General features: G+C 45.0%; 16 protein-coding genes across 22 annotated transcripts in view; 8 read left to right on the top strand and 8 right to left on the bottom strand.

Moving 5' to 3' along the window:
- Positions 1 to 12,759, top strand: part of LOC124469422 (monocarboxylate transporter 2-like) — a 19,312-nt gene extending 6,553 nt beyond the window's left edge. For both annotated transcript variants that reach the window (XM_047022708.1, XM_047022709.1), the window contains exons 2-5: positions 636 to 882; positions 6,716 to 6,859; positions 7,144 to 7,953; positions 8,360 to 12,759. In XM_047022708.1, coding sequence (XP_046878664.1) covers positions 666 to 882; positions 6,716 to 6,859; positions 7,144 to 7,953; positions 8,360 to 8,634 — 1,446 coding nt within the window. In that variant the 5' untranslated portion in view covers positions 636 to 665 and the 3' untranslated portion in view covers positions 8,635 to 12,759. The remainder of the gene's footprint in view (positions 1 to 635; positions 883 to 6,715; positions 6,860 to 7,143; positions 7,954 to 8,359) is intronic.
- Positions 12,760 to 54,762: 42,003 nt separating this feature from the next.
- Positions 54,763 to 85,422, bottom strand: LOC124469335 (chemokine-like protein TAFA-2). Of its 3 annotated transcripts, none has more exons than XR_006956288.1 (6): positions 84,373 to 85,422; positions 66,001 to 66,104; positions 61,800 to 61,952; positions 60,075 to 60,199; positions 59,238 to 59,548; positions 54,763 to 56,184 (listed from the first exon to the last, which is right to left on the bottom strand). XR_006956288.1 is itself a non-coding variant. In XM_047022551.1 (6 exons), exons 2-5 carry the CDS (start codon positions 66,101 to 66,103, stop codon positions 59,265 to 59,267), a joined length of 411 nt encoding a protein of 136 aa, XP_046878507.1. In that variant the 5' UTR covers position 66,104; positions 84,373 to 85,422; the 3' UTR covers positions 54,763 to 56,184; positions 59,238 to 59,264. The 3 variants fall into 3 exon arrangements, 2 of the variants coding, with proteins under 2 accessions (XP_046878507.1, XP_046878508.1); XM_047022551.1 differs by having other exon boundaries at positions 59,238 to 59,294; XM_047022552.1 differs by lacking the exon at positions 54,763 to 56,184 and having other exon boundaries at positions 59,232 to 59,548.
- Positions 85,423 to 85,624: 202 nt separating this feature from the next.
- Positions 85,625 to 105,098, bottom strand: etv6 (ETS variant transcription factor 6). Of its 2 annotated transcripts, none has more exons than XM_047022549.1 (8): positions 104,465 to 105,098; positions 103,062 to 103,191; positions 91,548 to 91,712; positions 89,613 to 89,747; positions 87,152 to 87,754; positions 86,750 to 86,892; positions 86,144 to 86,244; positions 85,625 to 86,027 (listed from the first exon to the last, which is right to left on the bottom strand). In XM_047022549.1, the coding sequence occupies exons 1-8, from the start codon at positions 104,492 to 104,494 to the stop codon at positions 85,925 to 85,927; spliced, it is 1,410 nt and encodes a 469-aa protein (XP_046878505.1). In that variant the 5' UTR covers positions 104,495 to 105,098; the 3' UTR covers positions 85,625 to 85,924. The 2 variants fall into 2 exon arrangements, with proteins under 2 accessions (XP_046878505.1, XP_046878506.1); XM_047022550.1 differs by having other exon boundaries at positions 103,062 to 103,188.
- Positions 105,099 to 105,448: 350 nt separating this feature from the next.
- Positions 105,449 to 111,195, top strand: LOC124469304 (protein mono-ADP-ribosyltransferase PARP12-like). The gene is made up of 12 exons (XM_047022486.1): positions 105,449 to 105,939; positions 106,542 to 106,674; positions 107,071 to 107,398; positions 107,631 to 107,672; positions 108,519 to 108,645; positions 108,799 to 108,964; positions 109,158 to 109,278; positions 109,459 to 109,555; positions 109,743 to 109,827; positions 109,952 to 110,082; positions 110,174 to 110,325; positions 110,688 to 111,195. The coding sequence occupies exons 1-12, from the start codon at positions 105,680 to 105,682 to the stop codon at positions 111,179 to 111,181; spliced, it is 2,136 nt and encodes a 711-aa protein (XP_046878442.1). The 5' UTR covers positions 105,449 to 105,679; the 3' UTR covers positions 111,182 to 111,195.
- A 1,852-nt stretch (positions 111,196 to 113,047) lies between these two features.
- On the top strand, positions 113,048 to 119,478 carry LOC124469303 (protein mono-ADP-ribosyltransferase PARP12-like). Its single transcript, XM_047022485.1, has 12 exons — positions 113,048 to 113,377; positions 113,579 to 113,714; positions 113,950 to 114,277; positions 114,906 to 114,947; positions 115,151 to 115,277; positions 115,444 to 115,609; positions 115,799 to 115,919; positions 116,100 to 116,196; positions 116,365 to 116,449; positions 116,575 to 116,705; positions 116,797 to 116,948; positions 118,173 to 119,478. The coding sequence occupies exons 1-12, from the start codon at positions 113,118 to 113,120 to the stop codon at positions 119,159 to 119,161; spliced, it is 2,634 nt and encodes an 877-aa protein (XP_046878441.1). The 5' UTR covers positions 113,048 to 113,117; the 3' UTR covers positions 119,162 to 119,478.
- Positions 119,479 to 119,676: 198 nt separating this feature from the next.
- On the top strand, positions 119,677 to 125,010 carry LOC124469302 (protein mono-ADP-ribosyltransferase PARP12-like). Its single transcript, XM_047022484.1, has 12 exons — positions 119,677 to 120,024; positions 120,233 to 120,368; positions 120,604 to 120,931; positions 121,089 to 121,139; positions 121,365 to 121,491; positions 121,647 to 121,812; positions 122,036 to 122,156; positions 122,337 to 122,433; positions 122,608 to 122,692; positions 122,817 to 122,947; positions 123,039 to 123,190; positions 123,491 to 125,010. Exons 1-12 carry the CDS (start codon positions 119,765 to 119,767, stop codon positions 124,516 to 124,518), a joined length of 2,682 nt encoding a protein of 893 aa, XP_046878440.1. The 5' UTR covers positions 119,677 to 119,764; the 3' UTR covers positions 124,519 to 125,010.
- A 384-nt stretch (positions 125,011 to 125,394) lies between these two features.
- Positions 125,395 to 198,540, top strand: LOC124469297 (synapsin-3-like). The gene is made up of 14 exons (XM_047022476.1): positions 125,395 to 126,525; positions 133,183 to 133,640; positions 139,473 to 139,530; positions 149,055 to 149,146; positions 153,853 to 154,009; positions 154,698 to 154,787; positions 184,812 to 184,874; positions 188,129 to 188,271; positions 189,001 to 189,075; positions 189,312 to 189,414; positions 194,814 to 194,945; positions 195,226 to 195,262; positions 195,495 to 195,651; positions 196,558 to 198,540. Exons 2-14 carry the CDS (start codon positions 133,228 to 133,230, stop codon positions 196,685 to 196,687), a joined length of 1,650 nt encoding a protein of 549 aa, XP_046878432.1. The 5' UTR covers positions 125,395 to 126,525; positions 133,183 to 133,227; the 3' UTR covers positions 196,688 to 198,540.
- On the bottom strand, positions 155,596 to 170,429 carry LOC124469300 (metalloproteinase inhibitor 3-like). The gene is made up of 5 exons (XM_047022478.1): positions 170,136 to 170,429; positions 162,981 to 163,063; positions 161,612 to 161,723; positions 160,150 to 160,271; positions 155,596 to 157,902 (listed from the first exon to the last, which is right to left on the bottom strand). The coding sequence occupies exons 1-5, from the start codon at positions 170,260 to 170,262 to the stop codon at positions 157,705 to 157,707; spliced, it is 642 nt and encodes a 213-aa protein (XP_046878434.1). The 5' UTR covers positions 170,263 to 170,429; the 3' UTR covers positions 155,596 to 157,704.
- A 720-nt stretch (positions 198,541 to 199,260) lies between the features above and the next one.
- Positions 199,261 to 201,429, bottom strand: LOC124469298 (GTPase IMAP family member 3-like). Its single transcript, XM_047022477.1, has 3 exons — positions 201,301 to 201,429; positions 200,048 to 200,734; positions 199,261 to 199,835 (listed from the first exon to the last, which is right to left on the bottom strand). The coding sequence occupies exons 1-3, from the start codon at positions 201,302 to 201,304 to the stop codon at positions 199,654 to 199,656; spliced, it is 873 nt and encodes a 290-aa protein (XP_046878433.1). The 5' UTR covers positions 201,305 to 201,429; the 3' UTR covers positions 199,261 to 199,653.
- A 3,811-nt stretch (positions 201,430 to 205,240) lies between these two features.
- rerg (RAS-like, estrogen-regulated, growth inhibitor) lies at positions 205,241 to 233,139 on the bottom strand. The gene is made up of 5 exons (XM_047022926.1): positions 232,828 to 233,139; positions 229,097 to 229,267; positions 212,416 to 212,472; positions 208,179 to 208,252; positions 205,241 to 207,101 (listed from the first exon to the last, which is right to left on the bottom strand). The coding sequence occupies exons 2-5, from the start codon at positions 229,155 to 229,157 to the stop codon at positions 206,691 to 206,693; spliced, it is 603 nt and encodes a 200-aa protein (XP_046878882.1). The 5' UTR covers positions 229,158 to 229,267; positions 232,828 to 233,139; the 3' UTR covers positions 205,241 to 206,690.
- Positions 233,140 to 233,640: 501 nt separating this feature from the next.
- Positions 233,641 to 240,059, bottom strand: tspan33a (tetraspanin 33a). Its single transcript, XM_047023097.1, has 8 exons — positions 239,674 to 240,059; positions 236,720 to 236,777; positions 235,945 to 236,072; positions 235,616 to 235,690; positions 235,231 to 235,326; positions 235,000 to 235,128; positions 234,711 to 234,872; positions 233,641 to 234,582 (listed from the first exon to the last, which is right to left on the bottom strand). The coding sequence occupies exons 1-8, from the start codon at positions 239,767 to 239,769 to the stop codon at positions 234,481 to 234,483; spliced, it is 846 nt and encodes a 281-aa protein (XP_046879053.1). The 5' UTR covers positions 239,770 to 240,059; the 3' UTR covers positions 233,641 to 234,480.
- An 860-nt stretch (positions 240,060 to 240,919) lies between these two features.
- slc26a5 (solute carrier family 26 member 5) lies at positions 240,920 to 251,139 on the top strand. 2 transcript variants are annotated; one of them, XM_047022763.1, is made up of 18 exons: positions 240,920 to 241,026; positions 241,974 to 242,393; positions 242,692 to 242,831; positions 243,091 to 243,201; positions 245,111 to 245,289; positions 245,851 to 246,015; positions 246,238 to 246,473; positions 246,691 to 246,838; positions 247,173 to 247,286; positions 247,496 to 247,573; positions 247,765 to 247,860; positions 247,994 to 248,100; positions 248,273 to 248,342; positions 248,584 to 248,676; positions 248,908 to 249,036; positions 249,335 to 249,553; positions 249,852 to 249,906; positions 250,119 to 251,139. In XM_047022763.1, exons 2-18 carry the CDS (start codon positions 242,236 to 242,238, stop codon positions 250,256 to 250,258), a joined length of 2,238 nt encoding a protein of 745 aa, XP_046878719.1. In that variant the 5' UTR covers positions 240,920 to 241,026; positions 241,974 to 242,235; the 3' UTR covers positions 250,259 to 251,139. The 2 variants fall into 2 exon arrangements, with proteins under 2 accessions (XP_046878719.1, XP_046878718.1); XM_047022762.1 differs by having other exon boundaries at positions 240,935 to 241,088.
- Positions 251,140 to 251,244: 105 nt separating this feature from the next.
- psmc2 (proteasome 26S subunit, ATPase 2) lies at positions 251,245 to 255,239 on the bottom strand. Its single transcript, XM_047022764.1, has 12 exons — positions 255,076 to 255,239; positions 254,669 to 254,706; positions 254,425 to 254,506; positions 254,218 to 254,317; positions 253,892 to 254,023; positions 253,704 to 253,776; positions 253,384 to 253,479; positions 252,843 to 253,007; positions 252,602 to 252,689; positions 252,273 to 252,475; positions 252,071 to 252,167; positions 251,245 to 251,517 (listed from the first exon to the last, which is right to left on the bottom strand). Exons 1-12 carry the CDS (start codon positions 255,143 to 255,145, stop codon positions 251,360 to 251,362), a joined length of 1,302 nt encoding a protein of 433 aa, XP_046878720.1. The 5' UTR covers positions 255,146 to 255,239; the 3' UTR covers positions 251,245 to 251,359.
- Positions 255,240 to 255,495: 256 nt separating this feature from the next.
- On the top strand, positions 255,496 to 259,906 carry dnajc2 (DnaJ (Hsp40) homolog, subfamily C, member 2). The gene is made up of 16 exons (XM_047023100.1): positions 255,496 to 255,690; positions 256,159 to 256,349; positions 256,554 to 256,629; positions 256,745 to 256,843; positions 256,930 to 257,152; positions 257,275 to 257,340; positions 257,443 to 257,534; positions 257,617 to 257,738; positions 257,931 to 258,080; positions 258,170 to 258,258; positions 258,347 to 258,416; positions 258,561 to 258,742; positions 258,892 to 258,992; positions 259,110 to 259,220; positions 259,328 to 259,473; positions 259,567 to 259,906. The coding sequence occupies exons 1-16, from the start codon at positions 255,636 to 255,638 to the stop codon at positions 259,633 to 259,635; spliced, it is 1,842 nt and encodes a 613-aa protein (XP_046879056.1). The 5' UTR covers positions 255,496 to 255,635; the 3' UTR covers positions 259,636 to 259,906.
- pmpcb (peptidase, mitochondrial processing subunit beta) lies at positions 259,683 to 263,738 on the bottom strand. Its single transcript, XM_047023101.1, has 13 exons — positions 263,623 to 263,738; positions 263,126 to 263,263; positions 262,723 to 262,809; positions 262,494 to 262,623; positions 262,091 to 262,289; positions 261,847 to 261,926; positions 261,512 to 261,624; positions 261,284 to 261,427; positions 260,942 to 261,102; positions 260,699 to 260,784; positions 260,341 to 260,429; positions 260,122 to 260,197; positions 259,683 to 259,902 (listed from the first exon to the last, which is right to left on the bottom strand). Exons 1-13 carry the CDS (start codon positions 263,704 to 263,706, stop codon positions 259,838 to 259,840), a joined length of 1,452 nt encoding a protein of 483 aa, XP_046879057.1. The 5' UTR covers positions 263,707 to 263,738; the 3' UTR covers positions 259,683 to 259,837.
- Positions 263,739 to 267,791: 4,053 nt separating this feature from the next.
- The window catches only part of kcnc2 (potassium voltage-gated channel, Shaw-related subfamily, member 2), a 46,599-nt gene continuing 28,283 nt past the window's right edge, over positions 267,792 to 286,107 (top strand). The window contains exon 1 of one of the 2 annotated variants that reach the window (XM_047023306.1): positions 267,792 to 268,724. In XM_047023306.1, coding sequence (XP_046879262.1) covers positions 268,170 to 268,724 — 555 coding nt within the window. In that variant the 5' untranslated portion in view covers positions 267,792 to 268,169. The remainder of the gene's footprint in view (positions 268,725 to 286,107) is intronic. The other variant, XM_047023305.1, reaches the window with a different exon arrangement.

Below are 286,107 nucleotides of genomic sequence, written 5' to 3'. Positions count from 1 at the left end.
GGGGAGAGGGGAGGGGCTGGAGTCAAGGTGAGCAACGGTTGGGGCAAGGTCTCCCAGGTAGTAAAATTCACCTTTTGTAAAGGATATAATCCGTTGTGTGTGTGTGTTCTACATGAATGCCCTTAACCTCCTGTTTAATATGCTGGTTGTATGATCTAGCAGTCATGAGTTAGAATGACATAAGAGACCTAAGAGGCTCTCTAGCCCTCAGAGTCAAATTCTAAGGGGACTTGCATAAAGGAATAGTATTGTATATCCTTTTAAGGTCAGTGTTTTGTCTTCCTGTCTGTGTTTTCTTAAATGATCTTCTGTTCTCTCTCCACCTTTCTCCTCCATCTCTCCCCTCCACCTGTTTTCCTCTTCACTTTCACCCACCTCCTGCTTACTCGTCCTCCTCCCCTCCTCTTTCCTCCTATCTTGTCCTTCACCTCTATCTACCTACCTCTTCTTCCTCCTCCTCCACCCGCCCACGTTTTTCTCTCCACCACCTCACCTGTATCCTCTCCCTCACCTCCTCCACCTTTACTCATCTCTCCTCCACCTCCTCTTCTCCTCCACCTGTGCATCTTTCTCTCTCACTCTCCACCCTTCCACCTCTCCTCTCTTGTTCTCCCCTCCTCCTTCCCTCCCTCCAGTGATAGCCGAACGTTGAGTCGGGGCCAGTGATGCCACCCCCCTCCTCAGGTCCGCCCGCCGTGCCCCCACCAGACGGGGGCTGGGGCTGGGCTGTGGTGCTTGGAGCCTTCATCTCCATCGGCTTTTCATACGCCTTCCCCAAAGCCATCACCGTCTTCTTCAAAGACATCCAGAAGATCTTCGGGGCTTCCTACAGCCAGATAGCATGGATCTCCTCCATCATGCTCGCTGTCATGTACGCTGGAGGTAAGCGGTTGTTTCATTATGTGGATCTCTTTCCGTTGTCTCCATGGCGATCACGGGTCGTTGTGACTGAGCCGCAAGGAAGGAAGAAGTACATGTAACACTGACAGACATCATGTACGCAGATTGAATCAAGATAAACACAGCAAAGACAATTTGGAAAAACCCCAGAGAATGATGTTTGACCTCAAGTACAACAAAGGTGTGCTGCATACTTCCTGTAGAGAGTTCTCAGCCAGAGCATTCTGGGTATGAGGAAAGGGGAAAAACTGTGTGTGAATGTGACCGTAAATGAGCATAAGGATACTGAAGAGAAATTTGACCTCTACACTTGACCTGACTTAGCCTACTTATGTATTTGTCTTCATGCTTCAAGGCACGTAGGCTTTCCACCAAGATCGCCACTGTTTACCCTCTCCCCCCCCCCCTCCCCGCTCCCTTTACTTAAGTTTTCTCAACTCATGGGTCTTGCTGCTGTAAGCTTCAAAGATAAATCATAACACTAGCATTGACAGAAACATATCAAACATAACCTACAACGGTCAAGGTAAAGTAGGTTGTGGTGGTCGTTTCCTTTTGGATTTTCACAAACTTATTTTCATTTCTTTCTTTATATTTACCTTTTTAGACACAGAAGTTTCTGGTGAAGTGCTGGCAGCATCTTGCCCTTCAGCATCACATGCAACCAGTGCCCCTCACTGTTAGATAGTATACCTTTTGCATGGCAGCTCTATGCCAGCAATCTTTCCCCAGATCTCATTTCAGTCACTCCTGACTAACGTGGTCACAGGGGCTTTGAGCCCAGGGGAGAAGAGTTCTTTCTAACGGTCGTCATGTTGTCATGGTCTTGGGAGGGGTGGTGATGGTGGCACGGTCCCACAAGTGACAACCCCCTCCCATGTCAGTCTGCACAATTAAGACAAGTCTCCAGATGCTCGTCACTATTCCCCCAGCGATTCATTCATATTGATCAGAGCCTCTCGTCGTCCGTTTAACACCTGCCGTCTTGTCCTGTGCGTGCTGATGAGGTAATCATTTGTTAATCGCTCGTCCAATGTTTACTGCATTTCAAATGATTTTATCCAGCCCCTGTGTTGAAGCACATTACATTTTATTCATTTAGTAGATACTTTTATCCAATATGAAAGACAAAAAGTGTCTAGAATGAAAGCCCGAAAGCTGTAGTCCACTTTTTCAGGCATTTTACACCCCTATCACACAGTTTGCCATGGAGAGTGTACTCTATAAAGAGCCAAAGGACATCTGGCCATCAAACAGCTGCTCGCATCATCCTCGTCTCACCAAGGGGTCGAAGGTCACTCCAGGACAGCAGGCATTGGACGTCCCACCCTGTGATGCCCATGGTGAACTCATAAAATGGTGGACGTGGTGGTCCTGGCAGCACCTGTGGTGAAGCGCAAACAGGCTGGATGGGCCTGCCATATGCTCACATACCAATTAGAACTGCTATCATCCTCCCGTACGGCAGTTAAAGTTTATGATGCAACAGCCACGTCCTGGTAGGCAAGGCCTAGCATTTCGTTATTTCTTGGAATCTAGCCAGAAGCCGGTTGTACTTGGAAAACGGTTGTACTTGGAATGTGGTATTGTCATCAGAAAAATGGAGAGATGTAGCAGGATGAGGATGCATCATTTCAGGCGCCCAAACCGCCTGCATCGGTGCAACACGACTGTATGATTTATTGCATCATCCAGCTTCAGTAGAGCCAGCCTCGCCCTCTTCCCTGAGTGTCGCTCTGCTGTGACGGGCTAAGCTGCAGGCCGTGTCAGTGCTGGATCAATGTCACTAATCCACCGAGAGGGAAGGAGGGAGAGGGGGAGAGAGAGATGGAAGGAGGGGGGAAGGGGAGGGAGGGAGGGGGAGGGAGAGGAGGGAGGGGGAGGGAGAGGAGGGAGGGGAAGGGAAGGGAAGGGAGGGGAAGGAGGGAGAGGAGGGAAGGAGAGAGTGAGGGAGAGGGAGGGAGGGAAGGAGGGAGGGAGAGGGAAGGAGGGAGAGGAGGGAATGAGAGAGTGAGGGAGAGGGAGGGAGAGGGGGAGAGAGAGAGGGAAGGATGGGGGGAGGGAGGGGGAGGGAGAGGAGGGAAGGAGAGAGTGAGGGAGAGGGAGGGAGGGGAAGGAGGGAGGGAGAGGGAAGGAGGGAGAGGAGGGAATGAGAGAGTGAGGGAGAGGGAGGGAGGGAGAGGGAAGGAGGGAATGAGAGAGTGAGGGAGGGAGGCAGGGAGGGAGGGAGGGGAAGGAGGGAGGGAGGCAGGGAGGGAGGGAGGGGAAGGAGGGAGAGGAGGGAAGGAGGGAGGGAGAGGGAAGGAGGGAGAGGAGGGAATGGGAGAGGGAGGGAGGGAGGGAGGGAGGGGGAAGGAGGGAGAGGAGGGAATGAGAGAGTGAGGGAGGGAGGGAGGGAGGGAGGGGGTGAGTGTGAGGGAGAAAGGGAGATGAGGGAGTGAACTAGAACGAGAAGGGGGTGGAGTGAGAGGCGGAATGGAGTGAAGAGAAAGAGAGAACAGTACAGTGAGAGTGAGAGAGATGGAGGGGGGAAGGAGAGAGGGGGAAGGAAGGGAACTAGACAGGGAGGAAGAGGGTGGGAGAGGTTGCAGGGGGAGGAAGAGACGACCTTGAGCTTGGCAGTGTAGACACACAGCCATCTCTGTTGACTGTCAGTACGGAGCCCATTCTGGCAGCCTCAGTGGTGAATGAGGCTGTCCAATAGAAACAACACAACTGTGTCATTGCGGGCAAACCTACTACTCACAAAATCACTGTAGCACAACACCGACTCATGCTCCTTGTAATTGAACTGCCTCACAAAACAAGCCAACGCTGTTTTACGTAGTGCTCTGTTTTGACACAACGTGTCACATCAGAAGAGGGATGGAATTCACATCATTTTCCAGCGCCGTAAGCTACCCTGTGCTTTGACAACCCCTTTCTCTCTACCATCTTATGCAAATTGATCAAGTGATGCTAAATGCAGAAACATATTTATGCTGACCAGCTTCTGTTTTTTTGGGAGTCATCAAATATATCACTGTCACAACAGGAAATGAGTCATCTTATCCCCTGGGGAGATATTAAGCAACCTTTAGACCTCTGTATAATATTAGCAACATTGTTATATTATTATCAATATTGGAACGTTAGAACAATCCTTCCTTCACCTGAATCGTGAGCAACAGAGTCTGAAAGGGTTTGATCCACAACAATGGGGAAATTGAATGGGAGGATATTCAGAGACTGTTAATGAGTATTCTAAATTCAGTTAACGCTTATATACAGTGCCCTCCAAAAGTATTGGAACAGTGAGGCGAATTCCTTTATTTTCGCTGTAGACTGAAAACATTTGGGCTTGACATCAAATAATGAACGTGAGACCAGAGATCAACGTTTCAGCTTTTATTTCCAGGTATTTACATCAGGATCTGATGCACAACTAAGAAAATATCACATTTTGTTTGAATCCACCCATTTGTCATGTGAGCAAAAGTATTGGAACAGATATACTTAAAACATATTTAAGTGAATAAGACTTAATATTTAGTTGCAAATCCTTTGCTTTCAATAACTGCAGCAAGTCTGTGACCCATTGACGTCACCAAACTTTTGCATTCTTCCTTTTTGATGCTTTCCCAGGCTTTCACTGCAGCCTCTTTCAGTTGTTGTTTGTTTTGTGGGGTTCCTCCCTTCAGTCTCCTCTTAAGCAGGTAAAATGCATGCTCTATAGGGTTTAAGTCTGGAGATTGACTTGGCCAGTCTAATACCTTCCATTTCTTGCCCCTGATGAACTCCTTTGTTGTTTTGGCAGTGTGTTTTGGGTCGTTATCTTGCTGCATGATGAAGGCTCTGCCAATCAGTTTGGTTGCATCTTTCCTTAAATTGGCAGACAAAATGTTTCTGTAGACTTCCGAGTTCATTTTGCTGCTGCCATCATGTGTTACATCCTCAATGAAGATTAATGAGCCGGTCCTAGAAGAAGCCATGCAAGCCCAAGCCATTTCATTACCTCCACCGTGTTTCACAGATGAGCTTGTGTGTTTGGGATCATGAGCAGTTCCTTTCTTTTTCCAAACTTTAGCCTTTCCATCACTTTGGTAAAAGTTAATCTTTGTCTCATCAGTCCATAAAACTTTGTCCCAGAATTTTTGAGGTTCATCTCTGTACTTTTTGGCAAATTCCAGCCTGGCCTTCCTATTCTTCTTGCTAATGAGTGGTTTGCATCTTCTGGTGTAGCCCTTGTACTTTTGTTCATGAAGTCTTCTGCGAACAGTAGATAGTGATACCTTCACTCCTGCCATCTGGAGGTTGTTGCTGATCTCACTAACAGTTGTTTTAGGGTCTTTCTTTACAGCTCTCACAATGTTTCTGTCATCAACTGCTGATGTTTTCCTTGGTCTACCTGTTCGACGTCTGTTACTTAGTACACCAGTAGTTTTCTTCTTCTTCAGGACATTCCAAATGGTTGTACTGGCTATGGCCAATGTTTCTGCAATGGCTCTGATTGATTTTCCATCTTCTCTAAGACTCACAATTGCTTGTTTTTCACCCAAAGACAGCGCTCCGGTTTTCATGTTGTTTTCACCTCTGAATACAGTCTGCATAGACAAAACCTATCTTACCCAATCTGAACCTGAGTGTAGACATTCAGTGGTATTTATTGATTGAATAATGTATGTAATAGGACACACCTGGGCAACAAAACACACCTGTCAGTCATATGTTCCAATACTTTTGCTCACGTGACAAATGGGTGGGTTCGAACAAAAAGGTGATATTTTCTAATTTGTGCATCAGATCCTGATGTAAATACCTGGAAATAAAAGCTGAAACGTTGATCTCTGGTTTCAGATTCATCGTTTGATGTCAAGCCCAAATGTTTTCAGTCTACAGCAAAAATAAAGGAATTGGCCTCACTGTTCCAATACTTTTGGAGGGCACTGTATGATGTTTAAATATGTTGAGACAGTTGTAGTTGATAACAGTATTCAAGTGAAGTGGACTCATGATAACAGTATTCAAGTGAAGTGGACTCATTGAGTTCATAGTGCAGCGTGAATGGGAATACTTTTGCTAGTCCCACTTAGCTTTGTGTACTGACAATAAGCAGTATTTACTTGTGGTCACGGAAAAACCTCATGCTTCAGGGTTTTGTCAACAGCCCTCATTGCGAGCATGGTCTAGCTGTTTGTTGCTAACAATGACATTGACACCTGAAAGTTGTACAGTGAACTGAAAGAAATGTCCCCCTCCTAATTGTGACATGAGAGACCTGAGCCCTCGACAGGGCTTGATTGATTTTCCCTTTGGCCAGACCGAACTGTTGTTGTTCTGTCTGTCAGCCCTAACCAGCTACAATCACTGTAGTTTATAGAAAGTCATTTCTAAACAAGTCAGTATCTGCATTACACTTGATTAGCCGTAATTATTTTTTGGGGGGGTATTGATTTCCTGTTTGGCATTTGAAATATGTTTTATTATTTATTAACAATTTGTTAAATTTGTGACTTTTAAAAACTTTTAAACCATAATCAAACAACCCTTTAGTTTGGTCCATTTGAAACTGATGGCTGAGAGCCAATCGACAAAGCCAACCTTTTCTCTGTTCAGCAACACAAACCAACAAGATGACATGCGTGCCTTGGAGTGTCAACACACTATAGATACATCTATTCTTAGACCGGTGGAATCCCCTTCTGTTTTTGGAACACTTAAGTGAGGTCTTAGAGTTTAATCTGGTTAGTAATCACCCAAGTTGAGTGCTCAATGTTGTTGTTGAAAAACATAATTCAGGTTTGGGTGTTTTTGTTGGTTGTATGATTTCCCCCAGGTCCTATAAGCAGTATCCTGGTGAACACGTATGGCTGCCGGCCTGTCATGATCATGGGAGGCATGCTGTGTTCTTTGGGGATGATCTCTGCATCCTTCTGCAACAACGTCATGCAGCTTTATTTCTGCATTGGTGTCATCGGAGGTAAGTCTGACACAATCCTGTAAGCTGCCCCTTTGAGTTCATTGTGTCAAGGTCTAAGAACATTGTTAAAATTAGGTTCTCTTTTGTTTTGAAGAACGTCACTTGTCATTAATTATTTTATCTTCTTTAAGGAAGTCCGATTATTTCTGAAATCGTCAACAATTTCTCTGCTTCCACAATAACCCCTTGTTTCCATGTAGTAAAGATCATCTTTGTGTCCCTTTTAACCCTCATCAGAAACCCCCTTTAAGCCCAAATATTCTGACCTTCAACCTCTCTCACAGGGCTGGGTTTGGCCTTCAATCTCCAGCCTGCGTTGACGATGATTGGCAGGTATTTCTTCAAGAAGCGCCCCATCGCCAACGGCCTAGCCATGGCCGGCAGTCCGGTGTTCCTGAGCACCCTGGCTCCTCTGAACCAGTGGCTGTTCAACTTCTTTGGCTGGAGAGGAAGCTTCCTCATCCTGGGGGGGCTGCTGCTCAACTGCTGCGTGGCCGGGGCCCTGATGCGGCCCCTGGGGCCCCCGCCGAGCAAGGCGAAGAAAGACGAGGAGCTGGCCCTCACCGCCAAGACCACGGCCAAGAAGGAGAAGGCCACAGCCTGGCAGACGGTCAACAAGTTCCTGGACCTGTCGCTCTTCAAGCACCGCGGTTTCCTCATCTACTTGTCGGGCAACGTCATCATGTTCCTGGGCTTCTTCTCGCCCATCGTCTTCCTGGCGGCCTACGCTAAGGACATGGGCGTGGACGAGTACTCGGCCGCCTTCCTGCTGTCCATCCTGGCGTTCGTCGACATGTTCGCGCGCCCCTCCATGGGGCTGCTGGCCAACTCCAAGTGGGTCCGTCCCAGGATCCAGTACTTCTTCAGTTTTGCCGTCCTCTACAACGGCGTGTGCCACATCCTCTGCCCGTTTGTGGAGAACTACACGGGCCTGGTGGTGTACGCCGTGTTCTTTGGGTTTGCGTTCGGCATGGTCAGCTCGGTGCTGTTTGAGACCCTCATGGACCTGGTTGGGGCCCAGAGGTTCTCCAGTGCCGTGGGCCTCACCACCATCGTGGAGTGCTGCCCGGTTCTCCTCGGACCTCCACTCGCTGGTACGTCATAAGAAGCCTCTCTTTCTCTCTTTCTTCTCCCTCTCTCTTTCTGTCTCTCTCCCTTCATGTCCAGACCTTGAATTTTAAATGAGTTTATTTCTGTATGGAATTCAAATGGAGGTAAATTAACACATCTTCATCACTTCAAGGAGGGAAAAATGTCCACAAACATTTTTGCTTTTGATTTTCTAATCGTTTAGCAACAAAAGCAGATGTTTATTACATAACTACTTACTGCTGTGGTGTCAAGTGCAAGTGCTCATTAAAGATTAGTACGCGTTTATGTTTTCAAATAAGAATTTAAAACCTTTAATTACCTTCATTAAACTAAATAGCTGTGAGGAAAAAAAAACTCACGATAATTACAGAAATGCATGTTTTTTTGTTGTTGTCATTGTATGTACAGGCAAACTGGTAGATGTCACCAAGAATTACAAGTACATGTATTTCTGCTGTGGTGCCGTGGTGATCGTAGCCAGCATCTGGTTGTTCATCGGGAACTTCATCAACTACAGACTCCTAGAGAAGGAGCGTAAGCAGGCGGAGATGTACAAGCGGACTGAGACGGACGACCCTGACCAGGAGCAGAAGGAGGCGGACGGGGATTTGCAGGCATCAGAGAGCCTGGCCAACAACGGACCAAAGGACGACGACGCTATGCAGCGGGAGACCAACATCTAGAACGTTCTCTCTTCTGCCTTGCCCTGCCAACACCCCCACACCCTCCCCCCCACGCCCCCCCAACACACCAACCCACATACCTGCTGCCATCACCACGCCCTCCACGAATATCAGACGGTTCCTAGAGGGCAGGCCAGCGGTTCCCGTTCAACTCGCTCCGTTCCGATGTCCATTCAGGGTCTCCGCGCTAGGAGCTTTCCACACTCCGCTCTTTAACTGCCAAAGTGACGATGACGCGTGTTGCGTCGTGAGGCGCATTTCTCAATGGAAAAAGGACTGTCATGAATACTATGGATGTGTCAGCTGGGAAGATCATGTACAATATGCAAGGGAGAGACTCAGGAAGCTGTTAATGTGGGAGAATGAATCATGTCATATATCTAGGAATCTGTGATTTAAGAACGCAATGTGTATTTTAAGTCTCCGCCACTAAACCTACAGTGTCACGCACCTCAGTAATATGGGGAGGGTATAGCTCAGTAGTTAGAGCACTTGACTGTGGATCGAAAGGTCTCGGGTGCAAATCTACCCCTGTACAGCATATTGCTTTGGATAATAGCTTTGTTTGGATGAATACACTATTACTAGTATTAACACATTCAACTGACTGAGGTCAGGCACTTGAAGTTGTGCCAACGTGGTTTTAGTTGATCTTCTGGTGCCCATGTATTATGCTGCCCTATAGAACTTTGTGTCAGCTGAACAACCCAGCTGACATAGGTAAGATAGAGGCCACACTGTAATCTACCAGTGCATAATGCACACTGAGTCCACATACGTATGAATATATGCTGTACCACTGTCAACGAGGCCCACTTGAGGCCCCAATTAAGACCTCTTTTTTTTTAAACAAATGCAATCCAATCAAATCCAGTGAATGTGAGGGTAAATCTGCTCATTATCTGGCTGTCTTCAATGGCCTTAACGAACACCTCCTGCCACCAACGTCCTCTAGGAATATATATTAAAGGTTAATACCAAATATTTAACCCCATGAGCAATATTACCTATACTTATCCATCGCATTAAAGCATGTATTTGACCAGGGATAACTATTAGTGTGGGACATGGGGATGGGTCATTTTTGGGTAGTAGCTGTTTCACTTTCACCAATGATGCATTGCCTTAAATGAAAAAGAATGCAACAAACTTGATTCTGTATCTATATATAAAGTTATAGTATACACTATTTATTCAAGTGTTCTTGAACACTGTGAGTCTGAGACATTGTGGACTTGTCTTATCACCAGGAGTGTTCATTCATTACTCCTTATGTGTTTGTAGTTCCACTCTCATTAGATGGACATATGTAAACAATACCGGTGTTAAATTAACACCTTGAAATGTGATGTGTAGAATTCTCACATCCAATTGGTTTGTATAGGAAAGCATTTCTTACAACTTAGAAAGGTGTTTGAAGAATGCTCAACAGCTGTTACTATACTAACTAATAACCTGTAACATGTAATCATCTATCTACTGTATGTGCATATACTGTCAAACAGCCCATTGCGTTATAACACCCGTACAGTATGTTATTCATGTGTAGTGTGAAATTCAAAAAAGGAAATAAGAGTTATCATACATGTAATTTTAATTGTGTGGTTTTCAATAACTTAACAACCATATTTAAATATAGTTCAGAAGATTCAATATAGCTTACTGTACAATATAGTATAAGATGATCTATCTTTTGATTTTTCTGAGCATATTAGTGAAGGAGTTTAACATCTATTTGCTTCTAGTAGAGGTGTTAACTTAACACACAAACACACATTCTAGTTTACTAACACACTTTGTCAGCTAACAGCCATTGTTCTAGATCCATTTTTTCTTGTTTGCCTCTAGCATTTCATAGTATTTTAACAGTTCAGAGTAGACAGTATTTTTTACAGTATTATGACAATGTAATTTTCTGTAGTTTTGTCTTGACTGTGGGCAAGAGAGCGCGTAACTGTCATTTACGTCGCTAGTTGTCTAGTCAGCGTTTTACTTGCACATGCAAAGACTATACTCCTAGTCATAGACAACAGGGTCAGCACATGCAGTAGATACTAATGCAGGAATGTACTGTACAATATTTATATACCAGGTAACACTGCCCCCTGCTGGTTTGAAAACCACCACAACTAAAGCAAAACTGAGCTTTCCACTCATAAAAAAACCCTACAAAAACCACATCTGGTGGTATGGTTCTGGTTTGATGGGGCTGAATGCAGTTGAGTATGTGTGGCAGTGGAGTCTTCTCTTACCCATACCTGTTAACCTGAATGGGTGTGTAAGAGATGTTGCTTGCTGTCACTTGTACTTGAAATTGTACATCCATGATAAACTGAATAAACACGTGCATTTTTATGCAGTTGTAGTAAAAGCGCTTGTAGGCAGTTATTGTCTTTCTTTTTTTGTAGGCAGAAGATTGTTTTTGGACACAGCCATTGAGTGTAAAGTCAAGCTATTGGATCTATTTCCTTTTTGTTTCTTTTTTTTTTTTTTACTGCAATGTTACGATGATTTTTCAATTATAAGTTTAAAGTAAACCGCACATTTTGATACAATGCTTAAAATGTTCACTTTTATTTTCTTTGTTTCACAGCATTATTATCTAACGATCTGGCTACTTGGCTACTACTTTGATTTTGTCAAGAAAACTTGTAACTTTATTAAGTATGTCAAGTCTGAATTATGAGAAATGTTCTTGATTTCTTATTGAAACGTGTGTTTGTCTGGGTATGGTGTCATCATTAGCGGTCCTTACTTTAACTTGTTTTTATTTCATCAAATCAGATGATCAAACGCTATGCATTCAAAAGGTAAATACCTTTTTTGTTTTTGTTTTTTGCTCTTTACGCACACACAAATGATAATTGTTTATGTAAATGTTGACAAAATGAGGAAGTGATGGCTGATGTTCTTATGTTAATTCCAATATGGGCAAAGAATCTTGGGTGCACAAATCCGTGTCACTGCTTACTGTATTGTTTGGTAAGTGAAAACAAATCATCTTCAACATCATATGAACTTGAGACCATACCTGTGGGATACTTGAGCCACTAAGTAAGACTGAGCTGACAAAATGTTCTTGGGTGGTTAAAGAGGATTGAACAAACAAGGATACAGTCCCTGTGGTAGGAGTGAAGCAACACAAACATACCTGTATAAACAATTTAACATGTTCTCTTGTATTCTTTTGTTTAATACAGTACATTAATATAGACATGAACATGGGAATCATTTTGGAATAACCAACTGCCACTGTGCGTAAAAGCTAATGCTGTTAATGTCACACTACTATACAAGACGCAACTAAGAATGCTATTAATAAGTTGGATAATGAGCTTACTGTGCCTTGTGAAACTCCCTTTTGAATATTCTGTTTGGATATCTAAGTTGTGTCGAAGAGTGACTCTTCTTAGTTGTAAACTAAGACATGATTCTAATTTTGACAAGCCATTTGTAAACAGACATGCCAGATTAAGGAACATAACACAAATAATCTGCCATTGTCTTCTTGATGTTTACAAACAAGTCTCGTGAACAATCCATATAGAAAACTGCTGTATTCAGTATTCAATTTCTCATTCTTTCAATATTTTCTTTAATTGTAGAAGAACAGCAGACACATTTCAATATGTTTGCCTTACATAAGGGGTTAAGAACTCTCTGGTAAACTCAGTCTTGTCAGCTTAACGTCATACTGCACGTGTTATGCTATTCTAGGGAGCCAAGCGCGCATGAATGTTTATAAACATCTGTTTGCAGGGGTTGTGTGTTCGGCATATGAATGTGTAGATCAAGTCATTTTGTCACCATTTTGTTTTTAAACTAATTACATGCTAGGTTACCCAAAATCTTGAACTTTCTCATGTGAATTCTGCAATCACAAACGTACAATAACCCCTGCATCTCAATGTCAACAGCTTCCAATACCATGATAATATATTAGGTCTACAGTACAAGTTTCAGGTTGTGTCAGGTTGTGTCAGTATTTCCACTACCTCTGTAGTAGTTGTTTCAGAGTCCGATGAGTACCACACGGGTATCCAGATTACTAATACATTTTTGTAATTGTAATATAATGTTACCCTATATCACAATAGTCAAATAAAATATATACATATATGTTGACACAGCCTCATTTTTTTTTCCTGTTTTTTTCTGACAAAATGAATGAATTATCAGGTTATATTGGCTTTATTTCTATTGAGCAACCTTTTGTGTTAGACGAACCAGCTACGAAAGTAGCCCGAGTCAATCTGGTGTTATCTGGCTAAAGAACTCATTAATGTTGCTTAGTTACAGACCCCCCGACCCCCACCCACTTCCACCGTCTCGTTTTAGGATGCAGACCAGTGTCTCTTTCCAGATCCGGCCAGACCCTCCCTCGTTAGTATGCAACTCGGTTTAGCGAGGCACGCATGCCGATGATGTCTGAAGACCCTCAGGCAGCGTTTCAGGCTAGATTTTAATGGGGCAGTAAGGGTCAACAGGAGAGGAGAGAACAATGAGCTTCTCTAGTTTCCTGTGATAGGCATTTTAGCAGTGGAGGGGACCCGGGGGGGACTGGATGGGGGGTTTTGAAAGCAGAAGAAGTTGACCTTCAAAACAGTGTCAAACTCTCCTCTCCGTTCTCTGCTGAATGGTAAGCCGTGGAGCTTCAGTTCAACCCGCGTCCCCCGCGGCCTCTTATACTTCTTATAGTTGGTAATTAATTGACGCTTTGTGACGCTTGTGTTTCGACATTGATGTGCAGAAACCTAGTTTTCATGACAATGTTGTGATAGCAGGTTAAACACTTAGGGGACTTAGCTGGAGATGTTACCTATTTCTTTAACTCAGAGCTGGTAATTACAGAACACTATTTATATCAGCAAAGGATGTGTCATACATTAATTTTCTTATAACTTGGATATTATTCATGACATGAAAAGAAAAATAGGGGAAATAATTGTCCATCTTTCGGTCATAAAGAAATGAAGGCCGTCTTTGGTCCATAAGAAACTTCTGTTGGATTTTAAAGATTTTTTGCTGACTAAGGAATAGTACCGGCACCTCTTATGTCATGAGCTGGGTGGTTCAGTACGTCGAAAAACGAAACAAAATCATAATGTGCTCATTTTGTCAGTGTAAACCACACAGTTAGGCGATGGAGCCTGTGGCCGAACAGCAGCATCATTCATTTAACAGTTTTTATAGGGGTCGGTGGAGTGAAAATGCATTTTTTAGCAGCCATGTTCAAACACGATTTGCTCTCCACTTATCATTTCTGGTCAAACTGAACTGTTTTACCAGGCCCTGAGGCACCTCGCCCCAAACTGGACCTGGGTCGGCCCTGCCCAAAAGCTACAAGCTGCTGGGGTGTCTCAACAAGAGACACATTAACCTTTTTTTTGTTATTTTTCTGTGGAGAACCCCCAGCTTTGAAGTGTTTCCATTTAACCTTCATTTAACTTTTGTGTCGCTCAATCCCAGGGGCCCTCATTTTGACAGTGGAAACCTTTAGAACTTGGAAATGCCCCGAGGCAATCAATGGCATATTCTGAAGCACATCTGTCTCCTCTACCGGTAGGCACCGGAACTCTGAACCGGCTGCACATTGTTTTGCGTTTGGATTTCTACACAGTACCAGTATGTGTGTCGTTTGCATTTAAGCTGATTAGAGTTGTGTTACAGAGAAAGTGAGGAACTGTTGCTACAAAGGCCTTGTTGTTTTTGGTCAGGTTTTGTCTCATCAATTGTTATTTGGCAAAACGGATGTACCTTACAGATATGATTTCGTTTTAAAAGTCACATCATGGAAAAATATCATGAAAGGTTTTCTTTGGTTTTAAGTGGATTGTGAAAATAGACAGTGAAGATCTGTAGGATGCGTTTGATCTGACCTGTCTCTCGGGTTTACTTCAGAGGACATGGAACTTACAAAGGGCATTTACAATGTTAAAGTCTCATATTTGACCTCATGGTTTCCTTAAAGGAGACTTAATCTACAACTGTCCACATGGGCCAGTATCATGACTAAGAATCCAAGTTGGACTAATAATCCACTGCTCTTATGGGGGGTGAGCTAACTGAAACAGAAGCGGCACATAGGGGGCGCTATGTTCTTGTTTATACCGCATCTCTGGCCCCAACCGGGTTAACCGTTATTTATAGCGGTTATGGTTGACTTTTAAAAAAAGGAGAAAAAAACCGTTATTAAGCTGTCGCTCAGGTGATTTTGTGCTTTGTGCCAGATTTACAAAGCATGACTGTCTCTCCTTTCTCTCCCTTACTCCCTTGAGTACTGTCTTAAGTGATAATCTTCATCTGCAGCGATAGGACAATTATAAATAGCCCATAATGAGAAACTAATGGTTCTCACCAAACAACGTGTTTGAAGTACAGCAACGAGTATATCAAAGACTGTCTTGGGTTAAGATGTTTTGCATGTCTAAATGCCTTCCTTGTGTGATCATTGTGTAATTATAGCGATTGAGCACGATGGACGAAGTGTAGACTATATGTGCATACGCTGATTAAAGTAAAGAGAACGTTCAAAGTGAATGGAAACATCAAGTAGCCTAATGTTTTTCACTCTGTTTAATCAGAATAATTGATTTTGGCCGAACTGAAGAGAAATCACTAGACTAGACATAGAGAGTGTAAAATTATCTCCTAAACAATACACTATTCATATGCAGATTAAGGACACTGGTGTGTTTTTTTGTGTAGGCTATAGTGTATCGTTGATCACACTTCCGTGTCATTAATTATGTCCTTCAACTCAGCCGCATGCTGATAATTCACCGACTGCCAAAGTTGGTTAAAACTGGGACACCTCAGTTTGGTTTTGGTATTTAATTACAATCAAACTGCTGACGTAGGCCTACATGATGACACGCTGCAGGTCGCAGCAATTTCTGTGACACCTTTTCTCGCTTCTTTGTATAATTCTCCGCCTTTCTAAAAGCACCTTAGCATTTGTTTGTGCTGAAATATATTATATATATATTTCACCGTTCACCCACTATGTGTAAGATGTAGCCTATTTGATTTACAATGAATTTATTTTACCGCGAGGTCTGAAAAATCCAACAGGCCTAAATCATGAATAGGCTATACACAGGACTATAAGGCCTACAGGCATATATTCTAGGTCTACATTTGATTTGAACAGGCATCCGGGATATTAGTAGACTAGACAAAATATCAGACATAGCTATCAGACATGAGGTAGGCTACATTTTCCCTCACGTAACGCGGCGCCTATGAAATTGCCTACCTTTGGCTTCACAGCATGTGAGCATAACCGTTGACAGACAGAGCACAGATTAGAATGGCTCACCCCACGACCGAGGTGACATCATGTCTCTACATCCCGCGACGCAAGGTAGAAAAGGTTATCCGCTGAACCGGGATTCATGGAACTCCACGATTTATTTAGAATTTCATTTCACACAGAAACAAGAAGGCTATATGTCTACTTGTTAGGGTAGGTTACCACACCCCTCGAACAAGCATTGGTTCATGCCAAGTGATTTTGCGCTCTAAAGGACAAGCCACAAATGTCCCAAGGAGACCTCCAGTTTGTGTTTTTGAGTAATTTAAAAAGAGGTGGCTGTTTAAAGACTCAGAAAATAATTTAATCCGTAGAGTTGGGAACTGAGAGCTGCCTATTCTGATGAGGTACACCCGGCTGCCTACCGACCCATTACGCGGCAGGCGTGTACACTTGATCATGTCTTCTCCACGGGGCAAGGTTGCCCAGGATTCATAGAGCTGCGGGTTGCCGCTCTCTCGCCGTGACGATGGGTAAAAAGGTTACCTCTATCTGGATTTACCAAGATACAGCGTGGCTCAACTGTCTCATATGCAGACCTTGAATAAAACCCAGTGAAATACGAAGTTCAGGATGGGAAAACTACCATTCACACTCATTAAGCCCCATCAATGAACACATTAATTAGTCAGTAATTACGGATTGACATTCATGTTCACTCCAGCATACCAAGTATAAATCTGTGAATGAACACTGCTTGTTCTGGTAACATTGGCACTAGCCAATTTAGTATCAGTATTAGACCAGAATGTCATGTCCGGCATCATGAACACACACGGCCCTGCTACAGAGAGTGAAGGTGAGGTCAGAGTCACAAATGCTGGCCCTGTTAGGACGAGGAGACGCTTTTTCCTCCACGCCTCACCTGCTCCTCCTCTACTGCTCTTCTGAGGCCAGGAGGCCTAACATCCTCTGGAAACTAGGAGTTCCTTCTCCTCCGCTTCTCTTCTCCTCCTCTTCCTCCCCTGCTAGTCAGCTCCTCTCCTCCCCCAACCCTAGCCATCTCCTCCCATTCTCATCCTCCTTCTCTGGTCCCCCTTCTCCTCTCCTCATCCCCCTGCTCCTCCTGGCAGATTTGACGTGATCCTCTTCAGTAAGGAGGAACGGAGAGCTGGAGGGGAAGGGGAGGAGGAGGAGCTCACCCCATCATAACCCAGCCTCCCTGGGGAGTGCCCTGCACTCAGCTCAGCAGAGAACGTTCTCTTCCGATACCCCGCCAGGCATTAGCTACTGTGTCCACCGCATACTCCCATCGATTGAGTTATTTTCTTTACGTGCAGCTGAGTACAGCAGCTTTGTCGGTACAGCTGTGTAAAAATGATGCGTGTAGGGAGGATATAGTTGTCAGCATCCTTCAAAACAGTAATCAATTATTGTCTTGGAAGTCCACAGTATGATAGAGGAGGAGCAGCAGATGCCTACAACATGGCTCTGTCGGTATCGGTTCATGTTGTTTAACTATGTTTCCTGATTCCACATCTCTCTAGAAATCCAGAATGGCCCTAGAAATATAATAGATACCCCGAATACAGTAGACAGGATACAGTACAGATGCAGTAGAAACACAGTGGGCCATGAACCACTGTAGATCTCGAGCCGGTATGTGAACAGGATTAAAGTTGATTTAAAAGTGTAAAAGTTTATCTCTGTTCTAAGACCTTGTTTGATGTGTTGGTGCTGTCTCTGTTAGAAGGGAGCAGGCTGGACACGGAGGAACCTCCGACCATCGCAGGGAGTGTTGTTAGAGTCTAAGGCCCTGAACAAGAGGCAGGCCCAGAGGACCACGCTAACAGGAAGGTGAGGAGAGCAAATAGAAGGCATTCTAATGTATGCTGTTTGAAAAGCTGTCTTTCTCCTCCTCTCCTCCCTCTTCTCCCTCTCCTCCCTTCTGCTCCTGATGAGAAGTTACTTGATTTGTCCACAGGCCAGAATAACACTGCATCGCAAACAGCTCCCCTGGAGCGAGTCAAAGCAGCGAGCTGGAGAGACTCAAGACTCACTCTGCTCCACAGAAAAATCCATCTTCACTCCAAATGCCAAGACTCAGGAATGCTATATTTTCATTTTACATTAAACTCTACATTCCTGGGGCTTTCCAATGTGGCTGTGTTTTTTCATAATGTTGTTTTTGTCTTACAAGCATGTCGTTTCCAACTGAGGTTTGTGTGTTAAATGGAGAATGCAGAGCCACATGTAAGACTGCTGCTTGTGAAAAGGGATGCTACGCACCCTTCATTTGTAAGTATCACGCCTAAGTTGTATTTGCGTTCCGTATGTTATGCAATTGAGAGGGAAATCCAATGCAGCAGAGCGACGCTAGCAGGATCACCATATATCAAAGCTAATTCATGCTAATGTTATTCTTATGGCGTTGTTCATGCTAGATTAGTTTTTGTTTGTTAAAAGCTGAACATGCTTATATGGTAAACGTGTGATTCTGGGCCCCATATATGATGTGTAGCCTTTCATACAGGAGATTAATAACATTATTATCCTGTTCATGCATAGTCCATCATGTATGTGTGTGGAGTTAATGAGACACCCAGATTTTCTACATGGTAAATGCTCTACTGTGACTTTACAATAAATGCTTGCTACACATTCCAGCACATTCTGCTCCTCTCTATAGTTATCCATCTGACTTCTCTAATTGGTTACTGCATTAAGTCACCGAACAGGAGACACAGAAATAGAGAAATATAGATAGAGACAGACAGAGAGAGATAAAGCATCAGGGATAGAGAGAGAATGAAAAAGAGAAATTGTGTGAACGCGAGAGGGAGAGACCGAGAGGATTCCCATTTCAATGTCTCATCATTTCCACAGCACATGAATCATCACACCAATATACGTTAATCAGACCATATCCATCCGTGTTTATGTATTTTATTTTATCTTATTTTTTACTGTTGCTTGCTTTTCTACAGGTACACTTGCACTTATAGTGATTCATGTTGTTGAATTGTACATGCTCTTATGGTTCTTCCCTTTGGCACTTATTTTTGGTTGTTCACAATATGTGCTTCATGTTTTGGCTACCCGCAATGTTTTGGGTCTATCTTGTTGTTATTATCAGTGACCTATGCACTTTGTAAAGCTCTCTTGGAAGTCGCTTTGGATAAAAGCGTCTGCTAAATGAATAAATGTAATGTAAATGTAATATTGAAGTTCATGATTCGGCATGGAAAAGATGAACAAACACTCTTTTTTCTCTTGTGTAAAAGTTGGAGATCCATTGATGATCCATTCATCATCTAAAAAAGACAGGCGACATACAAGAGTGAGAGGTGTCGTAGCGTTGCTCGACAAGACACATGTCCTCTCTCTCTAGCCCACACCTGGGGTTTGAACTCGGGGTCCAACTCACACACAACGACCACCTTCTCATGAACTCAGAAGTGAGTTTAACCAATAGAAACTTGATGACACAGAAAGCAGCTAACATGGAGCCTCAGCCTCCCCCCCCGTCACATGACATGGGTCCTTCCATGAGCACGTTGATGAGGGTTCTTCATGCGTCAAATCAGCTCGTATGTGCCTTTTTGACTTACGTTCACATTTCTCCAAGACAGTTCTCCCATGCCCACTTCCTATTTGTGCAGGTGCTTTACATGATTAGCGGACCTGAATACAACAATTATAATAACAAGACTTCCCAAAGAGAATGCTTTGAGTAGCGAATCAAACGTCCGGTGTTGAATACAGATCAGTGCTGCTTCTCTGTCATGCTCGAGGATGAAGGGAGAGAAAATCTGCCAAGGTCACGCAGAGCATGAAAGAGTGCCTTCAGACAGAGGGCTGTTCTGTCACACGCACATGCACGTTTGCGGCATACACACACACACACACACACACAGTCACACACACGCAGTCACACACACAAAGGAATATGCACGTTCTCGCGATGGTGGTGAAACTTAATTTCATCACTCCCGTTGTCCTGTCTGCTGCAGTATCCATTTTTCATATTTGCTAGCGTGGCTCAGTGTCTTTCCACCCTGATTGCTAAATTAGGCATCAATCAATGAAGCCAAGGGCTGCAGTTACATGGAAGGGACCTCTCTTAATTAAGCCCCGCAATTGAAACCATGAACATTGATTTTATTGAAGGCCCTGCAAAGCAATCAGATAAACAAGGTGACTTATTCTTGTAATGGTTGTAATTAGTTTTTGTTCGTGGGTAGGGAGGTGGCAGGGTAGGATGGGGTAGGCATCGAGGGTCCCTTCTATGACCTCATCAGTGAGACAAGTTCTCCTCTGCCGTGGCATAGTTTCACAGACTGTTCTCATCTCAAAGAATAAATATTTGCCCCCCTTTCCCCCCATTCTTTTTCTACATGTTGCTATTTGTGTCCTGACTGTCACTAATGTCCTGAAAAGTCGTTAGTCTCCTTGCTTACAGTGTTTCTCTTAAAGCATTGAGTGAAGGAGTTGTGTAGCACAGCAGCTTGGATATCTAAATGAGTATATCGACGTTTCAGAGGGCTAGCAGGGACAATGTCCTTGACGAGCTGTGGGCAACAGATTTGCTCACAACTGGAGGGGAGCTTGAGGGCCACCCCTGTCAGGGGACATGTGCCCGCACAGGGCTGGAGACAGCTGGCACCATCTCACACCCACTGAATATCTTAGCAGCTTGGGAACTTTTGTTCTATTCAGTTCAGTTCAGCTCAACTCCATTATTTTTCAAAAATGCTTTGTTGGCATGAATGAGTACTGTTGCCAAAGTAATATACAAAAAACATTTGAAAACATATAGATACAACCAAATATTGTAATTATGATATAAGTATGTATTCGTTGTATTAGAATAAAACATTAAATACAAATACGAACAATCTTAAATGATGAAAGCATTCAATTCCAGGAAAAGGAAACAGGAAAAAACCTTTCCTGCAGTTAAGGGGTCAATTAACGTTTAACATTTCAGTTAAAGCCGCCGCCTCACACAACAGCTTTGTCAATAATGGACCGAACCGTGGATGCCAGCAAGGTCATAAGCTTCACAGCCTTGGTAACCAAATCTGAAAAGCAACTCCTGAGATGTCAGCGTGGCGAAAGGGGTCCCGAGCCCTTGACGTGCCCATTAATGGTTTGAGTGGGCCGCTCATTGTAATACGATAAAGTCAGAAGTCCACACGTCCAGACAAACTGACATATCACCTCCTCTTTGATCCCTCCTCTCAATTGCCAGACCATAATACCTGTCAAGTACAGGTGAGGTATCCATGGAATTTGAGAAGCTTAATGAGGCAGAGTGCATCGTATTCCTCCAGTGCAACGCAGGGAACTCACTCAGCTCTTTCACCCATTACATTCTTGGAAGAAATCCCGTGAAACTCAAAATTCTACAAGCTGACAATTACAGACGTGCCATTCACCAGGAGCCGGTCACCTACAGCATTGAACTGTTTGACCTTCGACAGAAGTGTGTACTTTGTTCCATTCTATGGCCAGATGTCAGTGTATGATAAAAAATGAAATGGATAATGGTTGTCCTCCTACATACTGAATATAACCTGTACTATTAGAGGAGTGTGTACTTGTTGGCAGCACACACACTTCTTCTCAGAGAAAGTGAGGATGCTGTTGCTATGGTTCTGCCCTATCCTCCTTGGGATTTGCTGTCGACTTCAGATGAAACCCTCTGACCTTCTCTCTTTGCTCTCTCTCTCTCTCTCTCTCTCTCTGTCTCTCTCTGTCTCTCTCTCTCTCTCTCTCTCTCTCTCTCTCTCTCTCTCTCTCTCTCTCTCTCTCTCTCTCTCTCTTTCTCTCTCTCTCTCTCTCTCTCTCTCTCTCTCTCTCTCTCTCTCTCTCTCTCTCAGTTCAACCTCTCCCCCTTGGTTGCTCCCTCTCTGGGTTGTGAAGATGCTCATTATCTTTCTGTCACATTAAAGCTCATACACCACAGAAGGCAGAGAGCCTGGAGGTGACAGGGGCCAAAGGGCCAAGTTAGGGTTTCATCTGTCTCAGTGTGCCTTGATTAGACTCTAAACACACACACACGTACAAATTCACACACACATTTTCACAAACAAGTACACACACAGGCATAGTCTCTCACACACACACAAACACGCATTTATACACGCGCACACAAATGCACACATGCACATACACACAGGCTCACTAACCCATGTTATTACCTGCCACCATGACTTGATGCACACGCACACACTGACAAATGTAGTACACAAAGTGTTTTACCTTACATGCTTTGTTCTCTCTTTCAAGCTCTCATTGAGATGCAACTAGCTGTAACAAAGACTGCAAGCCAACCCATAACTTTTAGTTAATAGTCTAATACCCTTACGTAAAGTTCAATTTCTCCTCCACTCCTTCTCTCTGTCTCGGTCTCTCCCTCTCTCTCTCTTTTCTCTCTCTCTGTCTCTCTGTCTGTCTTTCCCTCTCTGTCTCTCTTGCTATCTCTATAACTCAGAACACACACACTTCTCCCCAGCCCTGACAAGATACATGATGAACGCAGCCACGGTGATTTATAAGAACTCGCATGGGAGTGATGGCGTAGCAGGAGGAGGAAATTGAACAAACAGGTTGTGTTATCTGTCACCGGGTGACCCAGTTCAAGTTCAAGAAGCTGCCTGTCAACTACAATTGACTGCTCAAGTGATATATTAGACCTTAATGGCCGCAGGAATAGAAAAAAAGAAGCTCTTAACGATTGCCTTCGCTGGATCTGTGAAGGTTCCCACTGCTCGGAGGATTGCCAAGAAGAAATAAATGATTTCCCTGCGAGGAGCTAGCATCATCCCTCCAGAAAACCATCTGATACTTAGAGGAGCATGGTAACAGCAGGAACAGCTAGGGAGCCATCCAGCCACGTACGTCAACCCACACCTTGATTAAAACGAGTGAGGTTTTAGTGAAGACACAGAGCCCCACTTTGCTCCGCGATGCTCTGGTAGTGGAGCCGCCGCCGCCACGAGCGGGTAATGAGACAGGTGCCGAGGTCTTGCTGGAGAACTCCAAAGGAAGCCAAGATATTGGGAGTCAGGTGGCTGAACGGTGAGGGAATCGGGCTGGTAATCTGAACACGCCAGTTCGATTCCCGGCCGAGCCAAATGACGTTGTGTCCTTGGGCAAGGCACTTCACCCTACTTGCCTCGGGGGGAATGTCCCTGTAGTTACTGTAAGTCGCTCTGGATAAGAGCGTCTGCTAAATGAGTAAATGTAAATGTAAATGTATATTGTCTGCAAGGTGTGAGAATCGACTTCACACCGCACTGCTGTACTGATTATCACCGTGTGAATCCAAGGGCACTTTCAACATTTAAGGGGAAGAAGAAAATAAAAATATGAGAATCAGTTGCCTTTTGAGTGTCCGGCTGTTCCGATAATACTAAGACTTTCTCTTTCTCTCTTTCTATCGCTTTGTCTTTAACTCCCTCCCTTTACCTTTCTTTCTTTTGCTTTCAGTATTCCTCTCTTGCTTTTTGCTCTCTCTCTCTCTCTCTCTCTCTCTCTCTCTCTGTGTCCCTCTTTTTCTCTCTATGAAAGGCAATTATAGCTCCACCAGGAGACATTGCAGTTTGTTGGTGTCACCAGTTAACAATGATGGCACACATGGCGATGTCCCCCAAGGGGGGTGATGCGAGGAATTGTTTACGTAAGAGGTGTCAACAATAAAACACAATTCAGCTAATGGGTACCGTCAAAATCCATGATCAGCATATATATTGGGACAGATGGTAAAAAATAAATAAAGATGCAATATGCTCTGCCAGACACAGAAGATGTTGGTGTTTAATTCAGAGTAGAGCGTTCCTACCCCGCCACGATCATGGCAGCCCATGACAAACTTGTAGGCAGTCGAGCATGACTGCAATGTGAGGAAGTGACGGGAAGGGGAGGGGGGAGGGAGGGCATTTGAGATTTGCGTGCAGGTGGCCCCAGTTGTGTAATTGAACATCCCTGCGTTGATGTTCTTTTCATCAAACCAAACAGACCTAATCATATCCAGGCCGCTGTGGGGACTATCTTAAAATCCAATTTGGATGCTTGTCCAAATTGCAATCAGTGCGCACGCCCCCCCGCCAGCTCCCATTCCCCCCAGGGCTCTGTATACTCTCACATGGAAAAACTAGAGGGGGGGTTCCTGTGTCCCTATGGGGGGAGATTCAGCTCAGTGGTTAAAGCATCTGACTGCAGATTAAGAAGTAGCAGGTTCAAAACTCCTACTGTACAATTGCTTTGGATAAAAGTTATCAATGATAAACACTTATCATTGATAAAAAAAAAAACTCAATGAACCTGGGATTCACTTGATTTTCACCATCACCTTCTTAGCACAGCATAAATCTCCTCTTGCAAATGTGTTTTTGTGATGTCATTAGATTTACACATTTTTCAATGACCACAGATCCCATGGACAGTCCCCAAACTACTGGATGCACTGTGTCAAAAGAAAGGATCTCTTTGCTTTGGTTGTCCAACGATTGAATGAAAGAATGTATTTATAACCAAAAGTTGTGTTGTTTGAAGGAAATCTTATATTTTGTTGCATAATCTTTATGTTTTGTGAGGGTTCCAAAATGTTACCAACAAAAAGAATAATTGCGACCGGTAACCTTTGCTGTGTGTTCACTGTTTCGAAAATAGGACCGTCAGAGTAAAATGTGTTTCAGTAAATAAGAAAACTGTCTGAGCCTGTAAGAGGACCAGCAGACTCCTGTGATCCCACTTGGACATGGCGCACATTGGGCTCCAGCTGCTGTCACTGCAAAGACTTCTTCATCCAGAGAAAGTGAGGACGTGTTGTAATGGTTAGGTTATTGGCACGATGCTTTCTGTGCCTTTGAATGACATAAATCAAATATCAACACAATGAAGATCATATATCATATCAGAATCATACATTTATTTGTGTTCATTTTTATCTATCAATATACTGTATTTCTTTTTTGTATTTATCTTTATTGTGAAGGCTTGTTTCATTGGTGGCAGGGTACAATCATAGTGTTTCTTTGGCAGTTTGACTATTCTGAGGTAGTACAGTAAGTACCACTGAAGGGTTGTGACTGAGCCCAGGTCGATGCCACCCCCTTTCCACACACTCTAAAGAGAGACACTCCCAGAGTCCCTTCCGGCCTGCCATTAAAGGTTGAGAAAATATAAAGTCCCTTTCTGTAGGTGAAGTCCACCAAAGCACAATCAATACTGCTGTTTCCAATTGGGAGGGACAGATCTCATCTGTTCGTCATAAATTATTCTAAGAGACAAGTTGTGTTGGGGATGGGGGGGGGGGAGGATTTGTGGAGAGCGGGTTTGGATGGGAAGTGGAGGATAGGGTGGTGGTGGGGGGGGTAACAGACAGAAGGAAACAAGAATGATGCGGATGTCCCTCTAGAATATGGAGAACATATGCACGTCTGCAAAATAACTTTTATTGTCATTATTTTACAGCAACACTGTCATTATTACTGTGATAAGCTGGAGTTATGGGGCTCATAAAAATGCATTTATGTCCAGAAATAGCAGGGTTTAATTTATATGTAAATTTGCTTTGTGTACATCATTTGTCAGCAAATTCTTTTTTTCAATTGAGACATGTGGGAAGAATAAGGAAAAAAAGCTCTTACAGTAAAAGAAGAAAAAAAATAAGAAAAAAATACGAAGATTTGCAATATAAACATTTAAACCAAGGCCCCAAAGGAATTTATCACAGCCTTGAAGTATAAAAGCAATCTTTTCGACCTAATTTAAACAACCAAATTCCTCTTGTATTCAAAAGGTACAAATTACTGCAGCTCTTTCCTTGACGCTTTCCTACTCTCAGACAAGGCAATGAAGTCATTATAGATACAAATGTGGTTGCGCACAATTGAAAATAAATCTATGTTGGAAAAAAAGCATAGGAAATGTCATCTCTTCAGTATTTCTCAGGGAGTAGGTATGAGATATAAATCAGCTGTATTACTGTCTGTGTTTTACTAGGTAATGGCCTTCCAATTGAAGACACTCTTCTGTTAAAGAGACCTGAGCCTTGGATGAGGAGGCGACGTGGGGACTTTGGTGGAGCTGCATCTTCAGGGTCCTTGTATTCCACCACACTGGGATTCAAAGGCCACGCAGGAAGACCATAATAACCACAAAGACAGACTTTGGGGAATAGAGGTGGTGGGAGCAGAGTGGGGTTGAGGTGTGTGTGTGTGGTGGGGTTTCGTTAGGTCAAGAGGCAGGGGAGTCACGGGTGAAGGTAGTCTTGTCCCAACAAGGATGAAAAAACCACAGCAGTAAGAGGAGATGAGATGAGAGGAGCAGTGGAAAGAAGTGCAGACCAAAATCAATCACCCATCCTTAAGCAAAAACAACAACAACTCTGACCAGTCAAGCAAACGTCTTCCATCACTCAGTTCATAAGTGCTGTTTTCTTGTCTGCTTCTGTACACATTGGCCTACCAGTGTCAGACCTGCAAAAGGGAGACAGACATCTCAGGGCGCAGACACCTGGGATGGTGAGCTCTGTCTTGTGACGAGGAGGAGGAGGTGTCTGCACTGTGCTGACTGGAGGAGGAGGAGGAGGTGACTACACTGTGCTGACTGGAGGAGGAGGAGGAGGTGACTACACTGTGCTGACTGGAGGAGGAGGAGGAGGTGACTACACTGTGCTGACTGGAGGAGGAGGAGGAGGTGACTGCACTGTGCTGACTGGAGGAGGAGGAGGAGGTGACTACACTGTGCTGACTGGAGGAGGAGGAGGAGGTGACTGCACTGTGCTGACTGGAGGAGGAGGAGGAGGTGACTACACTGTGCTGACTGGAGGAGGAGGAGGTGACTGCACTGTGCTGACTGGAGGAGGAGGAGGAGGTGACTGCACTGTGCTGACTGGAGGAGGAGGAGATGACTGCACTGTACTGACTGGAGGTGGAGGAGGAGGTGACTGCACTGTGCTGACTGGAGGAGGAGGAGGAGGAGCACAGACTCTAAATCAGCAGTCTAATATCTGAGCTGTGTGATCTCCACTGCTCAGCTTCCTGGGATAATCTGATTAATGTGGCACATGGGCCCAGATAAATTGATTGAGATTAGTTTAAATGTCAACCTCCATAAACGATCTCAAATGTCATCTCATTCTGAGGAAGAAGCTTTTTTTCTTAGATTCTGTGGGAAAAATGTCACAGACCTGAAACAGTATTTCAGGTTTTTAATCAAATGGTGATGCTGCTCACATTAGTCCATAAGTGTGTGTGTAGGTCTGTGTGTGTGTGTGTTTGTGGGAACGCGGTGAATAAATTACACCGATGGAGCATTCACTCGAGACCCACAAAGGCCCATGATGGTGTAATTGCTGAATTCACAGAAAGTGAATGAAGACTTTCAGGCATCCCATCCCAAAGCTCCCAGCAACTGAACCCAAGTGAGTGTTTCCAAAAGTAGAAAGACAACACATAGCTGACATAAGAGGTACGAAAACACCACCTCTACAGACCTAGCTATGTGGAGGACAGTTGCATACATACTGTACACACACACACACACACCCACACAAATGCACACAAACACACTTACATGCATATCCATACAGTATAAAACAGACTGCTTTAGATCTCCACACAGCATACCTGAGCGACTGCAGCTGCAGCTGGACTGAGAGACTAATGGCTCTGATTATGAATATGGCCTGGCAGTGATTTCGAATGAAGGGGACCACTCTGCAGGATGTTCCTGCCACAGGACTGGAGGCGCTGTGCTCTAAAGTACTCTGCTGGCGGCAGGCCAGGTTGGGCTAGCCTGTGTAATCTGGGATATCTCTCCCATCACACCTCCGATACACATTGATCTCAGTCCCAGCTGCCCTCTCTGAAAAGTGCCTACTGCAAATGGAACGGGTGTGGAATGTGTGTGTGTGGAGGGGGGTGGGGGGGGGAGAAAGTGGGTGTGGGGACCGGCGTGTGCGAATGTGTGTGGGAGAGAGGGTGAGAGAGAGAGATAGGGGGGTCATTTAGACTAGCTCACATGAGGACCCACTTCATCACATCACTGCTTATGGCCATTGCCACGTGTATTTGTACACTGCAGCATGGAACCTTAGCACAGCCCTGTGAGGCCCGATGCCGAGCCCTCTTGAGTGACCTTCCAGCTGTCAATACTCTCCCAGGCTCTGGAGTGGTCAGGGGAGGATGGAGGAAAATCTTTGGTTGTAATGTCTTGTCAGCAGTGAGAGAATACAGGTTCCTGGGCGTCCTCCCAGACTGGGATTACAGGGATGAGAGGGGGGGTGTCGGGGGGGGGGGGAGTCCAGGGTATACTCTGCAGAGTTACACACTCTGGAGTACACACACACACAAAGGTATATAAAGTGTACACATTCTGAGGTGGACACGCTAATTAGCTGCTGTCTTCATGGCGACACAGTGTACACCCGTCCTCAAGTCGCTACTGATGCGTAAAGAAGCGTACGGCACACTTCATACGTCGGCGCGTGCACACTTCCTCAGTCATGCTGCATCACCGGCTGCTGTGCAGTAGCAGTCCATCGGGACGGGAGGTAAACTTGGCAGGTCCTATTTAGCCTTCATCGCTATGGAAACACAATCAGGGCTCTCTTGACGGGCCCCTGACGTCTTCGATAACCCACCGTGCTCCAAAAAGGTTTTTAAAGGACTCCTGCAATCGATTCCTTATTCGAGTCTGACGTCAAATCCATTCATGGGTATGACATAAGGGCCATGTTAGCGGGAGCGTGTGACACAGTGAATGGGGTTGACCGGCCTTCAAGAAATAGAGGAGCTTTCCAAACACTTGAGGACCTACTGGGCCACTGGGAGTGCATTTGAAAGCAGTTCCAGCTGGCTCCCATGGTGACAGAGTTTGCAGGTGGAGCTTAGCTTGCAGAGTAGCGAGGTCAGCGAGGAGAGCAAGTGAGGGGAGGGAGAGCGAGAGACGAGACAGATCTGGGGAACGTGTTGGGAAAAAGTGTGTGCACGTGTGCCCGTGTGTGTTGGTGTGAGTTTGTGCGCTTGTGTTTGACTGTTCACGTCCATGTGCGTGTGTGGGGGCCTTCATGGGTGTGTGTGCATGTGTGCCCATATGTGTGTCTGTGTGTGTGACCAGACCTGGATAAACACTGCACACCACTGCTATCTGGGCCCCGGCTGCCAGAACCAGCAGAGTCCCTGACTGTCCCTGACCTGCACCAGCCACTTGTCACATCTCTCTCCTGGACCAGAGAAATGGAGTTTGACTGGAGCTGCTTGTGTCCCCAAACCTCCTGGGGCTGTATTAAAAACGCATCGCAGCGATGTTGACAGGAATACATTTATTGGAATTGTGTCACCTTTCAAGAGGCGGCTGTGGGGTAGCAACGCACCGCCACAGGTCGCCAAGACGACCTGGAAAGATATGTGATCTCTGTATCATCTGTATTGAACAAGAGTGGAGTAATAAGAGGAAGAGGGGGTAAAAGAGGAGGAGGAGGAGGAGGAGGAAGAGGAGGAGGAGAAAGAGGAGCAGGCTATAGAAGGAGGACGTGGAGGAGATATGAGGAGAGGAGGAGGGAGGAGGGATGAGGAGGAGGAAGATGGAGGAGGGGGTAGGAGGGGCAATGAGGAGGAGGAGGATGGAGGAGGGGGGAAAAATAGGAGGAACACAAAGAAAAGGAGTAGAAGGAGGAGACATAAACTGAGAATTTGAAATGGGAGCCCTTTGTTACTCACCATCTGTGGAGCAAGGCGGTCATTACTGGCAGGACGCAGGTGTTTAACAATGTGTTTAACAACGTACAAGCTATGTAATTGTAACACAAGTTTAACCTGAAATGAATGTTGAACTTTTGTCCAACATTATCCTTGTTATTCTGTTCAATACCTCTCACAGCAGAACATTTCAACATTAAGTCTTTTTTAAAGGGCAACTGAAATCGGAACACTCTCTCTACACAGTTCCTGCTGATTCTGACCAACAATGAACATTTACATTTAACAATGACAGAGTCATTCACCTCTACAGTGCTCGTATGTTGGCAGCATATACACCAGGGGAAGTCACACACACACACACACACTAAATAATCAATGATCACAGAGAATTTCAGGCGCTAGATTGTGTCACTGAAGTTTTGGGCACAGTGATGATAGTCATCAAGACAACTCTCAGTATGATCACCTGTGCTTTTGGCCATTTCTACCACGGAACAGAGAAGGGTCATTTCAAGGCTCCATTCTCCATAACACAAGGACTGGGTACAGCTCACTGCTGACTGCAGGTAACACCGGGGTTAGGAACAGCTCTAAATGCAGTCTGCTGCTTTCGATAAAAGCAACATTTATATAACATTCTTCTTGTTATAGCTATTATTATTATTCTCAATTCCCGCCTGTCCTCTTTTACCGTGATTGTATTATCATCCTGTCATCAACCTCAGCACATGGTGTGGAGATGCTCTCACCTGTAAAGGTGTCTATTGACTGTAAATACTCTGAGGCGTTTGACGTTTGGCGTTGATACTATTTACATTTGACATTACTTTCACATTTTCTTCATTCAACAGACGCTTTTATCCAAAACAACGTACAATAGCCGAAGAAGAAGTGCATGCTTCTGACAGCATTTGTGGGGTCAGTCACGGCTTGGTTATTGCGTTCTCCTTCATGCCTTCCTGTCAAGGTGCCTCTCCCATCAAAGGAACTCATAAAAGCTGCGACCTGACAACGTGTCGTTGATTTTGCTGCACTGTGCTAAGCATTAATAGAGACGCTATTGTTGCACTGCAGTTGATGAATTGAGATGTTATTACGGAGACAGAAAGAGAGAGAAAGGGAGGGAGGGGGAGGGAGAGGCGGAGGGAGGGAAAGAGAGACTGAGAGAGGGAAAGAGAAATACAACAAAGGGGAAAAAGAGAGAGGGAGGGTAGAGGAGGAAGCGAGGAAAAGAGGGAGAGAATGAGAGAGGGAGGGAAACAGAAGAAAGAACAGACAAAAGGAGAGGAAAATGAAGTGTGGCTGCAAAAAAGTGCTCCCGTAATTGGAGGACGGTTAGCGCTGCCCCTCAAAGTCATTTCTTAAACTGTGTGATTTCATATTAAAATTGGTCATTAGAGTCTCTTAACGCCTGGTGCGGTCTGTTGTCATTTCTCCTCACCTGTTCCAACGTGCTGGTTCCTGAGGCAAGTACACCGCCCCCTGCCTCCCTCAACCTCCCCCAGCCTCTCCCTGTCTCCCCCCACACTTAGTGGGGATGAAGCCGGGCTCCGCCCTGACAGGAAAGTCATTACCACATGATTATGAATCAAACATTTAGTCCAAAGTCAGTTTTAGGAGATGGATCGCTAAAGGGGGCCAGAGCTCTTTTGCATTTAGATCACCTCTCTGAGTTTGGTTCTAGCCCCCTGTTTTATTAATGTTCAACCTGGTCTAATGATGTAGAACGCCCTATTAATGACTGGAGATGCTGCTCACAAATTGCCGTGTCACTCTTTCTGCCTCTGCCTCGGCGAGTGAGAGATATAGCTGTTGACACAATGATCAAAGCCTGGAGAAGATAGCTTGACCCCAGCTGAAAGCCAACCTGGAAGATTCAGCTCGCGAGGATCAAGAGACTTATCAGAGTGTAAGCCCTTGAATTCTAAGCAAGCAGACCTCTGTTGCACATGCTTGAGCTCTCGGCCTCTCTATCTATCTCTCTCTGTATCGCCGTCTCTCTCGCATGGTTCTAACTACACAATAGAATACTCTCCGTCTGTCTCACTGTCTTGTCTTTGTTTTTGTGTGATCTCAGGAGAAGGGCGTCGAGTCGCACAACGATGGGTTTCTGTTCAGATGGAAATTGCTGCTGAAGGGTCCCAGAACCATTCTGGGTTTCAAACTTTACCTTCATTCCAATGTTCAAAAGCCTAGGTGGAAATGAAGAAAGTTCTATTTGGAAGCTTTCTTGAGCAGGGATTACTCTGCAGGGGTACACCAGGATATAGCTAGCCCTGTCCTTTCTGAGAGAGTGATCAATGCTTTCAGACAGGAGTGCTTTTTCCCTCTTTATGTTTGAGAATGACCCAAAATATAGCCGACCAACACTAATGTCTTCCTGGACGGATGCAGGATCAACAGAAATGAAAGGCACCACTTACTCAAATTCGTGCCATGATGTCAAATGGGCCAACCTCTTCTCTTTTGCTGTTTTAGCTCTCAAGGTTTTCCGTAAGAATGATGACACGGTAACACTTTATATTGTGTATACTTTATACAATAGAATACTTTGTTAGAACATAGCTTCAAGTTCAAGTTCAAGTCTTTTATTTGTCAGGTGCACAGAGCAACACAAGGTTAGACTGGGCACTGAAATTCTTAAGACAAGACAACGCAAGCACCTGGCATAACATAACATATAAGTACACAGAACAAATTTACATCTATGCTGAGCTTGGATGAGTGAACATAGCATATCAACATATAAATGCTGTTATTTATTTGAGTGTTGGATGGCAGTTTTTTCATACTAAGTTGTTGTTTACCCCATCACTATGATGTATACCAGGCACCTGTTGTGTGTTACTTTGGATAAAAGTGTCTGCTAAACAAATAAGATGGAATGGAACCTATATAATCTCTTATAAAACATGTTACATCTTATTTACATGTTCTGTTGCATAGTGTACAGTATACTGTACATGTTGCTGCATACAAGTTATTTTATATGTTGAATATATCATACATTACTATCAGTTTTATTGTATTTATTATACAGTGCCCTCCAAAAGTATTGGAACAGTGAGGCCAATTCCTTTATTTTTGCTGTAGACTGAAAACATTTGGGCTTGACATCAAACGATGAATGTGAAACCAGAGATCAACGTTTCAGCTTTTATTTCCAGGTATTTACATCAGGATCTGATGCACAAATTAGAAAATATCACCTTTTTGTTCGAACCCACCCATTTGTCACGTGAGCAAAAGTATTGGAACATATGACTGACAGGTGTGTTTTGTTGCCCAGGTGTGTCCTATTACATACATTATTCAATCAATAAATACCACTGAATGTCTACACTCAGGTTCAGATTGGGTAAGATAGGTTTTGTCTATGCAGACTGTATTCAGAGGTGAAAACAACATGAAAACCGGAGCGCTGTCTTTGGGTGAAAAACAAGCAATTGTGAGTCTTAGAGAAGATGGAAAATCAATCAGAGCCATTGCAGAAACATTGGCCATAGCCAGTACAACCATTTGGAATGTCCTGAAGAAGAAGAAAACTACTGGTGTACTAAGTAACAGACGTCGAACAGGTAGACCAAGGAAAACATCAGCAGTTGATGACAGAAACATTGTGAGAGCTGTAAAGAAAGACCCTAAAACAACTGTTAGTGAGATCAGCAACAACCTCCAGATGGCAGGAGTGAAGGTATCACTATCTACTGTTCGCAGAAGACTTCATGAACAAAAGTACAAGGGCTACACCAGAAGATGCAAACCACTCATTAGCAAGAAGAATAGGAAGGCCAGGCTGGAATTTGCCAAAAAGTACAGAGATGAACCTCAAAAATTCTGGGACAAAGTTTTATGGACTGATGAGACAAAGATTAACTTTTACCAAAGTGATGGAAAGGCTAAAGTTTGGAGAAAGAAAGGAACTGCTCATGATCCCAAACACACAAGCTCATCTGTGAAACACGGTGGAGGTAATGTCATGGCTTGGGCTTGCATGGCTTCTTCTAGGACGGGCTCATTAATCTTCATTGAGGATGTAACACATGATGGCAGCAGCAAAATGAACTCGGAAGTCTACAGAAACATTTTGTCTGCCAATTTAAGGAAAGATGCAACCAAACTGATTGGCAGAGCCTTCATCATGCAGCAAGATAACGACCCAAAACACACTGCCAAAACAACAAAGGAGTTCATCAGGGGCAAGAAATGGAAGGTATTAGACTGGCCAAGTCAATCTCCAGACTTAAACCCTATAGAGCATGCATTTTACCTGCTTAAGAGGAGACTGAAGGGAGGAACCCCACAAAACAAACAACAACTGAAAGAGGCTGCAGTGAAAGCCTGGGAAAGCATCAAAAAGGAAGAATGCAAAAGTTTGGTGACGTCAATGGGTCACAGACTTGCTGCAGTTATTGAAAGCAAAGGATTTGCAACTAAATATTAAGTCTTATTCACTTAAATATGTTTTAAGTATATCTGTTCCAATACTTTTGCTCACATGACAAATGGGTGGATTCAAACAAAATGTGATATTTTCTTAGTTGTGCATCAGATCCTGATGTAAATACCTGGAAATAAAAGCTGAAACGTTGATCTCTGGTCTCACGTTCATTATTTGATGTCAAGCCCAAATGTTTTCAGTCTACAGCAAAAATAAAGGAATTCGCCTCACTGTTCCAATACTTTTGGAGGGCACTGTATATTATATACACGTTGCTGCATACACGTTGCATACATACAGTACGTACAAGTAGTGCACACTGCATGTGTTATGTTCTTGCTGAGGTCGGAGTTGCTGGTGTTGCAGTAACTTATATGAGTGAGACTCTTAGCCTGCTTCCTGATCAATACCGTCTCCTCATTCTCAGTCAAACATCTTCTGAACGAGCCAGTCCATCAAGACCAAACCCAACTGAGACACAGCCGTGCTCGTATCAAAGCACAAGCACAAACACAGGCTTTTTACGAAGCCTGTGAATGATGAAGGGGCGCATGCGGGAGAGGTCCAGCGTGATCTCGGATCGATATCCTCGTTAGCGAGCCGAACCGTCCCAGGACTCCCATGCAGATCCCCGGCTCCCTCCTCCCTGAAACACGTGTCCTCTCCGCCTCATGCCTAGATCACTTCTAATCACACCTAAAAGGAGCATTTCGATACGGATGAATTGCATCCCTCGATGCCCCCCTCCCCTCTTACCTTCCCACCCTTGTTCGCTCACTCCATCACTGGCCCGCTGCCCCGCGGGGGTATCAGTTTAGTGGTGGAGCAGTGCTGAGCAGAGACAGGGCGTTTGGAGGGAGGGATTGCAGCCCTCAGATCAAGCTTGCTCACCAGGGACAGTGGGAGCACTGATGGGAGGGGGCTGGATGGACGTGGATTGTGGGAGTATGAGTGATTGTGTGCTTTGGTGTGTACAGTGGAGTGTGTGTTCATGTGGGATTTGTACAGTGAAGTGTGTGTGTGGTTTGGGCAATAAGGGCGTGTGTGTGCATGTGTTTGGTTTGTCCTTTGTGTGTGTGTGTGTGTGCATATGTGGTTTGTACAGTGGAGAGTGTGTGTGTGTGCCAGTATGTGCATGTGTGCGTGTGTGGTAACACACAGTGGAGTGTGTGTTTGCACCCCCCAACCCCCACTGGTTTAAATTCATCGCCTGAGCGGCTGCAGGATCTGACAGCCCTGCTCCTCTCAATTCCCAGGTGGACGACCCCAGAGGTGGGAGGGCCTCGTTGCTATGTGAACCGCACAAAGCGAGCTGCACGGGACCCAGGTCCCCCCCCCCTGGAGGAGTCCCTTAGCAGCTAGCGGAATATCTGTGGGCCTGGGAGGACCAGCACACTGGCCTCATCAGACTCACAAACAGGAAACAGTGCTGCTCACCAAACACAGTGGTCAAAGGTTTATGGGCGAATGCAGAGGATACGGTACACACTTCTGTTCAAATGAACACCTTTTTTTTTCTTCAGAACAGGGGCTTTTATCCAAAACGACCTACATGGGAGTCTGAACCTGCAACCTGTTGATCTGCAGTTTAACACTCTACCACTGAGCTCTACCCAACCCACCTGGATGCAGAGTATCTTGTACACTCTTCTGTTTTCACAGAAGCACAGCACCATGGGACACGCACCAAAACCAACACTGATACATAGTTTCAAGTCTTTTTTCATTTTTGATTCAAGCAATCAGACAATATCCAGTTCTTCAGTCACCACAATGCACACTGTTTTCACTATCGGTCTATTATTTGTATTAGTATCAGGGATCTTTTCTGTCTCGTCTGTGCCGGGGTACCAGTAAATATCTCTGAATATCTCTGGGTGTTCAGCTGCTTTCATGGAAAACACACCTTTTGTTTAAAAGTGGAGGTATCTGCAGCGTCTCCTTGGTGATATGTGTCTATACACAGGGCACCTGTGTGTGTGCGTGTGTGTGTGTGTGTGTGTGCGTGTGTGCGTGTGCATGTGACAGAACAGCTCTGCTGTTGTTTACTTTTGTTGTTCTCGTCGGTTTGTTTCCCCCAGCCAGAACTTCTCCCATCTGATTATCTGCAACGTTGAACCGAATGGTAAATGAAAGTTAGTTGTTCCAACAGTGTCTGGACTGTGTTATAGTGAGAAAGATGTAATCTTATCCTCAGACAGAAGTAAAGTTGTAACTGTGTCTTGGGTGCTTCATTGTCAATTGAATTACATGGTCTAAAATCAAATAAAGAAAACTAGTCGCAGGAAAGATGAAATCTCCAGTGTTTCATATTAATGTAAAAAACAACTCAGGGCCATAAAAATCCACAGAAAAACACTTCAATAGGAAGTTATTTGCACATATTGTATTTTCCATCACTGTTTTCGTTTTTAGCCCCCAGGGCCTGCTATCACACTGAGTAGACTTGTACAGAAAGTGCTTAAAAGTCTGAAGCCACATAGCCGTTGGCATCCCAGACTCCTTGGAGATGAATAAAAGGACCAAATTGAAATCAGTGATTAATGCCGGGGCCACATTTCTGGCCGGACTCCAGCTTGTTTCTATAAAAAGGAGCAATGCATGACTCACTGCCCAGCTCTCCCAGTTGTGGCCAGGTGCTTGATTCACAGGGAGGGGAGGTGGAGAGGGGAGCGAGGGAGTGGAGGGTTCAGGAGAGGTAAGGTGGTGGGGAAGAATTTTAGTTAGGATGAGCAGGGATGAGCGAGAGAAGGTGGAGAGGCTCAGGCGGTGATGGGCCGGTGTGAGAGGGACACCGTTTCTGACACGGTCACTTTCAAGTCCCCCCCCCCCCCCCCCACCGCCCCCCCTTCGAAGGCCTGAGGTTCAGCCTGTGATCTATTACCCTCACCAGATATAATCCCCTCACCGTGCTCCAGGAATGACCGAGAGGGAGTGTGCTCAGAGTGTGTAGGCAGACAGAGGACAGATATCTGGGGGAGCATTAGCACAGGATCCCTTCTATTTGAACTCCAGCCTGTTGCTTGGGCTCCAGCCTCCAGCTTGGGCAGAGGCAGACCTTCAGGCCTGAGTAGTAGTTCTTTAGATGCAACGTAACCCTGCTGCCATAGGCGCCTCGCATGGCTGTACAGAACGTCAGCAAAAGTACACTTTATCAATAAGGTCGCTTTGCCAGGAAATCATTCACCGGTATAATTACAAATCGACAAAAAGGCAATTTCCACAGTATCTGATTGCAGGTGAGAAACGCAGAAGTATGCAGGCTAAATATTGTTTACTTCCACAGAGATCAATACTTTCTATCCATCTCCCTTAAGGAGCTGTTCTGTGAATCTCTTTTGGTTTAAGCCTGGACAGACACACTATCTTAGCCTCTCATAGATTGAGTCACCTCTCTTACACTCAGTCTTTTACACGTAACCTGCTCACACAATTTCTTCTTCAATTTCTTTCCCTCTTTCTCTCTCTCTTTCTTCATTCATACCTTTGTTCCTTCTTTATTTTTTTTATTTTTTTTCTCTCTCTCTCTCTCTCTCTCTCTCTCTCTCTCTCTCTCTCTCTCTCTCTCTCTCTCTCCTCTCCCTCTCTCTCTCTCTCTCTCTCTCTCTCTCTCTCTGCCTTTCTTTTCTCGCTTTAATTCTCCATCTGTCGGTCTGTCAGTCTCTGCTACCCCTCCCCCTCTCCCCCTTGTCCCCCCCCATACCCCCCCTCCCCCACTCCTCCCGTGTCTTTCTCCCTATCTCTATCTCTGACTCCATACCTGGGAAGTGTGTCTCTGTAATAAGTTGTCTATCTGGCTGGCCGCTGTGCTTGATGATAAGAGTTATTGCCCTACCTGAGCCAGCCTGCATCCAGGCCCCTGTCAGGGGCACAGGACCCATACAGCCAGGGATGAAGGTGACTGGGGATGACAGCCAGCCAAATGCGTTTTTACCTGCGGCTGATTGCTAAACGCAAACGCCCTGATTTAGACAAATGGGAGCAGGGAGCGAGGAGTGTGAGACGGGCATTACGGCATTGCCGACCTTCAGCCTGGGCACCGGGGTTTGTCCCATTGTGATGAAGCTGTCACACGCTTCATGCATGACCCTTTACCTTATCCCCTCCAACACACCCTGGCATCCATTCACACACACACACACACACACACACCAAGCCACACGCACACATTTTACACACACACACACACACACACACAAACACACACACACACACACATATCAAGACACATTCTCATTCCAGTCCCTACACACTCTGTCTCCATGCACACACACATTTACACATGCACAATTACACATTTCCATCTGGGGATATGCATCATTCAGCCTCCAAAATAGAAGCCTTTGTTTTTTCAGGAGTCTAAAACCAGACCTGAGAAAACGACTAGTAAAACTGTGAAAATAAAGAGATGCTGCTCATTTATTGAATATAAAATTCTCACAGAGATTTTATTTAACACTTATCTTAGTTGATTTTCTCCAATTTGTTCATTTCATATGGTAAAGCAGTTTTTTTATCACTAGCTGAGAAGATTCAGAGAAAATTAGAGAGACGAGAGGAAAATGCAGCTAATAAATTCTGCATGCAATGATTAAATTTAAATACAGAGGTCAAGAGGCCTCATTATTTGCACTGAAATATTAAAACACAATTCAAATTTCATGAGCCCAAATATTCAGTGGTGAATTAATTTAATAAGAAAAGCTGTTTGCTCAGATATACAGTATACGCTTTCGGATCATTTTTCTTTGCATGTGCGCAAGCTCTCTCCCAGGTCAGCCCATTCTCAATTCTCTGCACGAAGACAACACACTTTTGAACTACAGTTCAGCGTCTACAATGTCAACGCACATTCCTAACCTGCATTTCAATACAGTCAACATGACGATGCAATTGTTTTTACGCAGTTGTTTGCTTTCGACTTTATACTAAATTTACTCGAAAACATAATCGTTAAGCCTGACCAATCAGAACACGGATGTCGACAAGCCTGTGTGCGCCCGTCACCGACAGAGAGTCTGCAGACAGGTCCGTAAAAATACCCAACTGACCTGGCGTTTACTATTTCATTGCCTATCAATTGCCATTACATAAACAGAGAAACGCACATGACTATGATACAAAGCCCAAGACCAGGAAGTCCTCTTCGCTGTTCAAAGCCTCGACATCGCAGGTGTCTCCAGGTGAGTCAGTGGAAAGCAGCATGACACGTCAAATTTGGCTGAAAACATTTGGAGCCCATGCTGAGGTGTTTACACCCTGCTTGAACAAACTCTCCTCTCACTCTGTGTGCAGATAGCTCACGATTATCGCATAAGAGAACACACACGCCTCGTTACAGTACTGTTGGGAATTGTCAGAAATTCTTTTTTCCAGATCCTGTTTATGTAAGACATAACCATCTTCAGAAATGTCTGAAACACTGACATAAATAAACAATCGAGGTGAATCTTGAGTGAGGGATTCCTCCCATGCGTCCGCTGTACGACTATCCTACTGTGTAACTGCCAACCCTGGACAGTGATGAAGGCCTGCAGTGAAAGTTTCGAAATATTGTCCAATCCTGCTCAGATTCTTCAGCAGCTATTGCATACGTTCAGTAAAGGCACGTCTTCATGGATAGTGACAGGGCAGCAGTCTTTTCGCAGTCCAATTAGTTATGCCCCAGACACGGGGAGAGGGAGGAGATAATCGTTTCTAAATGTGGCAGAGCAGGACTGTCTGGGAGGCCGGACCTTGCTGGGACAGATGGACGCATCCAGATGAAACAGTGACGACCAAAGTCATGATGGCCGGAGTTATAGTTTGTTGTGCACTGTTTGGAAGCTGCTGCCATGGCAATGGGAGTTATGTTGTACATGGTTACTGCCATGATCAAGTGTAGATGTAGGATAAGCAGGGATAGGGCTTATTAGTGAATGGGTTTCAACATGTATTCAGGTGTGTTAAGAGGATGGGGTATCCATCTAGTATTTCACATTACTGTAACACCATGCACGGCAAATTCAATCTTTCGTTTATCACCATGAGTTATCAATACGATGCTCAATCTCCCAGAAATCTCCACTAGATCCAGTTACAGTGCAGACAAACCCTTTTCTCTCTTTCAGAATTTATAATCCTGGCTCTTCAGATTGTGTTGACCCTCCTCAACTCGTTCACATTTTAGCCTTCCTTTTTGTGGACGTTGATCTCTTTTTAAGCACAAAGCTCACGTCCAAGTGGAAAAGCTGTGTAGCAAGTCAATAGAAAAGCACACAGTTGTGCTTCAAAAAGGCGTGCAGTCGCACCTTCCTCTGTCACACTTTACCTGTGGATGTCAAGATAGTCTGGGTGTGTGAAAGACAGCACTCCAGAAGTGACAGGAGCAGGCTCTACCTGGAATCACACCTAGGACTTATTAGGATGCAAATCGTGACAGATAAATGGAGGGGGTGGGAGGTCACCCACCACCTATAACACGCCCTCAGGATAGGAGAGGTCATGCGGTTGCAATGCTAACTTAGAGCCTTGATCTAGAGCCAAGGCCGTGTTGGTTCCACCCCAGACACTTTTTATGTTTCCACCTCCCGCCCAACACACTTTAACCTCGCTCCTCAGCACCATCTGATCTCCTCTCCTCCGATTTGCTCACCTGTCTTTGTGTTACCTGCCCCCCTCCCCAGCCCTCCATTTCTTCCTCACTTCCCTCCCTCCCTCACCTCATCCCTCCCTCCCTCGCTCCATTCCACCTCCATCCCTCCCTCCCTTCCTCCCTCTTTCCGCTGAGTGCCTCCTTGAGATGGACATAATGAGACAGGCCCATGCAGAGAGGGAGATGGAGGGAGGGACTGGAATGGAGGAGAGCAGCCCGTAAACAAGGTGAAAAATAATCAGGAGATGCCCGACTGGAGATAGATAGATCTCTCCAAGGGCCGGAGCTCCACTCGGGGCCTCGCCGACGCAAACGACGCAGCAACCGTAGAGCAATATGACATCACAGACACGGTTCACGGCAACCGCACAACAATACGACAGTATAGACACAGCATCCGTAGAATCATACGAGATTGGCAGACATGCCAACCGTAGAACGCAACGGCATCACAGGCTGTTCTTCTGAGAGGAGCTCTTTCCAGTCTGTCAGCCGTGGTTAGACTCCTCCTGTCATACGGGCCTTGTTAACCTTCTCATTCTGCTACACAGTAGCGCTGAACGTGATGACTAGGATTATTGGAGTGCTACTTCATCCCATTTGTGCGTATTTGTTAACCTGTCCAGCGCTTCTTTCTTGTTTCAGGGGAACCTGAATTTATGTATTGAATGCTCTCTGATATAGTTGTTTGCATCAGTTTTCGCTGGTTTCGAACAGCCCCGGATGGAATGGGGGCTGTTTGTTTCGTAAAACTTTACATTCTACTTCGAACTTTTAATGTTTTAACGTTAGAACTTAATTATCAATCCATTGGTTGTTGACCTAAAAAAAAAATCTGATATCAGGATGGAGCTAGTTCTTTTGTTAGTCACAATACAATACAGATTCCTGTGTGGACAATTAAAAACCTAGCTACTGTAAAACCAAATAACCCCGACAGAACTATTTAAACTCTATTCACATCCCATTTAAACACTTAACACCTTCAAGGTCCACTCTTTCCAAACGCCTCACAGTGTTTGTCAAAGCACCAGGCAGCAATTATTAAAACCCAGCCTGTACATTGTAGGTCACTCCCATCATATCCCCTCTATCTCCACCCTACACAAACAGAGGACACAACCTCATTTGCATCAGAACCGAGAGAGCCTTGAGTAGTATGTACTCTCCACGCAGCGTCGTCGTAGCCTGCCTGGCCATCTAGATTACTGCCCCGCACTCAGGCACCCGGAAATGTTGCTGACGCCAGCGGCCCGGGTCCGCAGGTAGCGCTGTGATCCGATCTCCGGCGCGGCCCGCCGTTCAGGCTCACCGCTCGGACTTCCAGATTGGAGGGCTGGGGCCGGCGTGGTCCCTGAGCCTGGTGCAGACTTGGAACAAGGCGTGCAGACACAGCACTAAGCCGAGGTGACAAATGACCTGGGCTAAGGGCCCCTGGAGGCAATTAAAAATCGCTGGCGGACAGCCTTTCGACCGGTTAACCCTGGAAAATGTTACGCTTCAGAACCTCTCCCAGGGGCATCGTAGCTTGCCCAAGGGCCTGTCTGGAAGATTCTGTTGCGATTGTTTGGCAGTCAAGAGATCAGCTTATAAAGGCTAGCTAGCTAGACAGCAGCTGTAATTCTAACTTAACGGTGTGCCCTTAGCTGCTTTGGGTAGGAGACTGCATAGAAAGCACATTGATTCCTAATAAATAATATCCCTTTAAGCATTTTCTTATGCTGGGGTTTTTGTAGTTGTTTTATAACACCCCCAGGGTGACAGACTGTAAGAGCCCTTTAAGGAGATATTAAAGATGCAATAATAATATTATACGACCAGGCCTTTGTCTCAGTAAGTATTGGCGACAAAACAGACTTCATCCTGATGTTGCACTGCATTACGATGTCATTTCCTGTGAGCCTCCATGAGTCGTTGGGCTTGGATTGTTAGGGTTTGACAATAGCAGCAAAGTTCCTTCTAAGCCGGCCATTTACTTATTAATAATGGTTTCATCTAGGAGAAACTTTTATCCAGTGACAAGCACTGGTGGATTTGAACCTGTAATCTCCAACCGCTGAGATATAAGTAAAATCAGAACTAATCAGAGCCCCTTCTAAGACCTGCACGGCCATTTTCTATACTTATTAGTAATGGACTTATTTAGGAGTTGCTTTTATCCAAAGTGGCACACAGTAAGGAGATTTGAAACTGCATCCTCATGGTTTGCTCTACCACTGAGATATATTGTCCTTTCACCCACACTGAAATTCCCTTTTTAGACCTGCACTGCCATTTACTACACCTGTTCAAACCCTGTTCCATCGTGTTGTTCCAGAGCAGAAAAAGAACAGAACATAGAAGTAGATAAAACAGAAGAGGAATCCAGACAACTGAAGTTCCGTCATGTCCACTGTCCATCCGCCATGATCCATAACCCAGGTCCCCCTGGATGAAATGATATGGCCTGTTAAAATACACACACTTACTGTATTAACACTGCTGTAGTCTGGTGAGTTGGTGCCTGAATGGCGCCACTTTCTGAATCACAGATCAATGAAGCTGTTGACTCATTGATTCTGTCAGTACTGAGTACTGACAGTATTGATATAGAGGTCCCCGGGTTGGAACAGATAATCAGATGTGTGGCGCTACAATGCAGGGATTGGACAGACTCCCAGAGGTCCAGTCTCATTTCCTTTTTTTTCTTCCTTTTTTTTCTTCCTTTTTTTATAATCACAAGTTAATTAATCTCATGAAGAAAACAACAAACCTAAATGTAGTGGTTTCTGGATACACATATAAAAAAAAGAAATAAATAATAAAATATGACACACAGGCCCCAAGGGTATTGTAACTTCATGCGTAAAATGCCATTCTGTTTTACGAGGCTCCTCACAATGCGTTTAGCGGGCTTTATCTCACAAACTCCGAGGAGGTTATGGTCAATGGCTTCTCCGCTGGATATACCAACCCAGACAGTAAGTGTATCGCCTTAATCCTCCTTGGCTTGAATTGAAAAATAAAGGCCATAACCGGTCCTGATTGCTGTAGTGCTCAGGCCATTAGAGCACCCGACAGACCCCATTACAATAGCTGATTCCCTGACTCATGAAGGGGTAAATGTCAGAGAGATTCCAGCCCCATTCATCCTTACTGTGCTGTCTTCCATTAGAGCAGGTAACTATCTGATCACTAGTCGAGCGTCTGGGAACTCCGTTCGACATTACCGGTCCCTTCTCTCGGAGGCCTCTGCCGCTACAGGAGCAGGAGCATTTCCCTCCAACGGCAACAGCAAATTATTCATGAAGCGAGTGTAAAAACGAGGAAAGGGTAGTTGTGTACTGATTAATTAGAGCGGTGAGTAATTTGCGCCGTAATTAAAGATTGGAACCCCTCAATGTGGCTGTGAGCATAAATCACATTTGCAGAGTTGTCGGCTGGCCTATATGTAAAGCACCCCTCGCTGTCACTGTTGAACTAGGCCTACGCCTGCCTCAGCCATATGTCGTTTTCAACTTCATTTCAAAAATAACTAAGTGGTAGGTGAAGATTGCATTTGTGTCAATGTGACTTTTCTAACACAACATTGGGAACTACAGTGGAATTCAACATCAGGGGTTCCCATCACTTTGCATGCTAACAATGGGTTAGGATGCATAGCAGCGACACAACCCTTTAAATCGCACTTCCTACAATACGTTTCTTCTCTTGGTCGTCCCCCGCTAATGAACTTGGGTCCTGTCTCATATTCTCATGCTTTCCCAAGTCTTTTTCTCCCCTTAACCCAGACACAGATAATTTATCTGCTCCTTGTCACACGACAGCTTCTCTTGGCATTGTTTAATTAAGGAGCTGCTTGGCTACAAAAGAACATCCACATTCTTGGGGGATGAAGAGAGGGTTTTTCCTGCAGAGAGAAGAGGAGAGTGTGGGCGGAGAAATGCTAGGTAGAACTGTGGTCTCCCCCCCCCCCCCCCCCCTCCACCCCCCCCTCCACTTCCCTCACTGCTTCGACCCTGCCAGTGTCCCGGGGGGGCTATCCGCACAGACAATCCCTCCTGGATTCCCGCTCGCGTATTTTACATTCAAAACGCTGCGGCGGGGGTTAGTAACGTCATGATGAAATCCGGAAGTCATTCATTCAAGAGGCTGCAACACTCACGAATGATGAATAGCATCGGTTCGGCCTCATCATGTCTTCATGGTCATGGTTATTGTGGGTGTAGGACCTGTTTCACTTCCTGTCTCCGCAGCAGTGGAGAAGTCCCTGATCAGAGCGGTGGGAACCCTGGAGACACGCTGAGCCCTTGAAGGAGACATAAGGGAACCCTCGCCGCATGAAACACACAGAGTCTTCAGTCTACCCTCTTGGAACCGTAACATCTTCTCTATTTCCTCCAGGCAATGAATAAAGCACCTATCTACATATCAATATCAATGTACAATCGGCTTTCTTTAAGAAGTACATTTTAGTCATTTGACTTGCATGTTCATTTTGACAAACCCTGGTTCTATCGAAGGCAGGGTTCCCTGCCCGGGGGAAGCTAGCTTTGCATATGTACATACCACAACAAGGCAGGAAGCGCAAAGTCTATTGTAAGTCTTGTGATGGACTTGAAACAGTGACGAAAGTACAGAGGAGGAAGGGAATATTGGACCTATAGGGATGCTGTAATCAGCACCCTGCAATGTATTTCTTCATAAAACCTCATTTAGTGTACCATGTGGCATTCATTATATTCTGGAATTAGCTGAATTGCCTGACATGATCATCTCTCATGTTCAAGAAAAAGAACCCCCCCCCCCCCCCGGAAGCCTCCTTGAAGTCCCTGGTCACAACCGTGGTAATATTGTCATGTCAAACTCTTGTCATCATCTCTGAGTTTTAATTACAACACAAGCGGTGCTCACACTCCCAGCCAGCGGAGGCTCCTACACTGAAAAACCGCCGGCGGTTCAGAACACCATCTGCGACACTGGCCAGACAGTTCCTACTTCGCCTGGCGCCTTGGCCGAGATCACAAGGAGCGGCATCAACACTTCCAGTGAGGATCCGACGTGCCTCTCTCTGGAGTAAGGAGGCTCTGTGGCCCTGGAGCCAAGATAGGACTGCATGCCTCTCTCTCTCTCCCTCTCCCTCTCTCTCTCTCTCTCTCTCTCTCTCTCTCTCTCTCTCTCTCTCTCTCTCTCTCTCTCTCTCTCTCTCTCTCTCTCTCTCTCCTGAGAGATGAGAGAGAGTGTCTGTTTGCCATGGCACCTGTTCCTCGAGACAGAACTGCTCAGCGGCAGCCTACAAACAGACAAAGTGCAAACCGCTCTTGATGTCCATTAAAAGCTCGAAAACACAACTTCTGGGTTTGTGCGAGTGGAAAGGATTCCAGCAGTTTCCCGTGGAAAAAAAAGACGATCTATATGAGTGAAACTCGCCAAAGAGCCTAAATGTTAGAATGGGATATAGATCCGTGAAACGTTACAAGGAATGTGCAGCAGGAGGGATCTAACTCATTGTCAGCCGCACCTTGTCACAGATGGAAAATTGTCAAGATTAGAGGCAAGCATATGTGTTCATCCTGTATTCAGGGGGATTGTAGGATAGATGCGGAAAACGGAGCAAACAGGGATGGTTTGTTTTTTGAGCTGATGTGCAGTGAGAGCTTTGTGGTGGGGGTGGGAGGGGTATGTGCGTGGGTGTGTGTGTGGAGGCTAGCCTGCCGCTTGTCTGATTGCTTTCAGGTGCTCAGCGTATCGTGTTTCTCAATGAGGCCCAACACAGCAAGGGAGTGTGAATGTACGTGTGTGTATGGATACGTGCGTGTGCATGGCCTGTGTGTGTGTGTGTGTGTGGCGTTTCTGGAAATGTGTGTGTTTGTGTGCACGGTGTGTGTGATCTGTGGTGTTTCTGGATGTGGGAGTGCGTGCGTGGGGGTGTTCTGTGTTCCATGGAGATGAGGAGGCCTAATGTATTCACACAGGTGTCCCAACATCCTGTTCATCTGCTCTCTCACAGAGGCCACTGTCTCACTAAACAAACGTCTGCCTATACTGTAATGAGGAGATGTGTGATCGAGAGCTGCACTTATAATAAATCAGCTGGCTGTATCCACTCAGGGTGCAAAACAGGAAGAGGGGTGGGGGCAGAAAAAGAGAGAGAGAGAGAAAGGGAGAGGGAGAGGGAGAGAAAGAGAGAGAGCGAGAGAAAGAGACAGAAAGAGACAGAAAGAGAGAAAGAGAGAAAGAGAGGAGAGAGAGATAGAGAGAAAGCGCGAGAGAGAGACAGATGGAGAGAGAGCGAAAGAAAGAAACAAACAAACAAACAGAGCCACGGCTAGAGGGAGAATCATCGTGGCCCCATATGGTGAATGCAGCATGGGTAACATGGGGAGGGAGTTTGCCTACCAGAAGCATACTAATGATTCACTGTCTAATTACACAACTCCAGAGGAGGGGAGATCATTCCCTTCAGGAGGACTCTGTATGGAGGGACTCCCTAAGTAGAGTCTGTACCTCTGGTCTCTCTTCCAACACTGTTTAATGACTCATGTAAGCGCTTTCACCTTCTAACTACTAACCTGAGCGAGCGTGACTGATGACATAAGAGGACTGGTTTCCCAGCAGCTCATGTTGGACGTTTAACGTTTACAATAAGTCCCGTTCGTGTTTTTTCTTTCAGGGGGGTGTCAAAGTGCTTCACGCGTTTCCATTCTTCACTCCATGAAACAGCTGATCGAAGTCGTGTTTCATGGGGGTCTGGATCCACCGAGGTTTGTGTGATAGGGTTGCTTCTGACGGTCAGCTGCAATGTGTCCACTCAGCCAGATAGAGACATGGCTCACACTATCCTGTGCACTCCCAGGACATCGACCCACACGGCCAACTGTGACAATCTCTGCCCCTACTTCTGTCCTGCGAACCACCCCACCCCACCCCCGCCATCTCCAGCTCAATCACCACCCCAGACAACCTAGACCAAATAGAGCTGTAGAGAGGAGAGAATCTCTCCGGCTTGCAGAACAAAAGAATAGGCAGAGATACACTGAGACGAGGGGAGTCTGGGAGATTAGAAACGTCAATCCTGGTGTCTTGTGCACCTTTCAAGGCCCCCTTGTGGGATCAACCAGAAAGTTGTAATGAAAGCGCAGGAACTTTTCTTTATCCCCTCCTCCTCCTCCCCCCACACGCCAATGCTAACACCACACCCCCATCATCCTCCCATGCCTGTCCTCATTCTGCTCCCCAATGCAGTCTGTGCTGCCAGGGTCTGTGCTGGGGTGGGAGAAAGGTGTAAGTGGTGGGAGGGGGAAGGGCGTGGCGTGCTGTGAGGGGGCGGGGGGGGGGGGGGGCGGGGGGGGGGGGGGGATTCACACGTGGACTGGCTGGAACTCTGTCTGAACTCGAGGGGGGCTTTGCTCTTCCTGCTTTCATCTTGGGTCACTGTCAGTCGAGGGCTTTATCTCGATGAAGACGGCCCAGAGACGAAGGCCTGCAGGCAGCCTAACGAGGCTGACGTCAGAGGCATCTGTTTGTGAAGTCAAGCCCACAACGTTGCTGCTGCCAACTCTGCATCTCATTCCTCACTGTGGGGAAGTTTCGCTAAAGCATGACCTGCATGGTTTGTGGCCTCTGCAGCTTCCCCGGGTTTGTGTGTGTGTGCGTGTTTGTGTGTCTGTCCGTCTGTCTGTGTGTGTGTGTGTGTGTGTGTGTGTGTGTGTGTGTGTGTGTGTGTGTGTGTACATGTAGAAAAAACTGAGGATCATCTGTGGGACTTTCATTGCAGACAATTTTGAAGAGACTACTAAGGATTGTGTTATTATATTATCCAAATAAACCAATTGGAAAAGGGATTAGTGAGATTAGATCACATCCATAATGTGTTTCGAGTGAATGGAGGGTGAATTGGCGATGGTGGCAAGGAAGATATCCTCCAACACATGGGAATTATAATTGACAACAATTAATTTTATCAGACAACAATTCACTGTAGTTTAGGTGCCCTCGGGAAAGCCGACCTTACTGCTGGGTCTGCCTGTGTGAGTGAAAGGAATGCCTTCATCCAGCGTTTTCATCACACAGATAAAGAAACTGTCTGGAAACAAAGAAAACTGACAAATCTAACAAAGACACATTCTGCCTGTTCGGAAGCGCCACCAGAACCGTGACAGTTATTGAAATGCCCCAGCTTTCATGAAAACCCCTATTTTTTTCATTTATTATTTGGGTATTGTCAATCTTCTCCTGGCATTGTTGTCTCGGGTGTGCAATTCAGCGGCTGCAGTCGAACACAGCGGGTCACGCAGATGATAAATTCATGACACAATGGAGGGGAAACACAATGGAAGCAAACTACTCTGGTTGGCAATAGGCTACCATGTCCAAGGTCCAGACATCAGATACAGGCTATTGACAGACAGGTAGTCTCAATGACACAGGTAGCCAAACCCCCCTCCCCCGCTCGGCTTCACGGTTCACCACATCATCAAGGTCTCCTAGTTGTTTGTATGTAGCCTACTTATTTAGCTGGTTGAACTTTACACAAACACTTAATTGTGAAATGTTTTTCGCGAGGAAATGAACCGGTTTTCTGCGGGATAATGAAAGCAGAGATGTCTGTCAGCAGACAATGAGAAGGTGGCTTTGATGAAAACGGATTTCCCAGATGTTCTCCAGAGCCAGATGGGTAGTTTTCATTGTTTGTGTGCTATTATTCAGTGGAGGATAATACACTGCTTGTTAATTATACTAGACAAGGGAAACTATTAGTTGGAGAAACTCTGGAAACCGAACTTCGGAACTTATTTTAAAACATTTTTCATTAGTTCTCTGTAGAATATGATCTATGTCTTCTGGTTGCAACTTTCCTCCATAAAACCTGCAATTGTGTTAGTGATGCCATGGCAACCGATCCCTCCAATTTGACCATGACTCCCTCTGAATATCCGCTTCACCCATGTCCTCCCGGTGACAGCAGAACAGTTGTATCACAGGCGTGGATGAGGTCTTTACAGATATCCCCGAGGCATTTGATTAGCAAGTGCTCTGATGAGACGGGGAAGCATATCGAAGCGTGTACTTTGACACCGCGGCATAGAGGGGGAGGCAGAAATTGTTTAAGCTGTCACTTAAGAAGAAATCTCTCCAGATTCCCGTGGTTTAGACCTAGGCCTGCAATCTGACACACTGTTGTATGTTGTATGTTCATCGGACCTCTGGGGGGACAGATAAGCCAAGCATTAGCTTATCTGTCTCATCGGTGCTCTTAATCAGAGTCCTTGCTGATCCATTCCATGGCGTGAGAGTAGATACTGTTGCATCATGTCCAGAGATCCCTGCTCTGGTCCTGTCGGACTCCATCATTACTGTCTGTAATAAGATCATTCTAAGTAACATTGTGTAGACCTGCAAATGTTTGGTTCAGGAATTTGTATCTCCATTTATTCAAGCTTACATTTATGTGTAAGCATATGGGTGACTAGTCTTCCACTTGAAAGGTCGGTCTCATAGGTAGTCCTCAGTTGTAATACAGTGGGAGCGATTTGCATAGAAAAGGGTATGCTTTGTTTGTCTCCTTTGTATGTAATTAGCATTTGGCTTATGTAAACTGATGCACACACACACATACACTCGCACACTCTCTCACACACACATTCTCTTTCTCTCTCTTGCACACAAACAAACATACACCAGTCCTATTAATCAATGCAGATCAAGTCAGTGTATCAATTTGTGACACATGAACAATTATCTTACGTGAAATGAACCCGTTAAATCACGCAACTATGACAATATTAGTACAATAAACCGTTAAGAGAATACATCTGTATACATTTAAACAATCATAAGCCAGGTATATCAGAGCGATGTCTCTGAAAACTAAAATGAAAAATAAAAAGCAGAGAGCTGGGAAGTGGAAAACCACTCTTTGCGAATGGACTGTACTCGCTTTTGAATCCCCCTTAGTTCCCTGCTGTGTGCCAAGCTCTCAACTGAACCATTTCACTTGAACTTGGTGTTATAGAATCAGGATATCGGATTCTTCTCTAAGAAAAGCATTTCCACCACCCATTTGGTTTTAAGTGCCAGCAGCCATTTGGTGACCATAATTGTGACAATTAACTTTTTTTTTAAGACCCTCGGATGGAATGACTCACTAAGTCACTCATGATGTGTGATCATGCAAAACCATACTGGTATTTGACAGCGTGTAAAATGTAGGCTACCTATGGTTACTGAACAGTCATCAGATGTGAACTTCATCTAGCTGCATGGCCCATAGGCTTACTTTAGCTCTACATTATAGTGTGGGTGGCAGGGACCAGTGCTGTATCAATAGCTTGGACTGTAACGGTTAAAAATGCCATGTTCTACACCTCTCCATGTTATCATGTGGGTGATGGTGACCACCACTGTGCCTCTCCATGTTATCATGTGGGTGATGGAGACCACCACTGTATTTGTCCATGTTATCATGTGGGTGATGGTGACCACCACTGTGCCTCTCCATGTTATCATGTGGGTGATGGAGACCACCACTGTATTTGTCCATGTTATCATGTGGGTGATGGTGACCACCACTGTACCTCTCCATGTTATCATGTGGGCGATGGTGACCACCACTGTGCCTCTCCATGTTATCATGTGGGTGATGGAGACCACCACTGTATTTGTCCATGTTATCATGTGGGTGATGGAGACCACCACTGTACCTCTCCATGTTATCATGTGGGTGATGGAGACCACCACTGTATTTGTCCATGTTATCATGTGGGTGATGGAGACCACCAGTGTACCTCTCCATGTTATCATGTGGGTGATGGAGACCACCACTGTACCTCTCCATGTTATCATGTGGGTGATGGAGACCACCACTGTACCTCTCCATGTTATCATGTGGGTGATGGAGACCACCACTGTACCTCTCCATGTTATCATGTGGGTGATGGAGACCACCACTGTACCTCTCCATGTTATCATGTGGGTGATGGAGACCACCACTGTGCCTCTCCATGTTATCATGTGGGTGATGGAGACCACCACTGTATTTGTCCATGTTATCATGTGGGTGATGGAGACCACCACTGTACCTCTCCATGTTATCATGTGGGGGATGGAGACCACCACTGTACCTCTCCATGTTATCATGTGGGTGATGGAGACCACCACTGTACCTCTCCATGTTATCATGTGGGTGATGGAGACCACCACTGTACCTCTCCATGTTATCATGTGGGTGATGGAGACCACCAGTGTACCTCTCCATGTTATCATGTGGGTGATGGAGACCACCACTGTGCCTCTCCATGTTATCATGTGGGTGATGGTGACCACCACTGTACCTCTTCATGTATCATGTGGGTGATGGTGACCACCACTGTACCTCTCCATGTTATCATGTGGGTGATGGTGACCACCACTGTACCTCTCCATGTTATCATGTGGGTGATGGTGACCACCACTGTACCTCTCCATGTTATCATGTGGGTGATGGTGACCACCACTGTACCTCTCCATGTTATCATGTGGGTGATGGTGACCACCACTGTACCTCTCCATGTTATCATGTGGGTGATGGTGACCACCACTGTACCTCTCCACGTTATCATGTGGGTGATGGTGACCACCACTGTACCTCTTTATGTAGCTGCTACCCCTAGGGGTGTGTGCATCTGGTTGCTGTCATCTGCAACATTTATTATTCATGTATGTTTTATATGCCACGGCCACAGGGCCAACTTCCTGTTAACGCTGCTTTCCTGTTAAGGAACGGGCGAGACATCCTCATTATGCTGATCGATCCTGACGGCAAATCTGCTTTGTTCAAAGATGCCTTTTTACATTTTTTCAGAGTTGGTTGGTCGTGACCATCTGCATAATTGACGTCATGTTTTTGATTGTTTTGAGGTGGAGTTTTTCTTTATGTTTGACATGATGTAGACAGTTTTGCGTGCATGTTTATTTGGAGGAGAAGTCATGACTGAGTGAGTAAGAACAGCAACATTTATGAGGATGGTTCTTAATGTTGGTGACACAGTTGGTGACACAACTATTTTTCTGATCTGTTGGCTGAAGAACATTGTGAGTCCAAACACAAACTTTAACTGAAGTAATTTCATGAGCTCATATCCAAAAAAGGAACAGTTCTCCAAATTAGATTTCCAAACATCTGCTAAATTATCGTCCATGCAATCTCTCCATGCACGTTGTTTTAGTTGCTTTTCTAAATCTCGATTTTTACTCCTCAAAGTGCACACTTTATCTTAGACCCAGAGGAGAATTTGAGGAAAACCCCTATATCGGCATCCACTGTCTATAAATGATTAGAACAAATTCATTCCATATCTATAGTTTTCTCCAACATGTAAGGCTGACAGGGTCTTTTGTTATGCAAAACTATTAAATTAAATGAAAGTACAAAGCTAGCGATAGCATCATCACCGGTTTACACTGAGCGTCTTTAATGAAATTTCTTATTCCAAGCGAATATGCGTGCTCCGTTCCCCTGGCGAACCGTTTTAATTACAAAACCCACATTAGATTATGAGACTATACAGCATATGGCAGAAGAATTGGGATCCTTTGATGTGCTCTTGTAAAGGCAGCGGGAGGAGGAGAGGCAAAGAATGGCTTTCATTTACCTCAACTGAATCAAGGCCGGAGAAAATGTGCGTGAGAAAGAGAGAGAGAGAGGGACAAAAAAGAGGGGAGACAGGAAGACAAAGCTAGAGAGAAACGACAAGGAGAACGATAGAGATGGAGCGAGCCAGAGAGAGAGAGAGAGAAAATAGAGATAGCATTCCTTAGTGTTCGCTCTCTGAACTGTACTTTACAACAGGTCTGCTCTGCTCTCCCTCCCCCCCCCCCATCCCCCCTCTCTACAAATTACCATTCATGCGTTGGACAGTAGCCTAGAGTCTGGTACCAACTGTCAAATGTCAACTGTTTTTGTGGCTCTGAGGATCCTCGTTTCATGGCCTTCTTGTAGCATGTGCATATGTGTGTGTGTGTGTGTGTGTGTGGGGGGGTGGGGGGTACTTTATGTGTTGTCCTGTCAAAACACCCCCTCTGTGGCTGACATCTGATTCGGCTTTCTAAGGAAGATATTACTCCTCAAGAGGGTTTTTGTAAAACATGACGTGCCGCGTCGCTGTGGGCCAGGCTTGTCTTCTGCTGTAGGTTCTCCATGTCTCACACACTCTCGGGTTAGCCGTGAGGGTCACCTGACGGGTGAAAACAGTTCACTCCAAAACACAGTGCTTGAAATTCTGACTGAAGACGATACAGAGATCATGTCCATAAAAATCGGGAGGAAAATAAAAACATGTAGGCTGAAATAACTACAACAACAAAATTAGTGTGGTTTCCTGGAGCAGTATGCTGACCAAGGTGGGTTTACACATCAGTAACACTCAGCTTCCATTAGGTGGCTGTCATTTTAAATTCCCTTTTCAAGTCAACAAATGTACATGTAAATGTTTCATTTCATCTGTATATCATGAACCTCCCCACAGTTTCCTTGGATTTTCTGTCAAAATAAACCCGTTACATTTGGAATATATAATATATCCACAATCAGATGTGTGTGTTGGTGTGTGTGTGTATGTGTGTGTGTGTGTTGGTGCGTGTGTGTGTGTGTGTGTTGGTGTGTGTGTGTATGTGTGTGTGTGTGTGTGTGTGTGTTGGTGTGTGTGTGTGTGTGTGTGTGTGTGGGTATTGGTGCGTGTGTGTGTGTGTGTGTTGGTGCGTGTGTGTATGTGCGTGTGTATGTGTGTGTGTATGTGTGTATGTGTGTATGTGTATGTGTGTGTGTATGTATGTGTGTGTGTGTGTGTGTGTGTTGGTGCGTGTGACTTCATGCTTGATTGGGACTCTCATTGGGTTTTGTGAAGAAGAGTGTGAAAGCAATCAATGTTTGTTTTACAAAGTGAAGCTGATACATCTTAATCATATCAGTTTCAACAGGAAACTCTGTTTAGAGATCGATCCCAGAGAGAGAGAAAAGACATCTGGATGAATCTACCTACGGCATCAGGTTAGAGGTCACAAAAGCAAAGGTTTCGTTACACAACCATAGTTTATTATTCGAAGATGTTATCACTTGCACAGACAGAGTAAGCTTTAGCAATACCTGTTGGAAAGTTATCATCAGCAAATCAAATATATCAATCTGACTGAAAATAAATCATCTTTGGGAGGGGGGGGGGGGAGAAAGAAAATGAATTACAGCCACTCCACTAGTGCAGTGGAAAACGAATGAATGTATTTCAGCTTGCATAAATTTACATAACTTTACATGGCCATCCAGATCGGACTCACGGCTCAACACAGCAGAGACAAATTGACACAGCTGACCGGATTTGACAGGGTGATTTTCAGGAGGACAGGAGCAGGTATATAAGAGTACTCAGCCACTTCCATCCCACTTATGTTTGCGGCAGATATTATCTGACCGCTGAATAGCTAAACTCTAAAACTGCTCTCACAGAACAATACTCGCAGATGGAGGAATTAGAGAGCCCATTCTCTGCTGCTGATGACCCGCCCTCTGACGGTCGTGATTTAGAGTCGGTGTTCAGATAGCCGATGTGTTCAGTATTTCCTCTGGGTTCCCTGGAGCGCTAGCTTCCTCTTTCTGGGTTCTACATTCATAAAATGATCCTCTGATGGTAAAGTGAAGCATGTGCAAATGAAGCTTATGCAGTGATGGACCTGGCTAATATCTGCAGACGGTGGGGCACTATACACAATCACACCCTAGAGTATCTGTGCTGGGGCAATCAGGTCAAGTTCTTTCATGTTTATAGGGTACAGTGGACTATACCACCTCCAGCCCTTAATTTGAATGTGTTTGTGTCTGGTTTCACTTAGGGTATGTTAGGTTTCCTTGTGACAAAAACTAGAGGAAGGCGCTTTAGCTTTTCTGATAGTCCTTCACAAAAGATGGAATTGAAGAAAATATGTTTGTGTTATCCTTTAAGAATTATCCTGCATCTTCACTAAATACAGTATACTTAAAGTTCACCAAATTGTATCTATTACGCTCTCCTACTATAGTTTTTAAAATGTGGGGTTGTTGTCTTTTCATCAAAAGAAACTCCCCTTTGATATACTTATACTTGATCTTGCTAAAATACTGATTTTTTTGTCAAATTCACCCTGTTACACTTGGAATATATCATATATTCAGAGCAAATACATATCCCACCCCAAAAAACGTACTTTACAAATGATATTTAGGCAAAAGTCACCATTGTAGTCAACTACAAGCAGTACAACGCTAGAGAATAAAAACACTTCTTGTCAACCACAGTTGGCTTTTAAAAATCAAAAGTCCCAAAGTTCACTCTCTTCCAGATGTCTCTACCTGTTAACTTGTGCTTTCAAGTCTTTCTCCAAGATCCAAGTCCTCAGTGAAGCAAGTGTCTATTTACAGTAAGGTCTTCAGCATCATCTCAGAAGTCGCTGGTGGTGTTCCACAGGTGCACCAGAGACTCTCTGAGATCTCTCTTGCAAATGCCTAGTGGTCAACCTGCAACAGAAAAACATGTCTTTTAACGTTACGTTTGCTTGGACAAGCAGATATAGGTCACACAAGGAGAAGAATCTTTGCTGAGTTTTTACAGTCTAGTAATGCAATCGCATGATGAGCTAAATCCTTGAACTCAGATTTTCAAAGTTTGGTTAAGGCCCAGAGCAGCATGCCAAACACATCAAGAACAGACCAATCGTTGTCAATCTCAAAACCTTATCTGTATTGATTTGAGCGTGTCTCTTAAATTTACACAGTTTAATAAGAAAAAGCAACAAATTAGAAAAGAGAAGCTATCAGTAGTTATTACGGCATCTCTTTCTGTGTTCGCAATGGTCACCAAACAATGCAAACTCATTAGAACTCATAGCCAACCAATTTACCTCTGTCACACTGACTGCACACCCAGACAGGGACAATCATATAAAAATAATGCAAAACCTAGTTCGAAAGGCACAAGTGTTTTCTCAATAATTCATTCTTCAACCACATTTTTACAATGAACAGAAATGATTGCGATCCACACTTTAAACTCTTTGGTTCTTTGGTTTTGAATGTTTTAGGAAGATTTCTTTTTTGCCAAAGGAAGATTTTAACCTGTGCGTACAATTACATTTTCTATTATATTATGTTCTATTTTATTTTATTCTATTCCATTGTGTTCATCCTCTATTCTATTCTGTAGTGTTGTATTGTTATTTTCTTTTCTAATCTGTTCTGTTCTATTCAATTCTACTCAATTTGCTGTGATGTCCTTGGGGGATTCCTGGAGAGGTAAACTGAAACAAAATCAGCTTTTGTTGCTGGGCATTCAGCTTCTCCAAGCTCCTTATAAGATGAGCCCTGACTTAACACCAGAGACGGTAAATTCTGTCAGATAAAAGAATGGTGGATGTGCATTTTTCTCACTCTACACACACACACACACACACATTTACCCATGCACCAACAAGCATAAAAACATGAACATGCACACACATGCACACAAACATACACACCAAACCCCAATGCATACACACACCCACCTAAACCTCCCCCCCCTCCCTCCTCCCCCACAACTTGATTCTGTCAGACACTCTAAAGACTCATTGTCGGACCCTCCTCCAGATTAAATTAGCCGTCATGAAGCTCCCCTTGACTGACAGGCTCCTCCGCTTCGCCAAAAGTACATTCTGGAAAGGGCCTCCAGAAGCCTGGCTCACAGGGACCGGACATAACACCTCTCTAACCACGTCCACCACAAACCCCAACTGGCTGATGGGCCGACGGCTCGGTCTGACAGGCGAGGAGGGCTGCCACAGCTGCAGTAATGCTATGTCACTGCTGCTGAATTTGTGTAAAACGCAGACAGTTTTGACAGACTCATTATAGTAACCGACCCCCCCCCCCCCCTTCCCCCACCAAACCTCGCCCCCAAAATCCAATGTGACACTCAACAATCAGACCATTTTTTGAGTCGTTTTCAAAACTGTGAACTGCTTTCGGTAAATTTGCTTGAATTATTTTACCCACAGGAGGGATAAAAAAATTAAAAAAACACATTCCACCAAAGCCTGCTCTAGGCCTTTTCTAACTTGATATTACAGAACCCACATAATCATATCAAACCTAGCTGCAGTAGTTTTCGAAGATATTTAGGTTAGCTTCCCACTTTGCATATGTTAAAGGAGAAAGTGCCCTGTTGTGCAGATTGCAATAAATTCTCCAGTCCCTTCAAAGAGTCATTTACATTCAAGGCTGTCACTGTGATTAATGTGATACTAATTTGAGAATAATTCCATGCTAAAAAGACAAAGAGCACAGGCAGTGTTTTACCAGCAGAGAGAAGTGCCTTCAGTACAAGAAATAAATCCAGCACCACCCCAAGACAGTCCTTCTGAAGTGACAAGGTAATGTGATTTCATGAGATCGTCACAAAGGATGACAGAGAGAATATGAAAAGCAATGTGACACTTTAAAGGTGTGCCCCCCCCCCATACATGCCTGTCATTCCTACAGTAGCTCTCTGCGTTGGCAACAGACTGGGGAGAAATTCACACTCTTTTACTGAAGGTGACTGAAAACGCCATTGAATACACAGATATGGAAAAGGTGTCTAAAAGTCTCCAAACAACCCTTGGTTCCCAGGCATTACCCACCATGTCACCGTGACAACCAGCCCCTTTCCTGTCAGTTGGGGTTACAGTAACATGTGCAGAGTGTTACATCATCCTTATGTACATGAACATTTTTGTCATTTAGCAGACACTTAAATCCCAAAATAGTGCATCTGGTTAGTGTCGCAGATAGTCATGGACCAGAAACGCACAGTTCTAGCAGCATTACAGTGGTTAGTGACACGGAACGGTCTGTATTTTACAAGACCCAGTGCAACGATAGCTTATAATTATCATAGAGTGTTGTGCTTGAAATACACGGTGGCTTAACCCGGCAGGAAGAAGACACATTACAGGATGGACATGTCTTTCCAGGCAATGTATTTCCCATCTACCAAAAGTGCAGAAACATATAGTTAAGAGCTAAACCAATTAGACCAGTAGTGCTGTTTTGTTCAATTTAATTTAATGAATAGAAGAAACGGATTTCAATAATGCTTGTTTATTAACCCTAATCCTATCTTTTGCATTTAGAAAAATAACACCCAAAAATAAATTTCTTATTGTGTCATCTTATCATATACATGTATTTATTTTTTCAAAATCCAATTACATTATTATGTTCTCCAAGGTTTTACTCATACCCTATTTGGCAGCAATTAGTCTTTTGTGGTACATAAGTCATAGGTCCCTTAAGGAGACTTGATGAATCACACCCCGTTTAGAAAGTAATTATGGTGAATTAATTATGTAATGATCGTTTTCCATCCAATTAACAGGTAAACAGTAAGAGTTAGTTGATTACTCTTTTGCTGGTAAAGTACGTGCAAAAATGAAAAACACGAAATACATTGAAAAGCATTGAGTTAAATACCATAATGTTTAACAGTAATATATAACCGAACACCAAGATAATCGTATAAGACATCATCAACAACAACAAAAAGTATTCATTACCTTAATCCAGCATCATGGCACCAAGGGTTACCAAAGCTGATCCCGGTCGGATGAAATCTTTCCGGCGTTCCATGTTTTCAACGATAACAGAAAAGAGAGAGTGGAGAGGGGAGGGGGGGGGGGGGTTGGTTTTAGATTTCATAAGAAAAGAAATTAACACGTGCATGTGGTTTGAAATGGTTGATCAATCCATTGATAGCGCAGTGGTGTGGCCACCAAAATGAAACGCTCCATCCCGAGGTCCCGACTTCTCCCCGGATCAATAGGACCAGGCACCAGGCAGGTGTGGTGGGGCCAGTCTAAATAATTAACTACAAAGAGAGAAAGGCAGAAACCAAAGTCTAGGGGTCGTCATAACCCAGAGAAGGATGCAGGCTTCAGGTTACCGCGTTAAAAGCAAGTAATTGGAGTGAGTAATTTGCAGGTTTGGGGTCCTCAAAATGGCCTGAGAGTGCGAGGAAGACATGGCAGCAAATTGAAAGTAGGCCTCTAGGGCTTCTATTAGGGACGGCAAACATTAGCCATTTTTACTGGTGCCACGGGGGATGAGTGTAATTTAAGATGAAACATCTTGACCTTGACAAATGATTGAAGTACAGTGAAGTACATAGAGCTATTCCTTTTAGCTGGTTGAAGGATTTACAAGGCAAATGATACAACTATTTTAAAGACACTTTTATCCAAAGCAACACATAGTACATGGGGGGGATTTGAATCTAGGACCTCTTGATCTGCAGTCAGATGCTCTACCACTGATATATACCCACACGCAAAGATGGTTCTAGAAAGCAGCTGGTTCTCTGAGACTGATTTATTTTGAGCTGTTCAAGGGCTTACCTTGGTGGTCTTGATCTTGTTCCCCGTAGCGCAGCTCCATCCTTTTAGATCGGGCAGAACTTTGCACTCCTCTCCGTCCAGACAGGGGTTCATCTGACACCACCACTTCTGCTCCACTATGGAGGCTATGGAAGACACAAACATTACTCACATTACAAGACATCTAACACACAAATGCAAAATTTGGAAATTGGTTAAATGGATCATTAATGGTCATTAGGGTTGTCCGTTTGTTTTAACCTGCAACATCTTAATCTGTATTAAAATGTTCTACCACAGAGTTATTCCCAACCTATCATGACAGCTTCATAAAGTCAGTGCAGATGTTGCAAATGTTGTAATTAATGTTCTTTATTCATACTTAGGCAGAAGGTCAAATCACAGAAACGGTTTATCGGTTGACGTAACAATTGATCATTGCTGTGCATCTGTAGATATGTTCTTTCGGTTTCCAACCAACCATGTTGTATAGGCTGCATTTCAAACAATAATAAGACCGTGAAAGGAAGGTAGGTCTCTCGCTAAGATGAGGCCCCAGGTATCCCTCCACGTAAAGGGAAGAATAATTAAAAGGTTAAGTGATGATCATTTATCTGAGATCACCCACAGAGTGCTTTAAACAGGGCCGTTGGCACACAGCTTTAATTTGCAGAGAATGTCAATACTTCAAATGTTAGGGAAGAGGTCAGACACAAGCAGGGACTGACTCAAGGTGTGATCTGCTCTCCAGCTCAAAGAGAAGGGGCTATGTGCTCCTAGTTGGTGGTCTGTCACATTACCATAGTAAGTGATGTGCTGGGTCATTGATTTGGCAGCTTGAACTGGGCTGGCACAATGGTCCGTAATTGTCCTCGGTAACATTCAAGAGTCGCTTTGTAATCATCCCGGTTCTAAAACGCTCCTTCCCATCTTGGTGGAACGCTGTAGTCTTTCATTGATTGAAGTGAACATTATTAATGCATATACTGTACATGGATTGGGTTGATTATCAGAGATATCATAGCACTATGGCTCTCAATACAGTAAAACATCCATGTCTTCTTATTAATAGACAAGAAATAAATTTAGGTTAAACTGTTCATCTCTAAAAGGCAAGCCTTTCTTTGACTTGGCCTTCCGTTTAAAAACACTGTTGTGTTTCTAATTTCACACTTATTTCATGGTAGCACCATCCCTGCTTGCTGCAAATGAGATCTGCAGAAAAACAAGTAATTTGAGGATTATGTCAAACAGTATCAACGTGACAAGAATCTGGCATCAGCACTCAGTTGCAGAGGTAAAAAAAAAAAACTGTGTTTGTCTTGCAAACAAAACACCACACATGTAGACAACCAAGATGAGTCACTGAAATGAGATTTACTCTAGTGTCTCGCCACCCCAGGTTGTAGGTGCCTCATGCACGTTCATGCACAGTCTTGACGGTCTCCCACTTATTAAGCACACAGCACTATGGGCACTTCATACAAGTGGGATGGTTACCGTTCAGAGCTAAAGGAGATATAAAATAGTCACTGTTGTCAGCAATGCTCAGCTGACTGTAACAAACACCAGGGACTGATGAGTCATAGATGGCTTGATTGTCGGCTAGACCCAGCCTGTGCAGCTCTTTAACAGTAATTTACAGATATAAAGGTACTGTAGTGTCTGTTGAAATGACTTCTGATCTCAGCAGAAATACCCCTTGTTTAGCTAAAGTGGTAAATCAATGATTCTGCTGGTTCGTACCATCTACGCAGGATGGGGCTGCCCTGGTCGTCCCGGCCACTTGTCCAGGGAAGCAGGAACACTTGACGGTTTGGGAGCGTTCCTCTATTTTGTTCTTATTGCAGCACCGATGCAAGGCCACCACTTCACAGGTCCCGGTCCTGACATGGTGCACTGAGAAACACACAAAAACACACATTATTGCGACTTCAGGTACACCTTTAATATTCATACTTCATTCATTTGACATTCTATTCATTTAGCAAATGCTTTTATCCAAAGGGACATACAAATAGTATGCAAAGAAAATCTGCATAAGATTAAGGATCAGAAATGCATATTTCTAACAGTATTTCAATAGTCAGATAGTTTTACTGTTGTTAAAACGTCTAGCTGCATTTTTTATAGTGAATCATGCCCCTGGACATTATCAACAATGTCACGCCATGCCCACAAGAACAAACAAGATCACAAGATGATTAAATATGACTGAAGAAACCTTATTTTCACCCCATGATGAGGTTATAAAATATAACTTGGATTATTAATTCACATTGTTAAGATTAGCTAGTGTTGGCATTAGTCAGCTGCACTAAGGTGTTGTTAAGTGGAAGGAAGGGGGAATGATTGGTTTGGAAAGAGCCCAGAAACAGCAGAGTGGTCAGGATTTACAGAGTCATAAGTATATTTTAAGGGTGGGCCAAAGGAATGTCTTTTCATTTGGTGGCTAATTCCTTTAGAAGCTCCTGCGGTTAATAAAGAACCACGGAAGTCTTCATCAATTTGAAGTAAATTTAGGTAATTGCAGGTAGTTTTTGGTTGTTGTTTTGTTTGCCCTGTCTAAGTAGCTTCTCACTGGAAAGAAAGAAAGAGCAGTGAAGCTTTACTTTATTTACTGCTAATTTCCAGCTTGTGCTTCATTGTCTGAATTATTTAGGGCCTGTGCAGCTTCATGCGCTTTTAATTGAACGTGACATTTTCTCGAGGTGTCTTTCGGCAAAGTTTGTTATTGCCCATGTGGTAAACAACTAATTAAGTTGCCATGCAGAATTCACCCATCGCTGGCAGCTCTGGTAGCCGCAGCCTACAGCATACAGAGATGGAGTTTCATACAACAAGCTAAATTACTAGCATAGCTTTGTGCACAAATATTACTGAAGCACAATGAAAAGTTATTGTAGTTTTCTTTCTTAAAGTTGCAATACATTCAAGTGTTGTACTTTTTACACAGGGGAAAAAGTTTACCTGGATTGATTAGTTGGAACATTGTTTGACAATTATTGCTACCAGGCCAAAGTAATAAAGCCATTGTTGATAGTAACGTGAGTCTGTGGATGGCAGGGCAGGGCAGCTCTGACTGCAGAAAAAGGGAAGGAGAGGCTCTTTGTATGCATACAACTTTTGATGGTGTTTGCTACGAACAAGCTCCCTTGTCACTGCTCATGCATCCCTAACGGGACTCTTCCCTTGGAAGTAGCGTAGCAGAGAGCTGCCCCCCCCCCCCCCCCCGCAAAAAAAAGCTATGAAAGACAAATATGCTCAGAGGCGTGGCGGCTTAGATCCATGTGAGAGCAGCACTTCAGATGAAGCAGCTCCAGAGGGCTGGCCTGCGTTTCACACAGAGCGGCGAGACGTGTTCAGACTGGACCCAGAGCCTCGGCAGGGCCCCCTGTCACACCGCCCTGCTATCAAACCAAGGATGTATATTTACTTGGGAATGAGTTTTGTCTCGTAGCCTCCCATAGCTTCACCCTGAACCTGCTGTGCTGACGCATAACTGAGGAGAGTGAACAGCCTACAGGAGAGCACATATCAAGGTATTGAATAATTGGCGAGGCTGCATCACTGATTCGTGTTGGGCTGCTAAGCAGATCCAAAAAGGACTCTGTGGGTCTCCATTAGGACAAGTGTAACAAAACAGCACATCATTACTGTCATCAAACAATTATGATTATCTGAAATGATGTCTCTGTTTTCTCGGTTTGAGTTTTTAAAGCTGTCTCTCTGTGGACAACAAGCAAGAGGCGTCAAGATAAATTGTTTACATTTCATCAATTATGAATCAGTTTGTAATTACTGCAAGATTCTGCCCTCGTGGAAAGATGGAGAAAGTGAGATTCACTGCCCTTCTTTTTAGGCTGTGTACAGTCTTCCCCTCTCACTCACACTGTGGACAAGTCTGAGACTACAACACACCCGCAAACCGTACAAGATAGTAAGTTTACTAAACACACACAGAAAATGTTATATTGATAATAAGCATAATAACAACGACAATATTATATGGTACGTTGGTATAATAGTATACAGAATAACAGTATAGAGTACATATAGACTGAAACTAGATGTCCGATAATCACACAGAAAAGCTTGATATTGCCATCTTCCACGGAAGCAGCAACAAGCCACAAAGGTAGATCCTCAAGGCACACTGAAAATTACACCAGGCAGTGAAATCAAATGTTGTTAAAAATACAATGTAATGAGATTGTTGAATTATTTCCTTACCCGAGTATCGATCATTTCGTTTGGCAAGGATGGTGCCCCGGAGCGATACAAACTAGGCCTCCCAAACGGTCAGAAAACTGTAGTCTAGAGTCAAGAGGAAACTACGGTTCCTTTATTGGTAATCCATGAGTTCTGTTACTGGCCGGCTAATTGTCAGATGTACACCATCAATGGAGAAAAAGCCTTTAAAAAGCACCATTGAACATGACAGGATACTATCATGTGATGCCTGTGGAGCAAACAAAGCTGTCACATGGCACACACAGGGCTTACTGCTTACTGGGTGACTGAACACGTTGGAGGCCACTGCATATGGGTCATTTACACTGTCTATTCAATGTTCTTGTAGACTATGCAATATGTCTGGATTTAAACCCTTCAACAGACTGAATACAATAGAGTGATTTTATATCTGGATGGATTAAGGATTCGAGAGATCCAATATCTGATCATATGATGAAGGAAGTTCGACCTACGAGTCATTACAGCACATTAAAAAAACATATTTGGAGTTACATATTATTTCCACCAGCATATACAAAACAACAATATTGTGGCAGCAAAGAACTTGTGTAAACACGGTGATGAACTGAATGCTGTGAGCCGAGTGGAGAGTCTCAGTCCTTGTGTTTGGTGATTGACATGAAAGCTGAAGCACATGACTGTTGCTCCACATCTCAGCATATTAAACCAGACACTTCCACTGCACTGACAGAACAGGGAGGGAGAGCATTTGGAAGATAAGAAAATATATGCATATGTGTTTTGCTGACAGAAGCCACTAATACAATTTATACATGTTTGTACAGTATGTATGTATGTATTGGGGAGCACTCACATAGAGAAAGGGCCTTAGAAAATCAATTTATTTTCTTGACAAAACCAACCAGATTTACCTAGTTTTTCCAATGGTATAATTTCTTTCCTCTTCTGTTCTCATGGAAGAGTTTGTAGACTCTGAACGTGTTCTGGGTTCATTTCATCCCCGGAATGATAACAGGTTTAAAGCCACAAAAATAACTCTCATGGGAAATTAGATGGTGCTGAGGCTATCAGATAGAAATTGAATATGTGGGAGATTATTCTGATCCAATTCCTGCTTGAAATGATGAGCGCCTTGAGTGGAGGATCTCTGCCAATCAAAAAAGCCACACGCTGGCCCTCTGCCAACGCACGCTCCTCTCTAATTGGTCGACGGAGAGGAAGTGAGCGCAACGTTTTCTGTCATGCCTGCGAATGGCCATCCTGCATGTCCAGGAAATCACCTTGCCAATTACCTGGGGCAGTGTATTACCAGTTGGGGAAATGGAGTTGAAACACGTGAGATGCCTCCATTTGTAATGTAACTGAGTCACTCGTAATTGATCTCACTGGGTATAGCGATGCCCTCACAACACACACCTAATAAGACAAGAGAATGTCTCAAGAACTGCTCCTATAAATAGTCTGTCAAAGCTCCAAACATTTGAATCCCATTACACAACCCTCAGATGAACATGTCCAATGTAGTGTTCGGATTCGGATTCAAACAGTCTGTGAAAAGTTGTGAAACTAAAGTAGCAGGCCTCTGAAAGTTTTGACAACTAAAAGACAAGCCAAACATCATCCAGAAGTCTCTAAACAACATGTTGTAGATTCCCTCAGACCACTGCCTAAAGGAGCTCACAAAGAGATCAATAAGCGGGCTGCTCTCATCTGGGTGAACTTGACTTACCTCTGTGGCTCTCTGTTGGCAAGGGCATCTCCAAGAGAGTTGCCATGCAGACCATTAGAAGTAGAGCCCCTCTGGTTGCTTTCTGTCTGCATCGATCACTCATCCTGAGAGAGAGGGTGAGAGGAGACAGGATGCAGGGTTTAATTAGTTGGGTGACGTACATGGAAATATGTGAGCACATACTTACAGGAGCACCTGAGAACTCAGAGGGGAATCAATTCTACCAGCACCTGTTTTTTTAGCTTACAAGGTTCCAAACACTGCTGCACATTTCCTCTTTATTTTGCTGTCTTGCACATTTCTCTTTTTCTCACTCTTTCATCTCTCTCTCTTTCTCTTTTTCTCTTTTTCTCCTTTTTGACAGGTATGCGGGGGCCCTCTGAGCTGGAGAGCAGGGACAGCGGGCGAAGCCCCCCTCCCACTCCCCTTGCTCCCCCCTCCGCCCCTTGCAGGCCCGACCCCGGCCCCAGGTCACAGGCCCTGACAAGCTTGTTGACAGCAGCAGTGAGGGGAAGAGAGGGGAGGTCCTGGGCTCCACTGTTCAAATGTAATCCGTTCCTCCCCTCCCTCATCCCTGGACCTCGCGGGGCCTCGTCTCCCTAATGGAGCGAGGAGGAGATGGAAGGCAGCCTGCAGCACATCACCCATCAGGCTTGTTATCCTTGACAGGAAATGATCCGATTTCAAATGAGAGACACAAGCGGCACGGTAATTACTGGAAGAGGGCAGGTATCGGGTGCCGTGAGCCTACTGCGTTACATGCCTCGTTTACGCCCTTTCATGATCACCTCGTCCTCTTCCTTCGCCCGGAGCATTGACGGATAGATTGAGTGTCCCTCTCAGGGGTTATCAGATTATTCATGTAATTAATTTCGGTTTTCAAAATGATGTAACATGACCTGACCTTTGAGGGTGTCGTTGGATGAAAAGACGTATGCAACTGCACCCAACTGCATGAAAAGGCCACTTAAAACGCTGTACGTACTCTATCACATCATATACCTCTATCGCTTAGCAATAAGTGAGTAAATACAAAAGGACTAAGCCTTCATTATAGGCTACTAGGAAAAATATGCATAATGCCTCTAAAACTAAAGATGCACAGTATGATACTGCAAACTTCAGGTTGTCAGGATCTCCTGGGGAAACTGTGCTGAGCAAAGTCTGAAAATGTGATTAGGGACCTGCCAAGGTATTGATTTTCACAGACTGTTCATCAACTGGCTAAATACTCTAACTACACAACCACGCAACAGAGATAAATGACTTGTGTTGTTTTTGTAGTTGTTGGTTTTTCTACAATCACCTTGATTAACTCTATGGTTAGTGTCGATTCAAAACTCGAAAATGTTTGGGGATTTTTTTAAACACATGGGCCTTCACATAACCTCTGTTTTGCTTCAAGCTAAAGTCAATTATTATATGAAAAATGCAAATGATACATATTTCACAGAAAAGAAACTGACTTTGTTTCTCATTAAGATAGTGACAGTGGCTAGAATGTTCTAATTGTGTGTTTTATTCTACTAAAACGTCATGTTTAATGCATACAGCACCTTTTCTGTCACCAAATATGAGGGGATATGCATAATATATGTAGAAACTGCTGCTGGCATAAAACAGGAATATCACACATTTACGTTTAGAGTACAGCAAACACAGAACAAACAGTAATAAACACATACTACCAAAATGAACTGCATAATTAATCTGGGGTTTGTCGTTGAGAGTTGTGGTTGTTTTTAGCTTAAATAGGCACCGGAAAATGTTACTGTAGTAAATTAAAGCCTCTTTTCTCATTTTCATCAGAATATCGTGTTTTTTCCGAGGTGCCACCTCAGTGACTTTCTCATTTATATTTCTAACTCATGTTCCTATTAATCTGAGATTGAAAGTGTATTTCTTTACATTATACCTGCATCACCTTCAAAACAAAACGTTTCCCCAGATATTATCAACTGAACTAAATTCTGAAGTAAATTTGGTTAAAACCCAACGGAGCCCAGAAAGAGCCAAGAAAGATTTCCCCTTCGATTTGCGCTCCGATCCTCAAACCCATATGCACCTCTTCTTTCTCATTGACTTGTCCCTCTGTGAAGCTAATAGAATGGCTACAGGCCGATGAACAGAGCTTTAAAAGGCTCTACTTGACCTTGTTGAGGGGCACTGCCGCTGGCTCTCCAACAATCGCTTTGCAAAAAGGCTTTTCCACAGACTCGCAAAAAAAAAGTGTTCGCGCTGCAGATCCATACGTATCTAGGATATTTTCCAGACTCGGAATGGAAAATACCACTTCACTGTGGAGGGACTTGAATGATTAAATGGAAATTCAAATGAAATGTCATTTTCAATTGATAAAGGACCCTGTAAAGGTATTCCATTGCTCTTTTTGGAAGGGCCGCTTTAAATGTTACTGTACATGCTTCCTGGTGGTCTTCTATAGCTGTGTATTCACATTTATATTTACATTTTATTCATTTAGCTTTTATCCAAAGTACAGTAGAATCTACAAAAAGGGTACATCTAAACTACATCAGTAGATCAAGGATCAGAAAGTACATACTAGTTCTAACAATATTTGAAATAAGGAACGTTTTGCATTTACAGCCACACCACAAAGTAGCCACATTTCAGCTACCAGGCACTAACAATTACACACTAATCTATTTGTATTAACCGACACAGTCCACTAACTTCTGAACTAAAACTAATGCAAAAAAAAATGAATACAGTTTCATTGGCTAATGAACTTTGAATTACACTTTTAAAGACAGTAGCTACAAAGAGAGCGTTTGAGGCTGGGAGCTCGCAGTCTGCTCTGAGGTGATCTGAGGTGATCTGAGGTGCGGAGCTGGCCTCAAAGACGCTCTCTGAACTTGGCGACGCCTTAGTGGTAAGGAGCAAGGGCTAGGAGCCAGGCATCCTTCCTCAAAGCAGACGCTGCGATCTGACCTGAGAGAGACAAGAAGCTTCCAGCAACACTCACTCACATCTAAACAAGGACGTCAGAGATGGAGGCTTTCTCTGTGCCGAAGAGTCAAGCTGTTGCAACTTTAGAAACTGACAAGAATTCAAGCTTTTTATCGTTGTTAAATACTTTAGAGGTTCAATCATGTTGAAGGGTGCTGACATGCAGGTCTATACTGGGTAGCTGACCGAGAATAAAGTAACTTGGGCTAGCTGAAACTCAGACCCGATCTTTCAGTCCTGTTCAATGATCTGATCAAAAATACATTATCCCGTCACGTGTAGGCCTACGTCACTTCATTTCTTTGCCGTGAAACCACTATACTGCTCATTGGTGGCTAAAAGGCTCTGTCGACCTTGGCCTACTTAGAATAAACGCCATTTTGTTCCATAAACTACAATCTTGTTTGCAAAGGTGGAGAAAAAAAAACTATTTCACAAGGGAAATCTATTCATCAAGACTTAGTTCATATTCATTTCCTGACTGAGTCAGACTCCGGCAAGGTTGCTTGTGCCAGTACACACATGCACATAAACACATGCGCACACACACAAACACGCACACACACGCACACACACAAATATACACACACACATAAGAACTACTTCTGTTTCCATACCCTAGTTGACTTAATCACACACACCAACTCCAGTCTTTAACACAGTAAATGAGGGCTGTAAATGACGACAACTCCACTGCTGTGGTTCAATCCCTTTATGATGACACAGTGGCTCAAGTGATTTGTGATGCTGTACAAAATGAACCCTGAAATAGGTGCTATTCATCTCACAGGCTGTTGTTTTGGCTTAAAATTGGACAAAAGGTGGCCCTTCATATGAAGGAAAGGGAGTGAAAAACTTTGTTAGCGATGGGAATGAGGAAACGGGTAAACAAGGACAGGTGGATGTAGAAAGTGGCGGTGGACCGAGTAAAATCAGTCAACTAAACCAAAAGAAGCTCTCTCTGTCTCTAGAGCCGGATTTGATACAGGGATTATCTCTCCGTCTCTCTGTCCCTCTTTCTCTCTCCTGTTCTCTCTTCTTCTCTCACTAGATTCCCTCCTCTCTTTCCCTGTCCCGCTATCTCGTGGTTTTCTCAGACCGTGACAGGCTGTCACCTCGCCTGGCTGCGAGGCGACGATTGGACTGTCAGAAAACAAGCGTTGTCCAGAGGCGCCCGCAGTCCGTTAACCTCTCAGTCACAGGAAACAAAAAGGGGGCGGCCATATTTGGTAACGCTTTCTGTCTTTGAGGTCCTTTTCAGAGTGATCCCAAACAGGACAATAAAGCTGTCATATCACCTGCTGATAGGGATACCTAGGATGCAGTACTGACTGTACTGGGTTGTACTGTACACTGATCAATGTCCATCTGGAGTTTCCCTGGGCACAATCCTAACAAAACCAATACAAATATAACAAAAAAATGAAAAGAAATAGCATCAGAATGCAGTGACCAATTTATATAAATAAAACCAAGGACCCTGTCAAGTCTGACCTGAGTGAGTCTGAACCCACATAGACAACTTCAAAGAGCAAGCGTTGAGAGACTCGTTACCCGACACTGACTCTGCGCGCCCTTTCATTCCAGCCATCATAATGACCTTCAGTAATGACACAGAGACGTGAGCCATGTAAGAGGCCAAGCTCGTAATAAACGCAGCGGCCAAATGGCTGCTATCCTAGTTTCCCTTTGATCAGACTTCTCATCGGCGCATCTCAGACACATACAGCCAGGGTGATATTTCAATCCATTTCCCTTCAAATTATACCAGGCACCATTAGCAATTAGGTTCAGCCAGTGCATTTACACCCGCCACTGTGCAGTTTCCCCATCCACCTCCTTTATGAACCATGATCTCATCACACGATGGACTATTTTTAAGCGTCCTAATGTTGCTCCCTAACCAAGACTTTATGAATTATCAATGAAGGCAGTCCAAACATTTGTATGGATATTGCACAGCTACAACAATCTATGAAGTCATTTTTACTCTAAGGATAAACAATTTGAAAACCAAAAACACACGTTATAGGTCATTCCTTTCAGTGGGCTATTTAGGCCCTTTCATCCATTTCAGTTGTGTGTTTAGTCTTCTAAAACACAACAGAAAATGTGGTTATTCCCCTTATGGACAAGTACAGTAGCTAAACATCTTAAGACATTATCTCCTCATCACACTAATGAATCACTAACAGGCTGAGCGTAATGACAAAACAAGTTGTCTGTCCAATAAACCTCACAATAACATGACACTAAACCAGCGCCTTCACTTCTCGTATAAGTCAGATGTCATATCATTATTCTTCAGTTTCCCCAGTAATGTGAAAATCTTCCACCAGTGAAGCCAAACTCAGGTGAGAGTAATCCAACAGTGCATTCAGGTAAAGAGGATCCAGAGCGCCCCGTCCTCCCCAGTGTTAACGGACCTCCTTGGGCCTTCACCCTCCGCACAGGTCGGATTGAGAATTTAACGGTGATTGTATTGTTGTGTATGACCTCTGTCACATCCGCACAGGAAGTGCAGCTCTGCGGGCACTAACGAGGCTTGATGAGATTTGGGGTTATTTATAACCTGCCTCCATGCCCAAAGCGGATGCCCAATACCCATTCCCTGGGAGGGTGCAGTCATATCTGCATTAACTATTAGAACTAAATCAAATGATAGGTGGGTTAATGCTATAACTTGTCTGTTCCCGTGCCCTTCCAACCCTGGGCTCAACTCTTAATAACCAATGTGAGGCTCAGTAGTTTTGAATGAGAAATGTGTAATAAGGTATTCATTTATCAATCTTTGATGTTCAGCCAAAATGTGTTTATAATTGTTTTTACAAGCATTTAAAAAGCTATTGCTGTTGCATATTGTGTGGGCGTCAATTCACATTGCTTTAGTTTTATTATTGCTTAGTTTTATTTCTGTGAAACATTTAGGATGTTTACGTCTGCCGCAATTATATAAATATTGTATGATGTTAACTGCCTTTACTAAGGCTGCTTGTCTAATCATCAAATTGCAATGCTCTATAGTGTGTGTGTGTGTGTGTTTCTGTGTTTCTGTGTGTGTGTAGGTGTTTCTGTGTGTGTGTGCGTGTAGGTGTGTGCGCGCGCGCGTGTGTGTGTGTGTGTGGGTGTGTGTGTGTGGGTGTGTATCTCACACTTTTTTATATGCTTTGACAACCTCTAACAGCTTGGTAAAATATTAATGGGGAATATCTTTCAGGCCCTGCTTTCCATCCTTTTACATGCCAACCCCACAGAAGACTGCAAAGTGACTGCCTCATTCAGTTATGTATGTAAGCACCAGGTTGAAGTAGTCTGTATACAGTATGGGTTCGACATTATCTAAGCATTTGACATTTACTAAAATGTTTATAAAGACCCCAAGTGTTCAGCGTTGCACCACTTAAAGCTGAATATATATTTAACATGTCTTGTGGTTTCTGATCATAGACAAGCAGAACCATCCACTGACCATTCCTGCATTTTTGTAGCAGATTTAACAAGCTATTTGGGAGCCCTGTTCATTTACATATAGCCCAGAAAGGGGAGAAATTGGAACCTTCCACATCAATATCCCAGTCACAATATGCCACATTCTGTGACCAGGCCTGCAACTTTACAAGTTTTAAAGGACTGACAATGTCTTTGATAGCAGTTATTTGACAAAGAAAGTGTTCAAATGCAACATTGTCTTATGTTATGTGTATGACACAGTATAAACTGTCCTGTACGTGAATGTGGCTCCTATGTTAGACGCTTGCTCAGAAAAAAAACAGGAAGTCCCACCTCGGATTAACAGGAGCCAATAGGGACGAAAGAAGTCTGAACAGAGGGTGTGAGTGCCTGGGTGCATTGAGCTGGGCTTTATTGAGAAGAAAAGGTGAGGAGAGTGCGGTGTCAGAGTGAGATATGCTATTAATAGGAATCTAATGAAACTTCCTCCTTGCTGTACCAAGGACAGCCGAGAAAGTGACAGGTGATGATGATGAAACCTCTTTAATTAGCACCATAGCCCATAATACCAGAGCCAATTATCATCTCAACACTTGACTCGTAATACTTACTGTATCGGGAAGGTTGTAAGATGCAATAAACCTAAACTGGTTACAAATATTTGCAGTACCGTTGGTCTTGTAGCTAAATGGATAGGATCCTCAGTGAGCTGTGACACAGCTGCAGTATTCACAGCCCTGCTACTAAGGGAGATCTTTCGAGGCAATAACACTTCTTATTTTTGGCCCCATTGAACCTTGGGGACAATATGTTCGGAGATCCCTGCTAAGAGTGATAGGAGAGAGGGCCAAGGTGAGCGACACAGTCCAGGAATAGAACTCAATGGTCTTTGCACCCTAGCCTCTACACCAGAAAAAACACCTGACAACTGTCTATCTATTGTGAGCCTCAATTAGTTCCTGCCCCCTTAACAGATATGTACATGTGAGAGAGAGAGAGCTAGAGAGAAAGAGAGAGAGAGAGAGAGAGAGAGAGAGAGAGAGAGAGAGAGAGAGAGAGAGAGAGAGAGAGAGAGAGAGATAGTGTGTTTGTTTACAGAGGCAATTCCAGTCACCTTACTGTAAACTGGCTTCAAAACCACACCTCGTATTTCATTTGTTCCACAGCCTTGTTCTACAGCCTGGTAAAAGGAGGAGCCATTAAGGATGCATCCCATCTCACAGGTTATTATGCAGCCCCAGCCCTTCAGGTTATCAACATCACTTCTGAGCCTCCTCACCCCTCCCTCTCTCTTTCCTTCCCCCGTCGTCTCTCTCTCTCTCTACCTCTGTCTCCCTCCCTCCCTGTGTCTCTCTCTCCCTCTCCTTCCACCTCTGTCTCTCTCTCTCTCTTCCTCCTTCTCTATGTCTCTCTCTCCAACCTCCCACGTGTCATAATCTATGGACTGTACGGCATGCTTGGAGTAGTTGGCTCTGTATTTTGATGAGGCAGGACTTTCAAATTCTGGAGAGGATCTGGGAGTGTTTCAACACAATGCCCATGTTTTTTTCAAAATGGGGGTGTCGGGGTGGGGGGTCAATTTAATTACACAAAGCAATTGAGTGGAGGTTCAAACACAAAGTTGGAATCCCACTTGTTTTCTCTCCTTTCCTCCCCTCTCCACTCCCGTGTCCTCCCCTTCCTCCCCAATATCTCCTCTCTTCTCGCCCTTCCTCCTCTTCTTTCCTCTTTCACATCAGGAACAAGGAGGGTGAAAAAGTTATTTTAGATCCTGTCCTCACGGGAGTTTTAATCCGCGCTAAGTGACAGGCTAATTTGTGGCATTAGATTACTTTCATCGAGACGGTTCAGGGGCTTCTTTGAACGCGCGGGGCCGTAAGCCGGTGCTCTGCCTCGATGGTCACGCTGACTCCTGCGCTGCTTGCTGTCACGACGGGATCACAGAGGAGTCGTTTCCACCAGAGTGTTCAATATCCTCGACGGCTTGACTTGAAAGACTTAGTTGGTTACAAGGCTGGGGCATGGATTGGCGACAGAGACCGGTTGTCCTAACTGTTCCCATTACAGGTTTCTTTAGTGTAGATACTGTATATGGTTATTGTTTTATGCTGATTATGGTTATGGATCTGCGGTTCCTACATTTTGTGCTTGAACTGAAACAGTTCAGAGTGGACAGATATGTATAGGTCCTCTTCAATCGCTCCTTTTAGGAGAGTAATTTAAGTTATTCTATTTGTCGGGTCTTAATAATCCATATGTCCAGTAAAACTACTGGACAACAACCACACAGCGTGACCCTGACCAGTGAGTACCGAGGTTCTGATCCCCTGTTTAGCGTGTATGAGCTGTTAACATCATGAAGAAGGTGTACAGTAGACCACCATCCCTCCAAACCAACCAGGCTAGCCGACCATTCTTACCTATCAGTATTGCATTGCCGAACAAACTGTGAAACTAAGAGAGTGAGGACGCTGATGATAGTATGTCGAGCACTTGGCTGATACGTTGTGTTGAGGTGTGATTATGTTGAGGTGTTCCGTCGTTATTGGTTGTTGGTGCTGTAGTCTTTATTTGTGCGCATGGCCATTGCTTGTCTGCCTGACTATTGGTTTGTGGCACCCGATGAATTTGTGAAAGGACTAAATGAATGCCTGTCTGTCAGTTCAGCGGACATGTAGAGTTAGAAGTCCCGCTAAACGGTCACAAGCCCAGATGTGTCTGCCGTACACACAATTTATTCATGAAACAAATTGAGAGGCAGAGACAGAAACACGGAGGTGTCGACGAGATGAGAGACAGGGAGAAGGAAGGGGACTGAGGTGGGTGGGTGGGGGGGGGGGGTGCACATGACTAAACAAAGATATAAACCCTAACCCTTAAACACAGGACGGGAACTCGTCCAAGAGAAGCCACATTTGCTTAGGAACATTCAGGGTGTCAGAGGCCAGAACAAGTCATTAAAGGCAATAGAAAAACGGGAGGATTAGTTGGAATTAATCCATAACTTTTCCCATTTTCTGGGAGAAAACGCTGAAATGGGGCGATATGGAAATGTAGCGGAGCATGGCAGGAGAAATGGAGGTTCCAGCCCTCCCCTGGAATGAGCCGGGGCTAATGGCTCCCCTGGCTAAGATGGCCGGGCCAGATTGCATGTGGATTTAAATGATTAAGAACATGGTGTCCAGGGCCTCTGCTTTGTGAGCGGAAAGTAATGTATGACAATGAATGGTAAAATATGGAACCCCACATTTAAGGAATACATTCTGGTGATTTTGGAAATTCAGGGCTATATAATCTGGATGGTGGGATGATGGAAACCTATGTCATTTAAATGCACCATCACGCAGGAAATGACATAGTAATCTGTGTGGTGTGTTACAGCATGGGCCGGCTAATGTACAACTGGAATCACATGCCTGGGTTAACCACCTGCACGTACATGAAATGAAAAGAAACATTAACAGGTTGCAGTTTTACCCAGTATCGGACGGGTGGACACAATTAGCGAGGCATCACACACTTGTCTCAAACACTGTATTTCTGCTTTAAGCAAACATCACAAAGAAACTTTGAAGGATCACCACCTAACCCAGTAAAAGGTGAGTAAAGCAGGGGGATCGGAAGGAAGCCAACTAATAAAACCCAAGTTAGATCCAGCCTTCCGGAACAAAACAGGTCCTTCTACAACAAAATATGTCATTCAAGAACATAACAGGGCCTTCTACAACAAAACATGTATTTCAGGAACAGAACCTGTAATTCCAGACCAGATCATTCCAGAACAGGGCATTCCAGAACAGAAAAAGGTCATTCTCAAACACATTCACAACACATTCCAGAGCCGAGCCCCCCCCCTCATTAGAACCCTGGAGATGGAACAGTAAGCAGCTGGGCAAAGACCAGGGAGAACACAGTGATGACTACTATCACTACCCTGGCGTTCTCTTACCCGCGCAGCTGCAACCAAACTAGACAGGTGCCTGTGGATAATTGGTTTCCGTGCCGACTGGAAGCGCGGCAGGGCCTGTCTGCAGGAGCTCATTACTATCAGTCAGAACGCGTCCAGGCTCCCCCCCCCCCCCCCCCCCCCCCCCCACACACACACCCCAATCTTTTACACACAAGTCACTGTGTAGTGTATGTGTGTACTTATACTGGGGACCCTCACACTGTTCCTTGTGAAACGTTGATGTTAAAGTTGTCCCCACTGCACAATGGGACATCTTGGCTTAGATGGCTAATCAATAACCCATCAATGTAAAATCTTTTTTTCTCCCTGGGGGTAAATGATGAATGTTGTGATTGGACAGTGGAACTCTTTAGGCCATTTGGGTCCACGCTGCATTACTCCACTGTTACTCCATCTAGCCTGCTTGGCACAGAGCTGGACATGTGTAGGCATTCAATTGGCCTTGATGTTCGCTGAGTTAGGAAGACAAATTGTCCGCATTGTAGTGTTTGACTATTGTTCTCCAATCACCCAGTCTGACTGTGGACACCCATGCCTGCGAGGCATCATTAGGCTAGCAGCCACAGGCTGAGCATCCAATCAGAGAACAATCCCCAAATCTTATCAAATGAACTGAAGACATTGTCTGAGAGAACTGTGAGGTTCACTTAGTCTGTCCTGATACAATTTAAAACTACAGGGAAAGGCGGGCGCCATATTTCCAGAGGAACTTCAAAGTGTGCTTTTATTCAGGCTCATGATGCAATGTGGGGCCAGAAATCTCCAATGTTTCTGTCCAACGATAACTCCTACACAGGGTCTCCTCTCTAAAACGCTCACTGGGTTCCTATAGGGATATGTTGGCCCTGCTACTTTGAATAATAATGCGTTTAGACACTCTAATACTCCACTGTATCATCTTAACACACACACAGTGCTTGCTAGAAGGGGAAATGCTGTGTGCCAAGCAGATGTTTCCAGACATGTGGCAGATCATCCTGCTTTAAATAAAGCCTGGTGAGGACAAGTGACACCTCCAAATCAGGTGCAAGCTAACAGGATGTGGAGCTGGCTGTGTCTGGGTGATAGACTCATGGATGAACTTCCTGTGTCTTGCGGTTTCAACGCAGTGAGTTCTGGACTGTTTTGATCCTGTAAATCTGCTCACAGTTTAGGGTGAGCAGCAATAAATCAAGAGTTGGATCTACTGATTGATTGGTTGGTTGGTTGATTGATTTGTTGATTGGTGGATTGATATATTGGTGGATTGGTTTGTATTGGTGGATATTAAGATAAGCAATTGACATACTGTCGGAGCACTGTGCACTATTTAATCTATTAATCCATGCATCCATTCATTCTTCCATCCATTCATTCATTCATTCATCAATCCATACAGCAAGTGCCAGTGTTACTGTAGTCAGAAAGCCCTACCCTACCCCCCACCCCACCCCGCCCAGCGCCCACCCTGGCTTCCCCAGCCCTGGCCTTGTTGATATGCATTCCTAGCATGCTACTGTACGTGCATACCGGTGTGATTGGATTTCTTTCTCTTACCCCCCTTGTGTGCTCTGTTCAGACATTCAGGCTGTGTGCCTGCTTGACAGGAAGCTGCGGGGCCCAGGATGAGGCTTTGAACTCCTCGCCCCACTGTTTCTTCCTCTGGTACCACCACCTCTTCCACCTCTCTCACGTTCTCTGTCTCTCTCTCTCTCTCTCTCTCGCTCTCTTTCTCTCTCTCTCTCTCTCTCTCTCTCTACATCTGTGCATCCATCCCTGTCTAATTATTTCTTTCTCTCGCTCTCTCTATTTTTATCTACTGTATATTTCTCTCTCCTGTGATTTAACCTATGGGTAGGAATGTAAATAAAGCTATGAGCGAGGCTCATAGCTGGCCCTGTCCCCTGTCTCGTGACATTTACCCAGTGAGGGTGTTTCTTCCCCATGAGTTATTCAGGGGCCTTGACAACTTACACTAAGCTCTTTTTAGTCACATTTTATACACGCGCACACAAACAAAACACACGCACACACAAACTCAACACACACATGTGCACAGTCCAAACACACACGTGTGACGCACACCGTATTCCCCACACAAGCACTCCCACACACCCGCACAAAACAAACAAAAATTGTAATTGCCCCGTTGGATTGACAGCAGCTGTGCATCACAGTATCCCATCAACAGAACGATCCACACATGCCCTCTCTGTAGCTAGGGCACAAGTCACATCTGACCTACGCTGGGATCTCTCTCTGACGGCTCTGACCCAACAGGCGCCCATTAGTTATTACCCACAATCCATCAGCCTCCGGTGTCCCAAGGGAACTCCATCTCCCTGTTTCTCTGTGGTCTCCTCATCCTGTTACTAATGCTTGACTCCATGTAACCCTTATCTCTGAGCTCACTACAATCCCTGATAGGGGCTCTGTGTCTGTAAGCAATTAAAACGCCCTATCTGGCAGATAGCAAGGGTGCAGCGGTCAGAGAAAGCCACAGTCTCCCACAATGCAGTGTTTAGGTTACAGCCTCCCGGTTCAATAACCCTGGGGAAGCAGTGTGCCACATCAAGCTTAGCCCGGCCATCCACGCAGCGCGGGCGTGCGCGTGTTTGTGTGAATACTGAGAGCAAGATTTGTTTGTGCGTTTTTGTGAGATTGTGTGTGTGTGTGTGTGGGGAATTGTTTAGCTATGCTTATGGGGACCAGACATTCCCTCGAGAAGACAAATTTGAACTTGTGGGGAAATTTTCTCAGACTTTCTTTCGTATCGTTGGAATGACATTAAGGTTTGGGGTTAGGAGTCAGGGATAGTTTTAGGGTTAAGGTCAGGAGCCAGGGTTCAGGTTAGGGGTTAGGGAAAATATCATTTGAATGGGGCTGAATTGGGAGTCCCCACAAGACTAGACTAAACTACTTTCTAACTGTGTGTGTATGTGTTTGTGTCTGTGTATGAAATGCTGCGTGAGTGTCTGATGTGCGTGCGTGTGCATGTGTAAGTGTTTGAAGGCCAAATGAAAGAATACCGCAATGAGAGAAATACAACATCCTATGCCAGATGAATGCTAACAGCTCTCTAAATACAGCACGTTTAAGGCAATGTCTGCTTTCCTCTTCAATATGAGTGCAAATCTCCTCCACAATGAGAGCAGTACAGGTGCCTCTAGTGGATGCTTAAACAAGCCCTTCTTTCTCATTGTGTGCAGTATTTTTGCCCACATTAGCTGAATGACTCAAGAGGAGAACAAAAGTTGTGGTGAACATGATCAGTCGTATACATGGGATACATGGGGGGAGAGACAGAGTAAGGGAAAGCGAGGGAGATAAAGGGAGAAAGAGACAGAAGGAGATACAGAGAGGGACACAAAAAAGGGATGCAAAGTAATGAGAGGCAGGGAGAGAGAGCAACGGGAAAAGACAGAGAAATAAAGAGAAAAAAAAGAGAGCGATGACGTTTTTTGTTCACATTATCAGGAATATGTCTTGGAATTGGTGTCTGAGGTTTGCTGAGGACCGAGCTGGTGGATACTGCTAAACAAACACTGGTTTTATACCAATGGGCCGTTGTGCCTGGCCCTGCAAAGATGCTGCAGCCACTGGGCCACACGCATGGCTAAGAAGCTGCAGGAGAGATAAAACCATCATGAAGGGTTAGACATGGAAGAGGACCAGCAGTGTGAAACAGGATGATAGAGCAGTGGAGGGCTGCTCAGTATGGAGAAGGAGAGGGGTATGAGAGGGGGGGGGGGGGGGGACAGGGGAAGGAGAGGGGTATGAGAGGGGGGGGAGGACAGGGGAAGGAGAGGGAGGAGAAGAGGGGGGAGGAAAGTGGGAGGAGGGGGGGGGGGGGGGGGGGAAAGGGGTGGAGGAGTCTGAGATAGGAATGGATGCCTGCCAGCCACTCAGAGGAAGAGAGAGAGAGAGGGGGCGAGGGAGAAAGCGGGGGAGACAGGAAGAGAAGGAACGAGAGAAAGAGAGACAGAGAAGGAGAGAAAAAGGACAGAGAGAGAAAAACAGAGTGATAGAAGTGAGATAGAGAGAGAGAGAGAGAGAGACAGAGAGAGAGAAAGACGATAGAGAGAAAACATATGCAAGATTGGAGAAAGAAAAGGCTGTGGGCAGTATATAGAAAGTTGAGTGGTTTGCATAAAAATAGGATTTGAGCAGGGAGAGGTTTTGATGCATGAAGTGTTTAAAAAAAAATCTATAACAGTTAGTTAGTCAATATTAACAGTAATAAACCTCTAACACAAAGCTCTCTGAACCATCCCAAGCTTTCTCCCTCCACGGTCATCATCATCATGATCACCAACCAGCAGAAGGACTTACAATAAGCGACCAATTTCGATTTACTCCAGGCCAATCAGAGTTAAGACAATAAGGAAATTATTTGGAGCGTTGGGTAATTTAGTATCCATTTCTGTTTCACAATGTGAGCTCCCAATCGTGCTGAGTTGATTTGTGTGCAACCAACCAAAGCCAGTTGTGCTTGCGTCAGATTAAACAGTGAAATGCACAATGTGGAAGACACAACGTACGAGACTAAACAAGACTTCTAACTAGGTGTGGGTGTGTGTGGTGGTGGTATGTGTGTGTGTGTGTGTGGTGCGTGTGAGTATGTGTGTCTCTGTGTGTGCATGTGGTGATGTTGCTGTGTGTGTCAACATGTGCTAGCATGAGTGCTCGTGTGCCGGTGTATGTGCCACCCCACATGGATGTTTTGTTAAATAGCTGTTGAACAAAGCCTCTCAGCTTCTGTGGAAAATGCTGGTTGACATGTTGCTGTTCCGAAATTTGTTGGCACACACACATGTATCCTGAAAGAGCCTATCAGAACAAGGCCAGCAGCCAACATTCCAAACAGGTAGACATAATGATGGAGAAGGAGAAAAGGAGAGAGAGGGTTAGCGATAGAGGAAGAGGGATACCCAGACAGAGAGAGAGGGAGAGAGAGAGAGAGAGAGGGAGGGAGGTAGAGTGAGCTACAGTCTGTATATAAGGGAGGGTTCATTTCAAGGAAAGGAGACTGTTTGGAGAGTGAGAGGTGTGTGTGGAGTGGGGGGGGGGAGGTTCTATGTATGGGCATGGGTGTCTGAGGAAGATTTTTGGAGTGAAGGTCTGTTGTTCTGGCATTTTCCGCTCACCTACTCTTTATTCTGTGGCTGTTGAATTTGTTTTACGTCAATTGAAAAGAGCAAGATCAAAAAGAATAGGAGAGAGGGAGGCAGGGGCGTGGGGCGTGGGGGCGTGGGGGGTGGGGGGGAGAGAGGGAGGAGGAGGAGGGAAAGCCCTCACTTCTGACTCACATCAAAGTCACAGTTGGTGCCATTCAGACAGCAATTTCCTAAACAAATTGTGATGTTTTTTTTGGGGGGTGGTGTCACTAAGACAGGACAGACCTAAAGCTCCTGACCCTCTGGGGGGCGAGTCTCATTGACTGAGGGACCCTCAAGGAACCGTCAGCAGACACCGTACACCCTTAGAAAGACAGGACTGTCACTTAGTTCCATATGTGCCTTTGAAGGACTCTTCTGAGATAGATTCCCGATAGATCTCTGGTTATCGTAGAATCAATTTGGGTTCCAATGTTTACTTGCGAAAGGTTTTGTATGGACACCGTGTTCTATTTAGAACCAAATTGGCTCCATGAGGATATATCGATAGGGTTCCAAGACAAAGCACATTTGATCTTTTTGTGGCTATCATTTTAGCTGGCTCCTTGGTCATACAGCCCATCCACGGTCAGTGCACCAGTCTACCTTCCTCTGAGACTGCCAGTCTTAAACAGCGAAAAAGCAAGCCTCTGTGGTTCACACACCAGTAAGACAGATGTCCTCCAACTGTAGCATGGACCCTGACCAGGTGCATTGTAAAGGACAATGTGATGTTCGACTTCAAATTCTGCACTTCTTGTTCTTTTTTATGTGCTAAAGTTTTATATGGACTATTTATTTGTATTTCTGTTCAATGAATACAATTTTAAATGTATTATAGATGGCCAGAATGGGGAGTAACACAGAGAGCCCCAAGCATGGATAGGGATCTAGAGGAACCTGTAGTGATAACCAGGCTTACGTGGGCTAGCACTGGTCAATACGACACAACACCATCTCCTCAAGGGTCCCTTCAACCAGCTATGAGAATTTCAGAAAATAAAAACCTTTGAAAATTGGATTTTATGATTGGCAATGCCTGCACCAGTCCCCACCCAAGTCTCCTGACAACGCTCTGGTCACCTGGCGACAGGGCCCGGACTTCTTCATGTGTTGTACTTACTAAATGTGTCTCAAATGGATACGTGAAAAAAGGTCTGTGATGTAAAGCAGTGGTTCTCAACCCTGGTCCTCGGGACCCCCTGCCCTGCATGTTTTATATGTTTCCCTACTTCAACACACCTAATTCAAATGAATGGTTGTTAGGCTTCTGCATAACTAGATAACGACCCATTCATTTGAATCAGGTGTGTTGGAGCAGGGAAATATCTAAAAAGTGTAGGACAGGGGGTACTTGAGGACCAGGGTTGAGAACCACTGATGTAAAGGACGCCAGGCCAGACTGCCCCGGGCAGAGAGGTGGATGGGGGACTTGGATACGCCTCATGAAACCCCTCCACTGATCACCAGTCTTTCATGGGCTACCACTGGTCAATACCACACTAGCTCAGTGTCCCCCACCTGTCCCGCCCCTCCAGAACCAGGCCCAGATCCTCTGGCGACTCCCCTGACCCCCAGCCAGAGGGAGGGAGACTGTGCAGGGGCAGAAGGACAGGAGGCCTGGGTGTCACCTCCTGGATCAATGGGGAAGCTGGGGATGATGGAGGAGGCATGTGACATGACCGGGAGGTGACATTGGCGGCTTGTCCCTCCCTCTGTGTCTCATGAACCTACACACAAACACACACACACACAAGCTCTCCCTTTCCAGGCTTGGTCAGACAGTTGGCGCCTAGTGCCGTGTTGCTGGGGGAGGGGGGGGGGGGGCAGACCTTGTTGACACCTTCAGTATGACCAGTCTGGTGGGAGAAAGAGCCTAACATGTCCTAGACCTGGCTCTGCCAATTAGACAGGATTTTGCCTTCTGATCTGGGAAGTTTGTCTTCAGCAATCTTCCAATCCTGGTGTGGGTGCATCTGTGTGATCTTGCACTCTAATAGGCCCTCGTTTAAATGTCATTTCATTTTGAAAGGGTCAGATGACAAGGAATCAAGACAAGAGATTCCAAGTGATGTGACTCACATCATGTGAGTGCCTGACACTGAGAATATTGACGTCTATGAGAATGCCGAAGCCTTAATCAACTCTGACATCATATTGACGTATTTGAGAACTCTCATCTGTTATATGGGTTATACTGTTTTTTTACTTGTCACCAAATTCATGTAGAACTATAGTATGCACTTCTGATCCTTGATATTCTGCTGTAGGCCTACTTTCATTATACACTTTTTTAACGTTTTGGACAAAGGTATCTGCAAAATGATTAAAATGTGAAAAACATAATGTAGTCTACTGTTTTCTGTTTGATAGGCACTTTTAGGTTACAGGCAACTATAGAGCAAAAACACAATTGTGGACAATAGGTACATTCTTTCAATTAAATTATTATTAAAGTTGAAATCTCCAAAATTAAGCTACATTTTAGCAGTAACCAATCAATTTTAATAAATAAATTGTCTGTACATGGTTTATTCCTTAAGGGAGACAACCCGGGTTAAACAGTAAAGATATCAAGACAGTAGGCTATACAGTAAGCGGCTCCACTAGAGCTGCGCTTTCCCTAGATGAGGGCGATTGACTGGCAATTAAACTCATGCTGTGCGCGGCTCTGGTCGAAATCAAGATTAAAGCGGTCTTACTCATTATCGCCGTAATTATTTCAGGCCTGTCTTAATATTAATGCCATACAAGTTAATCGCCTCTTGTGATTGAGCCAATCCATCCTGTTAGTTTCTGAAGTGGATTCAGTGCAAAGATCTCACATTTGTAGGTTGTGCATCATACCTGCTGATCCGCTCCCTCCGCGCTCCTCACGCCCTCCAAAGGTGTTACGGTTGCTTGTTAATCCATAGGTGCTGCTAAATTCCAGCTGTGTGTCTGTCAACTAACGACATCCGTGGGGTTCAGGTTTGTCTTGCTCCGGTCCAATACAGCTAACCCCGTTGGTACAAAAGTCAAAAATATTCCGAGACACTAAAATCCTGTCCTTTATGTTAGAAACACCCCAAACTATTATGCACTTATTATGCACCTTATAATTCCCACCCTACTATTGATAGACGGTTTCCGCGGTCGTCCTACCACTCCCGTGTGCCCTCAGTCTACTTGTAAAGCCTGGTTGGTTTGATTTAATAGTTTCTTTTATCAGTCTTGACGGAGTATAGAATAAAACGGAGAGACGGGCACGCAGAATTATGGCATTATGAGGTTCAAATCGAGGTAAAATTGTCCCGACTTTTCTCTAGTTGCTTCTCTAGTCAGTACCCCACGGCGTTCCTTCAGAGTGAAGCTTCACGCACAGCGTGCGCACTGATTTATCATAGAGACACCCCACCGAACGCTGGAGCGCGCGGACACAAGCACTATTCCATATAGTTAGATCCAAGTCCAGGCTATCTAAATAACATGGGCATTGCAGACAATAGAAACTCATAGTTTTACCGCTTAAATCATATTGACTAATAAGGGTTTTATTGGAAAGGCGTTACTGTATCAATGATTAATTGGCAGCCATGCGAAAATGAGCTGGATTGATCCTAAATATTTTACACCTGAATTTTGGCACTGTTCAGTCTAACTAAAATTTCGCAAAGGGATGGCTAAAATCACCAATGTATTGAACAATTTAAATGTCATATAAATTATATAGCTACTGCATTCGCAGCTAGATTGGGATACTTATGGTTGATTTATAACTCTGTCCATCTATGTGTCTATGGTGTCCCATGATAGATTTGTGGCACTGGGTTCACGTCTGTATTCCGTCATCAAGTAGTGCAACACCGCCACCATGTGGATACTTTCGTCATGCTTTGACAAGACCATGTAATAGAGCAGCCGAGGTATTTTTCTATTGATGCTTCCACCCTCCTAATCGATAAGAAATAAAAGTCAAATTGATCAAAAAAGTTTATTCTGTCATGAAAACGTTTCTAGCTTCAGACCCTCCCCTCTTATTTTGCACAAATAGCAAAACTTTGTTTAATGCATATGAGGGAGAAAGAAAATCAACAAATAGAGGGATGAAGAGCTCCTCGTGATTGGATTGGCTGTTTATTGGAAGGGAGGGAGGGCAAACAGGAATGTGTTTCAAATGTCTTGTAAAAGACAAGATATATTTGCTCCTCAAAAAAAAAAAACATTTGGCAGGAGAATAAAATCTTATAAAGTCTTAAAGGCAATCTTGAAAGGGGTAATCCCCAAGGGGCCTCCCTGGGTATAGGACAGAGGACAGATCCAGGCTCTCTTGGTTGGAAAAGGATTGTTCGAGCTGCTTCTGGAAGGCATCAGCGGCTGCAGTAGTTTTAATCAGGTGGACTTCTTTACCCAGAATCCCTCAGCATTCTTCTTTGATATAGATTTGATCGTCCGTGTCAGACTCCAAGTTTTCCAGCCTGTCAGTTTGTCCACTCATAATCTCGTCTGGGGTTTTCATGAACCTACACACACACACACACACACACACACATAATTGTTATACACACAAATATTATCACCAGACATGTTGAGTTGTGATGATCCTGAACAGTTATGGCAGCTATGTATGATCCCCTACCTGAAGAGCAGTCTCTGCCCAGGCTCTTTCCTGATGATGTTCAGTTTGTAGTAGTGCCTCAGTGCTCGAGACATCTTCTCATAGGTCATATTGGTCCTATTCTGTAACAAGAAATACCGCAAGAGATTGAGATTAAGAGGTTAATCTCCCACCCACCCTCCTGGTTTCTGGCTGGGCCTGATGTGCATGTCAACCCTTATATAAGGTAACAGTAGGAACAGCTCCTGGGTGAGGTAGTTAAACACATTCTCAAATTAATATTTTTTTTTAGTGCTCACTGCCCAGTCGTGTTTTGGAAAAGTCAGAGATGAATGTCTGCTAAATTACAATGGTTCCCTTGGATACCCTTTGCTGCATTACCGTGGTTACCTTTTGCTAGGTTACCTTTTAATTTAATTACCTTATTACCCTTGGCTGGGTTACCATAGTATCCCATTGCTTGGTCACCTTATTTCTCCATTGCTTGGTTACCAGTAGCTAGGTTACCTTATTTACCCTTTGCGGGTTCAACCTGGTTACCTGTTGCTAGGTTACCTTGTTTAACCTTTGATGGGTTACTTTGGTTACCTGTTACTAGTCTACATCGGTATCCCATTGCTAAGTTACCTTGTGGTTGCCCCAGAGCCGAGCCAGGCCATTGGGGTCCATGATACGGAAGACTTTGGTCTCTGGGTCCTCCCAGCGGATGTAGTTCTCGTACCGTGTGTCTGAGAGGAGCTGGTAGACATAGTCCCACAACAGCCGGCAGTCTGGAACACACACGCACACCACGGAAACATCACGGTCACTTGCTGTAGGTGACCTATGGACATTCTGACTGACTAGTCATTTCTGGTGACAAAGAACATCTTATATAGACAGCAGAGTTGTCAAGGCTCTTACTGTGTCCAACGTTAAGGTCTTAACGTTGCACTAATACTGGAATCACTCTCCCTCCTTCCCCATCTCCCTCCTCCTTCCCAACCCTCCATCTCCACTCCACACGCATCTCTCCAGGATTGTCCCCACCTGCTATCCGTCCAATGGGCATGGCCTGCTCCTCCGGTGGGGAGATGGGCACGATGACGTGGTGGTTCCTGAACAGCTCCTCCTGGTGGCCGAGGTTATGCTGCTGCTGCTGGTGCACCAGGGAGATCTGGTGGTGCGGAAGACCTTTCCCCTCCCGCCCGTTCTCATGCGGAAGCTGGGGAGGGGGCCCGCCTCGCCCATGTCGGTAGTCCCCCGCCCCACCTCCTCGCCCCGGGCTGAGCAGCAGGGGGTGCATGATGGCGCTGGGCATGAGCTGGATGACCCGGGGCGGGGGGCCGTCCTGGGCGCCGGGGCTGCCCGGGCAGGGGGCTTCGCGGGGGGTGGCGCAGCGCCCGTTGGGGGCGGCCGGAGACACGGAGAGGGGGTAGAGGTCCTCGGGCAGGTGGTGATTGCTGTCGGGAAGCTGGGAGGACGCCTGGAGGGGGTGGAGGGGGTCCTCGGGGGCGGGGCGCTGGTGAGCGTGCTCCGGAGGCGAGCGTCGGAGGGCGGGGGCCAGCGGCGAGCGGGACCGGTGTCGGAGCTCGATGGTGGGCGGGTGCTGGGGGAGGGGCTCCGTGCCGCGCGGGGCCCGTCGTACCGTTTCTGGGGGGAGCGGGAAACGAGAGCGAATGTTAAGCCTTTCTGGTATGTTAGGAACGTGAGTACGACACTGCCGTTTCGTGGGTTAGGGATTGTACCACTGCACACAGCACCACTCCCCCCCAACAATGTGTTCTATATCAAAGTCATCACTCACAGTTGTAAAATGTTTTTAATGCTTTGTTGTGAACGCAGACCACATTTAAACACATTGTGGCATATATACTGTTTGTACATACAGGGCTGAACATTAGATATTCATCTAATGTATTTTAATGAATCTGTGTCATTATTGTATAATAGTGTAAGTTTGGGTTATTTTCCTCCTAAATTTGACCCCAAACCACTAGATGTCCCTACATTCTCATGCATAAACATTACCATCATGTCAGAAACAGCTTGTCAATAAGCTTAGACTGCCCTCTACTGGCTGGGAAATATCAACACAGTAGATATTTCCTTAGATAGTTAGATAGATATACACAGTAGATAGTTCCTTCCAGGCCTTAAGCATGACTGTATTTACCATCACACAGTAATCAGCAGAACATTTGAAGACATATACTGCGTCAGAGCGAATGACTCCTCACATGGACAGACACGGGCCATGTCTGACTTTGTCATGAAGCAGAGCCTCACCAAGACAAACAAGGAAGTAAATAGGTGCTTGGGTCATGGCAAAGCCAATCACTTCCCCTGTCATAAACCAACCCAGCTTTTGACAAGGAACATTCATACAATCGCTTAAGTAAATACAGAGGCTGTGTTTCCTGGTGGAGCAGGTTTGTCTGTCAACACCCTCTGCCCTACACACCCTTTCACTGCCCCCCTCTCTTTCTGGGCATTGCTCCCTCACAGCACACCTCCCCTCAGGCCAGACTAGAGTCCAAAGTACCACTGGTGGGGAGAGACACGGCTCTCTTCTATCAGTCACACAGTGTCAACACACAAACAGACACACACAGACATGTATCTGTGTATGTACTGTATACATACACACATACTGTATATATACAGTAAACATAACCATATATACTTATGCATGTAGGTAGCTATCTGCAATTACATCTCAGTACAGTAAATACAGGTCTACTTAATAATGCTAGAGGAAGGTCTCTATGAATACTCAGTATGAATAACAAGTAGCCATAGTACCGGGAAATACAGTCTTTATGCAAACGTTTAATGGGAAGCACTGAGATTCGTGCGCAATCCATATTTTATGATTCTGAAAATAATTTGGTGCCTGTTAGTCTCTCTGGATTCATTAATGTGCTGGAAGGCACCTAGCCAGAATTCTAGAACATCCAGAGACACTGGAACCGTTTATTTTTTTAAATAAAAAAACACACTTTGATGATCTAAACCAGCGTCCAGATCCCCTCATTAATTGTCGTGATGACATTAGACCAGTTGAATCTCCCAACAGAGGGGCAGAACAGCATTTTCACTTCAGCAGGACCAACCCAGTTCCCGGTTCCTGGAGAGCACGAACCCTGGAGGGGTTCACTCCTACCCAAATCCCGGGCTCCTTATTCTAGCAATGAGCTGCTTGATAAGATTAAAAGATTAATAACATCTGGGGTTGGATACAAACAAACCTGCAGGTCCTACAGCTCTCCAGGAAGAAGGCTACTGAATATACCCTCACCAAAACAGCTTAAGAAGTAAATGATAGTATCAATAATAATAGTAATCATCATCAATTTCATACACAATAATACTTATTTTTGTGACGCCTTTCGACATACTAGACGCACAGAAAAGTATATACACACACACACAACACTGGACTGTACGTTGTTCAAAGATGAACGCGTCCACTGGGGCCGTGTGGACTGACTGAAGATCTCCCACCTACCTTCAAGTTTCTGTTGCTGAAGAGCTCCCTCTGTCAGTGAGTGGAAGGAGTTCCCTGGGAAGTAGGCGGGGGGGTAGGAGACGTGAGGCTTCCTCTGTTTCAGGATGTGCTGCAGGAGCTCGTACAGGACGTCCCCTACAGACACACAGGGTCAGAGGTCAACTTATTCTCCCCCTGGTGGTACACATACAGTGCAGCACACACAAATGTACATGCAGGCACCCGCAAGCATCCACAGACCCGCCCCCCTCCCCCACACACACACACACACACACACACACACACACACACACACACACACACACACACACACAGAGAGAGAGCAAACCGGCTCCTGCCCAGATGCTTTTGGTAAATAACAGGGAAGTTACACAAGAAACATCGTCACACACACACACACATCATAGCTGGTTAGGGTCTGGTTCTGTATTCTGCCAAGGGAGCCGGACCTGAAAACCCCCCAAACCCAAGTCATGGCTTGTGATTCAGGGCCGCAGCCAGAAAAAACATTGCAAAATCTATGATTGTCTACATCAGGAGTCATTTCACATCCCTTCCCTTAAGGTTAGGGGTCGACACGCTGTACTTCTGGATGTGAATCACTATGGCAAGTGCAGACAAAACCCTGCTCTGGTGACATATCAGACCTAGGCAGGGCTGCCCAACCCTCCTCCTACACATATATTGTCTTGTAGGTTCACACTCCAACCCTGTTACAGGGAGAGATAGTTTCCCGAGGTTGGGGAGTCAGATGGCTAGGCGGTGAGGGAGTCGGGCTAGTAATCAGAAGGTTGCCAGATCGATTCCCCGCCATGCCAAATGACGTTGTGTCCTTGGGCAAGGCACTTCACCCTACTTGCCTCGGTACTTACTGTAAGTCGCTCTGGATAAGAGTGTCTGCGAAATGACTAAATGTAAATGTAAATGTTTACACACCAACCCTGCTCCTGGAGAGATAACCTTCAGGAGTGTATCTCTCAAACCTTAATCCAGCACACCTGATAATTAGCAGGTTGATAAGATGAGTGAGATGAGGTTAAAGTGACCACCTACAGGAAGGGACAAGCTCTCCAGGAACAGAGATGGGCAGCGTAGGCCTTAACCCTTCCGGACTCAAAACACAGCTTGCTCTGACAGAAGGTAATGATCCCCAAAAAATCCGCCAGGTAGCTTTCATCACAGTTTTAATCACAGTGTAGTCTGCATGTTAAATCCTGCTTCAGCAAGCCTGGTTAACATTGGACCGGTGTCTAGGCATGTTTAAGAGATTCACTGTATAAACACACTTATTGTGAGGAGACCTTTCTAACTTTGAAAAGGCTTCCCGTGAAGGAAATGGTTCTTATAAAGGAAGTAAAGACACCACAGGAACACACACGCCTACACACCTCTTTCAGTTCTCACTTTCTTGTCCTGCAGCTTCTGTTCAAGCGGCAAGGGAAATTCCTGGTTGTTACCAGGTGACGGTTAAGGTCGGTTTGTACTTCCTGTTAGACCGTTTACCCGACGGGTCTCTACTTCCTCTACTAAACAACGACACAGATATACAGCAGTCTGTTCTCAGCCTGCCTGCCTGCCTGCATGCCTGCCTCTGTCTGCCTGCCTCTGTCTGCCTGTCAGTCTGCTTGCAATTGTTGTCTCTCTTCCTGTACACTGGCTTCACTTATTAACTGTCACTTTAAAGTGTCTCACATTCACACAAAAAAAACTGTTCCTCTGAAGTCAATGATTCCACAAATCAATGATTGTGTGTGTGTGGGAATGTATGCTTGTGTGGTAGAGCGGAATTGCTCCAGGGATAAGTGATGTAGTATAAGGTAAGTAAACTCAGAATCACACACACAAACACACACACACAACCTAACCTCCCTAACCCTATCTAACTGGTACAAATGCTGCGAGCAGTTAGACTAGGAGCATTGAGAGTTGAGATACCGGAGTGGGGAGACCGGTAACGGAAGTCCTCCTTGGTGAGCAGCAGCAGGGCTTTGCCGTTCATCTGGAAGGAGCCGCTGTTGATTGGCCGCAAGGCAAACTCCCTCTCGGCCCAGCGTAGCCATTGGCTAACGTCCTCTCTGTTCCAGAACACTGGCTGAAGGCCTGCGAGGGGGGGGAGAGAAGAGGGTGAAAAAAGTGCGAGGAGAATATGCAGAGGAGGAACGGGGGACAGGAGGAGTGGAGATAAGGAGGATGTGGGGGGAGGATGTGGAGGAAGAGGGGGGAAGAGTGAGGACGGCAAGAGGAGATAAGGAGGTGGAGGAATAGAAAAGAGAAGGGGGGAGTAGGAGAAGAGGAGGACAAGAATAGAGGAGGTAGGGGAAGGAAAAGAAAAGGAGGGGAGAGGAACAATCATGGAGTAGAGGATAGGGTTCAAAGAAGGAAGACATGAAAAGGACAAGGGACAGTGGAGAAAAGGAGGAGGGGAGAAGTTGAGAGAAACGAGAGAGAGAGAGAGAGAGAGAGAGAGAGAGAGAGGCGATGAGGGAAAGAGAATAACAGAGACGTTGAGATGAAGAGAAGAGAAATGGAGGAGGATGTGAGAGGAAGGAGAGAGGCGATGAGAGGAAGGAAAGCCAGGGAGGAAATGGGGCGAGAGGAGGTAGAGCCGGCAGGAAGGAGACAGGAAGGAAAGAGGCAAACATGGCAGAGAAAGAGTGAGCGAGAGAAAGGAGAGGAAGTTCCAAGTGGAGATGAAAGCGAAAGAGGGGGTTAGTACGGGAGAGGCAAAGAGAGCATGAGAAGGGAGGTTTGAGACAGGATGAAGAGAAGGACATCACAGGTTGAGGAGGAGAGGACATGTATTAGAGGAGTCAACGAGGAAGAGAGAAAAAGCAACAAGGAGGCGAAAAAGAGAAAAACAGAGAGAGAGAGAGAGAGAGAGAGAGAGAGAGAGAGAGAGAGAGAGAGAGAGAGAGAGAGAGCGAGAGAAAGAAAACAAGGACATTTTAAAACATGGACGTTGATGTCAAATATCGTCATCATTCTAATATCACCGCGTCCCACACGTCATCATTAGCGGTGTCTACTGTCATGTTGACATGCCTACCAGATCACAGCCATGACTTGAGGAGCAGCAAGTAGCGCACACTGAGGCCTGGTAGAGGGAGTCAACATGACACCGTGTCACCCTCAAGTCTCAAGAGACCGTTGTTGCTGTCAGCATGGGAAGAGAGAGCAGCAACATTCTGAACTGAGTCACATGACCGCTGAGCAGAATCACAGCTATATGTCCTGGCTGAGGGATCTCGCAAACAACTAAGAACAATCACTAAAATCGGACTCAGTGAAAGATTCAACAGTCCAACAAGCCTTTTGTTTAACTATACCAAAATACTGTCTTTTACAAACTGGGGGGTTCTATTGCTAAATGTAAACAGGTATGTATACTACCTCAGCAGAGCATAAGAGGTTTGGAAGCCTCAATACAGTTGGCAAGGAGATGGGAATAAGGGTGGCAACCCAGCCAGCCCATAACAATCCTCCTCCTTCCAACTTTGTGCCAGCACTGCACCCTGTGGCGTCTGAACTCAACCGGTTCAGACTGACAGTAGGATTCAGAGTCGACCTCACATACGTTCATACATTTCCATTTGGCATTACATTTCCATTTGATCCGTTTCCTACGCTTTTAGGAAATGGATCAAACACAGTGACACATAGGTGCATATACAAAGCACGGCAGAAGCGTGTCATTCGAACAGTACTTGGGTGGGCAGAGCCCAGGGACGGTCTGTGTGCGAGAGAGTGCAGCCGACACCAGACGCCGCACTGTCACGCCCACGCGCTGCACGCAGAGGAATCCTTTCATGAGCCCTCGGTTATCGCCTCCCCTCGAACACTTCCTCTCCGGGCAGGACAGCTGTTATCTTTGGCCAGCGGCGCGCGCTCCGTGTCACTGTCACACGAGTAATCGGAACCCCGAGCGATCGCTTCCCCCCCCCCCCCCCCCCCCCCCCCCCCCCCCCCCCCCCCCCCCCCATGCCCGTCAAACAAAGGAAGTTTTCACGAGAAGCGATCAATATGAAAAGAAACGCTGTCTAGATTGTCAGCTTCCCATTTCCTACTCCCCCCGCCCCCCCCCCCTCCCCGCCCCCCCTCCTCCCGCACCGACAGAGATAGTGGAGCAGGACTTTGATAAGCGGCAGGGCTAGGTCGTCAGGAGTGGAGCCCGAGGCATGTCCAGTACCGACCCCCCTGCAGTGTCACAGCTGGAACAGACAGACAAGCATGTGACAGTGTGAGAACCAATAAGATCATGTTTCATCCCAGGAGAGTCAAAGACACCAGAGTTCATGTGATCCACAGGTGAAAGATCTCCGGGCTTCTAACCGGAAGTCAAGGGAAACTGTGTGATGATGACTTGAGGATGGCTTGGTCATACAACCCAAGGAAAGTCTTCAGGAACAGAGTCTTCGCAGAGTCAATTGCATGGAGCAGCTGTGGACATCTTCTGAGTGTGACCTCTAGACCCTGTGATCCACACGAGGGTGTTTTTTTGTATGTGGTGGGGGGGGGGGGGCGGGTCAGACATTTCTGTGGTATGTCCTGTCCTCTCCTGGGATGTTGGGGAGAGAGAGAGAGACAAAGAGAGAGACAAAGAGAGAGAGAGAGAAATGGAAAAAGAGACAAAGAAGGATAGTGACAGAGAGAGAGGGAGGGGGGGGGGGAGAAAGAGAGAGGCCGTCAGAAAGAGATGCCTCTCTGCCAAAACCCATAGGGATCCGGCCTGCCGGCTGGACCCAGCCATCTGCACAGGGCCCAGTGGAGGAAGGAACGAGGGAGGTGGAGGAGTAGAGGGGGAAGAGAGTAGGAGGAGGAACCCAAACAAACGTGTCCCACAACCAGTTCCAGCGTGGGGTCTGTTTCAGCACAGGAAACTTCCTGCTGTAAGGTTAGGGGGCGCGCGCTTCATCAACAGTCAGCAGCAAGATGGGGAGGGCAGGGGGAGAGGGGGAGGCCGGGGTAGAGAAGGATACTGAGAGGGGGATAAAAGAGGAAAGGAGAGAGAGAGAGAGAGAGAGAGAGAGAGACAGAGACAGAGAGAGAGAGAACGGGGGATGATGGGGGAGAGCAAGAGGGGGAAAGAGAAGGGTTAGATCAATTGGGAGGGGAGGGAAAGTGTTGGTTGAAGAAAGGGAGGTGGACAAAAGAGACAAAGGGGATAAAAAAGGAGAGAGTAGTGGGAGGGAGAGCGGGAGGGAGATGGAGCGAAGAATAGATGCAGTAAACGTAGGTGGGAAGAAGAGAAAGGAAAAAGGGATGAAGACCTTCAATAAGCACACACGCTCACAGAGATGGATGGAAGGGAGAATAGAGAGATGCACCTTTCAGCAACCCCCCCCCCCCGCAACCCTGTTCAATAGAACATCCTTCACATTGTCTTATGTGAGGGGAATCTGACACATATTAAGCTCAGTAATAAAGACAAATTCAATTTCAGCCTCCTCTCCTTTTCACCAGGGCGTTTTTTGGACACCTGCTTTTGTTCCCATATTTGTGTGTGTGTATATGTGTGTATATGTGTGTGTTTACAGGATGAGACACTCAGGCACGACCAGCGGATCCTGGGGCCCTTGACTAAACTGTGGGCTCCAAATCCTATGATGACACATAATTTTACTCTGTGGATTCACAAGCCCCCGCTCTCTCTCCTTCTATACTCTCCGTATTCCTCTCTCTCTCATTCTCTATCTTTCAGTTTTTTATCTCTATCTCTCTCTCTCTCTCTCATACATTCAGACACACACAGTTGCCAAGGCAACTTGCAAGCACTTGGGATGAATGAAGGAGAGAAGGGATGAGATCACTAGTATCTTGTTTCGTTGCTGGCCTACAGAAGCCCCCCAACTTCCTCTCAAACTAAAGACACGAGGAAACAATGTCCCCATTCTCCTTTAGACCTTGCCTCATGCCGGCCGAGTGAGAAAACATTACCTGCAGTAAGCTGTTAAGTCTTCGAGTAAAGAAACCCAGTTTGAAGGGGAAGAAACAGCCATGTATCTGACAGACTGGAGCAGTGCTCTCCCTATTGGCTTTCACCTCTCCTGCTTGCTTCCCTCTCTTGAATAGGGCTGACATTGGGCGTTCAATGTCCACTGGAAAGCTTTTCAGTAAACTAAACAGAGGGGTGGAAGAGTGAGAGAACAGGAGGAGCCTGAGAGGAAAGAGGGGGAGGAGGATTAGGAGAAGGTGGAGGAGAAAGACAAGGAGGGGGAGAAGGAGGAGGAGGAGGGATGGCAATGACCTTGTGCTCCCAGTGAGTCAGAGACATGCGCGTGTGACACTTTACACATCTCCCCTGTTCACACCCCCCGCTTTCACCCATAACTCTCTTTCATTCTTCTCTCTCTCTCTCTCTCTGTGTGCCTTGTTTCTCTTTCCTCTCCTCCCCCTTCTCTCACTCTCCTCTTTCTATGTCTCTCTCTCTTCCCCCATCTCATCTCCACCCCTCTCTCTCTCTCTCTCTCTGCTTCTCATCCCCTCTCTACCCTCCCTCTCTCTCTCTCTCTGCTCCCTTACGTTCACTTCCTCCTCTCTCTCCCTCCCTGTGATAGGCGTGGCTGCCGCTGTTGACCGCCCCCCCCACACCCCCACACCCCCCCCCCCCTTCCTTCACAAGCCAGTACGTGTGTTCAGGTCCAACCTGCTTTGGACTTCATCCAGTCACAACAATCATAAAACCAGTTAGCAATCAAACACAGCTTTCAAAGCGGGGAAGTAGCACAACCTGTTTTTGATGGGTGGTTGTATTTTGAAACTGGGGTTGAGGGGGAGGAGGGAGAGAGAGAGAAACTGAAGGGTGGCAAGCTGGCACCTGTCAGTGTTCGACAAGTTCCTGTGTAAATAGTTCCCATTTCCGAGAAAGGGAGACAGAAAGTTCCATGTTTAGAAAAAAAGGAAATTGCCATCAAAAGATAATCAACGACTGCCAATTCCTCTCTGTCTACCCCTCTCTCTCTCTGTCTCTCTCTCTGCTTCTCATCCCCTCTCTACCCTCCCTCTCTCTCTCTCTCTGTCTCTCTCTCTCCCCCTCTCCAGGGGCTCAGTAACACTGTCAATATTGCTCCCTCGCTCACTCTGTAACACTGCGGGTATCTCTAAGGCACGTGTTTGTTTTAAAACAACCTTTTTCCCCAAACATTTACATTTACATTACATTTAGTCATTTAGCAGACGCTCTTATCCAGAGCGACTTACAGTAAGTACAGGGACATTCCCCCCGAGACAAGTAGGGTGAAGTGCCTTGCCCAAGGACACATCATTTGACACAGCGGGGAATCGATCCGGTAACCTTCTGAGTACTAGCCCGACTCCCTCACCGCTCAGCCATCTGATATAAGCCAAACGAGCTTATATCGCCCCAAAAGTTATCGTCAACAAAATCAGCAAACCACGCTGCGCCCCACTATATGAGCACCACCCTGTTGGGTTGCTACTTTACATATTCATCATTCCAGACCAATAGAAAGTATGCAGAGGTCCTGCTTTCAGAAATGTTCATGTGACTTGTAACTCAGAGCTGTAGATGAAGATACTGCTCATCCACATGTTCCACAGTTAAAGCACTTTGTTCAAGCATAATACACTTTAGGGTATATTATTTGCATACCATTGCTCAATAAAAAAGGATTGCTGACTTTGCCTTCTGAGAATAGAGGTTTTGTAACGACTCTCTTGTGTAAAAAAACAAAACAAAACAAAAAACATACTTATATACTATATACACTTTTATGTTATATTATTATATAATACTGAGCGCTCACACACACACACACACACAAGCACACGAACACACACCCCATGGTGACATGTGGAGCCGGTTGTGAACAGGATGCACAGAAGGCTGCTCTCAGTTTGGCCGTTGGCATGTGAGAACAGTTTCCCTTTCAGAGCAGAAAAGAGAGGGAGAGGAAACAAAACAACAACAACATTTATTCAGGAAGTGCCGTCTGCCCACTCAGGAAATTCCTGAGGATGAGAGCTGCTTCCAGGGGCAGGAAATTTCCCCTCAGAAAGGTTGACGCGCACACACACACACACACGCAGACATACACACGTGCAGCCAGGCACACACACACAATGAATGCACAGCGGCACTGTATACATAGCGAGACCCCTATACTAAATGGCACAGAGAGACACAGAGACAGAGAGGCAGAGAGACAGAATGACAACAGGCTCACTTAGGCCTACATGTTCTGTGTCATGCCGAAGTGTGCAATCACATCATAGGAAGTGAGAGCATGCCACAAGAGAGGGCCCTCCCATGGGCTACAAACACACAAGCATACAACAAACTGTCTATTAGCCTTCCACCAACAATGCTGCATTGATCTCCTCTACAACCCTCACCCCACTGATAACTATTCATGCATAAATTATAGACTGACACACGGCTACTGTGCAAGGATGTTACTATGACAGAGACAAATCACTACCTACATTTGTGTGCAAAACTGTATGCATACTTTACAGTTTTTCTCAATTGGTTTGGCTCAATTCTTGAAACAGAAATTACATTCTCAAAGCTCCACGTGCATTTAGCAAAATAGCCTATATGGTTCAGCACAACTACATAGATCACCTTCAAAAGATCATATCTCACCCAAAACAGTTAACTCATGCTTCAAAACTAAATTATTTTCTCATATAAATAGTCAGTGCCCCCAAAATGAAAAGTTCCTTCTCGATTGCTTTGGCTCATCTCTCGAGAAAAAAGAGAACATACTCAAACCTTTAAATACGTTTGCCAAAATAACCCAGATGGTTCAGCAAAACACCATGGAACACCTGCAAAGGGTAATCTCTTTCCTAAAACAGACAACTTATCAGTCAAAACTAAATCCTTTTCTCATACAAATAGTCAGTGCCCCCAAAATGAAAAGTCCCTTTGGCATTGTGTAAACACTGCAGGTCAAAATGTTTAGATGTTTTGTCAGTATGGCAGTGAACCTTAGAAATATCCCTTATGTGCACTGTGCTACAGTTACTGTAGTAGATGTTTTCTTTCCAGAATACAATGTGTCTCAATCTACATTTACATTTATTCATTTAGCAGATGCTTTTATCCAAAGCGACTTCCAAGAGAGCTTTACAAGAGTGCATAGGTCACTTACTGTATCATACAGTAACAACGCGATAGCCCCAAACATTTCGGGTAGCCAAAACATGAAGCATACATTGTGAAAAACCCTTAATGTTTTGGCTAACAACAATGTTTTTGGGGCTATCTCGTTGTTTAGGATCATTGACCTATGCACTTTTGTAAAGCTGTCTCTTGGAAGTCGCTTTGGATAAAAGCGTCTGCTAAATGAATACATGTAAAATGTAAATGTGTATCAAACAGAAAAAAGATTACAGTAATTCAAGAGTAGCCTACAAGGTTTCACATCACATATTGCACTTACACTGCCATGGAAATTGTTACTGTAATTGCCATACATCATGGTTACTGTTACAGGAAATGTGTACAGCACAATATACTTTCATACAATAAGCACATCAAAACTAACATTATGTATAACCTACACTAGTAGTATGAGTAACCACAGTAAGTTTCAGGCAAGTGACACTTTCCTAGTCAGAGTTAGCAGGGGGTGCATTACAGTAAGCCCGGCATGAAATGCACCTCCTCTATTGTCTGTTTTGTATATCCCAGCATCAAATGATTCCTATTGTACACTGAGGGGACTAGTATGAGTAACCACGGTACTTTTCAGGCATCTGACCCCTTCCTAGTCAGAGTTGCAGAGGGTGCAGTTCATGGCATTTCAAAGCTGGAGTTTCACTAGTTGTCGTCCTCACTGTTTGTCTGGCCACAAATTTCATTGACATCATATCTGATGTTCTCCCTTACGATGCAACAGGGGAAGAATTGTTGTTCATGCCGCAACAATCCCCTACACTGATCTGCCGTGACATCATTACAAGCAGCATCCATTGTCTGGAGCAGGGAGCTCTGGTTTTGAACCCGATGCTCATAAACCCTCCACCTCCATGCAGAAAAAACCTCCTGGATAGGACTAAGGAATGGGGAGTCAGGTGATATGAGCACCATCAGCATTCTTTGATGGGCAGTGAATCCTGATGAGTGGGTGACGGTGGAAGCTTACATTGTCTCACACAATGACAAATGTAAGAAAGTGGTCTCATGTAGAGGGATAAGATCGGAGTGCAGGCGGTCCAAGGACACCAGGAGTGTCTGAGTATTGTATGGGCCAAGACTGGGAATGTGGGTGACTACACCATTCTCTGAAATGGCAGCACAAACAGTGATGTTTCCCCCGAGTTGGCCTGGGACAGGCTCTAAATATTTGATGGAAGGATTTATACTCCTGGATAGCTCCTGTCAGCTAACTAAACTTACTGTGTGATTGGTGATCGGATGTGTCCCCTTGTTTGGTAAAGTTCTAGTTGCACCTGACAATGACTGTAAGCAGATGATCCAAGAGATCCATATTACAGTATATACCATGATGTTTTTCATGGTATTATGTGCCTGAAAGGTTTTTGACAGTGGAGTGAACTATTGTGCAGGTGATGATGTACACAAGGAAATTATGCCAATAGGTTTTGCAGAGAACAACCACTTGACTGAGAAACAACATTCAGTTTAGACCAGCAAGATATTTTCAATTGATAGTTGGCCTAATTGAAGGCAATTATACCTAACCATTTCAAAGATGTGCAAAATCATTTGAAATGTGTGCAAACTGTAGGCAATTGCACTTGTCATTTACAAGGATGTGCTAATACAATTGCAATTTGATTAAAGGAATGAACAATTCCAATCTGTTGTGAACAAGTGCCAAGCGGTTTGGAGGTTTGCACGTGTTGTTTTGAGAATGTCATTTCTGTTTCGTGAAATGAGCCAAACCAATTGAGAAAAACTGTAATGTACAGCATATCATGCACACTTCCTGCTAATCACTCAGATCGGTCAGTCAATTTAGGTAATGCTGGCAATGTAAACTCCCGTTTGTCATGAACTTATTAGGTCCTTTATCCTAATCAAAATGAAAAGACAGATGCAGAGAAATGGAGAGATGGGGCAGAAAGACTGTTTGTGTGTGTGTGTGTGTGTGTGTGTGTGTGTGGGGGGGGGGGGGGGGTATTTACTGTATCACACTAAGGTTTGTTGTATTGTACAAACAAAGACACAAACTCTCACACACACATAGCATCCACCTACACAACTCACACGCATGTGCACAGTGACACACACACAGTACCCACACAGTACAAACTCTGTTGTAAGAGGAAACACCATAGATCCATAGATTATTAAAGATGGAATCCAGCCATCAACAGGCATGTCTTCAGTCACCTCAACAGAGAACCTAGTTTCCACGTGGAACTACTCCTCACATGTAAATGTTCAATGAGCCTGCTCCTAGACTTTGACCTATTAGCTCTGTGTTTCTCTGAATGTGGTATCCAGAAACAGCAGTGAATGAACAGCTCATGACCTGGTGTAGCAAACCTCACCACAGTTGAAGAAGCAAGTTAGGAGGTTAGGAGGAGACACAATCACTTTCAACCCAGAGAAAGCTGGACTTCCTAACCGACTGCTCCTCCTGCTCGTTCTCCTCCTCCAGCTTCACCTCCCCCTGCACCCCTCCCCCCTTCCTTCTTCTGTTCCTTCCAATTGCTTATTGTCCTGCTTCACCCCCCCCCTCCTCCTCCCTCCTCCTCCTCCTGCTCCTCCTCCTCCCCCTGTTCCTCCTCCTCATGCAGGGCTGTGGGAGGAGGATGTGTTCCCCACCTATAAGGGTTAAATAAAGCAGCATTCTTTCAGGGTGAGGAGCCGGCTGCCTCTCTCTCTCTCTCTCTTTCTCCCTGATCTAATCCACTTCCTCCCCAGGAAATGGAGAAGGCGGATTTCTGCCCACACTGCAATTTCCTCCCTTCCTCCCTCCCTTCCTCCCTCTCTTTCTTTCTCCTCGCCCACCACCGCCCCCCCCCCTCCTTTTCCTTTCCTTCCCTGAGGACACATTCTCTTTGAATGTGGGGTTACTGGCTGAACTGTCTCCCAGCACAACAGGGTGTACATCCAGCTAGCAGAGCAGAGGAGAGGGGAGGGATACAGGCAGGTTACTAGTTGTCTTCGTTTGAATAAAGTGCTGGATCAATGTCAGAAGGAGTGATGACTGAATAAAGAGAGTATCTTAGACACGACAGAGACACGCACGGCTAAAGGGTTGAAAGGGTTTCAGAAGGAGGCATAATGCAAAGTGCAATGTAAGGCAGAGAGTTGCCATTTGTGGAGAACAAGTCAACCAGTTATCAACAAACCAATCAGGCAACCTTATCTCCTGAAATTAATGAATTAAAAAAAATATATATATATATTAAATAATATATAAATAATAGAAACACAGGTCTTCTATGGAATGTTGTGTTGCTAAGGCAACACACAAGAGGAAGAGGAACTTGGAAGGCAGGGGGAAGGTTCCTGTGTAGGGTCAACGTGCATCAACATTTATCTTCTCTATCGGGAGATATCAGACATCATCATAAAATGACAGCAGTATTTTACATTAAGGTTGAGTAGCACTAGCATGTTTGAAGCTGGTTAAATATTGATGATTTCTTACACAAAGCAGGCCAGCCTCCTGTTTAAACACTGCGTCTGAATCATGGCACACTTCCAAACCCACCTGTCGTGCTACTGTCAGCCAGTGACCTGTTGAGACCTGCAGGCGGCCATGCCAGCAGACGTACCGGCAGTGTCACTGCTCCGCCCCCTTCCCCCCCTTCACCTCCTGACCCTGCTCACAACACTGGGGAGTGTCTCCTCACATTGTGTTTTACATCCTTCCTTTCTTTCCTTCCTTCCTTCCTTCCTTTCATTCCTACTTCCTTGTTTCCTCTGTCAAACTGGATTTCGCAAGTCTTGTGAAATGTGGTGGGTGGAGGCTTGGCTCCTAAAACCTTCACCTGCCCCGATCAAATCCACAAACTCATCACCTTCAATATGACAGGTCCCTTCTCTTCCTCCTCTTTCCTTCTCTCCATCTACAGGTTCTTAATTCTGACATGTCTTTTCCCCCACGCTGTGTGTGTTACTGGTCACACTCTCACTGTCTTACACCGTGCTTCTGGTTGCCATGTCACAGGTTACCGTGTCACCGGGTGTGTTACTCCAGCCCACGCCATGCCATGTGTGCGTCCTGAGCTGTTCTGAGGCCTGCTGACTGTGTCCTATCATCTTGCCTTTTGGCGCTCCACTGTCATCTATTGTTGTATGTTCTAGTCCAGTGCCCTGGTTCTAGCCCAGTGAAGCTTCACAGTCCAGGTCTCTGACCCTGCACACGCTCCAGCACCTCCAAGCCAGGGAGCTGGTGAGTACCGTGCATGTATGTGTGTCTGTATTCACGCATGTGTGTGTGTGTGTGTGCGTGTGGGTGTGTGTGTGTGTGTGTGTAGGTGTGTGTGTGTTTTACTTACGCAGGTGCGCGGGCAGTCTGGCAGGCTCGTCCTCCATTCTGCTGGCTGTCCTCGCTGCGGGAGCATGGACAGGGGAGGAAGTGGAGTTTGGCAGGGGGCTCGCGGAAGGACTGAAGGAGCTCCTCTCCTGCTATGAATAGGCACAGAGACACAAAGCATGCCTTACAAACCTCGCCGTCAGCAGCCTTAAACCCCAAACACAGCCGGTGTCACCGGCAACACAGAGGCCGAGGCAGGCCTTGGAGAGTCGGGGTCCCAAACATCTCGGGGAAAATGTGAAATGTGATCATGACTGTATACAAAGTGCCATATTCGCGTGAAACGCTTTTGGAAAAGACGACCAAAAACATTGTGAACATTGCAATGAAGTAACATCTGGGAATTGGATTCTGTAACATTTAATAGCATTCCATGTAGAGAGGAACAGAGTATTTGGCTTTGCCTCTAAGCATGCTTGACCACATGCCATTGTGATTCATTCAGCAAGTCAAACAGAGACTACCAGTGCTAGAAGCCCAGTGTACCAGGAACTCACAGTGGAAATGTTGCAATAATCTTTTAATCTCCCCGATCACAACTTCCCTACTCCCTGACATCCGAGTAAGAAGGCTGCCGTGACCTCAAGCTATAGCCGGTATCATCCAACGGACAGAAAAACTGCATTCTGCGAACGGGATTGCTTGTTCACATTGTCCACCTTGGGGGTATAGTACAGTATGAGGATGAGGTCATTCGCAGTTCAAAGCTCTGTAGAGGCTTAGTGCAAGTTGGGGACTTCTTCGGTGCTAGGTGGGAATTCTAGTTAGAAGCATTCTGTGTCACTGACGTGTAGCCTACGCCAGTTAAATAATTGCTTACTTCCAGAGAATAAGAATGGAGAAAACTCTCTATATATATCAGTAACACTAGCCTACAGATCTTGAAGTCTGGGGGAAACTAGGCCTATCTGGAACGAACGTAGACCACACGATCAGAGTTTAAAAATATATATATATGTTATAGGATACAACATAATAGATTAACCTAATGTAGAATAAGGCCGTGGCAACTGTACTTGCAAGGATGTTCATGCTGCTTTGTGTTAGGCTACACATGAGTGCAAAAATGACATTTACCATGCAGCTACTTATTAGACAAAAAGTATGCGTTGGCTACCATATGTGTAGGATAAAACCACTGTCGTGATGAGTATCTCAGGTAGGCTATGGGCTTTAGCGAAATCAATAAACTCGCGCAGCACTCACCGGGAAGTGTAGGCTACCACAACAACACAGCGGAGAAACGCGTCCTTCAGCAACAGATGATAACCAACAAACGTTGCGGCTGTCAACAACACGACCGCTCCAACAGCATCTCACACGGGGTCCTAGAACTTAGTCTTGTTTCTAGAGATAAGACAATACCTTTATTGGGATTGACGGGGATTCGGACATTTCTCGCTGTGTTCAGATAGTTGTCTTCCTCGCACTTTCCTTTTTCCTTTCTCCTCTTTGAAATAAACCAGACAATCAATCCACACCCGACACCTTTGCCTGGCGAGGATTAAGCGCTGCGTAATCGAGAAGTTAAAGGATTTGTTATGTATCCATAGTACGACCACGTTTGTCATAAACACGCGAAACTTCTTTTGTTTTCCTGTCGGTGCTCGTTACATTTCGGCAACGCGTAGGTTAATTCCTTCCTGGAAGACAGAACTAAAAGACGGACATCTCTCCGTCCGTGCTCATTGATTTGGATGTGTAAACGGGCGAAATGACGTGAATTCCCAGCATTGAGCCCAGCCCCCTTAAAGAGAAACCCGAATCAGGAAATCGCTGATCACGTTGAAGCTGGCTAACTGCGGTTGGAACATTGTGTTGTGGTCCCACAAATTAACAAAAAATATAAAATAATAGTAGGGCTATATGGACTTTTTTGTATCCTGTGACTGTTGTCCAGGCTATAGCTATTGGCCATTCAACCACTGCGCGGTGAAATCACGTCCACATTAACATACAGAGTTAGCTGTTGTGTAGTAAGGCACCGACGACACATCCACTGTAATAATTTGGTGTAGTGAAGTATAACAACAGTCTAAAATATCATGTTGTGACCCGCCAGCCCAGTGCTAATGATATATCGCCATCCACTGGTGAAAGTAGGCATACGCTGCCATACGACCAAAAGTAGAATTCTCTAAAAGAATAGTGTCAGTATTAGGCCTACATATATCATTTTGATATTTACACGCCTAGATAGCCTACTTAGGCTACTCAATGTCATAGACTGTTACATAAACAAAAATGTTTCTTTAAACCTAACGTTTAAAATGGGGGGGGGGGGGGGGGCGGGGGGTTGGAAGATCAGACGTAACTTGTATATGCGTAGGCCTATAACGCTTATGACAAATGAATAGTCTACAAAATAGTGTACGAAATCATTTTCATTTACCCTATGTAGTACACTAGATTAGGTAATGGTCACATGTAGGAAATATAGCACTAACGCAGTTGATTGGCCAAGATGTGTTTACCAATAGGATAAGTTTCGATTTAGTTTACTCATAAATGAAATGTCCCTTTTTACCACTAGAGGAAAGGCTGAGTTGGCAGTAGAGCGTCCAAACGACCTTATACGCCATGAAGTCTGCAGTAACTAAACTTCTCTGCATGAATAATGGATCAATGCATTTGGATGAATTATCGGCCAACTATTCGTTTGGCAAAATATCTCAGTTGCGGGATGTCCTTATTGATAAAGATAGGTTTCATTCCGCAGTTGTTGACGGAGAGGAAAAAGTTATAGCAAAAACCAGACTTCGGCTATGTATGGCCAGAAATTGTCACGGATGTATGAACTTACACCTCTGCAAACAATTTTTGCTTGGAGTTTGCCAAAGGTAGGTCAATCATATTTATAAGGAAATGTGTTTTTCCCCTATGAGTTCAAGTCATAGACTTAAAGGGATCCGGAACCTGTTTCAATATGAACAATTATTCGCCTACATTTTTTAAAATAGATTACTGTTTGTGTAGTGTTCAATGTTGTTATCTGTCTTGTTAGTCATTTGTTCCCCGTTGAAATTCCACAAAAATCGTGTGTTTTTCAGGGTAAGATTTAAGCACTTGCGCCTGTGGTTGAGTAGGCTATAGCAGAGAATGTCTAATATGGTAATAATATAATATCCTTAAACAGGCTCTGGCTATGGCCTTATATATAGCTGTTAGCCTAGTTTCCCTCAGGGGAAAATATCTAAAAAGACAACCACTTTACAAATAAAGCACTTATACCGGTTCAAGTGTGTGTGTTTGTGTGTGTGTGTGTGTGTGAGTGTGTGTGTGTGTGTGTGTGTGTGTGTGTGTGCGTGTGTGTGTGTGTGTAACAAATAACCTACAGTGTTTATGTAACTTACAATAAATTCGTTGTCCATGATGTGTGTGTGTGTGTTTGTGAAAGAGAATGTTACACTTCAATAACATAGATCCTTGCTTTTGATTTCAGAGTGAAGTGTCGTTTCGGCCATGACCTCTCCTTAGGACAAAATGCAACAGTGCTGAGAGAAAATGGCTTGGAGGTTCTGGACAGAGAAGAGCTTTGCACTTTGTTGCTCCAGAATGACTCAATCTTACCCCCTGTAAGTGAGCAATGTATCTGGAATGTGTGTGTGTGTGGGTCTGTGTATATGGTTGGCGGATCTGTTGCACTGTATGGTTGACTTTTTTTTGCTGTTCTATTTGTTGTGACTACTAATAATTGTTGAAACTATAAATTGTCTTCTCATCTGAAGCACGATTGCCCCTTTTTATTATTTAAAACCCAAACCAACTGAACCTTCCTGCTAACCGAGTCGTTTAGTTTGCATTTAGAGATATAGAGACAGACCTTTTCATGATAGGTGTCACGTGTCAGGGTTGCTCATCAGTATTGCTTCCACCCGCACATTCTTTTCTCTGAATTGAATTTGAGAACAAACATCCATGATAACTTCTCCTAGACCATATAATCCTGCTCCTCGTGGCCTCCTACCCAGGTGTGTCACTCCTACAACAACGGTGTGGGAGAGTATGGGAAGTGCCCTGATGGTGAGAACTGCAGGAGGATGCACATCTGTGAGAACTATCTCCGCGGCGCATGCAGCTGTCCACGGGCGCACGATTTCTTCGAGCCCCACCCTCTGAAGACCCTGCAGGACAGAGGAGTCCCCAACCACATCATTGGACGCATCAAGTCCATCTACACCAGCATCGAGGCTCTGAGACACCAGGATCGGGCAGAACACGGCAATCGCCATCGACCATCAGCCGGGGCCGCACGAGCAGACAACAGGGGACCGAACAGAGGGACGCAGAGGGGGAAAGGTACTGTAGAGGCAGAACCAGGACGGTGGTGGTCAAAGGCCTCACGCCAGTGCAGTTACATTGCTGTCATATTCATGAAAGGAAAACAAGTTTTCTATGAACTAAAGCATAATTTAATGGACATGGATGGAGGATATGATATGTACTGTAGTATTGTGCTGCTGGTTTTCCTGAACTACTGGTGTGACAGTCGATGTTGGTTTGACTAACTTTTTTGTTTATCTTTCCTCAGAGATATGTTTGTTCTATGTCAAGGGCAGCTGCATACATGGCGGTAAGGAAATAGTGTTTTTGTTGAGATGAATCTGTAAATCCAAGTATTAAACTGATAAAACAAAAGTTCTGTACGTCTTCAGTCAATTCTCAAGATGTAAAAACAGCACTGGAACTCAGCAGGGTTGATGCAAAGTGTTTTATTGGTTCTCAGGTAACAAAGATTCCCAATAGAACGTGAGCGTGATCCCGGGATCAGACTGAAGTTTTCTCCGGACAATTTAACTTATATAGTCTTCTCCCCATTTTATGTTAATATGGTACGATATTTGTTGGTTACATAGACATTAGGACGTTTTACAAAGCGGATCCCTTGTCTCAGGCGATTCAAAACAGGTACTTTCCTACATAGACACTTCTTCCAATTTGACTCTTTCTGACTTTGAACAGCCAGCTGCATTAGGCTTCTGGGCGTAAGGCCACAAATATGTCTCATAAGTTATAGCTATGCATCCTAGTCCTTCATGAAAGCATACACATGCTCCTCTCCCCCACTCATCCTTTAATTATCTAAACCTTAGATTTTGGGCTTCATGTCTCCTACCATTGTTTAGGGATAACAATAATCAGTCAACAGCTTTGCATCTGGTTTCCAATAATATAGCATGTACTACAAAGGTGATTACAAGTTTCATTGAATCCATAATCATTACCCATCTTCATAATTACAACAGTATGGTGTTATTTTTCCACAACAAAACCAGTTCTCCAATTCTTGTGTTTGATTGGCGATTAATTGGCTTGAAAGTTGACATCTATAGATCATTGCAGCTGGTACTGTTATCAAGTGCAGGCAAGCATTTCACAGTATTTGTAAAGAGTAATCGACCCAGGTCCGGTGTTTCAGACAGGTGCTTTAAGGTCCACTCCACCCTGCCGTACCAGTGGGAGGAGAAGGAGGGGAGGCAGTGGACAGCCCTACCCAACAACGAGGAGATTGAGAAGGACTACTGTGACCCATCAAAGATACACAGGTTTGTTCTGTTCTTGCTGAATCTTAATGCCACAATGTATACAGAACGTTACACACTGAAGGACCTTCGATAGTGACAGACAACTTAGCCAATAATCTTTTAATTTTCTCCTTCCCCAAAATGGACAGAATCTGTTTTTCCTTCTTTTCCTAGTCAGGGACTGGAGCCGGTGTGTTTTGATGACATGACCTGCGACCTGAATGCAGCCAGACGTCTGTCAACCATCTCGTCCGTCCTCCAGCCCAACTTTATCCTCACTACTGAGTGGCTGTGGTACTGGCAGGATGAGTCTGGAAACTGGATCCAGTATGCTGCAGCAGTGAGTTGGAAACACTGTAGTTCAAGTCTATACTCTTCAGAACAACACCTTATGGAGCTAAAGAGAGTTCTTATACTATGTAACAGTGTTTTTGACAGTTTTTGTATTTTCACAAAAGTGTCTTTCCATGGTGTAGAATGTGAAACAATAATTTATCTGTTTAACGCAAACTTCTTTCATGACTTCCTTGCAGAGTGCAGCCCTCAGGACGGCCAGCATCACCAGTGAGGATCTGGAACAGAGGTTCCAAAGTGACGACAAGTCAGACACGGACTTCACCGCAGGGTCTCAGAGCTACACTCTCAGTTTCAAAGGTCAGTGAGGATAACTTAACAACCAGGAAATAAATGCAGCACTGAAATCATGCTGTAGCTGCTGTTAATTATAGTTTTGACAGATCATTTAAATAATGCGGACTCTTAACCGCAGCAGTGTCCACAGGGAGCTGTTTAGTTCAATGAATCACCTCAAGAATAAGAGGCTTGTCTCCTTAGACATGATGCAGACAAACAAGAGATATGGTACCAGAAGACCTGTGAGAAGACGGCCCAAATTTGTGTCTTCGTCTGATGCACAAACAATCAAAACCAGGTACAGTATTGATGGTGATGTTGTACTTCTTTGTTGTTGAGCGAAATTTGGTGACGGCAGTAAACAGGATTTATTTACATTTACATTTGTAAATGTATCTGTTTGTCTTGGCAGATCAAACCACATGTTTACCAACAGTTACTGTAACTTCAACACCTCCTATTCAACCAATTTTTCTTTATTCCAGCAAAAGAATGCACAACAATCAATCCAATTTTAAAGCCTTACCAGGACACTGGGACAAGGCTCAAACTCCTGACACAGGATTCAAGGTATGATTTCCTAATGTACGGGCGTTCCTAATGCCCTTCTTTCCCATCCTTTATTGTGTAACTTTGAAATAGTGTATACCTCCTCCTTTACATTGACATTATACCTCTCATCCTTTACCATTAGAAAGTTCTCCTCCAAACATCAGAATTGGAGTATAAGGAGGTCGAGCAGCTTTTCACCAGTACTGTCAGAGACCTACGCATTCACAAGATCGAGAGGATTCAGAACCGAGCGCTTTGGGAGGTCTTTCAGTGGTATGCCCCTTTCTCACATGCAAGAACCACATTTATCAAAGTCTGTCAGGGTGTTCTGCGACACATCTATTGTTCTATGTTTTCTGAATAGGCAAAGAGATCTGATGAAGAAGAGCAATGTTGGAAATAGTCCAACAGAGAAGAAGCTCTTCCACGGCACAGACTCCAAGTACATCGATGCTATCTGTCACAGCAACTTTGATTGGAGGATCTGTGGAACGCATGGGACTGCGTATGGAAAAGGTCGTCATCATAGATTAGATTTAACTTCCTTTACAATACTACTTAATGTTTGTTTACAGTAGTACTTCAGTGTAGTTTACAGCAGCAGTTCACATAATTTTACTTTAGTACTGTACTTTACGGTAGGCCAAATTAATACTTAACTTTTTTTACTTTTTAGTAGGTACTTTACAGTATAACTTTGAAGTAGTAATTTACACTATAACTGTACAGTAGTCATTTACAGTAGACAATTACAATATTAATTGACAATATTTTACATTTGAACCTTGCAACAATATTATGTATGCAGAATATGCAAAATGGTTGAATACTTCTTTGAATTATATGTGTCTCTTCCTCCTCTGTCTATCAACTATAAGGGAGCTACTTTGCCAGGGATGCCAAATACTCTCACAGCTACACAGGCCAGTCATCTGTCAAGTCCATGTTTGTGTGTCGTGTGTTGGTGGGAGACTACACCAGAGGAGACTCCAGCTACCTCCGCCCTCCCTCCAAAGATGGAGGAGACACCGTCTTCTACGACAGCTGTGTAGACAACGCAACAAACCCCTCCATCTTTGTGGTGTTTGAGAAACACCAGGTCTACCCAGAATACCTCATCACGTATGGCGATCAACCCCGTGTCCAAGACTTGCCACAACAGGCATACAACCGTCCAGCACAAGCACGCACCAGAGCCTCTGTGTCTCCTCTACAGTATAGTCAGCACACAGATGCCCACATGGCCAGATTGCTCCACCAGCAATACAGTCGTCCAGCTCAAGCTCAAGCCCCTGTCTCAAACCCTCCCAATACAAACTACCCATATCGAAGGCAGGATGAAAAATCCAACAGCTCATGTGTCATGTGTTAATATTGGGTAATAAACTACTAAACTAATATCAATATATAAACTGCTCAAAAAAATATTGTTGATAAGTCTGATTAGTCACCTTTACAACGAGGTACAACTTGTAAGGATCGTGCATTCGTGGAATGAGCAACACAGCTAACCGTGTGGGTAGCGGCCCAATTTTTTTTGCCAAAATCCCCTGCAATATTCTTCTTTTGGTATTCACTCTCGTTTAGAGCTTCAAGTGCTGGCAGGTGTATACCAGTCACAGGTGTGTTAATTAATCTAATTGACAGCACTTGTGCACATGGGTCTTGCAACTTTGTTGAGTTTGTGTGTGATCCAAGCATAAACATGCCACGTTTGTCCCTTCAGAATAAGGCCCATGCAATAGGGCAACTGGAAGCTGGTCTTACAGTACGCAGAGTGGCAGCATTATGTGGTGTCAGCCCTGGTACCATTTTCGAAGTTTTGCAAATATTGCTGGGGATTTTGGCACATTTTTTGGGCCGCTAACCACACAGTTAGCTCTGTTGCTCATTCCACGAATGCACAATCCTTACAAATTGTAACTCTTTGTAAAGGTGACTAATCAGGCTTTTCAACAATATAAAATACAATACCAATTGGTATTATTGAAAGGGAGGAATAATTGACTGAAATAACGTTTCAGAACTTTTTTTGAGGAATTTATATCAATGCAAGTTGTACGTGATTTGAAAATATACAGCAAAGTTTAGCAACCGTATAATCATTTCTTAGTTCATCATTCTTTTGGTCATTCTGTCATTTAAGCACTTTTAGTCTGAGTGATTCATCCCCTTTGTATTTTATCCTAATTGCATGAAATATTATCAATCATTTTTCTGTGTCCTTATTTACACTGTCACTTTGGTTTGCCTTTATAGTGTAGACAAGGCTAATAAAGCATTATTCAGACTTTTTTTTTAAATGATTTATTCATCAGGATTCATGGCAGGGTTTCCCATTGGAGAAAGTTGTGTAATTATTTTACAAGGATGTCTGCCTACAAGAAACTTGTATGATAAAAATGTGGATATAGACATTGTGTAAGGTTCAACTAGTCCAAAGTCCTATGGGCTGTGTCTGAAAGTTTACCAACAAGGCCTGATGTGTAATAAAACAATTACTTTTAATTTAACATTACGTTTTTTGGCAATTAATATGTCATTTATTTCTATAGAGGAAGCCCAGATACATTCTCATCTTCTGTTGACCAGGTCATCTACATGCTTTTGGAAAAAAAATGTATTTAATGTATTTAAATGGCCAGGTACTAGAAACTAAATCAGTGAACTTGATGATGTTTAGAGGTAACATGGCTAACCTTGTCAGCCATGTGAACTGTGACCCAGTGTTAACTGTGAACACGCCCTGGACCTAACACAAAACTACATTTGAAGGAAATCTCTTAGAGCACACCTTGAGATGTGTTAGTAAGGATATATTCAAACTTAAAGATAATTCAGGTTTTTTGCATTTCTTCAAGGGTTTTTAGGAAATATCAACCAAATCCATGCCTCCATGTTGTTTTCATTTAAATCTGTCGTTGTGGGGTTATTTTGTGTAATTTCAGGTGCAACGATGCTGTCAACGTGCCTAACTATATTATGGATTGTTGAATTAAATTATAGTAATTGAATCAAAATGCCACTGTTTGTGTTGTTCTTATTTGAATATTCTTTTGGACATGGGTGGAGAAGTTTAAAACGTAATTGAGCATGTCATATTTCCATTGTGTGGGTCATTTCAGTGGAACTTTGGCCTAAGAAGGGAGTGTAACAAAATATTATTTACATAACATTTGATTGGTCAATATGGGAACAAATAGAATACGTTTTGGTTTCGATTCATCATCAGTGGTAACCTGTCAAAACCACCTCCTCGAAGCCCTTATTGCAGTGCGTCGCACAGCTTTCCATGGTGGGCATACACAATGGAGTCTGAAATAACAAAACTACTCTGCGCAAATTATGGATCAATGAATGTCGATGAATTAACAGCCAACCTTTCTTTTGGCGATTTCAGTGAGCTGTGGAATGTGATTGTCAATCGAGAAAGATTTTCTATTGCAGTTGTTGACGGAGAGCGAACGCTTATAGCAAAAACCACAGTTCGACTCTGTATGTCCAAAGATTGTCACGGGTGTATCAAATTACACCTATGTAAACGATTTTTATTAGGAGTTTGTCACAGGTAGGTCAATTATGGATATGGAGATATGCACAAAAGAGTTGCAATCTGTGTATTTAGATAGGCTGCATTACCCTTTCACAGCTTTTTAGTCACGTGATAGGAAGATGACTGCGTTAATGTATAAAAACAATGTTGAATGTGTAAAATTGGTGTTTGTGTGTGAATGTTGGAACTAATGTCGATATGTATTTGTGCCTTAAGATGTGTGTGTCGCTTTGGACATGACCTCTTCACCGTTCAAAATGCCATGGTCCTGAGAGAAAATGGTTTAAAGGACCTGGACAGAGATGAACTTTGCACCTTGTTACTCTTGAATGACAACTCACTTTTACCCCATGTAAGTGAGCAATGTATCTAGAAAGTATGTGTGTAATTGAGTTGAATTGGTTAAAATCACTCAGTTTAATAAAAGAGTGATAACTTGCATGAAGCTGGTAAGAGCTATTTGCATTAAGGAGGAGAGGACTTAAACCAATTCTGCTTACATACACATAAATAGATAGATAAAATTGCTCTCTCAAATACTACTTCACAAACCCCTTTGATTATCTTCCTCATGGCCTCCTACCCAGGTGTGTCACTCCTACAACAACGGTGTGGGAGAGTATGGGAAGTGCCCTGATGGTGAGAACTGCAGGAGGATGCACATCTGTGAGAACTATCTCCGCGGCGCATGCAGCTGTCCACGGGCGCATGATTTCTTCGAGCCCCACCCTCTGAAGACCCTGCAGGACAGAGGAGTCCCCAACCACATCATTGGACGCATCAAGTCCATCTACACCAGCATCGAGGCTCTGAGACACCAGGATCGGGCAGAACACGGCAATCGCCATCGACCATCAGCCGGGGCCGCACGAGCAGACAACAGGGGACCGAACAGAGGGACGCAGAGGGGGAAAGGTACTGTAGAGGCAGAACCAGGACGGTGGTGGTCAAAGGCCTCACGCCAGTGCAGTTACATTGCTGTAATATTCATGAAAGGAAAACAAGTTTTCTATGAACTAAAGCATCATTTAATGGACATTGGAGGATATGATATGTACTGTAGTATTGTGCTGCTGGTTCAGGCAGGAGGACTCAGTAATGTTCTGTTACTTGATACTTTATTACACACGTTACAATACATTATTGTAATATTTGATTTGGCGGATGGTTATGCTCGCAGCGGCTCCCTGCCGCACCCAACTGAGACACCGTCTCCTGAGACACCGTCTCGACATCCGGGCAGAGAGCAGGGACGCATTCCCCCTGAGGAAGAAGAAAAAGAAGAACCAGACAAAAGGGGGGAGGCCGGGGAGGTGGAGGCCGCAGGAGACCGAGAGTGTCTGTGTCGCACTAGCAATGCAGGAGCTGGGATCCCTGCTATATACCCCACCCTATTAGAGGGTGTGCCTTGACACGTGATGACGTTTGCTGACGCGCTAGGTCTCGCGTCCCCCTGCATGAACCTGCTCCGCTTGTTTTTCCTGAACTACTGGTGTGACAGTCGATGTTGGTTTGACTAACTTTTTTGTTTATCTTTCCTCAGAGATATGTTTGTTCTATGTCAAGGGCAGCTGCATACATGGCGGTAAGGAAATAGTGATTTTGTAGAGATGAATCTGTAAATCCATGCATTAAACCAGTTCTCCAGAGGGAGGTGCGTTTGATTGGCGTTTAAAATTGGCCTTAACGATGACATCTATAGATCATTGCAGCTGCTACTGTTATCAAGTGCAGGCAAGCATTTCACAGTATTTGTAAAGAGTAATCGACCCAGGTCTGGTGTTTCAGACAGGTGCTTTAAGGTCCACTCCACCCTGCCATACCAGTGGGAGGTGAAAGAGGGGACGCAGTGGACAGCCCGACCCAACAACAAGGAGATTGAGAAAGACTACTGTGACCCATCAAAGACATACAGGTTTGTTCTGTTCTTGCTGAATCTGTTTTTACCGAATCTTAATGGCACAATGTATACAGAACGTTACACACTGAAGGATCTTCGATAATGACAGACAACATAATCCAATATTTTTTACATTTTCTCCCTCCAAATTGACAGAATCTGTTTTTCCTTTTTTTCCTAGTCAGGGACTGGAGCCGGTGTGTTTTGATGACATGACCTGCGACCTGAATGCAGCCAGACGTCTGTCAACCATCTCGTCCGTCCTCCAGCCCAACTTCATCCTCACTACTGAGTGGCTGTGGTACTGGCAGGATGAGTCTGGAAACTGGATCCAGTATGCTGCAGCAGTGAGTTGGAAACACTGTAGTTCAAGTCTATACTCTTCAGAACAACACCTTATGGAGCTAAAGAGAGTTCTTATACTATGGAACAGTGTTTTTGACAGTTTTTGTATTTTTACAAAAGTTTCTTTCCATGGGGTAGAATCTGAAACAATAATTTATCTAACGCAAACTTCTTTCATGACTTCCTTGCAGAGTGGAGCCCTCAGGACGGCCAGCATCACCAGTGAGGATCTGGAACAGAGGTTCCAAAGTGACGACAAGTCAGACATGGACTTCACCGCAGGGTCTCAGAGCTACACTCTCAGTTTCAAAGGTCAGTGAAGATAACTTGACAACCAGGAAATAAATGCAGCACTGAAATCATGCTGTAGCTGCTGTTAATTATAGTTTTGACAGATCATTTAAATAATGCAGACTCTTAACAGCAGCAGTGTCCACAGGGAGGTGTTTAGTTCAATGAATCACCTCAAGAATAAGAGGCTTGTCTCCTTAGACATGATGCAGACAAACAAGAAATATGGTACCAAAAGACCTGTGAGAAGACGGCCCAAATTTGTGTCTTCGTCTGATGCACAAACAATCAAAACCAGGTACAGTATTGATGGTGACGTTGTACTTCTTTGTTGTTGAGCGAAGTTTGGTGACGGAAGTAAACAGGATTTATCTGTTTGTCTTGGCAGATCAAACCACATGTTAATTTTGTTAACAGTTACTGTAACTTCAACACCTCCTATTCAACACATTTTTCTTTACTTCAGCAAAAGAATGCCCAACAATCAATCCAATTTCAAAGCCTTACCAGGACACTGGGACAAGGGTCAAACTCCTGACACAGGATTCAAGGTATGATTTCCTAATGTACGGGCATTCCTAATGCCCTTCTTTCCGAATCCTTTATTGTGCAACTTTGAAAAAGTGTATCCTTCCTCCTTTACATTGATATTATACCTCTCATCCTTTACCATCAGAAAGTTCTCCTCCAAACGTCAGCATTTGAGTACAAAGAGATGGAGCAGCTTTTCACCAGTACTGTCAGAGACCTACGCATTCACAAGATCGAGAGGATTCAGAACCAAGCGCTTTGGGAGGTCTTTCAGTGGTATGCCCCTTTCTCACATGCAAGAACCACATTCATCCAAGTCTGTCAGGGTGTTCTGTGACACATCTATTGTTCTATGTTTTCTGAATAGGCAAAGAGATCTGATGAAGAAGAGCAATGGAGGAAATAATCCAACAGAGAAGAAGCTCTTCCACGGCACAGACTCCAAGTACATCGATGCTATCTGTCACAGCAACTTTGATTGGAGGATCTGTGGAACGCATGGGACTGCATTTGGAAAAGGTGGGACAGGATCAGATCTCTCATCATCATAGATTAGATTTAATTTACTTTACAATTCTATTTACATTTACATTTAGTAATTTAGCAGACGCTTTTATCCAGAGCGACTTACAGTAAGTACAGGAACATTCCCCCGAGGCAAGTAGGGTGAAGTGCCTTGCCCAAGGACACTAGGTCATTTTGCACAGCCGGGAATCGAACCAACAACCTTCTGATTACTAGCCTGGCTCCCTAACCGCTCAGCCATCCGACCCCAACTTAATGTTCATTTACAGTTGTACTTTAGTGTAGTTTACAGCAGCAGTTCTTACCATTTTACTTTAGTACTGTACTTTATGGTAAGACAAATTAATACTTAACTTTTTGTACTTTATAGTACTTTACAGTATAACTTTAGAGTACCGTCATTTTCGGACTATAAGCCACGCCTTTTTTCCCATTTTTTCGACCCTGCGTTGTATATAACGGTGCGGCTAATCTATGGATTTTTACAAAGATTTCAGTAAATTTTCTCTTAAAGAAAATAGATATTTAAGATGTGCACAGATTTTCAAGATTTTTAAAAAATAGCCATAGTTAAGTGGTTAAATGATTGTGACGCTATTAACTAATTTAGCTGGGGAACCCCTAGCACTCCCTCAAGGACCACTGGTTGAAAACCACTGCTGTAGATCACTGCTGGTATGTGCACTGGGAGAGCACAGTTTAAATTTGAAACAGTTGAACAGTTTGTGTGTCTGAAACGCTATGTGATACAGTACAGTTTACACAGCACAGTATATGTTCTGTAGCTACTATTGGATCACATGGTAACACTTGAATATGTTATGCAAATATGCAACTTGTTTGTTAAAAAGTTAATAGGAGCTTAATGGGAGCTTCCTGAAGCATCTCTTTCCCGACAATCCCCTCTGTGCACGAACCCTTATATATGGTAATTAAACATTAAAACACCTGTGGCTCATAGTCCAGTGCGGCTTATATATGTACACATCATTCAATTTAGCTGCTCCGGATTATATTCAGGTGCGGTTTATAGTCGAATTACAAATTACGGTAGTAATTTACATTATAACTGTACAGTAGTCATTTACAGTAGAATATTATATGACAACATTTTACTTTAGAACCTTGCGACAATATTATGTATGCAGAATATGCAAAATGGTTGAATACTTCCGTGGATTATATGTGTCTCTTCCTCCTCTGTCTATCAACTATAAGGGAGCTACTTTGCCAGGGATGCCAAATACTCTCACAGCTACACAGGCCAGTCATCTGTCAAGTCCATGTTCGTGTGTCGTGTGTTGGTGGGAGACTACACCAGAGGAGACTCCAGCTACCTCCGCCCTCCCTCCAAAGATGGAGGAGACACCGTCTTCTACGACAGCTGTGTAGACAACGCAACAAACCCCTCCATCTTTGTGGTGTTTGAGAAACACCAGGTCTACCCAGAATACCTCATCACGTATGGCAATCATGTCCAGGACTTGCTATACCAGCCATACAACCAACCAGTCCCAGTGTCATCCTCAGTGACCATAAAGTATAGTCCAAACCAGCTATCCAGGCCCACCTCCCATCCAGTCACACCTTCAGCTCTAGTTTCTGTCCCAGCCCCATTCTTAGCTCCAGTACCTGATCAACGTTCAACCCCATCCCCAGCTCCAACCCTTGCAGGAGCCCCAGATCTATTCACAGCCTCAGTCCCAGCCCTTGCACGAGCCCTACATCTAGTCTCAGTCCCAGCCCCAGATCCAAGCCTTGCACGAGCCCCACATCTAGTCAAAGCCCCATTCTCAGCTCCAACCCTTGCACAAGCCCCACACCTGTTCACAACCCCACCCTCAGCCCCAGCCCTTGCACTAGCTGCACATCTAGTCACAGCCTCAGCTCCAACCTTTGCACAAGCCTCACATCTAGTAACAGCCCCAGCCTCAGCCCTTGCACGAGCCCCCCATCTAGTCACAGCCCCAGCCTCAGCCCCAGGCCTTGCACGAGCCCCACATTTAGTCACAGCCCCAGCTGCAACCCTTGCACGAGCCAAACTTCTATTCCCAGCCCCAGCCTCAACTCGTGCACTTGCACAAGCCCCAGGCCCTGCCCCAGCCTTACGTACCACAGTGTCTCCCTCCCACGATAGTCAGATGGAGAAAGATGCCCAGCTGGCCAGACGTCTCCAGCTGATATACAACTTTCTACCAACAGACTAATTCTCAACAACAGCCTCAACCTCAGCCTCAGGTACCACAGAGTCCTCCCCCAACAATAGTCAGATAGAGCAAGATGACGAGCAGCCCAGACTCAGACTGAGATACAACGTTTTGTCCCGGACTTCAGCCCCAGACCCAAAGCCCTCTCGGGATCCCTGGGATTTTTTCAAGGGTTTTTAGGAAACATCAACCAAATCCATGCCTCCATGTTGTTTACATTTTCATTTTTGTGATTTCAGGTGCAATGATGCTCTCAACGTGCCTAACTCTATATTATGGATTGTTGAAATAAATATAAGTAATCAAATTAAAATGCAGCTTTTTGTGTGGTTTTTAATTTCAATCTTCTTTTTGACATGAGTGGGGAAGATTGAAACTTAATTGAGCATGTCATATTTCCATTGTGTGGGTCATTTCAGTGGAACCTTGGCCTAAGAAGGGAGTGTAACTAATACTTAACTTTTGATTGGTGAATATGGGCTCAAATAGAATAAGTTTCGGTTTCGATTCATCATCAGTGGAAGCCCTGTCACAAACACAAATGTACCTCATCGAAACCCTTATTGCAGCGCGTTGCATAGCAGTCTATGTTGGGTAAACACAATGGATTCTGAAATAACTAAACTACTCTGCGCAAATTATGGTTCAATGAATGTCGATGAATTAATGGTCAACATTTCTTTGGGCGACTTAAGTGAGCTGTGGAACGCGATTGTCAATCGAGAAAGATTTTCTATCGCAGTTGTTGACGGAGAGCGTTCACTTATAGCAAAAACCACAGTTCGACTGTGCATGTCCAAAGATTGTCATGGTTGTATCAAATTACACCTATGTAAACGATTTTTATTAGGAGTTTGTCACAGGTAGGTCAGTTATGGATACGGAGATTAAATATTTCCAAAAGTGTGTTTGTGATCTGTCTTTAAGCTGCGTTACCCTTTCACATATTTTTTTGTCACGTGATAGGAATATTAAGCCTGCGTTATTGCAGCAAACCAATGTTGAATGTGTGTTCTTTGGTGTTTGTGTGTGAATGTTGGAACTAACGTAGATATTTATTTGTGCTTTAAGATCGGTGTGTCGCTTTGGACATGAACTCTTCACCGCTCAAAATGCCAAGGTTCTGAGAGAAAATGGTTTAAAGGACCTGGACAGAGATGAACTTTGCACCTTGTTACTCTTAAATGACAACTCACTCTTACCCCCTGTAAGTAATGTATCTGGATTGAAAGTATGTGTGTAATTGAGTTTAATTGGTTAGAATCACTCCTCAGTGTAAGAAAAGAGTGATTAATTGAATGAAGCTATAAAGCTATTTGCATTGAGGAGGAGAGGACTTAACCAATTCTGCTTAGTTACAAATAAATAGATAGATACAATTGCTCTCTCAAATACTACTTCACAAACCCCTTTGATTATCTTCCTCATGGCCTCCTACCCAGGTGTGTCACTCCTACAACAACGGTGTGGGAGAGTATGGGAAGTGCCCTGATGGTGAGAACTGCAGGAGGATGCACATCTGTGAGAACTATCTCCGCGGCGCATGCAGCTGTCCACGGGCGCACGATTTCTTCGAGCCCCACCCTCTGAAGACCCTGCAGGACAGAGGAGTCCCCAACCACATCATTGGACGCATCAAGTCCATCTACACCAGCATCGAGGCTCTGAGACACCAGGATCGGGCAGAACACGGCAATCGCCATCGACCATCAGCCGGGGCCGCACGAGCAGACAACAGGGGACCGAACAGAGGGACGCAGAGGGGGAAAGGTACTGTAGAGGCAGAACCAGGACGGTGGTGGTCAAAGGCCTCACGTTTTGAAAGATACGATATGTACTGTGGTGTTGTGCTGCTGATTCCAGGCCGTATTCCTGAACTGCTGAGTCGATGTTGTCTTGACTAACCTTTTTGTTTATCTTTTCTCAGACAAAACTGAGATATGTATGTACTATGTCAAGGGCAGCTGCAAACATGATGGTAAGGAAATTGTTATTTTGTGAAGATGAATCTGTTATTTAATCCAAGCATCCAGTTCTTCGGAGTGATATTTCAAAGATCACTTAAAGTAAAGTGTGTTGGATTGGTGTTTAATTGGGCTGAAAGTTGACACTTATAGGTCATTTCAGCTGGTACTGTTTTCAAGTGCAGGCAAGCATTTCACAGCATTTGTAAAGAGTAATCGACCCAGGTCTGGTGTTTCAGACAGGTGCTTTAAGGTCCACTCCACCCTGCCGTACCAGTGGGAGGAGAAGGAGGGGAGGCAGTGGACAGCCCTACCCAACAACGAGGAGATTGAGAAGGACTACTGTGACCCATCAAAGATACACAGGTTTGTTCTGTTCTTGCTGAATCTTAATGCCACAATGTATACAGAACGTTACACACTGAAGGACCTTCGATAATGACAGACAACTTAGCCAATAATCTTTTAATTTTCTCCTTCCCCAAAATGGACAGAATCTGAGTTTTTCCTTCTTTTCCTAGTCAGGGACTGGAGCCGGTGTGTTTTGATGACATGACCTGCGACCTGAACAAGGCCAGACGTCTGTCAACCATCTCGTCCATCCTCCAGCCCAACTTCATCCTCACTACTGAGTGGCTGTGGTACTGGCAGGATGAGTCTGGAAACTGGATCCAGTATGCTACAGCAGTGAGTTGGAAACACTGTAGTTCAAGTCTATACTGTTCAGAACAACGCCTTATGGAGCTAAAGAAAGTTATAACTTGTATATTCCATAGTATTTATAGTATAATTACTATGGAACCGTGTTTTTGACCAGTTTTGTATTTTTACAAAAGTGTCTTTCCTTCATTTTCTAGAATGTGAAACAATAATGTATCAAACGCAAACTTCTTTCATGACTTCCTTGCAGAGTGCAGCCCTCAGGACGGCCAGCATCACCAGTGAGGATCTGGAACAGAGGTTCCAAAGTGACGACAAGTCAGACATGGATTTCACTGCAGGGTCTCAGAGCTACACTCTCAGTTTCAAAGGTCAGTGAAGATAACTTGACAACCAGGAAATAAATGCAGCACTGAAATCATGCTGTAGCTGCTGTTAATTATAGTTTTGACAGATCATTTTAATAATGCGGACTCTTAACAGCAGCAGTGTCCACAGGGAGGTGTTTAGTTCAATGAATCACCTCAAAAATAAGAGGCTTGTCTCCTTAGACATGATGCAGACAAACAAGAGATATGGTACCAGAAGACCTGTGAGAAGACGGCCCAAATTTGTGTCTTCGTCTGATGCACAAACAATCAAAACCAGGTACAGTATTGATGGTGATGTTGTACTTCTTTGTTGTTGAGCGTAGTTTGGTGACGGAAGTAAACAGGATTTATCTGTTTGTCTTGGCTGATCAAACCACATGTTTATTTTGTTAACAGTTACTGTAACTTCAACACCTCCTATTCAACACTTCCATTTTTTTTTTTACTTCAGCAAAAGAATGCCCAACAATCAATCCAATTTCAAAGCCTTACCAGGGCACTGGGACAAGGGTCAAACTCCTGACACAGGATTCAAGGTATGATTTCCTAATGTACGGGCATTCCTAATGCCCTTCTTTCCCATCCTTTATTGTGCAACTTTGAAAGAGTGTATCCTTCCTCCTTTACATTGACATTATACCTCTCATCCTTTACCATCAGAAAGTTCTCCTCCAGACGTCAGCATTTGAGTACAAAGAGATGGAGCAGCTTTTCACCAGTACTGTCAGAGACCTACGCATTCACAAGATTGAGAGGATTCAGAACCGAGCGCTTTGGGAGGTCTTTCAGTGGTATGCCCCTTTCTCACATGCAAGAACCACATTCATCCAAGTCTGTCAGGGTGTTCTGTGACACATCTATTGTTGTATGTTTTCTGAATAGGCAAAGAGATCTGATGAAGAAGAGCAATGTTGGAAATAGTCCAACAGAGAAGAAGCTCTTCCACGGCACAGACTCCAAGTACATCGATGCTATCTGTCACAGCAACTTTGATTGGAGGATCTGTGGAACGCATGGGACTGCGTATGGAAAAGGTGGGACAGGACAGAGATACATTATCACTTGTCATCATTGAAAAGGTTTAAAGTAGTTTACAGTCGTAGGCCACTTGATGGTAGTTTACAGTTGTACTTTACTGTAGGTACAACAGTACTTCCCCGTAGTTTACCTTAAGGAAAGCAGTAATTCACAACATGTTTCTTGAATACTTCACAACTGCATTTTTATTTAAAAGTAGATTCTTTCAACTATATTATGTATGTAAAATATGCAAAATGGTTGAATACTTCTGTGGATTATATATGTATCTTCCTCCTTTGTCTATCAACTATAAGGGAGCTACTTTGCCAAGGATGCCAAATACTCTCACAGCTACACAGGCCAGTCATCTGTCAAGTCCATGTTCGTGTGTCGTGTGTTGGTGGGAGACTACACCAGAGGAGACTCCAGCTACCTCCGCCCTCCCTCCAAAGATGGAGGAGACACTGTCTTCTACGACAGCTGTGTAGACAACGTAACAAACCCCTCCATCTTTGTGGTGTTTGAAAAACACCTGGTCTACCCAGAATACCTCATCACGTATGGCGATCAACCCCATGTCCTGGACTTGCCACACCAGGCATACAACCGTCCAGTCCCAGCTTCAGTCTCTGTCCCAGGCCCATTCTCAGCTCCAATCCTTACACAAGCCCCAGTTATATTCCCAGCCACAGCCTCAGCCCCAGCTCCAACCCCTGCACGAGCCCCAGCTATATTCTCACCCCCAACCCCAGCTCCAACCCCTGCACGAGCCCCAGTTATATTCTCACCCCCAACCCCAGCTCCAACCCCTGCACGAGCCCCAGTTATATTCTCACCCCCAACCCCAGCTCCAACCCCTGCACGAGCCCCAGTTATATTCTCACCCCCAACCCCAGCTCCAACCCCTGCACGAGCCCCAGTTATATTCTCACCCCCAACCCCAGCTCCAACCCCTGCACGAGATCCAGTTCTATTCCCAGGCACATCCTCACGTACCACTGTGTCTCCCTCCCACAATAGTCAGATAGAGCAAGATTCCCAGCTGGCCAAACTTCTCCACCTGAGATACAACTTTCTACCAACAGATCCATCCTCAACCTCAGCCTCATGTACCACAGTGTCCCCCCCCAACAATAGTCAGATAGAGCAAGATGCCCAGCTAGCCAGACGTCTCCACCTGAAATACAACGTTCTGCCCCCGACCTCAGCCACGGCCTCAGACCCAAAGCCCTCTCCGGCTCCGGCTCTGGCCTCAGACCCAGAACCAGACCCGGACACAGAACCTTCCACAATGTATTTCAAACAACAAAAAACTAAGAAAGACAAATGTCTAATCAGCTAAAATCTCAAATGAGTGTCTAGTAAACTATTAAACATTAACTAGCAACAAATCAGAATGATTAAAATCACTATTTTCTGGATGAGCAGAAAAGTATGCTTTTTTTGTTTTGTTGAAGCTTGTCCGAACAATTGTAATGCAGCTTTACTACAAGTGTTAAATCATGCTATTCTTTCATAGTTACAGATTTCAATGGCATTTGAACTCTTTTATAATGGGGTTGTTATTGCACACACAGGATAATCATTTTGATGAAATGTAACCTCAGCATCACTGTAAAACTGATTATGATAAGTTAATTATGGATTGATTGAACACATACGTTACATAGTACCTTACACTAAAGCAGGAATGTATTTATCAATTTTCTCCCTTGTATATTTTAATATTTTCACTTTTCACACAGGACTAATAAGGACAAAAAAATAAACTGACAGGACGTCAGCGTGTATCTCTTTTAGTGAAATTGTTGGGTTATTTATTCACAGCTAGTAGTCAATTACGTCCTGGCATTTACGGTGGGCCTGAAGTGCAAACCACACCCACTAATATGACTGCATCCCCCAAATGAAAACACTCATTCAGTCAATGAGTCAACTTCCCCCAAATAGGATGACGTGCTCACCTCCCCCCAATACAACGACACGCTCCCCCAAATGGGAAATGACATTACATTAACTCAAAAACACATGACATTAACTCAAAAACACATTACATTAACTCAAAACGTAAAGGGTTGGTACTACACTTCGTCGCTGATTGGATGCAGTAGACAAGAAATAAGAAATTAATCGACAGAAGTACAAAATGCAGTAGCCTGACAGAGTTACGTGCACCAGGACATTTGTTTGGCTATCGAAGAATGTAGCAAATAGTAGGCTACTTATGCAAAAGTATACATTTGTGGTTAGCACTTCAGGGCCACCCCATATCTATACAACAGGACTTGCCTGGCCACACTGCATGATCCAATCACAATACTGACAAAACTGCTCCACTGTTTATGACCACAAGAGGGCACTAGCATTCAGTTGCTAGGAACCCCCTTCAACAGAAAAAACATCAGATAATGCACACGTCACATTGGTCACTATGTACCAGTTACTCTTATAAAACTCTGTTCCCTGCAAGACAAATGTGTCCCCAATGATGAGCTGGATTTGACAGGCCCCTCCAGCATACAGCATGTACAGTACGTAGCCTTTAAAATACTTATAGGGGTCTCTTGTATATTTTGGATTATAAATATATTTAATAACCTGTAAAAGTGATCTGTGAACCCAAGGTCTCACTGAAGTGTTTGAAAAGGGGGAAGAGGGGGAATGATTCACGTGGCGTTAGCTTGGATGGGGCCAGAAAAGGTCTGGATGGATAGGACCTTGATGGCCACCAGGAATCAATACTCACTGTAAGGAAGAGGCTCTGATGAATGCACATAATGACGTTTCCTTACCATCATCATCCTTGATTCGGTTTCACTGGGACAAACATCAGGTCTGGTTAACCCTGAACAGAATAGTACCATAGTGGAACAGGAATGTTAAGGTTAGGGGATCTGAAAAGATCTATCCGCCCTGTTTTCCACTTGGGCATTGGTTTGCTGCTAAACTCAAGCAATCCTTCCTGCTCTGTATGTGTGGAGGTTATCTGGTGTTCATTTCACATTGTGGCCTCCCTCTCATCGTTTTAGTTGACATTTTTAGCCTGGATGTCTGTGCCCCACCCTGTGTTGTTTAACCCTGACATGATTCAATTACATTTGTGCTGTGGAAGAACAGTAGAGCTAAGCAGTCTACTTCGTAAGAGCTTCCCTCCTTCCTTACGCCAGTAAACAACCTCTGACATTAACCTCTCCTAACAGCTACTTCCTGGCTGGACCATTGGATGGATTGGCAGCCGCTGGGCGATTGTTGCCAGGCGGAAGTGGTGCACTGTGACTTCCTGTTGAGAGCGCCGTGGGTGGAATCTCCAAGGAACAGTGTGGGTCGGGAGAATCTCGTTTCCACTGTGGTATGCACTATGAGATATGAATTAAATATGACTCCTTCTCCTTTTTGCCCCCCCCCCCCCCCCCCAGTGGGGTTTGAGATGATGCTAGTGGTGGTGGTTGTATCTGCTAATTCAGGGGGTTTGCTTTAGGACTTAGGGAGACAGTCTCTGTCTTAGTTGGAAATCAGACAAATTGCCTTTTTCATTCTCAATGGATTAGAGTGGAAGTTAGAGATCTCATTTAAAGAAAAATCCAATAAAAGAGCACAGACTACCACATGAATAATATTGTGTTGATTTAAAGGAACTCCGTTAATGGCTTCAGATAGAGCCAACTGCCCCGTGGGCTGTTATTGATTGGGGTGGTCTAGTAGGCCTAAATGTGAGAGTCTTAACAGCCGTGAAGGAGAGTTACAATAAGCAAAATAATATTGGCAGATATTCAGGCTCCTCCTCAGAGGAAATGAAATCGTAATTAATTGCAATGTTATTGTGAAAGTCCCTTTAAGAATATTATTGAATGTATTCAATTCCAACAGAATAAATAATGAAAATAAATTCTCTCTCAAATTTAACAAAAGTAGGTGCCTCACCAACCGCACCAAATATGCTATTTTTATCACATCACATACATAACCTGAAACTAGCTCAGATGTATTAATAATATGGACACTTATTGAACCCCCCCACCATCTCTCATTGACTAGACTGTGATATTCTTTGCTCCAGCATCCATTGATGTTTGTACAAAAACGAACATTGAATATTCAGCTCTACTCTGACATTGGCATCTGTGCTGAAGCACAGCAGTCTCTTTGAAAGTGCTGTTTGAAAGCTTGGCTGGAAATGCTCATTAAAGTCTAATTTCCACTAATCCAATTCAAGGATTGAGACGATAGGTAGGCATTAATTAAAAGTGTTGTATCATGTCTTCCCTTCACTGAAGTGTGTCACTGTATCTGCCCCGCTGCAGGAAGTTAGAGGGGAGAAAGTGTGTCTGAGTGTGAGAGAGGAGTTAGCAAAAGAGTCAAGATTGTGTATCTCCAGTGTTAGGCTCTTTCTGACAAACTTTGTGAGACAGCTAGACTTTTTGACCATCTTATGTCAAGGCTGCATACTCTGCAAAGCTATGTCAGACCCATCCATAGGAGCCCAGTATAGGCACTGTGTGTGTGTGTGTGTTCCTTTAAACATGGCACAGCAGGGCATCCCTATGATCAGTAGATTACACCTGGCAATAAGGTCGCGCCACGCTGACCGCCAGCCATATTTAATTCATACAAGAAAAACGAACGGCTACCATGCTTTGAAATATTTAAGTGGATTGTCTGTGTGAGTGGGAGGATAAGTTTTTTTCATAATTTCAGTAAGGATTCATCCAATTAGATACTTGGACGGCTGCAGTAATGAATACATTACGCCGCTAGTGTTCCCACAATGCATTGTGGGACACGGAGACTGGCTGGCTGGCGAGGCTGAAGCGCTAGCTGCTGCCGAGGATAGTGACACGAGCGCAGAGGAGCATCACCAACCGCTTAGTTATAGCATACAGCATCTCAGGTAATATGCTTCAGAAATTTGAACAACCGATGTGATACATGTTCCCGGTCAGTAATTTAATGTATTGAGATTGTCTATTCAGTTAGACTTTGATTACGGAGAGTCTCGATTTCCTGGGCAATGATCACAATAAAACAAATCTAAGGCTATCTGTCTTATTGAATTATTGCAGGGTCTCAATATGCATGGTCATTGTTTTCGTTTTGGCCTGTTTCAGCAAGGGATGCTTGCTTCCTGGCACAGCCTATTGTCTGTGTTGAGCGATATCCTTTCTGGATGTGGCTGGTGATTTACTGCTTGATGTAGGGTGAGAAAGTCAGTCGGGGAATTCCCTGAGCCATGGCTTGATTGCATACTGCAATATCACACCTGCGTGCAAATATGTTTTACGCAGTGTTTTGGTTGAATTTGCAGAAAGCGTTTTCGCATCACAACACTATTCAATCCGCAAGATGAGTCGCCCGTAGTGGAGTGGCACGTATTGGATAGCTTATTACGCAGAGCGCGTCAACGCACGCACTTGTTGAAAATGGAATCTAGTTATTTATCAGTTAATTGATTATGACTTGATTTCGGCAATACAAATCGTCACTTCATAGCCAAGTACAGATGTAGTCCGCAGAGACTTAAAGGATTAATTGTCATAATGTTTCATATGTGACCAACGTATGTGTCCAGTCTGTATATGTACATAGAAGCACCATTAAATATTTAACAGTTGTCACAGACAGGGTGTGCTCCCTGTATGTACAGTAGACTATGATCTGCTTGAGGAGGGTGTGGAGGTTGGAGGAGAGTGGATGTGGGGCTTGGGGGAACTGGTGTGGGGGCTGGTTTTGGTGGTGTTGGGTGTGTGTGTGTGTGGGGGGGGGGATGTTTTTTGGGGGTTGGTGAGTGATGTTAGGATAAGTCGTACTGGAATAAAACCCTGCTGCTCATCAGCAACCTCTGTGTGGTAGGTAGGTAGGTTGGAAGGTAGATATGTAGATAGATAGATAGATAGATAGATAGATAGATAGGTAGGTAGGTAGGTAGATAGGTAGATAGGTAGATAGGTAGATAGGTAGATAGGTAGGTAGGTACTAGGTAGGTAGGTAGGTAGGTAGGAAGGTAGGTAGGTAGACAGATAGATAGATAGGTATGTAGGTAAGTAGGTAGTACTGGAACCAGCAGAGGAGACACTCACTCACTCACTAACGAAGCATTCCTCACCACTACCTCCTGGCTCCTGGCCTGGTATCTTGGTGGCAGGGGGACGTTGGTATGCTGACATTTGCAGTCAGCCACCATCTGAGGTCATCGCCCCAACAACCGTGTCCCCGGCAGAGAGGTGACGCAGCGATGGGCAGCGTTCGGTGCATGAGCTGCTGATCTGGCTGACTCAGAGCTGCCAAGCTAGGCGGGTAGCACAGAGTCACCCGGGTTCCTTAAAGAACCCTTTCTGGGCCAGATGGCAGCATTTATGGTTCCATGCAGCATCTTATGAAACAGAAGCTACTTGTAGAGTGTTTATTTTATGGATTGTTACAGATAGTTCTGTGTCGCAGTGTTTCATTTAGGATGTAAGTTATGTAATGTTAATTTGAACATTAACACTCAGCATGCACTTTGCATTTTATACATTTCGGACATTTCATCACAAAAACATATGACTGAACATCTAGTGACCATGATCCAGATAGTATGTTACTGTGACTCGTTTGTGTTACCGGTCCGACCCCTGTGGACAGAAAGCACCTTCTGTTACTCTGCCAAGTTTTCTAAGACTTAGTGTCAAGTGCAAGTAGTGTGAGAGAAATGTTCAAAGAGAGGCTGTTGCTAGGCGACTGCGTCGTCAGATTTCTCAGGGTAGGCAGCAGAAACACTCTGCGTTTGAGTGTCTGAACACGTGTATTTTTGGAGCAACTGTGATCCACAAAGAGGAGCGAGGCGATGAAACGTCCTGGGAGGGAGTCCAGACCTAAGTCCAGACCTAAGCAGGCCTCTTCAGGAGCTGCATCCGGTTGAGAGGACACAAGTTCTGCGACACCGGGGATGTACACGGTCGTTTGGAATTGTGACGCGCAAACTTGCGACGCACACAACCAATACTCACGTGTAAATGCTCCTGCACACACACACACACACACACACTAACCGAAACACTTCTTACTACAAATACTGTTGTTGATGTTATCACCTGTTGACTTCCACAAACACATCCCCCCGGCAGGTTAACCCCTCCCCACAGCCCTAGCCAGCTAATGGCTACACTGTCAACAACCTTCCGCCATCTTGTTTTGTTTTTATCATCACATCGGACAGAAATGACCCTCTTACCCATGATATTCTGACCCTTTGGCACGTGACTCCTCATGAATGAAAATCAACGGAAAGCGTCAGAGAGAGTCTCATCAGAGGACTGGTGTGAAGACACTGGTGGCTCTGGTTGACAGCCTCTGACACAGTCTTAGACCCGAGCGCTGGTTCAGCATGTCTGAAGGCACCTTCACAAACACACACACACACACACACATGCATATGGAAAGAAAAAACCTCTTCCACAAGGGAAATCTAGTCATCGAGACTTCATATTTATGTCCACAGAATGAGTCACACTCCGGTTAAGGCTGCCGGCACTTGTACACGCACACTCGCCCACACACATACATTCATGCACATGGTCACGCACAAACATGTGCACACATCTATCGAGCTACGTTATGTCGATAATTAGGACCAGCTATTTATTAACCCTAATGATACTCCGGGTTTTGTGTCAAGGCCTCGACAATCCAATTGCCCATGCCTGTTGCTGTCTCTGTCTCTCCCAGGGCCACTGCACAGCTGATCAAGCAACCGACAAACACACACTGACACTCATGTGCTCCCCCACCCCTACCACCAAGCTCTATCATCACCACCCATCAACACAGCCTCCTGGTTGTCGGGGGGCGCCCGCAGCCTAGTATTAGCCCGACACGGTGCTCTGTTTCTGGGCTGGCTGGGTGGTGCAGCTGGCCCTGAGCTCTGGAAGTCAAGGCTCTTTGCTATTGGACCCAGGGAGACTGTGAGGGGAGGGGGTTGACTCCAGCAGGGAGGTTTATGAGCTGTGATAGGGCTGGGTGGGTCAGCAGCTGTAACTCAGTGTGTGTCGGCCGTCCTATTCAGACACACGCACACAAACACACTGGCACACACACACACACACAGCCACACATACACAGTATGTACATACAGTCCGCACATACCCAGTACACACACAGGCATTTACACTCTCTAGCTGGAGTACAAAACAAAGCCACACACATACACCAAGCACTCACACACAGGCAAACAATCAATTGTCACTCGTATTGATGATGCCTCATCACCTCTGTCTGCAGCCAGGCTGTTAGTGACAGGATCATTCTCGCTCCCTCAGGGCTGCTGGGGCGAGTTACTGTCTCTGCTGTCTTTAGGGCAGAAAGATCCCGTCCCTTGTGGATCTATGTTATTGTCTCTGCTGTCTTTAATGGAGAACGAGGGCTGTCTCGTGGATGGAGGATGTAGTAGTCTCAGAGGAGGAAAGCTGCTGAGAATTGCCAAGAAGAAGCGAGGTCAAGCTGTGTGCGTAAGAATAGTTATTTACCCTCTCGTGTTTTTCATAGTGCAGATGTTTACCCGGTGAGCCTTTGTTTCAGCACCACAGTCAATGGACAGCTCCCTCGGGTAATTCATGTGACAGCTGAGGCTGTGATTAGTAGTGTGGGACATAGCTTGATGTGAGGCCACATGTCATGTCTGTGTGTTTACTGCTAATGCCGTTGCTCTTGTCTTTGCCGTTGGAGGGTTTTCCCTCATTAGGGTGCTCGACATCGTAGTAAGAGCAGTACTGTAATGTTTCACAGCTCGATCAGGCTAAGTTTCCATAAGCTGGAGAATTCGGTGAAAATCGTGGTCCGCTCTTTCAAAGCCACGTCACATATACGCCGAGGTGCCCTGGGTGCCTGTCTGCTTTCTGATTCATTTCAGATTGGTTTTGGGTCTGTTTGTTCTGTGTGTTTGCAGCACTGACCGGAGGGCTAGCTGCCTGGCCGTGGTCAGCCTCAGTGGTGCCCTTTATTAGATCAATACAAAACAAACACCGTTTTTTTCACCGTCTGCTCCCTGCCATGTGCTGTCTCTCAGCCTCTGACTCCCCACTGATAGAATGAATGTTTCCTCCATAACCCTCGACCCCCCACCCACCCCTCTACTCTGTCACGCCTCCATTCTCATCTCCTTTGCGGCACAATCCAATCCAGTGGCAATCAGCGTTTAATATCGCCTGCAGAAAGCCTTCCCCTCCATAAAAGGCCTTATCTGCCCCCCCCAGCCCCTGCTTAGTGGCTTCATATATTCACCAGCAGGCTTCTCCCGCATGTCACATCTCAGCCAGGCCTTTAACCAGCCCCTCCCTTGTAGCTCTATCTCCCTGCAGACCCAACCCACCCCCCCTGCCCCCTCCCATAGTGGTACTGGTAGGACTGGTATCTCTCTCTCTCTCGGCTCCAGGGAAGCATGTTTGAAACGGAGTCACTTCGTCCCAGCCTCCCCTCTTCTCATACATGATGCAGATTGATTGGAATCTTGCTTTGTAGGATTCTCTTGCTTTAACCTGGTCTATACATTTCCCACCCCAACCCCTTTACTTGATGCCCTCCCATCCCCCATCCCCCAATCTCCTTCCCTCCTTCCTATGTGCCTGAAGGGATAAAGCTAATCTATATGTATGTGTCTCCTGTGAAAGACTAGCTCCACAGTATTACGCAACCCTGGTTTCTCCTCTTGAATGGTGACTGCGTTCAAAGGGAATGTGCTCCAGAATGGGGATGACATCAAAGCCCCGTCAGAGCCTAGCGGGACCCACTATCTTTGTCTGCACAACAGAACATGGTTAGCGTTACCTTGGCATATTGGAGTGGAATGATTGTATGGTATTCTTCCTCTGTCTGTTTCTCTCTCCCCTTCGTTATCACCTGATGGACTCCAATTCATTTATTCACATACCTCACATTCACATATGAATAAAGCAATATTCTGCACAAGGTAAAAAAAATAATACAGCTTTCCTTTTTAATTGCTTTCTCTCACTCTTTCTCTCTCTCTTTATAACAGAACCACATCTCCCCTCTGGCCTGACCCAGCATCCAGCCCGTCACCATGAACTACCTTCGCAGGCGTCTCTCGGACAGCAGCTTCGTAGCTAACCTCCCCAACGGCTACATGATGGACCTGCAGAGGCCGGCGCCCAGCCCCTCCACGCCCTCCTCCTCCACCTCCACCCCCGCCTCCCCAGCCACGGAGAGGCGACAGCCCCCGGTGGCACCAAGCCAGTCCCAGGCTCCTCCGGTGGCCTCCGGAGGGGGGGGGTTCCTCAGCTCCTTCTCCAGCGTGGTGAAGAGCGCCCAGATGGCCCAGGGCGTTGCCGCGGCAGCGCAAGCCAAGTCAGCAGCCGCAGCCGCCGCCACCGCCGAGGGGGGGCCTGGAGGCACCGCCCCCCCGGCCCAGCCCCCGAAACCAGTCGTACGCAAACCCAAGATCCTATTGGTCGTAGACGACCCGCACACGGAATGGTATGTGGCCTCACCCAGCTAGCCTCACCTTGCTAGCCTCACCTTACTAGCCTCACCCTGCTAGCCTCACCTTGCTAGCCTCACCCTGCTAGCCTCACCTTGCTAGCCTCACCTTGCTAGCCTCACCCTGCTAGCATCACCTTCCTAGCCTCACATTGCTAGTCTCACCCTGCTAACATCACTTTGCTAGCCTCACCTTCCTAGCCTCACCTTGCTAGCCTCACCCTGCTAACATCACCTTACTAGCCTCACATTAGCCTTAACGTCTGTTGAGGAGGAGTCTTTATGGTAGAGATTTAAGTACTGTTTATAAGCTGTAGATTCTTCTTCAGAGTTTCCCAGCTTCTTCATCACCCAGGGTTTGGTTACGTAAGGGGATATGCTTTAGTTGGTTCTAGAAAGCTTCCACAGCCCTGTCAGAACTGTTTTTTTTCTTGTGTGTAATTCCTCTCTTTTTTTTTTTTTTTTTTTTACAAAGCCAACAGAAAAAATCCCAGAATGAGCCCTTTTGTCCTCTGTCTCTATAACAGTTGGTTGCTATTCAGACCCTGCACCCAGACCCAGGCTCAGATCTGATAGGACCAGGCAGCATCAGACTCTGCTGTGGTTCATCTGTATGAGTCATGAGTATCTGTGTTGAGATTAGACCGCATTGTGCCTGTGAGGGAGGACTCCTCAGTCTGTGTTCTGTGACTCTGTCTTCCCGCTGTTTAGAGACCCCGGGTAAGGCTGCTTTCTGCCACGTTAATGATGCATGGAGTCATAATGCGTTCAGATGGAGTTATGACTATGTTCCAAAAAATAGCCCCTACACAAATGGGATATTTCTGTTTACTTGAGTGGATGGGAGATTAGAAACAGCACGTTTCGCAGACTTGAGGAGTTCGTTTTGCTCTGATCTGGCTGTGAGCCACAGAAAAACCTTGAGTAGCTGTGATCTCAAGACTAAAACTAGAAATCCAAAAGTTGTTTTCCATATGTTACACAGAACAATAAAAGAACCCTGGAAGACACTATTGTTCCTGATAGAACCTCCATAAGGTTCTGTTTGGAATCCAAAAGGGTTCTTTCTTTGCCACAGTGAGGCACTGTCGCCCAACAATACAAAATCCCGTCCCATTAAAATGCTCTCCTGTAGTCCACTGCATTCATTTGGTGCATTGACTATTACGGTCAAAAGAGGGCGCCATATGACAACCAAGACAGCCATGATGCCATCCTCATCCACTCACTGGGAGGAAAATCTATGCAGAACATGGATTTAACTTAATTTGATGTACACTTGGGACCACCCTCCCCCCCCCTCCCCCCCCTCCCCCCCCCTCCCCCCCCCCCCCCCCCCACCACCCTCTCTCATGTTAAGCTGAGTACATAAATCCCCAACCTGCACTTTTTTTTACTCATTTGTGATTGGTTGTGAACTTCCAGTCTGGCTATTGATCTTACAGAACGATAAAGACGCTAGCAGGAAGCTTTGAATTAACATGATATACTTGGACACCTGTCATCTCTTTCAAATCTCCTCGTAAAGTTTCCGTACGGATTGGTTAATTGGCAGTATATTTTTCCCCTTTAAAGGGTGCCAGGTGTGAGATAAATGCCTGGTACACTAGAGGCAGGTACTGAAGGGTGCAGCTCAGCAGTTAATGGTTGAACAAACCCCCCTGAGATGAAGTACAACTCGTAAAATACTTTAAATGCCAAATATTTGGCTGCTGTTTTGGCAACGTGTCTGGTTCACCCTGTTGTTGAAACTTTATTTCCTCCTCCTTCTGTTAGTTTGCTCAAATCGATTTAAAACAAGCACGCAACTCTCCCTCCCAACAGTGAGAGTTGATGGCCATCAACTATAATGTATACCTTTAATAGACCCTTTTATCCAAATCGACATACAGGGATAGGATTTGAACCTCTCGATCTGCAGTCAAATGCTCAGACAACCGAGCCAGACCCATCACCCCGTGGTCCCTCAGGGAACCCCGTTCGAGATGTCTAGCAGTTTTCCAGCTCTGACGCTTGTCTCCCAGTGTATAATCCAGTAAACACAGTGTAAAACAGGATAATACACCTGTGAAGGCAGACATCCACAGTGGATGACATCCGGAACAACAGCCTTGTGTTACTGAGGGATGCTTTCTCTCTATTCATTTCATGTCCCTGTAAGGGCTTTTAAGGGCCATGTAGCTCACGCTAGTTTCCTGAGCTGCAGTCAACAGATGCTCCATGTTCTTACAGCATCTCCGTAAATCAACATTGATTTTATCTCCCGTCAGGTTTTATGGTTGATAAAACGGCTGCCAGCCAAACTATTTTATCTGAAGGGGGAAAAGTGCCTCAGGCAGCACTAATCATAGCAGGGGAGAAGGTTGTCCTGCTTCTGTGGGGATAGGTTCAGCTCAGCGGTTAGAACATTTGACTGCGAATCAAGGTCCCCGGTTCAAATATCCTCTGTGGATACAAATATGGATACAAAAATACACATTTCTTATGCCTCTGCTAATTGATGTGTCTTCATAGGGATCGGATTGATATGTGAATGGCGTTTCGTGACTGGCTGATAAAGAGTGGGTTGGAGCGCCGCTATCTGGGTTGAGGGACAGGGCGTCCATCCCTGCCCCTGGCCTCGGTGCCACATTTGCTCCAGGGCATTCCAGAGGAGAGCCTGCGTGTCTCTGGGGAAACCCTGTTCTCTCCTGACAGGCCTGGCCCCCTGGCCCCCCCAGCCCCCCTGGCCCCCTGTCCCCCTAGCCTCCCAGTCCCAGGCCTCCAACCCTCACCCTCAGCTCTGAGTGAGACAGAGACGTATGCAGCAGGTCTCCTCTACTTGTTTAGCTGTGCTCTGGTCTACTCTGTTATATCTCTGCTCCGATGTACTCTGCTCTGACCGGAACAGCTCTGCTGTACTCTACTTAGCTTTCGACATGGCACCACTAACACGTTCTCTCTTTCTTCTTTCTCTCACCTCTCATTGGTCTTGCCCTGCCATTTCCACACAGTGAATCTCCCTCTCTCCCTATCTCCCCCCTCTCCCTATTTTTCTGCCTACCTCTGCCCCCCAACCCCCCCTCATCTCATCTCTCATTGGCTGAAGAGTGACATGCCGTGAGCCAAGAAGCTGTCACTTATTTGTTTGTGGTCGTACAATGAACAGTCCGATCTTGTAATCCCAACCAGCCTTTCCTTGGTGACTGCTAACAAGCCTGTCTGCTTGAGATCAACGACATGACTCAGTTATAGCATAGAGCAGGAGAGGCTAGTCTGCTCTCATGGTAAAGATTACCGAGTACATGACATTGACATTGTATTCATTTTGCAGACATTTTTTATATACAAAGAGTGCATGTAGAAACTTCAGCTGAGGACCAAGGATCAGAAGTGTATAGTTGTACAGTATTCTGGTGGTCAGAGTCAAGGAACAGTCTTTATTTAATGGCCACATCACAGAGTATCCCTTTCCCAGCCACCAGGCACGGTGAACCCAAAGAATGATATCACAGCGCAACAATCAGAGAACCTCTGGGTGATGTGTATGCAGTGGGGGTGAGCGGCTGCCGTGGGAACCTGAGCCAAACTGTCTCTGTCGAGATGGGGTGTTTACATCTGGACGCAGGCGAGGGGATTTGATCACTCCGGGAAAAGCCAATCCCGTCGTAAATTCCGTCGATCAGTTTCCGCGGCGACAGGTTGCACAATTCCTTGAGCGCGGCCCGGTTGTTTGCAGCTCTGAGCCTTCTGCACGTGAAGCGGACGGTGAAGGGGTGTAGCATGGTCTCTGTAGTATGTAGGTCAGGAGTTGTTTAAGATCTACTGCCTCCGCAGAAACAGGCAGAGACACAGAGAGACAGGCAGGGAGGGAGACCCGGCAAGGAGACAGAGAGACCCTGGATTCACATCCAGCTGGGAGGTGTTAAGAACTAAATCTGCTTAGTGACTAAGCTTAATTAGCGGAGTTAGAATGATCCACAGGGGAGAGAGACATGGGGAAGGGGAGCGAGAGAGCGCGCGCGAGAGAGAGAGAGAGAGAGAGAGAGAGAGAGAGAGAGAGAGAGAGAGAGAGAGAGAGAGAGAGAGAGAGAGAGAGAGAGAGAGAGAGAGAGAGAGAGAGAGAGGGAGTAGACTAGACAGAGACAGGAATGGAGGGAAAGTGATGGAAAGAAAGTGAGACACAAAGGCATCAAAAGGCAGAATGAGGGGGAACCTGAAGGAGAGTTAACGAGTTAAAAAAGTTAAGGAGACTAGGAGAGGGAGACATAGTGCACAGTTCAAAGAGGGCAAGAGAGGGAGTGAGAACGCAAAAGAGATCAACAGGATGTAAATCTTCACCAGTGAGAGGTACCATCTTTTTTTCCATACCAAAAGAGACACTAAAAGGTATGTTGGACTCTGAATTACAGAGGAGAAGACGTAGTTTCTCTAAGCATCCCACAGCTTGTTCTGGCCATGCTTGGTCTGTAGCATGTACATTACAAGGCACTGCAGGCAACAGCATGCATCCCTTGACAGATTGATGACCAGCCCACGCCTGCAAGAGGTCAAAGGTCAACTACAGGGGACCCAGAGAGTGTTGGCAAAGACACAAGTCTATAAACATAGCATGCTCAGCAGACTGTACATCTGAATGTATGTAGCCCTTCTGCAAACCCACACACATATATAATGTCCATATATTTTAGTGACATCCTCTGGAGTAAGCTGTGTGTGTGTGTCTAAATATGGAATGAAGTAGCAGCTTCCTGTCTGTGGCGTTTCTTGATATGCCAGTCAAACTGTCAGTTTGTGATGGTCAAACTGGGAAAAAAACGTTTAATCAGAACCTTCCAGACCAAACTATTTGTGTACAAATAAAGGCTTTGAGTGGCACAATAACATTCTTTGCTAGTCCCCCGTGTATTTTGGTGGCGTCATCACTGAAGTGTCCTGTTGATAGGAGACATGCTTGTTCTCAGTTTCCTGCCATGCAGTCTAATGGCTTAATGAGATAGACTGTGTCTGGCTAGGCTGTGAGGACCACAGGGCTTAATGAGATAGACTGTGTCTGGCTAGGCTGTGAGGACCACAGGGCTTAATGAGATAGACTGTGTCTGGCTAGGCTGTGAGGACCACAGGGCTTAATGAGATAGACTGTGTCTGGCTAGGCTGTGAGGACCACAGGGCTTGTTGATGGAGACTGACTGTCCAGTCATGAGGTGCAGCAGTAGCCTCACATGTCCTCATGAGGAAGAGCATTAAGGGAGGTTATGACACGTCACCACTGGAGTATTTTGTGGGGGAAACAACTCTAAAATGTTCAGCCTTCTTGCCATAAAATAAACAATAATTAAATTAAAGTTGTTTTGACTGGGTGGTGTTATGACTACAGACTCTTGGGTTTGACCTGGGGGCAAACATGGAGGTGTACTTCCTCAAGCAAAAAATATCATACTGACAGTATTGTATTGTATTGTAAGGACAAACATTCTTACGTAATATGTAATGACAACTCTTATAACAACTTTCAAATATTCTATTAAAATAATGTGAATACATCGTACATTTTAAGTACACTTCCAATTCACCAAAATGAAAATATGTTCGGCTCTGATTTAATGCAATTAAATGAGATGTAGGTGTACTCTTTCTGCCCTTGGGCATATATGGCCACACGGATGAAAACTCTGAATTAGCAATCAAGGACTGAGCAGTTCCTCCTCCAATTTACCGTCGTCCTTTCATACCTGTAGTCATGTCTTATATATTTAGACATCAAATTACAGGATGGGGCTTCAGCAGCTGCACAGCCTCCCAGAGCCTTTCTTCCTCTCTAATTACCTGTCTCATTTCTCTCCCTCGCAGGGCCAAGTACTTTAGGGGGAAGAAGCTGAACGGGGAATATGAGATCAGAGTGGAACAGGTAGGTGCCTTTTAAAACTGAGGACTTACACGGATCACACCGGAACAACAGATGACTAAAGAAATGTTCTGCAGTGTTAAGAAGTGTTTGGCAAGGACACAGCTCCGTGGTTCGAGCATCTGACTGCAGATAAACAGGTCACAGGTTCAAGTCTCTCTCTGTTTGCCGCTTTGGATAAAAGCATCTGCTAAATTCAAAATAATTAAAATAAAATAAAATAATTTGAATCAAACTGGTAATTCCTAGTGCATGGAACACAATACTCACACACATACAATCTGTTTTCCATATTCTTCAGAATCAAAGTATAAATTCTAGAACTTGACACATGATTCCATGTGCTTTGGGCCTCTCCCAGATGACTGGATTCTTATTGGTTCAGCTCTTTACAGGTTCAGTACTCCACCACCACAAGGTTTTGTATGAAGCTGTAGAGTGGGGATGACCAGGTAGCAGACTACTGGACATGGTTCTTGGGTCGTTTTCTTTAATCAAGTGTCTGTGAAGACGAGAAAGGCCTTTATTTAAGCTAGCTTTCACTTGAAATAACACAACACTAGAGACTGGTCAGTTCTACATATTTATAATTCTTTCATGTGGAAAATCGATGCCAATGTATATGCAAAAATACTTAAAGTCTAGACACACAGTGTTGTTGTTTTTTTCGTGAGGTAGATAACATCTCACCCCTTCGAATGTGTTCAGCCATACATCTGTAAGCCATCGGGGTCCAGTCGATCCAAGCTGTCTTGGAAATAACGAAGTAGAGGGATTTTTATGGTAGACGGAAAATTAGACCACAGAAAAGGCAATGCCGCCGATTTTATAGTCTGTCTGTTTGCTTGGTTCCTTACTGTTGTGGTCAGATCGTAGTCGTTCTGGACCACAGCTTGGGGGAGTCGTGGAGTTAAAATCAAGATTTTCTTAATAGATCTGAAATCAAGGGGGTCTTTAGAGTTTAGTTGCGGTTCCCTGCTCTACAGTGGCCCCCAATTAAAACATGTGGCATTGGTAATTAGGCCCCCTAAGTCAACAAACAGGCGACCACAACGTACCCCTGTGCCCCCCTAGTCAGCCCCCCCCATCCTGCCTAGAACTTCAGAATCCCCCCATCCCTCAACCCCCATTCCTGACCCCCCATTCCTCACCCCCCATTCCTCACCCCCTTAGCAACCACCTACTATGTTCTTGCCAGAACCTCCAGTTTCCCAGAATTTACTCTCGGATCTTACTAGGGTAACAAGTCAGTTGCTGATTGCCTCCGCAGGCCCCGCCCGACACCCTCCCCCGCCCTCGCCCCCCTGGCCCTCAGCCCACGCTCCCCTACCTGACTAAGCCAGGGCCCTTCGAGGGTGTCCACACTGAGTGTGGAACATGGAAACCCAATCCCTGTGTGAAACGTTAGAGCGGCTCGTTGCGAGTGGCGCAAACGACAATAAAAGCAGAGCCCCCTGCGCTCTCCCTTGTTTTTCTCCTCCTGTCTCTCTTTCTTCTCTTCACACTCTGTCTTTTCCCAGTCTCTCATCATCTCTCTGTCGCTGTATTTTCCCTCTTTAACTCTCATTTAAATGTATTATTTTTCATTCATAAAAAAGAATAATGTAATATATAACATAATATATATATATAGTACAAACATACACATGCTGTACATTAAAAGCAATCATTGCATGGAGTGACATTATGCCTTGTTGGCTGGCTCTAAAGTCATGGCAGGCTGCCACATACTTTGCAGACAAAGTTTGAATAGTTAGGTTTGTCTCCGAATAAGAAAACCAATTATCCTTAAATCTGTTAGAGAAGTAACTTCAAAATTCTCTGTTTGTTTACAATTTTGAGGAAATATGTTTGAATTTCTTCAAGTGCTCATTCAGTCAGGAAAGGCAGCTCTGTGTCCACCTCTCCCTGTGAGCAGAGTGAGCACTGCCTCTCCTCCTTGGGTAGCCAGGGCTGCCTCAGATTCTACCGCCAGGCTGGTCTCACTGAGTCTGTCCCTAGTTAAAAGAAAAAAAAAAGTTCCTTCCTTAGTTTGGATCAGACACAGTGATCAGGTAGTCTTCCACTGTGTACTGTTTGTTTGGATCAATATGGCTTTCTAGTTTACAGTTAATTAGTTACATCTTTCTCTCCCTCTCCCCTCTCTCTGTCTATCTGTCTGTCTTTCTCTTCCCCCCCCTCTCCCCCCCCCCTCTCCCCCCCCCCCCTCTCCCCCCCCCCCCCCCCCCCCCTCTCTCTCTCTCTCTTTCTCTCTTTCTCTTTCTCTCTCTTTCTCTCTCTCTCTCTCTCTCTCTCTCTCTCTCTCTCTCTCTCTCTCTCTCTCTCTCTCTCTCTCTCTCTCTCTCTCTCTCTCTCTCTCTCTCTCTCTCTCTCTCTCTCTCTCTCCCTCCTTCTCTCTCTCTCTGGATGCCATATAAGGTACCAGGCTGAGGCCCAGGCACTCAGGGCACACAGATCACATGATGCTGTAGTTAAAGCTCTTGGCTTTGATACCTCTGAGGGGGGGTTAGTAGTAAGGTCTGGTATGTATTGACACAGTATGCTAAGCTGATACTGTATGTTGCAGCCACACATGCGTACAGATACCTTTACAGACAGACAAACACACACACCCGCACAGACAAATTCACAGACACACACAGACACATCCACACAGACACCCCCCCCACCACACACACACACACATACACACAGACACCCCCCCACACACATACACACAGACACATCCACACAGACAACCCCCCCACACACACACACATACACACAGAAACACGCCCCCCCCCCCAAAAAAAAAATCAACCCCTAAAATTAGAACCGTTGACACGCATCGTGATGAATCACTCGTCCACTCTGACAGCGCCAGCTTTGAAGTTTACATTTGGCCGACGTCTCGCCCTCCTATAAAACCCACGGCTCTTTAACACCGAGCACAAAAGACAGGCTCGCCGTCGGAGAGAGCGTATTACAAACAGAGCTCGAGAGTTGGACGGGGGCTTACAGTAAAGCCTCAGATCAATGTCACCTTGTGCCTGAATAGCATCGTTTCAGAGTCAACACTACGCGGCCGCAGATTAATCACATTCTTTTGTCTCACATGTCGGCTCAAAGTCGACCAGTTTGCAGAGTTCAGGCTGGGCCTGGGAAGGGAAGATGTGACGCTGTCTGATTTACTAGCCCACTTTCTCGAGACCAGATGTTGCCTCCGCGCAGGTGGCTTGACTCATACCTGGCACGTCCAACCGCGTACGTTCCCCTGGATTGGCCTGTCTTTGGCACCGAGTGACCTGGCTTGGCCTGTCTACACAAGTCCGTTCCCAGGGGGGGCTGTCCTATCTGTGGCAGCAGGTGACCTGACCCAGGCAGGTCCATCCAAGCCTGCACCGCGGGCCTGTCCTGTACCAGGTTGACCCTGCGCGGAGCTCGGCTGCCGGCTCCTCTCCTTCGCCGCTCTTCCCAATGAGCTGCTCTCGAGGGACTCTTATCTCCGAGGGCCTCCGGGGGGGTTTGGACCCGGCGGGGGGGGCTTGTCTCTGCACGGATGCTTCCCTCTTGGCCGAACTAACGGCAGCACTTGAGGGGCGGGGGGTGTTGTGTGTTGATCCGACATTGAAGGATAAGGGGTTGGGAGGGGGGACACTGTGGGTGGGTGGGGGTTGGAGGTGGGGTGAGGGTGAGCTATCACCCATAATGCCCTCTGTCTCCTTCCTTTGATGTGTTGCTGGGGGAGGCACGTATCTCATTCTGGGGATCCGCGGTCGTGCCATGTGAAGGGGCGATCTGCGATGTTCCAGCCTGGGAGGTTTCCTTATCTGCGTCATCACCTTGGCAACACCAGAAAGGGCCTTCTGCGGCCAGACTAATAGGCGAGTGGGTACGTGTTGGTGCTGGGCTAGGAAATGCGCCGTGGGTAGTTGTTTGGAGTACTCCTGCGTAAATCGCCAACAACACACTGCAATTTCAGCAATGGGACAGATGGCTTGATTGGGTATCCTGGGGGTCTGGCAGTTGTGAAAGCTTCTCTGGGTTTCTGTCGGCCCGTTCCACGTTGCTGAGCAGGTCGTCAGGGCCAACATCTGCTCAGCAGGCCTATGACCTCAGAGAGGAGAGGACGCCTAGTGCTGTGCCTTGCTGCTCTCCTCTCCCCTCTCTTCTCCTCTCCTCTCTCCTCTACTCTCTCCCCTCTTCTCCTCTCCTCCCCCCTCCCCTTTCCTCTTCTTTCCTCTCTCTCACCCCCTCCTCTCCTCCCCTCCTCTCATCTTTTCTCATCTCCTCCTCTCCTCTCCCCACTTTTCTCTCCTCTCTCTCACCCCCTCCTCTCCTCCCCTCCTCAAATCTGTTCTCATCTACTCCTCTCCTCCTCTCCCCCCTCTCCTCTCTCTCACCCCCTCCTCTCCTCCCCTCCTCTCATCTGTTCTCATCTCCTCCTCTCCTTTCCCCCCTCCCCTCTCCTCTTCTCTCCTCTCTCTCACCCCCTTTCCTCTCCTCTTCTCTCCTCTCTCTCACCCCCTCCTCTCCTCACCCTCCTCTCATCTGTTCTCATCTCCTCCCCTCCTCTCCTCTCCTCTCCCCCCTCCCCTCTCCTCTTCTCTCCTCTTTCTCACCCCCTTTCCTCTCCTCTTCTCTCCTCTCTCTCACCCCCTCCTGTCCTCTCCCCTCCTCTCAGAGCCAGCGTAACCCTGTTATGGCCTCATACCTTTCTGCACGGCAGGAGAGGGCATCTGCCATGACGTTAGCCAAGAGAGGTGTTTGAGTTTGGACCCTCTGTAGATGACCACTACAGGAGGTGTTTGAGTTTGGACCCTCTGTAGATGACCACTGCAGCAGGTGTTTGAGTTTGGACCCTCTGTAGATGACCACTACAGCAGGTGTTGTCCCTGTTGCTCTTGACCCCACAGTTGTCCCTGTGGAAGCAGGTACAGTAAAGAGATTTAGTAAAGTCCCTCTCCCTACTGCTTTGCTGGTCTGTGGAGTAAAGTAGATACAATTGTGTAGTACGATGTGTGGGGAGTATGGCAGTATGGTATTATAGTATAGTAATATGATAAGGGAGTAAAGCATTAAGCTAGGGGAGTGTAGTAGTACGCTCGGGGAATATGAACAGCAGAGAATGATCCAGCTCTAGATTCTAAAAATGAACATTGCCACAGGTGGAACATCCATTTGTTTGGAGGTGAAGTGTTTCCAGACGGGATAAATGAGCCAACTCTCTCTCTCTCTGTCAATCTTTACTCTCTCTCTCCGACATTGCAAATACACTTATTTATAGACCCTGAAGAAACCTCAAGATAAGAACCTTAATTTTTCCTGGAAAATGGTTGATCAACAGTCTTGTCCCTCCCCTCCCACAAGCTTCTCTCCCTGAACTGTTGCTTTTGCACCTAAGAGAAGGTTGAGGACAACTGTTTGTTTTAGTAGAGTTATAATGGGCGGTTTGGGGTTGGGGTTGAGGGCTGGGGGAGGAGGGAAGGTTTAGTCTAAATATGTCTCGCTCGTGTTGTGGTGAGAGGCCTCTATCTACAGGAGAACTTTGTTATTACTTCCAGGAACACTCCCCTCGCCCCTGCAACACACTGCCTCTTTATAGCAAAACCTCTGAGATTTATAAACAAAGATTTTCATGGGAGCAACAGGTGTATTTGCGGACCAATGAACAATCAGCCAGTGCTGGGTTCTCCTGGTCATTCCAGGTGTTTGGCTCCAGCCCACCAATCAGGGGTTCTGTTTAAAAGTTGTCACATGACCATGAGGAAAGGCACCTTGCACACCTGAACCTTGGTGACACCCATTAGTAGAATGCTAAAAATACCTCTTCTAGGATTCCAAATGAGCTTCATCCTGTAGCTGGACGCCAAAAGGGGAGGAGAGAAAGTGAGAGAAGCAGTGTGATTGGGAGAGCAAGGGAGGGAGGGAAGAAGGGAGAGCGAGCGGAAGGAAGGGAGGGTGAGGGAGGGCGAGGGGATGGGAGACCATATTTGGAGGCCCTTGCTCTGTTTACTGTGCTGTCCACCTACACTAAGGGCCTGGTAGCAAGCTATGTGTTTGTGTATGTACGCGTGTGTGCGTGTGAGCATGCGTGCACAGCAGTGGAAAGCTGAATGCAGCCAGCCTTTCAGATCCAGCCCACATGCGGCTGAAATAATGTCCTCCAGGTACACTCTGTCCATGCTTAAGCACTTATTTGAACACAAGCTTGACTTACCCATGCACATCCCGAGACAGGAGGCGGCCAAGAACGCTGTAAAAATGAGGCTCTGCAGCGGCCCTGAGAGAGCCCTAAACCTGAGGATAGTCTCATAGTGTGTGTGTGTGTGTGTGTGTGTGTGTTTGTGCTTATGCGTCTGTGTGCTTGTGCATGGGTGTGTGTGGGATTGTGAAACTGTGTGTGAGTGTATGCGTGCGTGTGAGTGTGTGTGTGTGTTTGTGTGTAAGCACTGCAGTAGAATACTGAGCGGGGTTTCAGGGACTTGGAAGGGCTGTGTTGTTGATCTACTGGTGCTGTGGTATCGCTGGGTGTGAGGACATCGTCATAAACGTCAACGTTTATGCCTGTTGCAGGATCGGAGTGTTTCTTTCAGCGCTTATCTGTCAAGGCTCTCAGGAAACACTCACGGCGTGACATGTTATGGCCATGAGAGTAGTTTATGAAGTACTTTGGTGAGAATAACTTTCAGGGGAACTGCATCCATGTCTTCACGTCTTTGCACAGCGTCCTGGGTTACTCAGAGTGTATGTTTGCTTACACCTTAAAGGCTTACCTCCAACCAATGACAGCGGCCCTCTCAGAGAGCCGGCCAATCAGAGGAGACAGGGAGTGTGCGTTGTCTGCCAAGTCATCGCCCACTCTCTTGTTTTATCTGGTCGCAGCAAATGTCAATGAAGGCTCCTGCAGAGGGATTTGATTTGCCAGGGTGATGTGATCGAGATATGTGTGTGTGTGTGCTTGTGCATGTTTGTGTCTTTACGATGGTGTTTTTATGTCCCGGTGTGTGTGTGTGTGTGTGTGTGGTAGTGTGTGAATGCATATGCGTGTGTGTGTGTCATGTCTTAAAGAGTGTTCCTTGGCGCGCCCCGGCGCTGCAGAGCACACAGATGTTTCTTTCAGAGGCGGGTGTGTATCAGCAGGGGACGAGCGGAGAGCAGGAGCGCAGCCAAGTGCGTGTTCTTCAAGCACTCTGAGCATGAGCAGCGCCTCGCTGTCCTGTAAATGAGATTATGGCATTTACTCGCCCCCTGCTCTCTTCCCCCGCCTTCGACAAACGCTACCACAGAAAGGGGGGGGGGGGCTTTTCACTTGGCTAAGAAGAAGAAGAAGAAAGAAAGACAAAAAAACACGTTTGGTTAAGTTGACACATTGTTTTCTAAAAAAACACAGTCCTCCCTCTTGCTGATGTTCCTGATTGCAAGGCAGAGAGACCCAGGGGACAATTTGTTGCATTTCAAATGAAGCTCTTGACATTCTGGGTCATCGCAGTTGCAACGCTGAGCACATAGACCTGCTTGTGTTCTTCTGAAACATCCTCATGGGGCTACAGGGCAGATAAACCAGGCAAAGAAAGTATCGTAGCTACCCTCTAGCAACATTGCGGTTCTGTACCGTATGATACTGCGATGATCACATTTCACGGTAGAAGAGAACTTTGAGAAAAAGCTTTCCCAGGGAAGCCTCCATGGGACTGTAGGCTGCCTGCCGGACAGACTTCTGATAGTGACATGGGCATCGTTTAGAACTTCAGAAACGTTAAACGGGGGATGGTTCGGGGGTCATTCGTTTTGTTCGTTGGCCAGAGAGAATGCTGACACAGATGAGCTGTCCTTCTCTCACAGCAGATGTTGGCCGGACCACATGCACCACGAACTGCGGCTCCACATTGGAATAACAGTGTTCATGTAGTACACACTTTTATCCAGAGTTGAACATGAGCCTGGGATCTCTTGATCTGCGTTCAGATGCTCTACCACCGAGCTGGACCCATCGTCAGATGAGGGAGAACACCCCCTTGCAGGGCTGTAACTACACACCCCACGTTCAGACCTCAGTAAATCAAACGCTTGGATCTGAGAAAGTGTTGTGTACGCTGATTAGCACCTCCTTCCTTTGTCATGTTTACGATCGGTGAGCCATGGAATGGGGGCCCTGTTGTGGAGTTAGCCCTCCCGATAAGTGAATTACTACTGCGTTCTATGTGGACTGTTTTGCTTGGGTGCAGACCAGATGCGTCCGATGGAGTTTTTCTCAGTGAGGGTCATTTGGGCAGCCATTAATCCTCCTCCACATTAGTGTCACTGCCCATGCTTTAAAGTGATGTTAAGGAAGACAGATGGAGGCGTTTCAAGTGTGAGGTCAACATGTTCAGGACCCCTCATTTGGTTCTGTGTTCCAGAACCTTGTGGGAGCGAAATACTTAGTGGGTGAGCAGAGACTGACTGGGCTGTGAAACATCCCGCTTGGGAGTACATTGACTGAACCCATCAACCACCATGACCCCTGACCCCTGACCCCATCTTAGTTCTGTTTCTGTGTGGTTCTCCTGTCTGTTTGTCTGGGGTTCTTCAGCCTACTCCACTGTGCAGTTCTCATTTCGTTTTTCAATGGTTCTGTTGACCAGATGCGTCGAATGAGAAGGCATTTTCAGTATCAACATTCCATTGTGGTGCTGATTATAACTGTCTTGGCTGTAGTCATTTATCCCAGCCAAGACCAAATTGAACTCTTCCACGCTAAAGTCGGTCCTTACCCAAAACAATCTTTTCCCAGACTACCCCCCTCCTCCTCTCCTCCACTGCCTCTGTCAGAATGTCTGCGGGAGCTTGATTTAGTCATTAGGTATCCTGGATACGGCCTGTCACTGGGCCCTCACTGTCCTGGAGACCTCAGACTGGGATAACTGCATTTGTGCTTCTCTCGCTCTCTGTCTCCTGTTTCCCTCTCTCTCTTTCTCTGTCTCCTCTCTTTCATTCTCTCTCTCTCTCACTCTCCATTCCCTTTCCAACTCTCTCTCTCTCTCTCCATTCCCTTTCCAACTCTCTCTCTCTCTCTCTCACTCTCCATTCCCTTTCCAACTCTCCCTCTCTCCTCTGTTTCCCTCTCTCTGTCACTCTCTCTCTCTGTCTCTCTCTCTGTCTCTCTCTCTCTCTCTCTCCTCTCCGTTTCCCTCTCTCTGTCACTCTCTCTCCTTTCTCAATTCACCTTCTCCCAACCTCTATTTCCCCCTGCATTCTCTCTCACTCTCATGACATCATATATGATACATTATTTTATATTCATGAACAGGATTGGCACAGTGGGATGCTCTCCCCTTCTGGAGTGTAGAGACATCCCTTCTTACAGAGATCCAAAGTGAATACTTATTGCAATGGAATTTCCAGAGGATTAAAATCTTTGGTTTCATATCAAAGTTACATAATGATCAGTGAGTGTGTTTGATCATTATGCTAACGAGGCTGCATCTTTCCCTCGTGAAAAAAGCATTCATTCAACTCAATTAAGCCTTTCATCTCAGGTTTCCTGTTTTCTCTGTTCAACGCAGGCGGAGTTTTCGGAGATCAACCTTGCCTCCTACGTCAACACCGGCTGTATGGTCGACATGCAGGTCACCAAGGGAGGAACCAAAGTGGTCAGGTGAGAGAGAGAGAGAAAGAGAGAGAAAGAAAGAGAGAGAGAGGCCGTGTCCTGTCCGTGTGGAGCCCGTCCCTGACGCATGTGCCCATGCCATCCCTCATCTGCCCAGTTGACTCAGGGCAATGGCTTGTCTTTCTTTTCAGTCGCCATCAGTCACATTAAAGAGAGAGCGAGAGAAAAAGAGAGGAGGAGAGGGAAAGGAAACTGGAGGATAAATATCAAATTGCTTCCGGTCACAGAGAGACTGGACGTCACAGATGGTACAGTAAAGTAGCTTTTGTTGTTGAGCTAACTCGTCATGTACCTCCCAGCTGCTAAACAGCAGTGAGTACATTTCAGAAAAGGACGATATAAAAATGTACGCATTTCACCCCCTCATATCCTTCTGCCCTCGTGGGCGTTCTTTTTTTTTTTCCTCCAAAGAATGTGTCGTGTCAAAGACACAGTTGCGGGTTTTAGACGGCTGTTGCCATGACAACGTCACCACGACGTCACTCGTTAACTGTGGTGCGGTGGTTTTCTCACCATTCCGCGTGTCACCCTGCGCCGCGAACGCCGCAGTGCTCCCTAGCGAGGCGCTAACGCGAACAGGCCACGTTTCACTGCAGCAGAGCAGGGAGATGACATCACCACCCTACTTCCTGATGGATGCCAGACTTCAGCCCCTGATTGGTTAATTAGATCAGCTAATGAGATGCATGCTGGTCCACGTCGGACCCATGCTTGTCCAGAAAGTCAACTGTGTGTGTGTGTATGTGTGTGTTGTGCCTTGTATCCACAACATCACCAAAAAATCACCTCTTTATCAGTGTTGGGTGCAGCGTTTGGACAGGAAACCTGCAGGAAATGTTTCTTTGCCATGTGCAGCTTGAAGTGAAGCAGGGATAATGGCAGTCAGATACTGGCTAGACTGGTAATAACACACTGATTAAGTCTGCAGCTTGTTGGAGGAGATTCCTCGCCATCACTGACTTCATTGTAAGGGTCAGCCATCGTCTGCCCATGGATGGAGATGGTGGTGTTGGGCAGGGGGCAGTTTGAGAGCACCTCAGATGGCCTAAAGAAATGAGTACAGAGGCCAAGGTAAGGTTCGACTGACTCTGACCCCTAATGATGATATATTCCTTTTTGGCCCCGAGACTGATTGGAAAGGAATGTCAACTGCTTCTCTGTCTCATTCTCCTGTGTACGTTTAGACATGTTCCCATAGATGGAGTATGGGACCTGATTTTCAAGGACAAAGGATCAGGAGCTTGTCATTTAATTACATCTTTCTACATCTCAGTTTGTATATATAGTCATGCAAGAGGATAGGTTAGCTTAGGTAGGGTAGGTGAGGTTAACAGAGAAGACAGACCTGCATGCCCACAAACAGACAAGGTAGATTGGATTAGCAAATCCTTGTCTCGTTTTTTTGTATACATCCTGTCTAATGTTCGGTCTCATAAGTTACCCCACACACCCCAAACCCCCCACCTATTTAACTAAGTGCCCTCCTGCTTTAAACAAAGCCTGTAATTCCTAAGTCTGGTTCATGTTATTACAACGAGCATATCTTGCTGGCGGCATAATAGCTCAATTCAGATTTGGATCTTAACACACCTGAGGGTGGTTCCCCCATAGGAGCACAGGGATGGAAACCTATATCCAGGCTGACCCACCATCCTGTCATGCTGTTGGCAGGAAAACAAACAGTCCCTCTTATTCCCTTTCAACTCATAACCACTCTCATTTCCTTTATTTGTGCTTCTGTGTGAATGTATTTCCATGTTTGTGTGTCTGCGTGCATGTTTGCAAAGTGTGCATGAGGGTGTGACACCTGTGTGTGTGTGTGTGTGTGTGTGTGTGTGTGTGTGTGTGAGAGAGAGTTTGAGTGTGTGGTGTTTGACTGGAGCCCTGCCCAAGCAGCAGTCCCCTCTGGCAGGCTTGACCAAGCCACCGCCCATAGAGTTGTACCACGGCCAGGTCCCTCTGGTCCCTCTGGTGATGCTGGGCCAAGGGACCGTGACCGCAGCCGCTCCCCCTCTCGGAATAGTCCCCAGGCTCGGCAAGACCACACCACAAACCCGTGACGATCTATCATCAATCATGTACAGAAAGGCCAGCTTGCTTCTTGGTCCCCTTAGGTGTGTCTCTAGGTTTTAGCTGAACCAGAAAGAGAGAGAGAGAACAATGTTCTTCTTTGTCCTTGGAGGACATGTGAGGCGCCTCTTATGGAGGTTTTCAACCCTGCTTATCCACCTCAGACAGACTGATTGTGCGGGAGATTGCACCCCTGGTTGCCATTTTGAGGCTGGGGCTGACACGTGCACAGATGATGGTCTCTGGGACACGTGCACATCCATTCGGTCATCCGTCTGGGTGCTGCAATTGGAGGCTTTAAAGATAGATGCAGCTGTAATGAAATGGCCGCAGATTGTTTTAATGGTCTCTTTTCCTTTAATGCGCCACGAGGACTGATGAAAAGGGCCCCAAGCGCCAGACCATAATATGTCCACACCAGAATCTCACAAACAACTGTTCATGATCCACGTTGAGTTCACCTACAGTACGTCTTCTTGCCTATTACTTTTAACGAGACAGCGAGCGACTTTTTATTGAATATAGATCCATCTCCGTCTCTCTCTCTCCTGCTCTCTCTCTCCTCTAGCTACCTGCATCTCTCTCTCTCTCCTGCTCTCTCTCTCTCCCTCTAGCTCCATCTCTCTCTCGTTCTCTCTCCGCTCTCATCCTATTTCTTTCTCTCTCTCTCAAATGAATAACTCTGTACCACAGGGTTCATCCTCCATTAAACACCCTTTATAGCCTCGCTGATGAGCCGTTCAAAGGGTGCATTTGCATATTGTCCGGAAAGAGATCTCTATTGGCCTTGAGTAATAGGGATCATAAAACAGAAATAGTCGGCTTCAATGTAATCCACTTCCCTCTGGGAGTCATGCTTGGGTGAAATGACTCCGATTTAAGAGATGGCAAAACAAAGCTAATGGTGGAAATGAGTGTGCTAATGTAGAATGGGTGTAGGGCAGCGCTGCCATTAACTCAGGCCTAGTAGTCACCCAGCCAGTGGGAGTCGTCTCTCTGTGCTGATGACTGACTGGATGTGTGCAGGCCAGCTGGCGAACTGGCAAAAGACACGGGTCCTCCGATGGGGATGGACGGGTTTGACAACTTTGTTGTCAGACTTGCGAGTTAGTGTGCTGGTGTTTGTTAATAAACTCTATTAGTCTATAAGTGTACACTCAGTTGGTCTATACGTGTTCACTTGTGTACTGTATTAGTACACAGTGTATTAGTATGTTAGAGTACACTAAAGTGTTTAAGCGTGCACTGTGTTAGTCTGTATGTGTACATTTGTGTATTAGCGTGCACTGTTAGCCTGTAAGGTGACGTTGGTGTATTTGTTTGCGCTGTGCGCACAGTTCGTATCAGTCAATAAACAGTTTCAGAAATAGACCGGGACCTTGGACTGGAGAGAGCTGAGCAGAGAGCAGCTGCAGCCCTGCTGTCGCCGTGGTCACCACGGCTGCCTGTGACACGTTGCGCGTGTCCCGTCTTACATAAGCACGACTCCACGACCTCGGCCGGCCTGAGACTCTCAGCTGGCTCGCGACTCTCACTGGCTCCCCTCCAGCCCAGACCTGTGGAGTGGAAGTGCGTGAGTAGTTGTGGAATTGTCGCAGTTAAAGGAAACACTCACCTCTCCTCCTCTCATCAGAAGCAGTGAATGTACATATCGTATCGACATTGATATTTTATACATATACTGACCGTTCCTTGACTCTGACCACCGAAAGAGTCAAAACTAGGCACTTCTGGTTCTTGATCTGCTGTGCCTTCCACAGTATACGTACTGTTAGTGTATTGCTTTGGACGAAAGCATCAGCAGATGCTTGAATACAATGTAATGTGACATGTAAGCGCACCCAGATGTAACAGGACCTGGCTGGTCCCTCACGGCCTGTTTGGCTCAGCTCCCAGAGCACTTTGCAGTGAGGAGGATTAGCCTGTGTTAATTGGCTAGATGGTCCAAAAAGATTAGGTACTCCAAGGAACATTCTGGTGCCCCCCACACATCCCCCCTCACACACACACACCTCCTTGACCCCCCGTCTCCTCCCCCTATGTCCATTGGGTAGCTTTTTTTGTTGTAAACAGTGGGTTGAAAGGTAACGTGTTAATGTGTTGACCGATGACAGCACCCGTTTGGGCTGAGCACTTGCAGCCTAACCCTAACCCGGTACCTCTTCAGAACTGCCACGCTACACAGACGCCATCACAACACAGGTCGGAGAGAGCCTAGGCATAAGGGAAGTAACTCCTTCCTGTGAGCGAGCCAGTGAGTGAGTGGTCAAGTGATTGAGAGGAAAATTGATGTGTTTATACCATAGAATCTCCAGATGAAAGTATGGAAGCCGTATGATATGTTAGACATGTTAGATATCCAGCTGTCCCGGTCTGTAACGCAGGTCTGAGCCCCTGAGATATACGGCCACCACTGACAACAGCTGCCCATAAGGCATGCACGCGTGTTCACTGACACATAATACCCTCTGTCTACATGTTAACGTACTCCAAAGTGCTACATGTCAATGTGCTCCAGTTAACAACAGGCTGTCCACACTAGATGATGTGTTTAGTACCCTAAAAACAAGAGAAAACATTGTTGTTGTTGTCTAATGTCCTATGACTGCTTTGTCTCCGGGCAGATCCTTCAAGCCAGACTTTGTCCTGATTCGCCAGCATGCCTACAGCATGACTCCGGGCGAGGACTACAGGAGCTTGGTGATTGGCCTGCAGTTTGGGGGCGTGGCCAGCATCAACACTCTGCTCTCCATCTACAACTTCTGCAGCAAACCCTGGGTGGTACGTGACCTATGACCCGCCCCTCGGTGTTATTCCATCCTCTCCTCCGTTCTGATCTCACCCTCTCCTCTCCTCCTCCCTAATCCCTCCTTTCTCTCGATCAACTCGCTCCTCTTAAAGGGGCCCAGCATTGAAGTGGGCTCAGACTGTCTGTGGGTATCTGACCCCACTACAACTTCCTGCCTTCCTCAACATCCTTCCTTCATTCGAACAATCGTTCCTTCCTGTCCTCCTTCCTACCTTCTTTCCCTCCACCTTACTCTTCCACCCTCACCGCTGGCTACAGTCCCCCTACCTTAACCCCCGGCGGACCACTGTTTTATCTGGGCTGTTAGAGGGAGTCATAACACCTGTGTGTGGAGCAGTCAGACCTGGTATGGCCTCCAGCAGGGGATGACTCACCCTGATTTAACTGTGCAGGGCTGATGCAGTACGGTGGGCTGGAACCAGGCCACGTTTCACTTGTACGGTCCCAGTCCTCGCACCCAGACAAAACATGTCCCCCGGTGTTGGATTAAAAAAGCGGTTCCTAACCTAGCACGTACTCGACTTTTCAGAGGTCCGTCAGCACGGCTTCTAAATGTACTGTAGCCGGGGGCAACGGTTTCTTACTCTGCGCCGTGGGTAGAGGTAAACATCTGTAAGGCGTCTCTTTTCTCACTGTTTGTGTTTCTTTCTGTTCTTGCAGTTCTCACACATGATAAAGCTCTACCATTCCCTTGGCCCGGAGAAGTTCCCTCTCAACGAGCAAACCTTCTACCCCAATCACACACAGATGGTGAGTTCCTGACCTCCTATCCATTTATCATGAGACCCCGCCGTTCTTCACTCAGAACTGCCACAGGACCTAGATACTGTACTCGGATGATCCGCATACGGAGATTTAGGAGGTAAAGAGGCTTCGAACTATAAAATCTGTGTACGTGATACACCTGGGAGCCAGACTTGAACACATACACACTAACTGTAATCACCCGACGCTACAGTCCTGTATCCTGCATTCAAAAAGTCACAATGTCCCTTCTTGTCTGTGATGTACCGGGGAGTGTACAAGCTTCTTCCACCGGCAGGAAGTCTCACGGCGCAGTGGGTACCTCTGTTTCCTGGCTCTTGGTCCCTCAGGGAACATGTGTGCACCTCAGGTTCCCCTAATACTCCCATCTCTTGGCTCTCTTGTCCAGTCACGTCAGCAGGGTTGGCGACGATGCCTCCGTCAGTCCAAACACAGACGGCTCATAGAGAGCTGCTCTCAGAGTAGTCATAACAGATCAGTTGTTATGTCTCAGCACAGAGGTAAAGCCCTTGAATCTTCGGTGTTCCCATACACACATTACAAAGGCAGGGAGTGTGTGTGTGTGTGTTCCAATATGTGTGTGTCTGTTTCTTGGTGGGAGCCCTGACACCTGTATCTGTGTGGAAGCTGTCCTCACTATTTCCTTCCATCCTTATTTCCTTTGTTCCCTCGTTTCTATCTTTTCCTCCGCTCTTCTCCTTTCATCCGTGTGTTCATGTGTGAATGTCAAGTGCCTATGGTCTATGAACAACAAAAACAACAATAGGTAAACAAATCAGTACAGACTCTGATAGCCAGTTTTTCATTAAATCTTTATTATAAAAATATAAAACACAGAAATTAAGTCCAACATTTCTGTAACCCTAACAAGAAAACATTTGCCCCCTCCCCCTTTATGGATCAGTGTATACCCACGAAGGTGTATTCAGACATATACCAGCTTCCGTTTTTAATGCACTCGGCATCAACTTGACCAAGTTTTTCTGTGTTAAGCAGAAAGTATATTTACACAAAAATGAACCACGGAAATACTGAGACAGATACCACAGAGGGATTAGATCCATGCAGAACCACCAGGGGAGGAGAGGATGAGGGGAAACTGCTTGCAACTTTGGAAATTCATGGACCAGGTCCATTTGGGTATGTGTGGTGCTAGCATGTCTGTGGTTTGCGCAAGTACGTGTGTATGCATGTTGTTTTTTGCATATTATGTAAGCAACTCTTTATAAACATCATGAGCTATAGTAGTATAAGTGTGTAATGCAGCATTAAGAGTACAGTAGACTTGTATACTTGGCTTGACATGCTCTGACCATAGTACACATAATGTACAGGACGTGGCTTTTTTGTCAAGAGTATGGTTTAATGTCTGTCCAAGGAACTACAGTATCACTCCCTCTGGGTTATCTACTTGTGTGAGAATGGAATGGAATGAAGACTCTACCCCATATTGAAACAAAAGCGGAAGAATTTAGTGACAATAATGTTACTTTCATTTTTTCATCTGAAACAGTTAAATACAAAACAAAAAATGGAATACACAGTTAGAAAAACATAGCTTAGTGTGTTTGTGTGTCTGAAACCTCTGCTTAAAGTTTGATTGTGGTGGGGGAAATAACAGACAAGGTGGGTACCGGACGAGGAGTGAGAAAAGTACCATCGTTATAATCGGCTAAGGGAGTTCAAAACACATAACTAACATTTCATCAACAATTTATAAACACAATTTGGGATTATGGTCATTCATCATGGCCAAACAGGGATTTATGATGAGACAGTTTGGGCCAAAACTCTCGTGAGATTTTTGGCAAATAGAAAGGCTTGTTGTCTGTTTGGATGAACACACACATACTTGTTCTACAGAGGTTTCAGTGAATATAGTTCATTGTTTTATAGTTTATATCATATACAGCAAATATAAAATAAAACCTATATCCAAATCTCCACAAACAATTAAGTATTCCCTATGCTTGTGCTGTAATAGCCATTTGTAGTGCTTCGAGGGAAAATATATCATAGATTTATAATTTATTCATCTGTTTAATTCATTATTCAATCTGCTTGGTATTCAGAGTGATTCTTTAAAGACAAAAATAAACTTTGCAGTAAAAACTATCAGGGAAGCAGAGATTCATGCATCATCCATAAATAGACATGTCACAGTTCAAAACTGTGAACATACATACACATTGATGTGAATCAAGACTATTATTAAATACCAATAGAATAACTTTGTGTGACTGAAGCTTGAGGCATTGCATTCCAAGGCCGCATTCAAAGGTCACCTTTGTTGGCACTGACCTCGCGCTTTTAGAGTTTAAATATTGTTTATTTAAATAATGTATAAACGGTATTGCTTCAGCTCTGTCACCCTGCATCTCACACTAAATGAAAGTTTTTTTTTTACATTCATGTATTGATATTTAGCTATATATTTAAACAATGTTTTTCTAATGTACACTGTTTATCTTTTTATATATATTGTTTTTTTAAGTTCTGCATTTAAAGGGCTGTGTTTATTGCTTTCCCAACCAAAAATAGAATCTAAAGGACATCTGGCTGACATTATTAGGTATAATTTAGTAGCACAACAAAAACAAGGAGGACGTTTGGTAGAACTGAAATGTACAGCATAAAACAAAAAGGTATTGTTTATATAGAAGTGCTTAGACACAGGCACTGATTGTTTTTTCTCTTGTTTCGTTTTTTTAGTTTTCATTGTTGTTTAGTCAGGGAGTGCTTTCTCAGGTCCTGTAATGGTTCACGACTGATGAGGACGGGGTGGGGGAGAGGGAGGGAGGGCGGGGGTCTGTGTGGGGAAGGTCAGAAAGGAAGCAATGACAGAAGGCAAGGAGAGAAGATGGCAGTGGGTAAGAGTTTTGGGAAAAGGTGTACGCTTGGCTCAGGGGTCGGTGGCGTTGATAGTTGTTTTGTCACGGGAGTTCATCCCCCGGTACCAGCTGCAGTAGCCTTCCTTCTGTTGGACGCACGCGTAGTGCCGGGACTGGTAGCCGGGGTAACCGAAATGGGACAACATGTCCGTCCACAGGCACTCGTTCTTTGAGGTCACAAAACAGGGCAGGTAGTGGCAGGGCTTTATCTAAAGAGAGAGGAGCGAAACGGAAGATGTAGCCATAAAGCAGAAATAAAATGATTTGAATGAGCACAATAGCAGTAGACTCTCTGTGTTAACTGTAAGCGTGAGTTTGATGTACAGATTGGTGTCTTGTTGTTTTTTTGAAGGGGACACACTTTTTGGTACATTTGGAGGACAAATAATGAGTTACTCAGTAGTGAACAGAGTGAGTCTACAGTCTAGCGTACATGAACAGAGGCCAAGGCAGAATTAGAAACTTAATAGGACAGGGTGAAGCATGTGCGTGATTGAGGTACACCAGATAACAGCTGTTGATGAAAAGAAAGAGCCGGAGAATTCATGAATCGGAACGGAGGTGGAAAAAGGGTTCATGGAACTGTTCTCAATGCAAATGACTGTAATTCTAACCATTTCCATATCATTGCACTTGTTTTGTTTTTTTACAGATTCAGCTGTCTTCACAAAGTCAAATATTCATTATTGTATGCTCCTTCTTATCCTCTATGCCTTTACAGGCAATGGAGAAGACCCAAAAAGATTGAAACTAGATATGAGCACCGTTTCAGGTATTGCGTTTCGTTTGATAATTTATTTGTATTTTTGCCCATGATCTTACAGGAAGAAAGACCTGTGTTGGAGTAAAGAGGTGTAAAGAGGTGCTTCAGTGAAAGCCTTGTGTGTGTGAAGAGCAGAGGAATCAGCAGTACAGATCGTAAATACGGGAGCGAGTGAAGCCGAACATGTTTGGTCCCATGGTGTCAGCCCAATCTGAGGAAAATGTCGATTTAGACTAAATGAATCGAGAGAAGATGTATATTTCTTGTAAACAGGTACATCCTCTGTGGAATCAGATGTGTCTATATCTCCATCCGATCGTGCTACTGGATACAGCATTCGACAGCTGGGAATCATAGTGTGAGAAAGATGCAGGGAAAAAGTTGGCACTAAGTTGTTTAGGGTGAGGAGCCAAGTGAGGTGAGATGTCTGTGCTGTCGGCTGATTCAGCTTCTAAGGGGGTTGTTAAATGTAATAGTGCATCGACGGAACGTCAGAAGTGACCTTTCAGTTCATCAGACCTTAAGACTAGTAGAACAATATCAGTCTCTTGATTTTGCCGAATCTGCATCGTTAGGCAGTTTGGTTACAATGGAGAGGTTTTGGCCCTTAGGAAGCATGTCTGGCAATCTGCTTATGCTTCTGATGGGACCTAATGATGGGAGCAGATGTCTGGGGCCCTGCAGTACGGTAGGATATTTATGAGTTTGGAGACTACAAATACACCAGAGCAGACTGTGCATTAAGGACGTCCGCCAAAGATCTAGGAATGCTCGGGGTTTGGAATGACAGTTAAAAGGGATTCCAGCGTAGTTAAGTTATTTAATAACTCCCAAAGATCATCGTAAATCTTTCTTCTCTTTCTCCGCCTGTCACTACCTGATCCATCTCTCTGTTTCTTTTGTAACATTTCATGGAGGTACATTATCCGAAATGATGTGAAAATGAAAGGGGACACCTTCAAATTCCTGGTTCGTTGCAAGTGTTACTTTGACAGTTGAAAAGCAAAACCATTCAACTACCATCCGAAATTGAAAGGTGTATTCCCTTGTAATCATACATGTACATGTGTCAAAACATAACATTTCAATCTCTTGGACAGCAAAACACATTTTAAAGCTTTCCCAGTACACATACAAAGCAAATGCAATCGTTTCCACAAAGTGGCAATCTACAGGTAGGCTACTGCCTGTGCTTGAATGGCCCTGTCTGTTGAGGGTACATTTTCAGCATTGCATTATCATGTGTTTATTGGTGATCATTTCATTTTAGCTTCTAGCACATCGACATGAATGAACTAAATGAATGCATTAAAGACAATGCATTTTGACCCTATAAATGCCAGGCAACTAAAGTCTTTCAGAGTGAACACGTAATGTTTCCCTTTAAAGCATCACCAGTAGTAGTTACATGTAGTATATAGTGGAGATTATATAGTGACTTTTTTGCACCCGATTTTGCACCTCTTTAGAGGAACTGGGGTGGAACTCAGGGTGAAACTCAGGGTATAACTCAGAGTAGGAACCTGTGCTTCAGCAGAGTGTTCTGTTGTCCTTTTCCCTGGTTTTTGCCTTTCCCTCTGCCCCGGCCTCTACCCCGGCCCCGGCCTCTACCCTGTCCCCGGCCCCTTTCCCTGGCCTCTCCTTTGATCTGCTGCTGGGCCTGCTCACCGGGGGCACACTGGTTCCCACTCACCCTGCAGTTGCAGCCTAGCTGGTAGCGGTGGTTGATGCCTTTCTTCTGGGACAGAGAGAGGCGCTCCCACCGCTCGTTGAAGTTGCACAGCCCGGTGTAGACCTTCCCATCGAACACGCGCCCTGGGGGAGGGGAGGGGATAGGGGGGGGAGAGGGGGGGAGAGGGGGGGAGAGGGGGGAGAGAGCATTGGTTGGAGCAAGGAAACTTCGAATGGAACTTTTACCAGACAAAGTGTTGGTTCTGACCGAACATTGTAAGACATTGTAATCTAGTACAGTAAACCCATATTAAACCAAGACCGCTAATTCTGAATGTCAAAAAGTTGGCAGTCCTCTATATTTAGGATCACAGCTTACCACCGATGTTAGGTCTACCACCTCTGGGAACAGGTGCACTGCAGACCACTAACACTCAAGACCCTGGCTGTTCATCACTCTGTATCTACACAAACATGTCACTACTGCACTGGGATCTGACGCCTAGCTAATACAGTCCCACTCCTTCCCCCTCCATGCCCCTACTCTTCAGCCCACAACCTCTTTGATGTGGATTGCAGCTGTCAATTGCTGACTTAATAGGCAATGTGGAGTGTTCGACGTGTTTCTATGTAGCTAATCAGGAGCCAAGCAGTCATCAGGCTTGATAAAATGGGACGGGGTGAAGCTGATCTCTCAGTCCTCAACGTACTCAACATGCCTGTAACATAGTCCTGAAACTGTCGTCCCGGGAACCACATTCCTTATTATAGACCCCCTGAGCAGAGACGGTGGCCTGTGATGTCATCGTCACCCTGCCCCAGTAAACACACACGTCTTTGTTGCCTGGTGACTTCCTCTGTTTTCACTGGCTCCGGAGGCCATGTTCACAGGTTTAGGATAGAGTGACGGGAACACGCTAGGCGTCTATATGGCCGGCCCTGGGACGTACAGTAAACTACTCGAACCAGCGCATCGTAAAAGCTCCTGCAAGAAAATGGCTGAAGCTTCCTGTTAATTATACAGAGGGTGGGAAGTGTTTTCTACCGTTTTTATGTTCAGAATAGGAGGGAAATGGACTTGAAAGAAGCGCCCCTGGGCTGTGTTTTCCGCACAGTGGCAAGCAACAGGTTATAAATAGTGGGAAAGTTTGTGTCACAGAGCAGCTCTGGGGGGGGTGGGAGGGAAGGGACTTGCATTTAAACTAAACAAACTGAGGCTGCTGTTAGCAACGCTGGTTTTGTGGCCTTGTGTGTTGTTTGGAGGGAGCAGGAGCAACAGGCTCATGTGAGAGAAAAGTTCATTTTAAGACTCATGAGAAGAAGAGAGAAGTTTACTGGACTACCCATTTGACATTTGACATTTTATAATACACAATACAGAATGTTCAACATGAATGATTAGAATTTGATTAGAATTTGATAGTCAAAATAATACTTTTACCTATTTTTTCATAAAGGTTTTATTCAATGACAAAATCGCTCACCTGTAATAAGGTACTGGTATTTGTTGATGTCAAACTTCACCCCACACAAGCTCTCGGAGGCGTCAGTATAGATGTGCTGAACGTGCTGCATTTTGGTGAATCCTTTGTACATCTACAGAACGTGGCACAAACAACATTGTGTTATAAACAAAATACTTTCACTGAACTGCACACAACCAGCTTTTGAGGATTGAGTAATAAGCCGTTTCGAAAGCTGTACCAAAACAATGAGGAATGCAAATGATAAAATCTTATCAGATGACATTTCTGGAAGAATTGCATGATGAGGACAACGTAACAGATTCTTATCTTTATACAAATACAAAATAATTGTATTACATAACTTATTGTCGCGTTGTCACATTTTTTATGTGTAAAACTGTGGTTTGTTTCAGCCAAATCAGATAGGTACAACCAATCTTTGCTGGACTCAAAGTTAGCCCTGAGATTTGCTAGAGCTTTTGTGCAATGTCATTTATTTGTCTGGAAACAACAGGAAATCCCTGTTTAGACATGCTGTTCTTGGGAGGAAAACAGTCATAAAAACAAAAATAAAAGCTAGTCACAGGGCTCAAAATGAGGAGTTTCTGGCTGAAAAACTCAACTAAAAATACACAGAAACTCTCAAAGGGGTCAGTTTGTGGGTTTTGGAGGGAAACTCTTTCTTTAGGCACTCTTCATTATAAACTGTTAATAGTTCACAGGGAGGCCATCATTGCTATGTTAGATTTTAATCTCAAACAGATTAAACTAGATTAGACAAAATGGCCAGAGGCCAAGAGTTAATAGAGGAATATACCGTAAACAATTTATAAGCCTAATCCCCTGTATCTTAAATGTTATTGTTGCTTAAAGGAAGTATGTAGCCACATAGGTGACCTGGAGGAGGATAAGGTATTACGTAGGAATGCAATCACTCATTACCGTACGCTGTATCTTCTGACGTCAATGATGCCTTAAGATGTAATGCCTATGAGGGCCTCAGTGATCACAGAGCCTTGAGGAAGCTTCTGCACTCTCTAGCACCCTCGTCATAATGATGTCTTCCACAGAGCTGTCACTGCCTTTGAGGTAGGCTATTTGTGAGATTACATTTATTAGTCCATGAGTTCCTATCTGTTTTCTATATTACCGCAAAGTATGTGTTAGCCCTACAGAGAATGTAAACTGTATGCACTGTTTGTTTTGTCACTTTGGATAAAAGCATCTGCTAAATGAATAAAATATCCAATGCAATGTAACCTGCCACATACCGTTCCACTAGGCTTCTAGCACACTAGCGGATCACAGACGTCTGGGTGATCTGCTGATATTGAGTTTGATGTTAGACATTAACAGGAGCTCATAGTTTAGAGAGGCCATGACTCACCTTCATCTGCTTCACTGTGTAGCGTATCGTTCCAAAAGGCCCATCCTTCAGAAGCTTCTTACCAACCACTTTGGCACGGATCACTGTGGATAGAAGACAACAGATAACATACATCTATGCAGTGATTCAAACTGACCATATTTTAGAAGCCCCATCCATCAATCCAGCTTTTCAAAACTGGCGAATTCAGACCCCACGATACACTTGACTTCCTTATTAAGTGACATCCAACAAGGAGTGGTCTCTGCAGGTCATCTAGTCATCAGATGTTTTACTTTGCTGCCGTTTACAAGAAAGTCTACTGAAAGGGAAAGGGGGGACTAGGGGTGGGGGTGGCGGGTTGGAATTGAGTTTGACACACAGAGACCGAAGGAGTCTCTGAGGACAGAAAAAAAGGAGTTCACCGACTTGTTTTTTTCCCCTTTTTTCAGCTCCATCTCTACATCGTAAAACCATGTGTCTCCTGTGTTTAAACAAGCTTCCATCTGTAATGAGAACAAGGCTGGAAAAGATCTTATCGGCCCTCGCCCTCATGTAAACAACGTCTAGGTGAAAACTTTTTTCCGCGGGTCCCAGTTGTTTGCTTTCACTGTTGGAGTGACTAGGCCAGTTGCAGGTGACTAGCTTACGAGCAAAGCCTCATTCAGGCTGGTGAATAGCCCCTCCCGTCATACACACACAGTACCTACTGCAGTTGTGTGGGCCCAGTGGTGGTTGTGTGTTTGTGTGTGTGTGTGTAGGGGGGGGGGGACTGTCTGGTGTGAAGTTCACCTGCTCCCGGACACTAGAGAGTCACAGACATAACTAAGCCCTGGGATGTTTGTTAACTTTAGCCTGGTGGAATTTCCTTCCCACATTCCTTTGAGGCTCACATTCCAAGATGGGTAGAAAAAAAAGAAAGAAAGAAGATAGAAGGGGAAAAAAGGAAAAGAATCTCATTCCTTTTGACTGTAGTCAGAGAGGAGGCAGTGTCATCCTTACAGCCTGTGTTTATTCAGTCCCATTCGCATGGAAAGGACTAGAAAGGTGGGTGTGGATAATCAGACATACATATCTGACAGCATATTTGGATAGTTGAGAACACCTTGTTTAGCCCGTATTGCATTCCCACCTCGGAATAAATGAATGACATCACTTCCAAGTGATCAAGTCAAAAATGCCACTGACATTCATGTAGCAAATCACACATCACACAAACTGCAGATCATTTCTAACCAATCCCAACAAAAGATTCCCTTGGGGATTCATTCTGTCCTTCTCAGAGATCTAACCAAGGTCATATGCTCTATTAATCTGTCAGCCTGTATTATGACCCTTCAAGCAATGTTACCTAACAAGGCTGGGTATGTACCTACCATAAATGCAGATACGTGTTGTAGAGAGCACAGGGCACAATTACTGGGGAATGTGCAGATATGAAACTAGATTCTGATCCCACTCCTGCATCTGATCTGAGCCAGTTATATTCAGGCGCGGCCCCAAGCAATACTTTACCCCTGACCTCCAAACAAGGCAAGAAGCATCAAAAGAATTGTGCACATAGTTTTCCAGGTCTTCTGTGGGTGCCTGCCATAAGTCAGACCTGGGGCAAACGTTTTTTCTCCAAATACCGTCAAATACTTCGGGGCACCTGATTTGGCGCTCCCGCTGCCGTGAAACCAGCGGATCCGTCGCATGACTGCAGCCGTGAGTAGCGGATTAAATGTAGTAAAATGACTATATGACTTTCCGATACTTTAATATACTCGATCTTTATCCTGGACCCAGGTCAGGTATGTTGCTGTTTGAGTCGTATAGGGTAATATGAAATCTAGAATTACCAGAGCCACACCATCCTTTTTGTTCCTAGTAACTGGCGTTACTGTGGACAGTGGACACTAATTGGGGGGTATCAGTGTCATTGCTCTGTGGAATGTAGGAAAGAACCCAGCTGCTTACGAGAGAGTGGGTTTGTGTCCTTCCCTTAGGTGACCTTTCAGCCTCTAAGGGAAGCCTCCCAGAACAGACTCCTCGGAATACGACAGGACTTGTTACCACGAGCTGTCTTTCCCTAAATGTGTGTCTCTTCAGGCGCCTGTTATCCAAATGACTAAATTGCTGATGTTTATAGAACCCAGTTCCTAACCAAGGACCGCATATGATATCCACCTGACTTAAACTTTAATAGACACAGCAGCTCGAATCTCTAACAGCTAGGCTATATATATGGCACTGTAAGTGGCCCTCTCTCTTTCTCTCTGTGGCGCAACGGATAAGTACCAATTACAGGGAAGTGCTACACCGTTCTCAGTGCATGCATATTTATGTTTTGCAGGGTATTTAAACACACATTCTAGGAAAAAGGAGGGTTTTTAAAAATAATGATAGGAGAAATTGGGGTGTCAGGGAAATGTGAATTAATTTAGCAAAGTATCTCTTGTAGAGTGGGATTACTAAAAGATGCATACAAATACTAATCTTAACACAAAGGGGATTTCAAATCACAGACCCTGTGGTTTTACTTTAGCTGGAGAATCTTGCAGTGCACTAAACTCCCAATTACTGACAATAAAGTCACCCTCACAAGGTTTGTGTGTGTGTGTGTGTTTGCATGTGGATATGTGTATGTGTGAGAGAGTAGGGAGGTGACAGTGGGTTTTAGTATGCTTAACATGTTCCAACTCCGATGCGAGGGGGAGGTGAAAGATTCTCAGTGTGACACACAAAAATAAACTAAGAAATGACATTCCCCTGTTTGAGGTGTGTGTGTGTGTGTGTCAGAGCACTTTGATTGTGGGAATACACTTGACCTGGATTGAAAACCAATGTCCCCGTAGGCTTGGAATAGAGCCATCTATTCCATTTCAAACAGATGCCTTTCAATACATTACAGACAAAGCTGTGGTGATTTAAGCAATGCTCGAGTGGTCAGTAGAAAAGGGATGCCTTAGTTAACCGATATGTCCCGTGCTCATTGGATGAACATGTCAAACTTGCAGGGAATCCTGCACCTTTTGACCTATTGTAACGGGCCATCCTGGCAGCGAGAGATGAAAGCAGCTTGGATAGCAGTGAGCTGGTCCCAGATGACATAATGTTCCTTATGACAGAACCTGCATTCTCTTACTCAGAGTTTGATCTGTCTTCCTGTTGGGGAGCAGTTAGATGGTAAGGTGTAGCTGACTGCAAGGAAAAGAGCCTGAATAGATTCTAGCTACTCAGTGTTGCTAAAGCACTATCCCAAATCCTGTGGAATCTCTGTCCCAGACACTACCAACCCCTATTCCAAGCTAACCCCTGTCCCAAACCCTACTTAACCCCTATCTCTAAATGACTTATATCACTCCCTAACCCCTATTTATCCTTTAACCCGTTTCCAAAGACTAAACCTTTAGACTAGGCCTACCTAATCTCTCTCTGGAACTTTCTAACGTGTCATTGGTGACAGGAACCTCCTGCTCAACCCCCAGACTTTCCCTCATACCCACTAATACATATTGTCTAAGCGTACACCAGATCAGTCTCTCTCTAGGTTCTTATCCCAGGCTAAGCATGCACACAAACCTGAGTGTAATCTTCTGTATTAAATCGGTGCATGGTACAAGTATGGGGAGCTTTGCTCCTGTCACCGCAGGTCTTTAGGACTGGAGGGATACAAACCCTCAGGGCCAAAGTTGAAGGCTGGAACACTAATCTGGAGCTTGAAAAGCTTTGGGGGGAAAACAGCCCTCTCCTTGAAAGCATGTGAATGGGCCTGTTTCAGTTGCCACCAAATCACAGCCAAGCAGGTTCACGCGCTCACCCCCCTAAAAAAAAAAGGCATAATTGGCCCAGGTATACAGGATGAAAAATGACAGGAAATGGCTAATCCCAGTTGTCTGGAAATGCAGCGATGACGGGGTTCACTGAGGTAGGGGAGGAGACTTAAGCTGGTTGAACTCCCAATGGTAGTTTGTCACTAGGCTTCTTACTCCGAGATCCCCTCAGGTTGTTGCTGTTTAGCCTTTGTTGTAGTATTTAGCGTAGCCTCATTTCCTCATTCACAAGGCTGTCTGGTTCCTTCACCATAGGAGATTATGCTTGCGGTTAGGAAACGGGGCATGTGAAACAACGGGAGCATGCTTTGAACTGGCCTCCGGGTCTCTAACAGGGATGATTCATGTTCCCCCATATCGTGTTTGAAGTTGACAGTGGAAATTAGAGCCTTTCTCCACACACCAGGCAGTGCTGCTCAACTTGGGACACGTGAAAGAAGTCCCCATTTGCATATGCATCCACTTGTGCTCCATGTAAAAACCTTGATGTTTGACCTTCACTGAAAGCACATCTCTGAGATATGAGATTTTTGCTTCAGGTTTAAGGCACCGCTGCACCATTCTGTAGTCGTTTTTTTTCATCAATATCCTGAATGTTCATCAATACTGTTTTTATCCAATACATTTTGCTTCATACTGTAGGATTCGGAGGGATGTTACATCACTGAGTTGCTTATCAAAGCGTGACAGTGTTTTGTAAACATCCACCTCATACCACTAAGATAATGCAGTACACGTCTTGGAAGGGTTTTGGACCTGTTCACCATCCCACATTTGACATACCCTGTTTTGACAATCTTATGGCACGCATTTGTTTGGATATGTCAAGAAGATTCAAATAGAAATATCATGCTGGGGCACCAGAGCTTTCATTGGAAATGTTGCATGCTGTAACGTGCTTCAAATATATTCAGTTGCGCAATAATGCAAGAAAATTCTCTTCTAAAGTGGAGAGAAAATTGCTCAAAAATGATCTCACAATGCATGGATAGCTCAATTACAGAGTCTTGGAGCGATATATTGATACAATACCCTGTTGCAAACTTAAACTAAAAAAAATAATTTCATCACTTTCTTCCTTGTTGCTTAATGTTTTGCAGAGCATGCTCGGATGAAAGGTTCTTGGAAAAAGTCAAAAACATCCTAGTACTGGCTCTAAAGCTCCATGCGTATCCAACCATAGGTCTTAGCAGCAGAAGGGAACAGGCATTCAATGAGCCACAAGCGTTCAATGAGACCGCTGGGCTAAGCCAAAACCTTGAAAATGCGGATTTTGTGGAGCTCACAAAATATCACTGGCCCCATTGAGGCTAGGCCTAGATTCTACGCTGCCATGCATCTTTCCTTTGCCAACACCATGAGCTGAAGCAGGAGTGTTGAAATGGCTGCATGACTGTTTGTCATGCCGATGTTTACCTACACCTTCAACACAATGCAACCAGGTCCACTGGTAGAAACCTCCTCCAAATCATTCATTCCCTTTGGCATTCTAGTGTTCGTTGGAGTTGCAAACGCTGTGAATGAATGGGTAACTTATAAAACGGCATGATGATGTACTCATTCAGAACAGCTCTGCCCTCCCGTGAAGAGGACGGCAGCGTCCGTCTACAGTGACTGTCCTCTCACGGCAGACACAGCCTTCTGCTCGGACTGAGGAGCACTTGGGAGGGAGATGCAGAGCCCAGTGACGTCATAGTTGGTTCCACTGTTAAGTCCTCCCACAAATCTGCTTGTTCTCTGCTGAACGGCACTGGACCACTCAAACCACCTTAATGGACGTTTAATGGACATCTCTTTCAAAGCTTATCTGCTCGCCCATATCCATAGTGTGTTTGTGTGTGTGTGCGTGTGCGTGCGTGCATGTGTGTAAAAGGGGGAGAGAATGGGGTCGGTCGAACACACATTGCCCCAGCGGCAGAGGAACTTGCCCCAGTTCTACAACACACACACACACACAAACAGGGCTAATAGGCAAAGAGCTCTCCACTCAAATACCCACTCGGAAATATCTCAGTTGACCCGTATCTATTCCACACTGCCTTTTTTGTAAACCTGCCTAAGAAACCCCTATTATACTTTGTACACCTCCACTCCATTGGGTGAGTAAAAGAGTCCAAATTAAAATGGGTCTAAGGTAACAACAGATTAACGCATGGATCTGGTTGTATCAAATAACTCTAGTCAGATTGGGCTGGGATTTCTCAGTAAAACAGCACTGATCTGGGATGTCAGTGTAATCATGACCCGGTGTTAAAGCATGCATTACAAAGCCTTGTCCCTTTTCCGTGGCTTTAAGACCTAAGGGTCGCAGTCTAAGCTCTACAAGCAAATAAATGGCTGGCTTGAACACCAAGTGAGCCTAGATTAATAACTTGTCTTAGACTGAGATGTCTAAATCTGACTCGTACCTAACGTTAGAATGTTAGGAATTAGCCGTTCCAAGTATGTGCAACCTGGGCAGAAAATTGGGGAGAAAACTTGCGTTGTTTGAGGAATGGGGCAACTGAAAACTGGAGCTGGAATATCGAGGGCAGAGAGCATGCTAGGCTAGAAAGAGCACCAAAAAAAGACCCACCAAGAACTCTTGCTATTTTGGTTCTTGAATAGCATAGAAAGTCAAACAGTAAACTGATCCCAGGACAGTAGCAAAACAGTGAGTCTGCACTTTAAATTTGCCGTTGCTAACCTCCACACATGGGTGCAATATTCAAGAAGCAGTAAAATAGTTGGCTGGCTACCGTCTGCCTGTCTGTTCCGTTTTATTGCTCAGCAAGAGGTAATTTGCGCTGAAAAACATTATAGTCAGTGGGACCTGTTTCTATGGAGACGGTTAGCTCGTACTCAGGAGGAGAGAGAGGGAAAGTGGTCTTCCTTTCGCCTTACTAATTTGAGAGATGACGCATGATCTATTCTCCTCAAAATAAACGTGCTGTAGTAAACATTACATCTGATACAGTTAGAATGAAGTGTGTCAGGCTATTTTAAACTAACTTGGATGACTAAAACCCGAAATAACTTTGCATTGAAATGAACATTTTGCACCGAATATAAGATATGTTTTACGTTCATTTTAAATGCTGAATACGACCAAATAATGTGGAGTGAAAGACATACAATATGCAATGAATGCAATTCACACATTACAATCAGATTTAAAACTTATCGTTCATCTTTTCATGAGTACTGTAGATGGATATGATGTAGTGCGTGCGATAATCAACCTATTAAAGTAATCGTCAGTGCTCTAATGTAACTGCATTAACCAAAACTTTGACAACAACCGTAAGGTATCTAGTGAGACCCTCTTCTCCCCCCCTTTAAAATACATTTTTGAACTTTATTTCTCAAACGTGAGACTCACCTATGTCAGAGTTACAGTACGCATCTTGCGGGTGCGAAAGAGCGCACGAGCAGCCTTCTGTCAGTTGGTTTATCTGGAGGCTGCCGAAGACAAACAGTACGCTCATCAGCTGATAGAACGACTGCATTTTTCTGACTTTTTTTAGTCTCCTGTCTTGTAGTCTAACTTTAAATAAAACAAGCGTCAAGTTCGGTTATGGCTCTTCAGAGTATCCTAGTTGCACTCGCGTCTCTGCGTATGTCCAACGCCTGTCTCCGGTCAAGCTGTCACTGCTGCTCTGCTCGCGAGTCACAAATTACATATAGTGCGCTGGATGTGAACGCCCCCCAGAACCACTTCAGACGACAGACACCGCGGCCAATCACGACTCACGATGATGCCATTCAGAATCACATAGACATGACATATTGGAACTTTACACTGGTTGTATTTTTTCTTTCTCTCTTTTTTCTCTCTCTTTTTTTCTCATCTCTTAAACATTCCAGTCTCAGCCCAAACCGCTGGAAACAGCTCACTGAAAGGAAAAACATACGAGTCTGATGTAATTCACGTCATCTACTGTGTAATGCATGTTGGTCTATACCTGCTTTTGATTGTGCCAATGTGCACGGTGTTTGTCTACCTAGTGTGATGTCCTTACTGTATGGTCATCTGGTCATGTGTTGCGAATACAGAACAGTTGAAAAGCAGTGTGTCGCTATGAAAGCAGGCTGTGGACACCATGTGCCCACAAGGAACTCCTGTGTGCCCACTATAAAATGAGCGGTGACACACCGGTGAGGGGTGGCACAGGGAGGTCGGTGGGTTGGTAAACTGGCAGAGTGGGTAAAACAGACAATAGAAAATAGACATACATCAATGCAGAATATACAATGAAATGAGAGAACTGTGAGACTCTCGTGTCCTCATGTCGCATCTATCGGCCAAATTCTTGTTTTTCTTGATTTGACACAGATCCTCATTAGCTGATGCATCAACATTGACTCGTCGTCCTGGGACCCGCACAAACATGGCCAAAAATACCAAAAAGAGAAGAAGAGATTTACAAACCGTACCAAAGACACATAAGATAACTGGGAACCGTCAAGATCCTGTCTTACACACGGCCCATAATTAACCGTTTAATCCTAATCACTCTTCAGTCCCCTTCTGTTTATGTAAGTGTTCAGCGAGCCGAGAGGAGATATCACTTGGGTGGCTGTTCTCCGGGGATTTAAGGAGCCAGGTTAGGGACGGCCAGTTATGCAACCGAGCCGGAATAATCCCAGGTTTCAGAACCATGGCCCTAAACAGGCTTTCTCATTAACACTTCTCAATCTTCAGGGATTTTCACTGTTTACCACTTTCTCAAAAGTGGAGTGGCAACTCGCCAAAGACAAATGACATACTGTTTATATAAAGAATGTGTGGAAATCATTTATTTGTAGTTGAAAATACATTAATATACAGTACCAGTCAAACGTTTGGACACATTTTCCCATGTGTCCAAACTTTTGACTGGTACTGTACACACAAACACACGCACACACAGATACACATACACACAGATACACATACACACAGATACACATACACACAGATACACATACAGATACACACTCAGATACACACATACACACATACACAGGGCCGGCGTTTGCTAGAGGCGAACTAGGCAGCCGCCTAGGGCGCCATGAAGAGGGGGGCGCCAAATACTGAAGTGCGTCCATTAATTAACCGTCCTGCACCACCAGCAGAGGGCGCCGAGGCGGGGTGGGGGGGCGTCTCTCCGATTTGCGCTCGGGGGGGGTGCTGTTGAAACATCTTGCCTAGGTCGGCAAAGGTGCTTGCGCCGGCCCTGCACACACACACACACACATACACACATATACAGATACACACACACACACAGATACACACACACATACAGATACACATGCACGCACACACAAGCAAAACACAGGTTAGCAAAGTATCACATTGTTCACATCACGTACAATACCAGTCAAAAGTTTGGACACATTTTCCCATTCCATGTGTCCAAACCTTTGACTGGTACTGTATATACACTGTGCAAATTGGGTTTTGCATGACCGACAGTGCATATTTTTAAGGCATTCAAATATGTATTCAGTGTGAGTCAAGGACAACCCTGTGTTCTCATGTCATATTGTTGAAAGAAGGATGTTACACGTCAGACTTCAGGTCATCTACCAGTACGCTAGGTCATCTACTATGTTGGGATTAACTGTAGGGGAGCCTGTTGATTTTAGCATTACCCTCATCCTCTTCTATGGAACATAATATTATTTTTCACAATGCACTTACCTATAAAATGATCCATTGTTTGTTCAGTGGTGCGTGTCAGCACATTCTGGAACATTCGCCACATTCTGGAATGTCTGGTGGACGTCAAATAAGCAGTAATAACTAACATGTTGTTTATGAGTTACTGGCATGGAATGGGATCACACTGTGGCTTCTCAGAACAGTCAAACGACATACCTCACCCCACATAGGTGTTGCATTATTGCAGCAGCTTCCATGGGGCTTCCGGAGAAACCGAACCAGAAAACATGGCCGCCATCATTAACCATCAATCAGGCATTGTTACCAGTTGTGAGTCATCGTATATGCGGCATTCTTCTCTGAGTCAGTGTCTGGGGGTTAGAGGAATGAGGGTTCTCCTTCTGTGTTATCATTTCTCAAAATGAAACCTCCCAGGACCGATTTCCAGCACTTTCGTTGCATTGACTCCCTGTGACATCACCCAAAGCCAACATCTGATATTCCACAAACAAAAGGTTAATATTATCAGAATTAAGTTGTTGATTACATAAGTGAAATATGTAATAGCAAATATTACAATACCTCTTGTCTGTCTTAAGTGTATTTTAAGTGTTGAATAATCACTTTCGTACAGTATGTTCAGTATTGCTGCGTCATTGTTACAATCAGAGATGAGAGATTGTGTGGGTGCCTGAACATCCTAGATATGCACTCTGTCACATCTCACCACATGTCCTTCCTGATCTCTTCCACAAAGGAAGAATATCTACAAAACAGAACCCCCCGGAAACTATGTTGTCTAAGTAGGCCAGCGTACTAAGCATAATAATGCGGAGTAAAGTGCATTTTCATCTCCAAAAGTCTAAGTATAGCCAAGACCCGTTATGTGGTTGGCCCACCGCCGGGGATCATGGGAAGACAGTGTACTGGAGGTGTCTGGAGCCTGATCTTCTCTGTAATGACAAAAGGGAGCGGGGCGGTGACTCAGAGGAAATACCTTTCATCTGCCTGACAACCCGCTAAATAGACACAGGAAGAGGCGCGAGCTAAAAAAGATTGTGAATGCCAAAAGGCTCTCTGAGGGAATACAACCAAACATGACTCACTGGTCATGTCCCCCCACCCCCAGAACACATGCCATTGTGCTTAAGTAGGACACCGTGATTTAAAAAGAAACAAAATGAAACGTAAAACACACTTACAGTATGAGCAGCTGCTCTGTAGTCCACAGTAAATGCTCATGTTTGACAGGTCAGTCAAAAGAGTGGCTTTCAGGAAAGGAGACGAACGCCAGTGTTGGACGTTGGCCGTGAGTCCTTTGAAATGTTGACCACCTAAACCATTCCTTGTTGACTAAGTTCAACTTTGCACAACATGCCGGCCTCCTAATGAAACGCAGTCATGTGAGCTTGTTCACACATATGCTGTCCTCAGACCTTGTGTACCCACACTGGACTGTAAGAGGCATAGAGTGTAAGTGACAGACTATTCAATTAGGACTCGTCTTTCCTGAACTTCTGGCCACCCATGTGAGAAAAATGAACGTTATACTTACATATATTAAAGCTGGCAATAAGTATGTGAATATACAAAATGGGTACATTTTAAGCACACTCCAATTGTGTAGACAAACGCTCTTATGTAACACATTTTAATTTGTTTTAAGTATACTCTTTCTGCTTGGGAAAATAGACCAAACAAACCTCCCTTTAGATGGCCTGGACTGGGACAGTCCTGACCAGAGACAGTTTCAGACTTCATTAGCAGGGGAGTTGGAAGGTTTTTCCCTCAACAAATCAAATCTCAAACATCAGATTCAGTGATCCCTTGTCCTTGTGTTTAATGTGAAATTGTTTACTGCTTTGTTTTGATTTATCATATTGTGGTATGCTTAGTCAACATTGATTGGTTCTATGCACTTCTGATCCGATTATGATGCACTATTCCTACGTAATATTTTAAATGTGCTATAGAAATGTGCTTAGGCTTGATCTGACTTTATCAAATAGCTTATCAGAAAAGGACACGCGGATAACACTGTTATCTGAGACCTGTCAGCACAGAACGATAGTTTCGAGACCTCCTCCCCCGCTTGCCCTACAGATCAGTTAACCAGGAAGTGTAATCATCACCCTGGAAGTGCTCATCCCCTCCCAGTGTTTATCGTTAGTCCCGACTATTCCCCATCTCCTTTCAACATTTCACCATCAAAGCGGCCGTGGATGTCAGTGACTCTTCTCAAGGCGTGGCCACGGCCCGCCCCCCCTGCTCCTCTCAGGGAGGTAGGAGCATGACTATCTGCTTCCAGCCCCGTCCAGCGGAGGAGGCTTCTGGTCCGGAAACACAAGCACGACCCTGACACCCCCCCCCTCCCCCCCCATGGGTTCCCACTCACTATGGGGGGCTGCGTCCTCCAGGCAATAAACAGTGACGGATAGCCGGGGACCTCTGTGACAGCAGTGGGACCATGATGCACTGCACCTCTGCCCCGCTCGGAGAGGGAGGCCGTGCTGGACATATTTGGTATGCGGTCCGAACCCCCCCCACACACACACACACACACAAAATGACTATGTTTGCCGTGAGATAGCCACCGCAGCAGCTACCACACCAGCCATGAATGAGTGGGGTGGAAGGGGGGAGTGGGGGGGCACATGACTGTATGGAAATAGCTGGTGTACAACGCCATGACGGTGAGGGAACACTGAATACTTGTGGTCCAACTGCATGCTGAGAAACAAGATGACCTCTCAGTTTGCATGATGTAAGGATCTGTTGATCCAAAAGACACTGTGAAGGACTGGCCCTAATAGCAAAGCTCTGCTTGAGAATGGTGCAGCATAAACTGTAACTGTATGTCATTTTTTACATTTCACATTTGAATCATTCGGCAGATGCTTTGATTCAAAGTGACATACAAATAGTGTATGTTCAGATTTTGTGACTCTGAACAGCTAAATAAAGTTAGAACAATGCATTACTGATCCTTAATTTTATGCAGTACTCGCTATATGCCTTAATTGTCCGTCGCTTTGCATGAAATCATCTGCTAAATGGATATAATGTAAATGTACAACAATACAAGGCTCATCAGAGGGTTTCCTCTGCTCTTAAACCAGCAGCATTTCCCAGAAACTGGAGCCAGGAAGAGAAGATATGTGGGAGGATTGTATGGGGTGAAGGGCTGGGTGATGGGAGGAGGGTTGTCAAGGTTAGCTAATCCATGAGGGAGGCTAGGGAGACCCGTGATTCACGGGTCAGGAAGGTGGAGGATTGTGGGTTTGCCGGATGTGGACGTCACAGTTTAGGGAGAGTTCAGGGTTAAAAATAGACTTGGTTTCATAGGAGTACCCCAGATCTCCATTTCTTACTCACTAAGTGGTAACTAAGTGACTGTGATGTTATGAGGCTCTCAGGAAACAACTTGTTCTGGGGTTGGTGGATTGTGGTCTGTGGGTTGTGTTGTGTTTCTTCAAACTGTCAAAGACAAAAATCTAAGTGACGTAATTGTGTTTTTGTAAATGTACTTTATGATTACAGTGAATGTGGACTGTTATAGTTACTGTAAATCTATGACCAAGGATACAGCTCTTTTTCCTTCAGAAAGCTGTCATTTGGCTTGGCCCATCTTCAGAACGTTCTGTGGTACAGACATCATGGGTCACATTTTGCTGGGGCAAATCTTGTGAGATTGAAGTTCACTGCAATACTGATATGCGGCGCCTTGGCTGTGCCACAGTGATCATTAATCATTTTTTGATTCTTTCATTCCCCTAAAAATACAGATGATTAAATAAAAAATGAAATAAAAAAACTTAAGTTCATATGCTTCTCCTTACATTCTGAAATGATGTATCATATTTTCAGCTCTGTACTGACAGGCTTAATGGGTGTAAGTCTGGTTGACAATCATTGACCACTGTTAACCGCGATAAACCGTACTAACCTCAGTGGGAGGTACTCCAACCTATTTTCCTTTTCACTCCTGGAATCTCCCTGCGGCCAGACATTAGATTTTACACAAACATTTATCCACAGCATGGGAACCCCTTTATTTTCCTAGTTGTCTATAAATCCAAGATGGTGTTTTGATAACTGAGGGAAAATAGTCAGCTAGGTCACGGATTCACGAATGTGTCGTCTCCCATTTCGTTTCCAACTTTGTTGTATGCATCTTATTACAGTGTTTGGATGTTTTCCAGAGTGTTTAGTCTCACGGCCTTGGCGGAATATTGGATTGGTCTCGCTCTGTAAACTAGTCATAAAGTGTCCGAGCGTTGCGCAGGCATTGTATAGACATTGTTTAATATGGAGTAAGTGTAAAAGCCACACATTAAACAAAGTTGTTTATGAAAGGTCATACCCCACCCACCCACCTGCCCCAGCCAATTCCCGACAGAACCCCTCGTCCCTCCCCCTCGACCCCTCTCCACAGTCTAGATAATCTGGTCCTCCTTGTTGCTGAGCACACTGCTTGTCCAGGTGAGGGATGGCCTGGAGCCTGGAGCCCAGGAGGAGCAGCCAGGGCAGGGGAGGGAGGGAGGCATCAGAAGCCCTGAGGCCAGCTGCCCGGTTCTCCATCCCAGAACCCGCCCTCCAACAGTATGAATAGAGACCCATCCAGCTGCCCCCCCCCCCATTTTTCATATCTCTCTCTCTCTCTCGTCTCTTACTCTCCCTCTCGTCCCCCTGGTGCCTGGTATAAAATTGAAAACACTTAGTGCTGCTGGCATTTGGGCTCTGCAGCGGCACAGAGTTTTCAGACAACGTCCCCTTCCTTCCTCTGGTCCAAACCTGCGTGCGTCTGAAACTTTGAAGGTGTGTCTCACAGATTGCGTCAATTCCACAAAGATTTCTGTCTTTAGGCTCCAACTTTCCTTATTCGAGTGGAAATCCCTTCAGCGTTGGCGCTCCCTGCCCTACTTCCTGTTGAAAGGCACAGACCGTATTATAAGAACAGGAGGTGCCAGACGTGTCATAATAAGGCGTTCCACCTGGAACCACTGGCGATCAAAACCAGGTCCAGGATTCCACTGCGCTTCTACGTCCTGTAACAATGGCACATTGTACATGCGACATTCCACAGTCCACATTCGAAAGTATCAAAGGCTTTCTTCTTCAGGCGTTACCTGGGTTACACAGAGGTCTCAAACGGATCCCAAACGGTTTTCGCTTCCGTCAGGCAGCGCCAGCACCTGCTCCGTGCGCCTCGCCCCGGTTCTCCTTGACTCTGAACTTGTAAATCCGTGGGGCCGTGTTAGACTTTGGCCCTGGATCAGGCTTTCCCAGTGTGTTCGCTCGGGCGGGAACGGCGGGCTTTAATGGTCTGGGTGTGGACGGGATCAAATCCATTTCCTCTGGTCCCTCCGTAGACCAGTGCCATAAAACGTTTTCTGAATGTGCCCTTATTTGACACTTATTGTGTTTTCTTTACTGTATGTGTTTTATTTTTAATGTATGGTCTGTGCCTCTAATGGGCCCTCACTGGTCGTAGTGCAGCGGCAGTTTAGACTGGAGAAATACTTAACTGTACAATTGACACCTACTTATCAGATTACTGTAACACTTGCTAAGGTGTTTGTGTGTGTGTGTGTTTGTGTGTGCACAGGTGGCGTGGGAGATGATTGTAATAACTGTCACCAGTCCTCTTACTGCCTCTTACTCTCCCCCCCCACCCTTGCCCCTCCCCCTCCCCTGGCCTCTTGTTTTTTTTACTTTCTCTGAGAAACCTTTCTAATACCCGACAATCTCTGTCTGTGTTGTAGTGTCTACTGATCCCAGTAGAAATGATGTCGACACAAATCTGTTGCCAGACCATCTGCTCTCTAGTCTGACAGACACATGTACTTTTGAGTTGTATTTGTTCCCCTTCTCATTAGCATATTGTTAAAATGGGAAACTCATCAGAGCGGGGCAAAGACAAACGTTCCTCAATCTGACATGGGGCTTATTTATGATTACAGCCCAATTTCCAAATGGAGAAGTTGTGTCTGTAAACCTGACGGTTATCAATTTTTCAAGTTTGATGTTTGAGTGAAACTGCGATACGGACCGAAAAGTCAACATATTTAAAGGGTGATACACATGTGAGATAATGACTGATTGATTTCAAATGTGGTCCTCATTTTAATATGTAACTTATTACACTGCCTGTATGCCTGCCCTTTCTCTCTCTTTCTCTCTCCCTCTGTCCAACTCTCTCTTTCCCTCTCTCTTTCTACCTCTCTTTCTCTCTGTCTCTCTTTCCCTCTCTTCCTCTTTATCTCTCTCCCTGTTTTCTCCCTGAGCATGTTCCCCCTTTACTATGCTGTTCATATGAGCTTCCATCATGCAGGCTTCCAACGTGTCGCCTGTATTTATGAGCCCTGTGACTTTGCTGGGTGCGACTACAGACATCCTCCCGCCATCATGGCCCAGACCCTGTCCCACGTCACACACCAGCTCTGCGTCAAAAACAAAAAACCTGGAAAATGGGAATCCCACATCTCGTTTGCTCTTAGACAGAGAGGAATGTGTGGCAGCGGTGATCGTTTACCCAGGTCTGGCCTCGCCGGAGGCCTGTCTGTCCCGTTGATGTTATTCTCTTTTTCTTTCCCCCCCCCCCCCTTTTTTTTTTACTGAACCCTGAATGGCAGATGAAATGTAGGTTAGTGAATTGATCAGCACTAATAGGTCTACCCATTGACCACAGCAAGCTTGACCACAGCAAAGCTGAACTGAAATAGGGCTCCACTGGTGGTGGAGGAATCTGGCCCTCCACTTAAGCATGGTGAGGAGGAGGTGGGGGGGGGGTGGAGGCATCTATGTGTTTACCTAAAATGAATAGACTGGGATGGAAGTAGGATCTGAGTTCTGTTATTAGATCATATGGGTTAACCAGCTGTAATGTTGCCCACCTGCAGCTGGTCTGTCTGTTTAGAGAGGCTGTGCTGCAGGGGGGGGCCCTCTCATTAGCTGTCCCTGCAGCTCTCTTCTGTCTAATTCTGCTTCCTGTCACTGACCCAGAAAATAACCCCCGTGTTATGTCTGACTGATGGTGCGTTGTAAATATGTGGTAAATGGTGATTGATGAAAATTTGGTTATCTTCCATTTCGGTTTTGTTTCCATTTCGGGGAGGTCCAATATGGGATTTAGGTAAGTGATGGTTTTGGAAAAGCCACAAAATAAAAGCCATTCAAATGACAAGCAACCCTATTCATCGCACAATCAAGGTGTTTTGTTGTTTTATGCTGTTTGAAGTACAGGAGACCAACATAGCTACGGTTCTGTAACAGGTGTAATAATTGTGTTCTGGAATAAACCTTGGCTATCAGATGAGGCTTATGCCTCAATGAGGAACAGGGTGTCGGACTGACTGCACCCAGTGAGTAATCTTCAGGTGGCTAGGCGTGTCAGCCGTCTCCATCAAACGTCTCTCCTTCTCCAAAAATCTGGAGACCTGTTTTCCACACGCATGTTACAGTCATGGAAACTCGCTGGCATGGGTCCAAATAAGACCCCTGTTTCCATGGCAATAATTAGCGTGCGCTGGTAGAAGGTTGTAAACAGTAACATCGTGGCGATGCAGTCCACAGTCCGTCATGTGGTTTGGGGCGGCTGGTAGCGTAACAACGGCAACAGTACAGACCAATTAAACAGCGTGTTTGAGTCTTGATACCTTCTGGGAACAGTGTGTCCTGCTGCCATCGCGTTGAGAGACGTGTTTTGCTATGTCTGTAAAGCTTAATTGGGGTCTTCTGTGGAAGTCGTTTAACATGAGTTCCTTGTGTTGGCACGGCTGCCTTGGCAACAACCTTGAGCTACTGTTGTTCGAGGATAGAGCAGAACAAGGACGGTTCTCGACCTTTGAAATGTGTTTATAAGTTACTGTGAGAAAAAAAATCCACTGGTCAAGTAATTTGGCAATTAGGAAAATGATTCATTTTAGCTTATTTACATATATAGAACAATAACATTATTACTTGTAAGTAATGACAATAAACATATATACGTGAAATGCTAACATGATATAACAAGAACCCAGGATGATAACGCCTCCCAAGCCCAGGTGTGTGATCACACTTAGCCGTCTGGTCATTGATCTGTCATGGCTAGCCTCATGGCTGGGCAGGGTTTTGATGTGGAACTTCCCTTCTCCCTCCCCAGCGCCGTCATTTGAACAGCAGCTTGGGTCACCCCCCCCCCCCCTCCCGATCGCCACTCCTCACCCCCCCGGGTCCCTCAATCTGGGCAAGTCATTGCCCTCCTCATCCACCCATTGATGTGGCAGCTCTGTACGGCCGTAATAAAAATTAAGGGATCATAAATGCTAGATGGATACACCATGTGCTGCGATGGATAATTGATGTGCCCCTAAAGAGTGGTTTAACCCCCCTCTGTTCAGAGCCAGGAGCCTCTTCAGTATTCAGCCATGTCACTGTAGTCAGGCTGTCTCCCTCTCGGTTGGCTGACCCTGAGGAAAACGGGGTTTCGATGTGATACTGTAAGGTCTCGATGACTTCTTATTGCGTGAGTGTGTTTATATTCTGAGGAGGTATGGCGGGCTTATGGTCTTCCTTCCTACGGGGAAGACTCGTTAGTCGTTGTATTGTACCATATTGTTTAGTGTGAGATTATACTGGATGTGTCGTTGTGTTGAAGACACCCTTATCCAAATGGCCTCACTGCATTCAACCCAGGTATTACATTTACAGGAACCAAAACTTTGAACGATTGCTGTTTTCAGATGATTCACTCAGAATAGCCGTAGGTCCCAATATAATCTATTGTCCGGATGGCACCTGCATAGGCTGGTAGGCATGACTCACTGACACACACACACACACACCACTCTCAGTGGTCAGTGCTGGTCCATTGGACTCTGCTTAGACCGTGGAAAACTACTGAAGTCCGGTCATTTGTAGAAGAAAAAATGTTTCGGGTGACTGCTGATGATGTGACGGTGAGTGTCTGCGTAGGTTGTGACTGGCACCAGAAGCCTCTTCATATGGGCGTGGTGTGGTGGTGGAGGGAGGAATTTCACACAGAGGTGTTTAGAAGTCATGAAAGACTGATTCACTAACGACTGAAGCACCTCAACTTGAATGATCTGCTTGTCTTGGCTGACGTGTGTGTAAACGTAGACCCCGTGTTCAGAACCAGACCCAGGGCTTCCCTGAAGAACTTCCATGATGCCCGTCTGGTGTGGTTAAGTGGCAGGAAGCCCCTGTCGTGAAACCAGACCTAGACTGGTGAAATCACAGGCCGTGTTATTAGCTTTAGCTAGTATTTGTGTGTGTGCATGTGTGTTCAGATAATTTCTTTACCATACTGGCTGACACATTCTTAAAAGGCTTTTGGGAATGAAACGTCCAGTCTGGTCTGGAAAATGAGCTGTTTCCAATGAACACGCTTCTGAAGGCCCTTAGACTCCAAAGACCACAATGGATATTTCATAGATGGAAACAATGGGCTGAATCTTTTTTACAAACCGATGAAGTGCTTCAATCACCACTGTAATACATAGACTAGCCCAATAAGAAATAAACATTTAGTCATACAAAGAAAAAACTATTGCATGATGTTGCACTTTTGATATTGACTTTTTGCCGTGCTTTCTCAATGCACTTTGGGTCAAAGATATCTGAACACAAATACAATTCAAATGTAAAACCAAAGAACCAAAGACAAATCTTCAAAACAATCTAGTGTTTTGATCCTCTGTCACACATTAGATCTGGCTTCTTCATGCTTGAGCACAGAACCTATTCCAGGAAGTCCATGCAGGTATTACACTAACTCACTGTCTGAGTTTTGTTTTGAGTCAGGATGACCGATTAAGTGATCAAACCGTAAACCCAGAGAGCCTTGTGTCTCGACCTGAGGGTGGGGCGTGGGTGGTGCCAGGAAACGGAGCCCAGATGGCCTTGTTTGCTCCTGACGTTCGGCCGTGTCCCAGCTGCTCCGGAGGATGTGGTCTGGTCTCCGTAGCGGAGCGTCGGCGTGTGTGCTATTGGTCCCGTCATCTCCACGGTGATGGGAAAGCCTGGGAGAGGCTGGCCCAGACAGAGTGGGCGTCGAAAAACGTGCCCGCCCCATAACAAAATATATTTTCCCTCTCTCATATTCTACTCTCCCTGCTCTCTCTACCTGCTCTCTCTCTTTCTCTGTCTCTCCGTCTCTCTTTTGAGCCAGGGTGTGATGATGTCACACCAGTGTTGGCAGCTATGTGCCACAGCAGGTGCCTCCTCACTGGTTAGCTTCAATGCAGAGAGTTTGAAACGAGATAATCTGAGATGACTGCTGTTTGAGAGTCTCATACCAGACTCTCCTGTTTACTCTGCCATCTATAACGATCTTCATAGATGACTCTGCTGTCTATAACAGTCTTCATAGGTGACTCTGCTGTCTATAACAGTCTTCACAGGTGACTTTGCTGTCTATAACAGTCTTCATAGGTGACTCTGCCATCTATAACGATCTTCATAGATGACTCTGCTGTCTATAACAGTATTCATAGGTGACTCTGCCGTCTATAACGATCTTCATAGATGACTCTGCTGTCTATAACAGTCTTCATAGATGACTCTTCTGTCTTTAACGATCTTCATAGATGACTCTGCCGTCTATAACGATCTTCATAGATGACTCTGCTGTCTATAACAGTCTCCATAGATGACTCTGCTGTCTTTAACGATCTTCATAGATGACTCTGCTGTCTATAACAGTCTTCATAGGTGACTCTGCTGTCTATAACAGTCTTCATAGGTGACTCTGCTGTCTATAACAGTCTTCATAGGTGACTCTGCTGTCTATAACAGTCTTCATAGGTGTCTCTGCTGTCTATAACAGTCTTCATAGGTGACTCTGCTGTCTATAACAGTCTTCATAGGTGACTCTGCTGTCTATAACAATCTTCATAGGTGACTCTGCTGTCTTTAACAGTCTTCATAGAGGTGTTTTAGAGTCTTTACAGCTCTCCACTGGCTGATCACAGATACTATTGAAGTTTGCCACAATTCAATTGAAGTCAACTTTTTTTGTAGCACATCAGACAAAGTTTGTCTTTGAACAAGGGTAAATAAGAACGAGATAGATACAGTAATGACATTAGTCACTGTTTCATTCTAAGCCAGTGCAGGCTTCTGTTATCTGAGTCTGACGTGCTCTGTGCTAGGCTTTGTGATATCAAACGGTTGACTCATTGTAAGTGATTATGTAATTATCATTGCGTGCTTCAGTGTTTGAAAACAGATTATAAATTCATAGCTAACCTTCCATCTTACAAACCTATTATTCCAGTTCACTGATGTTTGCAGAGATGGCCCTGGATCTCAACAGCACAGCTTAGGGCTTGTGACCTCAGAATGCCTCAACAACAACAATGAATGCTGACGTCTCAGTAAACAGCCGTATGATTGGCAGGTTGGAGTGTTGGGCAGATGGAACACTGACAGCTTCTTCCTGTACAGCATCACTGCTGATTCACGTCGACTGGCAGCTGGATGGTGATGTGTGTGTGTGTGTATGTTTGCATGTGTCTGTCTACTACTACTACTGTCTACTGGCTATTGCATTAACTCTGTGACATCACTCTCAAGTGGGTTCATCTCATCTGTGTGGGAAGAAGAGATTAGGGATATAAAGAGAAGCGAGAGGAGAGAGAGGAGAGATGAGAAAGAAAAGATCTGAAAACAGAGATGCGAGAGAGGTAGAGACAGAGAGATATAGACTGAGAGAGTGGAGAGAGAGAATGAGCTGAGAGAGAGAGAGACTCGTAAAGACATTCCCAGGCCAGATAAAAAAGCCTCTCTTTTTAGATTCCAGATCCCATTTACAATCATACTGGCAGATTGATCCAGGTCCCCCCGAATTTGTTTAAAAAGAGACCTTTTACAGTCCTCTGTTGACGTTTCATCTGCTTTCATTACACATCGCCATGCCTGTGGTCTGGCCTGGTGGTCCAAACCCGGCACAGCACCATGTTGTCTTCCACCCCTCTGCTTCCCAGAACTCTGCTTTTGTGGAACAAACCAACATTCTTCTCAATGTACCTCATGCTTCCAAAATAAGGTGGCTGTTTGAGTTCAATACGGAGGTTCTATGTATGATGGATCTTTATACACTGTGATCTCTGTGTCCTGTTTTTCGTCTGGTCTTATTCGGAGATCAAGGTGGAAAACGTTTACATTTGAATTGAGGTTATATCGTCATAAATATATAATTGAATGTCTGCCATCTCTCCTACTGTACGGTGTTACCAGTGATATCTTGAAACACTGACAGGCTTGGGGAGACCTTGCCAACATGCCAAGCCTCACGGGAAATTCAAACCCATGACCTTGCTGTGAGGCAGCAGTGTAGACCAGCGCTCCGCCATGCTGTGCTGCTGTCCGGTTGCTAATGACGTGCTTGTCCTTCGTCCTCAGGCCACTGCACCAGCCTTTCCTGTGGTGGTCAAGATGGGCCATGCCTACGCTGGGATGGGAAAGGTAAACCTCCAGCACACATGCACGCATTCATACACAGACACCTCCAAACACACATACAGACAGACACTTGCACAAATACACTTGTACACACAGACACACACACACACTAAATGCCTCTCTCCTAGTCTATCCTCCTGACATGTATACAGTTTTGAGGGTGTGTGTGTGTGTGTGTGTGTATGTGTGAGTGAGGGTCAACTATTGTACAGTCTTCAGGAGTTGATCTGGTCCTACCAGAGTCTTTGTTATCTCTGTGTATCTCAAGACTGCCAAATAGGATGATGGCCCCTGCCTTGCTAGAAGCTAAGGAGGTAGGGATAGGTTGGAAGCTGGATGTGAGCCCTGTCCACTCCCATGATCTCACCCTCATGAGAGGAAGGAACGGGAGCAGTAGATGGGGGAGGAGGAGGAGGGGGGGGGGGGGTTCTTGGGGGTTTCCATGTTCACAGAAGGTTAGGGAAGAGTGCTTCATTTATATAAAATACATTTCCAGAATTCAAAGACCCACACACACTCTGTCTTTCACTCACAAACTGACTGACTGCTCTGTCTAGGTCACACAAGGATCCAACAACCCAACAGCCAGCTAAGAGAATGTTTACACACAAACACACACACACAAACACACTCTCACACATTAACACACACATCAACACACCCATTCAGACTTCACAGCTCTCAGAAAGAGTTGAGCCTCGTGGACATTATACAGGACCTTCTGGGCAAGGTCTGTGCATTCACACAAACACATACAGAAACGCACACAAACAGACACTTCCTACATGCCTCTCCATCTGAGTAGCTGTGTTTCCTCCACAAGAGATTTCCCAGCAGCCCTCTGGGGCCCTGAGCCCAGGCGGGTGGGGAGCAGAACATACCTTGTGTGACCTCTGACCTGCCTGAGCACAGAGGGCCACCGCAGGTCAGGGCTGAGAGAATCACATCCCTGTTCTCTTTGCCTTTTAAGTCAGCCGTGCTTTTTAAGACAGTGAACCAGTCGGCAGGAAAAGAAAATGGTTGCTGTTGTGAATCATGTGTTTGGTTTTGATCTAACTCTGTCTTTCAGCCTGTTTTGATTGTTTCTCCGTGTTCCTTCAGGATGTTAGCTGAGCCTTGAATCCTGATTTAGCTGCAGGCTATGCGAGGCAAGACTCAGATACAGACAACTTCCACATTAGCTCTGGTCTTTTGTCATCGGTAACTGCCTGAAGTCATACCAGAAGAAGAGCCCACAAAATATGTGACAGAATATGTTAGAGTATGTAGAATATGTTATAGAACCTTTTAGAACCCTCACCTGGGTTTTCTTTCTTACTTGAAAGGATCTATTCTTGCTAATTGTTTTGTCCGTGGTTTTACCAGTGGATGTAATGGCATAATGTTACAAATATTATGAATGGTGACATCTCTTAAAAAATAAATTGTTGTCTATGTCTGACAGACAAAGAATGATCTGAAATGCCGTTGCCCCAGTGTAATGAGCTTATAGACTTTGAGGACTACCTCCTCTATGGAGTTGTTTCATATTTTTTGCAGACACTGTATGGTCAGTCAGCAAGGCAGTTCACTCTCCAAAATTAGGCAGCTTTTCCACCTCACACACACACACACACACACACACACACACACACACACACACACACACACACACACACACACACATGCACATGCACATGCACACATTCTTTCATCTGGTTGCCAGTGTTTACTGCCTTGCGTACTTTGGGGTTTCTTATTCCAGTATTGGCGTTTACTTTATTTACTCAATGCATCCAGATTCTCTGCGTGGTTTCACAAGTGAACACCAAGTGAACACCATGTGTACACCAAGTGAACACCAAGTGAACACCAAGTGAACACCAAGTGAACACCAAGTGAACACCAAGTGAACACCAAGTGAACACCAAGTGTACACCATGTGAACACCATGTGTACACCAAGTGTACACCATGTGAACACCAAGTGAACACCAAGTGAACACCATGGTGTGGCTCTGCCTGCTGTTCCTGGACCTTTCTGCAGAGGCCTGAGCCAGAGAACAAGTTCACGTATTACATACTTTCCTTGTGTGTTCAGGAAACCACTGTTTGCCCGAGTACACCTGTCTGTACATGGAACAGGAACGTGATGAAAGAGAGAGTATTCTCTCTATGTTCCTATGTATTTCCTATTCCTATTTGTTCTCTTTGCCAGCTGCAATGCCAACATTTTCAAGGGAAAATCGTGGCATTGCAGCTGGCAAGGAGAACCCACAGAGCTAACAAGTCCTCTCTTGTATTAGGACTAGAAACTTCTCCCTCTCTTTCTCATTCACTACCTTTTTGGATTTCTCACTCCTCTTCCTCCTTCCGTTTGGTTGAGCCTCGAGAGACAGGGAGGGAGACAGACAAAAAGGGGAGTGAGAGAGGTCAAGAAAGAGAGAGAAATGTGGAGTGAGAGAGAGGGAGTGTACTTGAGAACATCACTTCCCCCCCCCCTGCCTTCCCTGCCCTCCCCGCCCCCCATGACAGCAACTCACTGCTCTTCCCACACACCCCTCCCACACAGCATTATGGGGGAAGTCGTTTTGATGGAAACATTGAGACTAACGATAACGAGATAACAAGGGCACGGATTAGGACTACAGCCCTGGGCTTCATCATCTGGCATCCAACTCACGGGGCACTGACAGAACGGCATACATTGAAGCCTGTTGATTTATGAGGGTGTCTCCCCTACCTCCTGTTTCCCAGGGTCTAATGGAGGACTTGTACTACTATATATGTGTATATTAATGTCAACATATAGCTGGTAATTAAGTGGTCTAAGTTTGCTTCTGTCTGTGGCACTTGTTGGTCCACATCCATCAAACTTGGTTACATGATGGGAAAGATATCTATGGCTGTACCATACGATGCTCATATTGTTTTCTCGGAATTCTGTTGGTTGGTACAGTACCTGTACATTTTTTTATTTTATTTAAGATGATCTGAAGTTGCCCAAGCTTCAATTGATTTATGTAATTTTCTTTCCTGTGTAAAGCTCTGTGATATCCCTTTACCTGGGAGCTCCGCTGAGGCAAAAATGCAGATCAAAGCTGATCCGGAAATGTTTTCCACAGTAGGACGTCTAATTATCCTGTCTGTGTTACGGTAGTTTGAAATTCCATCAGGATGCTCCAGTAAAGCTAACCGCTAACCGCTAACAACTTCTCTTTCCAGCTTTGATAGTAGCACGCTAGGTGATTAGCACGGCGCTCTCTCTTCCTGCCCCAGATCAAAGTGGAGAACCAGGAAGACTTCCAGGACATCACCAGCGTGGTGGCGCTGGCTAGGACCTACGCCACCTCCGAGCCCTTCGTCCAGTCCAAGTACGACATCAGGATCCAGAAGATTGGCAACAACTACAAAGCGTACATGTAAGCATGTACGAGTGTCCTGTTGGCATTTAGATTTGAGAGAGAGGGGGAGTTTGAGGCCTGCATTGGGATTGGGATCTCTCCTGTCCCGCAGGACCCAACACAGGGGCCGGGCAGTTTGAACTTTGCTCCAAAAAGTGTACTGCGGGTCAGAGGATTTGGCTAACCAAATGGATGGAGTCGACAGATGCAGTTGAAAAACGATCAGCAGCATGCAGAGAGTGTGTACAGGAGATTCACCAGAGCGTACAGTCGAATTCATGAGCCCATGCCCTATCTGCCTTCAAGCAGCTCCGTTGAAAAAAAATTGCTTTGACTAAGAGGACTGGAATTGAGGGAGTCTTATCTCAACTCCCTGTCCATGGCTCTGCCCATGAAAGCAAGTCTCAACCAGGCCGTGACACAAGCATAATATAGGCGTGCATTGCAGTCATCGTCAGTGTTGAAGCATACGATAACATCTTCCCCTTGGGGTCTTCTATTGAACTACAAAAACAACAGTGCTGAGTGACTGTTTATCGCACTGCACAGCTTGTCACTATCCGCTCAGGGAGCACAGCTGAGTTGTTCATTCTGTTTATCTGACCTGGTGTTCTGGGGTCCTTCTGGGTTGTGAGTTCCATCCGGGTTCTCTCTAGGTTCTAAGTTCCATCTTCCTTACCTGGACTTCTGTGTTCTCTTGGGGTTCCTGGTTCCATCTCCCTGATCTGGTGTTCTGGGTTTTTCTAGGAGGACGTCCATATCAGGGAACTGGAAAGCCAACACGGGGTCCGCCATGCTGGAGCAGATCGCCATGACGGACAGGTGAGTGCACTGTACTCTACCCTGACGACAAGTACTGTACCCTGACAGACAAACAGCTGTAATCTCTATACAGTTCCATACAGTAGTGGGTGCCTGGTATCATATTAACTTCTAGACAGTTCAAGAGTTAATGTTTAAAAGCTAGAAGGTTCCAGAATAGGTGTCTGCCACAGTTTTTACTTCTAGAAAGTTCCAGTGTAGGTTTCTGATTTTCACTGGTTGTCGCTGTGTTCCAGGTACCGTCTGTGGGTGGACTCCTGCGCGGAGATGTTTGGAGGTCTGGACATCTGTGCCGTGAAGGCGGTCCACGGGAAAGATGGCAACGACTACATCATAGAGGTCAGAGGTCACCCCTTAAGCCGGGCTGGGAGATGACGTTCAAGACGTGGCGCTACATTACATTTACATTTAGTCATTTAGCAGACGCTCTTATCCAGAGCGAATTACAGTAAGTACAGGGACATTCCCCCCGAGGCAGGTAGGGTGAAGTACCTTGCCCAAGGACACAACGTCATTTGGCACGGCGGTGAATCGATCCGGCAACCTTCTGATAACTAGCCCAACTCCCTCACCGCTCAGCCATCTGACCCCCCACGTTAAGTGCAGTTCAATCAGGAGAGACCTGGGATGAGTGAAGGATCATTATTACAGAATGATAAGTGTACTACAGTCTTTGAAGCTTAGACCCCACGGGGAATTATAGATCAACGGGTGCCTGCCCAACATCCGAAGAAGAATCCCCCAGTCCAGACACTGGTGGTGGCAGCCGCTGACCAACGAGTCGAAGGGCAGAGACCAGGAACTGGGTGGCGACGGGGAGGTGGAGGGTCGCGCACTTGATAGCATGGACAAACTACACAGGGAGAGACTCGTATTTAAAGGCACGGGATCATGTGACAACGTTAATTGATAGACGGGAGCGCTAATCGAACTGAACCCAGATGATAGCCTGACATAGGAACAGAGGAAAGTAGAGCGTTCTTAGCGGGAGGAGTGAGTAGTGGACATTATTGAATACCAGAGTGCAGGGATAGGTCTTGCCTGACTGAACTTGCGCAAAGCTTCATTTGTGAACCGCTTCTCATGTCGTGACCCTTCCTCTTGAAGATATGACCTGATCTTGAAAAGAAAAACACTTTTGACACAAACCAAACCAATCAACTCCACTCTTCCACTGTTATATCAGGCCCTGATATGTCCTTCAGCCTGACCAATCAGAGCATCAGAGACACCAAGGCCCCCGAGCAGTAGCTCTGGGTCTTGTGCAACAGTAGTCCTTTTCTCAGGGTCACAACATAACGATATAAACCTACTATCCCACCCACTCCCTTATCAGAGCCTTCTCGCAGTCACCAACCCAACATCAAGTTTGGAGACCTTGTTTGTTTTTCATGAACTCCCTTAATCAGACCATTGGCCAGCAAATATGATAACCTTGAACAGGGTTGGAGTTAGTGCGCATGTTGAAATATCTTCTCGGTACCAGCATTGTTGTGGCTCATTTTCATTCCCCCCGTGGGTAATTGTGTTCTCCAAGTCATGAAGTAAGAGACAGCACTGAGAGCAAGTGTCTGGAGGGGAGAGAGCTTAAGGGTGCAGCCAGGACAGATCTGGCAAGATTGAAACCATGAACAAATGATTACACTGCTAACCAAACAAAGCTTTTAGAATTCAAATAAAGGCATGCCTAACTGACTTGAGCTCAGACTGTTGTCTGCAGGCATATTTTGGAGCAAATGTGTCTCTCTGTCTGTCAGCCAGTTTGATTGCCAGCCTGCCTATCTACCTGTTTGCTTGGTTGGTTGTGTGTCAGTCTGTCTGTCTGTCTGTCTGTCTGTCTGTCTGTCTGTCTGTCTGTCTGTCTGTCTGTCTGTCTGTCTGTCTGTCTGTCTGTCTGTCTGTCTGTCTGTTTCTCTGTCAGTCTCCTTTATGTCTTCCGGTGTCTGTTGTGTGCACAGTGATGTCATAGTCACCTGGGGTAACACAGGCCTACTGATCTTGCAGCAACACTCTTATGTAACCAATTAATTATTTTCAGTGCCTTGGTGGTCTGTGTGTGTGGTCATCGGGTTAAAGATTGATATGGATGGGTGTAACAGTATCTTGGCTTAACATCTCGTTAGATTAAAAGGTCTCATATTTCAAGAGTGTGGCAGTAGTGGACTGTTTGAGGGGTTTATTCCTGTATTTAAGCACCTTCCGTCAGATCCATGCTGTGTTACTGAGCTGGGGTAGCCACCCAGAGCGCAGCTCACAATGAGACTTTGTGCTGCAGGTATTATCGAGTCCTATCTCAGCATAACCTGTGGCTGGGTTGATTCCCAGCTGCTTGGCACCCGGACCCACAGCCAGGACACATCTGGTCGTGAGACAGATCCACCAGGCTCTTCCTGTTGCTCCAGTGAGCTCACTTGTCTCTGGACGAGGCCTGTATCTTCTCACACACGCACACGCAAATGCACTTTGGAAACTTTGTGTCGGGACTAGAAGAGATAAGTACATTCACCCAACATGTTTGGAGACAACTGCTTAGTAACATGCAAATACACAGACACACACACTCACACACATAAATGTGACAGTGTATGTATACACACACTGTCTGAAGTACCACCAGTCCAGCTAAGATAAATCGCATCCCTCTAACCTGACGTATTGAGACTGGTGACAGCATGACATAATACACAGCATGCTCAGCGATTAGGTAATCCTCCCTCTCTCTGTCTCTCTCTCTTTATACTTTTCCCTTGTTCTCTCTCTTTCTCTCTATCTATGTCTCTTTCTCTCACACTCCCTGTCTACCTCCCCACCAAACCTCTATCTCTCTCTCTCTCTCTTTCTCTCTTTCTGTCTCTGACCCTCTGACTTCCCCTAAACAAGTCTGGTTTCTGTCTCTCTCAGCGCAGGGCACAGGGAGAGGTGGTAGGATGAGGAAGGGAGGAGAAAAGGACGAAAGGAAGGAAGGAGAAGAAAAAAGCGAAGAAGAATGAGAACCACTCGAGTTGAGCTTTCAATGACAAGTCTCCTTTTAGACCTGATAACAATTCACAATTGGCTTTGCGATTACTCGGCGTGTTTCCTGTGGGCTCAGTGGAGCTCCTCCGTGGTCTGTGTGGGCTTTGTCATGGCAACCTCCAATTGTTTGTCTACCACAGTCACTCAAACAGCAAGTTGTCATAGCTCTACGATGTCCATATTTAGACTGATGGCTTTACTGTGGGTGTGTGCATGCGTGAGACGGAGGTCTTCTGGGTTAACAATCCTCAGGAAATCTTCTCCATCTTCCCAGAAAGCTGAGGGTGACATATTGCATTATCATAGGCCAGCCCCAGACTCAGAGATAGTGACCCCAGTGACACAGTCACTTAGCAATGTTACGTCATTACATGACTCGCTTCTCTCAGTCTCTGTCCTCTATCTCTCTTTATTTTTGCACCCTTCTTTTTCTCTCTCTCCCCCCCATTCGATCTCTCTTCCTCTCACTCACACACGCACTCTCTCACGCACACACACACCCCTCCAGATGGAATTTAATTAGCATCGACGGAGACATTAGCTTGTTGCAGGTCCCTCTCAGTGGGAACCTGTTTGTGTAGCAGTCCAGATATTCCCCATGACACCTCCTCTCTAGTGAGAACCAAAGTATCTCACCGTTTACAGGACATTCCCAGTTCATATCAGCTGATCAAAACATACAGTGTATCTTTATGTTGGCTTGGAGTGGGATATCACAGATTATTCTTCCGATTATCTTTTCCACTCAGATTACACTGCAGGATGGAGAATGACAGTGTTGTATGTTAAATGAGTCATGAGAATCACATTCAATTAAGACAACATATGTTCTAAGGTTTGGATTTAAAACAGCATGCATCCATGCTCTTAAACTAGATCTGCCGTAAGTGCACAACAGCAGTGATCTTTCAAACCAGGGAGACCAAGGAGAGAATGTTCTGTTTCGGGTCACACTCTTGGAAGAAATCCCCTCATGCACTAAAACAGAAATAAATCCCCCCTCTTCCAAGCCAAGTTTAGATGTTGCTCATGTTGTAATTCCTGTACTGTTCATCTCAGTACAGACTGTACGCCATCTAGCACATAACAGCCCCCAACCTCCCCCTGAACCAGAGCCTTCCCCTTCTTTCCCAGGGAAAAACACCCAGATGTACGCAGGGGAACAGAACACAGCGCAGCCCAATAAAATGACACAACAACACCTCCGTGTTCTCATCCCGTGGGGGCATGGTGGCGAGGCGAGGCCTGGCGGGTGTCTGGCTGTAGATGGATCCCTTCTAGACCCGCTGGGTGGACCCGTGTCTCAGCGGCTACCGCAGGGTTGTTTGAAGTGAGACTGAGGGCGGCCAGGCAGACACTCCCCTGGGCTGTGCTCCGTCCCCTGTGGTTATGACTCACGCCGACACACACCGCCGCATGGCCCCGCCCATGCTCCCAGCCCTGGGAACAGGAGAGCTCAGTAACTCAACCCCCCCCGGGGATACGAGAGTCCAGACAGAAGGGCTTTCCCCTGCCTCACCCATCACTAGCCAACCTCACCCATCACTAGCCAGCCTCACCTCACCCTCACCCAGGCTCCCAGAGCCTGACCCTTGCTTCTGTCTCCTCCCCTCTCTGCCTTCATCTCTTTCTGCCCCCCCCCCCCTCTCTCCCCCACCTTCCTCCCTCCCCTTTGCCCTCCTCTCCCTCTCCACTTCCTCTCTCCCTCCCGCCATCTCCCTCCTCTCTCCCTGCCTCCTCTCTCCCTCCCTCCCTTCCTCCTTTCCCCCACCCCCACCTTTCTTCTCCACCTCCCTCCCTCCCCACCCTCCCACTCCCCCTCCTCTCCCCCCTGCCTCAGCCCCTGTACCGGGGCATGCAGCAGCACATGCACAGCAGGCTGAGGCAGGGGGGATGTTTACACCCTGTGGCCGGGATGCGTGCCACGCTGTGGCCTGGTCCCGCTCAGCAGATTGGCTACCCAGCAGGCATGGCCTGTGTGCAACTGCCTGCGGAGGACAGCTCCTTCCACCCTGTTTGTTTTGGTGGCGGTCCTCTTCCTCTTGAGAGAAGGAGGCGCTGGCGGTGTGGGGGAGAGGCACGTTGCGCGGTGTTTGGGTTTGAGATGGCACGTGTGTGAGCAGAATGGGAGGGAGAGTTTGTGTGTGTGTGTGTGTGTGTTAAGATCTTCCTTTCTATGGGATTGGTTATCGCTGAGGGGGATCACACATGAGGGGACTCATGCAGAGCAAGCAGTAAGATGTGCGCGTCATGTTCGGCCATGCGTGACTATCCTCCTTGAATGAATGAAGAAGATAATCTGCTTCATCTATTATTCACAAGCATTATGATCTCACCCGGAATGCTCTAGAGTTATCCGGTCACCATTATTCTTATCTCGTATTTGGACTTTAACACAAATGGTCACATTCTCATTCTACTTGAATTGTGAGTAAATGGTGGGATCTAAAAGTCAAGATCCCGAAACCTTCAAATCCCACATTTCCACTGACGGATGAAATACTGTTTGTCTCAAAGAATCTGAAGTACACCCAAGGCTGTGTTTGTCTAAGACTGCCATCTAGTGACAGTTCTGCTACTGTGCACATTTTAGTTTTCTGTAATAAGGAATTTGAGAAGTTTATGAATCATACATATGTTTTCAAATAAAACAAAATGCATCTCCCCATTCCTTGGTTATAGAATTGTGGGATTTTGAGCCTCTGATTGGTGCTTGTCGTCAGGTGATGGACAGTTCCATGCCTCTGATTGGTGAACATGTGGAGGAGGACAAGCAGCTTATCACAGAGCTGGTGATGAACAAGATGGCAAGTGTCCTCTTGGGAATCACCACGCCACTGCCTTCTGCTGTCAAGGTAAGGTACTGCACAACATCAGCAGAACTTGTTTGCTTATAGACATAGGCCAGCAACGTTTTGGATTTGGACTCGAAAGCATAGCAATTGAGCTCATTTACAACCAGCCAACTCTTGCTTTACGACAGACTTTGATTAAGCCTTCATATAGATAATTGTAACTTTATCTAAAAGGAATGCTAAATATACACTGTATCAATACATACACCGTGCATATCGAACTTTGGTAGGAGTAGCTTGTATGCAGTTTGAACATGATGTTTCTGATATCATCTCTCAGACACAGCCTCAGAGCTCTCAGCCAAGAAGAGCCCAAGGTAGGCCGGCCTCTCTCCACACATCCTCTAACCCAGCAGCTCGTCAGCAGCACTACTTCCCTGAACATGCATGTGTGTGTGCTTGTGTGTGCGTATGTGTTTGACTGTGTGTGTGTGTGTGCACGTGCGTCTTTGCATATGTGGATGTCTTTGTACACAATGTGTGTGTCTACACGTGTGTGTGTCTGTATATGATGTGTGTGTCTATACAATGTGTGTGTTTGGTGTTCAGGGGGAAACCGCTCCGCCTCAGCCTCTCCATCCCAGTCAGCCCAAGGTTCCCCTCAAAGAGCCCGCTCTGCCAGCACCTCCCCCAGCCAGGCCTTCCAGCCTGGCCCCATCCCTGCCACCTCTGGCCCCGGGGCCCAGAAGCAGCCTCCTCAGCTGAAGTAAGTTAACCTGGTACGCAGGGTGGGGCTCATCACTTCTTTCTATTCCTTTTTTTCTTATATTTTGTTAAACCTTTTATTTGTGTCTTCCCGTCCTGTATTGCATGATCTATAAATAGGCTAGATAGATATACCGCATGTACAGTATGTGTCTGTGTGCCTGTGAAATGCAGATGTATCTGTGAACAACAAGGGGTGGAAAACCAGTTTGGTGTGTTTACATGTTAAACAGTTTTAGGATGAGTCATGACTGACTGTCTCCGCAGACATTGCACCTCCTAGCAGGAGAAACACAGACTAGTACTAGTACTAGTACTCCTGTTTAACAGGCAGACTGTGTCTATATTAGTACTAGCATTAGTGCTAGTACTAATAGAGGAGGAGTCAGATGGATGAACGGTTAGGGAATCGGGCTATTAATCAGAAGGAATCCAGTTTGATTCCTGGCCCTGCCAAATGACGTTGTGCCCTTGGGCAAGGCACTTCACCCTACTTGCCTCGGGAGAATGTCCCTGTACTGTAAGTCGCTCTGGATAAGAGCGTCTGCTAAATGATTAAATGTGGTTAAATGTGGTTTATGTGGTTAATACTCAGCAGTATACAGCACAATGATGTAGCAAGCAGCATTAGCCTACAACAGGCTGGAAGCACTGCCTGTATGATCACTGTGCAGACACAGTCTATAGAAGGACATCCAACTCATTTGCTGTCTTTCTTGAATAGAACAAGTGTTAATAACAGTATGAGAAATTGATCAGGTAATTTGGGTTTGTTTTCTGTTGGGTAGAAAATGGCAATATCTGTGGCTGTGAGTACAAAATGTGCAGGTGAGCTGGGACACTGATGTGGACACAATAAGAAACAAACAAAATATATGTTTTGTTTTTCCCATAATTCTTCTTCCAGTAAATCCCAGTCGTTGACCAACACCTTTAACATCACAGACACAGTGAAGGGGAACCCCACAGATGATGAGGCCAAGGCAGAGACCATCCGCAGCCTACGCCAGTCCTTCGCTAGCCTCTTCTCCGACTAACACCTTCTTCAAGACTCTTCCACCAGCAGCCATGGCTCCAGGAGGGAGGCCCAGTCTGTCATCACAGGTCTCACTCCAAACAGGAAGCACCTTCCACTTCCTGTTTCCTACTTCCTGTTTTCCACCCTGTTGCATATTTATTGAAAAAATGTCAGTTGGAAAGGTTCCGACAATTAAATTAGTCTGGAGTTTTGTGCAGGGCATGGTGTAATTGTTTTGCATCTGTCCTGTTGTCAAAAAAGTGCCCTAGAAATGTTTAGTAAGATTAGCATTTTTTTTATATTTTAAAGGGCACACGTGTTTTCCTCATGTAGTTTGACTTTCATGGCTTTCTGTTTTAGGCGATATCACAGTATTTAGAAATTATAACTAATTATGTTGATAGGTTCAATAGCGATGTCTATCCTATTGATGGCAACATATCAAAAATAGAACAATTGCCATATCTAGTTGGCTGGCAAGTAGTTATTGTAATTCACCTGGGCCTATGATTACCAAAGTATTTTTGATAAAACCAGAAACCCATTTTGTTAGGTCCGCCACAGTACCTGTACACATGCAATCTAAGGAGCCGCAGATACTGTAAGAACTTGTCTTCCATTACAGGAAAATCTTTCCCCTGAAGCCATTAGTAGTTACTACATGACCTATCTTTGTAAATAGCACTACGTACAATTATCCAACATCTGTTCGTAAGCCAGTGTTATAACATAGTTGTGGAAACCCATATTCCATGTAAAAGGTAAAGAATGTGTTTTTATCGGATAATGATTGTAACAGGGAAAAGTCCTCCATATGTAATAAAGGCAAGTAGAACAGTATCAAGCAGGTTCTGTTAAAGCGCTGGGAGCTAGAAGAGATATCTGAAGTCAAAGATGACTCCTGGAAGGCAGGTATCTGTGAAACATCATTACATTATCTTACTGTAAACTCTCCTACCATGAATACGATAGAATTGGGGCTTTCCTAATCTATTGAAATGTCCTATTGTACAACAGTGATAAGTGCATGACAATGAATTCAACGTAAATATGTTTATGTATCCTAATCTGTTTGGAATTGAATATGAATGTCATGGTTTTACCTCATTGCAATCAGTTTTCCATGTCAATCTCTTCTGGAAAATGGCAGATTGATTATAATGACTGTGTCCATTTTTTGGTGCATTGCTTTGACGTACAGAATACTTTATTTTAGAATTTATATTTGAAATTTTGTGAGTATAAACATAGTTATTTAATTATCTTAATAACCACCTTCTTTGTCTTCAGAAATTGTACTTGAAGTTGCACTATGCTCTCTGGCTAGCTTCAATAATAGTATTACTTTTAAGGAGGTACAATTTATACATCGTGGATTGTTTTTGTTGCACTCAACAACCCCATTAAGGAATTCTAAATGTTTACATTATGCTGGATGATTTTTATTTTACAGTTCTAGATGTCATTTCTTTTGCCTTGGACACTGTGTCACAAAGGACCAAATTGCCTGTTAGACTTAAGACCATTTAAATAATTATCTATTTTGTTTTATTCTTGATGAGATTTGTCAACCACTTTAAGTAATAAATACTTCAGTATGAAAAGCCATAAAAAGCCATGACGTACTGGGAATATGATGTCGTTCTGGAGCAGTGATGCCCTATGAGGCTGTGACGTAAATGGGTTCATGTTTACTCTGGTTAATTATTCCTCACATCACTTCTGCTTGTATTACTCTGTTATTACTGTTATTCATCAATTGATGAATCCAAGTGTCTGTTGTCTTTTTTTTTTTACTCACAATGTAGAGCCACAGAAAACGCTGATTCAAAATGGTGGGAAGGTCATCCAGTAACTACCAAAAGTCCAGCAGACTTTTCAGTGTTCCCAGTGGCACTGATCAGACAAGACGAATCCGAGTAAAGTTTTGCTGTCCTTAAACTGGCAAGCAACAACAAATCTTTAGATTGTCTTTCAGCATTTCTCAACATTGAGGTAAAAAAGTGCAATAATCATGAATCATGTTATATTTAATGTTACGTTTCCTGTTAGCCATTAGATTTTACTACACATTTCAACTGTTATTAAGTGATGAACTGCTGAGAATTCAAAGTCGACTCAAGGTTCATAAAACATCTGCATGTCGTTACAATGAATAGTGAAGGGCAATACACCTTGAAAGATGTACTGTGAAGCTGTCTTCTACAAACAAAAGAAAAAACAAGTACATATTTCAATAAGCCTGACTACACACATAAATATTCTGTAGCATAACCTCACCTTAATTATGTCGACAGGTTGACAGCAGACTTAATGCGTAAATGTTTAACTGATGTGTTCAGTTAACCACCCAGACTGTCTACATGGTACCTTCCTGCTGGATGGCAGATATTATTGTATGCTCTGTAGTGTAAAAGTGTAAGTGTGGCATGAATTTATGACCCTGGTGTGCCTCCGATGTAAGTTCTTGTGTAGTATTACTGTCTGGCTGATCTGTGTATGTATGAAGTGTGATGCATCATGTGCGTGTTTCTGTAATTCATGTATTTTTGTTCTTTTGATGTCAACATTTATGTTAATAAAGCAAACAACTTTTTACATAGTGCTGAGTTTTTATTTATACCAGTATACATGTTTCAATAAATAACATAGTAAAAAGCCTTAGAGTAGGCCTACATTATAAAAACTTGTGTTAAGAGATGAGAAGTTAAACTGAAACTGGGATATATTTTCAATGAACTACTAGACTACACATGCCTTTAATCAAATGGTATGCGAATTCGCCTACTTAAGCATTTCATAAATGCATCAAGCTGATTAAATGAATGACACCTACTAGGCTATGTGCAAATCATGTGAACAATTTTCAACCTCCTACAACATAAAACGTACGAGGGGAAACGCACGTAAGAAATAACGATGGATCGTTCTTTTGCTCGTAGAGAACCCTCTTAACATACAATCCATCGTTATCGGGAAACGCAGTTAAGATCTACACATTGATCTGAGATTGTAACTGCATGATCCATAATCAGAACTGAAGACAGATTCTGATGTGGACTTCTGTGATCTGTATCCAGAGCTCAGTGTTCTTCTTGAGGCTGACTTGAACAAGCTGAAATCCGAGGTGCACCGAGAGCTGACTTCAGATATTTTCTCCCTTTCCACTGTGGAATAAAGACATGCATAACACTCAATTATATGTAATAACTATTTACATAATGTATCTGATTTAAATCAACAACTAAATGTTTTTTTTGTTTTTTTTGTTTTTTTTAACATACTCAACAATCTCACTTTATATATATTCAACAAAACATCTCACGAAAAAACATTGTGGCAATAATACCAATGTTAAAAAACAAACTTTTCTACTTACAACTTGGAGGTACAAATGGAAAACTGTTAGTTTTCCTGGTTGTCCTTCCCTGTGTCATCTCTCTGTAGAATGCCCAGTCCTCCTCCACCATCTCATCCTCACTGTCCTTCAGATCTTCCACTTTCACTCTGTAAAATGACTCCACATTTTTTCTTGCCACCATCTTCTTAATCGTATCCAGCAGCTCTGTGACCTGCGATCTGTCTCCTGTGTTGATATTGTTCAAAACATGATACCTGTTTTCACACTTCTCAACAAGCCACTGGAGGGCCTTTCCTTCACTCTCAATATGCTCCTCTATAGTGTTGTCTCCCAGCCAGTCTCCATGGGTGAACAGTATCACTGAGTGATGCCAGACTCTCTCATCCAGTAGTTCCATGTGATCCTCCATAGATTTTCTAATTCCCTCTCTGAACGGGATCTCAACATTTACAACCAGGAAAAAGGCGTGGGGTCCAGGGAGACACAGCAGCACACTGTACTCAATCTGCTTTTTCACCAGTACAGGAGTCCTTTTCAAGGATAGGTTATTATACCAACCAGGAGTATCTACTATAGTGACTGTCCTCCCTGATACCTCACCTTCAGCCTTCTGGAGTTTGGATTGAGGTTGTTTAAGGCCCAGGATGGTCCTTTGTGAAGACCTTTTACCAGATCCTTTAGATCCAACCAGGATAATCCTTACATCTGGAATATGGAACAAGCGAACTGTTAGTGTTCTTTCTGCATTCAACATTATTTTAATGCATATTTTCAGTTTCATTTTTTTCATTTTTTTTCTATTCATTAAAATGAATGTGTGTGTTTTGTCAATGGAATCAAATTTGACACTAGTCTTCCTAACAAAACGAAGGCTATTATTAGCCTAGCTAGCCTAACTTTTAGAAAATAAACATAGGCCTAGGTTTTATTATAGCCTACCATGCCTCGGTTAACCTGCATTTTGTCCACGTCGCATTAGAAATTCTTAGCTACACATGTAATTCCTAATTTCCTATTTAGGACATTTAGCTAGCACTATCAAAACCATGTTAGGCCGTGATCACACTTGACTTATTTTCAAACTTGACTTATTCTTTTGAAAAAATAAGTCTACAGAAAACCGAACGTTAACGTCACGCCTCATTTCCCTGCATGAACTCACTCTCGGTTAGTAAGGAGTTAGAATTAGGATGAGGGTGGAATTCTATAGAGGCTAGTGTTCAAATCGTTTAAGAACTATTAACGAATTTAATCAAAATCCACATATTTACCCATTTTGTCTTCTGTCCTTTTGTAGGAGATACCAACAGGCCAGGGCGTACGCGTTAGTCTACTTTAGTTTTGGTTTCAGTTTGCAGCATAGACTGTAAACAGGATCCGTGTACCTTGTGGGTCCGAACACCAGAGGGCAGCAACTACTAGCTTTTCAAAATTAAATCCTCTGATCTGTACGCCTGTGATCTGCAGGCCAGTTTGGTGTGTTTGACACACACCAAACTGGAGGCACATGTTGACCGAGTTAGTTGCGACTTAGTTAATGAATCTTTGATGAACCCAAGTTTCTTTAATATATATAAGAAACAATACAAGACGGGGCTCCAGTGTGTGTTCAAACAACGCCTTAGGTCTCACAAAGGCGTAAGTTGTTTCTGATTCAGTAGCAGGACAATTGCAAACCTTTCCTTGGTGCAGTTGGTAATGCCAGTGCCCACCTCCAGTATGGCATCAATGGAAATCATTTGTGTACTACCTATATTTAACTCAGTTCTCGTCCTTCTACTCACAGTACCTTCTCTTACCACTCAAGGTCTGATCATGCGTCATCACAATCTTCATTCATTTGATAAAGTCCTCCCACTGAGCCATGGAGTGTTAGCGTTCATGTTTGTGTCATTGTGGGTGGATGGGTGTTGGTGTTTGTGTGTATTAGTGTATGTGTGTTACAAAATGGTCTCTTTACCTCAGACCACTCTATTGTGTCTTGGTCACCATAGAGAGGGAGAACTAAATTAAAAAAGATAAATTCTTAAAACAAGGGAAAAGCCTTGGTCGTCATGGTAACTGCAATGCTTCACGGCACAGACCGCAAAGAGAGGGATAAAGAGAGCGAGAGGGAGAGAGATAAAGAGAGAGAACTAGAGAAGGAGAGAGAGAGAGAGAGAGAGAGAGAGAGAGAGAGAGAGAGAGAGAGAGAGAGAGAGAGAGAGAGAGAGAGAGAAAGTGAGAGAGAGAGAGAGTGAGAGAGAGAGAGAGAGAGAAAGAGAGAGTGAGAGAGAGAGAGAGAGAGAGAGAGAGAGGGGGGGGGGGGGGGGGAGAGGAGCACAGTTTAGCAGGAGAGGCCATACATCTCAATTACTCCATGGTTGGTTTTCTTATGGCTGCGGATCTCTCATTGGTGTTCTCTGTGTATTTATTCAGTAAAAATGCTGGAATGTGGAAACTCAGTTCTGCTGGTCAGAGAACCCAGCTGCTAAGACAGCATCATACAACAGTGTTTGAACGGTGTCAAAGACGCATCAGTCTGTCACACAGGGCTGTACATGTTCTTCAAGGTAGCCCTCATGGACATGCTGTGTGTCATGCCTCAGGGCTGAGAGATGTCCCCTGCATGATATACAGTACAGTGAACGTATTGTTCTGTTTTGTAGCATGTTAGCTGTATAATGTCTTCTTTAACCTGATTTAGTAGGAATTCTCAACAACAGAAATGTAGTCAAGTTGATCTTGAAGTATATAATTGCAGCATCTTCATCTTTTTTGTGGACACACACCACCTTCTTCACCCAGATACATTTTAAGAGGATGTTTTCTCTTCTTTGTCTTCTTCAGTCCAGGCAACCCCACACGGTAACACCACAGACTTCACATTAACCTTAGAGTGTTTTAGAGGTTGTTGTTAAATAAGAAGCCTGGACACTTATCTTACTTGAGGGAGATGAGACCACTAGTCTGACAGCTCCTCCTGGCTGGCTGTTATTGCTGGAACGTGAGCCCTCTCTCCTGCTTTCATTTCCTCCATGCATCACAACTTTTATCCCTTCCTTCTCTCCTTTCTTTCTTCTCCTTTTTTCTTGGTCCACAACGGAGCGTTTCATCACAAGGGTCTTAAGACCCTGAATTTTGTTGGAGACACACGTGGACACACACACGCGTGCATACGCTCACCAACACACACAAGCAATCAGAGGGAATTTCCTGCTATGCCTTTCATGCTTAAGAGATTTGTCTTATCTATTATCCAAATAATCCTTTTGTTTCTGGGGGGGTTTGCAGTTCTTTTATGTGTTTGTCTGTCTGCGTTCCAGCTCACCAGCGCACGAGTCATCTGGGTCTGAGCCCGTTGTCCAAATTCAACACTGCCACTTTAAGTTCACCATAGAGCTGCCTTTCCCTTGATTGGCTAACTGAAAAATATGTATGGGGCTTCAGACTGGGATAGATTACCAAACCTTTCTTAGACATTTGCCAATGAGGTCACTTGGTATCACCATAATAAGCATGCCATACAATACCACCTGAATCTCTATCAGACCTTTACACTTCTGATCCTTGACTTTCTTCTGTACCTAAAAAACAAGTCTCCTAATTGAATAAAATGTCTTGTAAAATTACAGCAGTTACAAGAGTAATAATGCTGTCCATACCAGATAGATACTGTCATAGCACTTTGCCACTACAATACTTAATCAAAGAGCTCTGCAACCCTTGACAGTAGTTTGCCCTGTGTTTGGATGTGTGTCATTAGAGTATGCAGAGTGGTTAGAATGACTTCAAGGACAGGTAGCCGCTACAAGAACACATACTTTAGGATTTGGTTCACGGCAATCTGTTAGCTCTCTTTCTGTACCATGTGTGTGAGACAGACAGACAGACAGACAGACAGACAGACAGACAGGGAGGGAGGGAGACAGACAGACAGACAGGGAGGGAGTGAGACAGACAGACAGACAGACAGACAGGGAGGGAGGGAGACAGACAGACAGACAGACAGACAGGGAGGGAGGGAGACAGGGAGGGAGACAGGGAGGGAGACAGGGAGGGAGGGAGGGAGACAGACAGACAGGGAGGGAGGGAGACAGACAGACAGGGAGGGAGGGAGGGAGACAGACAGACAGACAGGGAGGGAGGGAGTGAGACAGACAGACAGACAGGGAGGGAGGGAGGGAGGGAGGGAGGGAGGGAGGGAGGGAGGGAGGGAGACAGACAGACAGACAGACAGACAGGGAGGGAGACAGACAGGAAGGGAGGGAGGGAGACAGACAGGAAGGAAGGGAGGGAAAATATATTCTTCCCCCTTTAGTTTGAATACAAATAGATACGTTCACCCCCTGCCTCGCAGGCCCAGCAGGAGAGGATGATAACAGCAGGATGTGATGCCACTGGAGGGTGATAGGCTCCAGAACAGCAGGGGGTCTGCCTGCCCCACCCGCACCGTCATGTCCTCCGAGGTCCAGCTACCACCACTGAGGGTTACAAAACATGTCACATGTCCTTCAGCACGTACACGCGAGCGTTCAAACAAGACCTCACTGAGTAAACAGCATCGTTCAGGGTGTGAGGAGAAATCGGACAGGCCTATTATGGTCTTCCTACAGACTTCATGTATCAAGGGGGTCAAGTAAGCTAGTTTAGAGACCCAATCTGCTGTAGTGTAAAGGGACTGGCTGTTTTTCTCACAGTGTCCAGGAATACACTTGTACATACATTCCTTCTTACAAGACTATAAAGCTCTAGAGTTTCTGTTGGTTGAATTCTATATCCATCCTGTAATGCGACGGACATCTTTCTTTCCCTGGGACCCAGCAAGGGGGGGGTCGTCTATAGGAAGGTGCAGCCCTGGGAAGGCTACATGTCAGTTATTTCAGGGAGATCCTCTTAAAATGACAGCCTTCCTTGAGTCTGTGGAGGACACCACCCAACTAGGCTGCCTTCTGCCTCTGTGTGTTTAGATTGGATTCCTTTGTTTTTTTAGACATTGATCTCTCTCATGAGCTTGTTACAGTAATTCATTGAGTTATGTAGGACAGTATCACTGATGGTGATTAACAAGCTGTATGCAAATGTGACATTTCGGTCTCTAAGTAGGACCCCTCATATGAGCACCTTAGGTATTTAACATACTCCCCAAACACCAAGAAATGACATTTGTGTCATTACAAACCAACAAAGCACGAGGATCAATAAAGACACAAAGCAATTTCCAGACTTATAGACAGAGGGTGTTTAATGTTGTTTTAAGAACAGTTGCACACTAAAGGTGGGGAGATTCCCACACAGGGAAAGTCAGAAACATATCAGGTACATTTCAAAACAACCAAGAAACAGAGTGTCTAGTTAAAACACTATTACAGTTGTATATCGTTAAAATGTCTTATTTCAAAGTCGACACTGATTAAGGCAATATCATACATAGTTTACATTTAAAGGTACAATGACACCCATCGAGGGAGGTCCCTGGAATGTGACTGAATAAATCACATTCCCTCTAATCTAAGAGAACCGGATTACCGGACATATATACATACACATATATATTGTATGCATATATAAATATATATATTATGTTTATATATATATTTATATATATAATTTTACATAGGCCCCTTTCCACCATGATCTTGTTCTTCTTTGAAAAGCAGGAGATAGCATCTGCAGCCATCTTCTGAACCAGCATAAGGGAGGCATGGTTTGGTATGGGGGTTGGAGGTTGGGGGAGACTCGTTTGATGTTAACATAGCATGATGGATTTCATCATCATGAGCGTATGTTTGTGGAGTGTGTGTGTGTTGGTGTGTGTGTTTGTGTTTGGTGGTGTGTGCATGCGGTGGTATGTGTGTGTGTGTTTGCGTGGTGGGGTGTGTTCATGTGTGTATGTGTGTGTGTGTGTGTTTGGTGGGATGTCTGTCTGTGTGTGTGTGTGTGTATAAGAGCTTAATGAAACTCTAGAAGGTCAACAAGAAGCGAAGGCCAGAGAGCCTCAGCGTAGGGCTCAGTGATCGGAGGGAAAGATAACGCTGTTGGTGTTTCACTGGATCGTTCAACACTGCTCTGAGAAGAAACACACATGCACCGGGCCCACACAGCATGTCAAAACATTCTCCTACAAACAAACTAGGCAGAGGAAACTACTAATCATTTGTCCATCATTTATGATAAACAAAGGTGGAGTTCTTGGCATGCTGTATATTTTATGCAGCCCGGTATATTTTTTTTTGTTTAACTTTACTTGGCATTCTCTTTTATGTCGTTCAAGATGGTGAAGCTATAGGTTACAAAATTGGAGTATTCACATTGTGTTGACAGCCATTTTTGTAGAATTTCCCAGCATTGTTTAGAGGGCTCAGAACCACTGGTGCAGCATAGAAGAAGTCCCATGGTCCAGACTGCCTGAAGCGATCCCATCCCCCAGAGACCTGTTCCCCATCTAATGCAGATGTTCCACTGCCTGTGACCTGTGACCTCAGCATAGCAACATGGTCACGCATCAACCAACAAAACAACGTTCCTTAAAGCCACGGGTCATCGGCGCGGTGGGAACAAAAAAACATTGCCCCCCTTTGATTTTGCACCCCCCCCCCCCAAAAAATAAAATAAAAGTCATATTCACACCTCCTCATTTCTTCTACCGTCTGTGACGGTGAGATGTGCGCAGGGGCGCCCTCTAGCTGCTGATCTTGGTCAGCATCTTGTTGATGGCCTGCTTGACGTGCGTGGTGGAGCTGCGTCTCCTGGCCTTCCCCTGGACAGCCTTCCTGCGCCGCACCTCGCGGCACAGCTCGTGGAAGGCCTCCGCCACCGCCCCGCCCTCGTCAGCGCACGCCGAGCACTCGTAGAAGGCGCACGCCATCTCGGCGGCCAGCCGCTCGCCCTCCTCCGTGCCCACCTGCCTGGCGTGGTCCAAGTCGGCCTTGTTGCCCACCAGGACCAGCGGGACGTTCTTAGGCCTCTTCACGTCCTCCAGGAGGCTCCGCAAGGGCACCACGTCCTCGAAGCTGCCGCGGTCCGTGATGTCGTAGACGATGACGAAGCCGTCGCCCCAGCGCATGTGGCCTTCCTTCTGCTGGGTGTCCTCCTGAGGGCGAGACAGGATTAGCGACGGAGACATTTAGCATGCGGCGCGGTTGAACTCCGTGGGGACACGTAGGCAAGCACTGAACTCCCCTGAGAGAACCATGGAGGCTTAGAGCGAGAGTTTCAGCCTTTGTTTTCTGAGAAAATGTCATGGAGGATTCTAGTGTGTGTTTGTTTTTGTATTTTTCTTTTTAAAGAAAACGTCACGTTATTGACAGACCTCAGGGAGAGAGTGATCTAAAGACTGTGATTGCACCTCCCGTGCTTCACTAAAATACCCTAACCCTAACCCTGCTAAACACACATTTGGAGCACTATATTCGGCACCGTGTGCAAACTGAAGCAACTGCTTTTCATATTGTATCAATCTAGAACTATCTGTCCTGTTGCAGCACAGCTTACTGGCCGTGTGGCAAATCCCCTGAGTCTCAACCTCACTGCAGGGAGCACTGAGATTCTGATCTCACATGATTTGCTTTAAAAGACCATATAAAAACTACAGTGAGGCCACATTCCTGCAGTGGAACAAAGACTGCAGTCGCCTCTGTACCTGGCTGACTTCTGAACTTTGGGATTTACGAGGTACAAAGACGCCTCAGAGTCCAAGATCCAAGATGTCTTTAATCGTCATCCTCAATCCCATCTGTCTTTATGTCTACTCCCACCTCTTAATAGCTCTGAGAGCAGAGACAGCGGGGGAGAGAGAGAGAGACAGAGAGAGAAAGAAAGACAGACCTGTTCCTGCACTGGCCCACATGTTTGCACTCCAGCCCTCACCTTACCGACCACCTCAAATAGACCACAGACTGCCTGTGTCACAGGGGAAATCAGTGTCCACCTACACACAGCAGTGAAGGCACGTTCATCTCTGAGCCGGGAGCTGCTCACAAGCCAGTCTGACGGAGAGTGTTTAGAGACGTTTGCGTGATTAGCAAAGAGAGAAACAGCTGGGAGAAAGGCCACGGTTATACTGCTAATACAGCAATGTTGATGATGTTCTCTTCGATTCACTGTCGAGGATTGTTACGGTCTAAGATAAGTATAATGCAGTACACCCCCTGGATGTGTCTGTGCCTACCTGCCCAGCCGTGTCCAGGATCTCCATGGCCACCACCTCATCGTCGACGTTGGCTTGATGGCGATATGTTGACTCTGAAAGCAAAAACAAAACCTGGTCACCAGATAGAGCTGGTTGCTATAGTGACCGATGACCCCCGCTCGGTCCCGCTGACCTCCACTTTACCTCCAGGCGTTTTGACCAATGGGATGAGAGAGTGTCTGACACCTGGTCAAGGCACGCAGGTGTGAGGTCTGGTGGTGACCTTTTCTTTGTTTCACCTTTAAAGGGTCATTTACCCGAATTGCTCCTCGTACAAAGCCCATCTGTGTAAACACCACACAAGAATCCCAGTAAAAAAGGATCCCCCAGCAAATGAATATTTCACTGCACTGGGCTGGCTCCACTGTGGAGCCAAGCTTTTTAAAGCCTGCCGAACCTATGGATGTGGTACATTTGTTTTCTTCTCAGAGACATGCTGGGGGTGTTCTACTGCTATGTTTCTCCAGCTTAGTTTGTGGCTGTTGAGGAATGGCAAGTTAACACCGTCAGGATGGTGACGATGTGTGCGTATCAGCCCTGGCTCGGCCCAGGCGCGCCCTGAGGTGTAAATCAGAGTCCTCGGCTGAGCACATGAGACCTGTGGAAGCCGCTGGCGAGCGCCAGGTTGGTGATTTACATCCCCCTTTAGGCACTAGGCCGTCCTCTTAGGAGCAGGACTACAGTCTGCCTATGGGACAGCTTGTTTCAGCAGTTATTACTCACACAACGCCCTGCTCCCTCCACCGACACCCCCCTCAACACCCCAACACCCTCCCTCCCTCCACCACCATCCACCCTCTGTCCTTCACCATCCTTCGACCCTTATCCTCCACTCTCCTCCCTTCTCCCTCCACAAACACCGCCCGCCCTTCTTCCTCTTCCCCCCACCCTTCATCCTCCACTCTTCTCCCTCCACTCTCCTTGCGCCCCCATCCTGCCTCGCTCTCCCTCCTCCACTATCCTCCTCTCTCCTCCCCAGCCTTCCCTGCTGAGCTTCCCCTGTGTGGTGGAGTACTGACAGGAGGCCTGAGGGTGATTTAACTGGTCCAACCTTCCAATCTAAAGATCTGACGAAAGGCCAAAACTCCCGTCATTTTCCTGGCAGCAAATAAGTCATTCCTTAAACACTCGCAGCCTCTCGACACGGTTCCTGTTGTTGCAGAAGACAGAAGGAGGAGGCTTCAGTCCAGACCACTGCTGCAGAACGGGAAACCAATTGGTCATTAGCCGCCCTAAATGCTGATGTTTGTACTCGTCAACGAGGCCTCTCAGGGAAACGTATCTGGGTTGTCTTGCTCATTTAAAATGCTTCATGCATTAACCAGCTGGCATCCATGCTGCTTCTCGTATTCCTTTGCTATGACGAAATGCCACAAACTCCTGCTTCTTTGTTGGGTGCTCTATCTGTGATTTTGAAGATGTCATCAAATGCAATTCGGTTCACTTAATGAGATTAGATCAGTGTGTTATCTGGTGATGCAGTTTTACAATGTCAATGGGTATTTGAGGTAGTCCACAATCTTATCGGGCTCACATGCTTTCTATTGAATGACAAGGAATGGCGTTCTCTTGAGTGGATGAGAGACAACAGTAGACAAAGATGGGAACACGAACAGGGGCTATGATCACTTTCAACTTGTCCCGACTAAGCGATTTCATGAGCACACTAATACAGTACTGTGTATTAGTTGCTGGCTCAACCTGTAAATGCAAAACATTTAAAGACCATTGTCATGGCAACAGGCATGACTGTGGAGTTCTGGTCTAGAACCTGGGAGTATGATTGTGAAAAGAACAAATGATTGTGTACAATTATAGTTCTCTTCTTTCTACGACAAGATGAAACTTAGGGGGGGAGGTTGTTTCAAGCCAGTATGTGATGAGTTATCCAGGGCTAGATTCAATGAGACCCGTCTGGACTTGTCCTTATCTGAGAACCCAAAAACTCCTGTGAAAGGTCAGTGTGCTTGTTTTGAACCTACAAGTCTAAAGGGTAGTCACTATGGTGAATTGTATCCACATTTTGAATGCTTGCTTCATAATCACATCCCCTATCAAGTCAGGGGGAGAATTTCGGCAGCGCAATAAATGAAAACGATGTGTACAGGACGACAATAATAATATTCACCAAATGGAGTTACGTAACAGTAATCACAGAAAGTGGTCGGGGGGCGTCACAGGTTAATTTTCCGGGGTGGACCGATTTGAAATAATGAAAAACAAATAAATTAACTGACAAAGGTAAACAGACGCCTGGAATCTACTGAGGGAGGGAGAGAGGGAGGGAGGGAAGAGAAGGGAGGAGAGGACGGGCGAGGGAGGAGGGGGGTAGGAAGGATATATGTTTACATATATGTATACAGTATCATCTGCTGCTCCTGATGAAATGAACTTGCTCATATTGTGGTATTAAAACTTGATTAACTTCTTGAACCAGCAGAGGCCTTCGAAGGTTAGATGCACTATTCTCAAAAACATGACGAAATTGGTTCCAGACTCTTCTCTGAAGTTCTTGGAAATTAATCTTCCCTGTGTCGTAACTCAATCTTCCCTCAAAGTTGTTGGCTCTGCGTGGCTTACAGCTCAATGCTTCATCTTTCACACAAGTCTGGTACAAAGTTAGGAGAAAAATCCTGTTGTGGGAGTGTCTTCAGTACTCGCTCCTGCTTCCAAAACAAGTGCTTGAACCTGCTCCGATGAGAGCACCCCATGCAGGCTCTACTTTGCATACTATACTGGCCATGGGACTTTCATGCTAACCCAGACCTCTTTCAGACTCTGAAAGAAAAGTCATTAAAACCACAAACCCAAGGCTCAGGTGTCAACATACAGTGTGTTATGTCCAGTGCTATCGCCACCTCTTTTGCCACACTAAAAGCCAAACAAAGCAGCTCACTGAAAGTAGTGTTTCACTGCTGGTGCGCCCCATTGAACGTTAAACACTCACAAATATTTATTTCTATCAGGCAAGTCCATTAATATCATACTGTTATTTACAACAGGGATAGGGATTACAACAGGGACAGGGATTGGTGAGGTTACAAAGGCACCTTTTTTTTCTTAGAGGATAATATGCCACAACAACCTTGTCCTGGACATAAACTTCCCGTTGGAACGCTGGCTGGCCTCAGTCAGGATGAAGCCCCAGAGGTAAATCTGATTACACCATGGCTACTGTCTGTCCACGTAAATTCTAAATCTTTTGAAGCCATCTTAAAGTGAAAATTCCTTGGGTAAGTCATAACATTCCTGTCTCTGTCTGACGGGAAAGGGTGGCGTGGGGGGGGGAAGGGAGGGAGGGAAGGGGGGAGGGAGGGAGGGAGGGAGGGAGGGAAGGAGGGAGGGAGAGGGGAGGGAGGGAAGGAGGGAGGGGGAGGGAGGGAGAGGGGAGGTGGGAGCGAGGGAGAGGGAGGGGGGATTCATGGAGGTACTGTAGGATGGAGGTAAGATATTTCCCTGTTGAAGAAACGTCAACAGTGGAAAATCTGATTTTCCCTAAAGCAAAGGCCAATGGCTTCCTCTATCAATGCATAACATTAATTTCTGAAATTACAAATCAGCCTTGTGGTTGATTTAGCAAGACACAGACAGCCGAAACTATGAGGCAGTCTTTTGACAGGATATTAATTGATCTAAAGTCAGGTAAAGCTGGAAAGCTGTCCTGCCCCTCCCATGTTGGGTGGATAGCTATTTATTTGAAACAGGAGCATCGAGCTGCCATCATGCTAAGATGTTTATATGTAGGCCGGGTCTCATTTACTAACATTGCGAATGCAGCTTTTAACTAACATTTGCGCCTTTGCCCAACCGCAAATAGCGGATGGTGTATTTCCGCATTTTGCGTGGTATTTATCAAACCAGATCCTCGTCGGGCAATCAGCACCCATTAGTGTTAATCAGCGCGCCGTTAAAAGATGGGAAAAATTGCCTGCATGTTACAGCCACCATGGGTGATTCGAGGAAAAGAAAAAAAAAAGTTCAGCAAACAGGAGCTAGAAATATACACACCCTTTTTCCCTATCCTCCCAGCAGCGGTAATCTGCGTTTATACTCACGTGCGCTGCCTTTGAAAATACGGTGTTATGTCTTTACCCGCTATTTCACGCCTGAAATGGGCGCAATTCTGTTAGTAAATGAGGCCCGCAGTGTGGAGGTCTTGTATCTTAACTAGCGGCGAGTCATGTGACTAGTCAGTGTGGAGGCCTAAATGTCTCACCTAGAGTTGGGTCATACTCCCAGATGAAGCGTCGGGTCAGAAACCTCACCACCAGAGCTGAGGACAAACAGAAAATAAATAGTCAGCCCTCAAACATCACCACAGGAAATCAGACATCAAACAGACACAGTCAAATCACTAAAGCACAACATGATGTTAAAGTAAACACAAAAGCTTTCAATTTCTGTGTCGAGATGTTTACAATGATTGCAATGAACACTTTCTCGAGCCCGATGTACAATATTGTCAGAAACAAGCTCTGATCTGCAGATATAATGACATCCACTTCAGAACAGACAGGAACCCACTGTGGATGTTGGTATATTGTGAAGGGTACTGTGAAATGCAAACTACTCTGCTATAGCAGAATGTCATCAGAATATTAACTAGCTTGACGAGGTTTACATTATAAGAGCTAATAATAATACTGAGAGGGGGGGGGGGGGGGTAGGTAACAGTGTCAGAGAAAAAGAGAGAGGCTAGTTAGACCCGGCATCTGGTCTCATCAAAGCATAATTGCCCCCTGGCCTCTCAAGCATTCACCTTTCTACGACAGGCCTTTCCATGAGCCGCTTCTGTGAAGAAAAAAAAACATTCTAGCCACAACAGATGACTCACAGCCTCCACAAAACCGAACGCTGAAATATCCTGCCACTGTGACACTGGGTGGACCGTTCAACCCCGTTTTGTCCTCAGAGCCGGATTAAAAGCCCATTTGGTTTAGAACCAGCCTCCCTGAGTGCCGTCTGCCCGTGAAAACTAGCAGGAGAGGACGCATGAATGGCATCATGTGATTAATCCCTCTTCCACCACTTAGCCAGCATAAACACATTCAGTAGAGTGTTATTAGCGATGAAATATAAATAATCATCATAAAAGTTTAGTGGCTGAGAATATTTTAATAGTATCTTCATGCCCGCTGGCTATGGAAACTGATGTTTCCCCTGCCAGTCCATTAGGTTAGGTTCAGGAGAGAGAAAGAGAGGAAGAAGAGATGGAGAGCGATAGTGAAGAGCTTGGTCACCACATATCATTGGTCTGGCAAACATGACCTGACCAGTAAGTGGAGTGGAGAGAATGAATATTGACATGGTTCCCGCCTCGCAATCACATCTCCTACTGTGTATCTAGCACAGCTTGAGGAGCGCTCATTGATATCATTAGCCCTCCTTTCATCTACCAATCAGCACGGGGCAGGGATGCTAAAACGTTGAGTCATTCGGGAGCCTTTCCCAGAATCACTTGGTATGTTACCGTCTCGTTAACTGATGAGTAAAGACATTCCGCTCCATCGAACCAAACGTTCATCGTTCCCTTCTTTCTTCTGCTGCCTTATCATTCGGGGCCGGTGCTCTCCCTCTGCATTTTCTCAGATGCTAAATATAACATGATCTACTCCTGGAAATTCTGGACCAGGCACCCACCACCATGTCATCCAATTCATATTCCCAGAGACCAGGGGCCCAACTCTGCCAGGCTGTCTGCTGGTACAGTAATGCTTCCCTCTGGAGCTCTGCTCTGGAGGTGGGAGCCTGGCTCCCCTCCATCCTCCTGTGCCCCCCCTTGCCCTCCATTCCCTTCCCTCCTCCTCCTCCCCCTCGTTCATCCCCGCCCTCCTCTGCTCTGTCAGGGCCCCCCCATCTATCTGTCCTACCTGAGAGATACGACAGATAGGGGCAGGTTACATGTCACTGGCTGCAAGCAGGGCTGTTTATCAGTGCTTTCTGCTTGCTAGATCCCCGCATTGCTGGTCCATTATCCCCCCCCCCTCCCACCCAGTAAGAGACATGGCTAATGGGACTGGAGGATGCTCTGTAAGGCTGCTAGCGGACCACCGCCAAGGCCTCCTCTGGTAACAGTGACAGCAAGGCTACAAAGGCCCCATTCTTCAAAGTTGGACCTCCTCTACGACCGTCCATCAACCGCCCCCTCAACCCCCCCCCCCCCCCCCGCCCGACCCCCCCACCCCTCCACCCTCCCTCCCTGAGTAGCTAGTGTCAAGAGAGACACAGCTAAATATCCTCCTCAGCCACTCTGGAAAGCTCATAACTCAAACTCGGAGAGTCAACAGTGTAATCGTGCTGCAGTGTTTCCATGAGGACATGCAGGGTGGTGTATGTGTGTAAAGTAGTGTGTGTGTGTGTGTGTGTGTTTGCACGCTCGGTCCACTCCACTGTCACTGTTCTCCATCAGTGGTGGTGTTCACCACAGGGGCCGTCACACGCCTCAGTGACTCTGAATAGGTCTGAGTGGTCTACTTGAAACTGGGAGGGTATTGATTTCATACCGTCAAGCGGCAACACTGCAGCTTTCTACAGCGTGACAATGGGGAAAATTGCTTTGCCTTTGAACTGGAGGGGAACATTCATCATCCTGCCCTCGTTTTTCCCCCAATGTAATTAGCCACTACAAGGAAGAGCTATTATACCAAATGGATAGCCTCTGACACATTGTATTTTGTTTTTTAACCCCCGTCAAGTCTTTGCTTTGAATCGGAAGTGTGTTGTTTACGGAGAAGAGAGCCTTAGTTTGGGCTCCGGAAGTTTGTCTTTCCACAAGCATGTAGAACTGTGAGTTGCCTAAGCATGATCAAGATCATAATCATGTTAATTCACTATTAAGTGATTCATGAAATTGTCATATATTCAAATTGATGTCGGCACATTAAAGACAATAAACAATTATATAATATCAGTTGGTGCATTGCAGTATAATACAAAGCATATCACAAAGCACCATGAGACAATTCTTACAAAGCCACCTTTCATTAGTGGAAGCCTGTAAACAATCTCATGCTTTTCGTGTTCCTCAAATATTCCCCCATGCCCCCTAATTGAATGGCTCTTCATTGAATTACGTCTTTCAATGCCTTGTTTTACACACTATGGTTCTGCTAAGCATAGAAGCACATTCCCCTGCTAAGGCACTTAAATAGGTTCTCAAACAAGGACTGCATGTCATGCAACATTCAATGAATCTCAAAGCGGAGTCTGGTAGACAATGTGTCATGTCGGCAGGCAGGTAGGGTGAGTAGGTCCGTCATGACTCCAGTGTCTCTGAACATGGACATTCTGGACTTCATATCATATAAACAGAACAAGCAGCATCACAGTATAAATACAATTTACCATTGCCAAAACATACAACAGCTGTCTAGTTACTTTGTGTTTTTTCATACAATTTGATTTCAGAATATAGAAAAGAAATTATGAACTGTGACTGTTCCAAATTGGCAGTCACAAAACAATCAAATTGAGTTCCAAATTGGTTAAAATCGTCATGGTTGTTGTATGTAAAGACTGATGAACACATTATTTTGATAATTATTTGTTTAGAGTAAGCATTTGTACAGTGTAATAGCTTCAACACATGTATTAATGTAATACAATGCCAAGAGTAGCAATTACATTTTAGAAGCATTCTCGTCCTGAGGCACCTCTGTAAGCCCAGACATTCTCCTTATAGTAATGTTATCATTTACCAGACGCTTTCATCCACAGCAGTGTTAAAGAGGGATTATAATCTATGACCTCTTGATATGCAGTCAAGCTCTACCACTGAGCTGTATTCTTTCCGCTCTCACTCTTTGACTCTTTAAACTGGGGTCTGAAACTGCTAACCAAGACCAAACATCCAACTGGTACAGGAAGTTTCTACACAGACACAGATCATGAGCAGGACTTCAGATCTGTAAATCCACCAGCTCACTCAGACTTGGTCCAGGCTGAAGCCTGTGACTGCCACACTGCCCACTCCTGCACAGCTAAAGCTCTTTCTCGCATTGGAGAAGACCAAGCTTGATCCTCACTTGGTCTAAAAGTTTGCTAGCAGCTGGACGCTCTGCAGTGGGTGTCTTACTGCCAGGATCAATAGCCTCTACAGACTAAAGTCAATAGAACCAGAATGGCATTGTGCTCAATAACTGAGCTGGGAAAGATCTGGAGCCTGCTGCAATAAAGACAGGAAATAACCAAAAGACAGGCATAGACAGCCCCAGACACTGATGTTGGGGTCCTGTAACTGAGGAGATGAGATGTGATTATTGCACTGTGGTAGTAGTATTTTTGTTTTATGTTTGTTTATTTTTTTAATCTATACATCTTTCAGCTAGATACTGTTATCGAGATGTTATTGTTGCATTGTAGTCATGGAGACATTGTTGTTGCACTGTAGTATTATATGCTTTGGATAAACATGTCTGCCAAAAGGATCAAATGTCAAAGGATCAAACAACAGTTTCCTCATGTTCTAAAGCACGGGAACAGGTTTATTTTTCAAGACCTACCAACAAGCGATAGAAAGAGAGGTTGGGTGGGGGCTTTGTATTTGATCTCTTGCGTCAACAAAGTCCATGGGAGGTAATCACCAAAGCCCTTTTTTGTCCGACACGCAACATGTAGTACATTAGAAGGAGAATGGCATTCAGGCTACAAACAAAGAGCTGGCAATTAGTGGTGTCCAGCTCCTTGTTCTGGACTAGTGCCGTGTTACTCATTCACCACCCTCCTAGTGGCTCCGCTGCAGCCAGCACACAGACACCCTGCAGGCTACTCTGGTTTCACCACACACCCCACTATACAGCCTGGGAGATAGTGACCCTGTCCTATATCTGTGTTCATGTGTGGGTGTGTATGTATCGATGTACGTATGTGTGTATTTGTGTGTATGTGTGTTTGGGGGGGGGGGGAGTATCTGTGCATTTGTATATTTGTGGATGTAGTGGACGTGTGTGTGTCTTAGCCTGATCCTTCGGACTGTTGTAAAAATCCCATTCCTCCACAACAACATCCTCACAAAACCTCCATGACTCAATTCCATTCTCACGTTTCATGACGTTATCTGGTGTCTCGCGACCTCGACTGGAAGAGTGTCCTTTAAAGACCGTCCGTCTGCTTATGGTTTACTTTAGCGCTGGGAGATCCAATCATCTTGTGGTGAATCATTGACTTGTCTGGGGGGGGGGGGGGGGGGGGGGGGTTCCATAGCATAGTGTAAACACACAGAGCTGGGGGGCTCCTTGTAGACAGGCTGGAGAACTGGCTCCACCCGTCTATGCATCCCTGAACTCCGCTGGGGGAGACTCATGTTCAGTCTGTCTGACGTCTCAAACCTATAGGGAAAACCCATGGGATCTACGCACAAACTTCAAGCAGCACCTTTTCTGATATCGACATTGTGTATGTGTACGTGTGTGTGTGTGGCTGCCTCGTGACTGTCCCCTTCACGTGTGTCCAATCCGTTTCTGGGGTGGATTATGGTCCAGAGATACTCTGAGATGTTGTATAGATTTGGTTGAGATATATGTGATGATCGATTAGAGATCTCCTGCTCATGAATAAGAACAGATGAAATCATGGCTAAATCGAATTTTTGTTCAAGAATATGAATGAAGATGTTTTCATCTCACCCCTCAAGCAGCCTTGATATACAGTTCAGTCAAGACACTCGCGTGATTGATTTCACCATTTATTCATATACATGAGAATAGGTTTAACTTTGGCGGAATGGATGTACATGGGGAAGGGCTCCCTGCCTTATTATATGATAGTAGTTGCTATGCATGCAACAACGCTTTGAGTTTTGCTGGCTTCTTTTATTGCACTTTGAGCAGATATACTGTATGCACCTGGCATTTCAAGTGAACCGAATAAAGAATTGTATTTGGGCTTTGCATCACAATGTGTGCTTTCAGGCCTGCCTGCTACTTTGTTCTTGAATAAGAGTTTCAGAAATCATGACTGGCATTACAATGAAGCATCACCCCGAGGTCGGACGTTCATGCAGGGGCTTGTGACAAAACCACAGCACGGCTCACTCCAGCACCACACAACAGCTTTAAATGCCACTAAATTTGCTTTTGACAAAGCAAGCAACAACAAATATCCAGACCACTTCCTGTGGTCTGGGTCAAGACTCCCAATGTCAACACTCAGCACCCAGACCCAGCTTTCCCAGCATGCCTTTTACCATCACCAGACTCTCAGGGCTCTCTGTGTTGCCGCAGTAACAGGCCTTCCATTTGGGCTCGGATGCAGATTGAAAGGTCAACAACGCCAGTGAGATACATGGATGTTGACGTGCTCAGGGACAGCTCTGCAGTCAGGGGTGACTTCCACTACTGATGCTGCTGCCAGAAAACGTCGACAGCATTTCCATCTAGTTAGATGGGCCTGCTATCATCAACGTATTACCCTTCCTTTCTCATGAGATTATTATGGGATTCATTACTGACAATTATCTGTCGTCGGTCGACACAGATCTGCCTTGCGTCTGCATGACTAAACCCTTTACATCCTTCCCCTTTCCGCTCATCAGCAAAAATCGCATATAATTTAGTTGCCAATAAGCCTCGATCCTATAAATATGATTTAGAACATGGCGAAGACAACGGAGATGGAACGCTCTCTGCCAGAATGACTCATGTTTCACGTCAAACTTACCGCTACTTACCAAGAGACATAATGTGATGGGGGGCTTCAGCAAATGTGTTTGCTGCTGTACTTTTGATGTTTGTGTGAAGAGTATGACGCACACACACACACTCTCTCTCTACCTTTTTCTCGCCACCTACATGACCACTTCTCTTGAAGTACTGTCGTCATCCAAAAAAGCAAATAAACGAGTCCTGTAAATCTAACGCACAGAATAGTGTCACAACACTTTGGATAAGCAAATCCCTTTCTTGAATTTAACACCGTCATTAATCATAAAATATCCGCCTTGGGGAGCCCGGGCAGAGGAAATGAATACCTTCATCTAAACACCAGAGAGGTCTGTCTACCTCCGGCCTCCGGCCTCATCACACACACACACCATCCACTCAGCCCTGCTTCTGTTTATAGAGTGTGTTATACCCACTCCAGAAGTTTGAGAGCTTTGTTTGGCTGCTTGATTGATTTCCCTCCATCCTCCAGCCATGGTGCCGTGATAATTCTGTCTGCAATTAAGCCAACAACCTTCCTGGCTGGCCACTGGCCTGTTGAGTCAATAAATCAATGCCACTCCAAAGCGTGCCACACTCCCTGTCTCACAGGAACATGACGGAACACGGATTTGTGAAGCCAGCCTTCTTGGGTTGAAGGTCAATAGTGAATGATAATTTACTTATCAATACTTATTATTTATTCTTAATACAGGGGTTATGATTTGACGTATTAAGTACATTCCCTTTGATAAATCTGGAACAAACTATCTAGAAACCAAGAAAGGGAGCCCTACATATTTGAATCAACAACCATTTGGCACGTTATGTAACAGTATTACAGCCTCTGATTGGTTGTTGATCCAAACATCCAACTGTTTACTTAGGTGACTGTTGACACAGAGGTTAAAGCACAGGCCTGATATATTAAGCATGTCTTTAAGTATGGATGGTGATACGGATCATGATTCACTGGGGTCTGATTCTATTTGAGGAGTATTCTGTGCTCGCACGCCATCTCTATTACTCTTTAATGAATACATGTACCGCCAGGAGAACCCTTCTCTTAGTAATGAAAGTCCCCTGTCTCTCTCTCTCTCTCTCTCTCTCTCTCTCTTTTGTTTCAACACAACATGCAGTCCATTAGAAATAGGCCCAATGTGCAAAACACAGGGCAGCGCAGACCTAGGGAGCATGAGCAACACATGCAAACAAAGTACATACTGTACTCCATCCCATTATTTGACCTTGTCTTTCCCATCCAACGTGCTCAGTGCCCCCTGATCACCTGCAGCTGATGATATCTCGGGTTTGAACACACCCACACAGGTGTGCAGGGCCACAGAGATAGCTCGAAAACAGGTCTCCCTGGGCCCGGTCTCCCGTTTCACTTTGAGAGGCTGAAAGGGGACGTGAAACCCGAGGTCTCTCCACTTTAAAGGTGTTCCATAAGAGCGAGAAGGGCGGGAAAGAGATAAAGAGAGGAAGCGAGTCAGAGCCAAGAAGGTGATAACTGGAAGAATACGAAAGAAAGAGGGAGGAAGAGTGAGAGAGATGAGAAGCAGAAGAGAAACTTCCAGAAAGACAGACCTCGCAAGAGGGAGCGAGAGACAGAGAGATGGAGTCTTTCTCCGCAAAGCCCCGAGGCTGCGTTAACTAGGGCACCAGGGCGGCTATGATTTCACACTTCTGTGTGCGGCTGAAAGGCTGAGCTGGCTGGGGCTGGACTTACAGAGGGCATCAAGTTTCTGATAACACGCTGGATCTCCAGCTCATTTGGTCACTAAACAATATGAGCTTAACTCCTATTCAGCCTTCCTCACGTGTAACCCAGATGATAAGTGAGATGCAGTTGCGTTTGGGATCAAGTACACTAGATTTAGTCAGTTGAAGGTGATACTCTGGTTTTGTCTTGCCCATCTGATACCTCTTGTGTTGTCCTCCTAATCTGGGAGTTGGAGACTGTAGTCTGTCAGTGGTTTTAAGACTGATGTCTGTGATTGAGTGTGGAGGACGGACCCTATTTCGAACGCAGACTGCTGTGTAGCTTTGATTGCGAAAACCATTAGGATCACTGAGAGATCAAAGCAACCATGTCGGAGAGGAACAACGAACAAGTGGCTTTTGTAGGTTTAGTGCTCTGGCCAAATCACATCCAGATGTTAAGGCAATACACTTCATACAAGTTGATGAACGTTTTTATAAAAATATAATGAAAATGACATGAGTTTCATGACTTGAGTGCAATTGGCAATCATTTTGACATCTACGGAGGGGGAACTTCTGTTAAAAGCACAGATGAATCAGAACTTGATTGGATGTGAAGAGTGGGTGGACGACCGACCAGATAAGACAGAGCTGTGTGTGTGTGTGTGTGTGTTGACTTAATTTTCCAAGTGGTTCCAAAAAAAAGGAAACATAAAACAGCGTATTTCCTAATAACCCACCTCTCTTAAAGGACAAGAAAGAAACGACTTAATAGATCCATCATGAAATGGTAAGAGCACTCTCAATCTCCTGACACAGTGGGGGACGGAGGAGGGAGGGGGGGAGGGAATGGGGGGGAGGGCAGATTTTTTGTTACAAGAGGGAAAAATCAGAGCGATGACTCACACTCCTTTAAGGCAGCAAACTCTGGCACTGAGTGCTTGCAAAGTGGCCATAGGCTGAGATGGAGGTGGACATTATCAGCGCTTGCGTTGGCAAGGGTCTAAAAAATAAGTCAATAGATAGCAGACAAAATATAATCCGTGAGGGAGAGAGAGGCAGAGGGAAACAGAGAGATAAAGAAAGAGAGAGAGAAAGAGAGAGACAGAAAGTGAGTGAAGCAAAGAGAAGCCCACCTTCCTGTGACACAAACATACCCTTTTGCAGGCGTTCCATTGTGTGAAGTAAGATTGCAGCAGTTGAATAGGGGGAGAGCGTGTGTGGGTGCTGAGGCTGATTGAAGGCCTTTAGAGAGGGAATAGATAAGGTGAGTTCTGAGCACATCCTGTTCCATCCCAGGGACAATAGGAGGCTCCGGGGAGGGCAGTGAGAGGGGGAGGAAGAGATGGAGAGAGGAGAGGGGAGGAAGAGATGGAGAGAGGAGGAAGAGATGGAGAGAGGAGAGGGGAGGAGGACATGGAGAGAGGAGAGGGGAGGAAGAGATGGAGAGAGGAGAGGGGAGGAAGAAATGGAGAGAGGAGAGGGGAGAAAGAGATGGAGAGAGGGGAGGAGAAGGTAGGGAAAGATGGAGAGGGGAGGAGAGGGAAGGGGAGGAAGATATGGAGAGAGGGGAGGAGAGGGGAAGGAGAGGGGAGGGGAGGAAGAGATGGAGAGAGGGGAGGTGAAGGGAGGAGAGGGGAGGAAGAGATGGAGAGAGGGGAGGAGAGGGGAAGGAGAGGGGAGGAAAAGATGGAGAGAGGGGAGGAGAGGGGAGGAAGAGATGGAGAGAGGAGAGGAAGAGATGGAAAGAGGGGAGGTGAGGAGAGGGGAGGAAGAGATGGAGAGAGGAGCGGAGAGGGGAGGAGGAAGAAGAGATGGAGAGAGGAGGGGAAACGAGCGAGGAGGAAAGGGAAGGGAGAGGTGGAGAGAGGAGAGGAGATGAAAGGGGAGGAAGAGATGGAGTGAGGTGAAGAAAGGAGGAGAGGAAAGAGGAAAGGAGAGGGGAGGAGAAGAGAGGCAAGAAGAGAGGGCTGATGCTAATGTAATCCATTTCGATCAAAGTTAAGAGCTCGTTGGTGGACCCTGAGTGTCAGAGTGTGGGAAGAACATATCATACCTCATTCCTGTAGAAGAATGTAATTACATCTATGCAGTGCTTTTCATTCCCTCTGTGCAGTTTACATGGTTAGACAATGACGTATTGACCTGATGTATAGGAGCAATTATCAGCCTGTTACAATCTCTGATAGTGTACAGTAAGTAAAGCATGTAATGTATGCTATCCACGGTTTGAAAGCAAAACAATTTAGAAACTGTCTGTGAAATGGAATACTCACCCAGCCACACACACACACAAACACACACATACACCCACGTGCACAACCGAGCATAGGTTTTCGACAGCAACAGACATGCAGAAGCCTGTTCTTCACCCTCCATGCATGCAGTCCGTAGACAGGCAACACAACACAGTCTCAGGCCACTCCCTGTATGTGGCCCCCATCTTCATTTCCTGTCATCCCTTCTCTCCCACATGCCTCTCCACTCTTCTTTCACCTCTCATTTCCTCTCTTTTTCCTCTCTGCTTCCCTCTCTCCTGTCCCTCCTTCTCTTCCCCAGTCATCACCCCTCTATCTTCTCTCCGCAGGCAGCCAATCGTCAAGCAGACGAGTGAGTCCCCCACAGGCGGCCAGGCGGGGGTGAGCCCTCAGCCCGCTGACAGACAGGGGAGCAGGACAGAGTGTCTGAGACACTCCCTGGTGCCTCCACAGAGCGCCTCTGAGAACCCTTCCTCTACTGAGCAGCCTCTGCTGCAGACAAAGTGAGAAGGTCCTTCCTGCTCCACTCTCTCTCTCTTCCTCTCTCTCCTTCTCTCTCTCTATCTCTCTCTCTCCCTCTCTCTCCTCCCCCCCTCTCTCTCCCCCTCTCTCTCTCTCTCGCCCTCTCTCTTTCTCTCTCTCTCTCTCTCTCTCTCTCTCTCTCTCTCTCTCTCTCTCCCTTTCCCTCCCCTCTCTCTCTGTCTCTCTCTCTCTCCCTCTCTCTCTGAAATGCTTGAATATTCTACCTCTTGTTTGGGTTGGCGTCAGGCCAGCCCCTGGTTGAGTGATCTTTATGGCATAGAGGCCAAATGCTACCAGACAACAACACTCCCTGGGGGCCACTAAATCGCTAGGATGAGGGGAGGGTTATAGGTTGGCCCACAGTAGGCTTCGACAGAGATGTAAATCAACAGTGTTATTGTCGGACATTCAAGAGAATGGCTACTTTTGTTTCTTTTCGTTTTTTGATTCCAACTCATTATCACAACAAGCAACCTCTGTGCTTCGTGCTCAGTAAGTGCATGAAAGTGTCTCTCTGCTTTTGGAACAGAGTGTAACAGCTCTGTAGGATGCTCCTTGGATCTATCTCAGGACAAAACCAGAACTACTGTCTGTGTGCTGTCCATGTGTCCATCAATGCCTTATAATTATGTTTGGGTGTGTGTGTGTGGGTGTGCGCGCGTGTGTGTGTTTTAGAGTTGAAACAAGTCCAAAATGATCCTAGAAGTTTTGCAATCAAGGACATCAAAGGAAACCTTTGAAGTGGAATACAGAATCACAAAATCAAATAAATAGTTATGGTAATATATGGCTATTAGATGTGTTTGCTCAGTATTGGTCTTTCAATATCAGTGTGCCAGTGCCTCAATGTACGCCAACAACCATTTCACACACGAGCAACATAAGCAAGTCGTAACTCAACAAAACCCATTACATACACCATGCAACATGTAACAAGGCACAGAGTTGCTCAGCACAGTGATTACCTAAGGCATATACAATGTGTGGCTATAGCAGCTCTCCAGAACTAACATAAACTGTAAAAACACAAAGTGGTTAATGCAGTAGGCTGAGAAGGGTTCTAGAATGTCTGCGTTCTAGAACGTCTGCGTTCCGTGGAAAAATATGCTGACGTTTTCCCCCAATGCTAGGATGGTGGTTGCTAGGAATTTGCACTTTGTCCTTCTACAGTTTAACGAAACGTGTATCATTTATGTGTTCTTTGATTTGCTACACGTAGAAATGTAATATTCTAAGGTGATAAGGATGAAAGTATGACTGTGTGTGACAACTAACTTTCAAATACCTTTTCACAGGAATTGATTTGGGTTTGAAAGCATATCTTGGGGTGTGGCTCAGACTTGCCAAGCAGGGCTAAACCCACGGGTGCATGGCCTGCTCATGGGCTGGCACACCCTCAGACTACCTTCATCACTACCTGCAGATTGCAAAGGTGCAGATGGAGTGGAGCCGCCAGCTGTGCGTCACCCAACAGCCGGGACACGAGAGCCTTCATCAGACTGCTGCTTTCAGACAACACAACCACACATGACTGCAGGGGCCTGTTAACAATCAGACAACCATCAGCACATCTACATGCTTTTAAGTGGGCTGGGGCAGGGAAACCCCCTCTTTTGTCTCCCTTTGAAGAAGAAAAAACTGCCCATATCCAGCCCATATCCCTCCCCCTTTACAAAATATATAGTGGGCACATTTTTGAAAATTGGACCTTTGGACCTGAGTTAGAGAGCACAGCACTTCAGGGCAGGAGTCAGGGAAGATTAACACCCAGATGGGCATGAACAACGTCCATTCGAATAACAGATTCCATTCCTCCTGGAGATGTTTAATTTCCTGAACAAGCCTCCTTGAATAGGGCGATCGTGGGCTTGCATATTGCAGCCCACAGTGATGAAGGAGAGAGTGAGAAAGAGAGCGAGGAGAGAGAGGAATAAGAGAGAGAGGAGAGAGAGAGAGATGTCTGGAACATCTTTGTTTCTGTTGGGTGCATCCATGGATATGGTTGTTCCTGGTCTTCAAGCCTATTCTACATCAGTGAAAGAGTGGTCATTCAATCACATGAGCGGGAATACCGAGGGGTCCGAAGCCACAACGTAATTAACATTTTGTGCCTGTGTGTGCGTGTCTGTGTACGTGCACCTGTGTGTGTGCCCTGTCCATGCAGTGTAAGAGTGTGTTTAGACCCTTCCTGAGTGAGCTACTTGCATTAAGCTGATTCATGGTCAGCTCCTGCCGCTGGAAACCATAAACAGCGGTCTTTCTGGAACAGCAAGCAGACTTGTATTATTGTTACCTTTCTTTGCCTCAGGAATAATGGAGAAAGAGCGAGAGATAGAGAGAGAGGGACAGACAGAGACGGAGAGGCAGGGAGGTAAGGATAATTAGAGAGAGAGAGAGAGAGAGAGAGAGAGAGAGAGAGAGAGAGAGAGAGAGAGAGAGAGAAAGAGAGTGAGAGTGAGAATGAGAGGATGTTTGTGGAGCTGGCAGACGGGCCCTTTTATGGGGCTTTCTTTCACACTCAATAAACTCCATTTCCACTTCTGGATTCCCTAGATAAAAAAGCTAAACTCACGCCAAAAGAACATCCAAAATTGTGGGTGTTTTTGTGATTATGAGTGTGTGAGTGCTTGTCTGACTGACAGATGTACCGAACCCATTTATACCCATTACAGACACCAATACCTCCTGTGTGTCAACAAACCACAGCCTTGAAAACACCAGTCAGATAAACTGCCAGTCAATACACTTAATACACATAATTAGGACTCTGTATTCTGTCTATCACTCTGTCTGTCTCCCTCTCTGTATATTTCTGTATTTCTTTCTCTCATTCAGCATTTTGCTCTCTCTCCCTTTTTGTCCCCATCCATCAGCGTGTCTATCTGTCTGCCTGTCAGTGAGCCTGCCTGCCCTGCCCTAACCTAGCCCTGTCTGTCTGCCTCTCTCCCTCTCCTCTTGGTGACGAGGGTGATCCAGTGCTCCAGTTCACCCCAGTGCCTCACGTCTCTCTCTCCAGTCTCTCCATGTCTCTGCCGACTCTCCACAGCCCTGTCTGACGAGCGTGCTCACCATCACTTGTCCATCACGCTCCTGTTCGTCTACAGGAATAGATCCCATTAATAACCCCCCTGTACCTCTAGCACACACATACACACACACACACTCACCACCAGTCCACAGTCCCAAGCCGAGGCAGAATCACTTTATGAGGGAAGGTAAAACTGACAGTCTGGGGAATTAAAACAGCTCTGAGCCACATGGTGCAATGGGACAATGTCATATATGAAACAGAGCCTGGCAGAGGAACTCACCTACTGTGGCACCTCAACATCTATCCATCCATTACTAATCCATCCGTAAAACACCAAAAGTGAGTATTATTATTTTGTATTATATTATATTTTGGGATATGTGCAGGTATCTGAGTTAGGGAGATATATTGTGTGTGTGTGTGTGTGTCTGTCTCTCCTGCTGACCCAACCTCTAACCCCGGCTTCAAAGCTAACTCAAGTGGCTGTCAGCCAATCAAGGTCTGAGTGGGAGGGGTCACAGAGGTAGCCGTGGTCGCAGTCAGACTAGGAAGCAATTACACCCACATGTGGCCCTCGAAAGCCTTTATGCACTCTCCCTCTCCCTCTCCTAATCACCCCTGGCCCCACCACATTTCTCCCCTCTCTCTCTCTCTCTCTCATCGACCATGCTCTGTCTGTGAAGTAGTATGAAGCCATGGTGGAATACTTCTCTCCAACACTCTCCAGCTGACTTTGGTTGAGATCTGCTGGATGGTTCCAGCCATGTATTGTAGAGATGACTCATGTTACATAACTATGTTTTGTATTTTTTAAATACGAATAGGTCTGGTGAACACCTGGTGTGAGAACATAGTTGTGTCCTGTGGTGATTCCAGTGAATCAGATAAATCACTGTCTCTTATCATCTCTGCCGTCATCTCCACCATCTTCTCTCCACCACCATCTCTCCGACATCCTCTCTCAAGGTCTTTTCTCTCTCAAGGTCTCTCCTCTTTCATGGTCTCTCCTCTCAAGGTATCTCATCTCATGGTCTCTCCACTTTCATGGTCTCTTCTCTCAAGGTCCCTCCTCTCTCAAGGTCTCACCTCTTTCATGGACTCTACTCTCAAGGTCTCTCCTCTCTCATCGTCTCTCCACTTTCATGGTCTCTCCTCTCAAGGTCTCTCCTCTCTCAAGGTCTCACCTCTTTCATGGACTCTACTCTCATGGTCTCTCCTCTCTCAAGGTCTATCCTCTGTCATGGTCTCTCCTCTCTCATGGTCTCTGCTCTTTCATGACTCTCCTCTCAAGGTCTCTCCTCTCTCAAGGTCTCTCCACTTTCACGGTCTCTCCTCTCTCAAGGTCTTTCCACTTTCACGGTCTCTCCTCTCAAGGTCTCTCCTCTCTCAAGGTCTCTTCCCTCTCATGATCTCTACCTCTAGCTCGTCTTCTCGGTCGATGCTGACCGATTTTCCGCTTCCTTTCAACCACAGTGGACATCCAACACTGACAGGCTTTACGATCACAGAAATGCACCTGAACTGCCGGGGAAACTAATCACCTCATCTTTCAGGAGCGGGAACTCAGCAAACTCCTCTTTCAAGGCTGTGATTGGATTCTAAAAGAAAACGCTTTGCGGCAGATAGCGGGATGTGCGATACAAAGCAGGTCTTCTGCCTGTTTCATCATCCACCTCCTCTCACTTGGGCCTTGACGTTTACAGCAGGACACACTGTGCTGGGACAATAGGTCTCAGACTCTTTTTATCTCCACTTTACCACACACTGTGAAGACAGACAGGCACTGAGGCGCTGGGAAAATCTGTTTTTGTGCTTGTTTTGTGTCAAACTGTAATCCACAGTCTATAGCCTTTCAAGTCAATGTTCAGCACAAACGAACATTTCATTGCAATAGATTTTTTCTATCAAACTGTATACTTTTCCATTGTATTCCATCATACTCAAATATATTGCATCCTACTCTCTTCTATTATATTCTAATATTTGCTCTTGCATTCTGTTACATCCTATCCTGTTGTTATTGTATTACATTGTATTATGTTCTATTGTTCCACTGGTCCAAGGGGGCACATGCTGCTGCCTGGGAGCCCCAGAGGCCTTGGGGTAACAGGGTTATCATGGATCCCTCTATCTGAACCACATGTGTCCTTATTGGAGTTTTCATGACAGGCCTTTCCTATGACCTCCAGCTGCGCTGGTATTACATAGGTGGGCTTCTTAGACAGGTGAAAGGAATGTTTTCCACCACAGTAGATCACCACAGACAGAAATCTGTTTTAATTAGCAGTCGGCATGAAATGTATGCCGTGTTATCCTGTTAGACACTGTAGATAATGTTGGTAACTTATCTCTCTGGCTGGGGCATCGACCTCGTGTAATAGGATGATTGCATGCAAGATTGATTGTTACTTGGTAAATGACAAGTAGGACTGCAAGAATTAACAACCATTTGTGTATGAGGTTTTTGGCAGACTGCTCAAAGTTTGTTCAAAAGGGGAGTGAAGATATCAAACCTGACAGAGATCCAGGCAGGATGAAAATGAGAGCGATACAGACGAGATAAAACAGTTACAGATCTTTGGACTGGCATAGAGAGAGAAAGAGAAAGGGACAGAAAATACAAAGAGAGAGATAAAAAAAACTGAGAAATAGAGAAAGAGAGAAAAGGAGAGAAAGGAAGAGAGAAGAGAAAATACAAGAGAAGAGGAGAAAAGTAGAGCAGAGAGAATAAGACAGACCTACCGGATTTTCCCACCCCTGCTCTGCCGAACACGGCCAGCTTCACCTCTGGGCTCTTAGCCATGACCACCAACACCAAAAAGCAGCCAGCCAATTACAGCGCAGCGCTGACAGTTCCCACAGTGGGTGTGAGATCAGAGGCCCATCCTTCACACCACGCGGGAGCAGGGAAGTCTGGGGAAAGAACACACCACACACCAAATGCAGGATTAGGGTCTGAGGATACTGCTGTGACTGCAGCAATGAAACATGAAACATGAAGGTCTTTTCCTGTTTCTTATTAAGACTGTGAGTCATAAAGTCAAATAAAAATACAAAAACGGTGTTACAAGATAACAAATCAAAACTAAGTGCTTTAAAGCTTTATATCTCAAGATAATCCAAGTGGGAATGATCTTGCTGTTTTCATTTGAAAAGGGGTAATATCCCCCTCAGTGAGAACAGTGGTATCTGCCATGCAGCCCTGCTGGGCTTCATGTGACTCAGGTCTCCACGCAGAGCGCTTCTCTAACAGGCCGTCCATCACTAGGAAACAAGGCTGGTGTTTACCGAGGATGGACCTCTTCTCTCTGATTGACTGGCTGTTTATTGGCTGGCTCTCTGACTGGCTGCCTATCTGCTGGTATCTTCAGCCGTGTAATGGACTGACTTACTGGCTGTTTCATCACCTATCTCACTAACTGACTGGTTCTTCAGCTATCTAAGTGACTGTCTCACACCTGCTCATCTGCCAGATTAGGCTGAGAATACCATCTGCAGCGTTACCGAGGGCAACTGCATCATCGCTGATGTGAGTCACACACGTCATGTGTAGTGGTGGGCTTTTAGCAGCCGTTTCTATCAGCACTGAAGAGTTGAGAAGGAGCGAGAGAGAGAGAGAGAGAGAGAGAGAGAGAGAGAGAGAGAGAGAGAGAGAGAGAGAGAGAGAGAGAGAGAGAGAGAGGGAGAGATAGAGAGAGAGAGAGAGAGAGAGAGAGAGAGAGAGAGAGAGAGAGAGAGAGAGAGAGAGAGAGAGAGAGAGGGAAAGCATACGGTTGGCAGTCTGCTGAATTACTCATTCATATTTATGACAGATAACTATGAGCCCAAAACAACGTCAATGCTACACTTATCTTTTTTGACTCACTGACAAAACGTATCCCAAACTCAACTTAGCTCTAGCTGGGACGCAATTTTACTCAATTAGTTTATCATTTATAATGTATATGATTATCGTAGCCCCTTTCAACATTCGCAGATGCACAGGTCCCTTAACCTCATCTGCTTACAAGACTGGTTCATGTTGAAGGCTAATGACTCAATTCATCTCTGTCCCTCATCACTGATTATAACCTGGCTCTATCTTCACATCCTTCCACACAGGGTTTCCCACAGACATGGTGTTAGTTAAGGTGGTAGGGTGGGGTGCCGCCGTCAGGGGGGGCGGGGGGGGGGGGGGGGTTCGCACAGTTTGTGCATTAGCCTAATGAAGGGAGGCTGGCGTTTTGGAATGGAATGTAGAAAACATGACAGAGTAACACGGCGGATATCGCCCTGTAAAAAAAAGATATATATATATTTTTTTTCTTTACAACGTACTTAGGGCGGCAGGTGTGTGTTGCTTAGGCGGCCGCCTTAACTGTAAAGTGCTGCGGGAAACCCTGCTTCAACACCATTATACCATTAAACGTCCCACCATAGCAACACGCCCCACCAAACCATCAAAACACATTGCAACACCACCATAACATACCACACCAGGGCAACTCACCACATCAAACAATCAAACCACGCCCCGCCATACCACAATCACGACACAGTCCCTCGCCATGCCACCCCTCACCATACCACAGCCCAACACACATGGCACAGCACAATCCACCCCCAGCTCAGACCAGACCTTATACCACCACACTGTCATGTCTACATGGCATTCCACTGCTCTGCTAATGAGATCGTGTGTCCTGTTTGAACCTCCCAGGTTCCTGCAAGGCTCAAGTGGAACATGATTAGCACCATCAACATGGCCAAGGATGGGCACATCCCTCTCTTCCCTCTGGCTGAGCAAGCAGGCCTGGACACAGGAGGCTCTCTTTCTCTTACACACACACACACACGCACACACAGACCACCCTAATATGAAGATGAGAGGCTTTATATCCTAACATTCTTCCTCCTGCCAAAGCAAATGAAGGCAGAAGACTCAAGAACACTCAGACTCCTATTGCTGTTTCTCTCTCTCTTTCTCTCTCTCTCACACACACACACACACCATCACTATAACTCAGCAACATTTACCAAACTCAACAGCTGGTCAACCCACACACCAGAGGGCAAGAACACCCAGGATGAGGAGGAGGTAGCAGAGAAGGAGGTGAATGAAGAGGAATGAGGAGTGGAAATAAGAGAAGGAGGAGGAAGAAGAGGACGGCACCTTGCCCCCCTGGGTGTGTGTGTGTGTTTGTGTGTGTGTTTGTGTGTGTGTTTGTGTGTATGTTTGTGTGTGTGTGTGTGCTCTCTCACTATATTGTGGTGATATACATGTTGTGCCATTGTTTCATCTGACTTAAGCGCTCCCATTTTGGCAGGGACTAAACACAATTAGCCTTTATTTTTCTTTCCACACAGAACCAAACGCCTAGTACATCGACTCAGCCTTTTCGGGTCTTGCAGGCTACGTTGAGTCAGCAGAGAGTCAGGGTGGTGGCCAAGGCCAGGGACAGATTACAGGGTTCAGACGCGTACCCTGGGTGGAGACCTGACTGGAGGCTTGGGCCATGGTGAGCCGCAAGCTAAAAAAGGATCTTCACAAACCACAGGGGTAGTAAATGTGTCTGGTATTCCCTCCACACTGTCAAGGATTATTGTGGAATCAACAGTGGACTATGGAGTTGGGTGCGGAATCTTGCATGGTTAATCTAGAATTAATAGCCTATGTATTTAAAACGTAATAACAGTAAGGGCTTAAATCTTTATGTACACATTAAATCTATATACTTTCCACAGTCTGAACAATTAACTGTATTTACAGGGAATTTAGCTGTCTTTTGAATGCTCAGAAGCGGATTCCACAACGTTTAATACAAATCTGTCACGGCGGAGCGCTGGTTAAAGGGGGTCGACTGTTCGCTGTCCTCTTGACTCCCCTGAATGACCTCTTTGAACATCTGATCTCTCACACAACACTTCGCTGTCACGTCAAGACGCACCAATCACGTATTTCTCGATAATAGTTCCTTATAAGAGCACGTCATATTATTCTTACTTCCACATGGCGATATGGTGGCTGATCGACTTGATATATGAGTATCATGACGAGTTGTCCTACACAATAATTGAGTCATATTCTCCAAACATCTGGTTATAGCACGCACGTTACAGTAGGCCTATGGCCCTGAGTAATTTTGGCATATGAGGATAACCACTATATGCTGGAAGCACCTGACAGGTTATTAGTCTTTTGTAGACTATCCATTGTCGATGTAGTTTCAGAACAGCCGACTGACAACCCATCAAACTCCCCACACCACAATGACATGTATTCACATTTCATACAGATAAAAAAAATTATAGGTCTACTTATAAAATGCAAGTCAAGTTATTTGGCTGCAGTACGGTCCATATGATTGGTGTGATTTAATTTGCCAGCAGAACCAATACTGGGTGTGCGGTCAACGTAAACAGACAGTGGACAATGAATTGGAGTACATGTCACACAAGAGAAGAAACATTTCACGGATTTATGGTCCACTCACCGGAAATAGGATACGATGAAAACAATTTGGTATATGATTAAGCTGATCTCAGCTCTGAAAGTTGATCAGTTTTCCTCCGCTTTGCGTAAACGTGCAGGCGATTTCTTGACCTTCCAAAAAACAACACACAATACGGACGCAGCGCAGCGCGTGCACTGCTAAATACGATGGGTTGACACCCCGGATGTCGTCCGGTCCAAACTGACTAAACCACGAACAACTGCACGTTTGTCCGAGAGCTTGTTTCAACTGGAGGGTAGTTGAAAGACTGAGAGACAAGCTGTTGAACTTGATATTTTAAAACCACGGTGTGCTGCATACCCTTGCATTCTGCATCAATTCGAAGCGGCATAGCACCCTCTACTGTCGGCATATAAAACCAATGGAGGGAGAGGAGTTGGAGGAAAGTTCTATGAAATCCTTCAATATGTTCCGTGGAGTTAGGATATTGAGTTAGGACCTGTGTAGTGAGGATGTTGTAAGGAAGTTGGAAGAACTGCCCAACTGGAGCAGATAATAAATATAAATATGTTTACATATTAAAAATGATAATATGATGATAATATTATAAATTAGTTTCTGGTGACGTGGTTTTTTGTAATTAGTAACTTCGTTGGAGACTTTATCTCAGATTTTGTAATGGATGTAAAATAGTTGTTTGTAACCACATGCTTAAGAAAACAAAATCAGTTATGCAGCTTTATGCAGCTCATGCCAAGCTAAACACTCGAGTGATATGGAAAATAAACAGCGTTTATTCTTATGCATGTTGGAACGTGTTTGCCCTTGTATGTATTGTGCATCCCACAATCATTCAGTCAAAAGACAATATTTATTAAGATCTATAAAAATCTTATTTCTCCAAATATGTATTTGAAACATTCAAAACAATCATTTAAGATACCACAGGAAAGGACCTATTTGTAATGTAAATCGAAATATCAAAAACTTTACAAAAAGTCAATGAAAACTATTAAATCATTTGTAACAGAGATGGTTGTCAGGCAGGAGACCCAACCACACCTAATATACAAAGTTCACTTAAATATGTACAACACAATCTTGGTTAGGGAGTCGGGCTATTAATCAAAAGGTTGCCGGTTCGATTTCCGGCCGTGCCAATTGACATTGTGTACTTGGGCAAGGCACTTCACCCTACTCGCCTCGGGGAGAATGTCCCTGTACTTACTGTAAGTCGCTCTGGATAAGACCGTCTGCTAAATGTAATGCAATGATCGTATTCCCAATCATTAAACAGCAACCCACACAGTAACCTATATTCACAAAAACTAACATAACAGGATTGATAGCCTTTAGACTACTTTTATTTCCCTTTTCAATGTCCAGTACCATGATAGATATATGATAAGCAGAGATGGGTTGTATGATGATCAGCTGGTTTAAAAACATTTTTCTAAAACATTTGGCATTTTGGTCTTGGCCAGTTTTAACTGGCTAATCCATACCCAACCAGGATCTCCTCAGGCTGAAAGCATCATTTATATTGTCTTGCAAGTTGACCAACATGCAAGTTGGGTCCATCTCCAGTAGAGGGCGATAAAGACCCACCACACACCCTCCCATACAAATGTCCCCAGTCCTGCTCCAGGCTGCTCCCGTCTGGATGGATGGATCGTGCTTGATCTTAGTGGATCAGCGCCATGGATCAGAATGGTGCAGCTGGTTGTAGTTCTGAAGCTCAATCTGGTCCTTGATCTGGTTGATCAGGACTTGGGACAAGAGGATCCCCACCAGCTAACAAGGAAGAGGAATAACAAGAAGGTATTTCGTTCACGAGTGGCAACAGAGACGTGTGTGTGTGTGTGTGTATGAGCGTTTATGTGTCGGAGCGTCAGTCTGTCAGTGACAGTGTGTGTGTCTACCTGTGGTACGGCCAGGCCCAGGGCTATGCCCCCTAGCAGAAACAGGTTGCTGTGGATCCAGTTGACCAGCTTGTCGATGCAGCCGTTGGTATAGATGAAGGCTTCAGCCTCCAAGTACTTCAGCTCCTGCATCCCTTGGCCACACATTGTGTTGATGACCGCCTGGACATGAAGAAACATACTTCCGGTTAATCCGATTAATCTGTTCAGCTAAACGGACAAGCCATGAAAGATGATCACAGAGAGGCTAATCTGATATGTATGAACAGTAAGAGAAGGCGTGGCTGACCTGGTCTTTGGATATGAGGCAGCAGGAGAACGGAACAGAACAGCGTTCTCGGCTGGGGTTGTCTGGAGTGCAGTTAAAGTACATGTTCTGGGACCAGTCTGTATATGTCACACCTCCACAGCAGCTGAACTGGGGAGGATTCAAGTATAGTTTTTAGAACTGACATTTTTATGAAAGCTTGCGTCCTATAATGGTTTTTCGAATGATAAGATATTAGGTAAAAATTGTTACTTCTTTCTGTCCGAAATCAATGAGGTTTTGAAGATCAATGTCATCCCTGTAATGAACGATAGCCTGGTTGATGATCCCAGTCACCCTATTACGAGCCTTTGGGAGGGGGGGAAAGATAATAGCAATTTCATTTCCAACTATTAATTAAACTACTAATTAGTGAGTCATTTAATTATATACATATATTTATTCACAGAACACAAACCCCTATCATTTTTCTCAAAATAAACAACCCAAAAGGATTGGGTGTGTGAAAATAGCGGCAGTCTAATATACTGAGCAACAGAGGGCGCTTTTTACGTAGAAGATGGGGGCTTGCTGAATCTACAGGTTACTTACTGCTTCTTACTATACTACACCGCTGAGAGAAACTGTAATACTGTACCTTATCTGAGAAGACAAAGCCAAGGACACCAGCAGCTAACTGAAGCAGGAAGATTACTGTCAGGCAGACGCAGAACTAGGGGACAGAGAAAGACTGTTTTCATCCGAAGGCCTTTCACAGTGTTTTCAAGGCCTTCAAGTGTTATATAACTTCTAGAAGCACTACAGTATCTCACTTGAACACAACAGCATGTGAGCTGTCCGCTACATTACGTGACTTGTAGACTACAGCATGTCACCTGTACACTACATCATGTGACCTATACATTACGTCATGTGACCGGTACACTACAGTATATCACAGTTCAGCAGGCAGACCAGACCACTAACCGTTTGTAGGAGGCAGATGTTCTCTCTAAGGGAGCCCACACAGCCGGTGAAGGTGATGAAAAACATCAACACCCCCACGACCATCAACAGAATGGCAGGGTCCACGGACAGACAGGCCATAGCGGCCTCTGAAGTACCCAGGGGAGAGGGGGTGATGGAGGGTGAGAGGTGGAACAGAGAGGGCAGAGTGATATGTCACAGACATAGAAAGAAGACAGAGAAAAAATGGGCAGGAGATGTAAAGATAAAGAGAGAAAGAAATAAAGGGGATTTGAGCGAGTCAGATGAGATTGTGCCAGTACATCAAATCTTTTGTTAATTTTTAAAGCACACTGAGCTCCTGGTAATTATTTTTTGAAATAATTCACAGACAGATAAAAAAAAAATGAAATAGGATTTGTAAGCAGTAGCATTTCTGAAATTCCTCATGACAAAATGACCTTTGGAATCCTAAACCACTCAAACTAAAACCTCTCTCGTGTGATCCTGGCCATAGCTGCCTTTGGTGTGCTGTCTGTCACTGCATTCAATAGGCATGGTTAGAACACAAAGCCATTGAGGCAGTTCTGGAAACTCAATACTGCCCATGCACCAACACTTCTGACAAAAAGATATGCGCTGATTCCAACCCTAACAGCACACCAAACACTTTCCTCTCAACACTTATTAATGAATGTATTAATTAATTGTATATTCAATTGTGTTACATATTTTACGTAGTTGGCATACTTTCCTTGTGTACAGTGGGTTATATATTTAGCCGAAGGTTATTTACCTGCCTGCTTCATCATCCGGGCATACACACCAATGGATACCATCACCAAGGAGATAATCTGAGAGACACAGAATGAGGAAAAAAAATACTATAGATCAATGTAACGGAGGAATGTTTCAACATTCTTTCATGAGAAACATACAAAGGAGTGTGTAGTAGTATTTTATAGTATAAAATTATGTACGAAAAATTGAATACTTATCATGAAATCTAAAATATACCAGTGGGAGTCAGAGAGCAAATGTTTAATCTGTGGTGTTATGTACACTGAAGATGCTGAGGGGGGCAACTTAAAAAGCAGAGCATGGGGTTGTGTTTTTCTTCTGGCTCTGCTTTAGTTTGACGAAATGAACTTGGAACGGTAAGCGAAGACTTGTCTTATAATGGGCCTTTCACTACCCACTCAACACTGAGGGGGCTACACAGCCCCAACACAGCCCAAAGAATACAGATCCCCCTCCCCCAGGGTCCCCTCCCCACCCCCCTCCAGTCCAGACCCTGTATCTAGTTACCACACTGCACCTTGTGCTTTGGGGAGGTGAGGTTTTATAACAAAAGAACAGGGACAATACACGCTGTTTTTCTGTGTGAATAAAAATGCTGACATTTCTAAAATGCTGCGTGACAGCAACAGATGAGTTGGTAATATCACAAACTGTACCTGGACTATCTTTTTGTTTTGTTGAGAACTGACATTTTAACAGATATGGCCAGAGATACAACACAATTATACAGACTAGGTTTTTAAAGGATCATTGTCTCTGACAGCCTGGGGGGATGGAAAACCAAGTTGACAATGCATTCCACACAGCACCTATGCAAGTTTGCACAAGATGTTATCCTGTTCCCACAAGCCCAAGATCTAGGTACAGTTAGAACAGCACGTCCTGCCTGAGGTGGTGTTTTGTGATAGATCAGTCAGGATTTTTTCAGAACTTAAGTTCTACAAGTTAGCGGAGGCTCCCTGTACTCAATTTGATGGACAAACTGATACTAACAGTTTTGTGTGGGAGTTTCCTTTTCAAGGCAACCGTTCTTAATCATCATCATCAAACTCTGTGATGCGGTTTCCTGTCTTCTATACGGATCTGCGTGTTTGTTACCACTTCTCTGTTGAAGTTTCACTGCATAAAACTCATGTTTCCTCAGTACTGGGCATGTATGTTTCATGATGCAGAGTAGAAAAAGCACTGGGCATAAATCCATATCAATACTGTTAAGTCATCCATTCTAACACCTCAGAAAAAAAGTATGAAATCTTAGTCTGCAACAACAATTTGTTCTAATTCTGTGGGAGTTATGTCTGAAATCCCTCGACTGTGGTACAGTGGGCTGAGGTTTTGGCTCTGTATACACTTAGAACAGCACATTAACTAGGTTGGAACATTATTGCATGTGACACACTATTAGTAATGACTGTACACAGCGTGTTGTAAGCATTACACTGGAACTACAGGCCTAGATTCTAGGAGTGCTGGTATGGCAAACCATCCTAAAACATTGTGGCTGCTGTCGTATCCATGATTAAGTGTCCCTCTAACTGAATAACTCCTGTTGCCTGTATGTTATCTTTGTTTTCTCTATTCACTGCAAATTCCGTCCTCTGACCTTCATGCCTCTCTGCTGGTGCCCTTCTGGATCTGACCTGTTCCCGTGGAGCTACCATCATGACATGAAAGTTGTGTCACATGCATTAGCGAGTCAGTCCAGTTTGGAGTATATTGTTTCAAAGAGCTCCAGTGGCCCGTTGACAATCTCTCTCACACTGACATTACTGGTGCTCTACAACTTCCCCATGGGGATTAATAATGCACCCATTCATCCAACCATCTATGTATCCATTTATCTATCTATCATGATGAAACTGATTGACCCAAGAACAATGAAAGCCTTGAAAGAAAAACAAAAAAAATTAATTAGAAAATGTGTGTGAGGACATCCGTTTTAGCCAGTAAGCCATGTTTAAAATACCCTCGTAGGGAAACAAGTTTAAAGGGGTATTTACAAATATGAACTGACAGCTCCTTGGTGGTTTGAGTGAAGTGTCTGAGATGCGTAATCTAAACGCTTACTTGACTGCCAAATAGATGTGAATGCAGGATAAAGCATGGGGCCCTCTTCAGACAGAACCCTGTGTCGCTCCATCAGCATATGAATCAAAGAATCTTAGAGCCTCTTAGCAACAGTGAACTGCATGAAAGGAGTTGTGAAACTGGATTGGCATAAAGTACAGTGTATTAAGGCTGGGGGGAAAAATATTTTGTTTACCGAGTCAATGGGTTTCTGTATTATTGAAATGTTAAAAGTATTAAATGTTAAATTGATTCTTAATCTTAAGGGCAGATCATTCTTGATAGAGTGTCTAATTTCGTCCAAAAGAGACTGTTGGAAATAGGTGAAACTTTCAGTGGAATGTATCTGTGTTCAGGTATGGACAGGCATTCCTCAACACGCCTTGACCTCTTATTATACCATCACGATGTTCATCATCAAGATATATGATGTAGCACTAGTGTAAACTCGTATAACATAAAACATCTCAATCAAACGGAGAGGGAAAATGATAGTCTATATGTAAAAAGAACAGAAGGTTAGACCCATCGGAGACTGAACCCCTGATAATACTAATAAAATCAGTCGATAATGCTTAACTCCAGTCTCAGTATAGACAACAGAAGATAATCCGGTTTGATTCTGAGGAATACTGAATCTGGCATAGCCTACTCCATAAAAGCTTTTATTTTATCCTGAAATGTTGATAGAAAAGTAATAAAATTAAATGAGTTGATGTATTGCTGCTGCACTACACTGTGCAACCCTTCAAAATAAATTATTAACCTGCCTCAAACTAAATGCCTAATCCGGTTTAAATTAACTTGACTTGAAAGCAACTAGAAAAGAGAGCAGTAAACAGCTTTACCATCGAATACCTTGTTCTTCAACACAACACTTACCCAAAAAATTAAGTTGAAAATAAAAAGTAAATATTTGACCACTGGACTAACAAACGTGAAGTCCTCGTCATATTCCTGTCCGGTTCTTCTCCCCATGTTAACAAGAATATCCAGATAGGTCCTGGGTAACCAATCTTGGTACAGTAAAGTTCAACTCAATGCATTCTGTAGGCTACTGGTCTCAAAAGCATGTTCGCATTTTTCCCGACGATTGGCAGGTTTAGTCATATTTCCTTGTTCATGCTTGGACAGGACACGACAGTGATTTGAGAAACCGAATGAACAGCGCTTGGCTGTCAAGAAGAAGGCGTGTCTTCTCAATTTGAAGCAGTAGACTGTCACCTGAAGTGACCGGTCTAGCAGCAACATACGGCGGAGAGGCAGCTAAATCTTTTTTTGCGTTTTGGACGTCCATATGGACGTCCATAGACTGACGGCGATGGCTGCTGATCTTTGCATGGATGGACGGACGGCGATGCTGTTCAGAGTGCCGTCCATAGAGGGAGCATATATTTTGGACGGCGTCATAGCCGTCCTAATACGGCGAATATGCTAAATGTACACCATGTTACTGTAGTTACATTCATTTGATATCCCCTTCGTGGCTTAGGCCTATTACTATTCATTGTTATGCATCGGCTTCCGTGTGATTGTGTTATCGAAGTGATGGCAGGATCTCATGATTTACTGGTTGCAAATGTCTCGTAAGAACAGCGAAATATATGCTAAATTGATTACAAAGTGAATAGCAAAGTCTACAAGTAAGAGTTGCAACAATGCAGAAGCGACGCGTTCACGAGCAGGGGGGTTAGATTTTGGCAGGGGGTGTGAATTTGGCATAACACCTGTGGTGTACAGTTGCCACAGCCAGTATGTAGTCAGCTTGCAGATAAGCACGTCATCTGGTGGTCACATACTGTCTTTGTATTTTATGCACAAACAGAGGTTAAGTCGTATTCGGAATAGTATTCGAATAGTATTATTTTTTGGTGAGGAATCGAAAAAATACAACCTCAGTCTGTGCATAAAATACAAATGTAGACGATTAGAGAACGGCACAAGAGAACACCAGATCCATTCACAATTCCTCTTATGAGAACCGTTTATTTGCAAATATTGGAGCTTCCCTTAATTCATGGTTACACAAAGACAATTTTGGCAAATTCCAACAACAAACTACATTTTAATAAACAGTGTAAAATACAAATCCCATGACCACGGGACGTCTGACGTATAGCGTGACGTGTTCGATACACGCATCAAGTGATTTTCTCTGGAAGAGTACATGCAGCTGTCGACGGTTGTGAAAGGGCATTCCGGGTGCTAAACTGTAACTGGAGTTCCCAGTGCGAGGTCAGTGTGTATAATATTGGCTTCTCCCTAGTGTGTGGCATCCTAGGCAGAGGTAGCGAGAGGTAAGACATGGTCCATTGTCCGCATCTTCCATATAACTCTGAATGTCAGCTTATGCAGCTATCCCATCCCTATATCGCCATAACCTGCATTTCAGGTTCCAACCTTCCAAGTAACCTTTATTTGTTTTAAGCCATATATATTTCTTAATATTTCTGTCGTTATTAGCTACATCGTAACCAACTACTTACAAACGTATGTACAAGGTTAACGTAGCTAACTATGATCATGGCTAAATGAGAGAGATCTCTCTTTCTTTCTTTTTAGCAACAGTAGCTAGTTCCATGGCTACTTACTAGTCATGTACAGTAGATTATCATGAACGGGTTAGCTACTCCGCAAGTGTGTGTTTCGGTGGCGTAAAAATTGATAAATTAGTGTCCTCAAATTGTACGTTGGATGTTATTAAGTAAATACTAAGCGAAATGTCAAGGACAAGGTAGCTATCAGTGTTCTGTACAACTAATATTCCTTAGAGTTGAGAGGTGCATCTTGAAAGGTCAGGGTACGTTCATGGTCCATGTTTTGCTGTGACCAGCCTGTCTGAAATGTAGCTTGGGCAATGTCATTGGTTACATATGAACGTCTAGCCTTTATTGATTTAAAGAGCCATGTATTGATTTTCAAAGCAAATGTTCAATGTTGCATGTTTCTTTTTTCATCTGTGTCTTTTCCAACATGATCAGTCAGCAAATATTTAGTCCAAGAAACGGACATGAAATGTTTTGCACCTGTAGTTTACTTTTGAGATTTTTCTGATCAATGAAAAATATCCTTAAACATACTTATGTAGCCTAATGAAAGCAAGCCACTGTGTGAACAGGACTCAACCACCAGAAGCAACGCAAAAATTGCCATACCCAATAATTCTGTCTCTTCCGTCTCAGAGCCTTACAGTAAACCAGAAGACCAACCAACAGAGCAGGAAAGAGAGAGGGAGAGACTGCACGTTTGAGTAAAAGAGGAAGAGGGATAGCTCCACCCACCAAGCAAAAGTAGGATATAAGTGCAAAAGCCAACCAGCCAGATGGACAGTCACAGTTAAGTGGAGACAGCCGGAGAGAAAGTTGCGCCCAACTTCCCTCCCTCTACGAGTCTTCGTCTCCTCCTGCAGCCTCCCTGCCATGCCCGGGGGGTCCTCTCCGTGTTATGGAACGTGTAACGCTTAGCGAGGAGGATGAGCCCTCTCCGCTCATGTACCGTGTGGAGCGGTCGGTCTACGACGAGGCCTTCCTCGACACCCAGCTTCTGCATCACAGGGTCAGGAGCCCCAAGCCCCTCCACAAGAGGCTGGCGCAGCATGTCAGGTCTGTACTCCCTGTCTCTGCTTCAATAGTGGGTCAGGGAAGCTTTTTATGTTTATTTCTTTGTTTGGTCTGTCTTTTCTCTTCCAAGCGTTTTGGATTTCAGATAATATGATGACTTATGAAAGTGAGATGTGTAATGCAGTATTATCTAGAGTGTTTAATTTATTTTTGTTCAGTTTCTGAAATAAAACAATGAGTATCTTAATGTAAGGGAGGGAAGTGTATTTTTATTGGAGAAAAGTACCCATTCATTCTCTTTTCTCTTCTGCTTTCTCTCCCTCCAACACAATGACCCCAGGTGTTCGTCTGAAAGGGCCAAAGCCATTGCTCTGAGTTTCCTTCCCATCCTTACATGGCTGCCGTCCTATCCAGTCAAGGAGTACCTCTTTGGCGACGTGGTTTCAGGCATCAGCACAGGGGTCATGCAACTTCCTCAAGGTCAGTAGCTGTGACAGGCATTGTCAAGGTCTATGTCATACATGAACATGGTCAAGGTCAGTACCTGTGACATACATTGACAAGACAAACATAGTAGGCAAATAAGGTTCTAGCGTTTCAGAGGAAAAACCCCACATGCCAGACTTCCCAGAAAGCTTGTTGTTTTGTAATTTTTTTTGGGGGGGGTATTATTTTAGTATATTTTGTCTCAATGCAATATGATGTTTTGCGGCCTCTGTCTCTCCATCTCCCTCCCCAGGTCTTGCCTATGCGATGCTGGCTGCTGTACCCCCTGTGTATGGCCTCTACTCCTCCTTCTACCCTGTCCTGCTGTATACCTTCTTTGGGACCTCCAGACATGTGTCCATAGGTGAGCTCTGTTTTGTTTCTGGGGGTTATACAACGTTAATTATTATTCAGTATAGCTTGTTGGGTTGAAGATTATAGATTTGAGCTTGCAGAAGTTTCTGCAGTAGACTGGCTGCTGTTTTTCTCTTCCGCTCTTATCTACACTGACATTAACTTGCAAATCAGATAACGTTCAAACCGTTCCTTGACTCTGACCACTGAAATACTGTTAGAACTCTGCTCTTCTGAGCCTTGGTCTTCTGCGCTTCTGAGCCTTGACCTTCTGCTCTTCTGAGCCTTGATCTTCTGCTTTTCTGAGCCTTGATCTTCTGCTCTTCTAAGCCTTGGTCTTCTGCTCTTCTGAGCCTTGGTCTTCTGCTCTTCTGAGCCTTGGTCTTCTGCTCTTCTGAGCCTTGGTCTTCTGCTATTCTGAGCCTTGGTCTTCTGCTCTTCTGAGCCTTGGTCTTCTGCTATACTCTCTGTTTGCTGCTTTGGATTAAATGGTAAATCAAGTGTAAATGTCATGATAAAAGCGGATTAGGATGTGGCCTTACAATACTGCCTACTGTCTCGTCTTCTCCAGACAGTTTCCCAGTAGAGATGAAGGGTGGGGGGGGGGGGGGGGCGTAATACCAAGCCTGTTACTCCCCAAGACATTTAATTACCCCACCCCCCTCCCCAACCTGCCAACCCCAACCTAATAAACCATCACCTTTAATACCCCATTACCTTTAAGGACACTTAATATCCTGTCATCTATTAATTCACTGGGCAACTGTTGACCTTTTAACATAACCAAGATGGTTTCACAATATGTGCCAAGAACAGATTGACCTCTATGAATCATGTCAAACTTCTCCACCTTGAGTACAAAGTCTTTAATCAAGGGTGTGTTCTCTGAACGATCACTCCAAAACTCCCAGATGACAAGACTAATAGTTGATTGTTGGGTTAGTGTTGAATTAGAAATATTTCGACAAGGCACAACATATTTTGATTTGGAATCTGATGACCTTGCTTGATTTTTGGGGAGGTCATTGGAGTTCATGGGATTTACGTTACTGTCAAGTAAGGACAGCCATTTTTACACACACACATTTTTTTAAAGGCCTTGTGCTGTCTTCCATTTCAACTGACACGTTTTTACCACCCCCAGTATGGAAAAGTCCTGAGTCATGCCTATACACAAGAGAAACCGAGAATAGTCAACTGGGAACTGATTTAGGTTGTTGTCCCACTGGACAACATGTTCTCAATAGGGTTGATTACTTTTGATATTTGACAGCTAGTTCTGTAAAGTATCTACCTAAAACATTAATGTCTGGGCAGTTGTTCAACTGTTTGGCAATAAGGTCTGGTGAACAACACACCTCTTCCCAGAATTCTTTACTGTTGAAAAAAACGGAAACTACAGTATGTAGAAGGCCCCCTGCTTATTACTATAAGCACAATGATGTAATCTGAGATTACTCCCCTCTACAGGGGGTTGGTTTAGGTGTGGCTTTGACGCCTGTGTGTGTGTGTGTGTGTGTGTGTGTGTGTGTGTGTGTGTGTGTGTACACACTGTCTGGGACAACGCTGACGCCTGGCCACTGATTTGTAGTTATGAGATTGTCTCTGAGCCAAACCTAGTCAGTGTTAGCTGGGGCCCCGCCACACTGATGTCGCCTGAAGGAGGTGTTCTGGACACCAGTCAGGTGGGAGCACAAAGGAATGCAGTTCTGAGAAACCCGTTGAAAGGCACAGCGCTCACGGCATAGTTTGCTGCTGTTCCACCACAAATAATCACACCAAGCACCATGGGATTTCATGAAATTATATATTTTATTATTTGTTCATTTATTCAATAAAAACAATTCAATTCTAATCCATTTATCAGGTGGTTCTTAGGTAGCCTAACAGCGGTTGTGTACCGTCTGTCTCCTCTGCAGGCACGTTTGCAGTGATCAGCCTGATGATAGGAGGCGTGGTGGTGAGGGAGGCCCCAGACTCCATGTTCACCATGCAGGCTCTGAACGGGACCAACGGCACCCTGGTGGACACGGAGGCCCGGGACGCCAGGAGGGTGGAGCTGGCCGTGGTCCTCACCACCCTGGTGGGAATCATCCAGGTGGGCCTGCCTTCTCCGACGCTCCCCCTGACCCGTCCCTCACACAAACACAGTGTCAGGGTGCAAGTCAAACAGGTCTATCCGCTTGAGGTTGTTAGGCTTGAGATAGGATCTCATCACCAAGACACCGTCTCCATTGTGTGATTGTGACGGTGTGTTTCTGCACATGTGAAACCCAGTAGCCAGCCTGTCAGGCTCTGTCTTAGGCTCAGCACTCAGTGTTGACGCAACACGGTGGGATCCACACTGTTCGTTGATGTGCGAGCCCACAGCCCTATCGGATGCTTGCTGCTTGTCGTTTTTGCGTATTTGTTTATTTTCTCTCCGTGGCATGTAACAACACCTTGTCATGCGGCACGCACAGCGAAATCATGGAAAGGAGTCGATCAAGTATTGTTTTATATTGGAGGTTGTTAAATGCGTAGACCACATATATTTCTCACGCTTGGGCATTTGCCTATTGCCGTCCTAGGTGTGTCAAATATTTGATGAAGTCAGACTCCTATCCTGTTGTAGGTTTCCATCATTTTAACCTCTGTCCCCCCCCCCCCCTTCCCCTAGCTGGTGTTTGGGCTGCTCAGGTTTGGCTTCGTGGCCATCTACCTGACAGAGCCTCTGGTCCGAGGCTTCACCACAGCCGCAGCCCTGCACGTCTGTGTGTCCCAGCTCAAATACCTGCTGGGCGTGAAGACCCCCCGCTTCAGCGGGCCCTTCTCAGCCCTCTATGTGAGACACACTCTGAAACACACACACACCCACCCACCTAGATACCCGCACACACACTCACATACACACACACACACCCACCTAGATACCCCCACACACACTCAAATACACACACACCCACCTAGATACCCCCACACACACTCACATACACACGCACATACATACAAACACATTCCTAAACCAAGCCTCCTAATCCCCCTCTAATTCCGCCTTCCCCCCCAGAGCTTGAGGGCCGTGGTAACTGACATCACCAGCACCAACGTCACCACGCTCACCGTGGGCCTGGTGTGCACCGTGTTCCTGTACGGGGTCAAGGTGGTCAACGAGCGCTTCAAGAGCAAGCTGCCCGTCCCCATCCCCGGGGAGATCATCGTGGTCATCGTCTCCACCGGCCTCTCCTACGGCCTCAACCTATCAGAGGGCTACCAGGTCGACGTGGTCGGGAAGATCCCCACAGGGTGAGGTCACGGAGGGCGTATCCGGCCAGAAGCGTAGCGGCGTTGGCGCGGCGTAGCATTTGAATGCCACGTAAATCCAAACGTAACGATGTCTTCTCTCGCGTGAAGGCGGTAAAGCTTCACTTTCAGCAAACGTTTGTGACACGAAATATTCCCTCCATAACGTGTCCTGGCTTCTCTCGTCAGCTGGGTTCTTACACAAGACGTCTGTCTACAGGCTCCTCCCTCCGGTGGTCCCCACCTTCTCCCTTTTGCCAAACTTGGTCACGGATTCCTTTGCCATAGCCATCGTGGGCTTCTCCATGGGGATCTCTCTGGCCAAGACCTTTGCCCTGAAGCATGGCTACAGCGTGGATGGCAACCAGGTGTGTTTGGGCCAAGATTGACATCGCAACGTTACGTTGTTGAGATGATGTTGTTGCTGTTGTTGTTGCACTGGGGTTGAGATGATGTCATTGTTTCACTGTGCCTGGTTTCTTGACTCGAACCACCAAAATACTACTGGAACCACACACGTCTGATCCTTGATTTTCTGCTGTACTTTCAACAGTATATGTGCCATTTGTATGTCGCTTTGGATAAAGGATAAATGACGGCCATGTCAAATGTAGTCAGGATAGTAGTGGCGAGTCACTGGTGTTCTACAAGTGATCTTCTGCTGAGAATGTAACCCCAGCTCTGCGCTGCACCTCTGTTTAGGAGCTGATAGCCCTGGGGATTTGTAACTTTGTCAGCTCCTTCTTCCACACCTTCGCCATCACCTGTTCTATGTCTCGGAGCCTGGTGCAGGAGAGCACTGGGGGCAAGACGCAGGTAACACACACACACACATACATCCTGTTTCTAAGGACACGGTGTATTGTCATGACTGCATTGCTATGAATGGGACTTCTTTGGCATCACAAATTGGCATCATTAAACTATATGGCTTAGATAAGAAAACACACTTCCTCTTATGCTTATAACTAAGTGAGATAATGGGAAATGATGAACACCAATCTTATCTCTCTCTGTCTGAACAGATAGCCGGTCTGCTTGCTTCACTGGTGGTGTTGCTGGTGGTTGTGGCCATTGGGTTTGTCTTCCAGCCCCTACCACAGGTGGGTATGAGTGTGAAGCCAAACACAGCCACACCCACAGCCACAGCCACACTCTGTGGTTGTCTGAGCTGGCTTAGGGGCTAAAGAGGAAGTCAAACATGAAAACAAGCTTCCCCCCCCGAAATGATTATCTTCCTCTAGTCTCTTCACTTACCTCACAGCCAACCCTGTTGTACACTGTGCCACTGCAGACGGTGCTGGCTGCCATCATCATGGTGAATCTGCTGGGCATGTTCAAACAGCTGAGGGACATTCCAGTCCTGTGGAGAACCAGCAAGATTGAGCTGGTGAGTCATGACGCCACACAACCACCCACCCTCTGACCGCGGCTCACTGCTCGTGACTGGTCACAATGTTTTCAATGCCGCGGTGCCAAGACGCATCTCTCCATCTCTCTCTCTCTCTCTCTCTCTCTCTCAGGCTATCTGGATAGTTTCCTTTGTAGCTTCTGTGCTGTTGGGACTAGATTACGGCCTGCTCGTGGCTGTAGGATTTGCAATAGTGACCGTCATCTACAGAACACAAAGGTGCCCAACCGTCCTCTTCCTCCCTAGTCCCCATCCTTCTACCCTTTTCATTCAAATGTAAAAGTCTTCCGTTTATCATCGGAAAGCATTTCACTTGATATCTTTGGTGTCAGTAGACCTCATAATGCTGTGTCCTGCGATGTTAACGTTGTCTCCCTTACCTGCCCTGTAGCCCAAAGACTCTGCTCTTGGGACAGGTGTCCGACACGGGGCTGTACTGCGATGTGGACGAGTATGAAGAGGTGAGAGGGGCTCCACGCTTGCCACAACTGTGATGGTAGAACTGAAGGCAGAGGAAGGAGGGATAGGTACAGCTCTGTGGTTTGGATGTTTGACTACAGATCAGAGTTTGCAGGTTTTAATCCCTCCCTGTACTGTATATTGCTTCGGAGTGTCTGCTGAATGAAAACATTATTCTTTTCTGAGACAGAAACAACAATGGTGTGACAGGATCTAAGTTCCTGTGATTGTGTTTGTTTCCAGGCAACAGAATGCAAGGGGATCAAAATCTTCCACTCCAACTCCTCGATATATTTTGCAAACAGCGACCTTTACGTGAACGCCCTCAAACGGAAGGTAAACTACATGTGTAAGCGTGTATGTTATATACACATGTTTGTCATTAATAGAAAAGGGTTAGTTCACCTTTGGTCAGCCAATGTTTGACTGTAGCCCGTGAGCTCTTAGAAGGCAGGTTTTCTTGTTCCTACAAATGTTACGCTATGTCACTGCTTTGAAAAGTAAATATTAGGAGATAGGAGTCCAGCGAGATGGCCTGGCTTGATTGTCTTATTCAAATGTTTGCAGACAGGAGTTGACCCCACTCAGCTTCAGGCTGCAAGAAAACTCCAGAAAAAAAGATTTAAGAAAGAGAAAGCTGAGAGGGAAAAACTGAACCAGAAGTCTCCCCAGAAGATGAATGCTGTGGTCAAACTGGTGAGCCCTCTTCCTGATAAGAGTGCACTGTGGTATTTGTGTGCAACGATTTTTTGATCATTCTCACTCTCTCTCTGTGTTCAACCCCTTTGTATAATAACCAATGGCAACCCAGCCATTCAGGGCAGCCACTGCAAACTTGACTTACCCTCTCCATTCCTCCACACACAACGTCTGCATATGACCATTGTACAGCATAGTTTAGAAGTAAAAAATAAAAATCCACAAAAAAATAAAATCAGACCTATGATTGTCAGAGGCCATTCATAATACCTATGTTTCTCTTTGATTGGTCCAGGACTTGGAGCAAGGCGTGACCCACGAGGTCGTGGGTGGAGGCGTGTCCCAGACCCACCTGAACCTGCTAGGGAACGGGCAGACAGCCGAGGCCAGCACCGAGGAGTCCGACTCCGAGATGGTCAGCTTCCTGCAGCCCCTCAGCCCTGTCCGCTGCATCATCCTGGACTGGACCCCGGTCAACTTCATCGACTCTGTGGGAGCCAAGGTCATCAGATTGGTACGTGGCTCATATTCCTGGAGGACTGAGACCCTGCTCTGATGAGACCTGGCCATGACACAGTGACCCGCCTCATCAAACTGATATCAAACTTAAACATGCTCACTAACACACACACACACACTCTCTTCTTGTTCTTCCAACCTGTCGGCCGTTTCTATCTCACTGGTTCCTAGGAGAGGGGTGCTCCTAGGGGTGCACCCCTGACGTTATTGGTGCTCCAAGCCTGTCACATCCTGTCAGTGTGTGTCTGCCCATGTGGCCTCACCAGGCTGTGTGTCTCTCTGTCTCTCTGCAGCTGGTGAAGGAGTACGCAGCTGTGGACGTGCAGGTGCTGCTTGCTGGATGCAGCAGTGAGTACCTGTTCTCCTAGGACACCTTGCTGTATTAAGGACTAAGACGGATAAGTTGTTAACATATAAATGCAACATTTTGACTCCTGTAGGAGTTTTACTGGGGATCTCAGGGTTGATTTATGGTGTATTTTAGTCATTTTTTGTTTGCTGATTGTAAAAAGGGCTTCACAAATTCAAATTGGATTTAAACTTCTTGTTTTCCCTCGCAGGAACTCTGCTCGCTGAACTCCGCAGCCTGCAGTTTTTCAGTGGCGTTGTGACCCCGGAGATGGTCTTTCCCACAGTCCATGATGCAGTGCTCCACTGTCAGTGTCACACTGTCCCACATGTCAACCACACTGTCCAATGACAGCTCTCCACACAAGATGGCTTTAGAGTGGGCAGTCATATCAGGGAGGAGGTGCAGGGGAGGCATGGAAGCTCTGACCAGCACGGGGGGGGGGGGGTCTTTAACCATCACACAGGAGACACTGTAGACTGACTGCTATTCCACAAGTGCAATTTTGTTTTTTATAAAAGATAGCGATGTATATTTGATGAAATATTTTAGTGTACCGGTACTTTGGTTTTATTGCTAACATTCCTGCAGTGTAAGTGCAGTTCTATCAAGGCTTTTGTTTGTCGAGAGGATTGTATTTTCTTTTTTAGAATTCCATTGCACTTTTATAGGTTTACATTAATCACAGGTTCAGAGGAAGAAATATTTAGAGTACTGTGTTCATTCCAGTTTTAGTATGGATTGCTGGAGGTCTTCACAGGCACTGTTATTGGTTGGTTAGGCCTTTATTATCTGAACCCAGGGGGACAGTTACAGCCTTAACATAATCCTGCAGACAAGTTACTGTGTTGTTTGGGCCTCTGTTACATGTTGGAGAGATCTAGAAGCCTGTCTTTATTTCACTGCTGAAATCTAGGTGAATGCCAGGACTTTACCATCACCGTGTGAGTACAAGCACAAAGGGTTGTTTGAAAATGCTAAAAGTGCTCACTTTGCAATTGTCACAACTACGTAATAAAAAAATTATATTGTCTATGTAGACATTTTACTCATAGTAATATAAAAGACTGTATAAGTGAGACCAAAGTCATTATACCAGCAGTGCATTTAGTGATTCAAATCATATTGAGTGCTGTTAAGTTCATATTATGCTGTATTGTTACTTGTCAAATGTCTGTCATATTTGATGACCCAAGCTCTATGTAATAAATATTTTTTTTGTAACATCCTTATTGTACTTATGAGAACACATTCTAACTATCAGCTGTATTTGGAAGGTAAGCAGGGTTGCTGTGTTTGCATAAACAGTTCAGAAAAAAGTTCATCGAACACCCATATCACAATAAAGTTTTATTTTTAGGTAATTTTCCAAGAATGACAGAACGTTATGGTTCAAGTCCCCCCCGTCCCCGTGACAACAAACACAAACAGAAAAACAATCGCAGGGAAGCCTCAGTTGTAGGTCATGTAGCGTGGGGTAGCGCTGAACTTGGCGTAGGACTTGATGACCTTGTTGACTGCCTCCAGGAAGTCCTTCTCAGTGGCAATCTTCCTGCGGGCTCTGATGGCAAACATCCCTGCCTCTGTGCACACACTACGGATCTCAGCACCTAAGGAGAAACAAGAACAAACTAGTCAAGATAATGGTTACATCTGTGCATTGCTGTTGTCATTAGACCTTTTCTTTGATATTTAAGTTCTGTTGCACATAAGCTCATGGGCAGTGGTTCTTAACGCTGGTCCTCAGGGAACCCCCTGTCTTGCATGTTTTAGATGTTTCCCCTGCTCCAACACACCTGATTCAAATAAAAGGGTCGTTATCTAGCTCTGTGGAAGCTGGGTAATGACCATTCATTTGAATCAGGTGTGCTGGAGCAGGGAAACATCTAAAACATGCAGGACAGTGGCCCTCGAGGACCAGGATTGGACACCCCTGATCTAAAACAAGCAGGACAGGGGGTCCCTGAGGACAAGGGTAAGAACCACTGCCTTAGCATCTGGAACATGACTTAAAATCTGTCAACAATAGGGGTGTAACAATACTCAGCTTTTTTTTTTTTTTTACTGAAATTTTAAAGATTTGTATTGCGATATATTGTTCCACCCTTAGTCAACAAGCAGGTCAACATGTCCAGAGGCGGTCCTACTGAGGGCAGAACTCACCGGTGCTGTTGGGACACAGACGAGCCAGCAGCTCAAAGCGGATGTCTCTCTCCACACTCATGGAGCGGGCATGGATCTTGAAGATGTGGGTACGACCCTGAAAAACAGCCATGGTTCAGATCCACTTGCCTGCTGTCAGAAAGCAAAACAAACACACTGGCTCCTACTGGTCTGCCTGGTCCACTCAGTGAAGGTTCCTTACCTCCAGGTCAGGCAGACTGAACTCTATCTTCCTGTCCAGACGCCCAGGTCTCATGAGAGCGGGGTCCAGGGTGTCAGGCCTGTTGGTGGCCATGAGGACCTTGATGTTCCCCCTGGGGTCAAAGCCGTCCAGCTGGTTGATGAGCTCCAGCATGGTCCTCTGGACCTCGTTGTCTCCCCCGGCGCCGTCATCAAAGCGGGCGCCTAGACGACGGAAGGTTCCAACGATTCCGTTTAGGCATGGTTAAGTCAACCACAACACACCTTCCCACAGTAAATCCCATTACTGCATTTTAAGTTTACGTTAAACATAAATGATTGATCGCTGACCTCCAATGGCATCAATTTCATCAAAGAAGATGAGACAGGCCTTCTTGGTTCTGGCCATCTCAAAAAGCTCACGGACCATTCTTGCACCCTGAAATTAGGAAGGAAGGTGGATGGATGGATAAAGATCGAGAGACAAAATCTCTATTAAGAGTGAGCAGCCAGATGAAAGCCACCCAGACACTGAACAGCAGCATCACAATGTTGGCTGTTCCTTCATTCCTCGTCCAGGTTTGGGACTCACCTCTCCAACGTACTTCTGGACCAGCTCAGAGCCGATGACCCTGATGAAGCAGGCGTCGGTGCGATTGGCCACCGCTCGGGCACACAGGGTCTTACCGGTGCCGGGGGGCCCAAACAGCAGGACCCCCTTGGGGGGCTCAATACCCAGGTTCACAAACCTCTCAGGCTAAAAGCAGAACAGAACAGGAAATGTCATAAAATACGAATGTAAACACTACATTTTAGTTTCATTCATGCATTTCAGCATACAGCACGTGCCGTTTAGCCTCCAATTGGTTGTTTATATATGGTTAGTAAGGATTTATAGTACTGCCATGTCTCAGTGAAGGGCAAAGGAATTTATCATAGTCAAATATTTTAACATACCACTGGATAACCTACTGTTTTGTTCTAATCTATATCAGTATCAGTGAAGATTTGGTTTATGCTGCTTCTTTGTTGCAACCCACAGCCTCATTACCACAGCCTTGTGATCAGATAATATGCTGTGCTCTGATCGTTAACAGAATGATCGCTCACACTATAACCATGTTAATACGTACATGAAGTAGAGGGGTCTCCACCACCTCTCTCAACTTCTCAATCTGCTCCTTACAGCCGCCCACATCGCTGTAGGTCACATCGGGTTTCTCCTCCACCTACAGAGAGAGAGACAGAGAGAGACAGAGACAGAGACAGAGAGAGAGAGAGAGAGAGAGAGAGAGAGAGAGAGAGAGAGAGAGAGAGAGAGAGAGAGAACGGGACAGAGAGAGAGGAGAGACAGACAGACAGAACGGTCTTATCAGGGTGGACGTATTCCTTTCCATTAAGGCGTACGCTTCTTTGGCCCTTGTCAATAAAAAGCTATTGATTGTTGTTTTACCTGCATCATTGTTACAGTTGGGTCAATCTTAGGGGGCAGAGGAATGTGGATCTGGTACTTGTTTCTGTCAACACTAGAAAAGTATCAAAAGAAAATACACGTAAGCATTGTTTTGTTGCTGTTGTCAACGTGATATTCCTGTGACTTATTTTATCGAAATGTTACAGCCGTTTTGCCCTCTTCCTTACCCCACCCTCATGCCCTCCTCAATATCAGTAGGGGCCACCTGGTCGCTCAGGTCCACCACAAACTTGGCAAACTGTTTCACATTGATAATGTACTTGGGGTCTTCAGAGTCGGCATTGATGATTTTTGTGCATCTGTCAAAACAGAACCCCAATCCATCCCTTCAGTATGTTGGAAACCAACAGCATTTGATCAAAATGACCATTTGAATGTAAATTATGATTCTGTATATATAAACGGCAGTACAATGAAAAATAGAACAAAAAATGGCAACCTAGTAATTGACTTAGATGAAGCCTTATATTCAGTGAGGGTGTCGGGTACCTACCTAGCCACCTGTAGGGGCTGCTCGCTCTGGAGGGTTTGTTTGTCTGCAGCCAGATCCCATAGTGCAGGAGGAGCCAGCCCAGTGTCAGACTCCTTGATGCCTGGTACAGACAAGCACACATGCAAGGTTAGAACATGTGCTACTACACTATCAGTATGTCTGTCAAGGATTTCCTGTGTGGTAGACGTGTGTGCCTGAAAGACATACCGGTCAGCTCATTAATCTTCTTGAGCAGTTGCTGGATATCATCCTCAACCTGTTTTATCTGGCGGGAATACGTGCTCTGGCCCTGAACACCCGAAAAATAGAAATCACAGATTGTAGTGAATTGTGATCTGCTGTCCCAGATACTATTTGAGATAGTGGAGACCATAACACACCGTGGCACAAAATATGGCAATTAACAGACTGGTGTTACATGCAAATAGTAATGTGTAAGGTTTATACTTACATAGGTTTTCAAAAGGGCAATGTCCCCCTCGTCCAATGCTGAAAGCAAGAAAAAACGTTGGTGAATGAAGTGTCTGGCTGGCCAAGAAGACTAGCCTAGCTGAAATAGCTAGCCCTAACGCTAGCTGAACTTGATTTATAACAACATTGTTAAATACCTAGGCCAGTTTAATATGATAGATATACATGTAACTATACCACTAAATAACCACATCAATGGCACCCATATCTTCTACAACACAGTATTGCAGCTAGTTCCATTTAATGATCATCATGACGATGACTTGCTGGTTACAACATTGTTGAACTGGCTACTGTAGCTAGCAAGCTAGTGACGGTCGTTAGCTTCCTTCTAGCATAAGGATAGCTGACAAAGGAACAAAAAACGTCCAAACATTCATGCAGTACCTCTGATAGGTTTATCTTCCTTTTCCTCTTCTTTAACTTTCCTCTGGTCTCCTCCTAAATAGTCTGGCATGGTCAATTCAGGTAAAATATGTTGACTACAGAGAGAGTTTGTACTTCTGCACAACAAGGATTACACAGCAAGTTTGGACTTCCGCTATGTCTGCTAGGATAGGACACAGTGGTCGGAGTACTATTAAAGACGCACCGTGAATGGTACAATAACTTTATATGTTTCTTAATGGTTAACTTTATGTGTGACTCAATACTGTATTATTTTAAATTAATGGCCGCTCTAAATTTTGGAAATCTGGTGAGACAAAATAAAGAAGAGTCACTGAACATGTTTGTTGTGAAACAATTTTCGGAACCAAAGATTACGGAGTACATTGCACAAGTACGGATTTTCAACAGTGTAAGACTAGCTCTACCCAGTAAGGAACTAGTCTAAGCAGGCCCATGTGGTGCACTGAAAACCGGGCGACAGGACAGCACATCAGAAATATCCACCTTTAAAATATAACATTTTGCATCTTGATGTGTTTATAGCTTGCGTTTCCAAAATGCTATTAGAAGCATTAGAAGGGGATGTTACAGTCGTCTGTAATGCCATTACAGGTAAACGCCTGATTACCTAATATAATTCTGATTTTCACTCTATCCGTTAGCATTTAGCTGTATAGCTAGTGTAGCTTGCTCGCTTGTAGCTAACATTAGCAACTATAGTTGCTTAAAAGAAGTTGGTAGCAAGTGTTATGTAACGGTAGCGATCTATTCACATTTACACAGATATTGAAAGTTAATTCATTGGATATGGACGAACAAATACAAACGATACTTTGATAAGCTTTCAACAACTGTAGTACTTGGTAGCCCTACTGAATACACCTGATGTGCTGTACTGATTTCTTTTTGACAGTATCAGCTGCTCGCTACCTTTGTATGTAGCTATGTAGCATTTATTCATATTATTGTTACATTGTAGAGCCACCTGTTTCGTTAGGCACATTGTGATGTTCCTGTTGATGAAGTACTGTAAAATGGTAGATGTTAAGTAGATACATTTTGACTGTCTCTCTTTTTCAGCGTCTGTACGGATTGAGGTGGAGCCAGTTGGTCGTTGGTTTGAGGCCTTTGTCAAGAGGAGGAACAGAAATGTGTCAGCCTCCTTCCAGGAGCTGGAGGAAGAGGAGGAGCTGTCTGAGGAGTCAGAGGATGAAGAGCTTCAGCTGGAGGAGTATCCTTTGCTCCGAACGCTGGACCCCAAAGACTGGAAGGTAGCTAACAAGCAGGCTACTTCAGATGTTGCCTTTTGTCTTGGGGACTTTTCCATAATAAATGGGAGGGGTATATCTCAGTGGTAGAGCATTGGTTGCAGATCAAGAGGTCACAGGTCAAACATCCACCCCTCTGACCTCAAATGTTGCTTTTGATAAGTGTCAAAATGAATATGTTAAAATATACTGTTTATGTTTCGTCAGAATCAAGATCACTATGCTGTCCTCGGTCTGGCACATATGAGATACAAGGCGACCCAGAAACAAATCAAAGCTGCCCGTGAGTCTTTCACCATCACACACCATGGCCTTGTTACATTTTCAAACTCCCTAAACACAGCGCTAAAGCTGTGTTAAGTTAATTACTAGTTATTTATTGAGTTGTATCCACGCAGACAAAGCCATGGTCTTGAAGCACCACCCAGACAAAAGGAAAGCTGCTGGAGAACAGATCATAGAGGGAGACAACGACTACTTCACCTGTATAACTAAAGGTAAGAACATTAATCACTGCTGTCTTTATTTCTTCTCAATCGACTTTCTTTTTATAACACAAAGGTGTCCGCTTGTCTAATTCCAGCAATAGAGATGTTGTCCGACCCGGTGAAGAGAAGAGCGTATGACAGCGTGGATCCTACTTTTGACAACACCGTGCCCTCGAAGGGCGAAGCGAAAGAGAACTACTTTGAGGCGTTTGGTCCCGTCTTTGAGAGAAACGCCAGATGGACCTCCAAAAAGCACGTGCCCAAACTCGGGACCATGGATTCCACATTTGAAGAAGTAGATCATTTTTACTCTTTTTGGTAAGTATCAACTGATAGGTCACTGTTAACAGGAACACTTATCATAGATAATATGCACTGGGAAGGTAATTAAGACGAAATATTACACTTCTACTCAGTGATATATTTTGTTCTCAATCAAGGTACAACTTTGACTCATGGAGAGAATTTTCGTATTTGGATGAAGAGGAAAAGGAGAAGGCTGAATGGTGAGCTACATTCTGACACGCTTCGTGACTGCTAGTATTAGAATACCCCCAAGAAGCCATGTTTAGAGGTAGTGTCTGATTTCTTCTAATTTTGTTATCTAGCCGAGACGAGCGGAGATGGATTGAAAAGCAGAACCGGGCTTCCAGAGCGCAGAGGAAGAAGGAGGAGATGAACAGATTGAGAACACTAGTTGGTAAGTCCTCAATAAATAGCTTTTAATGGTAAGAAGCAATTGGGTCGGTGCATCCTTGAAATGTGTCCTTGCATCTCTGCAGACACCGCCTACAACTGTGACCCCAGAATAAAAAAGTTCAAAGAGGAGGAAAAGGCCAGGAAGGAGTCTGAGAAGAAGGCCAAGGCAGACGCCAAGAGAAAAGAGCAGGAGGAGAAGGATCGAGTGAGTCACTGATATCCTTGAATTAACATCTGGATTCACACCATCGCGCCTCCTCGAAAGCAGTGTCTGTACTAGATCTGCAATGTTTATGATCTAGATCTGCAATGTTCAAGATATGGAATATTTAGGACCTGGAGCGTTCTAGATCTGGGATTTTCAGGATCTGCAATGTTAATATTTGTGGTTCCGCAGGCTCGCCAGGCCGAACTGGAGGCCGCCCGGCTAGCCAAGGAGAAGGAGGAAGAGGAGGCCAAACAGGCCGCCTTGCAGGTCAAGAAGGAGAAGGACATCCAGAAGAAGGCCATAAAGAAAGAGAGGCAGAAACTCAGGACTACCTGCAAGGTGCTGACAGGCTGGTATTACACAGCAGTTTGAACAGATTGTTGCGTTTCTTTGTTCAATCAGTCTTATGAGTTCATTTTACTTCATAGAACTGGAATTACTTTGCCGAAAACGAGTCCGACGGTTTGAAAATGATGGGGGATGTGGAGAAGCTGTGTGACGGCCTGGAGCTACTGAGGTGAAACGAAAGATGGTGTAAAAGGATACTGTGTGTGAGAAATCCTGTTGGTTCACTGTTTATATGTGAATCTTCCTGTGTATGGCAGTTTGCAGTCCCTCAACGAGACCTTGGCCGCTGGTTCGAAGGAGGAGGGCAAGGCAGCTGTAGAGAAGCAGGTACTGTACGAAACGCACACCAGACACCAAAGATGTGACAACCTACCCTAAAATCCAAGATGTGGCTTGACTGTGGCCTGTGTATGCCAGCTGGACCACTAACGCTTGTCCTTCCACCTGTGTGTGTGTGCGGCTCCTCTCCAGGTCCAGTGGGTGAACGCCCAGCTGCAGAAGGAGAAGGAGGCAGAGGTCCAGGCCCGCCAGGCTGCACGCACGGCAGAGCAGGCCAGCGGGGGTGGAGGAGGCGGGGGCAAGGGCTGGAACGAGGAGGAGCTGCAGCTGCTTATCAAAGCGGTCAACCTGTTCCCAGCAGGAACCAACGCCAGGTACGCTGCTCTCACCAGGACAACGGGCAGTCAGGGTCAAAGCTGGGCTCCATGGCCCGAGTTTCTAGAACCCCAGGCCAGGCCCACTCCCTCTCTTGGTATCAAGGCCCAAACCGTTTTTTGGATTCTAATCTTATTTTGTCCTTCAGATGGGAAGTCATCGCCAATTACATGAACCTGCACTCCACCAGCGGCAACAAGAGGACAGCCAAAGATGTCATCAACAAAGCCAAGAATTTACAAAAGCTGGGTAACTATACCCATAGTTTCTGATCAGATTACTTTGACCAGTTCCCCAATTACTGTTATTACTAGAATTATACAATAATCAGCTGTCTTGTAATAATGTGACTGTCTTGTGCTTCAGACCCCGTCCAGAAAGATGAGATTAACAAGAAAGCCTTTGAGAAGTTCAAGAAGGAGCATTCAGCAGTTCCTCTGACAGTTGACAACGCAGTGCCATCTGAAAGATTTGACGGTAAGTCATTGGTTTAACTAAATCAACATTCATGTTAACTCTTCGGTCTGCTAGTGTGGGGGGGAAAGATCACCAACGTCCGAGTGGATGTGTGTGCGCTCCCTCAGGTAGTGGTGCGTCCTGGACCGGTGAGGAGCAGAAGCTGCTGGAGCAGGCCCTGAAGACCTTCCCCGTCAGCACCGCGGAGAGGTGGGAGAAGATCGCTGCCGCTGTCCCTGGACGCTCCAAGAAGGACTGTATGAAGAGATACAAGGTATGCTGGCCCCTGTCCCGTCGGTTTGTATGCCTAGCGCAACACTGATTAATTATTTATATATCCTGAACTCTCCTTTATCCCCTGTCCCAGGAATTGGTGGAAATGGTCAAGGCTAAAAAGGCTGCTCAAGAACAAGTCGGTGGAAAAAGCAAAAAATGACAGACCTGAAGCAAAACGACAGCAACAAACAACTAGCACCCATCTTCTTTTAAAGTTATTGTGTTGGTCTTTATTTTATAATAAAATTCAAGAAGGAAAAAAAAACCTACAGAAGACTTATATACTTTGTAAAGTTCAGTTCAGTTATTGTACTGTACAGTCGGCTGCTTGCTACTAGCTTTTGTAATTCTCTTCAGAGAGGTCAGGTTTTCATCCAGTACATCCCACTGCGGATGCGGTTGTAGTCTGGGAGCTGTTCAATCGGCCCTGGAACAGATGTTTTAAATACACACACAAAATGAATAAAAATTGAAAATGGACTTGAGTAGCAGACACAATTAGGGTCTTGAACAATACTGAATGTACTGATATTTCTTCAATTGTTAAAATGGACATGTGTAATGGGCATTTGATAAGTATTGAGCCAGTCAAGTGGATTAATGCAAAGATCTCTATGGCTATCACGAAAGAGATTGAAGTACATACCAACTGCTGCAATGGCCGGTGGTTTATCATAGATATATTTTGTACACACGTCCTTGATGGTCTTTGCATCTATGGCCTGTTGAGGTGGACACAAGGAAATTCATATTTCAAATAAAAGACACTGCAATAATTTCCAAAAACGTTCAACAGCTGTGTGTTGTGGTTTGCACCTAGCCTGGTTTAGCTGCATTATACAAAAGAGAGCCTTTGTTTCCTCACATCGATTCGGGCCTCCAGTTCGTGTAGTGGGATCCTACGGCTGTAACACAGCATCTGTCTCCCTATGTCCTCACAGATAGGCGTGGAACCTACAGGAAGGACACACACATTTAATTTGATTCATTTAGCAAATACTTTTATCTAAAGCAATGCACTAGAAATAGGATCAAGGTCCATAAGGGCATAGTTCTACAGTTTTTTAGTGGTCAAAGTAACCACATCTCGGCTACTAGTCATGGTTAATCCTATGCAAGGAACACCTGTGTGCAACACTCACTGGTTCACCAAATGAATATTCTTTTCCCATACTGATTGAGAAGTGTATTGGAAATGCAGACAACCAAATGGCAGGACCTACCATCAAGATGCAACAGCATGTTTGTTTTCAGGAGGTTCTTTGCCCTTGCTACTTCGTTTTCAGTAACACTAGTACACAAGGCCATCCTGAGGACAAGGTTTTGGTCAGTGAAATCAACACCACCAATGTCTGTCCCCACTCCCGATGAAATGAGAAATATGAACCTTACAAGTACAGTAATTCTGAAATGGGTCGGATATCGGTCATGTTGGGCTTCCATGTTTCAATTTCCTAGTCCCTCACCATTCCAGCTGGGTGAGGTGCATCATCTCGTTGATCGTTCCAGGCTCACACACCATGTAGAGGCCCCACAGGCCCGTGTCTGTGTAGCACGTGTTGAAGGACTGGAAGCTATGGCACAGGTTGCCCTGGCATGCCATCTGTGCCATCTTACTGGACAGATTCTGGCAAGACAAGGAAATGGCAGCAGGGTTGGTAAGTGGGATCAGCCAGAAAGCTGACGGTCGGATTCTGTGTGTGTGGTAAACTGGTGTTTTGACATATAACCTTGGAGGTTTTATTACAGTATTTTTATTTATTTAAAGGAACAGCACATAGGAAGTATTACGCTGTTTATCCACTCACCACACCCCCCCCAAAAGAGCGGTCCCAGTTTCCGATCAGTGTGTTGGCAACCATGAGAGGAATGGTGTCAGGGTGAGACCAGCCAACAGCCTCGATTGCTATGGCAATGTGTGCCAGGGGCATCTTGTCGTCCCGAACACGGATCTAGAAGAAAGAAACCATCAAAGATGCTTATTATGAATGTATGTGGTGTACTGCATGTTGGTGGTGTTGTTGTTTTTCCTTTACCTCACTTCCCGTGAAGTTGCATGCAGGAAGTGTGGGGGCTTCTCCCTTGTATCTGGCAGGAAGCTTCCCAAAGTGGTACTTTGCCAAGTCAATCAGCTCATTATGACAAACCCCTGACATAAGAAATGAGACTCAAAAAATGATCTACTCCATAAATAATGTTAATTCAGCAGACACTTTCATCCAAAGCCATGCACAGTGTGGGATTTGAACCTGCAACCTCTTGATCTGCAGCCAAGCCATACACTCCACCAGTCAAACACTCCACCATGGAGTTATACCCAATAACCCAAATGTCTGTATCTCTGAACTATATCACGAGGAGAGTATCTTACCTCCAGCAGCAGCTAAGACTATTCTGGGGCCTTTGTAGTGGGTTGTGATGTATTCCACCAGGTCTCCTCTGTTAATAGTTCTACAATGAAACATACATACAGGAAACATTAAGTTACACTTAAGTAGTGGGTACAAGTGGGTTACACTCTACAGAGGGTGTATTCACTACATTTCCCAGGGAACACTTCACATACACATGCTACAAGAGATGATCTCGACTACAGTTCAGAGCGGCCAACTTACTTGATGTTTTCAGTGGGCCCCAGGATTGTCCTACCCAGAGCTGTGGTTTGATATGCTGTGGCATGGAGGTAGTCGAAAACCACTTCCTGTAGATTGGTCTCCACTTCCTGCATCTCCCTGAGGATAACCCCTCGCTCGCGCTCTATCTCCGACTCACCCAGCATACTGTTCTGGATGATGTCAGCCAGGATCTCCACAGCTGTAGACAGGAAAGCAGAGGGGGACGTTAAATACTGTAACACCACTCACATGATGATGATAAGTATGCAGCACGTGTGGCTTCTGTGAAGCCCTTTCTGTGTTTGTAAAAAGGGATACACAAGTTTGATATGATTTGAGCCAAGGGTTTCTCAATGAAAGGGAATTAGTCATAAAACATGACAGTGAAGTGGTGTTGTCCTACCTCTGGGAAGGTCCTTAGAGAAGGCTTTGGCATAATACACAGTCTGCTCTCTGGAGGTGTAGGCATTCAGATGAGCTCCCATGTTCTCAATCTCCAGCTCTAAGTCCAGCTGAGAGCGCTTCCTTGTACCCTTTCAACAACACAGACACACACAGATCATTTAACAAACAATGTCTAATAGGATTATATGAACACACTATAAATGTTCATTTAGAACATCATTTCTCACCTTAAAAGCCATGTGTTCCAAGAAGTGTGCCGTGCCATTGTTCCTTTCATTCTCATAACGGCTTCCAGCATCTATCCAAAGACCAACCTGACATGGAGATCACAGTTTATTCATCATCAGAACCCTAACCTATCCCTCCTAATCAAATCAAACACTTTTTATTCAAAAATGAGAAAGGGATTCACAAATTGAGGATTCATTTACATTTAGTCATTTAGCAGACGCTCTTATCCAGAGCGACTTACAGTAAGTACAGGGACATTCCCCCCGAGGCAAGTAGGGTGAAGTGCCTTGCCCAAGGGCACAACGTCATTTGCCAAAAGAAAGGATATAAAATGTGGTGTAAATGAATGGACAAAACTAATGTGACTCAAGTGTGAAGGATATGAATATAGCTACATACAGTGCAGGTAGATAGACCAGAGTCCTCAGATGCAACACGAAGACCATTTTCTAACGTGGTAACCTTGGTTTCTGGAACATTTAGCACCACTTGCTGTGCAGCCTGTGTTGACAGGAGTCTGTACGGTCCTGTTACGGGCTGCAATGGAAAACAAGAAATCGAGGCATGCTCATGTTATCATTACATTAGCTGGTTGCAAATGTACAAGTCATGATGACCAAGTATTCCTTAAGGTGGAATGTTGTGTAATCTCATAAAACTAGCTATCTAAACATTGAATTGCCGTACAGCCTACTACAACTGTAACCCTATTATAAACACTGAATAGGCTATACTGCCTTAGCCATGCGTTTGCAGCTATAAATATTTAACAACATCCTTCAGAACGCAGGTCGGCCATGCAGGATCGCTATGATCGTATTCTACCCTGCGAGAACATGTATTTAAGTCGAGGTTTACTATTTATCGAAAATAATCTTCTGACAACGGAGTCTTACCTTGGTGAAAGCACCAATCTTGAATACATTCCTATTTACAAGGTACCTTCTAGCGGAGGCAAAGCGCTGTAAGGACGTCGCCATACTGTTTGTGTCATATGGTTATGGCTACTGCGCATGTGCCACTTGTTGAACTGACGGAAAAAGAGCCCAACACTATTCTGGGGGAAAAAACGAATCTGTCAATGAACAAAACATAAAGCAACATAAAAGACTATGGGAAATATCAACCTGATGTATCTGACTTGAAAAAATCCCTAGCTTTATGCTTATGATATTATTCTTGTCTGAGTGTGGCTTGTTCACAACAAGACCAGAAGATGGCAGCAGAGAGCATTCAATTGTCGCACGTCTAGGTTTGACCAGTTTCATTGGTAGAAAAACCGTTTTTTTCCAGAACAATTGTAATATTTCTACCTTTTGCATCATTAGTGATTGCAAATATATAGTAATATACTAGGGTGGGGAAATATAAATATCTGTAAAGATGTTTTTTTTTTATTTAACTTGTGACCTTTAGGCTGGACAGTCTGCTGGAGGATAAATATTACAAGAAAACAGCCCATTTGATCTTCTTGATTCCTAATGTTTATTCTTTCACAGAGGTGTCTGTTGTGTTTTACAATAAACAGTGAAATGAAGGCACATTTTAATGGGGGAAAAACCCCATTCCAAGTGTATCTAAAATGAGTATTTTACTGAAGCAAAACTAAGGCAAAAATGTCTTCGTAAACTAACATCCGCCACAAAAAGAAGTCTACTGTCGCCGTTGCCTACTTGTTTGCTTCAGGCCGGAATAAAGGGTTATTTTGTAACTGTGTGGATTTGTCGACTGTATCCATTTTCTCAGAAATGATCATTATCTCAGTACATGGCTTCCACATGAAAGCCCTGCAGCCCGTCAGCCAACACGTTTGATATTCCCAACACTAATGGCTGTTTTCGTTTCTCTGTTCCCCCTCTGATAAGTTGTCTCTGCTTCCATAAGTGTTGGCATCACCAATTACAGAGGCCAATGTATGTTAAATAGGTTAAATAAATGTGACCACTCAGTTTACAATCTGCTTTTTTGGATGTAGCCTACAAAGGCAAACTAGTGGATTCAGGGAACTTTTATAATTTGTTTACAATAGGGGTATCAGCTGGTTGTATACAAAAATGTCTCTTTTAAATCTTAGATAATTGTTGACATATGTTGGCAAAGAGTATGTTGAAATGCACAGGGTGTGAACCACGCACTGTCTCATCTCATAGGCTATTGTCACATACACGCTCTCTGGTCTTAGTACCTCTGTTTCTGTCACTTGGCAACGACTTGTTGCTTAGATACCACATGCTGTTTCTGATGTTCATGCTATGAAATGGGGACTGGTTAAAACTACTAGTATTTTTAAACTAGGGGAGGTATTGAGTGTTTTGTTATGTGTAAGAAAGTTGTCAAACTCTTTATCTTTTACAGAGTCTACAAAAAAACAAACAAGCTTTCTAAACTGGTTTCCTTTACTGTTTGTCAGGAAAATGTTAACTCTATTGTCTGCAACTGTTCAGCCCTGAAACTATCTGCAAGCGACGCTAGTATGTTAGTATGTCATTAAGTTAATGGTAAAGTTCTACAAGTGGTATACGTGGCAGTCAAACTGACACATTCCACAGCAGCATCATCTTCAACATTATAGTACCATCCTGGAGGTACTAAAAATATTTAAGGTACAGACAGTTGCCCTATAGTTTAATTAAAGACCCAGCTTACTAATGGGCAAACGCTTAGCTTGACATTCAGTTCGTCAGAAACTTTTAATTGTTATACTTTTGCTTTTACAGCTATCTACACCTATTTAATTTAGGGCACAGCCAAACTACATCTATTTAACTTAGGGTGCAACCAATCTTCACCCATATAACGTGAGGTGCAGCCAATCTAAATGCCTGAATAAACGCGCCCCTAGGAGTAGAGCAAAATTATGATTGACAAACATGTCCCATAATTTTGCTGTACTCTTAGGGGTACATTTATTCAGGCATGTATATATATATATGTTTTCAAACTACTGGTGCAACAGAAAGATGTAGTCACAGTGTTTGAACTCTGCTCAGAAGTTGCTGCCTAGTGGTTGCTCGGTCATTGAAGAACGTAAGAGTCAGTAAGCTGGGGAAGGAGAGAAATGAAAGAGAGCTCTGGATCTGTGATAAATTTAGACGAGACTAAAGAGGATAGAACAATACGTTCCCTGTAAATGGAGGGAGAAAGAGGAGAGTGACAGATGGAAAGAGAGAGTGTGTGTTTAGACACAAGGTCACTTTCTGAAAGTATTGGCTGATATCCGAAATGGTCAAATGAAACTAAATTGAAATAAGTAAAGGCCCTATTCTTAGTTTTCTATTCCACAACAGAATTAAGTATCTTTATCAAAGTCAATCTGTTATTTTGCTCTTTTGTCGTAAATTTATTTTTGAAAGTATTAACTTCCTTTGCAATTAGTCTCATAGAAAATGCCCATTGTGTAAAGATGTAGTGCTCTTTAATAATAATTGAATAAATTATTATATAATTATAATTATTATATATAAGATATGCCGTTTGCAGAATACGACATTTGAGGGAGATTATACATTTAAAAGATAACAATCCTTTTGACCTGAATCAAAGAAAGAAACATATTCAGAGACAGGTTTCCAACAGGACATGTCCTAAGGAAACAGGCTATGGACTGACTCAATGTGCCAAGAACCTTGCCTCTCCTGGAGCTTGGTTTTACACTTCAGTTCCTGATTAAGATCAAGATCAGCTATCTGGCAGAACTATTTTTTGTGAAGACACTACTGGGAAGGCAGTGGGGGAAATAGGCTGGCTCTGATGTTTTGTTCTCGAGCCAGCACAACGAGGCCTGTTTATGGGGAAATACCTTATTCATTCGATCACGTGATGGGCTTCTCCAGACTTCGTTTCCACGGTGATGAATGGGCCCCATGGATATTGAGTAAGCTGTGCTTAGTCTACAGTATTATTCTGGGAGTAGAAAGAAAATGCATAATATCATAGACAGACCGTTATTTTGGGCAGTTTGCAGGTATTGCAAAAACGTGCTACCAAGATACTATCGGGCGACGGTAGGTAGGCTACACACCACGAGATATAGTTTTTTTGGATCTCTAGGACTTGTGTGCCCCAAATTGCAGAGTAGCCTACATCTCCACTTTTGCAAACTACAGATGTGGAATAAACGATGACTGTTTAGTCAGAACAGTACACGTTGTTTAATAAGGGAACAACCAGCAACAGTCCACATGCAATGATTGAGCTGAACTGAAAGTCAGAGATAGCAGGGGATTCAATTTTCATTTATTTTATTTACTTTCGTCAATTATTTACACAAATAACCGACGTTCTTTTGTTCCATTATTTTAACAAAAAAATCTATGTGAAACAGCTGTCTCCTCTCCTTTTGATTGCGTTATCTAGACGAAATATGTCACTGTTTAATTCGAGTGGTTTGTGCGAGGGGTTGCTTATCCATGTGGGGGTGCATTTGGGGGCACAACACCGGTATTTTGGTTAATGAGAAGATACAATTGTCTTTTATACGACGTTTCTAGTTTGAGATCCAAAGTCACACATTCCAGAAGAGACTATCTCATTGAACCACCATAGACTAAGCTTGCAATGTCCAATGCTTCGCTCCTTGTTAATTTTAGGGAACTGCTGGTGCTGAAAGGACAGCTCCTTTCTGACGCGAGAGGGTTGGATTCTTTGCATCCTCCTCCACCGACGGGCTGTGTAAAATTGAACAAAGTGAATAAATACATATTTTCAAAGATATGTTTTGCGTCCACCTTTGAGTTTAAACTGTTGAGTCCAGTAGGAGAGGATGCCAACACATGCGCTTAGCCGCGTTGACCTGTTGAGGACGCGCACATTCAACGCCGAATGCACAAAGTTGTGCTTGGCTTTCTGTGATTATCCATGAATACAAACAAAGCACGTGTTCGAGGAATGCAACGAGTTAGCACTAGAAACCCAGCCTGAATTAAGACACGGAGAGCGAGGGAGGGTGTGTCCCTTGAGTAGACGTCGTTTCACGAGGAAGACGCTCATTCCAAGGATAGATCGAATCAAACCCAGGTCCGCGCGCCCCTCATACACCACGGTGGTGTGATGACTTTCCCAAAGAGGGCACAAGTCTGACGGTGACATGATCAATGAGCGAATGAGCTGTTCCGTGTGACTTCACCTGTCGGAGGGGCGCGAGGGGAGGAGAGAACAGGATCCTCGAGGCACACAAGCAGCTTGTATCTGGTGCTATACTTGTGGAGAGCATTCACATAAGGAACAACTAGTGGGGAACTGACAGGCGGAAAGACTAATGCTCCCCTTTTACGCTCATATAAAACTAAGCGTGATGGAAGCACCTGGTGGCTGAATGTGGATGCGCCCGGGTTAATCTAACGAGTTCTGGAGATTTCTTAACGAACTGGGTGTGCACTGTGCTCGTTGTTACTCTGGTCTACACTCGATACTTTCTTTATCAAGTCATGTCTTATACAGAGCGATGGGCAAGTTTGACGACAACGAGAGGATAATCCTCAACGTTGGGGGAACCAGGCACGAAACGTACAAGACAACCCTAAAGACCCTACCGGGGACACGGCTGGCCCTTCTCGCCTCCGATTCTGACATCGAGTCCGTTTTGGATCAGCTGCAACAAGTCCCCGGCTTCATCGAGTACAACGCGAGGACCAACGAATACTTTTTCGACCGCCACCCTGGGGTTTTCGCCTATGTGCTCAACTACTATCGAACCGGGAAACTTCACTGCCCAGCAGATGTCTGTGGTCCGTTGTTCGAGGAAGAGTTGTCATTCTGGGGCATCGATGAGACGGACGTGGAGCCTTGCTGCTGGATGTCATATCGGCAGCACAGGGACGCAGAGGAGGCGCTCGACGTGTTTGAGTTAAATGTTGATACTGGAGATGACGATGAAGAGATAGGGAAAAGACTCGGAATTGAGGACGTGGTCGCGGACGGTAATATCAGCCGCTGGAAAAAGTGGCAACCGGTGATTTGGAATCTATTCGAGGATCCCTATTCTTCCAGAGCGGCAAGGGTAAGGGCGCTCGGCCGCGCATGTGGAAAACTAATTACAATGGTCTCACCAAAGTTCCCCTATCTTTTGTTTTCAAATAAAGCACAATGACATAACCCACTGATTCATGCTTGACAAATACAACAATACATGTGTTTTATTGTCCGCACGATCAAAAGGCTACGTCTAAAATTAGGCCTACGTTTAAAAACTTAAAAACAACCAAACCTTTTCAAATCAACAATTGTCCCTAATCTTTATAGTTAACAATGACGTGCTCCATTCCCAAATACGCGATACATGAGGACACTGGGGCTTAGATAACCTACACTATTATCATAATAATAAAAAAAAATGTTTGTGTTACAAATGGTCAAATGTGACATTTGCGATTATAGCCTATACACTACAAAGAGGGGAACCTGGAAGAATCCCTTGACAAAACACGTAGCCTATGTCATTCCAACTGCAACTACAACATTGCCCTTCATATGTTCTTGATTCGTATTCTGGTCTTATTACGCACACATTAGCTGCTTATCTATAGATGAGATCGAACATATTGTAGTCTAAGCATTTCCCCAATTACGCACGCAAACGTCACACTGTTGCTGGGATGAACTGATAAAATGACCTTGAATTCATGAGGAAATCTTCGCCCATTATAGATAAGTGAAAAATAGGCTACACTTAATAAGACCAATTTGAAGCTGTCTGGCATTTTAAGTTGTTTTCCCAACGCATAGCTTTACTTGGTGAATGTTCCTTCACCTTAGCATGCTTCAATGAATTCTTATTAACACCTGTCACAAACAATGAGAATTATTGTTAGTTGTCCCTTTTAGAATTTCTGTACCTATAAAAGACAGGAGAGATCATCTTCAGGCCTGCAAGATTATTGCCGTGAATGGATGTGTGACAAGCTGAGGGGAGAGGTCACGTCACACTGGCTGCTTACAAACACTAACATATTCGGAGACATCTTACTGTCCCAATCTCCTTCCCTCTGAAGAGTGGTGTTCACGAGCAGATCATCTCCCAATGTAGCAGTTCCAGGAATAGCATTGTCTGATGTGTGTGTGTGTGATTGTGTGTGTACATGTGTATGTGTGATGTCAGAGTTGTTTTTAACACTGACAAGTCTTCCAAAAACGGAAGAAAATCTGCAGACAGAGGTTGTGATTGTTCTGTCTGCCACTATGACCTACATAGATGCATATGGTATTTATATACATGTTTTCTCTCTCTACCTGTCTGTTTTCCTACACACAGTGCCAGTTTGAAGTCGTAGATAATTGGCTTTATCTCTCTCTCAGTGAGGTACGCTCCAGATGAAACAGCAAAAATAGTCAGCTCTGGACTGTTGATCTAATCAATAGTTAATTGTTTCTCCAGACGTCTAATCCCAGCCCCCGTCTGCTATTTACATTTTTAACAAACGGAGGCAGAGGAGTAAGGGGGTGAAGGGGCGGGGGGGCTGTGCTTTGACCTTGGTCCATCTCGCCTTTCTTTTACTCAAGTCAGTATGCAGACAAGCTTTCCTGCATATTTCCTTTCTCTGTGTGTGCGTGCGCGTGGATGTGTTTGTGTGTGAGAGAGGGTTGTTTAGGGAAATACATGTGTACAATATGCTTTTGTGTGCATGTGCTATGTGAGTGTAAAGAGAGGACGTGAGACGCACACACACACAGACAGACTTTGCACCCTGTGCTCGGCATGCAAGGAGACCTGCAGAGAAGGAATTAAAACAAGCCCTTATGTGGGGTGTGAGATGACAGCCACTTCTGTAATAGTGTTCAAAGAAGTTGTACCATGGGCCTCCCACCTTCTCTCTTCCCCCCCTCCTCCTCCTCCTCCTGCTCCTCTGATGATGGTGATGGCGGGCACAGCAAACCCACTGTTCACCTGCACAGCGTCGAGGGGGGAGGGGGGTAAGGCTGCTTGACTTTGATCCATAAGCCTCTCTGCTCTTCTGCCTAGGCTGCTAGTCTTTACTCACCCCCAAGCATTAAGGCTGAGATCTCTCACCTCCCAGTGTGTATGTGTTTGTTAATGTGTGTGTGTGTGCGTGCTGTAAAGGAAGAATTCGAGTGGCACTGTGTCGATCTGAATAGTCAAGGGATATGGTTTTAATACAATTTATTAGACTATACAATTACATATGATTTAAACAAAGTACTTTGTGATCCGTCTTGGCGAAGGGTGTGATAGCCACAAATCGTTCGCAAGAGTGATGATCAGCCAGCACTCATGCACTGCCTTATATAAACTTAAGATCAAATGGCATTCTATATGGTCAATCAATCAATGAAACAAACTCTGTGATTGGCCAACTCAACTTGGTGACAGTTTGAAACAATACATCTCCCTAGCGATTGTTTCACTGTTCTTTGATGTCACAGCTCTCCCCAGAGCAGTAGATAATAAAGCCACAGGGGTTGACCAGTCAAATGGTCAACTGTCCTTTGTGTGACCATCTTCAAACAATACTTTTAATTAACACAAACAATGAAACAGGACACAGTCCTTCTAGCCAAAGTTCAGAGCAACTGTCTCATTGACCCCTTACAGTAACCAGAGGACAGAAGGCCATATAAAATGCTTCACCCATCCCCCAGGGCAAGCTGCCCACAGAGCCATCAGCACCTCACATTCCTTTGAACTCAACTTAATTACCTTCCCTTCCTGTCTCTTACCAATGAACATAGAAGATTATAGATTTCATACACATACATCTATGCATATGACCAACATTTCCATTACATTTCCATTCTTTTTTTTTTTAAACAACACCATAATTCAAACAGTGCATTGAGAAAAATAAAAATCAACATCAAAAGAAGTATGCAATGCAACTCAGTAAAAAACATCCATACCGAATACAAACATACACAAAGCAAATGTATTCCCATCAATCTAAACATACCCTTATATTTAGAACATCAGAAGCAAACACATTAATATCTTCTTCTGTAAATCTGATTTCATACTATCATTCACATTGACCTCTTCTTCCATCTTCAGTTGGCTATAGGCAATCTTCTTTCAGGCAGTGTAGTCTAGTCAAACCAATTGCAAACGACGATCAAATTGCTCACAGCAACTTTCAAAGAACTGCACTATGCGCACAGACTCTGAGTTTTCCTTGGTACTACGCAGAACGCGCATCCTCTCCTTCCGTCTCCAGGCAAGGCGCACGCTCGCCATGGTTAGCGTGTATCCACGTTGCTCTCCCCTCGATCCTAACCGCCGGATTAGTCGTCAGGAGAATCTGGTATGGTACCAGGACTTGCGTTTCAGGTCCTTCACCACGATCCAGTCCCCTGGTATCAAATCATGCAGCGGTCCAGTCACCGGAAGAAGAATAACCTCCACCTGCCTGTGAATCTCACACAAAGTACACTACAAAGGGTTGCACAGTGATAAACAAGCACACTCACAAAGGTCAGTTAAAAAGTTAACTGACTTCTTGTCGTCCGACTTCATCTTCAAGATCCCATTTTCTCATTCAACTGAAGTAATTGACACAATGTTGACTCCTATCAACTCCAAAAATAACTTCCTTAACCAAGTGTGACCCATTATCATTATATATCCTCAAAGAAAAGAAAAATCTAATTGAAGAATAATCTAAATTACCAAAAGCTTGACCACTGAGCCCAAATCTGCCTGAAATGTCTAAAACTTCTTCCAACAACTTCTTCTATCAATCATCAACAATCATGAAACAGTATCACTTCTCCAAAATGTAACTCTAAAAAACTCCTTCTATCAATACTCAAATAGTTTCTCTAACCTTAAACGTGAAGCTTAACGTGTTAAATTCCCTTTTCCCATATTACTTGTTCCACATATGAGTCTAACAAAATGAATATGCATTCATTACAAATCCCCATGTCTGTTAAAATTAATATATCACACAAACTGTAGAGGCATGATCTTTCCATGTGTTAACTGAGCAAAATCTCAAGATAAATGTGTAATGCAGACCATACAACCTCCATTTCATTCTCATATCCTTCCTTTTTCCAAAATGCATTTTCTTGTGGATTAGTCCAAATCTCCATTCCACCATTCCTTTCTCCATCCGTCTGCTGCATTCTGTAATTCTTGTCAAATATACTCAAACAAAACACAATTCTCACTCTGGGTTAAATACAGTCAAACATTTTCAACTTAGCAGTATTTCATCAAACCCCCACAATCTTACCACAGAGCCAAACTTCTGACACTAAAGTCATAAAACCATAAAACCCCCATAGTCACTTTCTGTTTGGATCAGTCAGTCATCAGTCAGTCATAAATTACTAAACGTCATCTCTTTCTCTCTAAGAAGCCCGCGCTTCCCTTATTCTAGTTAGTTCATCATTGCTTGCAGGCAATCTACAAACCTTCTCCAGCTAGTTTCAGCACTAGCATTTCTCTGTGAAATAATCATCATTGTTAGAGTGAATCCCACATTTGCATACAGCAAGTTGTTCTACAGGTGAAAATAAGAAACTCCCTGTTACCATACCTTTCCCAAATTCATATGTAACACCAATGATGTATTTAACCATCAGCTAATGTGTTTAACTCTTTTCCCTTTTATGAATTGACAAGCTTACACTGAAGCAACCAACTTTTGAACCAATCTTTAGAGAATCAAACTATTTTAAAAAACAACCAAATTAAAAATAACCTCAACTTTTAATCTCTTATTATCTTTTCTTAAAAACACTTTAGGAACCGTTCAAATTACTACCTTTATATTTGAGATTCTCTTCTATTTTTCTGTATTTAAATTCACCAAATCAAATCTCTCTTTGTCCAAGACATTAGGAAAACCATCCACTACCCCAAATCAGAATTTAATCTGCATGATTCCAAAATGAAACATAAATCTTAGCCAAACGTATACCCCCTGTATATTTCTATATAGGTTAGATAGGTAGAGCTTCATAACTTGCCTTGGCTGCAGTCCAAAACAGGCTAATTAGCACAAACCATCAAAACCACAATTTATCAGACATAATGAGTCTTTCCAAATCATTTCAAACCCAAAAGTTATAATAACCCTCTTCATGCATCAATACCACAATAAAACATCCTCATCACAGCCTAACTGTTCATCCCAAACCTTGTGACAGGCTCTGATAAAACACCCAAATAAAACTTAAAACCACATTACAATCAAACTCAAATAAAAGTACATTGTAATAATTTTCTCTTTCTCATTTCAAAACCAAATTACATCCAATACTCTAAATTTGCGTCTTTGTCAATTTCTCAAATTTACATCTGCGCATGCGTCATACGCTTCCCATACTGGATCTCAAATTTCAAGCTGTAATTCCTTTACTAGCCTGTACCCGCCGCCATCGCTGTTGAATCTGTCTGTAAATTTGTTAGCTACAAATGTCGCTACCACAGTTGCAAATTCAACTTCCTGGACTCTCCTCGGTCTCAGGACAGCAAAATGCACTTTCTCCACGTTTTCGTTGTTAGCCATTAGCTAGCTAACAAAGTCACAGCTTTGATCTTTTCCTCTCAGATCCCAAAGCTATCCTAACAATTTGTAACAGACTTCGTTCAACAGGCTGGCCTAAAACGGAACTAAAATCATATCAACCTTTCTAATCACGTCTTCATAACCCTTTACATATTTCTTTAAACAACCATCACATCTGTGAACTTCCCACACAAATGAAAATAAAAAACATCAATTGCTTCCATGTCAATGGATATCTAGTACGCACATGTTACAATCAAATGTAGATATTACAGTAACCTCATTCACACAACACAAAACGGAAGCAACATTTCCAGATAAATTCAATACGTAGGCCTAAACAAAACAAAAAAAAATATTCCTTTAACAACATAAACTGAAATTTCCGTTTGAACACATAATAACTCTATAAACGTTTCAATAACCTTGGATTGTAATTCTTCAAATGAATATCGCTTTCGTTGCCAAAACTGGCCTTTACCAATTATCTGACCCAAGAACCGAAATTTAGCAGCGCCATAGCCTACTAATCCAATATCGAATCAAGCTCATAAGATAAACTCGGTCTGTACATGATTTCCAAATCAAAAGTATGCCAACTCACAATATTTTCTTAACTTTGACAAAGAAACAGAAACACACATGTGTTTCAAACCAATACATTTCTATTTTCAACGTCAAATTCTCTTTCAGATGAGTGTATTTTTTGTTTTCTCTTTTTTTTTTTATCACTCATGATGTTGTGGGCCACTGCACGCAGAATGAGCCGCTAGACTCAAGCGCATGCGCCTCTTTTCAAATGGAGAATTCAGCCAAAGAATTAGCATTAGCATTTTCAAAAACACAGATGTCTCCATCCTCAAAACAAATCAGACAGATGTAAAATCTAACATCAAATATCGGTTAACACACAGTTGTAAAACAATATAACAAGTCAATCGTCACTCCTCTACCAACGATGTCATAACCGATAAACATCCATAAGAATCTGAAGAGAATATAACAAAGTCTCTCCCAAGTGTTTCATCTGTGTACGTGTGTCAACATACATAGTAGCCTTCGTCACCAGTTCGGACCTCGACTTCCGGTCACGAATTTGCGAGTTTGCCCCCAATTTCCAGAAAACTTTCAACAGTGATGACACATCTCCGTACATTCACGTCCATAATGCTCAATACACCCAATCAAACCACACATTTTGTGCTCAACATAGATTGACCATTCCTATCCAATCGTGTTGGCCTAACTTTGTGTCTTCGACTTTCCTACATGTTTTCCAACCACATTTAAACATGTTCTGCATTCACTTTGATGAATCGTAACTCAGTGCTGTCCCTCGAGACAGAAGCATTGCCACCCAAGCCTATAACATTCTTAAACTCGTTCAGGGACTCAAACCCTTTTGTACCGGAGGGGACTTTAACTTCTCCTTCTTAGGGACTCAAACCCTTTTGTACCGGAGGGGACTTTAACTTCTCCTTCTTTTGAATAATAGGCAATAGTGCAATAGTGCAAGTCAAAGCACAAGCCGCAATCTTTGCGGGAATCCAAAGCAAATCTATAAACAAATTCCAGGATCCTGCTTTCTTGACTTATCTTAGACATCCGTCTGTCAGAAAACACTTCAGTCGTAAGACAAACGTCTGACCTCAGTTTCTTCTCGCTTAGCCAGCAAGACCTCATGCGCCTGCGCATCCACCCGCTAACCACTACGGGCTACAGATGAATACCCACCGCAAAGTTTGTCTGCGGAACAGCCATACAATTTGAATCGTGAATCTGTGTGGAAATAGATGAAAATTTCCCCACACTATCTGTTCTAATATCCATTTCTCTTTGACTCTACCTGCCTCCATCCAATTCTGAAAAGCCATCCAACCAAGCTACATCTATTATTTTCCAAATCGTGGAACAATTTCTCTCTGCACAAGCTTTTCATAATTTCACAACAAAATGAACCCACACTCCGAAATCCACATATATCAATCCATATTTGCATTTGCAATAAACTATCGTTACCATACTTTTGCTTTATGTAATCGATGTTTGGACAGGTTAATTCTGCCTCCAGACCAATCTTTAGCCCTATTCATTTTCGAATTACAATCCGTATTTGAACACATTGAACCAACAATAACCAACGAAGGAACATAAAGACACAATTACCCCCTTCCTTCCTTTCTTTTTTTTTTTTTTTTACTCTCAATTTCCGATTTCACAACTTGTCAATGAACATATACCCTTACCGAATAGCCTACAATCGTAAATTACAAACGTTCAAACCAAAATAAAAATAATTTAAAATTTTGATTTTTGTAATTTGTAGATATAGCTTTTACGTTGACACCATTAATTACTACCCATACTTCTTTTAACCTCAAAAAACATAACTTGCAAGTAAAACAAAAATGAACACGCGCGTTTACAAACTCACTTTGAAATTTCATAGGCCTATACCTACTTCCTAACTTCTTTTCTTTATCTTTTTTTTTTATTTTTAACTCAGCTGGTTACCGGTTCTCACAAGTATACTTTTCCACTTCTCTTCTGGACTTAGAATCATGTAACGCCTTAGTAATACATAAGAACTGTTATGACCACAATTGCCAATACAACTTCTCAAACTATCACCAATCCAACATATTCTAATCCTTAGGGTCTCCAAGAAACACATAACACGATATCACATGTGAATTTTTTCTCCCTCTGTGTTGTTTCGTCAAACACACGACCTCTATGTATGTCCGTCGACACACTCTGCAGATTTGTTTTTTACGACTCTCACGTAAAAGATAGGTTCAACAACCGTACCTCATTAATTCGTACGACTCACACGTACAGGACACTGTTCCTCAGACCACTGCCCAATTACTAACTTTTAACCGAATTATTGACAATAGCCTATAACCATATTTAGACAATTCAATATCACACAGTGACCAAAAAGAATATCTCACCTGTTTCTTTAAGACCCCGCGTCAGCAACAGCGTAACCAGTAAAACTCCCCTAGAATCGGCCCCGCTGTCTCCGAAAAATTTTGGAGGTTAAGGCAGCTGTTCCAGCCGGATTGATCAAATCGCCATCAGAGGGAGAAGTCTGTTAAACGCTGAGCAGACGAGGATTCCGAGTTCCGGCACCAAGTGTAAAGGAAGAATTCGAGTGGCACTGTGTCGATCTGAATAGTCAAGGGATATGGTTTTAATACAATTTATTAGACTATACAATTACATATGATTTAAACAAAGTACTTTGTGATCCGTCTTGGCGAAGGGTGTGATAGCCACAAATCGTTCGCAAGAGTGATGATCAGCCAGCACTCATGCACTGCCTTATATAAACTTAAGATCAAATGGCATTCTATATGGTCAATCAATCAATGAAACAAACTCTGTGATTGGCCAACTCAACTTGGTGACAGTTTGAAACAATACATCTCCCTAGCGATTGTTTCACTGTTCTTTGATGTCACAGCTCTCCCCAGAGCAGTAGATAATAAAGCCACAGGGGTTGACCAGTCAAATGGTCAACTGTCCTTTGTGTGACCATCTTCAAACAATACTTTTAATTAACACAAACAATGAAACAGGACACAGTCCTTCTAGCCAAAGTTCAGAGCAACTGTCTCATTGACCCCTTACAGTAACCAGAGGACAGAAGGCCATATAAAATGCTTCACCCATCCCCCAGGGCAAGCTGCCCACAGAGCCATCAGCACCTCACATTCCTTTGAACTCAACTTAATTACCTTCCCTTCCTGTCTCTTACCAATGAACATAGAAGATTATAGATTTCATACACATACATCTATGCATATGACCAACATTTCCATTACAGTGCGCGTGTTGGAGTGTGTGTGTGTGAGATTGTGTGTGTGTGTGTGTGAAACTGGATCCTCTATGCTCTGATCCCCTGTTGACAAGACAAGGTGTTAATGTAGAAGAGCAGGGACTTATCCCAACGTGCAAAGTAGTATTTGCATATAGCGGATGTGTTACATGAGACTAGCTACAGTCACATACTATACTGTACTGTTCCCTGGAACACTGTCCCTATTGGATTGGTGTCAACACGTGTGGTTAGTACACTGTCCAGGAAACCCTGCTCCACTGAAGATATTCACATATTAGTAGGTGCTTATGGTGGCTTTGTGTCAAATCCATGGATGTACAGTAGTATAGTCCCCTTGGCCATACAGGGTTGTGTTGGAGGAGCTGGTCAGGATTGTGCATGATCTTGATGATGAATATGATGATGAGCGGGATGATTTTGACATTGATGATTGTGTTGATGAAGATGATGGTTATGATTGATGGTGACAGTGAAGATGAGAATGATGGTTGGGGTTTTAATGATGATGACAAAGATGAGAGATGAACCTGGATGCACCTTCCATGTCCAAGTAACTCCCACACACACACACACACACACACACACACACGCGCACACACACACACGCACACGCACACGCACACACACACACACTAGCACTCACGCACACACACACACACACACACACACAAACGCACACACACACACAGACACACACACACACACACGCACCCACACCAACCCCCCTGGACTAAATACCAGGTACGATGGAAGTTCAAGGAGTGGATCGTTCTTACAGAAGGAGAATCAATACAGAGAGCTCCCTGATAGGACCCCACCACAGGCTTCATATCCCACCAGCCTGTCCATGAGTGTGCATGCCTCTACTCCAGGAGGTAAAGACAAGCAGGGTGTCGTTGTGCTCCTCGATGCCCCCCCATGCTGTTGCTATTGATGTTGCCATGTTCTCTCTCTCTTTCTCTCTCTCTCCAGTCATGTTTCTGATTGCCCTGAACCTGCTCCTTGTGTGTGTGTGTGTGTTATTCTGTGTTTAGTGTGTGTGTGCGTGTGATTGTTTTTGTTTGTGTTCGTTCTGTGCCCTGTGTTAATCTGTTTGTGTTTGTCTCTTTTGTATCTTCTGTAGTTGGCCATGGTCGGACTTGGATGGTAATGCGCCCCACCACCCCACCACCCCCACCCCCCCAACACCCCCCCTCCCCCCATGCCATGTTTGCTCCCCTTCCAGGCCGAGGTCCAGCCTAACCAACACCCTCGCCGAACGAAAGCACTCGTGCCTTTTTTCCCCCTATCCATAAAAAAAAAAAAGATTTTTTTTTTTTTCCCATGATCTCATCTGAGACTTGCAGCTTGCTTCCGCCAGTTAAGAGGTTAACCCCCCTGCGTCTGGGTACCGCCGCCGCCGTGCGCCTGAAGATGCTACCGGGGCCAGGCTGAGCGCTCAGCCTGTTGTCATGGCAACATCATTCGCCTCATGCCGGCCTTGTTTTCATTGAGAGCTGCCCGGTCCATGAAACCCAATTGATTTCAGAAATGACGTCAACCATAAACCCCACCACCCCACCTGCCCCCACTGCCCCCACTGCCCCCACTGCCCCCACCCCTCCTTTTCTCCATGACCTCCTGTTTGTATCACTTTGCATATTTCGAGTCTCCCCCACTCCCTAAATCTCTAACCCACAAGGTAGGCTTTTGTAAAGCCATGTGAAATACTAATAAGGGTCTTATGTGCATGCGAAAATGCTACCGACACTCACACGCACCCCATTCATGAAAAGCATTGTGTGCTCTGGCTGTTTCAAGCAGAGGCTGACTCAAACACCCACAGGTGTGCGAGTGCCAACACCACAACAGCCGATAGGGATGTCCTCAAAGAACAGGAAGAGCTTGTGTGTGTGTCAGTGGAAGAGGGGCCAGGGTGGGGGGTGCCGCCGTGGTTACCATCCTGCCGAGTAAACCCCGACTGACACGTAAACAGCAAGCAGACCTGACGGAGGGTGTGTAGCAGGGCAAATGGCTGCCCGCGCGTAGGTGGCGACGGCACGCTGCTGGGCTTGTTTGGAGCCACTGCCAGTCACGTTAATATCCCCTGTCAATCATCGATCCCTTTCTTCATTGCCGTGGTAACATGGAATATCAAAATGATGTGGCTTGAGATGGGTTTTTAGGAAAACACTCATGATAATCAACAAGTATGTACCGAACAGGTCCTTTTTAATAGCGTAATGTGGGATTTTCTCTCGTCTAACACATTTCATGTGTTTAAACAATGGTGTTGTACATGTTAGTGGGGCCTATGACCTCTGTGACTGTACGTGCATGTGTCTGAATTCCAGAGAGAGAGAGAGAGAGAGAGAGAGAGAGAGAGAGAGAGAGAGGAAGAGGAAGAGAAAGACAGAGAGGAAGAGAGAGGGAGAAAGAGAGAGAGGGAGACAGAGAGGGAGAGATAGAGAGAGAGAGGAGAGAGCGAGAGATGGTGTTGGATTGTTAATGAAGGAAGGGTATTCTGTATGCAAGAGGGAACCCCACATCTCAGAGAGAGCCTGCCGTGTTCTAGCTTCACCAGGCTATCTCATCTTCTCTTTCTGTTTATATCTCTCTTTCTTGATATCTATATCTCTCTCCCCCTATGCTCCAATGACCAATGTAGGAGGCAATTGTTGCATACCTACGCCAAACCTGAAGCCATAATTGCTTAGAAAGACATAAGACAGATAGATTGTGGGAAGTCATCTGTGTACTTAATTACTGGTATCCTAGTAAGTCTAAAACATACCAATAGAAGTTATCAGCACATTGTCACTGACCTGGAAAGGGAAGGCTCCTGGTATTACCCCCACACCACACCAACTGAAGCACATCTCAAATGAGCATGACCTTAAAATATGTATGAATGTGGCATCTTGAGCATGGCTTCTAAAATGCATGTCATGTTTAGTATCCTCTTCAAGCTTGACTTCTCATTCAAGCAATCTGGCACCAGGTTACTGGACTTCAAGGGTGGGATCCCTTGAAAATCAAGCACATTTTAGAGGTGATTTCATGGCTGTGGAGGTTAGAAAGACAGTGTAGGCCAGCACTGGTAAGGTTACAATTCTACTTTTGGGGTGTCCACATCTCAGAACCCCAAAACCTCAGAACCTCTGTACTTTAGAACCTCTGTACTTTAGAACCTCTGTACTTTAGAACCTCAGAACCTCTGTACTTTAGAACTTCAGAACCTCTGTACTTTAGAACCTCAGAACCTCTGTACTTTAGAACTTTAGAAAACAAACAAAATATTTTGAATCTCAGAAACGTAGATTCTGAGCACGTCAGAACTTCTGAACCTCAAAACCTCAGGATCTCATCTGATAGTTCTAGACATATATAACAGCTTGAACAAATGTGCTCAAACAACAGGATGGATACACACATGCACTCTCTCTCTCACACACACACACACACACGAACACACACACATTGAAACATAACTCAAGATTGACTTTTTTATAAGAGATGTAGATCTCCCATCTCAGCATTAATGGCTGTGGTGGCATGCAATCTCACCATCTCTCCTCTCCCCTTCCATGGTCCTGGATGCCAGGCAGGGTACCCGACACGCACCAGCCACATTAGCGTGAATAGAAATACCGTTAGTCTGGGTAGAGTACTGCATTATTGATGCCAAGCTACTCACTGTCATGAAGCTCATGCCAAGGACAATGGGCTCATTACAGATGCCATTCTCTGGGCTTTTCCCCACCTCGTGGGGTCTCACATTAAAAAGGTGATTCAGAAAAGAGAATTCAAAGCCGATTAAAAGTTTTTTTTTGTTGAGCAATCTTTTTTCAGACATCTGTGATGATTAAGACTTGGGGTGGAATAGATTTGAGTGTTTGAGTTGGAAGTTTGATTTACACTGGAATTAAGTGAACCAGGGGTGTGCATCAGCAGTATCAATAATGAACTGATTTCCACCCTCAATTACAATTCTTGGGGATTGTTACTGAGGCCTGGTGTAGTGTATCTAATATAATGTGGGTTAATTGAACAAGAAACACATTCAGACGTGGATTATGAATTTGAAAAAAATCCCCAGAAAAATACATCAGTGGGCTAAGCTTCCAGACTGGGCCATTAAACCATCTCTTTCAAGATTCATTGAGGATTTGTCACTGGTGATGTATTAATAAAAAGACCCTGAGGACATTCCAGACAAAGGTCACCATTTTCGCAGTGGCGTCAATTTTTAGAACTCAGACAAAACTGTTTCTGTAAGTTGTCCATTTTAGAACATGGTATGCACTGGGGATAGTGTTTATTTCTTCCTCCTTCCTGGCTGGAGCAACAGCTTAGCCGCCTTTGATTTCAAAATCCAATCCTTCATTTAACTCTCAGGAGAATGTATTTTTAAGATCCACACGCAAAGAGGGCCAGACTGCAAACTGAAAATGTCAGAGCTGCAATGAGGTGTTCCGTAGATGTTCCACCTTGTGCCAAAATGGAGTTGTCATCTCATATCCCTGTGACCATGCCGCTGGCTGCCAACCGAAGGACACAATGTCAAATAAAGCTGCCACAGACTCTTCATTTCAACATTTTACATTTGTTCATTTAGCAGAGGCTTTTATCCAAAGCGATGTGCAAAAAGTGCATAAACAAAGTACAGCAGACGCCGAAGCATCAGAAGTGTAGGGGTCAGAACACCCCCCTCACCCCCCCTCACCCCCTACCTCCCTATATCCTGCCCAAACTGCCAACGGTTTTCCATTTCCTTTTCCCCCTCTCTATCTTTTCAAAATGCTAATTGCATGCATGGTCATTCCCCTGGCTGAACTCCTGTACTTTCAACTCCAGCCCGCTGACGGTTTTCATTGGTTCAAAGAGCGGCCTTAAAAGAGCGTCCACTATTAAATCCAGCCGCGTCTGAGCGAACGCTGCCCAATTAGGAAGGATGTGCCGCCTGCTGCACAGACTGACAACAGAGGCACAGGGAGCTTGAAATGGACCATTGATCATGGCGAGAAACATGTATCTGTCCTCTGTACTGCAAATGAGGGGAATGGTGGGACCCACAATGACTGGATCCTCTGCCTTGCCAACTCACTAAACAATCATCAACCTAATCTAATCGCAGTGCGTTTTGTCCGCTCACTTTGACACATCTCAAGTGAAGTTTGTCTTTCTCGGTGACCCAGTTGTTTTATTCCTCGTATATTTTTCCTGCATGCCCAGCTCCCATCCTGGTGAGGGTTATGAATGGTAATGGAAAGCTTCACCAGCTCTGTATTGACTGAATCTGTAACCAAAGCCTCCCTAGAGGTTGTCTCTTGGAAAGAGCTAATCGCGCAAAGGGTCAGCAGGCTGCCTCTGTCCTCTGGCAGAAAGGAAATGTCAGTCGGCCGCAGAGACGGAGGTAGACTCACGCACACTGTGTTGTCAGTGGCTGAGTAACAACCCAGACCTCCCTTGTCACGGAATGCCATTTTTGTGCCTGGGAGAGGAACTGTTCACACGCTAGGTGGGAAAAAGACACCACGGATGGATCCAAGCCTTCCTCCAGGGATTGTGATGGACCACGCTAGGTCCTAGAGAGAGAGGTGTACCAAACCACAAACAAATATACAGTACAGCACAGACTAGCATGGACTGATAACCGACAGTCTGCTCCTCTCCTCCACGGTTCTCTAATCTAGGCCAGGTAAGTTGTCTCATCAGCACTATCAGGGGGTTCTCCAGAGAGGAGTGTTTAGAACACCTCACTTCTCCTACTTTCATCCAGCCGTCTTGTCCAGTGTGAGGCGAATGGAGAGGAAAGGGATGTCCCGCTTGGTTGCGTTTTGCGCTCCACTGCTCTCCATAAGGGTCTTCTGCTGCTGCTAGGCTACCCTGCCAAGCCTCAGACCAGGGGAGGGAGCTCAGGCCAGGGGACACTGTGCACATGGTCTTTGCCCCACTGAGGATGATTTCTTAATAGCAACAAGAATAACTTTTATTCAGACATTCTCACACCAAAGTATGCTTTACAGCTTAACAGACAAATATAAAATAAAATAATAATAACAGTTTAATAGAAAATACAAATACAGATCTATAAATGATCAAATACAATAGTCATCAGCAAGACTCAAACAGTGAACAGTAGGTATAGTTTGTTGGGAAGGAGAGAATGTGTTGAATAAAGCGGTGTATTTTGAGTTGAGTTTTGAAAGAAGAGAAGCTGTTTCAAGCACAAAGGTGTTGTGGTAGTGAGTCCCAGAGATCAGCTTTGTTCCTCTGAAGGGGATTTCTTAGTTCCTGTGAAATGGTTGTGTGAACAAGTTACATCTGGACTGCTCTGGGGAGAAGGTGGCAGCCTGGACACTGCAGAGCACATCCTCAAGCTAACTTTACAATATTGTATATACTATTTTATTTGTAACTTTATGTTAGCCTTTATTACAATATATATTTTAGTTATAAACATTTAAATGTGTAACTCTAGGAATCAGACCTGGACAATGAATACATATACAATAAAACAACACAACACACATTCATCAATCAAATAAATGGTAATTTAATCAAATGCATTTGAGCATGTATAATTTGTAATCTCTTGAGGATGCTCTGCCTTGCATATCCATCAGTTACAGCACACATGTCTGCAAAATTCCACACCAATTTATGTTGATTAGAAAATAATTTGTAAATCATATAGCCTTGGCTCGTCAGAGATGACATTTGATATGGAAATAACAAAAAAATATTAAAATGGGCCGCAGGTATTTTGTATGGTTTTGCTGGGTATGAAATCAATAGGAACCACGTCAGAATAATCAGATGGTGCTTCATTTGTCAGGCACCCTTGATAGTGGACTCATTTATAGGTTGTTTTCATCCTTTAAAATCCTGCATTAAAGACACCTTACAGGGCTGCAATGTTGGAACTGTATTATTGAAGCATACTATTGAATGTCTCTTGAAAACTACCAATCTGATTTGAGATTTGTTATAATGCATTGGACAAATTATGAAAGAAATGGATTTTGAATGGAAGTGCTAACCAAACCATAAGTATAGAGGCTGATGCCATTACTATAACAACCAGTTGTGAATGATACTTAACCCTCGCAGGGCTGTTCTATTCCTGGTAATTCCAATGTACAAATAAGAACTGTATTAAGATATGGCTTGTCAGCTTATCCTCACACAGAAAAGAAAAATGACATAAACATGTTTGGAATACGATAGGGCTGTTTATCTCAACTCACAGTGCAGCCCCCCAGGGAGGAGCAGCCATGGAGCGGGTCACCAGTAATCCTTTTTTCACCTTTGATACTCTGCAGTCAAATAGACTATTTATTGTTGCCTTGAGAAGTAAAACAAACGAACCGGGGGTAAGATGCCCATTTACACCTCCCCCTGAGGCATTGTAGCCATAGCACATGTTGAAGCATAACACAATAGTGCCCTACCCCCTCTCGATACATTATCTCCAGGTACCAATACAAAACCTTAACCATTTACTGTAATAGCAAGCTCAAGGACATACTTGTTGTGGGCCCTGTGGGCATTAGAGAGCACAGCCTTTAAATCACAAGCTAAATCCTCTCAATGTAATAACACCATTGAAACCTAAAACACTCTACTGAAAGGCCCATAGCTCGTTATACTTTCGATTATATGGAGACCTATGTTGGTTTCTCTCTGGGAAGGTCAAAGGAACATCCCGTTTGAAGAGCAGTGTAATGTGCGCGCCTTGTGTTAAACATGATGCACAGCTGTCATAAACCATCAACTTAACCCCTCTCACACCTTCTAAGTTGGGCAGCTGGTTTGGGAGTCAGTCTCTGGGTGTCCCAGCTCACCTCAGAGTTTGGCCACCTCTCTCAGCAGATGCAAAGTGACCTTTTGGCTCCATCCTCAGCATTGTGTCCCCGAGGGCAGTGTGTTGGCTGAGCGCTATCGAGCAACGCCGACCGCAATGAAAAAAGCAGTTGTGGAAAATACAAGCAGTGAGAGAAATGTGTCTGCTTGAGAGAAATGCTCTTTCACCATGGTCCTGATTGTTCCTGCAGGGGAAGGGGGGGGGGTTGTAGGGG

This window comes from Hypomesus transpacificus, chromosome 7 (genome assembly GCF_021917145.1).
Source record: "Hypomesus transpacificus isolate Combined female chromosome 7, fHypTra1, whole genome shotgun sequence".
NCBI lineage: Eukaryota > Metazoa > Chordata > Actinopteri > Osmeriformes > Osmeridae > Hypomesus > Hypomesus transpacificus.
Note: the sequence above shows the minus strand (reverse complement) of the source record. Positions and strands in the feature narration are given on the sequence as shown.

Coding starts and splice junctions, on each gene's coding strand:
- etv6 (XM_047022549.1), bottom strand. CDS start 104,494: ATGTCCGAATCCCCGTCAATCCCAATAAAG. Junction 103,192..104,464: donor CCCCGTCAATCCCAATAAAG/GTATTGTCTTAT, acceptor GCCTATTCATAG/CAGGAGAGGAGCTCCTTCAG. Junction 91,713..103,061: donor CAGACTGCCCGCGCACCTGC/GTAAGTAAAACA, acceptor CCCCCCTCGCAG/GCCTTCAGCCAGTGTTCTGG.
- dnajc2 (XM_047023100.1), top strand. CDS start 255,636: ATGCTATTAGAAGCATTAGAAGGGGATGTTACAGTCGTCTGTAATGCC. Junction 255,691..256,158: donor CGTCTGTAATGCCATTACAG/GTAAACGCCTGA, acceptor TCTCTTTTTCAG/CGTCTGTACGGATTGAGGTG. Junction 257,341..257,442: donor GAAAAGGAGAAGGCTGAATG/GTGAGCTACATT, acceptor TTTGTTATCTAG/CCGAGACGAGCGGAGATGGA.
- LOC124469302 (XM_047022484.1), top strand. CDS start 119,765: ATGGATTCTGAAATAACTAAACTACTCTGCGCAAATTATGGTTCAATG. Junction 120,369..120,603: donor ACAACTCACTCTTACCCCCT/GTAAGTAATGTA, acceptor CCTCCTACCCAG/GTGTGTCACTCCTACAACAA. Junction 120,932..121,088: donor AGGGACGCAGAGGGGGAAAG/GTACTGTAGAGG, acceptor ATCTTTTCTCAG/ACAAAACTGAGATATGTATG.
- LOC124469300 (XM_047022478.1), bottom strand. CDS start 170,262: ATGCAGTCGTTCTATCAGCTGATGAGCGTACTGTTTGTCTTCGGCAGC. Junction 160,272..161,611: donor ATACCAGTACCTTATTACAG/GTGAGCGATTTT, acceptor CCCCTCCCCCAG/GGCGCGTGTTCGATGGGAAG. Junction 157,903..160,149: donor AGCTAGGCTGCAACTGCAGG/GTGAGTGGGAAC, acceptor CTCTCTCTTTAG/ATAAAGCCCTGCCACTACCT.
- slc26a5 (XM_047022763.1), top strand. CDS start 242,236: ATGGAACGTGTAACGCTTAGCGAGGAGGATGAGCCCTCTCCGCTCATG. Junction 247,574..247,764: donor TCTTCCAGCCCCTACCACAG/GTGGGTATGAGT, acceptor GTGCCACTGCAG/ACGGTGCTGGCTGCCATCAT. Junction 248,343..248,583: donor ATGTGGACGAGTATGAAGAG/GTGAGAGGGGCT, acceptor GTTTGTTTCCAG/GCAACAGAATGCAAGGGGAT.
- LOC124469335 (XM_047022551.1), bottom strand. CDS start 66,103: ATGAGTGATCGATGCAGACAGAAAGCAACCAGAGGGGCTCTACTTCTA. Junction 61,953..66,000: donor GCCAACAGAGAGCCACAGAG/GTAAGTCAAGTT, acceptor TGTGTTTCTCAG/TGCACCATGTCAGGACCGGG. Junction 59,295..60,074: donor ACAAGATCAAGACCACCAAG/GTAAGCCCTTGA, acceptor AACGCCGGAAAG/ATTTCATCCGACCGGGATCA.
- LOC124469298 (XM_047022477.1), bottom strand. Junction 199,836..200,047: donor TCCATTTGTACCTCCAAGTT/GTAAGTAGAAAA, acceptor TTTATTCCACAG/TGGAAAGGGAGAAAATATCT.
- tspan33a (XM_047023097.1), bottom strand. CDS start 239,769: ATGGGGAGAAGAACCGGACAGGAATATGACGAGGACTTCACGTTTGTT. Junction 236,778..239,673: donor TTTTCAACTTAATTTTTTGG/GTAAGTGTTGTG, acceptor TGTGTCTCTCAG/ATTATCTCCTTGGTGATGGT. Junction 235,327..235,615: donor GCTTTGTCTTCTCAGATAAG/GTACAGTATTAC, acceptor CCCCTCCCAAAG/GCTCGTAATAGGGTGACTGG.
- LOC124469303 (XM_047022485.1), top strand. CDS start 113,118: ATGGAGTCTGAAATAACAAAACTACTCTGCGCAAATTATGGATCAATG. Junction 114,948..115,150: donor GGGCAGCTGCATACATGGCG/GTAAGGAAATAG, acceptor CTGGTGTTTCAG/ACAGGTGCTTTAAGGTCCAC. Junction 115,920..116,099: donor CTACACTCTCAGTTTCAAAG/GTCAGTGAAGAT, acceptor TTGTCTCCTTAG/ACATGATGCAGACAAACAAG.
- psmc2 (XM_047022764.1), bottom strand. CDS start 255,145: ATGCCAGACTATTTAGGAGGAGACCAGAGGAAAGTTAAAGAAGAGGAA. Junction 253,777..253,891: donor GAGGAGGGCATGAGGGTGGG/GTAAGGAAGAGG, acceptor ATACTTTTCTAG/TGTTGACAGAAACAAGTACC. Junction 251,518..252,070: donor TCTGTGTCCCAACAGCACCG/GTGAGTTCTGCC, acceptor GTTTCTCCTTAG/GTGCTGAGATCCGTAGTGTG.
- rerg (XM_047022926.1), bottom strand. CDS start 229,157: ATGGCTAAGAGCCCAGAGGTGAAGCTGGCCGTGTTCGGCAGAGCAGGG. Junction 212,473..229,096: donor AGCAGGGGTGGGAAAATCCG/GTAGGTCTGTCT, acceptor GTTTGTCCTCAG/CTCTGGTGGTGAGGTTTCTG. Junction 207,102..208,178: donor TCCTGGACACGGCTGGGCAG/GTAGGCACAGAC, acceptor TCTCGCCCTCAG/GAGGACACCCAGCAGAAGGA.
- LOC124469297 (XM_047022476.1), top strand. CDS start 133,228: ATGAACTACCTTCGCAGGCGTCTCTCGGACAGCAGCTTCGTAGCTAAC. Junction 154,010..154,697: donor TCTGCAGCAAACCCTGGGTG/GTACGTGACCTA, acceptor CTGTTCTTGCAG/TTCTCACACATGATAAAGCT. Junction 189,415..194,813: donor GCAACGACTACATCATAGAG/GTCAGAGGTCAC, acceptor GCTTGTCGTCAG/GTGATGGACAGTTCCATGCC.
- pmpcb (XM_047023101.1), bottom strand. CDS start 263,706: ATGGCGACGTCCTTACAGCGCTTTGCCTCCGCTAGAAGGTACCTTGTA. Junction 261,625..261,846: donor AGTCTTAGCTGCTGCTGGAG/GTAAGATACTCT, acceptor TTCTTATGTCAG/GGGTTTGTCATAATGAGCTG. Junction 261,103..261,283: donor GCTCTTTTGGGGGGGGTGTG/GTGAGTGGATAA, acceptor TTGTCTTGCCAG/AATCTGTCCAGTAAGATGGC.
- LOC124469304 (XM_047022486.1), top strand. CDS start 105,680: ATGAAGTCTGCAGTAACTAAACTTCTCTGCATGAATAATGGATCAATG. Junction 108,646..108,798: donor GACCCATCAAAGATACACAG/GTTTGTTCTGTT, acceptor TTCTTTTCCTAG/TCAGGGACTGGAGCCGGTGT. Junction 108,965..109,157: donor GGATCCAGTATGCTGCAGCA/GTGAGTTGGAAA, acceptor ACTTCCTTGCAG/AGTGCAGCCCTCAGGACGGC.